Source organism: Chrysemys picta, chromosome 1, assembly GCF_011386835.1.
Source record: "Chrysemys picta bellii isolate R12L10 chromosome 1, ASM1138683v2, whole genome shotgun sequence".
Taxonomy (NCBI): Eukaryota; Metazoa; Chordata; order Testudines; family Emydidae; genus Chrysemys; species Chrysemys picta.
The window spans coordinates 282,989,004-283,277,361 of NC_088791.1; positions in this window are offsets into that span (position 1 = coordinate 282,989,004).

Below are 288,358 nucleotides of genomic sequence, written 5' to 3' on the forward strand. Positions count from 1 at the left end.
ACATTTTGAAATGACTTCTGAGTGGTTTCACCTGTGATACAGGCTAACTATTCATCTGAGAATTAGGCAAGTGGTTTGTGGTTTTTTTAAAAAAATCTTAACTGTGCTAATTCTATGGAGTTCCCAGTGAATGCTCAGAACATATTTCAGAAACAATATCATAGTTGAGAGCATTAATATCAGTGAAAGTCAAGAAAGGTTCTGAGCATGGAATTTTCTGGAGAACTTCTGCTTAGAAGACGACAAAGAGCTGGGACCAAGAATCTCAATCATAAAATATATTACTATTTTCAATTTATACTTCATTTATAAAAGAGTGATTCAGACCCAGCTAGCATAGCAGAGTGTTCAGTTATAATATAATATGAAGCTAATAGTACAGATATAAATAATGGATATTAGAGACATAAATGACCTTTAATTCATGCTATTGACAGATAGACATAATGTTATGCCTTTTGCTCTTTATATATAATAATTTCCTTCTGAGAAATACTAGCTGGTTAGTGATTGCCACCTAGTAACAGTGAATTCCACAAGCTTCAACCTCAATTACACCAAGAATGAGCTTTTCTCTCATCTTCCCAGCATTCATACTATTACTAGACTCCTTATATGAAAAAAGCAATAACATTAATTGCAATTATCATAGGAATTATCATAGGTTTATGTAAAATTAACTGTGAAATTGGATTCAGGATGTCTTAATGAATGTACCTGCTTCACTTGCATTAGAAGGTTTCATTGTACTACATTTTTTGATAACCAAACTAAACTTCTTGGAAAGATGTTTCAAAACATCTATATTAATTCCACAGAAGCATCTACTTGTCTTAAACAGTAAAGAAAGATTTCTACCAATAGCCAGATAAATGCTTTCCCCCCTTGTTTATTCAGCATTTATCAGTTACAGACATAAAAAACAGTCTTTCTGAAGACTGTAATTACAGCCTCATCCCTTTTGGACAAACTTTCATATATTTTACAAATCTGAAATTAACTAGTTTTAAAGAACCCATGACTACAGTAATGTGTCTTTCATTCAGCTAAATTAATCTAAATGATTCATGGCTTTTTGCCTCCTTGTTCATAAAAAATGATTAACTCCTGATAGAGGCTCAGAAATCAATTTCCAGCAGGTGAGTAGCATTGTTTCTTTCCAAAAGAGAATTACAACTACGAGTGTCTGAAAAATTTTTAATAAGAGTGAAATCCGAGACTACCTTTGATTTTTAAATCTTTAAAACAAAAATTCAAAATTAGTAATGGTATTTAATTACCTCAGTAATACTGGCTTGAAATTAGCATTGTTTAGATAAAGGACTAGATTCATCCCTGAGCTCTGTCTATTTTGTGCTGCTCTGACATAACCTTAACTTAAATCCAGGGTTATGAATGTTATCTGTTTCTGAACTTTTGCAAACTTCTCCACACAATTTTGCTGACTCGATTTTGAATTGACATATGTCTAGATTTCTGAGGAGACGACTAGTTGCGCTGAGTTGTGACAATATATATAATGGCTTTATTTTGTGCAAAGACAAGAATGTGGATAATACAACCAAACATATTTTCACTTACGACTTAAGTCTGGATTTGAAGGCAGAGGGCTAAGTCTGATCTCACACCATTGCAAATCCAGGAAAATACTACTGACGTCAATCATAGAATCATAGAATATCAGGGTTGGAAGGGACCTCAGGAGATCATCTAGTCCAACCCCCTGCTCAAAGCAGGACCAATTCCCAACTAAATCATCCCAGTGAGGGCTTTGTCAAGCCTGACCTTAAAAACTTCTAAGGAAGGAGATTCCACCACCTCCCTAGGTAACCCATTCCAGTGCTTCACCACCCTCCTAGTGAAAACGTTTTTCCTAATATCCAACCTAAACCTCCCCCAATGCAACTTGAGACCATTACTCCTTGTTTTGTCATCTGGTACCACTGAGAACAGTCTAGATCCATCCTCTTTGGAACCCTCTTTCAGGTAGCTGAAAGCAGCTATCAAATCCCCCCTCATTCTTCTCTTCTGCAGACTAAACAATCCCAGTTCCTTCAGCAGGGCTGGTGCTACCTTTAAGGCTAACTAGGTGGTTGCCTAGGGTGCCAAGATTTGGGGGCATAAAAGGCAGTGCCCCCCATTTTTTTTACAGCATTCCTGGGCTGGGCTGCCGCCGGTGTGCTGACAGGTGCGGCTCAGACTCCCTCTCCCAGGGCAGTGGCCGCTCCACTTCTCCCACCTCCCAGGCTTGCGGCGCCAATCAGCTGTTTGGCACCGCAAGCCTGGGAGGGGAGGAGAATTAGAGTGGTGGTGGCGTGCTCAGGGAGGAGGTGGAGCAGAGGTGAGCTGGGGTGGGGAGCGCTACGACAGCTCCCCCACCAAGGCACCCACCCCCGCGGCAGCTTCCCACCCCCCTGGCCCGGGGAGCTGTGTGGCAGCTCCCCACCCCAGCTCACCTCTGCTCCGCCTCCTCCCCAAGCACGCCGCCCCCGCATTAACATCCCTGGAAAGTACCATGTGGTATTATCCTAGTTGCAGTAGGATCCTAGAAACATTTGAAAATTAATGTGGGTATTATGGGCACCACATTGTTTCTCACACAGTCTATCTGGATGATACACAAAAGTACATTTTTATTAAATTTCTGATTAAATGTCCGAATACTTGTGAAAGACTGAATAGTATGCCCCCCGTGAATATTAGTAGAGCAAACTCAATCTATTTAATTCATTGCAATATTTGCAAATCTCTTTTTATTCTTTTCAACCAGCTTTACACATAGCAGGCATTTTGTAAGCTACCCATAGGGCTGATGTTTGTTTGCCACTCTTATAAAATAATTATGAATAATGAACACATTTCATTCAGGATGACCTGTTTTCAATGGGAACTTATGAATAGAAACAAGGACTGTTTTTGACATGTCAGTAGAATGCAACAAGCTCCATTACTTACTGTGAAAAATATGGTGTAATAATTTAAGAATATTGTTTGTTGGCCTGGTTACTGGGTTGGCATTTTCTGTATGAATATCTATGTTTAACTCACTAGAGGTCTGTTAGAAATACAGGTGGGAAGGAGAATATGGCTTAATATAGTCACTTATTAACTGACACTCAAGAGTCCCTAAGGAACAATGGCAGAACTATTTGCTGCCATGGTTCTGGCTTGATTTCTTGCTGAGCCTACAGGACTGGTTGGACTAGAAGGCACAATAAGGAAATAAGGTGTAAATTAAACATTAGAACAATTTGCCACTGGTTGTGATGGATTCTCCATCACTAAGAACTTTTAAATCAAGATTGTATGTTTATTTAAAAGATATACACTAGGAATTATTTTGGGGAAATTCTATGGCCTGTGCTATGCAGGAGATCAGACTAGATGATCAACATGTTCCCTTCTGGCCCTAGAATCTATGAATCTATGAAGGACCAAAACTAGTCTACACAGAGGGACAAACAACTCTGTCAGGGTTTAAAAAGAACAATCTCTTTAGGGATAGAGGGGAACTAGATTGAAGCAAAAAACTCCCACAAGAACCCCCTGAGGCCATCTGAAGAAGCTAGACCTGACTAATTCATGATTATGGGATGGTAGGACTGTAAGTTATTCAGCATGGCAATGAACAGTCTTTTGGCCAGAAAGAGAGAGTAAGATTGACTGTACAGACTTATCATTAGGGAAGTCATCTGAGGGGAGGAGCACCCAAGTTCAAGTCACTGCTTCAATGACCATGTAATTATTTATAAAAGGGGAACAAGGTTCAACAAGAGAAACTAAAAAAAATACCCCCATGCACTAATCTGGGTGGTGGGAAACCCATGTTCAGATCCCGGCATCTTATCCCTTATCTTGAATCAGCATTTCACACATCATGGTTAGTTCACTGAGCTAAAGTTTACAAGGGAGGCCTCCCAACCATTTTGTGAATCTAGTCCTCCTTTGCTTTGGTCAAAATACCCAAAATCAAAATGGAAAATGTTGAGTCGCATCAAAACAAAATATTTAGTTTTGACATTTCTGAACATTTTAATTTTTTTGGTTTGATCAACACTATTAGGTGAATTTGTGTCACATTTTCAAATAGCTAAGAGTCGACCGAACTGCATGTTTCAGTGAATAAATTATTAGCTGAAAAAATTCATCCAACTCTATTAGCCATTATTTCACTGGTCATAGCTCCTGAAGGGAAAAATGCAGGTATCTGGTCAGACTTGCATGGCAATAAATGGTTGGCGTAGACATGGTGTTATGCCCAAATCCCAATCTATGAATAAGACAATTGTGAAATCCAAGACAGGTAAGAACATGAGGCCTAACACTGGAAGGGGTATGCTCAAGCTATGTCTGCACAAGAAGGCTTTTGCTAGCATAGCTATGTTGGTTGGAGTGTGATGCGGTGTGATTTTTACAGACATAGCTGTGCCAGCAAAAGCCCCTACTGTAAATGCAGTTATGCCAGCAAACTGCTTGTGCCAGTATAGCTAATATTGCTCAGGGAAACCTATACTGGCAAAGGCCCATTTTTGCCAGTATAGCTGCATTCCCACTAGGACTGCTTTGCATGCAAAGCCTTCGAGTGTAGATATAGCCTCAGAAAAGAGACACATAACCATTTTGGAAATACTGCTCCTGAAGCTATCTGCATAACAGGTTAAAGGAAGAATAATATATTGAATCTACCTTAGATACTTCTGTGGCCCTCATTACCATGGTAACTGAGCAACTCACTGTCTTCAGTGTTGTTCACAACACCCTTGAGGTAGGGAGGTACTATTATTGCCATTTTACACATAAAGAACTGAGCCACATTGAGACTAAGGCAGGGGTTCCCAACCATGGTTCGCTGTTACCAGCCAATGGGAGCTACGGGAAGCGGCGCGGGCCAGGCCATCACTTCTCGCAGCTCCCATTGGCCAGGAATGGCAAACCACTGCCACTGGGAGTTGCGAGCAGCTGTACCTGTGGATGCTCAGGTAAACAAAGTGTCTCGCAGCCTGCCAGGGGCTTACCCTGAACAAGCCACAAACCAAGTTTGGGAACCCCTGCCTTAGTTTCAATGTGGCTCACACTGCCTTTTTGGGTGCTAGCTCATTCAGAGATTAGTACAGAATTTAGAAAGAACAGATACTTTACCACCCTTGATGTAAGGTAAAGAAATGGCCTCTGTGTCTCTCTCCTCTGTAACTTGCACTCCCCACCTGATTCCCAAAACCTCTGTCTTTTTATAGTGTAGGAGACAAAGAATCTCCTTTTTGGAGGGAAAAGCAAACTTTCCCACAGTTAATTTCACCAGGCATCCTGTTGTGACATTTTTGTTTTACCTAATTACTTATGGAATTTCCTTTATGGTATATTTAGGTTATATGATCAATAAACAAAGGGGGATTGTAATCTGGTCATTACTACTGACAGCTGTGACAACCAGCAGTTCTTACTGAGTTAAAACATCAAAGAAAACACTTACAACAAGTACCTCTTATCAATCATCCAATCTTGTTTATACCATACTTCTGTAAATAGTTTGGGCATTTTTCCTCCCCTAGAAATCTGTTTCCCCACAGACTTGGAGATGCTGAGGATAATTTGAGACAGCTCAACACTTAGTCATATGAAATTCCTGAACACAACCTAGATGCAGCTACTATAGGGTGGTGTATAACTGGTTGGAAAATCATTCCCAGAGAGTAGTTATCAGTGGTTCACAGTAATGGTGGAAGGGCATCACGAGTGGGATCGGTTCTGGGTGGGTTCTGTTCAATATCTTCATCAATAATTTAGATAATGGCATAAAGAGTACACTAATAAAGTTTGTGGATGATACCAAGCTGGGAGTGGTTGCAAGTGCTTTGGAGGATAGGATTAACATTCAAAATGATCTGGACACACTGGAAAAATGGTCTGAAGTAAATAGGATGAAATTCAAAAAGGACAAATGCAATGTATGCCACTTAGGAGGGAACAATCAGTTGCACACATACAAAATGGAAAATGACTGCCTAGGAAGGAGTACTGTGGCAAGGGATCTGGGGGTCATAGTGGATCACAAGCTAAATATGAGTCAACAGTGTAAGGCTGTTGCAAAAACACCAAACATCATTCTCGTATGTATTAGCAGGAACATTGTAAGCAAGACATGAGAAGTAATTCTTCTGCTGTACTCCACATTGATTAGGTTGATTAGGTCTCAAACGGAGTATTGTGTCCAGATCTGGGTGCTACATTTCAGGAAAGATGTGGAGAAACTGGAGAAGTCCAGAGAAGAGCAACAAAAATGATTCAAGGTCTAGAAAACATGACCTATGAGGGAAGATTGAAAAAAATGGTCTTGTTTAGTCTGGAGAAGAGAAGACTGAGAGGGACATGATAACAGTTTTCAAGTACATAAAAGGTTGTTACAAGGAAGAGGGAGAAAAAATTGTTCTTCTTAACCTCTGAGGATAGGACAAGAAGCAATGAGCTTAAATTGCAAGCAAGAGCAGTTTAGGTTGGACATTAGGAAAAGCTTCCTAACTGTGAGGATGGTTAAGCACCAGGATAAATTGGCTAGGGACATTGTGGAATCTCCATTATTGGGGATTTCTAGGAGCACATTGGACAAACACCTGTCAGGGATGGTCTAGATAATACTTAGCCCTGCCATGAGTGTAGGGGACTGGACTAGATGAACTCTCGAGGTCCCTTCCAGTTCTATGATTCTATGATTCTAACTACTTGCCTCTGCACCCCAACCCTATTTCCCCTGTAGGAACGCCGGAGGGAGGGGAGGGACTGCAGGCAGAAGGGGTATGGAGAGGTCCCCACTGGCTCTGACCCAGGGGCCCCACAAATCCCTAATCCACCACGGATGTAGTCCAAACGTATGTCTACGCTGCAGATAAGAGGTGGATTTTGCAGTGCAGGTAGACAGACTCGCAGTAGCTCAGCTTGAGCTAGTTCACTGATAATAGCAGCATGAATGCTGCAGCACAGGCCAGGCACTTGAACTCAGAACAGTTTGGATTCAGCCCAAGCCACTGCAAGTGCTGTACCATCCATACTGCTATTTTTAAAGCACAACCTTGTGTCTGTCTACCCAGGCTGGGAATCACCTCTCCCAGCTTCAGTGCAGATATCCCCTAAGTGACTTGCTTCACATAAAAAGCCTATTGTGAACAAGGAATTGAATCAGAGCTTCAGGGTCTCAGGCTAGTGTCCTAACCACTCTTATACATAAGCCATACATAAAGCAACTACTGTCCTCTTCTTAAAATCTGTGAGGCAGATGATCACAGCTTTAACAATTTCCCAGTAAGCATTCTGGACTTCACAAAACTTGTTGTCTGTAAGATATAAACCTCCAAGTGTTTCCTCTCTTTGTTTTCCTTAGAAAATATGAAAAGTATTTCATTGTAATGTTTTATTTAAATTTTGTAGAAATGACCCTTTTTAATGAATAATTCCATGTTAATATGCATAATATGTCAGTTTGCCTTTGGGCCATGGATTTTGTAATCATTAGTAACAGGTAATGTAAATGTCTGAAGTCTGCTTTGAATTCTTTTTTGTTCACATTAAATTAATTTAAATGTATATATTTATTTTTAATTTAACCACATGCCTGCTATAAAGACTCTGGGTGCTCAAGCATTAAAAACTGCATTTTCCAGGATAAGAACATTTTGTTCCCTGCTTCAGAATCAGCACCCTAAATGATTTAGAGATGAAATCGGCCTTACTCTGCTCCCTGCAGGTCAACATATTTGCAGCAGCTCTAGCACATGATAGAAGGATGTGAATTCCATAACCTAGGGAGCTCTGAGTATTCTCAGCCTCCAGCACCCTCAAATATAAAACCTAACAACTGTCAGTAAATGTGTCCCAGCAAACCACAGTTAGCAGCAGTTCATAGGGAGAGAGAGATGTTCACTAAGGTAGCCATGAGCAAAACCAAAGGCAGTGTCAGGACACTGAATAACAATGAAAAAGAGGAAGCCAATGCAGTCTTAAAATAATTTGTGTAATGTTCTCCTTGCAGATTATACCATCAGGTGGCCAACTGCATTTTTGCACTGGCTGCAACTGTGGAATGCTTTGCAGTAATCCAATACATTGAACAAAAAGTATTGATAACAGTGATAAGATTCACATCAGGGAAAAATGGTCTAAAATGGCCACAGGCACTTGGAAAAAAAGTTCATTTGACACTCACTACCCGAGAATCCAGGAGAAATCAGGAATCCACATGCAACTCAAAATTACAAGCCTTTTGGACAATGGGTGGGCAAATATTCTAACTGGAGTTAGAAACCATCTCTGCAATAACCATCTAGATGTTCAATAGTATCTTCTAGGATCTTTCTAAGAAAAGACAAAAGAAATATTCAAGGTTAATCCTATCTACCCAACCCAGTATTTATAGTCAAGTCAGGAAAAACTTGTGGTCCATATCATCCAAGACTGCTGACTAATATATCAGCTGCTAGAAGGAGCTCTTCATCCAGTGAAGAAATATCAGCCTCTGAGCCCTAATCAGGCCAAAATCCAGGCTGATTTATATGTTTATTTTAAAGGTATTTTTGAGGATTTCCCCATCACTAGTTCTTTGGTATATTAATTTCTGCTTAAGAATAAAGCATACTCTGGGCAAGGGATCATATTTCTTTCTGCAGTTCCCTTAAATACAATGGGAACTGCAGTATAAACACGAGGTTCTATAAAATCATAGCAATTAGGCATGGGTGACCCACATCATTCTTTTACTAGGAATGATTCTTTCTTAGGGTATATTCTTTGGAACTTGTGTTCCTTGTATGTACATTGATACTTATGGCATAGAATTGATGATTAACCAAGTCCACTGAACTGCTTAGCTGTAAACAACACTCCATCTTGCTATCTTCTTATGAACTTTTCATTGCTTGTGTAAACAGAGTCAGGATGAGCTCTACTCTGATATCTGGTGGTGAATTGTGGCGAGTTGTGGAAAAGAACTTCAGGGGCTGATCTTGTTTGCATAGGCACACCCACCCCGCCTAGCATGAGCCCACAGCAGCCCAAAATGGTCACTTTGGCTGATGTGGGATCCCCAGTTTCTCTGTTATTGGGGCAGGAAGAATAAAGTGTTGTTACCCAGATTATGTGAATCAAGGACAATGAAACTGTTTTATGACAGAGGGACTCGCCATCAACTAAGTAGAATTCGCTAGACAAGGGACATGGGTTCCAAAACCCAGTGAATTGTGAGATCCTGGGGGATAGGTGTTTATACCTGGTGATATAGGCCCCTTTTTAGGGCCTGAAATACCAGTTGCATTGCTACCACATCTTCTCTCTCTACTGTGGAATATCTGAGCTAATTTTAATTCCATTAGAAGTCTAGTTACAGACTGCTGAGATTAATTCACTTTGGGCCAATGGTGTACCAGCATTGAGGCTACCCTACTACAAGCTGAAATCACTGAGTGCTGGGGGGGGGCTGAAGATATGTTGCTGAGCAGCTGGGGGACCACAGCAGTTTGTGGGATGACTGGAGCAGCTTGTGGGACAGCTGGCAGAGCAGAGCGGCTGGCAGAATGGAGCAGCTCACAGGACGGCTGGTGGAGCGGAGCAGCTGGTGGAGTGGCTCATGGTGAAGGCTGCAGCAGAACCCCATTGAGAGGCGGGGCAGTCAGCCTCGGACCACGTAAGGTGCCCCTTAACACCGCTACGACCTCCCCCTCCCCCCCAGCGTAAAACTCTGCAGATAAACTTTTGAACTCTGGGGCTGCACTGACCAGGGACAGAGATTTTTGGGTTGCTGGACTCAAGAGACCTTTGGGGTGTTGGACTTTTGGGATTTTGGGTGATTTTTTTGGGTTGCTGGACTTAAGACCTCGAGGGGGGGGGTCTGATATGGGGGGTGGGTCTTTTGCTCATGGTTTGTGTTATGAATCCTGTTTGTGGTGTTTCCTCAACATAATGCCGCATTGCTTCCCTCCTTTATTAACAGCTGCAGCGGCACAGGAGCCAGCAAATAGAGCTGTAAACAGAGGAGTTTCAGTGGGAGTTCTGTTGGAGGAGAAGGTTTTTGTATTTTGTGTACTGTATTTTGTAGTTTTATATGTGTGGAGGCTGGTAGGGGCAGTGTGCTGGGAGAGAAGCTGAGCCCTGATTAAGGGGCAGAGCTTCTCTGCTTAGGGATCCTATAAAGGTAGCCAGCCAGTCTCCCCTGTTTACAGCTCTGTTTGCAGGGGGAGTTTGCGGGGGAGACTGGCTGGCTACCTTTATAGGACCCCTAAGCAGAGAAGCCCCACCCCCTAATCAGGGCTCAGCTTCTCTCCCAGCACAGCACACCGCCCCTACCAACCTCCACACACATAAAACTTTTCACAGTATAACTGCTCTTTTGACAGCTATGTGGTTTTGTGCTCTGCAACAGGTTTTCCAACTACAGTCTTATCTTTGTGACAATTTTTCTTTGTTTGTTTTCTGTTTTAACAGACTTCCATTGTACTAAAAAAGCTGTTTGATTCACTTCCACATAGAAAACTCATAAAAAATTGAAAAGCTTCAATAATTTTAAATCATTCTACCCTGCACATAGAGATTTAAATTTCAGTTCTAATTTTTTTTTATTAGCACTTTAATTTGGTGGGTACCAGGCTTCTACAAGATTTAAAATTATTGGAGCATTTCAAATTTTTATAAGCTTTCTAGTAAAGATGTGACTTTGGTTCTGGGCTTGTAAAGTGTAGCACAATTTAAATTTAATCTAAATTATTTAAGTGCTTCTGACTTAGGGGAGATTTTCAATCTTTCAAACTGGAATTCATGTTAGGAGACTAGCGCTATTCTATAATGTGAAGTGCTTTCATCATTTTAAAACCCTGTGGGCAGCATTCACAGCAAACCTTTTTTGTTGTCAGTTTGTTAATTTAAATTATTTGTTTTCATCTCCAATGTATGGAGAGGAAATAAGAGAAATAAGAACATAAAAGAGAATCCATTGTTTCCACTGGGAAGTTCAAGATAAATATGAGCTCCCCCATTTTGACAAGATGGTGGGAAGGAGAGAAAAGAAGAGTGATATGTATAGCATATCACTGTACAATGAGCTCCCACCATCTTGTCAAAATGGGGGAGCTCATTGTACAGTGATATGCTATACAAGATAAAGGCCAGAAATTAGTGAGCTGCAGAGACAGTCTTGAGAAATGCTGAATGTCCCTCAACTTCATTGGGAATTGAGTATCAGACTTTAATTTTTGACTGAATACTCTTGTTTCCATAGGAGAATAAAGCCAGCTGGTTTTTAGTCCAAGATAAAAATATGAACATTTCTGTAAATTTGGGAAACAATATGATTCTATACAAACAATTATATACAAAACAAATGCAAAAAATGCAGTTGGCTTAGGGAAGTGTTCCTTTTTCCAAAAACAAAAGCCATCATAATCAAAAAGTTTGAAATTCAATTTGCACTACAAGTTTAGAATGTTAAGACTTTCACATTTCTTCAATATTCTTTCCCATTCTTATACTTATTGTCACAAGAATTTTTATGTATCATCATCTTCGGTTGACATTATTGGATTTCAGTCAGGGATGTGTTACTTTTCTTCTATGGTGGTGTAAACCCAGTGAAGTCAATGGAATTACATTGATGTAAATTGCAGTCAAGCAGTGCTGAATCAGACCCACTATTTTTACAAGAATGATCTTTAAGAATGTACTGAACTGGTAGGTACTGGCATATATTCATTTGAACAGAAAGTCAATGTAAATCTTTAAGACAACTTTTGCAATGACAGACAGGATCACAGACACTAAGAGGTGATCAGATACCAGAGTGAAGCATGCAATACAAATGACTACTTGGAAAGGTAGATAGATACCATCAAGCAGTGAACAATAATTAGGTACCTTATAAGAAGATGCTTGAGCTCTTTTGCAAGACATCAGCCCCCAAGTTAAGTGAAGCTAAACTGGCAAACTTCATTTTTATTTTAATTTCATGCAAGGGACTTGCTATGTAAAATTTCAAAATATATATTGCAAGTGACATAAATAATTCCATCATCACTGTAATTCCACCTCCTGCTGGCCAACCAACTGAATCCATCTAGCCTAGGAAAGAAATTGCAAATATATACAGTGAATCACAGTGGGGCCTACGAGTGGCTGGGTATTAGCACCTCATATCCGAAGGAATGGCATCAGACAAGAGATCTGAGACTGGGAGTGTGTCCTAAGGTCCCAGAATTAGAAATAGTGACTGAAATCTACTCAGACCCAGCTGGCTTGGAAGCACGTGAACCCAAAGTTTGGGGCCACTCTCAACCAACCTGTGACTCTGTATAGAGTAGTCCTGGGACAGATTGTGACAGAAGGAAGTGGAGAATCAGGTCCTTAGTATCACTGAGGAAGTCCAATACTGCTCTAAGTGAAGGCAAGGACAAAACTCCCCTTGACTTAAATGGGAGCATGATCAAGCCCTCTCTATGTAAAAATGAAGCCTGAGGGCCAGGTTCACTGGTTTGCTCCAGCTGCTTTGTTCTGCTTTAGTTATGCAAAGTAGTCATGAAGCTGGTTTAATGGGCCACATTAAGATGGGTTTATAGCTGTGCTGTGCTGCTAGATGGCACAAACCAGCTGGCGCATACCACTGAATCTGACCCTTGGTTGCATTACCACGGAGATGTTGGTTAAGATAAAGATGTCAGACCCGATTCTCGTCTGGTTTAAATTGCCTTAGCTCCATTGGAGCTATGCGAATTTACATCAGCTGCGGATCTGGACTGACATTTTTGTACATCATGAATTTTCCATATAATTAGTTGTTATTATTATGATTAGTATTATTATTCTGGAAAAAACACTGAAGTATACATAAATATAATGAGGGGGTAAGTGCTATAGAAGAAAAGCCTAGTTGTTATATACTAACAGTTAGTAGAAGATTTTAACTGTGTATGTTTTGGGTGATCCGAGTTCATATTATCCAATAACTATCAATATATTAAATAAATAAAAAACAAAAGCAAAAAGGGAAAAAAATTATATTAAGAGATAGTCTCTGCTCAAACAAGTTCACCATCCAGGGCACCAATTCTGTAGCTGACTCTGCATGAATGTACCGCTGTAACGGTGCAGGGGCATATTTAAGATAATAGAGTTCTACGTGGGTGCAGAGGTCTGGCATGGTGGAGCCAGTAGTTAATGCGGAACATAATTTTTTTTAAATCAAACAAATGTGTGTGTTAAACAAATGGAGTGGGGTTGGGCTCAGAAGAAGAGGATAAAATCCCAGTAATTTATCCACATTATAATTATAAACAATCAATATATAGTTTCCTTTATTATTTTAATGGTAGCATTAAATAAATAATATTGCTGCAAAAAAGTCTGTGCTTCCAGGCAGCTCAATTTTCAAAGAATCAGAAGAGAAGTTAGAGATGGGAATGACTTGTTCAGTCATCCCGTCCATCTTCCTGCCAAGGCATTGTCAGTCACTACGTTTACTAGTGTCAATTGCCAATTTAGTTTTAAACATCCCAAGCGATGGGTCTTCCACCACTACCCTTCTGAGATTATTCCCATCTTCTCTTTTCTTAATTTCAACTTATTACTTTTTAATAAAAGTCATGGACAGGTCACGGGCAATAAACAAAAATTCACAGCCCATGACCTGTCCATGACTTTTACTAAAAATATCTATGACTAAATCATAGCTTTAGTTATAACTCAAGTAATAGGTTAAAATTAAGAAAAGAGAAAATCATAGAATCATAAAATATCAGAGTTGGAAGGGACCTCAGGAGGTTATCTAGTCCAACCCCATGCTCAAAGCAGGACCAATCCCCAACTAAATCATTCCAGCCAGGGCTTCGTCAAGCCTGACCTTATGGGATATAAAATGGGAATAATCTCAGAAGGGAAGTGGTGGAAGACCCATCGCTTGGGATGTTTAAAACTAAATTGGGCAAATTGACAATAGTAAATGCAGTGACTAACAATGCCTTGGCAAGAAGATGGATGGGATGACTGAACAGGTCTTTCCCATCTCTAACTTCCCTGACTAAACCTTAGTTGGGAAGGGGGCCGCTGCTCTGGTGGGGAGGCTAGGGTCTGCTGCTCTGGGTGGTGGTGGGGGGCCAGTGGCACCAGCTGTTGGGGGCCACCAAGCAGCAACTGCTCCGGCTGCCCCTGGGACAGCTGCTCAGGCGATCCAGGGGTCAGCTGCACTGGTGGCTGCTCGGGAGGTCCCTGGGGCCAGCTGCCCAGGGCTGCCTGAGCAGTGCCAGTGTAGCTGGTCCTGGGGTCACTCCAGTAGCACCGGTGTAACTGGACCCAGAGCCACCCACCTGCTACTGCTCCAGCTGCCCCGGGACTGCTGGGGACAATGGTGATGACATCTTGAATGTCTACTTGAGTCTAAGACCATATCAGACTGTCAGGACAGAAAAACAAGAAGGGACAATACCAACCTCTGGGCATGCAATTATGTTAATAGGGAAGTTCCCTGTGTGATTTCAGATGCATAGAAGAACCTCCTGCAATGTGATTTCTCTGGGTGAATTGAACTGGATTACAAAGAGCAGGCTCAATCTAATAATGTACAATGAGATCATAATGCAACCTGTCACTAATGTGACCTCATAGTAACTAACCCCCCAAAATATTAGACAACACCTACTGAAGTTTGTCGTGGTGGATGGCAAGCATCACAGACTAGTCTTGGGAAATAATAATGCCACATAAACTGCAGATCTAACCAGGGAACAGCGTCAGAAATGTATAGCTTCAGTGCAAGAACCAAAACGGGGAGTCCCATGGACAATGGATACAATTTTAAAATCATATCAGAATGTTTTCAAAGGTGCCTCAAATGAAAGCTGCAACTGGAAGGAGACCCCACAGTGGAAACTGTATACATACCATGAAGAAAAATTCCAGTGGCACTATGTAATCCAGTCTGCAAAGCAGGGGTATCATAACACCTGCAGAGGCCAGTGCACCCAGGGTAGAAAGCCTTGAGATGGTAAAGAAGCCATCACACAAATTATACACTGTGTAGATCCAAAATGACTGAACCGGGCATTGAAAAGATGACATTATCCACTGCCCAAACTTTGATGTCCTCTTGCCAGAGTTTTCCAAAGTCATAATTTTTAGGGTCTGCGGAAGAATAGGTTTTAGGACATAACCTGGACAAAAAGTCCAGCATGCTGACAGCTATTGCAACACCATTGGGTTATTAAAGAGGGCTCTGCATGCAGTTGGGCATAAGCCCAGCACCACAGGTATTCCAAAGAAGACTCACCCAGCCACTGGAAGGACTGCCTGGGGTGAAAATAATTGCAGATGATATCTTCATTGTATATGAAGGCTGCAGTGATACAGAAGCTGAACAAGACCATGAGAGAAAACTATAAGTTTTTCTACAGTGATTCAGTGGCAAGAACATAAATCTCCCAACCCAGAAAAAAATTAATTCATACTGCATGAGATAATATATATTGGACATCTTTTCACAGCAGAGGAACTGAAAACAATCCCAACAAGATCAAGGCAGTCAGAGAGAAGCTAGCTCCAGTGGATGTGAAAAGAGCACAATGCTTCATACGAATGGTAGTTTCTCTGTCAAAGAACAGAGCTGCAGTAGTGGAACCCATATGTCCGCTAACAAGGCAGGATGTTGAGTGGGACTGGGCAGATTCCCAATAGCAAGCATTTGACACACTGAAACAAATGAGAATGGATCTCCCTGTCCTAAAGTATTGCCAGCCATAAGAACCAATCACAGTCCAGTCTGATGCATCAGAGAAAGGACTGGATGTAACTCTTTTGCAGGCAGAGCCCTGCCAGAGACTGAACAGAGGCACATCCTAATAGAAAGAGAGTTTCTGACTGTAGTATTTGGAGTGGAGCAATTCCATCAATACCCTATGGACACCCAATAATAGTGCAATTAGACCACAAACCCCTTGAGACAATCATGGCAAAGTAATAGTGCTCCAAAGAGATTGCAGCTCATGTTGATGCATCTCCAGTGCTACCAAGTATAGATCAGATATTGTCCGGTTTGATTCTTGATGTTAGCTGACATACTGAGAAGGGCATATGTATCCAGTATCAGTGATTTGGGGGAAGGGGATCAGAACATTGAGTCCATTAATGTGCTGTACTATCTCCCAGTTTCAACAGTGAAGCTGATGGGAATCAAAGAGGCTAGAGTTTTCCAACTGTAACTCAACCAACTATAGACTGTCAAGATAGCAGCATGACCAGAAGACAAAAGCCAAATACCTTTAAAAGCAGAGCCATATTTTCAAGTTAAAGATGAACTGTGTGTGAAGGATAGAATCATATTTCAAGGACAGAGAACTGTTGTTCCCACCTCATTATGTAAGGGTGTTATGCAAAAAAAAATACATACATACCTCACCGCTAGGTACTGATAGCTGTCTTAGATGATCTTAATAACGTATTGATCATTCAAGAATGAATACAGAACTCTGTTTCTTGATACAGAGGTGTGACACCTGCTGGGTGTGATAAGTTTCAGTGGAATGAGACATGTTATCACACAAGCTGCCCAGCTGATCATGGAAAAAGGTGGGAGCAGACTTATTTATCTTCTAGGAAAAGCAGTATTTGATTACAGTGGACATCTATTCAAATTTTTGGTAGGTAGATGCCCTGCCTGCTATAAGTTGCATGTGATTGGCAAACTGAAGGCCCACTTTGTGAGATATGGCATTATGTTCACTGTATTCACCAACAAGGACCCCCAATTTGCTTCTGAAGATTTCAAGGAATTTGCAAGCAAACAGGAGGTCAAGGGATGTGCTGGCCGTCCTTCTCGCAGCCCCCATTGGCCTGGAGCAGCGAACCGCGGCCAGTGAGAGCCACGATCGGCCGAACCTGTGGACATGGCAGGTGAACAAACTGGCCCAGACCACTAGGGGCTTTCCCTACACAAGCAGCGGACCGGCTTTGAGAACCACTGGTTTAGGGTAAAAGCACACAAAAGACCAGATTTCACGGGGGGAGACCAGATTTCATGGTCTGTGATGCATTTTTCATGGCTGTCAATTTGGTAGGGCCCTACCTATAGTAGAAGTGTGTGAACAAGTATTGAAACAGAGATTTTGCAGACACTTCCACAAAGACATAATTATTTTGGCATTAGAGTGACTGCAAAGCTGCTGCTAGAAGAAGCAGCTGATTACATAATTCAGTACATCATCTTGGGGTTGAAGGTCTGTACCTTATTACAATTATACTTTAGGGAATTAAGTATTATCCTTGACGCTTCACTAGTAATAGAAAAGAACTTATAATGCTGAAAATGTTGATGTATGATGATTCTGACTAAATTCCGGGACTTGCAATCTTCTAAAGCTAACATCTTCAGGAATTGAGATACAATGTATTGTGGTTTACACATATTTGACTAAAAAAAGAATACCAATTTATATAAAATATTAACCAATCAACACTTCAGCTTAATTTATCCAAGAGAAGTTTTATCGGAATGCTAAATGTTTAATTAGTTGCATTTACTTATTACACTTACTCTACATGCATTTCAGAAGTTAAAATACAAAAAATTAAATTAAAAAAACAATTTCCAAAAAAATTCCAACTCAGTCTCTTCTCGTCTTCCTCAGAAAAAGCCTATGAAAACATATCATCAGGCTGTGACCCTCAAGAAGCATTGGCAAGCCTCACCTAACAATATGGGAGGCACAAAATATGGTAACCCTAGGGCTGGATTACCCTGTAGGCAGAATAAGCACGTGCTTAGGGCACCAGCAAAGCAGGGGGCACCAAAAAAAATGACATTTAAAAAAAATTGATATTTAATATTGTAAAAAAAGCATCAAAGTAGTCATCATGGGAAAAATCAGAACTTTGTTAGACTTCCTTACAGTCCACTACACACTTCCCCCCCATTTTCTGTTCCCTTTTTATTACTTATCCCCACCTAAACCAGAGGGGCGTCCTACTAACATAGATCGAAATAATGCCAGGAAATCAGATCCTGTCATGTATTGCAATAAATTTATGTTTTATTATTGATATATTCTTCTGAGTTATATGTACTTGATTCGTTTTTTTTCTTTCTTATATATATATACATAAAAATAATATACGACTCTACACCTGATCTTTCACATATTGATCAATTGAGTATTGTGCTAACATATGTGTCTTCCACAGATGGAAAACCAGTTGAATGATTTATAACATTCCTCAATTTGAAAAGCCACACGAGTGAAGAAATGGCAAATTAGGTACTGCATTATCTGTGCCAAGTTTACAAAATAGATTTCTCAAAGTGCAGAGGTCAATCTTATGACAACGCTGCCAACATGTCAGGGCGTTATCAAGGAATGCAGAAGAAGCTTTTAGAACAGAACAAATATGCCATATTCATACCATGTGCTGCACACTCTCTTAATCTTGTTGGCCGCAGTGCTGTTGATTGTTGTCTGGTGGCAGTAAGGTTTTTCTTAACAGTCCAGTTACTTTACATATTTTTCTCTGCCTCAACACACCGATGGGCAGTTCTTAAAACATATTTGGGCAATGATCGTGTGTTGAAATCTCTTTCTAATACTCGCTGGGAGGCACATGCAGTGGCAAGAAGTGCAATTCTGGAGTCCTACTCAAAGATTGTGGATGCATTAGAAAGTGTAACTGAAGACCAATCACCAAAGGGAGAAACTATATGAGAGGCAGAAAACATTGCAAACAAGATGCAGGAACTAGAGTTTGTATTCATGTTGACCATGTGGAATGAAATTCTACAACACTTTTACCACACAAATCAAGCTCTCCAAGAAAAAGAATTGAATTGAAAACATGTGCAGACCTCTGTCAATCATTAGCAGACCACTTACACACTTTCAGGAATGATTTTGAAAGATTTGAAGAGATAGCAAAAGATATCTTGCCTGATACTAACTACAAAGAAGCCCAGTCCCGCAAGCGAATCAGGAAAAAACAAACAAATGATAGCAGTGCAACAGAAACAGCATTGAATCCTAGAGACAAATTTTGCATATCTACTTACTATGCTATAATTGATACACTTCAAGCTCATATGAAGAGGAGAGGTGAAGTGTACAAAGAAGTATCAAGTAGATTTTCTTTTCTAAATGATATGGACTTATCTGACAAACAATATTCACAAGGTTCCCAAAAGCTAGTTGACTCTTACCCTGTTGACTTAAACATGAATCTCTGTGGAGAAATACGGCAGTTCCACTGTTATATGCATGCACAGTTTAATGAAACAGGAAAATTGAAATTCAGTCACATTGATCGTCATGACACAATATTGAAAGAAGGAATACGTGTATTTCCAAACTAGAAGTCGCACTATATATTTTTCAAACATTGATGATTACTAACTGCTCCGCAGAATGCTCTTTTTCTCAGCTGAAAAGAATAAAAAACCCTCACAGAACAACAATGTGTCAGGACAGACTTGATTCACTTTCCCTATTGTGTATGGAAGTGGACATGCTTTGTCGAGTCAGCTTTGATGAACTTATCCAGAATTTTGCAATCAGAAAATCTAGAAAGAAGCTATTTTAATTTCAGCATACATGTAAGTTTTGTGTCATTTCGAAAAATACAATTTTATTTTATGGTATAGTATTGTTTTTACTTTGAATTACATATGGGAGGGGGCACCATAATCTTTTCAGTGCTTAGGGCTTCTAAAGGTCTTAATCCGGCCGTGGTTCGCTGTCTCAGGCCAATGGGGCGGTGGGAAGCGGCATGGGCCAAGGGATGTGCTGGCCGCCGCTTCCCGCTGCCCCCATTGGCCTGGGACTGCGAACCGCGGCCAGTGGGAGCCACGATCGGCCAGACCTGCCTACCCCTGCTCTAAGCTGTGCAGTTGTACTGCTGCGCAAGAGTCAATAAAATGCTGCGCACTTCATTAGTAGAGTGGAGCACATCCGGGAACTTGTGTTCAGGTGCCCATCCCCCTGCTGCTTTGCAGGCACATTGCTCCTGCCCTCTGGCTTGGAGCCCCTGGCCAGCTGCTCCCAGGACCCTCCTGCTTTCTGTGCAGAGTGGGGAATAAGGGCAGCACTGATGTCAGGGTGTCTCTCTCCCCCCACCTTCCCCTCAACCATGTACCCCATCTTCGCAGAGATGGGGAGGTGGGACAGGGCTCCGGAGTTAGACGCGGCTGCTGTGGTATGAACAAACACAAACCTTCAGACTGGTGGATGAATGCCTCTCTACTTAAAGAGACAACGCACGGTCTCTCATTCACTTCCCCATCAGCCAGCACACACACACACACTGTCTCTGTGTCTCTCTCTCTCACACATACACACACACACTCTGTCTCTCCCCTTCCCCCCACTTTTTCCCCACCCATGTGCCCCATCTCCGCAGAGTGGGGGAGGGTGGACAGGACTTGGAAGTTAGACCTGACTGCTGTGGTCTGAAAGAGCCTTTAAACTGCTGGGTGAGTGCCTCTCTGCTTAAAGAGACAGCACATGGTCACTCATACACTTGTCCAGTAGCCATCACACACATACTCTGTCTCTCACTCTCTCTCTCTCTCTCACACACACACACACACACACACACACACACACACACACACACACACACACACACTGTCACTGTCTCACACACACAGACACACACTCTGTCTATTTCACACTCACCTCCCAACACCTATTTGTGTTATTCTTGTTGTTACTTCTTGGTACTTCCTGCAATGCAAAAATCCTCTGTAATTTTATTCTTTCACAGTGCTGTTATTTTATTTTTTGACTGGTCTATGGATTTCATAATTTTATTTCTCTCTTATGCTTAAATTTAATTATTTTAGTAGTGAGTTCTAAAATGCCTAACCTGTTCTGGCTGGAGTAATTACCCCTATGGTAACTTTTAAAAAAATACATATTATATCTAGGTTTTATGTTTCTACTGATGGCGCACATCTGCACATTACCTCTGGTACACATAACAAAATTCATTCCAAACACGGATGGAAAAAAATTAGAGAGAACATTGATCCTTACAGAAAACCATTTGAATAAATGTTCCTGGAATTTTTTACTCTCATCATTTTCAAAAATGCTTCCTCTGTCTTGGCCCTAACTTCACAAATAAGTTAAGGAAGAGACCAGGTTGGAATAATTTTATCTTGAAAGGTGAATGTTTCAAAAAATTGTGAGCCAGCTAAAATGGGAATATAAAATGCAAGTTATAAAAGGTTAAAATAGAAACATTTAGGGATGCTTAACTACACCTGTCACTAGTGTTCCAGGGAATATAATAAGGATAACAATCCACAAATTCAAATTATTGCAGATACATTATAAAGGATTGTCCTTGCTAAAAATCTCTCTGAACGATTAATTGCTTTTAAAGTAAATGCAGTGTCTATGGAAAGTGTTGGATTGACAACCAGGAATACTGATGTTCTTTATCCACAGAATTGGTGCAGCAAGTGAAGTAGCAGTACAAGCTTCCCTGTGCCAACAAAATCCTGAGCTTATCTAATGAGGCAACCAACTAAGGTGCCAACTGGTACAAAGGTGATGTGTTTGTGATGTGGCCATGTCTCCATTAGGATCGAGACTGAAATTGCTGACTCATTTAGCACATACCATCCCACAGTCAGCAGATGGTAATATCTTTCAGTCATTATTAATCTGAGCTAGATTTGAACCAGTGACCTCAAGGCAAAAATCTGTGTGTGTGTTACTGCCAATCCCCTGAGTGATTTAGTTCCCTGTAGGATTCACATTTAACAGTAACAACTGTTCTACTGAGTAGATAAGCTAGAGAGGCTTTTTATCTGCTTCTTAAGTAGATCTGTTGCATCCAGCTTTCATATTCATCTCTTAAGGGCCTTGGGTATTGGAACTTGTGTCAGGAAAATCACATTTAGTAAAACAGATTTTTATTTATTTATTTCACGCTACAAGAGGCTTTTGGTGATAGAAAGGATTTTAAGGCATAACACAAAATCTAAAAAGATGTATATAGCCACAAGTTAAAGGTAACAGTGAACAAAGTGAAGTGCTAACAGTTGGGATGCAGCAGGCTTGAGGCTTGTATGACTATAAATCTCTGTTTGTTTCCCTTCCACATTAATTATTTTTTGCTGTATAGAGTGTGTTCCTATCACATGAAAAATTTCTATATGACATAAAAGTAGGCAGAGAAATAGCAATCTCAATGGAAACAGCCATATAATCTCAACATTATTTTATAGGATATGCTTGTGCATAGTGAAGTGCTTCATGAAATCTCATGTAGCAGAGTGTAAAGAGTCTCTGTTTTACCTGTTTGTATTGTTTTGTGGTACTTCATAGAAAGGATATTAAATAAAGTGCCAGATCTGCAGCAGGTCTAAATTATCACAGCTGCATTGACTTCATTGTTCATCATCTGAGGACCCATCTACCCACCCTGTTTTGTGTTTATAGGCCTGTTTTTCCTCTTACGCTGCTTTTATGTTGGGGGTAATTCTACTAATTTATAAGTGTACATGAGATCAGAATCAGACCCACTACCTGAAAGGGCAAAATTCAAATCTAGATAGCCATAACAGAGAAGTAAAGAATGAACGGTACAACACGACCCCCAGCTGGATTCCTTAGCTGTTTAACTTTTCTACATCCCATTTTTCCTAAGGGTAAGCTTTCATAGAAACATAGAACTGGAAGGGACCTCGAGAGATCATCTAGTCCACTCCCTTTCACTCATGGCAAGACTAAGTATTACCTAGACCATCCCTAGGTGTTTGTCTGTTCTTAAAAATCTCCAATGATGGAGACTCCACAACCTCCCTATTCAATTTGTTCCAGTGCTTAACCACCCTGACAGTTAAGAAGTTTTTCCTAATGTCCAACCTAAACCTCCCTTGCTGCCATTTAAGCCCATTGCTTCTTGTCCTATCCTTAGAGGTGAAGAAAAACAAATTTTCTCCCTCTTCCTTGTAACAACCTTTTACATACTTTACATACTTGAAAACTGTTATCATGTCCCCTCTCAGTCTTATCTTTTCCAGAATGAAAAACCCAATTTATTCAATCTTCCCTCATAGATCATGTTTTCTAGACCTTTAATCGTTTTTGTTGATCTTTTCTGGACTCTTTCCAATTTGTCCACATCCTTCCTGAAATGTGGCATCCAGAAGTGGACACAATACTCCAGTTGAAGCCTAATCAGTGCAGAGTAGAGCGGAAGAATTACTTCTTGTGTCTTGCTTACAACACTCCTGCTAATACATCCCAGAACGAAGTTCACTTTTTTTGCAACAGCATTACACTGTTGACTCATATTTAGCTTGTGGTATCTAGCACTATGACCCCCAAGATCCATTTCCTCAGTACTCCTTCCTAGGCAGTCATTTCCCATTTTGTGCAACTGATTGTTCCTTCCTAATTGGAGTACTTTGCATTTGTCCTTAATGAATTTCATCCTATTAACTTAAGACCATTTCTCCAGTTTGTCCAAATCATTTTGAATTATAATCCTCTCCTCCAAAGCATTTTGCAACCCCTCCCAGCTTGGTATCCTCTGCAAACTTTATAAGTGTACTCTGTATGCCATTATCTAAATTACTGATGAAAATATTGAACAGAACCAGACCCAGAACTGATCTCTGTTGGACCCCACTCATTATGCCCTTCCAGCATGATTGTGATCCACTGTTAACTACTCTCTGGGAACTGTTTTCCAACAAGTTTTGCACCCACCTTATAGTAACTCCATCTAGGTTGCATTTCCCTAGTTTGTTTATGAGAAGGTCATGTGAGACAATATCAAAAAGCTGTATTAAAGTCAATATATACCATGTCTACCGCTTCTCCCCTATCCACAAGGCTTGTTACCCTGTCAAAGAAAGCTTTCAGGTTGGTTTGACACAATTTGTTTTTGACAAATCCATGCTGACTGTTATTTATCACCTTATTATCTTTTAGATGTTTGCAAATTGATTGCTTAATTTTTTTGCTCCATTTTCTTTCCGGGTACAGAAGTTAAGCTGATTGGTCTGTAATTCCCTGGGTTGTCCTTATTTCCCTTTTTATAGATTGGCACTATATTTCCCCTTTTCCAGTTTTCTGGAATCTCTCCTGTCTTCCAGGACTTTTCAAAAATAATTGCTAATGGCTCAGATATCTCCTCAGTCAGCTCCTTGAGTATTCTAGGATGCATTTCATCAGGCCCTGGTGACTTGAAGACATCTAATTTGTCCAAATAATTATTAACTTGTTCTTTCCCTATTTTAGCCTCTTCTTATCCTACCTCATTTTCACTGGGATTCACTATGTTACATGTCCAGTCACCATCAACCTTGGTGAAAACTGAAACAAAGAAGTCATTAAACACCTCTGCCATTTCCACATTTTCTGTTATTATTTTCCCCGCCTCAATGAGTAACAGGCCTACTCTGTCCTTGGTCCTCCTCTTGCTTCTAATGTATTTGTAAAAAAAAATTGTTACCCTTTATGTCTCTAGCTAGTTTGATCTTGTTTTGTGCCTTGGCCTTTTTAATTTTGTCACTACATACTTGTGTTATTTGTTTATATTCATCCTTTGTAATTTGATCTAGTTTCCACTTTTTGTAGGACTCTTTTTTGATTTTTAGATCATTGAAGCTCTCCTGGTTAAGCCATCAGTATCGGGAAGACAAAGGTCTTGTTCCAACCAGCACCTCGTTCCAATGCCCCAGCCATCTTCATCCAAGGCGGAACTATCTCAAGTGATAGTTCCCTTGATAAGGAAATCTCCTCCAGAATTTCTAAAGCCGGCCAGGCCCTTGGCCAACTTTGAACAAATATTCTTATCCTACACAACATCTGTCGCTCACCAAATTAAAGATCTCTAGTGCAGTGGTTCTAAAATCTCTCCTGTATGGATCTGAGACGTGGACTCTTTATAGGCATCACATTAAACAGCTTGAACACTTTCACATGCACTCCCCCAGCTCAATAATGAGCATTCACTGGCAGGACAGAGTGACCAATATTAAGGTCTTTAAGCAAGCAAACACAACCAGCATTGAGGAAATGTTACTGAGAGCATAACTGAGGTGGACCAGGCATGTCATCAGAATGGAAGACCACTGTCTCCCAAAACAGATCTTGTGTGGGGAGCTGAGTTAGGGCAAAAGAAAGAAGGGTTATCGGCCTAAGCACCTCAAAGATAATCTGAAGAGCAATCTCCAGTGGGCCAGTATCAATCCCAAAGAATTTGAGCAAATGGATCAAATGGCTCAGAACAGGGCTCACTGGCAGTCTCTGAAAAGATCAGCATGTGAGCAGCTTGAGTGGGATCAACAAAATTATCTCCAGGCTCCATGTGAAAGGCGCCACAGAGCTGCATCATCAAACATCATAGATATAGACTTCCCATGCCCTCAGTGTGGCCGACTCTGCATCAGGATTCGGACTGCAGAGTCATATGCATAGCCATATATGAGAACTGTGACAATATCATCATGATTGTCAGCGATGGACTACCAATAATCCTTAACCCATTCGACCATTCCTAATTATTTTTTCTTGTCATCTGTGGATGTCATTTTAGTAATAAACACAAAGAACCCCTTGTAGTTTTGCATCCAGGAAACATAGGTATAATCTGCTGGAGGAAATGCTCAGTGATGTGCTGCCAATATTTTAACAAGGGACTCTCATAAATTTGTTCTCCTTTAAGCCTTTATTAAATCTGTGCACCAGAAATATGTGTGCTACTGAGAAGAAGGATGATGGACTGGGGAATTGACTCATTTGTTTTCAATTTAAACAAAAATGCTTTCTCATAACTGTAACCAAGAAGGATGCAACTCCACTTGGCATACAAACTGATATGATGCTGTTGGAAACATTTAGACTGTTCCTAAAAAGAATATCCTTACTCTATATGGTATTATGGGATCGTACAGCATGATCTGAAATTGGGGGTGGAATTTGGGGCATATTTAGAAGTGTCCCAGGGTATAACAGGTCCTCGTCCCCCCCCCCCCCCCATTTTCAAAATATGTGCCATTTGCTGTAATTTGGTCTATTCCAAAGGCAAAATATTTGCTGTCCATAAACATTGTTAGGAAGCCCAAGCATATGCCATCATTAGTGGGGATGGTTTATAAGAAGCCAGAGACAGGAGAGCTGTTTATGAGGCAGTGTGTTTGCTAACTGTTGGTGGCAAAAAGTGTAAGCAATCATTCCCAGGCCCTGAAGATTGAGTTCATTTAAATTTGAAACAACCAGGTTTTCTCATTGCCAGATTTCTTTGCAAATCTATAGGGAAGATTCTGATTTTAAAAGGATTTGGTGGAATCTGAAATGAAACTGGAAAATACCATGAGACTTGTCCATTTGCTTCTTCAGTGAAATTCACTGAACAGGACCTCACAGACAGTTGAAGATAACCAGAAAGAGATGCAAGAATTTAATAAAATCTTTGGCAAATAGTTAATGGGCACAGAAAAAAATTCTAATGAATCACTGCTGGTTTGTAATTGCAGACTTAATTTGAACTGAAACTGTCTGAGTAATTCAGTTATTCAAGATGAACATTTCTGTGTGACTCTAGTGGGGACTTCCACCTTGTTAGGGAGAAAATGGAAAATGATGGACAGGAGTTAGCAGGGTCTGCCATAGTCTGTGGTTTGTCCAGCAGGAGCAGCACTCTTGTCAATAACACACTAGCTATATTGAAAGACAGAACTTTATTTATGGGAACTCTATTCTCCTCTATCATGTTTGCCATTAAAAAGCTAGAATTCTACACTGGAAAAATTGACATCAGTCCTCCCCTCGCCATAGAACAGGAAATAATTGTGGTAACTGTGGTAATGGTTTGCTTTTTAATGCCAACCACAACATAAATTTCATCTCCAGTTCTTACATTTAACTTCTGGAGGAAGGATTGTTTCCCATATCAACAAGAGCTTGTCAGTCACTGATTTTTGATTTGTGGAACAGATAGAAAAGAATCACAAAGGAGACCTGGGGTGATGAGGAAAAAAGAAAAGCAGCATTGCTAGGGAACAATTAGATTACCCTAATTCAAGTCAGTTAGCAGTAGGGAGGTGAGGTTGTTGTTTGACCCAATTTGACTTGCACTTGACTACCATATAATGCAGAATTCACATCTAGGCTATTCTATTCTGTAAGAGCATATGTTAAGTACATTAAAGTTCCACAATAAGTTCATTTACAAAACATAGGAATACAATATGCAGAAATCAGATAGTACTGATGTCTGAGAAAATTTAGAAAACGTGGTAATCTTTTATTATTGCTTTCGAAGGTATGGATCACTTAAATACTCTGAATTAGAAATAGTTTCGTATTTTCAAAAATCTATCACATTTGCACTGATATCTAGAAGTTCTAATTTTCTGGGGCAGGAACTACAGTCTTCTGCAGCTTGTACAGTGTCTACATAATCGGACTTAGGCTCCAAAGGCCTGGATCCACCAAGAGATTTAGGTGTGGTGATGCTGAACATTGCCACACCTAACTATTAGATGCCCTTAAAATCATTGGGATCTACAAAGCCTGAGTTCGGTGGCTAGATTCCCTATACAATGCCTGGAGAGAGATAGGCACCTGAGAATGGGAGTTATGAAAGCCAGCATGCTAGATAGGGAAGCACCTAAGCTAGTTAATAGGAGATGCTGCGGAGAGGAGTTTATCCTAAACTCAGTCCTTCTCAAGGAGTTCAGTGCCTAAAACCAGGCTTCAGATATCTCTGCTTGTGATCCATAGCCAGGATCCTCTTGTGGAGTCAAGTGGCTTAGACACTGTGAGAATGGCCTAACTGCACACAAAATGGCAGCAGGGGCTGAGGGGAAGGCAGCCTTCTTCATAACCTTTATCATAGTGATTAGAGTACTCATCTGGGAAGTGGGAGATCCTGATTCATTTCAAACCCTCTGCCTGAGGGGGAAAAGGGATCTGCACAGGGGTTTCTCACCTCTCAGGTAAATGCCCTAGCCAATGGATTATAGTATATTCTGAGTATTCTCGCACTTCTTATCAAACTGTCTGTACTGGGCTATCTTGATTATCACTTCAAAAGTTTTTTTTCTCTTACTTAATTGGCCTCTCAGAGTTGGTAAGACAACTCCCACCTGTTTATGCTCTCTGTATGTGTGTATATATATCTCCTCAATATTTATTCCACTCTGTATGCATCCAAAGAAGTGGGCTGTAGTCCACGAAAGCTTATGCTCTAATAAATTTGTTAGTCTCTAAGGTGCCACAAGTACTCCTGTTCTTTTTGCGGATACAGACTAACACGGCTGCTACTCTGTTCTGATGAGAGTCTCACTCAAACTCTCTTTTTGAAGCTATTCCACTTTAATTACATTATTAAATACTAATCAGGCAGAGACTAAGTTAGAATCACTCTATAGTCTATAAATATGGTAAATACAATACATGTCCCATGAATGTTATTATAGTATTTCATTAAAGCTATCTTCATTTGTTTAAATTCCCTTCTCACATGGACTGCTGTGTGCCTGAGTTCCAGATAATTGTCAGCAAACTACAGAGGATCTAAAGAAGGGCAGCAGAGATGATTAAGGGATTACAAGGATTCACAGATGAGAAAGGCTACAAGATGTAAATATGCTTAACTTGGTTAAGATATGACACAGAGGTGCTATGGTAACCTTCAGAAATACCTGAAGGGTATCAACATTTCAGAGGAAAAATCAACAGTTAAGATAGTAGAGGAAAGAATAATTAGACGTAATGGTCTGAAACTGAGCAAGTGAAAATTTAGTTTGAACTTCATGAAAAATATTGTTAGAATGAGCCTGATCTAGAGCCCATTGAAGTCAGTGGAAAGACTCATACTAATTATTATGACTGACTTACTTCAGTGTTTACAAGTAGTAACATATATTTTATGGTTTGTTATTCAAAGAGGCAGGATTGGCTAGAGGTCTGAGCATGGGGCTGGTAATTAAGAACTCTGAAATTCTAACCCCCGCTATGTCACTGACTCACTGTATCAACTCAAAGCATTTCTCTATCTCAAATTACACACCTGTAAAATGGGGATCACAAAATTTATTCCCTTTTTAGGATTGTTAGGAAGATAAACATTTGTAAGGTTGTTTGAAAATGTGAAACAATCATATAAATGCAAAGTGTTGTTATAGCAAATCTATAGGAAATGCCTTTTTCTGGTATTACTGTAAACAAGTACTGTAAATAATTATTACAATGTCAAAAACACCTCATTGTAAGAAAATATCAGATCAGGACACTGAGATAAAACATAGTTAAGGAAAGGATTAGGAAGGTCAGCTAGATGAGAGGAAAGAAGGAATGGAGTTAGGGCAATTGTTTGAAAAAGCAATATATAATATAGTAGTAAAATCAAGGGAGCAGAATTAGTATAGGACTCCTGTAGAAAATGGCTGGGGCTCATCGATAAATAGAAAACCAAATTCAGAAAACACTCATTACTCTGGTTTCCCTAGCTATACTTCTGAACACTTACAAACACTAACCTCACTTAAAAAAAATATGTGCTTTCAGAATTACATTTCCAAGCCATCAAATATTTTAGCTAGAGTTTTATGCAAAATATGTTGACTCCCTTAATACTAAAAACAGGATAAACAATTTAAACCATTAAAAATCTGCATTGTTATCAGCTTTATAACAGATGAGGTATACATCCCTGAGGAGGCGGAAATGGATTTTCTAGTAGAAGCAACATCAGACCTTTATCTAGGATTTTTCTGCAGGTGCTACTGTAAATTAATATATTCACTCCATGTGCAACTTGTTAAGCCTAGTAGAGACATGATTATATTTACCAGATTCAAAAGACCGACAAAGCAAAAAATATGCTAAATTAAACATTCTAAATTTCTATTAAGAAGTCTTCAGTTTCTGTATTGAGAGATGTGTATGTAAAGTCCTTTAAAAAGAAAAAAAAACTTTCCCCAAACTTTTGCCAGTTGATGGCTGTTCATAGATTCATAGAGTTTAAGGCCAGAAGGGACCATTGGATGATCTATTCTGACATCCTGTATATCAGAGGCCATTAAATTTCACCTAGTTACCCTGAATTGAGCCCAATAATTTATGTTTTATTAAAGCATATCTTCCAGAAAGACATCTAGTCGTGATGTGAAGCCATCAAGGGATGGAAACTACATTGTTTCCCTTTGTAGTTTGTTTCAATGGTTAATTAACTTCAGTGTTAGAAATTTGAGCCTTATTTTTACTTTGAAGTTGTCTGGCTTCAGTATCCAGCCATTGGATCTTGTTATGCCTTTTTCTGCTAGATTAAAGAGTGCCTTGGTACCTAGTGTTTTCTCCCTGTGAAGCTACTTATACTAATCAAGTCACCTCTCAATCTTCTTTTTTTGATAAACTGAAGAGATTGAGCTCTTTAAGGCTCCTACTGGAAGGCATTTTCTTCAATCATTGATAAGTTTTGTGGCTTTTTCTGCACTGCCTCCATTTTTCAACATCCTTATAAAAATGCAGATGCCAGAATTGGATGCAGTTTTCCAGTGTTGGTCTCACCAATGCCATATACAGAGGTAAAATCACCTCCCAGATCCTTCTTCATATTCCACTTTATATACATCCAAGGATCTTTTAGCCACAACATGATGGGAAGCTCATGTTGAGTTGCTTGTCCACTATTACCTCTAAACCCTTTACAGAGTCATTGCTTTGCAGGATACAGTCCCCCATTCTGTAGATATGGCCTTCATTACATGTTCTTATATGCATAATTTTGCATTTGATGATATTAGAATGCATTTAGTTTGAATAGGCCCAGATTACCAAGCAATCCAGGTCACTCTGTGTAATTACCTCTCCTCATCACTGTTTACCTAATCATTTTGTTAGCTAATCTTTATGTTATCCACAAATTTTATCTGCAGTGAATTTACATTTACTTCCAGATCGTTGAGGAAAATGCTAAATAGCATTGGATCTAGTACAAATCCCTGTGGGACCCCACTAGAAACAGCTTCACTCAGTGATGATTCCCTACTGATGACTTTTTGTGATCTGTCAGGTATACAATTTTTAATCCATTTTCCGTGTGCTTCTATTTTCCATGTGCTTCCATTTTCCAAGCCTGACTTCAGTTCCGGGCAAACTGGTTGAAACTATAATAAAGAACAATATTGTCAGTCATATAGATGAACATAACTTGTTGAGGAAGAGTCAACGTGGTTTTAGTAAAGGGAAATCATGCCTCACCAATCTACTAGAATTCTTTGAAGGTGTCAACAATCATGTGGACCAAAGGGATCCAGTGGTTATAGTGTACTTAGATTTTGAGAAAACCTTTGACAAGGTCCCTCACCAAAGGCTCTTATGCAAAGTAAGCTGCCACGGGATAAGAGGGAAGGTGCTCTCATGGATTGGTAACTGGTTGAAAGAAAGGAAACAAAGGGTAGGTATAAATGGTTAGTTTTCAGAATGGAGAGAGGTAAATAGTGGTGTCTCCCAAGGGTCTGTTCTGGGACCAGTCCTATTCAACATGTTCATAAATAATCTGGAAAAAGGGGTAAACAGTGAGGTGGCAAAATTTGCAGATGATACAAAATTATTAAAGATAGTTGAAACCAAGGCAGACTGCAAAGAGCTACAAAAGAAGCTCTCAAAACTGGATGATTGGGCAACAAAATGGCAGATGAAGTTTAATGTTGATAAATGCAAAGTAATGCAGATTGGAAAGCATAATCCCAAATATACATATAAAATGATGGGGTCTAAATTAGCTGTTACCACTCAAGAAAGAGAGCTTGGAGTTATTGTGGATAGTTCTCTGAAAACATCCACTCAATGTGCAGTAGCAGTCAAAAAAGTGAACAGAATGCTGGGAATAATTAAGAAAGGGTTAGATAATAGGACAGAAAATATCATGTTGCCTCTATATAAATCCATGGTATGCCCACATCTTGAATACTGTGTGCAGATGTGGTCACCCCATCTCAAAAAAGATATATTGGAATTGGAAAAAGTTCAGAAAAGGGCAACAAAAATTATTAGGGGTATGGAACAGCTTCCATATGAAAAGAGATCAATAAGACTGGGGCTTTTCAGCTTGGAAAAGAGACAGCTAAGAGGAGATATGATTGAGGTGTATAAAATGATATATGACTGGTATAGAGAAAATAGATAAGGAAGTGTTGTTTACTACTTCTCATAACACAAGAACTAGAGGTCACCAAATGAAATTAATAGGCAGCAAGTTTATAACAAATAAAATGAAGTATTTCTTCACACAACGCACAGTCAACCTGTAGCACTCTTTGCCAGAGGATGTTATGAAGGCAAAGACTGTTGTCAGACGTCACTGGTGTGGTGCTCTGCTCTGTTCAATGTTGATACCAGTGGGCTGTGTGCATGTGTTCCCTCTGTGTGCTGCCCCGGCTCTGCACAGATAGCTGACACAGCAGACCCTGAGGGAACCCCCAATGACCACAGACTCTGATAAGGTACGAAGGCACCCGGCTGGGTTTAGTGCCAAACGAAACACAGTCTCTAGCTCCCCGGATCAGATGTCTACAGTTCTGCTAGTATATATGTGGTTCCTGACAATGGCCCGGCTCAGTCAGTGATGGGATTTGCCACTGCCCAGTGGCCAAAGACATCCACTCAGGGGTGCATTCTTATACCCAGGTACAAACAGGTTACACGTCACTCCGGACGTATTGAGGTACAACCCCTCTATACATTAGGGTGCTGCCTCTCCCCTGGTACGGGTTGGTTTGAACAAAAATTCTATCCATCATATTATCCTTCTTACCCTGCCTTTAGGATGGGTCTGCTTGTTCCTTGTTATCTCTGTGGAATGTGTTCATACCGGGATGTTCTGGTGCCATCCTGGCACACGTTCATCTTATTAGTGCTTATATGTGTATACATGCTTTAAGCAGCCATCTTCTTGCTAACTTCTGTGAGCAGGGCCTGCCTCTGGCTCACAGCTTAACTTTACTTTATGTTAGCAAAGTCTTAACCATTATTTCAGGTCAGGCATCAGGCCTCATACCGGGCCTCTGATACCAAGGGTTTATGTCTCAGGGCCTCATCTTACTACATTCCCCCACTTTTTGTCTTTTTATGGGGAGGATATTTACCCATTGTCCCAGAAAAGCATAATGCGTGGATTACAGATAACCCAGTGGGCTAAACACTGTTATGTGGTTAGCTCATTTTACCATCCATACACTCATGCTCCACCTGTCTTTTTAGTTTGCACATTCCCTCGTGCGACTGATAGACAGATTTTATTCTCCAATTATTTTTTAGTCCCTTATGGTGTGCCTGGGAATGTTAGGCCCGGGACCATGACTAAGGAATGTAGTATTATGATTGAGCCTTAGAGGCACTTCCAAATAATATATATGAATAATATGTATATGGCATATATATTTGTAGAGTATATGTGTATATATAGTATGTATGGGTACATATGACACCACCTTATATCCAAGCATAACCATGTTTTTCCAGTCTGGTGTGTAATCTGGCCCTTTTTCTTTGGTAACAGAGATAGAAACACTCCTGTTAGGACAATTGCAGTTATCACCTGTATCATCATTAGTAGCAGGGTAAGTGTTTTGATATACTGGGATAGGCATTGTTGTAGTGTGTTCAACAGTATTATGTATATGAAAAGTAAAACAGAAATGCAGTAGTGGAGTGGAGTAGTGACACTACAAATGAGGCCTTTATATATAAATGTCTTGTAATTAGTTACTACCCAGTACTCTGCATTCATGTTATGGGTTACCCTTACTGCTGGTTGTCACCCTCTGGTAAGCTTTGCTGGGCAGGAAACAGAAATGGCTAGCTTCGCTGTTCCATGGATTGCATTGACCCGTGATACACCAGCAGTTGATGTAGATCCAGCTGTTTTTATGGATGTTATTTTCCAGATAACTTACTGAATGGACAGTAACCAGTTTATCAAATATTGCATTGTCAGGATGTAGTATTGGTATCCAGACACTGAGCAAGATTGTTTTGAATAACATGTGTATTATTTAGGATGTAGTGTCAGTAACCCAAATTATGACGGGTACTAACATGGAATTTATTTACCCAATTTTTAGTTATGGTGTAACTTAATTTCTTTACCAATTTCCTTGCCTTCATGTTGTTTGCTGCCATTCATTTGTTGATTTTTACCTGTGTGTTGGGTTAAACAGTTTAGCAAGTTTATGCACATTGTAAATGTTGTACAGCAATAATACAATAAGGTAATAATACAACAGTAGAACAATAATACAGTAGTACAGCAATAATACAGTTGTTTTTACACAGTAACCAAATTGAAATTAAATGACAGTTTATCCTGGTCCAGCTAGTGTTTTTCAGCTGATTGTTAACTTAATTGTCCATATATGGTAGATAGAAATGTATTTGACCAGTCTCTTATTTATAAAGCACTTCATTTTTCTTTTCTTGATGCTTGGGGGGTTCTTCACAGTATACTGATATTTTCTGGTATATTCAGGGTGTGATATTTTCTGTGTCTTTGGTCTGAGGGATGCAACTTAAACAACTTTTGTTAGTTAACATAGTAAAGTTTTTTGTTTGTTTTCCTTTTTTGTTTTTGTTTTCAGTAACCGAAACTTAATACAAAGTTTAACTTAGTTTGTTTACAATGCAATAGGGACAATGTAATAGGGACTGAGTCTTTTATAACACAAGCTATACTTTTGCAATTGTTGTATAGACATTCATTTTCATTTGAGGTGCATTACTAATATTTTATACTAAATGTAATGTAATGCTTAACTGCTAAAATAAATGCTCACAATCTTCTGTGAGAAGGTGTATTCTTTTTTTTTTTTCTGTTGAACATTCTGTGTTTGCAAAAGAGTCAATAACATAATTTTTTCCAAGCTTTTTAGAGTTAATTTGATTGTGATACTAATTTCACTCTTGTTAACTGTTTAGAAGCACAAACTTTAACAACCACTGCTTCCCATGAACATAACATAACAAAATAAAAGCATATAAAATTAAACCAACTATAAAATTAAACCAAAATAAATTTTAAATACAGGTCCATGCAAATACTTTGAGGGTATTAAGCTTTCATGATGCTTTATTGTGTTGGGAGCCAAAGATGGAAACCTGTTGAAATTGTTTGGCTGGCTTTATGCATAAATTGTTATTTTAAAACATTTTTGCTATCACATTCTTATAACTATATTTAAAAGTGCAAACACGTTTATAAAAAGCCAAACAAGAAATTGACATTTTGTTAATATTATTGTTATCTTAATGTTGAGGTTTCCGTACATTTTTTCTTTGAATAACAAAATAAGAAAAACTTAGAAACAAAACAAAACTGTGATTAATAAAAGATAATTATTTTCGTTTGCAATTGCATTATTTGTTGAGGCAGAAATATATGCATCTATATTTGTAACTGAAACCTTTTTGAACTTTGCACAAAAAAATTGGTGTTAATAATACTATGATTATACCCCAAGCATGATCTTAAAATAGTGTGGTACCACATATACATACATTTTTAAAAGGGTATAAAATTGACTTTTGTTGCAACAAAATAAAAATAATAAAAAATAGCCATGTGACACACACAACATATAACACAGGACAATGCACCTGACATACAGGACAAACTTACAATTAAAAACAAATGGCACCAGAATTCTATTCATAACTATACAAAATAAGGCAAACAAAACAAAAAATTGATAGGGTTAATCATTTGAATAAACATGTTATTACCTTATTTAAAACTTTTAACAAAAATTGATAAAAACATATATTAATATTTGCCAAATTTATTGTATTAATTTGGTAACAAGGAATTTTGCATTACTTTATATATAACATTATTTCTCTGCTATATGGAAATAAGAAAAGCCCATGTTTCAAATATTAGTGAGTGGTTAGGATTAGAAGCAGAGTGTGCATTCCAGATGCTTGGCAACCATATCTTCAAGAAAGTTAGGAATAATTCCAGCTGTTGCATTCCCGAAGGGTTAAAATAATTAATTTACTGGATTTATTTAAAGTAAAGTTTTTACCTTGGTTTTTGTTTGTTTGTTTCTTTCTTGTTTTGTTCTGTTTTCAATTGCTTTATCTTTTGGAGGTTTCTGTAAAAACTATAACTTTTAACTTTTAAAACAAAGAGAGAGAGCCAAAGTGAGGAGAGGCAGGGGAAAGAGGGGTGGTAAAGAGCAACCTAGGAAGGTAGCGAGATCTGAGCCAAGAGAGATTAACTCTATAAAGGTATTTGAAAGTCCAGGCAGCAACAGCGAGTTTAGCAAACTGAGAAAGCATATAAAGGAAAAAACCTAACCTGTATGTAAAAATATTTGAGAAAGAAGGTTATATTTTTAGATATGAGCCCAGATTGTAATTCTGTGGGTCAAAGCAGTTGGAAACCTACACAGTTGGGATCCTCGTCCCTGGTTTTTATTCTAGCTTTGAGAGGAGAGTGGGGATAGTTACCTGCTTTTGTAAAACCTGAATTTGTTCCCTCAGTGTCTGTTGCTTTTGTCTACATTCCAAATGGATGATGGGAGTGCCCTTTTTTGCTGCAGTTAACTATTCTTGGGCAACTCTGTGTGTTAATGCCTCAATACTAGGTGTTAACCTGCTTAATTTTGGTTTTTTACTTTGAAATTCTTTTTTATTCACTCCCTTGCAATTGAGTCGCAGCTCCTGTCTCCTAATGTGCTCTGTGAATTGTTCCGTTTTTTCCTTCATCTAAGTTACCAATTCAGTGAAAGTATTGTCTGCTACTCTTTCCTTCTGTGCACTTCCTTCTCCCGTTTTGACAGGCAACAGTCTAAGTCTCAATTTAAATTTAACTGGAACCTGGCTTTTATTATAAGGTAGTGGTTGGAATGCAGTGGACCCCGTTTCATCTTTTAATTTTGCTAGTGCGACCTTTTTCCATTTCTGTCCCCATTTTTCAGGCACAGGGTAGGTACCTAAAGCCTGCTGTTTACCACCAATATTTATAACAGGGGACGGCACATTCTTCTTCTGCAGGTTTTCCACAGCTGTCTCCATTTTTTTATTTTTCTGCTTTATCTGTTTGAGCATATCCTGAGTTTGGACTGCCTGTTGCTCTGTTAAAAGAGCTTAGGCTTTCCAGTTCTCAACTGCCTGGGTTACTTCCTCCAAATATTTAGTTACCTCGTCTACTTCCCCGGTTTTCTCCATTACCTGTCTAGCCAGTATGGTGGCATGCTGTTTAAGCCATTTTACTGCCATAGACATTAATTGCAAAATTCTAGCTTTTTTACTCTTGTTACTATTCTTTAGAGCAGTGTTTCCCAAACTTGGGATGCCGCTTGTGTAGGAAAAGCCCCTGGCGGGCCAGGCTGGTTTGTTTACCTGCCGCGTCCGCAGGTCCGGCTGATCATGGCTCCCACTGGCCGCAGTTCGCTGCTCCAGGCCAATGGGAGCTGGTGGAAGTGGCACAGGCTGAGGGACGTACTGGCCGCTGCTTCCAGCAGCTCCCGTTGGCCTGGAACAGCGAACCGCGGTGGGAGCTGTGATCGGCCGGACCTGCGGACACGGCAGGTAAACAACCTGGCCGGCCCGCCAAGGGTTCTCCCTACACAAACGGCGTCCCAAGTTTGGGAAACAGTGCTTTAGAGCTTCTGTTTCTACCATTGCTTTACATATGCCAGTCCATGTTTCCCACTGTCTTTTTAAAATTTGTATGGACCCCCTTTACTGGCAATCCAGCGGGTCCATGAGTTATCAAACTCTGTGGAGATTTGAAGGGGGGGGATAAGGGGGTTACCTAGCTCATGGTTTTCTGTCATGTTAGATCATGATTCCTACAGCAGACAGCTTGTTACTTACCAGATCAGTGGTCGGGATCACCAATGTTGTCAGACGTCACCGGTGTGGTGCTCTGCTCTGTTCAATGTTGATACCAGTTGGCTGCCCCAGCTCTGTGCAGATTGCTGACACAGCAGACCCTGAGAGAACCCCCAATGACCACAGACTCTAATAAGGTACAAAGGCACCCCGCCAGGTTTAGTCCCAAACGAAACAGTCTCTAGCTCCCCGGATCAGTTGTCTACAGTTCTGCTAGTACATATGTGCTCCCTGACAATGGACTGGCTCAGGGGTGCATTCTTATACATAGGTACAAACAGGTTACACATCACTCCTGACATATATAGGTACAACCCCTCTATGCATTAGAGTGCTGCCTCTCCCCTGGTACAGGTTGGTTTGTACAAACAGGTATTGTCCTTCTGACCCTGTCTTTAGGATGAGTCTGCTTGTTCCTTGTTATCTCCGTGGAATGTGTTCGTACTGGGATGTTCTGCTGCCATCCTGGCATACGTTCATCTTATTAGTGCTTATATGTGTATACATGCTTTTAGAAGCCTTCTTCTTGCCAACTTCCATGAGCAGGGCCTGCCTCTGGCTCACAGCTTAACTTTACTTTATGTTAGCAAAGTCTTGACCATTACTTCAGTTCAGGCCTCAGGCCTCATACCGGGACTCTGATACCAAGGGTTTATGTCTCAGGGCCTCATCTTACTACAAAAACCATAACAGGGTTCAAAAAAGAACTAGATAAATTCATGGAGGGTAGGTCCAGCAATGGCTATTAACCAGGATGGGCAGGAATGGCGTCCCTAGCCTCTGTTTGCCAGAATCTGGGAATGAGCAACAGGGGATGGATCACTTAAGGATCACCTGTTCTATTCATTCCCTCTGGGGCACCTGGCACTGGCCTCTGTCGGTAGACAGGATACTGGCCTAGATGGACGCTTGATCTGACCCAATAGGGCCATTCTTATGTTCTTATGTGCTTAATTGATATTGTACAATGCTAATTTTAAAATAAAAAATATTGTGTAGTACTAAGTCAAACTCATTAGAAAAGTCTAAGTGTTTAAAATCTATGCACATAGCTCTACCTTTACTAACCACATTTGGAATCTCCTCAAAGAACAAAATCAGTTTGGTTTTTTTTACATATTCCATAAAACCATATTGACTGTCATTAATTATGTTCCAATCCTTTTTCACTGACTTCCATACCATCTTTTCCATTATTTGCCCCTGATAGATGTCAGACCAACTGTCCTATCATTACTCCAGTCATCTTCCTTGCTCTTTTTATTAAAATATGTGCAGTGTGTAGTTTTAGTTCCCAAATTCCAAAGGTTTATATTTCACCCTCAATCATTCATTAAAAGCACACAGATAAAATGCCAGAGTGAAAAATGTATGTTGTGTGCTTTGGCAAATGTCCTCTTCATATTTGCAGAGCAATAGTAAACCTAAAGGATGCATCAACTGAAGGAACAAAATAAATTACCAGAACACCCCAATAAGATACATTTAGCCACTATAGAAGGCAAACTCCTCCATTCAAGAGGATTAAAATGCTCTTTAAGAAGTAACTAAGGAAATAAAAAATAACATTGTCTTCTCAGGACCACATTGTAAATGACCTTAAGCAAAAGCCCAGGGCAGAGAGAAGATTCCCCTACGTCTCCACCCTACTTTGTTCTTCCAATTCAAGTCTTTTCATTCAGAGAGTATCAAGATTTCATAAATCTAGTACCACCACTTGTATACCTCTAGCCCGATATAACGCTGTCCTTAGGAGCCAAAAATCCTTAGGGTGTTATAGGTGAAACCGCGTTATATCGAATTTGCTTTGATCCACTAGAGTGAGCAGCCTCCCCCCACCCGGAGCGCTGCTTTACCGCATTATATCCGAATTCATGTTATATTGGGCCGCATTATATCAGGATAGAGGTGTACTTGATGCCACAGAGCAGATAGTACAATCACAGGTGTGAGCTGGCCCCATGGTGAAAGAAATGCAATCTGCCCCTGGTCAAAAGATGGATCAGTGGCTGCATCTCCCTGCATTCCGAAGGTAATTATGTGGGCCACAAGCACAATTCCTCCAGGATTTCCTGATAGATTGTGCACTTGCCCACTTCTTCCAGCTCAGACGGGAACTGGGCTTTGTGCAGTGTTCAAGGTGTCTCTCACAGATTTCAGGGAGCAGAGAAACCTTTAAATATGAGAGGGACTGGTTAAGAATTCTGAACCACAGCAGACCTGTGTACATCAGAGATTGCACAGCTTCTACCAATGAAAGAAAAATGAATACTTACCTAGAGCAATCAGTCTCATTATTCTTCTTTGCTCTGAATGACATCCCAGAACAGAGTTTGCTGAGAGTCCAAAATAAGACTACTTTTCCTTGAAAACATTGAGGAGGACCACCATAGGAAGAAAAATGAATTGACTTAAACAATGGAATTCTTATTTCAATTATTATAATTTAAAATCAAGTTTAAAAGATTCTGTTAAAAATATTAATATGAGAATTTAGAGAGAGATTACTTTACTACAAAATTAACAAATGTAATTGACATGTCCTCCATCTACATTTTCACTGGATCCTGTAGGAGACACAGAATAAAAAAAAAATTAGAGGTCTTTTAAATTTGAGAACCAAGGACTCTCTCATTTTATTTCTGTAGTAACAAATTTTCTGATTTTCTACTTAATTTCAGGGAAACAATTGTCCAAATATAAAAATACTTTCCTTTTTTTTGATTATGTTGATTTCATATCAGCTAAGCGTTGTCTAAGTTGTCAAGAGGTTTTACCACTTTATCAATCACATGGAAATATAATTAGACCCAATATTTTATTGGTTTGGATTGTGAAATAATATGTGTACATTTTTTCAAGGATGAAAGAGAAGAAAGAAGGAAACAAATAGAACACATTGGAATTATATTTAATAGTTAAGTATATATTACATACATGGAAGAATCCTATTCGCAACAAAGCTATCAAATTTGTATCAAAGGCTGCCAAAAGATCAAAGAAGCTCAGGTGAGATATTTTGGAGTGTACAATATAATTTTTAGAATAAAATGAAAGAAAATAGGATAATATCCATGCCAAGTCGTATTAGAGCATTAGCTCCCTGCTGTGGATCTCTGAACATTTGGCCTTCTAATTACATTTAAAAGACAAACAGCAGCTTACAAGTCTGAGGGCTCAGTTTGGAAACTGCCCACACTCAGAACTCTCACTTAGGTGAACAGGCATTTCAGGTGGATAGCATGCCAAAACGGGCCTTTAATGTCCATGGGCACCATGACATCTTAATGCCTCTTCAGTTTCATATGTCTGCACACTTTTGCAGGAAACCCCCCCTTAAAAAAAAGGAGAGTATGGGCAAACTTAGTTGGAATGAGCACAATATATTAGGCCACTGAAAAAAGGGAGTTCTGAAGGAAAACTGTGGAGCAAATGCTAATAAAAACATAAGAACCAACATACTTTGTCAGACCAATGGGCCATCTAGGCCAATATACTATCTTCCAACAGTGGCCAATGCCAGTTGCTTCAGAGGGAATGAACAGAATATATATATATATATATGGGAATCTTCCTAGTATCCTCTGCAGTGAAGACTGATGCAAATAATTCATTCAACTTCTCTGCAATGGCCTTTCTTCCTTGAGTGCTCCGTTAGCACCTCGGTCTTCCAGTGCCCCCCACTGATTATTTGGCAGGCTTCCTGCTTCTGAGGTAGATAAAAAAAATGCTGTTAGTTTTTTAGTCTTTGGCTAGTTGCTCTTCAAATTCTTTTTTGGCTACCTAATATACATTTATACTTGAAATGCCAGAGTTTACGCTCCTTTCTATTTCCTCAGTAGGATTTAACGTCCACTTTCTAAAGAATGCATTTTTGCCTCTAACTGCTTATTTTACTTTGTTACTTAGCCATGGGCGGGGGGGGAGGCTTTTTTCCCCTCTTACTTTTTTTTAAAAAAATTTGAGGTATATATTTAATTTGAGCCTCTGTTTTGGGTTTTTTAAAAGTTTCCATACACTTTGCAGGCATTTCACTTTTGTGACTCTATCTTTTAATTCTATTTAACTAGCTTCTTCATTTTTGTGTAGTTCCCCTTTTACTGTGATAGACTTTTTTGGTATTTCCCACCCAACAAGGATATTAAATTTAATTATATTATGGTTGCTATTACCATATAGTTCAATGATATTCACCTCTTGGACCAGATCCTGTGTTCCACTAAATTAGGAATTGCCTCTCCTCTTGTGGATTCCAGGATTATCTGGTCCTAGAAACAGTCATGTATGGTGTCAAGAAACTGTCTCTGCATCTCGTCACCATAACTGGAATAACTTCTGCCCATTCTTAAACTATGTGTTTACAGTCAGTATATTCCAGCTAGGTTCTTACAGTGTCATATATAACTATAATTTGAGTGCCTCCATAGAGGAGATTCCCAAAAATGCAAAAGGTCAATGGCTTAATATTCCTTCCTTGAAGCAGCTGAAGCTAATAATTTTTATGTTTGTTTATTCACGTCCTCTTTTTTCTCTCCTAATATTCCTTATCCTTCTCTTTTCCTTTTAAAAAAACCTTTCTTTCCTCTTTTCATTTTTTTTTCTTTGATTTTGATTCAGCTGTGGGAACACTAAGTCAAAGTGTGTTTTACACTTCAGTCCGAAAGCTGTGACTTTTTTTTCCCTCAGACCAGCCAGCTAAACTGTGAAAGGAAATAATTCTATGGGTCTATTAACTGAGAATTTTATATGACAGTTTGTCGTCTTATGAAATTCCAGATGTGTGGGATGAGCAAAAATAGGTTAGTTTTATTTTAGGGATAAGATATAATCAAACACAGTGAGAAGAAGAGTTTGCAGCATCTTGTTGAATGCATATAAGTGGAGGAAGAAATGTGTCACATTTTTTCTAAGCAATGGTATTGTTTCAGTCACAAAGTGTGAAGCTGAATCCTTGAACAACTGAAATTTTATTAAACGTTATTAAAACACATTGACTGCTCTGTCCATGTGGCTGGGTTGCTTCCAGTGTAACTCACCACATTCCCCATTTTGCTGGTGACCTGGGTGCCACTGCACAACTCACAACTTCTTTAATCCACTCTTTCTGGTATCTCTCTAATGACTGGCTCCTCACAGGAGTGCCTGTCTCCAAGGATGGTAGATCTGTGGCTGACCTGTTGTACCCTCGTCCCTAATTTTGCTGATTGTTGGCCATCTCTTGGCAGCATCTCCAACCTTATGGGTCCAAGAGGTCTCTCCCCTCATTAATAGCAGGATTTTGTTCCTTTTTTCCATCAGTGCCTGCTCTTGACTTTTTGGGCATTCCTGTAATGGGATATTCCTGTGTGCTAAAAATGATAAGGAATCTGAACAGAAAGAAACAGCCTTGTATAACACCTTCTTAGCTGTTTTGCACAGTTGATTGCACCTTACTATTACTCTGTGGGTATGCTGAGTAAAAACTGTGGTGGACAAACTACCATTTGCATGCAAATTCCTTAAATTCTTTTGAGACAATCTGGGATCCATTGTTGGTGAATACTGTGTCCCAAATGCTATATCTAGTAAAGTGGGTCTGCAATTTGCCAGTCATTCACTTGCTTATTGTATCAGGCAGGTACCACTCTTCAAATGATTTGAATAGAAGTTCAAAGCAATAAAGTATTGCTTTTTCTTTGCAGGTAAATAAGCCACTCCCTCCCTTTCCCATGGTACAGTGGGCAGTTCATGTGTTAACAGTCTCTTTCTGGTGGAAGTTATCACATGACCAGCAGGTTTCACACACTTGTATCAAGAAACAGAGATGTGCATTCATTCTCATCCAGTAAATGCATTTTTAGGACAATCTAAAGCAGCTGTCAATGCTCAGGTGTAAGGCATGTATGGGTTGCATGAAATCCTTACATAATGAATTGGGGACAACAGCTCTCTGTCTTCAAAATATGATTCCATACTTCAAATTCAGCTCATATTTTATTTGAAAATATAATTTTGCTCTGACTGGTACTTGGCTTTTGTCTTCTGGCCACCCTGCTAGTATCACTATCTTGATTGTATTTGGGTGTCCTTTTCCATAGCCTCTTCGATTTCCATCAGCTTTGCTGTTGAAACTGGGAGATAATACAGAATATTAATGGATTCAATGTCCTGCTCCTTTTCCTCGAATTTTCTGTTATGGGGTATATATATCTTGCTCAAGGTGTCAGCATACACCAGCAAAGCCTTCTCTGACACTAAACTGGGGTACTGCCAAATTGAAAAAGAACTTCTGGCTGTGTTTGTTGGAGTGGAGCGATTCCATCAGTTCACCTATGCCCACTTAATAGCAGTGCAATCAGCCCACAATCTCCTAGAGACAACAAGGGCAAAACCCTTTCTGAGTGCTCCAAAGAGATTGCAGTTCATGTTAATGATCCTCCAGTGCCACAGGTAGAGATCAGATATAGTTTAGGCATAAGCAACCAGCTGCTCCTGCAAAAGAGCTACCCCTTGTCCTTTCTCCGGTAGATTACACTGGACTGCCAGTCACTCTCCTGACTGAGACTACTTCAGGGCATGAACAGCCATTTGTTTCAGTGTGTCAAATATTTGCTCTTGGGGACTTTCCCAGTCCCACTCAACATCCTGCCTTGTGAGCTGACTTATGGTTTCTGCTATTGCAGCCAAGTGTGAACAGAACTTGGACAGAAAAACAATCATTTCTATGAAGCGCTGTACCCCTTTTACATCCACTGGACCTGGCTTCTCTCTGATCAGTTTGATCTTGTTGGGATCTGCTTTCAGTCCCTCTGCTGTCAACAGATGTCCAATGTATGTCACCTCATGCTGTATGAGTCCATTTTTTTCTGAGTTGAGTTATATGTTCTCGTTCCTGAATTGCTGTTGAAAAGCTTGTCGGGTTTTCTTATGGTCTACTTCAGCTTCTGTATCATTGTTCCATTCACTTACAATAAAGATATCATCTGCAATTATTTTCACCCAGGCACTCCTTTTAGTGATTGGGTGAGTCTTCTCTGGAACACCTCGGGTGCTGGGCTTATGCCCATCTGTATTCTCAGGCCTCATACGTGCCAAAACATGTTCTTTACATCACAGGCTTTAAAGATTGTGACTTTGGAAAGTTCTGGCAATATGTCAACAGTGTGCAGTGGATACTGACACCTTTTCAATGTCTAGTTCAGTGGTTTTGATTCTATTAAGATGCATAATTTGCCTGGTGGCTTCTTTACCACCACAGAGATGCTTACCAGGCTGTACTGGTTTCTATAAGTGTTATGATACCTCTGCTCTGCAGACTCTCTAGCTCCTTGCATAGCGGATTATAGAGTGCCACTGGAATTTTCCTGTTTGCTAAGTATGCAGGTTCCAATGTGTGGTCGTCTTCCAGTTGCAGCTTTCCTTCAAGGAACCAATCACTTTTGAAAATATTTCCATATTCTTGTACAATTTTCTCCATTTCCAGGGGACTCCCCTTTTTTGCTTCTTGCACTGCAGTTACAAATTTCTGATGCTCCACTGTGATCAGATGCATGGCGTATTTCCCAAGAAGTGTCTGTGGTTCTTACCATCCACTACCACAGTTGGTACTGTTTGTTATTTTTTGGATTACTTATTATGAGGTCCCATTTGGTACAGGTTGCATTATGCTCTCATTGTATATTATTAGATCACTACTACTCTTTCTCATGAGTGCGTTTGAGTCCAATTCAACTAGGGGAATCACACTGCAGGAGGCCCCACTATTTAGCTGAAATCACACAAAGCATTTCCCTATGAACATTGTTACATGCATGGAGGTTGTTATTGTCCCTTGTTTCTTTCCTGCCCTGACAGCTTGCTATGCTCTCAAACTCAAGGACAGTGTCAAGATGCCATCACTGCTGTCTGATGTGCCATAACCCTCTTGAAGATGTCTGACTTAATCTTTCTGAGATCTTCCTCTGCTCTTTCATGCACTGCTAAAAATGTTCAATTTGCCACAATCCACACAAGGCTGTCCTAACGCAGGGCACTTCTCCTTTACCTGTTCATAGTGTCTGCTGGAGATGCAGAAAATGCATCTGATTACTGGTATTGAATCCTGGCCACCTACTCTCCTTTGCTTTTGTATCACTGAACGTGCTTCTTGGGGTGTTTTGTCTCTTAGGGCTTTCATTCTTTCTCTTGAGTCTTCAGTTGCATGCCCCATGTCTAAGTATTCATCTAATATGAAATTGTCTTCCTGGAGCAGCTCCATCTACACATGGTGATGCCCAGTGTTGCAGAGTATCCTGACCCAAATCAGTCCCTACAACTGCATATAGCAACCTGTGTGCACAAGGCTGTAACATAGGGACCTATCTCCTCCCTTTTAGAGTGATTGTGACGTTTCACTCCATATTTATTATGAAAATATGCTGATGATATGAATATGACATAACTGGGATGTACTTTATTCAAGATGGGTCTTGTAAGATATTATTGGAAAGGTTATAATTTATTGAATGTAATTATCCTATTTGTATGCCTGTATCGTTTCTGTATCTGAAGTTAGGAATATTGACTATATATTTGTATTTCAACTGTGCTACCTCGGGTGACGCCCACTGCTAACACTTCAGGTACAACAATGGAAAAGCCAGACAGGGCGGATGGCCCATCAGCGAGGACAATGGACTGTGAAAAGGCTTGGCCTTCCTGTGGACCCTCCATACTGCCACTGACTCATGGACGCTGTGATACTTCAGAGTCAGGTGGTCTTGTCACTTGATACTAAACATTACCTAGGACTTCTTATAACTTTCCACTGGAAGGGAAGGGGGGGGGGTCAAATTTGGGAAACAAAGGATTCCCACCTTATGTAAATCATATTTAAGGGTGGAGAGGAAGACAAACAGGATTCCTCTCCATGGCCTGTCTGCCCAAGAAAAAAGACGCTAAAGCCACCTGAAGGGAAGGCAACAGGGGTCCAGTCTGAAGAGAAATATACTTGGAACTCTAAACTTTGCAACCTGCCTAAAATAACTTTTAGGGTGAGAATTTACATTTTGTAACCTGTTTCTTAAGTATATTGAGATTTGCTTGCACCTTGTGTTTTATTTGGTCGGTAATCTGCTTTGTTCTATCTGCTGTCTTTTATATTCACTTAAAATTAATCTTTTGTAGTTAATAAACTTATTTCTTGTTTATAATATAGCCCAGTTTCGGTATTTTCTAACTGGAGGGGGGGCAAGAAGTTGTGCATATCTCCCTCCACATTGAGAAAGGCGGAGAATTTCATAAAACCTTTGGGTTTGTACCCCTTAAACATAGTGGGCACCAGGATGTTGAGGCAAGCCCCAAGGGCTGAATCTTTCCAGAGCGGATATCTGTCTCTTTGTGCAGCTGGGTTTGGCTCTGCCTGTGTGCTTGACTGGAAGAGGCTTATGAGCCTAGCCCACCAACGGCATGCAAAGGGGACCCCGGCTGGCATAATAGACTGGTTGAGTGGTGTCTCAGCACATCAGGTGGCATCCAAAGGGGGTCAAATCATCAAAGTGATCTCTAGTGAAAAACCTGTGTCGCACCACACTTTCATTCTACTTTAGGGAGCAATATTTCCCTTGATTCATAAGGCTTGGGACAATGGTGAGATTCAGCATGCTGCAGACCTCTCTACTTTATTCCCCAGTGAGGTAAAGTAACACTTTTATTTTTCTGCTGGTGTTGTCCTCCTGCATGGTCAGGTTTCTGAACAGGTCACACTCCTGCTTCCACTGAGTCCATCACTGGGCTAGGTTTGTGTGTGCAAAATCCCAGGTCTCTGGGATGCTTCAGACTGAATTATATGGTTCACACTGACAGCTGCTGTGCTGCAGAGGACTCAGATGCTGCCACTATGTTTCATTCACAAAGTGGTGAAGTTGAAAGCAGTTTAATTTCCAGCCAGACATTGGCCCTCTGACTCCAGTTTCACTGCTCATGACACAGATGTTAAAACCAGGCTTTGGAATGCAATAGGAGCAGGGCTGGATTACCCAATAGGCAGACTAAGCATGTGCTTAGGGCACCAGCAAAGAAGGGGGACCAAAAAAAATGAGATTTTTTTGAAAAAAAATGATATTTGATATTTCAAAAAAAAGCATCGAAGTAGTCATCATGGGAAAAATCAGAACTTTGTTAGACTTCCTTATACTCCACTACACACTCTTCCCCCATTTTTCTGTTCTCTTTTTATTATTTATCCCCACCTAAACCAGGCGGGTATCCTACTAACGTAGATCGAAATAATGCGAGGAAATCAGATCCTGTCATGTATTGCAATAAATTTATGTTTTATTATTGATATATTCTTCTGAGTTATACATACTTGATTCGTTTTTTTTCTTTCATATATATACATAAAAATAGTGTGCGACTCTACACCTGATCTTTCACATATTGATCAATTGAGTATTGTACTAAGATATGTGTCTCCCACAGATGGAAAACCAGTTGAAAAATGTATAACATTCCTCAATTTGAAAAGCCAAACTAGTGAAAAAATGGCAAATCAAGTACTGCATTATCTGTGCCAAGTTTGCAAAATAGATTTCTCAAAGTGCAGAGGTCAATCTTATGACAACGCTGCCAACATGTCAGGGCGTTATCAAGGAATGCAGAAGAAGCTTTTAGAACAGAACAAATATGCCATATTCATACCATGTGCTGCACACTCTCTCAATCTTGTTGGCCGCAGTGCTGTTGATTGTTGTTCGGTGGCAGTAAGGTTTTTCTCAACAGTCCAGCTACTTTATACATTTTTCTCTGCCTCAACACACAGATGGGCAGTTCTTAAAACATATTTGGATAATGATCGTGTGTTGAAATCTCTTTCTAATACTCTCTGGGAGGCACATGCAGTGGCAACAAGTGCAATTCTGAAGTCCTACTCAAAGATTGTGGATGCATTAGAAAATATAGCTGAAGACCAATCACAAAAGGGAGAAACTATACGAAAGGCAGAAAACATTGCAAACAAGATGCAAGAACTAGAGTTTGTATTCATGATGACCATGTGGAATGACATTTTACAACACTTTTACCACACAAGTCAAGCTCTCCGAGAAAAAGAATTGGATTTGAAAACATGTGCAGACCTCTGTCAATCATTAGCAGACCACTTAAACACTTTCAGGAATGATTTCGAAAGATTTGAAGAGATAGCAAAAGATATCTTGCCTGATACTAACTACAAAGAAGTCCAGTCCCGCAAGCGAATCAGGAAAAAACAAACAAATGATAGCAGTGCAACAGAAACAGCATTGAATCCTAGAGACAAATTTCCTGTATCTACTTACTATGCTATAGTTGATACATTTGAAGCTCATATGAAGAGGAGAGGTGAAGTGTACAAAGAAGTATCAAGTAGATTTTATTTTCTAAATGATGTGGACTTATCTGACAAACAATATTCACAAGGTTCCCAAAAGCTAGTTGACTCTTACCCTGTTGACTTGAACATGAATCTCTGTGGAGAAGTATGGCAGTTCCACTGTTATATGCACGCAAAGTTTAATGAAACAGGAAAAATGAAATTCAGTCACATTGATCTTCATGACACAATATTGAAAGACGGAATACGTGCATTTCTAAATGTAGAGATCGCACTACGTATTTTTCTAACATTGATGATTACTAACTGCTCCGCAGAACGCTCTTTTTCTCAGCTGAAAAGAATAAAAAACCCTCAGAGAACAACAATGTGTCATGACAGACTTGATTCATTTTCCCTATTGTGTATGGAAGCAGACATACTTCGTTGAGTCAGCTTCAATAAATTTATCCAGAATTTTGCAATCAGAAAATCTAGAAAGAAGCTATTTTAATTTCAGCATACATGTAAGTTTTGTGTCATTTCGAAAAATAAAATTTTATTTTACGGTATAGTATTGTTTTTATTTTGAATTACATATGGTGAGGGAGGCATAATCTTTTCAGTGCTTAGGGCCTTTAAAGGTCTTAATCCAGCCCTGCATAGGAGAGTTGTTTTTTGGCACAGGCAAGGCTAACTTATGTCAACCAAAAACATATCTTCCCTTCACACTGCCATTCACTAGTATATTTAGGGACAAATATTGTCTCCAGCAATCAACTTGAGTAGCTCAGCTGGCCACTAGGTATTTCAATGGGATGAGGGTGCCCTCTTCTCATTGGTGATCCCTTGAGGTCGAGGATGATCTCCTTCACAGGTTCATGGGTCCTTTGGTGACTGAGGAGTCCAATCCTTGAGCCACAGTTTCATTGGCAGACATTGCAGGTGGTGTTGGAAGACAAGGTTGGGCCATGATTGCTGCAATCTTTTCTAGCATTTTTCTGCGACCATGGCAAGGCAATTTTCCTCAAATGTGGATGTTCCCTCTCTGACAAGTCTTCACCAGTTATCCTTATCCTGGGGTGCTGTCTCCAAGTGTGTGGTGTCGATTCTACATCTCTTGATATTTATTTTGTGGATGTCTTTAAAGCATTTCTATTGGCCTCCCTGTTTCCTTTATCCTTTGGTGAGTTGGGCATACAGCAGTTGTATTGGTAAGCATACAGTGCACACAGTGCCCATTCCACCTCAGCCTGTGCTGGATAATCAGGGCCTCAACAGTGCAGATGTTGGGCTCTGTGAGGACACTGACATTAGTGCGATGATCCTCCCCCTTTATGTTCAGGATTTTCCAAAGAAAGTGCTGGTGCTGGCGTTTCAGGTTTTTCAGGTGTTTTCACCCAAGTCTCACAGCCATACAGGAGAGTTGGGATTACCATCACTTTATAAACTAAAAGTCTAGTATGTGTTCTGATGTTGTGATTGTTGAACACCCGGTGAGACAATCTGCAAATTCTGTGCTGAATCTCGACATCTATGTTTGCCCTCTGTGAGAGATGGCTGCCAAGATAGGCAAAGTATTTTACATTTTCCAGTTCTTCTTTGTCAATGCAGATCTTCCTTGCTGGGTCTGATGATTGACTCGGGACTGGCTGGTGGAGAAGTTTTGTTTTGCCAATGTTTAGAGTTAGCTCTAGGCTTTTGTAAGCTTCAGAGAAGCAATTAATGACTGTTTGTAGATCCTCCTTTGAGTGTGCAACTACAGCACAATCATCTGCGTACTGGAGTTCAGTTATTGTTGCCAATATTAATTTAGTTCTGGCACGGAGACAAGAAAGGTTGAAGAGGTTGCTGTCAATCCAATATTGGATGCCAATGCCCTGTGGTAAACAGTCTTGGATTATTGTTTTCATAGCTGCTAAGAAAATGGAGAAAATGGTGGGTGCAAGAGCACAACTTTGTTTTACGCCAGTTCAGATGACAAATGGCTCAGAGGTAGAGCCACTGCACAGGGTGGAGGCAGTCATCTGGTCATGGAGGAGTCTTACAATAGTGATAATTTGCTTGGGCAGTCAAACTTTGACATGATTTTCCACAGAGCCTCATGGTTGACAGAGTCAAAGGCTTTGGTCAGATCGATAAAGGCCACATACAGCTCTTGGTGTTGTTCTTGACCTCTTCTACCAAGTCCACAACACACAGCTGAGCCATTCTGCATATGTTACTCCAACCCATTGGCTAAAATACCATGTGCAGTCCTTGAATACCCACTCTGGAGAGAGAAAGGAATGGAGGCAGTCATGTTGTCATGGCAATCATGGAATGAAGGCAAGCGGTGGATGTGCTATCTCTTGACTTTAGCTAAGTTTTTGATACAGTCTCCCACAGAATTATTGCCAGCAAGTTAAAGAAGTATGGATTGGATGAAAGGACTATAATGTAGATAGAAATCTGGCTAGATTGTCGGGCTCAATGGGCAGTGATCAATGGTTCAATGTCTAGCTGGCAGCCAGTGTCAAGCGGAGTGCCCCGGGGTTGGTCCTGGGGCTGGTTTTGTTCAACATCATTATTAATGATCTGGATGATGGGATTAATTGCACCCTCAGCAAGTTTAGGGGGAGAGGTAGATATGCTGGAGGGTAGGGATAGGGTCCAGAGTGACCTAGAGGATTGGAAGATTGTGCCAAAAGAAATCTGATGAGGTTCAACAAGGACAAGTGCAGAGTTCTGCACTTAGGAAGGAAGAATCCCATACACTGCTGCAGGCTGGGGACCGACTGGCTAAACAGCAGTTCTGCAGAAAAGGACCCGGGGATTACAGTGGACGAGAAGCTGGACCTGAGTCAGCAGTGTGCCCTTGTTGCCAAGAAGGCTAATGGCATATTGGGCTGTATTAGTGGGAACATTGCCAGCAGATCGAGGGAAGTGATTATTCCCCTCTATTCAGCACTGGTGAGGCCACACCTGGAGTACTGCATCCAGTTTTTGTCCCCCCATTACAGAAGGGATGTGGACAAATTGGAGAGAGTCCAGCGGAGGGCAACAAAAATTATTAGGGGGCTGGGGCACATGACTTATGAGGAGAGGCTGAGAGAACTGGGGTTATTTAGTCTGCAGAAGAGAAGAGTGAGGGGGATCTGAAAACAGCCGTCAACTACCTGAAGTGGGGTTCCAAATAGGATGGAGCAAGGCTGTTCTCAGTGGTGGCAGATGACAGAACAAGAAGCAATTGTCTCAAGTTGCAGTACGGGAGGTCTAGAGATTGTATATTAGGAAACTATTTCACTAAGCACTGGAATGTGTTACCTAGGGAGGTGGTAGAATCTCCATCCTTTGCGGTTTTTAAGGTCAGGCTTGAAAAATCCCTGGCTGGGATGATTTAGTTGGTTTTGGTCCTGCTTTGAGCAGGGGATTGGACTAGATGACTGCCTGAGGTCTCTTCCAACCCTAATATTCTGTGATTCTATGTTCTTTTTGAGGCAGATCTTCTGACCAACGTCCATTTCCTCCTCCAAGCATGCCCTTTGCAGAGATCCTTTGCAGAGCTCGGCTTCAGCCTTCCTGTAGTCCATCACACTTTGTTTTCTTTCTACAGTGTGCAATGAGGAATGCACAAGTTACCTTGCAAGGACATCCCTCTCTCCAGTGGAGGAAAACACATTGTTTGCTCTCCATGCTCTGAGATTCATCAATATTTTAACTGGAAAACATTTTTTTCCCTTCTAAAATTCAACATCTGGCTTACCATGTGTACTCTTGAAACCAAGAGAAGTCTCACTTCCTCTGTTTTGCTAGGGAGATTAATGTGGGAATATGCAGAGAAAGGGAAATTAATTTAAAGAAATATTTGTGTAATCCCACCCATACATTGGGAGTGAACAAAATCATACTCTTGGGATCACACTGAACAGGCTCCCCCAACTACCTTTTTGATGCACTTAGCAGATGTTTTACCACAACATATCTTCTCCCGCTAGTAAAGTTTATTTATACATTCCCTAACCTATCTTTTTTCATTGTCAAGCTGAGCTTTAAACCATTTACTCATGTGGTTTTCTAAATGTGAAGAAACGTGTGTGTATTAATGTATCCAGTTTTAATTGAAATCTTTGCATTCATTGTTTAAGTTCCTGTTCATAAAAAGCCTAAAGTAATTGTTGCATTTGCAGTATATGTAATAATATAGGGCTGGATAGCTACAAAGTACAGTTCAGCTTTCTTATTTTTATTTACTAGCCTTTAAAATGCATAATTTCAGTGTTGTTTTTCCCTTAGGCCAGTATTTGTTATCATCCTAGTTTTGCTTTTCTCATAATTTACATTACTTTAGCATCTGTCCTATTAATTTTGTCTATGTTCACTATTAATGTTTCCTTTACACACTCTTCTTTCTTTGTGGTGATATTTATACACTGGATGAAATAGCAGTACATGTATTCCTACTCTTGCACATCCTCCTTCCTCCTGTTTCAGGGTATCTGTAGGTGAATGTACAATATGCTTCACTAATGTAAGGTACAGTACTGTGAAAATTCAGAGAGAGTGCACCAGTATCATATTGTTGGTCATTTGCTGAGTTATTTACCCATACACATATTTCAAAGTCAGTGGAAATGGTAAACAGAGATTGGTTGGAGAGAGAGTATTCACGTCTACATCCAGATTAGGTTTAGACTGAGGTTCGTAGTTCAAGTTCTTTAGTTGGGACCACATCCAAACCTCATTGGTCTCATGGGAAAGACATTACATTAATGTTTTTGAAATGAGGGAAATTTTACAGTATTCTCTGAAATCAGTCAAGGTAGGGTTTATTGTGATAAGAAACTTGGCGGTAGCATTAAGTATAAGGCCCACTCTCCCTTGAATTGGTTCTGGAAATGTACATATGGATGTGATACACTGATATTTATAATTTTATATATCTTGGTGGTTTTCCTGCATTCTGAAGTAAATGGAATCTAGTCTACAGTAGAGATGACAAATTCCCTGTGACTAGGTTTTTGTGTGAGAGGGAGGGGCACAATTTACTGACAAACTGAAGGTGGTAGAAAGCATGTTGCCAATATTGCTATCTAGGAGAAGGGTTGACTTCAATAAAACTGTCGTGGAAAAAGTCACCTACGCATTGATTTTAGTTCACAGACTCAAGCCTGAGGCCAGTTTATTGCAATACATACCAACGCATTGGGGGTTGCAGTCAGAAACTACACCCCTGAGCAGGGCTCGCATGCTCCTTTTTATTCTTACAAACCGCAAGCATATTACAGGTTATACATCATTTACGAAAAATAAGAGTTAGGGTCCGTTCCCTTTCCCGATACCTTCCTTATTAATTTTCCAAGAATTGGGTGCATATTAGGGTGGAGGGCTCTTTGTGGTTTCTGATATGGGCAGTACTTGGCACCAGTTGGGGTGTATTCTCGGCAGGGTGCATATTACGTTTCTGGGGTGTTATCGGCAGTGCACCGGGGGGGTTATTACAGGACGCCCAAAGAAGATATATGATTGGCTAGTTTTGCATTTTGCTGGAATTACAGGAGAAGTTTGCCTTTTGCTAGAAGCAATTTCTTCATACAAGCGGTTATTATATTTCTCCAACAAGCGGTTATTATTTTACTGGGGCTTTCCACACTACTCCTTCTCCCTTCCTCCTCTGATCATAACCCTTGACCGAGTCTGGCAGAAGGCTGTGTTGCTTAGTCTTGTTCAGGGCCTTAACCTGTAAAGGCCTGTACACCGAGCCCTCACCGGAGGTCCTATGTCCGAGCCTTTGCCGTCTTCTTGACTGACATAAGGGAGGCCGGCCAGGCCTATTCCCTCACAAAACCCTGAGATAACATATTGCTTTGAAACACGGAGTACAAATTCCCTCAATAAATGGTGAGGTCAGTGTCTTGGCTAGCTAGGCTATGTCTTTGAAATATTTCCCTCTTAGCAGGAACAGGTCACTCTTAGTTTTTTTTTTTTTTCTTCTATGTAATTTGAAGGAAGAGTATCTAATAGGTCATTAGAGAGTGGAAATGTATCAAAATTGCCTCTTTCATACCTGAGGTGGTGCTAGCCCATATTGGGGGCCCTAATTTGGAATATTTTTACCCAACCCCTATAAATATTGCATAATTTCCACAACAAAATATATCAACACAACATATAAAAATACATTCATTAAAAAGTCCATGTTAAATAAGGTGAAAGCTATTTTGGGATTATACTAAATGAGGAGCCCCTCCAGCTGCTTGGGCCCCTAAGCAGTTCCTCAGTCTGCTTATGCCTAGCACCACCGCTGACCCATTCTCTAAACACTATGGTACGGTTTAGACATATGGTGTTACACTCTGGGGTCCTTACCAGTCTAAATATCAGAGGAGTAGTAACAGGGACCAGAAATTCCATTATGCTATTGCAGAATGAGGTGGAGAGCAAATAAGTCATGCACTCTCTTGAAGATCACAGCTGAGCTTTTCTGTCGACTGAAGAGAAAGGATGGGTGGTGTAGGACAGCCAGATATACTCTAATGTTAATCAGAAGGGAGAAAAGGCCATTTGGCCTGTGTCCTCTCCCATAAAATAAGTATATATCAAAGTAAGCATATATTTGGAAATCTGATAGCTGTTATTGGGGGAAAAGGGCAGGGTAATGTCAGGGCTATTTTTTTTTCTTTTTAGGAGTAGAGGGAAATTTTATTATAATATTAGTAGTTGTAGTATTGTGTTAGTGCCTAGGAGCTCCATTCATGAACAAGGGTTCAATTATTCTAGAAATGATACACACACATAAACACATGATCCCGGCCCCCAAAGAGCTTACAATATTGCTGGAATTGTTAATTTACAGAGCTATTGAGATCTATGAACAAGCAATCAGTGCAAAGTCTTAGAACAATATCAGTGTCATCCTCTTGATGCGGAGTAAAAATGGGAATCAGGACACTTGGATCATGAGCAAGTCATCTAACTTTCTCTGCCTTGCTTTCCCTATCGGTAAAATGGGGCTAATATAAAACTTACCACTTCTGTAAAACACTTTTGATGAAAACTTCTAGAAATGCCAAGCAATGTAAATGACAAGTACAGAAATTAAAATAACCAGATCCTCTGTCAATAGAGCTATGCCAGTTTACACCAGCTAAGGTTCTGGGCCAAAAACAATTGTCCAATGGATAAAAGAGAGTTAGAGGCCCCAATAGTGAGAACTGAGGTGCTGTTTTGGAACAATAGAGTTGTTTAGATTTGCACAGCACAAGTGTAGCATTACATTGAGAGCTCCAGCCAGTATTATTGATCACTTGTTTTCATGAGTATTGAACTCCTACAAATTAAAAATAAAGAAGTGCATTGTCTTATGATACGTATGCCCTGTAAAATGGAGGGTTATCATATCATTGTTCCTGATTGTCTGTAAGATGTTCAAGGAGTTTACAGCCCGAGGAAAAACATGAGTCTGTGTTTGAAGATATAACAGAAACTCTCCACAGAGTAAAAGGATGTTTTGAGACAAGCAATAAAATAAAGATATAAAAAGAAAATGAACACTTCCCTAGCAAAAGCCCTGGCTGAATTTTGGTACCGGGCTATACAATAGGCTGTTGATCTTAAAAAGGAAAATATGTTGGAAAATGGATTTGAGCTGTATATATGCTAGATGTGTCAGATTGGTCAAATGATAGTCAGAAAGTACGTTTTAATCCCCTTTAATTTTGAACTGCCTGAAAAACAGAAAATAAGTTTTTCCTCACATCTCCTGCAAACAGAATCTGGACTCAGGTTCCTATACAAAGGTCACTGGGACATGATCAATTATCATGATCATATACTGTTTTTAAGTCATAATTAGATATTTCTTGCACGAAGTCCCATGCTAAGAGAAAAAAATGTCAATCTTAGAATGCTCTCTGGTATGCAGACTCAGAGAAGCAATCTCTGCCATGAATTTGCTAAGCCTCCTAGTATCTTTTTCTTTTTTTTAATTTTGATCTCCATATAGTACATTTAAAATAAGATCTTCTCTCTAGCTTGATTTCTTGACGCATTTGGGAAGTCAATTGAAAGCCAGCGACACTTAGAAATCTAAGGGTTAGATCCACAAAGGAACTTGGGCATTTCAATACCTAACTCTTAGGTGCTCTGCTGCCTAGTGGAATCCTCACTCCTGAATTAGTGTCCAGTGGAGAGTTTAGATGACTAAGAGAGGGACCCTCAGAAGCCAGCACGCTGAGAGGAGCATCGCCTAAGCTAGCCAGTAGGTAGTAGAGGGGTGTGGCTTAGGGCCCAGATTCACAAAGGTACTTAGATGCCTTGCTTCCATTGATCTTGGCCTTTAGGCACCAAATTGACATGTCAGAGGGAAGTGTTTGTCTCTGCATGGGATTATCAGTCATCAAATCCTTTCCTAGTTAGGTGACTAAGCCCTTTCTTGCAAAAAACAGAGGGACAAAGAGGTTCCCATCCCATTGTAGCCAATAGCCCAGTGGTTAGAGCACTCAGCTAGTATATAGGAAACCTGGGTTCAAATCAGTCAGAGCAGAGATTTGAAATTTAGTCTCCCAGAAGAGTGTTGTATTCGCCAGGCTGTTAGAAATTCTGGGATACACATGCACACTGAAGCACCAAACATTTCCATTTGTCTTTTATGAGAGGCCCAAGCTAGTACGAATGCTCTGAAAATACATCCTGGTTCAGGCCTTACTGGGGAGCTAGTCAGGAGAATACCAAATCTGAGAATCCTAAGGGGTCTTAGGTATGAGACAGGGCTCCAAGCAATTCTTTACTACGGGTAGCATCTGGACTTGGTGGTTTTGCACATACCCACCAGTTACCTGTAGAGTTAGGCAGCATCTGAGTGGTGGTCTTGACAATGTCATTGGTGCCTTAATGTTGTACCCACAAAGAGGCAATTAGGAGCCCAAGTATTTTTGTGGATAGGTTCCAATTTCCTTAGTCCCTTCTGAAAAGGAAACTAAGGGCATATCTGCACTAGAGGCCTTTTACCAGTGTAGGAAGTGTAGGAATACTGGTAGAGTACGCTTCTAGTGTAGATGCAGCTATACCAGCAAAGCTGTGCATTCTACAAACCACCACCCTTGAGCAAAATGAGCTGTATTGCTCAAAGAGCAATTCTGACAGCATAGATACATCTAAAGTGCCTGTACATCTATGTCAGTCTGGGATCACAGCTCTTCACACCCTGACCAACATAGCTATTTTGGCAGAAGCCTGCAGTGTAGGCATGGCCTGAGGCTCATAAGCCTAGACTCATTGAGTTTAAGACCAGAAGATACCACCAGATCATTTAGTTTGACCTTCTGTACATCACAGGTCACCTATACTAACCAGCACCAATGCACTAAACCCACCAGTGGAAATGAGATCAAAATTAATGATACCCACAGAAGACTAGATTATTCTGTGCCACAGGTAGAGAATAGGAGGGACCGAGGTAGACTTGTTCTTGAGGCCACTACAGTGGCAGGGAAATTATTAAGTGAAATATGCCCAGATAATCCTGGCAAGTGACCCTCATCCACACACTGCAGAGGAAAAGAAAAACACAAGGTCACTGCCAATCTGACCTGGGAGAAATTTCCTTCCTAACCCACATATGGTGATCAGTTAGAGTTTGAGCATGTGAGGAAGAACCAGCCAGCCAAGCACCTAAGAGAGATAATGCTTGGTGTCACCTCAGACCCCTAGAATAATAGAATATAGAATCATAGAATATCGGGGTCGGAAGGGACCTCAGGAGGTCATCTAGTCCAACCCCCTGCTCAAAGCAGGACCAATTCCCAACTAAATCATCCAACTAAATCAACTCCCAGCCCACTCCATCCAGTGTCCCATCTCCAACCGTTGTCATACATGATGCTTCAGAGGAAGGAGATAAATAACAACTCCCAGAAAACATTGGAGGAAAAAAGCCTTGCTGATCCCTGCCAGTGGCTGGCTGAAATCTTGAAATATGGATAGTCATCTAGGTACTTTAGGAACTTTACCTTCTGTCTTTATATGAGGTCATATAAATTATCAGTTTAAACAAAGGCTGGCCAAAAAATTTCAAACAAAATATTTTCCTTTTGGAAAATCAGATTGTGATGAAATTGCAGTTTTCCATGGCACTAGATCAATTTTGGCAGAGTTTTCCATTGAGAAAATCAAAATGAACTATTTGATCAACCCGAATTAAATCTCATTTCAGGTAGTCAGCATTTATGGCTCTATCCACCTGACCCACCAAAGTGGTTCTTGAAAGTTGTAGTTCTGGGTCCCACATGCCCCTATGTGCTGTGTGACCCTCATGCCTCAGCCAAACTTTAGCTCCCATGATGCACTGTGCACATTTGCATTCTGCAAAAAGTTTCAATATTTTCATCTCAATTTGGCATGAAAACAATTGTCAAAATATCAAAATTTCCCATGGGATGGAAATTCCATTTTCAAGCAGCTCTAGTTTTAAACTCATGACTAATAATACACCTCTGTGGGCCCACCCCACCAGATGGAGTAACAGAAGCAACAGCTGAAGTAGTGGTAACAGCATGTGACAGGAGCTTCCCTCCTTTGATCTGTTCATAATTCTGTGGTGTGAGTGGGCCAGCCCTCAAGCAGACTTTGCCTGAGAAAGGAGAATATGGACACTGAGAAGTAGTAGAGTTCACTGTGTAGTATCAGGAAAGGAGTCTATATATTATGAAATGAGCAAAAGTATGTTATAATTTAGACTACATTGTACATCAAATATCTGGATGAAAGAGGTGCGGACAGCTTTTACTATTTTTATATATAATGCTATATCTTCTGTGAGTTTCCATTGAAAAATTCATTGTGTAATATGAGTTGGGGTTCTGAATGTAAAGAGGATGGTCATAAGATCAAATGTAAGGAGCACAACTGAAGAAAGCACAACAATTAGAGTCAGAGGAGGGTGGAAACTTTTCTTAGCTTCCTTCCCACACTTTTTGTCTTTTGTGTCGCAAATAGAGGAAGGCCAACTGGTTGTTAAGGAAAAAAAAAGTGTGTGTGTGTGTGGGGGAGGGGAGTAAAGAAAAAAACAAGAAGAAGCCCCAATCTGCTGTCTAAAACTAAAACCAATCTTGAAGTGAACTTTTTTTACACATTTGAAACCCCCCTTTTTTTTTTCTTCATTTTTGTGCACTGTTATGTTCTGGTCAAGACTGGAAACAAAAGTGATAAATTTCCAGATGAGAGACTCATTTTCAACTACTGAATTCTGAAGGATTCATCAGAAATATCCTTGCTCCTGTGAGTATCCCAACTTGGCAGATCCAAACTGTTGGGTCCAACCTAACTTTTGAGCCTCTTGAAATTCAGAAGCAATAATGAGTAATAGCAAGAGGAGAATGAAAAGTGAGATATATAAAAATGCTTGAGAGATGAAGACATATTGGGAGTAGACACTGGTGAGGTGGCTATAATTAAGGGCCTGTCTGTCAAACTTTCCCCAGCCACAGCAGTTCAGCATTAATAAAATATGCATATAAGCAACTGTACCACTCTGAAAATGTACCCACAAAACTTGTCTTGAAAAACTGTGAGAAAAACCTAAAAATAGATGAGAAATAGATGAGATTTACAGGGAGAAACAAAAGACATAAGCCTTGTCTGAACATAAGGCGTGAAACATAATGACACGTGAGATAAATTAAGAAATGTGAGAGGAAGGTGTGATCTCATTTGTCTCATCTATTTCTTTTTTAGTGAATGAGCAATAAAACAGAAATAAATAAACCAGTGAAAGATCTCTCATTTTCAAATGGATAAATCAAATTATAACACACTTAATTTGTTTGAAATTAAATCAGATGATAAACAATCAGTTTGTAATCAGTATTTCTTATGAAAATCAATTTCTTTCTGCTTTTGCATCTAAATATTTGATGTACTATAATGTGGCAGATAACAGAGAATTGAATTGAAGATTTTTACTGAAAATAACATAATTACTCAAAAGACCTCTCTGCAATCAATTAATCATAGTGAATTTAATAATTTTGTAGTTCTCAGAAAGGTAACCAGCCATTTACTTATTCTTGTTTACAACTGGTGAAATACCACACTTTAGGTAGCTTTGTTATGTTTGTCATATTATATTTAAATAAATAGTTTGACTAAATTTTAACTCTGGAGTGGATGCATATAGGTAGAGTTCAGTAAATCTTTCTGTAATGGAAACATGTTTTCCTGGCTTTCACACCTCCATTATAAAAACTCTTAGAAGAGAGAGAATGTTTTTCTTTGAAAAGAATAGGAAAGCAATCTTCCTTATATATCAGACTTTAAACTATTCTATCTACCAGATAACATGTTTGAAATAACTGATGTCAGGTAGTACATCCAGCAAATAAGCAAAAGGACTAATGGCAGTGGGGACATATAGGAAATTGTTATAACTAATATAATAATGGTTATTCCTGCAAAAACAGAGCTAAAGTCTTATTGATTTTTTTTTCAGATTTTTTTGTTACTTCTTTCCCATAGAAGTATCAGACATGATTCCAATGGAAAAGTCAAAATGTCTGAGATAAGTTGCTTATCTGAAGACAATTCCCAAATATTTTTTTTGTTTATTATTTATATTAAAGTAGCACACAAAATGTGCTAGGCACTGTACCATTGTTGCAATCTCATCATACCATCCCCTCCATAAACGTATCAAACTTAGTCCTGAAACAAATTGTCTGTACATTGGGAGTGGCGAGCATAAGAGATTTGCTTGGTATATCTCTTCTGTGTGTGTTGCTAATAAATAGATGTTTAGAGCACAACTGTGTAAGGCTCTTTCACTGGGAAAAGGTTCCGCAGACCAGTAGAGCCATGAGCCCCGAGGGAAAAGTCGGGTACTTAAATTGACCAGGTTTCTTACTGAGCCCCGTGGGTAAGGATAGGTGTAAGGTGACCAGATGAGGGAAAGCAAATATCGGGACACATGGGTGGGGGGTGCCTGCCGGCGAAGCAAGAAAACAACTACCCCGAGTCAGTCCCTGCCAGCGGAGCAAAAAGAAAAAAAGAAAAAAAAGCGCTGCCGGCGGATATCGGGACAATATCGAGATGGTCCCGATTTTATTGGGACGTCTGGTCACCCTAGATAGGTGTGTCACCTCCTGAGCCCTCAGAAGGGAAAGGGTGGGGGTGCCTATATTGATTGTGTGATGCCTTGAGCCCTCGGTAGGTTATAGGTGGGGTGCCCTAAATTGACCAGCTCATCTTGAGCCCTTGGTAGGGTATAGGTGGGGTGCCTTAAATTGAGCAGGTAACACTTCTTTGTACTTGTTCCAGTTTGAATTAATCTTTCTTAAACATAGGAGTCCAGAATTGTACACAGTATTCTAGATGAGGTCTCACCAGTGCCTGGTATAATGGTGATAACACTTCCCTATCTCTACTGGAAATACCTCTCCTGGTGCATCCTAGGATTGGATTAGTATTTTTCATAGCTATATCACATTGGTGGCTCACGGTCATCCTGTGTTCAACCAGAACATCCAGGTCTTAGTCCTCCTCTGTTGCTTCCATCTGACAAGTTCTCAATTTATAGCAAAACTTCTTGCTTGTTGTTAGTCGCTTAGTGCAGGACTTTACACTTTTCACAATTAAATATCATCCCATTTCCATTAATCCAGTTTTCAAGGTCATCCAAATCTTCTTGTATAATATTCCGGTCCTCTCCCATACTGGCAACACATCAAAACTTTGTGTCATCCTCAAATTTTATTAGCACACTCCCACTTTTTGTACCAAAATCATTAAAGAAAATGTTAAATGAGATTGGTCTCAAGTCCTATCCCTGAGGAACTCCACTAGCAGCCTGACAGTTCACCTTTCAGTATGACCCATTATAGTCTACGCTTTAACCAGTTCCTTACCCACCTTTTGATTATTGTGTTAATCCCCCTCTGGTCCAATGTAACTTATAATTTCCCAACACGTTATCTATGTGAATTTGTTTCATTTGGTGAATTTGTTTCATTTCCATCATTTCAGTTGACCCAGGAGGATATGCCATCGCAGCCTGCGTTCTATATTGTCAAGCCTGTATATTTTATATCAATTCTTTCTTTCTCTAAAACCTACAAAAAAAAATCATATAAGAGGACAGCCATGCACCATCAGTAATTATGGTCAATGAAGTTATTCCATATTTACACCTATCTTACTGACAGCACCATTTGGCCAAAAATGTTAAATAAAACAATGAAGACCAAAATCTGAAATGATTATTCAAGCACAAATGCCATTGACGGCATTAGTAAATTTGCTAGAATAAGGACTATGGTATTTTTTCCCAAGACAAGCAACACTGAGCAAGATGCCAACATACAGCATGTCTGAGCCTATCAAGTTTGAGCTCTGCCCTTTATTGGTGCTTATTCTAAAGCACCTTTCACACTCAATTTCACCTTCATTTAAGTGATCCAGGACTGACTTTTTTCTACATTATCCAAAGTCGAAAACAAAATATAGATATGAAAAGTCAACTGTTACATGAAAATATTTTCATTTTTCCATTTGTCTTTCTCTTGAAAGACCTGCTCTTCTGAAATACTTGAGCAATATGGAGTGATCAAACATTGGTGAGAAAAATGTTTGTATTTCTGATTCTTTCCACAGTCTGTGTCCTTGAGCAAAGAACGATAAAGCAAAGGTGTCATGGAAACACTGCTGCAAATGGAAATGTTGTGACAGAACACTACTGGGAAATGTCTGATCAACACTAGTAGATGGCAGGGCTATCTTAGAATTTCCCATGCAGGTAAGAAAAAAAGAGAACCTTTGATTAGATGGGTGTATGGAGTAAGAAGCTAATTTGACCTTTGATCAAATGCTCTCACTTTCCTGGCATCATTGCCTACATCTCAATTATATTCTGCTGGGATTAAATGAATTTGGCTATTATTTTAACTGACATAAAAGGGTAGAATTGATGGGTTCCAGCTTTCACTAGCTCCTGCAGACAGTGAAATGGGAAAATGAGTGGCCCCTAGAATTTACAGCCTCTTACTTATTACAGGCTGTGACTGCTGCAAGCGCAGAGGGGATAATCAGCTTGTCAAGAGCCTGCTGCTGAGAATGCCAACATCTAATCACTTCTATTGCTTGAGAAGACTTCTTAGGAAACTGTGGCACTTTATTTGCATTTAAAAAGCCATGTTGTGCAAATGCAAAGAGAGTTTGTTACGAAAGATACTGTAAAATAGTGCTTAGAATGATTAATGGTTCATTCTTTCCTGTGAATGCCATGTAAAAAGAACATAAAATGTGATCACATTATATTGCACTACAAGGTCAGAGTCCGTAGACTAATGGAAATATTCAGAAGGGGGGAAAGCATTTATTGGTGTTCTTTTAAAAATGTGTTGTTTCTTGCTCAGAGTTGGTCTGATTTACATTCCATGGAATAATATAACTCAGCTATACCAGAACTTGCATATATTAAATATTTTATCGTTTCAGTTATACTTCGTAAAAAGCGTAGGATCTTGTAGGAAGCACTAGAAGCATCAAAACAGTTACAGAGTGATCTGAATCACTTGTTTAAATTGTCACCATCCAACAAACCTGGCCAAATGTTATATAATTTGTTTTGGAACCACGAATGCAGGTTATACCTATAGGACGGGAGATTCTGGAAAGCAATGACTCAAAGAAGGAAGTAGAGGTCCTTGCAGAAAAGGGCCTCAACATGAACTTTCAATGCAATCCAGTGGCAAAATGGGCTTAATGCAATTTTTGGATGTATGAAAATGGGAATATCAAGTAGAAGTAAGGAAGTTATCTTGCTTCTGTACCTAGCACTGTGCAGCGGCGTTGTTACCCTGCTCCTGCCCTGAAAGGCTGAAAACAGCCCGGGGAGCGGTCTGTGGCAGGGGAAAGGCTAGGCTGATTGGAAAGCAGCCACAGCTGTGGCTGGCTTAATGAGGGCCCAGCTGGCCCTTATAAGAGGGCTGGGGCCAGAAGCCAAGACACACTCTCTCTAGCTATATGGAGAGAGGAGGACCTGGCTGCCTGGGAAGCTGAGGAGGGTACCTAGGGCATAGCAGTGCTGGGGAAGGGCAGAGGGAGCTGGGGAGCTCCAGCCTAGCAGAGCCCCAGACTGCAGGCTGAGGTGAGGGCCCACGAAAGGGTACTAGGGCTGCGGAGGGGCAGCCCAGACCTAGGCAGAGGCAACTGGTCTGACCCCTCTTGCTGATGAAGAGTGGTACAGACTGCAGTCTGCTCCAGGGAGTGGGGGCTAGATGATGACTGACAATTGCCACTAAGGCAAGGGAGGGATAGGGAGTGGGGGTTCCCTGGGGAGGGGAGACCCAGACTAAAGGTGTACTGACAAGGGGCATAACCCTCATCTAGAGGGGCACCGGGGTCTGGGAGGGACACGGGACCAGTGGCAGGCAAGATGGCAGCCGGCAGAGGGTGCTCCTGGCTGAAAAGAGCTAATTCCCTGGACAACCAGCAGGAGGCGCCACACCCCAGTGAGTTGTTGCCCTGCCACACACTGGTAAGATCACTACTAGAATACTGTGTCCACTTCTAGTGTCCACAATTCAGGGAGGATGTGGAAATACTGGAGAGAGTTGAAAGTAGGACCACAAAAATGATCCAGAGGCTGGAAAACAAACTTTATGATGTGAGGCTTAAGGAGCTCACATTATTCAGCTTATCAAAAAAAAAAAGGTTGAGAGATGACTTGATCACAGTGTGTAGATACTTCTACATGGAAGAGGGATCTGGTAGTGGGAGGCTTTTCAATCTTGCTGCCAAAGGCTTTTCAAGATCCGATGGCTGGAAGGTGAAATTGGATATATTCACCCTTCAAATAAGATGCAATTTCCTAACTGTGAGGGTGGTTAAACATTGGAACAGTTTACCACAGGAGATGGTGGTAGATTCACCACTGCTTGGAGACTTTAAGGGTTTGTCTACACAGCAATTAAACACTCATGGCTGGACCGTGTCAGATGATTCAGGCTGCTGGGCTATAAAACTGCAGTGCAGATGTCCAGGCTTGAGTTGGAGACTGGGCTCTTGGATCCCATGACGGGGGAGGGCTCCACAGCCCAGGCTCAAGTTCATACGTGGACATCTACACTGCAGTTTTATAGTGCCGCAGCCCATGCCCCTTGAAATGGGCCAGTCACAGGTGTTTAATTACAACGTAGACATACCCTAAGAATATTAGATATCTTTCCAAAAGATACGCTTGATTCAAGCATCAAAGAGAAAATCTATTGCCTATGTGTGTGCCGTGGAGGCACTGGATGGTTATAGTGCTCCCTTCAGGCCTGGGGAGTTTGAATTTATGGGTACCCCTTTTTATCCCTTTCCTTAATGGGCAATGGGGAAAATAGGATTCTCTGAACATGGTTATAACATTCATTGCTTTGCACTAATTGTATGCTTCAGGGCCCTCAGCTGAAGGGGTCAGTGAGGAATCCCCTCCCCCCCCCATCCACCACACACACACACACATGTGCACACACACACAATTGGCTTCACATATTCTTGCAGCAGGAGAAAATTGGTTTCCTCTGAAGAATCAGAGATTGGTCACAGCTGGAGATCAGACACTGCATGCGGGGACCAGTACTACATGGTAGTAAAGAGAATCACTTCTATAATGCCTGGCTGGTGTGTTTTGCTCACATGCTCAGGGTCATACTGGTTGCCAGATGATTTGAGGTTGGGAAGGAATTTTCCTCCGGGTCAAATAGGTAGGGATCTTTCTCTGCAGCATGCATTATAGATTGCCAGTTAGGATCATCTGGGCATATCTCACCTAATCAGTTCCCTGATATTGCAGGGGATTTGGGGACTTGTGACACCTCAGTTTCAGCTACTCTCTGCCTGTGTCATGCTACAGTTTAGTTTCCTAATGACTGAAATATTTTGGCCCTGCTAAAGTCTTGGGCTTAATATAGGAGTATCTGGGTGAAATTTAATGGCCTGTGATATAGAAAAAGTCAGACTAGATGATCTGATGGTCTCTTCTGGCCTTAAACTCAGTGAAGCTAAGCAAATTAGAATTAGGCTTTGATCTGATAGTGGAAATGCATTAATTTACATACAGAACTTTATTTCATGGAACAAATCCCTAAATGTGAGTAGCAACCAGCGGAGGTGACTTTGAAAAGCATAAAAGAGGACAAATAAGGCACAAGGAGAGCTGGTAGATTGAGGACCCATAAAGCAGTATAATAACAGTCATCTTGAGAGGAGCCAGAGAAGCTGGTGCAAAGTAGTGGTGGCCATCTGGAGAGGGGACCAATAAGCAAGGAGGACACAATCTGACAGTATTGAGGAGTTAAAATGTAACAGAGACTAGATGCTTGGACATGGAAGAAAATCTTCCAGAAGAAAGACCACTGCCATAAATAAGGGTAAACCCACCTGGACCAAAAAGAGAAGCACAAGCAACTGAACCTGACCCAAAGGACCTGCTAGCAAAAACTAAGATGAATAAGGTGATAGGCCAATATTAATAAAATCAAAAAGTGAAATGAAATGAGATTATTAAGGAAATAAGAGTGAGAACAGGATTAAATCCGTAATCAAACATTACCAAACTAGATACAAAATCCCAAATAAATGAGATAAGAAAAAAGAGACAAATTAAAATGGGAAGACATGGAGAATGCAGAAAAAAATAAAAGGACTAAAGGTATTCCCAAGGAGAATGAAGGCAGAAATATTTTGGAAATGCTGAATGGCACTTTCAAAGATATATTAAAATTGGGCAGATAGGCATGCACTCCTACAGAGCTCATAGATTCCTTTTTCCCAAGCCTCTAGCAGACTTCAGACCAAGAGATGTGGCAGTGGTAACATAGACAACGTTAGGGAAAATACTGAGAAGAATGAGGGAGAGATCTGAACTACTGATGAATTTCAACAAACCCATACAAATCTTCCCAGCTCCGGCAACCTCAGTCTTTAGAAAACAAAGAGAACGGCACCAGGTCATGACAATACTTGGGAAAAAAATGCAAAAATTGAAATCGGGGCTCCCATTTATAATATCCTTTAAATAGAAAGGCAGATATGTGTCTATTTCATATCAAAATCAAAGGAAAGAGATATGTAAGGATATGGGACTAGGCAAATTTGCTCAGGAAAAAAATACATTTGCGCTAGAGACACTGAAAAAAAAAGAAAAGAGAACATCAGTGAGACCAAAGACAACAATTTAAAAAAAATGCACCATCTATACAAAAGGACAGATATGAGAGCAAAAGAACTAGTCTGGAGAAAGAAGAACAGTTTGATGATGGGTTAAGGCACTTTTCTAAGTAATAGATATTACTCTGGGTGGTTAAAATGATAGTTATAGTTAAATGGGAACTGGGCTGTATAGCACCCAAGAAACATCATATGAACACAGTCCTCTAAATGATTTTGAATTTATAGTTAATGTTATGGTTCAATGCATTTAATAAACAAAGTTATTAATGATTTAGCAGAGGACCAAGCCTCCCTTAGAGAAATAAGCTTAATTCTACAGTTAAAAACACTGGACTGTTTGTGATGTTCATTGGCGAAGAGTCACTGGGTCTAGACATATAATAAAAGTCTCTCCTTCCTGAGAGGGCAACTATATGCTATAACTACTGAGAAACCTGATAAGGTCCCCAGCTGCTTGAAACAGATATATCATGAGCTGAGAAGAAATAAGGCTAATAATCTCCTAGTGAATAAATTAAGAAAAAGAGAAAGGAAAGAGTCAAATATAGTCAATAAAAAAATCCAATTCCATGTCGGACTGGAATTCCAAAAGGTGGTGGCAAAGAGTTAATAGAGAGAGTCATTAACTTAAGGGCTCTCCTTTTGAAATGCAATCACTGTTAACATGGGGGCTGTGGGAAGCAGCGTGGGTGAGGGATGTGATGGCCTATTTAGCTTTATCTTTGAACAGTGGGGAGGAACAGGTTAAACCAAACTGGGAAACTTTATGCAGAGTCCACACCTCCTGATACCTGTCCCTACCCCCTCTTACTTTCACAGGGATCTGGCATTCAAGCCCCTGGCTTAGTGAGTTCCTTTCAGCTGAGTGTGACCCCCCAGTCAGGACAGGCTCAATACAGTTCTGCTCCCCTTTACTCAGACTGTAAAGACAACAATGTTGATAACAACATTTCACTACCCCTGCATTCAGTACTAAAGTGATTTGTAACCCAACACCAGCCAAAGTTGATCACTTTGAACAAAACAGTTCTATTTGCTGGATACCAAGGCAGAGTAGGTGTGTTCAGGTTTGCTCCTGAAGTCTTTCCCCCTCCTCAGCTAGCTGTCAGGGGACAGCTACTCAGACCCTGCTTGTTTACCATAGACTCAAAGGGGAAGACTGAGCTACACAGCTGGAGACAGGAAGGGATGGACCAGCAAGGTCAGAGAAAGTGAGTTGGGAGATAAAGTTCCATATTTCTGAACACAAGCCAGGTATTGCAGCAGAAGGACCCTGGTTTCCCTCAATTCCAACACCAGCCCAAAAATACTTTGCAGTGGTGAGAAAACTGAGGCAGGGAAACACAAAATCCAGGTTTCATAACATGTTGAATATGGAATTTCTTATAGATAAGATGTAGCCCCCTATGTCCATCAGAAATAATCTGGAATTTCAAATGAGGCTATCTAATACAATATATTACGTGTAGAAGGAAAAATGAAATACAAAAGAGCTGGTTGATGGCTGTAATTATAAAATTATGGAACTTAATAAATACACAGATAATAAGTGGTTATCCTAACACAAGCCAGTCTTTCCAAGGTAAGAAATACAGGTTTTGAATAAGGTATGTTAATATTTGTATGGAAAGTGCATGTATGTTAACAATGACAATTAAAAGTTTAAAATAAAAAAGGAATCAAAAATTGATTTTATTGAGTTCTACAGTACTTTTCTATTAGTATATGAATCTCGCTCTAAAAATGGCATTGCTGGGATCCATGTTTATTATGTATCACTTATTTTTTCTCCCAATTGTCAGTCTTGAAAACTCATAATGGATTAGGAACATTCAGATGAGTTCTTTTCTTCTTTTAAATTATCACCAGTAATAAAGTTTCAGTAACATCTGTGCAACACCATTGCTACCTGTGGGTTTTGAAAGGTGCATGTGACTGGAATGTAGTAAACATTTTTCCTGATGATACTCAGAAAGGAATAGACTTGAAATCCTCAGTTATTTTGGTGCCAACAGGATGGTAACAAACACTAGTAACTTATTGTTGGCTTAGCTGCTTTTGTGCAACTAAAATAAACTGTTGTGACTGAATAAATTTAAGAAATTTGTTTGAGTAAGAAGTTTCCATTTCTGTTGCAATCATTTCCAGTCACTATTTTTCTGAGATTTCTGATCTTTCAGGAGTTTTGTGACTGTGACCAAGTTAAATATTATAGCAAATAGTGCCGCATAGAAATTGAAAACCTATAAACCTGATACTTTTCTCTTTCACCAGTGTATATCAGGATTAACTCCATTGAAATCAATGAAAAAGCACCACAGTAAAAGGGTTGTAAATTAGAAGAAAATCTGATCCATTACCTGTCTTTTCCTCAATGTTCTGGGAGGGTAGAAAATCTTCCCTTAACACTTCAATTATAACTTGTTGCAGAGAGTTTACAAAGTGAGTAGGCTTTAAAACATTAATGAAAGAGAATGTCTGTTTCTATTCTTTCCTTTCTTATTCATTTACTTAAATGTAAATTACTTCTCTGTCTCACTGTGATTAAAATAAAATCAAGGAACAGCCATTGCTCCATGAAACTTGCTGTTTAGATAATAGAATTTCAAATCAAAAACAATTTGTTCTATTTTTCTCATTTGTTTACTAACTTCAAAATAATTGGACTAAATTAATTCCTGCTATAACTCCATTGATCCACTGAATTACACAAAGGATGAATTTGGCCCAGTCACTATTAAATGAAAATTAATCACTGGAAGTATCCCATTGTCCATTTTACATAATCCAAGACACCAAATTTACCAAAATGTTTTTTTAAACATTTTTTTCTGTAGTTTTTAGTATTTAGCTAGCAAAGAAACCTGTATGTCAGATGTTAAAAGCTATGATTATATGTGTGAGGTTGCCAAGTATATATCTGGAAAGTTTCAGCTAGAATAAAGCTTGCAGAATGTCTAGGAGGGTACACAGCAGTGATTGTGAGAGGACTGCAAGTGCTAGGAGCTTGTCAGGGTATTTGCAAATAGGCACTGCAAGACTTTTCAGAGAACTAGAAGCTGTAAATCAGAAGGACAGAGGAGGGATTATGAGATGGAAGGAGCCTGTTGGGGTTGGAAGGAGAATCTGAAGTTGCCAGAAGCCTCTCGAAGAGTGGGCTAAGACCCTGTTCATAAGAGTGGTGAGAAGAGGAATGAGAAGGGCTGTTGATGTCCAGAGCCTAAGAGTTGGGGAGTATTGAAGACCTGTCAGGTAGAATCACATGGAGGGAGGAACCAAAGAGTATTGTTTGGGATTGGATAATCTTCTGAATTGTTTGAAGCTTGTCTGAACAAAAAGCAAACTTCTAATCTATTTGAGGCTACTTATATACGCTTCAAAGTAACAGATGTAGTACTTTATGTTTCATGAGACTCAATCTTCCTGATCTTTTTTGTAAATTTCTTTGTGTATATGTAGAGCTATAGGAAATTCTGACATTTCAACGTTTGTTTTCAATCCCAAACTGGAAGGAGAAGTTGAAACGCTGATCATTTTTAATCTAATGGGAATTCTAATAAAATTGTATTTGTAAATGTCAAAATGAAAATGTTGATATTCCTGAAATGAAACTTATACTTTGCTTTGTTGAAATGGCCCAGAATGCTTTGATTTCAGTCATTTCAGCATTAAATTGCTTTCTCCCTATTGAAAGGTTTCAGAGTAGCAGCCGTGTTAGTCTGTATCCGCAAAAAGAAGAACAGGAGGACTTGTGGCACCTTAGAGACTAACAAATTTATTAGAGCATAAGCTTTCGTGGACTACAGCCCACTTCTTCAGATGCATATAGAATGGAACATATATTGAGGAGATATATATACACACATACAGAGAGCATAAACAGGTGGGAGTTGTCTTACCACCTCTGAGAGGCCAATTAATTAAGAGAAAAAAAACTTTTGAAGTGATAATCAAGCTAGCCCAGTACAGACAGACAGTTAGATAACAAGTGTGAGAATACTTACAAGGGGAGATAGATTCAATGTTTGTAATGGCTTAGCCATTCCCAGTCCTTATTCAAACCGGAGTTGATTGTGTCTAGTTTGCATATCAATTCTAGCTCAGCAGTTTCTCGTTGGAGTCTGTTTTTGAAGTTTTTCTGTTGTAATATAGCCACCCGCAGGTCTGTCACTGAATGACCAGACAGGTTAAAGTGTTCTCCCACTGGTTTTTGAGTATTTTGATTCCTGATGTCAGATTTGTGTCCATTAATTCTTTTGCGTAGAGATGCCCCGATGTCAACTCTGTCCACATATCTATTCCAGTGACATCATCATAGGACCTAATCACATCAGCCATACCATCAGGGGCTCGTTCACCTGCACATCTACCAATGTGATATATGCCATCATGTGCCAGCAATGCCCCTCTGCCATGTACATTGGCCAAACCGGACAGTCTCTACGCAAAAGAATTAATGGACACAAATCTGACATCAGGAATCAAAATACTCAAAAACCAGTGGGAGAACACTTTAACCTGTCTGGTCATTCAGTGACAGACCTGCGGGTGGCTATATTACAACAGAAAAACTTCAAAAACAGACTCCAACGAGAAACTGCTGAGCTAGAATTGATATGCAAACTAGACACAATCAACTCCGGTTTGAATAAGGACTGGGAATGGTTGAGCCATTACAAACATTGAATCTATCTCCCCTTGTAAGTATTCTCACACTTGTTATCTAACTGTCTGTCTGTACTGGGCTAGCTTGATTATCACTTCAAAAGTTTTTTTTCTCTTAATTAATTGGCCTCTCAGAGGTGGTAAGACAACTCCCACCTGTTTATGCTCTCTGTATGTGTGTATATATATCTCCTCAATATATGTTCCATTCTATATGCATCCGAAGAAGTGGGCTGTAGTCAACGAAAGCTTATGCTCTAATAAATTTGTTAGTCTCTAAGGTGCCACAAGTCCTCCTGTTCTTCTTTCTCCCTATTGTGGTGCATTGCTTCAAGGAAGTTGTAGATTGGGAACCTGATGACCCTAGTCTCACCTAAGGCGTGGACTATATCTCCTATCATGCACCAGAGTCGTGTGACTCCCCTGATACATCATGAAGAGCTTGGTCAGTGGGAAATCCACATTATATAATGGGACATGTAGTCTTCTGGGGAGCTTTGTCCATAGGAGACAATAGGAGCCTGAGCTTCAACTCCCATAAAGCAGTGCACTGACAGGGAAATGCAGTTTAATTTTTCTCTTAATTAGTTAAAAAACAAAGAGGTCAGTTCAATAAATTGAAATTTTTCTTATTTGGGTTGAATCAACTCAAAATGGAATATGTAATTGACTTTCTTGATTGAAAATATTTTTTTCCACAGAAATCATGATCTTCCTAACAAAAAAACCTTTTATTCTGTGGAAATTGCATTTTACTTGAGAAAATTATTTGGATGGAAAATTCCCAACCAGCTATATGTACATGCATAGGAAGCTACAGCAAAAATAATTAATGGCTGTCTTTTCTTTCTCTTTTTTATTTTAATCTAGTTTTTCCCCTGCCAGAGTATACCGTTGAAATCTTAGGGAAGAAAGTTTAAAAATCACTAAGGAACAAAGGTAGAGTGACTACTAAAAACATATGCCTACAAAAAATTGAATTGGGAATACATGCATCATTTCAAATAATATTTCCAGATGTCAGCTGTCTGGTAATATTGAACTTAACTGTAGAAGATACCTGATTCTAAAGCCCCATTTAATGAGTCAGATCGTGGACACATTTCTGAGCTAATTTCATTTTCTCTTAAATCAATATCACACTGCTATGACACAGTTCCCTTTTTGGGTAATGTAGAGGCGTAGAGCATGGATCTTGAAAGTGATGGATCACTGAACCTTTAAGCTTTCATCACACCTCAGCAGACGATTCATAAAACTTTCTGAACCTTTGCAACCCTTGGTGTATTTCACTACTTTGCATATCTCAAGAGAATATGATTATTTCTAGCCCCTGAAACACACTTCTTTTTCTCAAACAGCAAATAGGGGTGGAAGAAAAGCCTGAAGCTGCTTGAGATACAACTAATGAGTAAAACCTCCTTGAACTGACTTTCAGAAGAAAAGTCATTAATTACAGAAAGGTCTCATAATTATGGTATCTTGAAACGTATGAGAGATCTTGGCTATAAAAGGGGACTAGACAATAAAATTGTCAGAGATAATATTAAACCACTACATTTTTCTTTTCTCCCACAATTAGTATATTCTTCTAGATAGGCAGAAGTATTTCCTTGTCATTTATTTTGTAGTGGATGGGATTTGTATTGTACTTTGGGGGGGACTGATAGCACATTTCACTGAAAATGAGCATGTAAGCACCCCATGCAAATGCCCACACAGTTTTGCAGATGTCCCAAAATGAAACAGTGCTTCAAAGATAGTCAAGGTCTAAGGGCTTCTCCATCATGAAAGGAAAATCTGAGTAGCATCAATTAGGTACTTTATCCAGTTATGATAGGGAAAGGGTAAGGAGACAGCACATCAACCAATAAATGCCCTGAAATGGTTTCATGGTAGCCAAGCAGTGCTATGTCATTTCTATGCAAGAAGTGGTTGAAAATCCTTCACTGGCACATGGCCAGCCCATAGTGGAATATTTTGTAAATCATCTGCAGCACATTTGAGGATTAAGGGAGAAAAACAGCCTCCCCTTTCATACTCATGGAAGGCTGCATTGCTGCAGCGCAGCCCAGGCATTTCCTCTGCAGATAAAAGGAGCTGAATGGTGCTGGGGGTTGGTCATGCAGGATGCATACCTCATGCATAGTGTGGTGCTCCCTGCACAATGTACAGGAGGGAAAGGGAGTGGGACATTGGTGGGCCAAACCACTGGTCACATTTGTGGGGAATCACGTAATGGCTGCTTGAAGGGACATTTCACTCACCTTCCATAAGTAAACAGAGAGCACTTTCAAAATCCTTATTTTTGTTCCATGGGCGGAGGCGGGGGGGGGGGGGGAGAAGCTTGGAGGGTGGAGGGGAGAGGGGAAGTGGTTAACTAAATGAAAATGTGAGACAACCCAGTCAATTTTTCCATCAGCCAGTTTTTTTCATTATTTTTCTGTTCTTTTCCCCAAGACACCTGCTTACACTATTTCAAGTCCTAGGATTTCTCGTGTGTCACTTCTCTGTGTGATCAGCATATTAAAAAAGGAAAGAAAATATTGAATAAATCCTTTGTCCTTCAGCTGTAAAACACCAGGTTATTTTCTGAAAGCATAAAATAAATGCGTTATTAAAAACAATGCTTTGCTGATAAACAATTGGAAAACTGTATTATAAAGTCTGAATTACATATGTGTATCTTGGTATAAAACTACAACTTTTTTGCAAGACAATTTTAGGTACATTTTATTCTGTGTATTTCTGTTCATATTTAAGTGAAAGATTTTGATGTCAGAAACCTGTAAAAAATTATCATACTCCCAGAAAAAAAGTATGTTGGGAATTATGCCTAGCTGCTAATTTCTGCATTTAATTACTGTCACTGCTGCAAAAAAAAAAAAAAAAAAAAAAGTTAAGGAAACATTGATTTCAGCCCAGTTTTTGTAATACTTACAAAAGCTACTGTATAAAGTAGCTCTCTCTGACTTAATACTGAGTTGCAGTAAGTACCTTTAATAATCTTAAGAGCTTTCTGTTTTTGTTTTGCTACTTAATATCATATATGTTGGTAAAGAAGATTTAATATTTTAAGGCAACAATTGCACAGATTTGTAAACCTTCTGCCAGGTGGAGCTGGCAGCAACAAGGGCTGGGTTCCATGTCTAGGGCTTTCTCTTTCTCTACTCACAAGCACTGAGTCTGTGTACAACAAAATACATTTTTTATTAAAAGGGAAAAGGGGACACAACTTTAATGTGGGAAAACACCACAACCACAATTCAAAAGCAGGTGACCACAGGCAAACACCTCATCCCACCATGCATTGGGCAGTGTCCTTTGCCTCAGTTTCTCACTTTGAACTGTGAAATTCCAACAAACAAATGTCCCTTAACACATTGCTTCCCTTTCCCTCCATGGCACCCCACTCACAGTTGGCAATCCTGGGTTAGTGAAGACACAGAATTCAGAGGTGCGTTCATAGGGGGTTCACCTCCCACCCCTGGGGTGGAAGCATTGAGCAATGCCTCTGTTGCATCCACCTCTGCAACTGGCTCATAGCTGCCACTGTCTCTCTGATGCTACGGCCCACCACTGCTACCACTGCTGCAGTTCTCTCTCTACCAGCACTCTGAGGTTCCATCACTTAACCCAGCTGTTAGTGATGTGAGCAGGTAGTGGGGAACCTCACTGCTGGGTACAGTTCCTGTGTTGTCTTTTCCTGCAACACTGTCCCCACACAGGATGTAAGACTTAGCCCTTAGACCTGATCAGCAGTGACATCAGCTCTAGGAATCACCATCCAGAAACAAGGACTCTCAACTGAGTCTAATCAGCTCTGTCTTCAAATGCTAGAGAAGGGCAGATCAAATAGTGTTTAGGACTCTTTAGGCAGAATCCATATCACCAGCTAGAAACACTTGTCCCTACCCACTTTCCTCTTCATAGGAATTTGGCATCCCCACCCCCAGCTTAGCAAGTGAGGTTCTGCTAGGGTGACCAGACAGCAAGTATGAAAAATCAGGACAGGGATAGGAGACTATATAAGAAAAAGCCCCAAATATCAGGACTGTCCCTATAAAATCAGGACATCTGGTCACCCTAGGTTCTGCTCGGGTGATTCCCTCAGTCAGGGCAGGCTAAGTACATTCTGCTTCCCTATACTCATACAATAAGGATAACAACATTTCATTACCCCAGCATTCAAATACTAGAGTGATTTGTAACCCAAAATGAGCCAAAATTGATCATTTTGGCAAAGCAACTCCATTGGCTGCACACCTAGGAAGAGTAGCCATGTCTATGCAAACACTGTCTGCTCCTGAAGTCTTTCCCCCCAGCTCATCATCACTAGATGTCAGGGGTGAGCTCATTCAGACTCTGCTTACAGATTACTTAATTCCATCCCTACCAATCTAACAAAGTCTGTGCCATTCTTAAATGCCTTCTCTGCCTTTCACTTCCGCATCAATTTCAAGCTACTGGTGCTCACTTACAAACCAATATACGGTGTGGTACAGAAGTTTATAAGTAAGCACAACTTTTTCTACTACACCACCTCTCACTTTTAGCTTTGCTCATTCTTTCCTCCTGATTCTTTGGACCAAGTTGTTGCTGGCCATTCATGACAGCAAACAAGTAAGAGAATGCAAGTATTTCCCCCTCCTACTACATTTTTCAGAAGTCAACTATAATGTAGTTTGGGAGTGGAGCCCAGCTCCATGCTAGCCTTTGTGATGGCACTGAGCACCCTTAAATGGGTCAGGAAGGGGTGAGAAGTAGAGCTAGTCAGGCATTTGATGAAAAAATATTTCCCCATCAGAAAATGCTGATTTGTCATAAATCAAACTTCATGGGAAAGGGTCAGTTACAATAAATTTCCTGTTTACAAAAAATTGAAAAAAGTTTTGAAATTGTCCAACTATCCCATTTTGATATGTTCAAAATGAAAAAGGTTAGTGTTTATTTTTTGGAGGGGGAAACAATTTTTTGTTTTGAAATATAAGTTAATTTATATAAAAAAACATATTAAGGTGTGTCAAATGACTGGGATTTTTGTTTTTTGCTTGTTTGTTTTCAGATATTTGGTTTGTAAAAATTTTCTAGATTTCATTCCACCTTTCATGCATAGAATTCAATAGAAGTTTTGGGTGTGCAAAGAAAGCAGGATCAGGCCCATAACAGATAAGGAGATATGCGTGAACAAACCCATGCACAAAAAGGAGAGTCCAATGTAAACTGATGGAAAATCACTAAGCATAAAATACAAAAAAAAAAAAAAAGAGTCTTTGTTCTATATTTCTGCCTAGCGAAAAGTAGAAATAAATCATGTTAATGTGTTCTGTAAATGGAAGGGCAGAATAGAAAAAGTCATGAGGTGAGATGGCATGAATATTTTCTCCTCCTAAAAGTGAACTTTTTCCATATATCAACCCCTATAAATAGTATTATAGAGCATTCCACAGTGCTTGCCAACAACACTTGAGTGAACTATTCCACCTCTAAGGTTGAATAGCTAATGGTATGCCTATCTGCTTTTAGGGCCAATTAAGAGTGTTTTGAAAGTTGCTTTGTATTTGCTTAAAGTTAGGCAAGTATTTGGGATGTGCGGTTGTGCGTACAGAATCAGAATGTAGATACACATCAAAATATGCATTCAGATATCAATCTGGCTTTAGGTGATTATTCTTGTGCCACCTTTTGGGAATACATGCACACATGCAGTATGTGTTTCATTTATTTGAAAACATAAATCCTTTGGAAATGAAAGTTTTAAATGATGCAGCAATAATACAAAATTATTTATTAACATTACGTGCCAATGTCCTTATTTATGGGGGGAACACTATGGGAATATTTCTTTTTATTTTGAATTTTTCACAAATGTCACATGAAATCATGACAGAACTCAGACAGTCTAGAACCATTTTATGCAAACCCCATTGGTTGGACTACATCTGGTAATGGTCTGTAAAAAGAAAATTAATTTGCCCCTTGATGAAGATTACTGTACCAAATGTTGCAAAGAGCTATGCAAAATGTGACACTTTTCTTTGTGAAAGAGGCTTAATTTGTTCAGTTTCTCTTCTTGTGAACACCAAAGAAATTGGTCTGACTTTCTAATGTTCATGTTAATCCTCTATTTAATAAAAAATATATAGTGCCTTGTTTTCCTGCTGTTTATTAATGTCTAACATAATGGTTATTTTAATCCATATATACAATTTCCTAATTACTTTCGGCTGTTTTTTAAATGATTTTTGAATATTTTTTCTGGACAAATTAATTGTTAAAATGATGAAAAATTTTAGCTGGCATGGTTGGAATTTAGGGCTAAATTCATTTTTAAAAGGTCTGTGGTATTCCTACATTCACAAATTGGTATTCCCTGTGTCTACAACTTTTCTAAACATCTCCACACAATCTGGTATGTGTACTCTGATTCTCAGGAATAGAGCTGCTTGAGTTTTCATTCTGATTGATTCATATGATACATTTAGTCTGTTTTCCCCTATTCTTAAATAATCTCTACCAGGTTTTAATTTTTATTTGTCATTTTGAGAGAATGTCAAAAATTTTCATTCTAAATATTTTTTCAGTGAAAACTGGTTTTTGATGTGGACATTGAAATAATGAGACACAGACACCATAGTATGATTAAATGTGGAGGGCTGCAACTTTATTTACACTTATTGCCTAACTGGGATAACCATGCCCAACTACCCTCAACTGGTAGCAGTGGCCCTGAGTACAACAAACCTGAGGGTCATTGTGAAGGCCATTCCCTTCTATATCCTCAGCTCTGCTCAGGGACCTAATTGGAAGCCAGATTCCTAACCCACTTCCCTCCTCCATACTGGAGTTAGGAGAGATGTGATGTGATGAGCCACATACAAATATGGAGGCACACCCCTTCACCATGTAAAACTGTGTTAGGATCAATGCCCAAGCAGCCTAGTAGGTTATAAGAAAATGTATAGGTTATTGCTAAAATTGTGATAATTGTAATAAACCCTCAAACCTGACTTTTTGAATGTTGGATGGAAGGTGAAGAAACCTTCACCACAATTTTACAATTCTGCCACATGGGAAAAATTGCTTTCTGACCCCAAAATTGATGAACAGCCATGTATGTACCTGTCATCAAGAAATCCAAGAAACTATTTCAGTTTTGGCCTTCCTGTTCTTAATCAAGTTGATGGATTTTATTTTTTCTACCTCCAGATGTGGAGGAGGGGAGCAGCTTGTGAATCTGACTTCTAGTCAGGATTCCTGGGCAGGGCTAAGGATGTAGAGAGGTCATGGCCTTCACATCCACCCTCAATTTTAGAGTTCACCTGGGCCATTGGTGCCAGTTGAAATCTACACTCAAAACAGCCTGCCAGGAATCTGAGATGGCTTTCCCAGGCAGGTAATCAGTATTGTGTCTGTCTCTCATTGGTTCACTGTCTACATCAGTAGAAATTATGCCTTTGACTTCAGTGGGGCCAGGATTTCACTCCTTCAATTTCTGACACAGTATGGATTAAAAAACAAAACTGTCACTGATTTAGGATGTATGGCCACAGTAATTTTGAGGAGGGAAAATTCCATGTTTGATGGTGAGAAGAATGGATTTATTCTAATGTTCCAAACCCAAGGGAAATAGATTAGTGGGCAGAGAGAGGTGAGTCTGTCAGAGGAGATTTACAAATTCATTTATTATATGGTTCTGTAATTTATCACACAGCTATCACCTCCAGAGATATGCTATGTGTGCACATGGACTAGTAACAGCTTTTTTTATATATATAAACTGTTAGAACTTTAAAGTCTAATCTTGTTGACATGTGTTTTGTATTTAACCACTCCTATTTTGGAGTTGGCTGCATCACTTTTACAAGTGTCCTAAAGAAATCTGAACTAAAATAAGAAATACATAACTCAAGGAGGGATCATTTAAACCAGTGCCACAAAATATCTAATTGTGTTGTCCTTTTCACCCCATCCAATGCATCCACTAGGACACATTACTGGGGAGAAGCAACAGTGGCTGTTGACACTTGACGGATAAGCTACAGCTAATAAGACTTAATAGGGCAATTCCTTTGTGATTGACTGAACTTAAAATGATTTAGGGCCCTATCCAAACTCCATTACTGAGTCCCATTGACTGTAATAGAACTCGGATTAGGCCCTTATTGAAATCAGCCTTTTGCATGTTAAAAATACAGATTTGTTAAACATTACCCATAACAATGATTTACTTGTGCATATGTGTCCATTTTCCACAATATACAACTAAGTCACCATGGAAACTGCCTCTACTTGTAAACTATGTTGCCAATTCTTAGATATCAAACACTAACACTTAATGGAATTGTTAACATTCCCTTCCTATTGTTGTAATACCATGAAAAATGATTTAAGTGATCTCGCAAGAGGCTGACAAAAATTGATTGCTTAATGGAGGTGACCTTCTAATAAGAATAGAGCAGAACTGTGAATGTTTGGGAATTGCTTGATGTGATGTCCTAGAACAGAAGGTTCTGCCAGGTGATGAATATCCAACAAAGAAACATGAACTGGGGACACCCAGCACCATCCAGTATTCATAGAAATGTAAGGCTGGAAGGGACCTCAAGCAAGTCCAGCGCCCTGTACTGATGCAGGACCAAGTATACTTAGACCATCCCTGAAAGGCATTAGTCCAACTGTCATTAAAACCTTCTACTGAGAGGGATTCCACAACTTCCCTTGAAAGCTTACTCCAGAACTTAACTAGTTAGACAGTTTTTCCAATATCTAACCTAAATCTGCCTTGCTGCAGATTAAGCTCATTACTCCCTGTCCTAGCTACAGTGAACACGAGGAACAATTGATCCCCATCCTCTTTATCCTATTTGAAGAATGTTATCAGGTCCCTCCTCAGTCTTCTTTCTCAGGACCAAACATGCCCAATTTTTTTAACCTTTCCTCATCAGTCAGATTTTCTAAGCATTTTATCATTTTTCTTGCTTTCCTCTGGATTCTTTCCACATCTTTCCTAATGTGTGGGGCCCAGAATTGGACACAGTATTTCAGTTGAGGCCTCACCACTGCCGAGCAGAGTGGGACAACTATCTTCCATGTGCTACATATGATGCGCCTGTTAATACACTCCAGAATATTACCCTTTTCACAACTGCTTCACACTGACTCATATTCAATTTGTGATTCACTATTATGCTCAGATCCTTTTCAGCAGTACTATCACCTAGTCAGTTATTCCCCAATCTGCAGTTGTGCATTTGATTTTTCCTTCTTAAATGTAGTACTTTGCACTTATCTTTATTTAATTGAATTCTGTTGATTTCAGACCACTCTCTAATATGTCATTGTCACTTTGAATTCTTATCCTGTCCTCCAAAGTGCTTGCAGCCCCTCCCAGCTTGGTGTCATCCACAAATTTTATTATAAGCACACTCTCCACTCCATTATCAAAGTCATTAATGAAAATATTGAACAGTACTAGACACAGGAAGTATTTATCACTTTCCAGAATGAAGTCTACAAATGATCTCTATGCCACCCTACATAGAAAAATGGCACTTAATGACTACCAAGTCAAGATGTTATCTACATTTGAGATTATTTTCTATAAATACAAGAAGATAAAAAAATTACCACTAAAACTATTTGTTAAGATGAGAGATCTGATATAAAACATGCAAGAACACAATCTAGTCATTACAATTTTACTAGAGAATTTTTTTTTACCCCAATCCCTTTGATGAATGCAGCACTATGGATATGATTTAACAAAGCAGTTAATTTTTAATAATTTAAAATAATGGAAGTGAAAACATTTATAAATGGATGTAATTATTTTAATTTTTTTATAATCATTAAACTGCATGCTCCCTCAGATATGGCAGGGAGAGAATGAGTAATGCTTTCAAACCTCAGGCAGGCACCTCACATCCACTACACAGTCATGCTCAGTTGAAGCTCAGATCTGTTCATTTTCATTATTCAGCGTCCTGTGTAGGATATCACTCCAGATGTATCTCTCTGTCAAGGAGGTGTCACAATTCTTCATTATGCAGTTAAAGTTAATAAAACTAGAAGACAGGATTAGTCACCTCAGTCCCACTGACTGAGGTACCAAACCTCAAGTCACTTAGTCAATTTTCAAAGTTTGACCCATTCTATTGGTTTGTTACCTATTGAACATTAACTAGTGTTTTGTCCAGTCTAGATATAATTATGCCAAATCATGGCCTGTCCACCACTTCCCTTGGGAGACTGTTCTATAACATAACAAGTCTCACAGGCAGGATGTTCCCCCTGATATTATGCTGACATTTTCCATTTCTTAATTTCATACCATTATTGTTAATTACACTTCCTTCTGGTAGCCTAAATAATTATTCTACATCCCTGATTATTAAGTTTGTTGCTAACTGTTATCATATTTGCTTGGTCCCCTTTTAGGCCTAATCCTATGTAGTACTGAGTGCTCTCAGCTCCCTTTGACTTTCCAACAGGTTCAGATCCTTAGTCATCCTTTAGCTGATCTATAATATTCATAGCTAAGCTATCCTTCCAATGTCTTAATCAGTTTGGTTGCTTTTTTTCTGAAATTAAAACCATCTGTAAGTATCTTCATTGTAATGAGATACCTAAAACTGAAAGCAATATTTCAGATGTGACAGCAACAGAACTCTATTACTACTCTTGTCCATGGCCTGATATGTTGCATATGCAGCTCAAAACTGCACTGACATTTTTTTTCCAACCACATAACAATGCAAACTCTGATGCAAGGTCCTCTAAACCACTTAGTCACGTGTTGGAGCTGTGAGTGTACTAGCTATGTAGGGGGATGCAATACTCCACGTCTGCCACAGAAAGGTATCACAAAAAGGCCTTGAACAGGTGGTCATAATTAGGTTTGGGAATGTAGAGTTTCACTATTAAGAATTTGTGTAGTAGAAGTGAATTGCACCCTACAGGATTGTTATGGGCAATATGAGCACATGAACACTGAAATGGTGAAAACCTTTTCACTTACAACTTAGGGCAAACTGGATGCGATACCCTTGGTACTGAAAACTAAGACATTATCCCACTGTTCCACTCAATACATGAAGTACTCTTTTGTCAGGCATACATTTCGTACTGTGATGCACAGGGAATTAGGCATGCAATTACCATTAACAATAATGGTACTTTTATGCATAATTTCCCATGTGTCATGCTGAAAAAATCTTCAACATTATACATTTCAAAGCACTCAAGAGGTTAACTAGGTATAATAATTTACTTGGTGTGGGAAGCCAATTCCTTACTGAAGAGAGATTTTTTTGAAAATGAGATTTTAAACATTGTTAAATAATGATGCTTGATATACTGTATAACTATTTTTTTACATTTAAAAGCTTGTTATTGAAAAAAGAAGACAATAATTACTAAATCAACACTGACTTTTAAAACAGATGAACAGCATACATTCTTATCTTATCAACTGGAGAGAGGTTTTCTTTGAAGAACTTGGAAATTGAATTACTTTTTTTTTTTTCAAATTCATTTAATTCTTTTTTTCCCTTTGTGACAGAGTTCAATCACCACTACAGTTCCTCATGCTGGCTGTCCTGGGGATAGAGTCTGCTAACCAGTGCCCCCTCTTCAGCTCGTGTCTCACCATCATCACTTCTGCTCCAGGACACATGTGACTTCCAGAACTGTGTCATCATCTTAATGACACAGCCCTCTGGCCGTGTCACACTCTGTTCTCCCCTGCTTCCAGGAGAACTGCGGACTGCTGTCCAGCCATTTCCCTCAATGACAACTGCAGCCAATTATCTGGCTACTTCCTCAATGGCAGGGGAGGGGAGGACCCGGGCCCACCCATTACTCTGGGTCCCAGCCCAGGGATCCTGTAGATGACCATCACTAGTTGCATCCCTTCCGACTCCTCAGTTCATTTCCCTGGGCCATTTCCCCATGGCCCCCAGCACTCTCTTCGCCCTTGATTCAGGGCCTCAGCCTGCAAGTCCCTGCAGTCAACCAGAAGCCATCTTTAGCTCCCCCGCATCGCTGCTAGCAGCGCTGCTCTGTCCAGGGTGCTTCTGTCTGGTGAGGAGCCTGATCTTCCCTCATCGAGCTCCAGTCAGCTACCGAACTTGCTCTGTCCTGCAGCTCTTCTTATATGGGCCTGCCGGGCCCTGATTGGCTGCTCTTTGCAGCCCCTTTCCTATTAACCCCTAACAATCCAGTGTGGTGCAGGCGCCCCATCACACCACTGATTTGAAAATATGAATCTAGTGCTCTTAAAAGGTGGTGCCTAGTTGACATCAATGGATACTGAAGATAGTTGTTATAGTTAGCATGTGTATACTATTTTTAAGTGTCTGGGTTTTTTAAAGCCTAAGCTCCCTAAGCACCTTCTGTGTGCTTGCTGCCTGGGTTTGTGAGCATACAGGAGGTTCCTTCTTGACAGCCATGAACTCGGCAGAGGTCCTGTTTTTAACCCTGGATCTAGGGTATGTTTCTCTGCTGACAGAAGAAAGTCCTCTCTTTGTCTACCTATTCAGTGCAGTGTGGGAGCAAAAATGCTAGCTTCCTTAAACTGCTGGAGGGACCCTTTTCACAAGAAGATAATAGTTCAGCCTCCATTAACATCCTACACTTTCTATTGGGACTACCAACAAGATTACTAATGACTTGCACCAACTGTTGTGGTTTTGTGTATAGTGTATTGTGGTCCTGGATTGGAGATTAACAACTCATTTCATGAAGAACACTCAAAAGCAATAACCAAAGTTATTACCAACCTGAGCTAGATTTGAATAGGCCGATATCCCAATACAATCCCTTTGGAGTCATCCAGAAGAGTTTGAGGAGATTTTTAGATTCAAACATTTGCCAGAAAATAATTTACACAACTGAATCAGGATTCAATATATTTAAATTTCTTTGGATTCCAGATATTTTGGTGGCTTTATATCTGAACCATATGCTATCTTTTGAAATTATACTGCAGTAGTATCTCCTCATAACATGTTCTTTTAATTTGGTTGTGCCACAACCGATTAAAACTTACAATTACTGAGCTTTCCAATATTTATTACTTTAAATATTTAGTATTTAAAAATTTGAATACATTGGTATGCCTTTTAATTGTATGACATTTTAATTTGCTGACCTAACTGTGCAAGTAGTTAATATTTACCTCATTATGTAAATTATTTCCTAGCTTCCATTTCTCCCACACAGGCTCAACAGCTACATAATCCATTTGAGATAACCACTGTCTATTTCTACTGTTTTTGTAGCAGAGCTGTTCTCCACTGGAACAGACTTTTGCCAATTTTTGTTTTAAATAAATAAAATAATCCATTCTTAAATCCTTTCTTTGTCACAGTTCCACCCAAACTGAGCTGCCTATGTAACACTTCTGGAAATGATACATCTTTCCTCCACCCTAACACTTTATTAAACTGTTAAGTTGCTGTTTCTCTCTTTGTGTAAGGTTAAAAGCCACCACTATGATATTTTGAAACATGCCTAAAATCTAATTGGTATTTTGAGCTATAGAAATTGAAGTTTCTATGTAGGCAGTTCAGATCTGGATCCTAAATTAATTTAGCACAATAGTTTCTACATGGCTTTGATCGGAAAAACATCAATTTGCCCTTCTTTATTTTACAAAACTTTGGATTAAATTAATAACTGAAATGAAATGGAACATTATTTTTGAAATACCCTGGGGTAATCTGGATTGTTCTTCAGAAAGATTTACTTAATCAATTTTAGGGGAAATATATAATGTATAAGCAGGGCTGGTAGTGCCACCTATTAAGGTTGCTTGACATTTCCCATTATAAATCCTTGGGTTCAGTTGCCTATAATTCTGCCAAACTAACAGTGCAGGCAGAAATTTTCCATGCTGGTTGTCTGTCTCAGGCTGAATTCTCTCAGAAAATTTCAGCCAGAATGGTTTGGCTGTTTCTGAGAACAAGGCTAGGGAAAGATACATTGATTTGTCTATGTTAAAAATTTTGGAGACCTTTTATTTAAAATGGTCTAGCACCCTTCTGGTTTGGAGAAAGGTCTTGGAATGTGGTGTAGGGTGGCCTTATGTCATGGATGTGTCTTTTGCTATCCCTGTACTGTATTGCACACTTCCGAAAATATCAGTTTTCACATGTTCAGTAGCGACTTCTTGGATTTTAACAGCTAAAAGCTCTAAAGACTGTGTCCTCATTTTTGAGCATATTTGAGCACCACAGCTCCTAATGCTGGGCAGACTGTGTATGAGAACCAGAGCAATTCAGCATGCTCCAGCCCCGGCCGACAAGTGCAAAGCAGGACTTTCCTTGTAGTGACTGAGCTGGATCAGCATGGGAAGAGACACTAGAACTGAGAGGAGGGAACCTGTCTTTCCAGGGTCACCATTGACCCCCCTGCTAGCACTCAGGCTGTGTGGAGGAGAAAATAATCTGATTTGAATGCAGAGGGTATAAAAGACAGACCAAGGGGAATTAAAGGGGTCTGCAACAGTAGAACTGAGTGTGTGGAGGTGTGTTAAAGAAACTGGGACTGCTTGGTGAAGAAGACTGTGAAAAGGAAAAGGGTGGTGGAGAAGGAACGCTGGGACAAGGTGCCAAGGGATGTGGAGGCTGGGATTGGTTGGGGGCAAGGAGGATGGTAGTTAGTGTAAACAGACCTAGCACTATTGGACTAATGGAACTACCTCAATATATACCAGCTGAACATCTGGCCTAAGTTACGTACAGTATCTCCTCACTTAAAGTCGTCCCGGTTAATGTTGTTTCATTGTTACGTTGCTGATCAATTAGAGAACATGGTCATTTAAAGTTGTGCAATGCTCCATTATAATGTTGTTTGGCAGCCGCCTGCTTTGTCCACTGCTTGCAGAAAGAGCAGCTGGTTGGAGCTAGCTATTGGGGGCTTGGAACCAGGGTGGACCAGCATCCCCCCATCAGCTCCCTGCTCCCCTAAGTTCCCTGTGCAGCAGCTACTCAGCAGGCTACCAATTACCTGGCAGTTCAGCTGTCCTCCCCGCACTGCCATGTGCTGCTTCTGCCTTCTGCCTTGGAGCTGCTGCTGGGAGCCTCCTGCTTGCTATGCAAGGGGGTGGGGGGAAGAAGGGTGCTAATGTCAGGGTGTCCCCCTCCCCGTACCCCATACCCCTGCTTACCGCATCTCTATAGAGCAGGGGTGAGACACGACAGGGCTCAGGATGGAGCTCGCTGGCAGCCCTGCTGTCTCAACTTGCTGATCTACTTAAAAGGGCAGTGTACTTAGAGTGGGGTCAGCGCACTTAAAGGGGCAATGTGCGTCTCTCTCTCTCTCTCTCTCACACACACACAGGGTGTATGTCTCTGTGTCTCTCTGCCATGTTTTCTCCCCTCCTTCCATTTGTGCTGCCTTGTAGAGTGTGAGGCTACATTAACAACAATGTGTTAACCCTTGAGGGCTCAGCCAAGTGCTAGTTCATCATTTAGCAGTAAGGCGTTCCTTGGGAAATATCCCACCCTCTGACTCCACACCTCAACCAAGCTTCACAATCATCATTGCTGTGTACAGTATTAAATTGTTTGTTTAAAACTTATTCTGTGTCTATGTGTGTATATTAGGGATCAGCAACCTTTGGCATGCGGCTTGCCGGGGTAAGTACCCTGGCGGGCCGTGCCGGTTTGTTTACCTGCCGTGTCTGCAGGTTTGGCCGATCACGGCTCCCACTGGCCACGGTTTGCCGCTCCAGCCCAATGGGTGCTGTGGGAAGTGGCGGCCAGCACATCCCTCAGCCCGCACTATTTCCCGCAGCCCCCATTGGCCTGGAGCGGCAAACCGTGGCCAGTGGGAGCCACGATTGGCAAAACCTGCAGATAAACTAACCGGCCTGGCTCGCCAGGATGCTTTCCCTGAACAAGCGGCGGAATGAGTTTGGGAACCACTGATCTAGACCACCCCTGACAAGTGTTTGTCTCACCTGCTCTTCAAAATTTCCGATGATGGAGATTCCACAACCTCCCTAGGCAAATTATTCCTGTGCCTAACCACACTGACAGTTAGGAAGTTTTTCTTAATGCCTAATCTAAACCCCCTTTGCTGTAGTTTAAGCCCATTGTTTCTTGTCCTATCCTCAGAGGTAAAAAGGAACAATTTTTCGCTCCTCCTTGTAACAACCTTTTATGTACTTGAAAACTGCTATCATGTCCCCTCTCAGTCTTCTCTTTTCCATACTAAACAAACCCAATTTTTTCAATCTTCCCTCATAGGTCATGTTTTCTAGACCTTTAATCATTTTTGTTGCTCTTCTCTGGAATTTCTCAATTTTTTCCACATCTTTCCAGAACTAGACACAATATTCAGTTGAGGCCTAATCAGCGTGGAGCAGAACAGAAGAATCACTTCTCATGTCTTGCTTACAACACTCCTACTAAAACATCTCAGAATGATGTTCGCTTTTTTTGCAGTAGTGTTACACTGTTGACTCATATTTAACTTGTGGTTCACTATGACCCCCCAGATCCCTTTCTGCAGTACTCCTTCCTAAGTAGTCATTTCCCATTTTGTATGTGTGCAACTGATTGTTCCTTCCTAAATGAAGTACTTTGCATTTTCCTTATTGAATTTCATCCTATTTATTTCAGACCATTTCTTCAGTTTGTCCAGACCATTTTGAATTTTAATCCTATCTTCCAAAGCACTTGCAACCCCTCCCAGCTTGGTATCATACACAAACTTTATAAGTATACTCTCTCTGCCATTATCTAGAATCATAGAATCATAGAATCATAGAATATCAGAGTTGGAAGGGACCTCAAGAGGTCATCTAGTCCAACCCCCTGCTCAAAGCAGGACCAATTCCCAGCTAAATCATCCCAGCCAGGGCTTTGTCAAGCCGGGCCTTAAAAACCTCCAAGGAAGGAGACTCCACCACCTCCCTAGGTAACGCATTCCAGTGTTTCACCACCCTCCTAGTGAAATAGTTTTTCCTGATATCCAACCTGGACCTCCCCCACCGCAACTTGAGACCATTGCTCCTTGTTCTGTCATCTGCCACCACTGAGAACAGCCGAGCTCCATCCTCTTTGGAACCCCCCTTCAGGTAGTTGAAGGCTGCTATCAAATCCCCCCTCATTCTTCTCTTCTGGAGACTAAACAATCCCAGTTCTCTCAGCCTCTCCTCATAAGTCATGTGCTCCAGACCCCTAATCATTTTTGTTGCCCTCCGCTGGACTCTTTCCAATTTTTCCACATCCTTCTTGTAGTGTGGGGCCCAAAACTGGACACAGTATTCCAGATGAGGCCTCACCAATGTCGAATAAAGGGGAACGATCACGTTCCTCGATCTGCTGGCAATGCCCCTACTTATACAGCCCAAAATGCCGTTAGCCTTCTTGGCAACAAGAGCACACTGTTGACTCATATCCAGCTTCTCGTCCACTGTGACCCCTAGGTCCTTTTCAGCAGAACTGCTACCTAGCCATTCGGTCCCTAGTCTGTAGCAGTGCATGGGATTCTTCCGTCCTAAGTGCAGGACTCTGCACTTGTCCTTGTTGAACCTCATCAGGTTTTTTTCTGCCCAATCCTCTAATTTGTCTAGGTCCCTCTGTATCCGATCCCTACCCTCTAGTGTATCTACCACGCCTCCTAGTTTAGTGTCATCTGCAAACTTGCTGAGAGTACAGTCCACACCATCCTCCAGATCATTAATAAAGATATTAAACAAAACCGGCCCCAGGACCGACCCTTGGGGCACTCCACTTGAAACCGGCTGCCAACTAGACATGGAGCCATTGATCACTACCCGTTGAGCCCGACGATCTAGCCAGCTTTCTATCCACCTTACAGTCCATTCATCCAGCCCATACTTCTTTAACTTGGCGGCAAGAATACTGTGGGAGACAGTATCAAAAGCTTTGCTAAAGTCAAGAAATAACACATCCACTGCTTTCCCCTCATCCACAGAGCCAGTTATCTCATCATAGAAGGCAATTAGGTTAGTCAGGCACGACTTCCCCTTCGTGAATCCATGCTGACTGTTCCTGATCACTTTCCTTTCCTCTAAATGCTTCATAATTGATTCCTTGAGGACCTGCTCCATAATTTTTCCAGGGACTGAGGTGAGGCTGACTGGCCTGTAGTTCCCCGGATCCTCCTTCTTCCCTTTTTTAAAGATGGGCACTACATTAGCCTTTTTCCAGTCATCTGGGACCTCCCCCGATCGCCATGAGTTTTCAAAAATAATGGCTAATGGCTCTGCAATCTCACCCGCCAACTCCTTTAGCACCCTCGGATGCAGCGCATCCGGCCCCATGGACTTGTGCACGTCCAGTTTTTCTAAATAGTCCCGAACCACTTCTTTCTCCACAGAGGGTTGGTCACCTTCTCCCCATGCTGTACTGCCCAGTGCAGCAATCTGGGAGCTGACCTTGTGCGTGAAGACAGAGGCAAAAAAATCATTGAGTACATTAGCTTTTTCCACATCCTCGGTCACTAGGTTTCCTCCCTCATTCAGTAAGGGGCCCACACTTTCCTTGATTTTCTTCTTGTTGCTAACATACCTGAAGAAACCCTTCTTGTTACTCTTAACATCTCTTGCTAACTGCAACTCCAAGTGTGATTTGGCCTTCCTGATTTCACTCCTGCACGCCTGAGCAATATTTTTATAATCCTCCCTGGTCATTTGTCCAATCTTCCACTTCTTATAAGCCTCTTTTTTGCGTTTAAGATCAGCAAGGATTTCACTGTTTAGCCAAGCTGGTCGCCTGCCATATTTACTATTCTTTCTACACATCGGGATGGTTTGTTTCTGCAACCTCAATAAGGATTCTTTAAAATACAGCCAGCTCTCCTGGACCCCTTTGCCCTTCATGTTATTCTCCCAGGGGATCCTGCCCATCTGTTCCCTGAGGGAGTCAAAGTCTGCTTTTCTGAAGTCCAGGGTCCATATTCTGCTGCTCTCCTTTCTTCCTTGTGTCAGGATCCTGAACTCGACCATCTCATGGTCACTGCCTCCCAGGTTCCCATCCACTTTTGCTTCCCCTACTAGTTCTTCCCTGTTTGTGAGCAGCAGGTCAAGAAAAGCTTTGCCCCTAGTTGGTTCCTCCAGCACTTGCACCAGGAAATTGTCCCCTACGCTTTCCAAAAATTTCCTGGATTGCCTGTGCACCGCTGTATTGCTCTCCCAGCAGATATCAGGGTGATTAAAGTCTCCCATGAGAACCAGGGCCTGCGATCTAGCAACTTCTGCTAGTTGCCAGAAGAAAGCCTCGTCCACCTCATCCCCCTGGTCTGGTGGTCTATAGCAGACTCCAACCACGACATCACCCTTGTTGCTCCCACTTCTCAACTTTATCCAGAGACTCTCAGGTTTTTCTGCAGTATCATACCGGAGCTCTGAGCAGTCATACTCCTCTCTTACATACAACGCAACTCCCCCACCTTTTCTGCCCTGCCTGTCCTTCCTGAACAGTTTATATCCATCCATGACAGTACTCCAGTCATGTGAGTTATCCCACCAAGTCTCTGTTATTCCAATCACATCATAGTTCCCTGACCGTGCCAGGACTTCCAGTTCTCCCTGCTTGTTTCCCAGGCTTCTTGCATTTGTGTATAGGCACTTAAGATAACTCAATGATCGTCCCTCTTTCTCAGCATTGGACAGGAGTCCTCCCCTCTTGCGCTCTCCTGCTTGCGCTTCCTCCCAGGATCCCATTTCCCCACTTACCTCAGGGCTTTGGTCTCCTTCCCCCGGTGAACCTAGTTTAAAGCCCTCCTCACTAGGTTTGCCAGCCTGCTGGCGAAGATGCTCTTCCCTCTCTTCGTTAGGTGGAGCCCGTCTCTGCCTAGCACTCCTTGTTCTTGGAACACCATCCCATGGTCGAAGAATCCAAAGCCTTCTCTCCGACACCACCTGCGTAGCCATTCGTTGACTTCCACGATTCGACGGTCTCTACCCCGGCCTTTTCCTTGCACAGGGAGGATGGACGAGAACACCACTTGCGCCTCAAACTCCTTTATCCTTCTTCCCAGAGCCACGTAGTCTGCAGTGATCCGCTCAAGGTCATTCTTGGCAGTATCATTGGTGCCCACGTGGAGAAGCAGGAAGGGGTAGCGATCCGAGGGCTTGATGAGTCTCGGCAGTCTCTCCGTCACATCGTGTATCCTAGCTCCTGGCAAGCAGCAGACCTCTCGGTTTTCCCGGTCAGGGCGGCAGATAGATGACTCAGTCCCCCTGAGGAGGGAGTCCCCGACCACCACCACCCTCCTCCTCCTCTTGGGAGTGGTGGTCGTGGAACCCCCATCCCTAGGACAGTGCATCTTTTGCCTTCCAATCGGTGGAGTCTCCTTCTGCTCCCTTCCCTCAGATGGGCCATCTAGTCCACTCTCCGCATTAGCACCTGTAGAGAGAACATGGAAACGATTGCTCACCTGTATCTCCATTGCTGGTGCATGGACGCTCCTCTTTCTTCTTCTGGAGGTCACATGCTGCCAAACCTCCTCACAATCCTTCTGTCCCTGCTGCGCCTGCTCTGAACCTTCAGAACATTGTGGCCGTAGAAGCATCTCCTGACGTCTGTCCAGGAAATCTTCATTTTCCCTTATGCAACGCAGAGTCGATACTTGTTTCTCCAGCCCTCGAACCTTCTCCTCCAATATGGAGACCAGCTTGCACTTTGTACAGACAAAGTCACTTCTGTCCTGCGGAAGAAAGACAAACATGGCACAACCTGTGCAGGTTACAACAGCTGATCGCTCACCTTCCATATCACCGTCCTCTTAGGAGCTTCCTCAACTGTTGCAGGAACTACTCGGAGAAACCTGCAGATGAAAGCCTCGGTGCGCTCTCCCCACGCGAACTCCCAGGCAAACTCCTGCTGTTAGCCTCTGCTGTTCGCCGCTCAGCTGGTTCGCTGCTGACTGCCCTTATATACCAGTCAGGCCCACTCAAGGCCCACCTGGAACAAAGCACTCCCAATTCACACTTTTCAAACAAACAAGCAAGCAATCAAGCACACGGTCAAACTGACCAACTGTCCCAGCAGCAGGCACTCAGATACTCACCAACACAGCCCCCCTAATGCAGCACTTAGCGTACCTCCTCTTGGACAGCTCCCAGGCAAACTCCTGCTGTTAGCCTCTGCTGTTCGCCGCTCAGCTGGTTCGCTGCTGACTGCCCTTATATACCAGTCAGGCCCACTCAAGGCCCACCTGGAACAAAGCACTCCCAATTCACACTTTTCAAACAAACAAGCAAGCAATCAAGCACACGGTCAAACTGAATCTAAATCATTGATGAAAATATTGAACAGTACCAGACTCAGAACTGATCTCTGCAGGACCTCACTCATTATGCCCTTCCAGCATGACTGTGAACCACTGATAACTACTCTATGAGAATGGGTTTCCATCCAGTTTTCCACCCACCTTATAGTAACCGAGTATGGGCTTTGGAGGCCAGGGTGGTGGAACTGGAGGAGCTAAGGGAAGCAGAGAGGTATGTTGATGAGGCTTTCCAGGACACTGTAGATTTGTCCCACCTCCGGTCAGACAGCCTCTGCTCTGTTAAGGAGGATGAAAGGCTCAGGGAAGGAGAGCAGTCAATGGGAGCAGAGGGAAACCTTCCCATAGTTGGGACCCTCCTTCCAGATGATGTTGGAGTATCCTTTCACACTGAGGTTACCTCTCCAGGGGAGGTAATTCCAGTCATTAGGAAAAGGCAGGTGTTAGTAATGGGAGATTTGATCATTAGAAACATAGATAGCTGGGTTTGTAATGACTGGGAGAAACAAATGGTGACTTGCCTGCCTGGTGCAAATGTTGCAGATCTCTCGAGGCATCTAGATAAACGTATGCGTAGTGCTGGGGTGGAACCAGTGGTCGTGGTACATGTAGGTACCTATGACATAGGTAAGGGTCGGAGAGACGTTCTGGACACCAAATTTAGGCTGCTAGGAAAGAGACTGAAATCCAGGACCTCTATGGTAGCATTCTCAGAAATGCTTCCAGTTCCACGCGCAGGGCCAGGTAGGCAGGCAGAACTTCAGAGTCTCAATGTGTGGATGAGACGATGGAGTAGAGAGGAGGGGTTTAGATTTATTAGGAACTAGGGAAACTTTTGGGATAGGGGGAGCCTATACAGGAAGGATGGGCTCCCGCTAAACCAAAGTAGATCCAGACTGCTGGCACTTAACATTAAAAAGGTTGCAGAGCAGTTTTTAAACTAAGAGATGGGGGAAAGCCGATTGCTGCAGAGGAGCACGTGGATCAAACAGAGACTTCTCTTAGAGGAGAATCTATTGATAGATTCATAGATTCATAGATTCTAGGACTGGAAGAGACCTCTAGAGATCATTTAGTCCAGTCCCCTGCCCTCATGGCAGGACCAAATACTGTCTAGACCATCCTGGATAGACATTTATCTAACCTACTCCTAAATATCTCCAGAGATGGAGATCCCACAACCTCCCTAGGCAGTTTATTCCAGTGTTTAACTACCCTGACACTTAGGAACTTTTCCCTAATGTCCCACCTAAACCTCCCTTGCTGCAGTTTAAACCCATTGCTTCTTGTTCTATCATTAGAGGCTAAGGTGAACAAGTTTTCTCCCTCCTCCTTATGACACCCTTTTAAATACCTGAAAACTGCTATCATGTCCCCTCTCAGTCTTCTCTTTTCGAAACTAAACAAACCCAATTCTTTCAGCCTTCCTTCATAGGTCATGTTCTCAAGACCTTTAATCATTCTTGTTGCTCTTCTCTGGACCCTTTCTAATTTCTCCACATCTTTCTTGAAATGCGGTGCCCAGAACTTGACACAATACTCCAGTTGAGGACTAACCAGCGCAGAGTAGAGCGGAAGAATGACTTCTCGTGTCTTGCTCACAACACACCTGTTAATGCATCCCAGAATCATGTTTGCTTTTTTTTCAACAGCATCACATTGTTGACTCATATTTAGCTTGTGGTCCACTATAACCCCTAGATACCTTTCTGCTGTACTCCTTCCTAGACAATCTTTTCCCATTCTGTATGTGTGAAACTGATTGTTCCTTCCTAAGTGGAGCACTTTGCATTTGTTTTTGTTAAACTTCATCCTGTTTACCTCAGACCATTTCTCCAATTTGTTGAGATCATTTTGAGATTTTCTAGGATCTATTCAGGAGGAGAGGATGGAAGAGGATAAAGTATGGGCCAGATCAGATGAGAAACATTCACATGAAAAAGAATCTGACACATCAGAAAAGGGCAGACAAATAAACAGCAAGATGTTTTTAAAGTGCTTGTACACAAATGCTAGAAGTCTAAATAATAAGATGGGTGAACTAGAGTTCCTCATGTTAAAGGAGGATATTGATATAATAGGCATCAAAGAAACTTGGTGGAGTGAGGACAATCAATGGGACACAATCATTCCAGGGTACAAAATATATGGGAAAGACAGAACAGGTTGTGCGGAGGGGTGTGTGTGTGTGGGGGGGGGGGGGGGAGTGGCACTCTATGTGAAAGAAAATGTAGGATCAAATGAAGTAAAAATCTTAAATGAATCCACATGTTCCATAGAATCTCTATGGATAGTAATTCAATGCTCTAATAAGAATATAACAGTAGGGATCTATTATCGGTGACCTGACCAGGACAGGGATAATGACAATGAAATGCTAAGGGAGATTAGAGATACTATCAAAATAAAGAACTCAATAATAGTGGGGGATTTCAATTATCCCCATATTGACTGGGTACATGTCACCTCAGGACGAAATGCAGAGACAAAATTTCTCGATTCTTTAAATGACTGCTTCTTGGATCAGCTGGTACAGGAACCCACAAGGGGAGAGGCAATTCTCGATTTAGTCCTGAGTGGAGCGTAGGATCTGGTCCAAGAGGTAACTATAACAGAACTGCTTGGAAATAGTGACCATAATATAATAACATTTAACATTCCTGTGGTGGGAAGAACACCTCAACAGCCCAACACTGTGGCATTTAATTTCAGAAAGGGGAACTAAACAGAAATTAAAAGGTACAGTGACTAGAGTGAAATCCCAGCAAGCGGCATGGACACTTTTCAAAGACACCATAATAGAGGCACAACTTAAATGTATACCCCAAGATAAAAAACACAGTAAAAGAACTAAAAAATAGCCACCATGGCTTAACAACCATATAAAAGAAGCAGTGAGAGATAAAAAGACATCTTTTAAAAAGTGGAAGTCAAATCCTAGTGAGGTAAATAGAAAGGAGCATAAACACTGCCAAATGAAATGTAAAAATGAAATAAGAAAAGCCAAAAAGGAGAGTGAAGAACAGCTAGCCAAAAACTCAAAATGTAATAACAAAATGTTTTTTAAGAACATCAGAAGCAGGAAACCTGCTAAACAACCAGTGGGGCCCCTCGACGATCGAGATACAAAAGGAGCACTTAAAGATGATAAAGTCATTGTGGAGAAACTAAATGAATTCTTTGCTTCAGTCTTCACGGCTGAGGATGTTAGGGAGATTCCCAAACCTGAGCCGTCCTTTGTAGGTGACAAAGCTGAGGAATTGTCACAGATTGAAGTGTCACGAAAGGAGGTTTTGGAATTAATTGATAAACTTAACAGTAACAAGTCACCGGGACCAGATGGCATTCATCCAAGAATTCTGAAAGAACTCAAATGTGAAATTGTGGAACTATTAACTATGGTTTGTTACCTGTCCTTTAAATCGGCTTCTGTACCCAATGACTGGAAGATAGCTAATGTAACACCAATATTTAAAAAGGGCTCTAGAGGTGATCCCGGCAATTACAGACCGGTAAGGCTAATGTCAGTACCGGGCAAATTAGTTGAAATAATAGTGAAGAATAAAATTGTCCGACACATAGAAGAACATAACTTATTGGGTAAAGGTTAACATGGTTTCTGTAAAGGGAAATCATGTCTTACTAATCTATTAGAGTTCTTGGAAGGGGTCAACAAACATGTGAACAAGGGGGATCCAGTGGACATAGTGTACTTAAATTTCCAGAAAGCCTTTGACAAGGTCCCTCACCAAAGGCTCTTATGTAAATTAAGTTGTCATGGGATAAGAGAGAAGATCCTTTCATGGATTGAGAACTGGTTAAAAGACAGGGAACAGAGGGTAGAAATAAATGGTAAATTTTCAGAACGGAGAGGAGTAACTAGTGGTGTTCCCCAAGGGTCAGTCCTAGGACCAGTCGTATTCAACGTATTCATAAATGATCTGGAGAAAGGGGTAAACAGTGAGGTGGCAAAGGTTGCAGATGATACTAAACGGCTCAAGATAATTAAGACCAAAGCAGACTGTGAAGAACTTCAAAAAGATCTCACAAAACTAAGTGATTGGGCAACAAAATAGCAAATGAAATTTAATGTGGATAAATGTAAAGTAATGCACATTGGAAAAAAATAACCCCAACTATACATACAATATGATGGGGGCTAATTTAGCTACAACTAATCAGGAAAGAGATCTTGGAGTCATCGTGGATAGTTCTCTGAAGACGTCCACACAGTGTACAGTGGCAGTCAAAAAAGAAAACAGGATGTTAGGAAACATTAAAAAAAGGGATAGAGAATAAGACAGAGAATATCTTACTACCCTTGTATGAATCTATGGTACGCCCACATCTTGAATACTGCGTACAGATGTGGTCTCTTCATCTCAAAAAAGATATATTGGCATTAGAAAAGGTTCAGAAAATGATGAAGGGTTTGGAACGGGTCCCATATGAGGAGAGATTAAAGAGGCTAGGACTTTTCAGCTTGGAAAAGAGGAGACTAAGGGGGGATATGATAGAGGTATATAAAATCGTGAGTGGTGTGGAGAAAGTGAATAAGGAAAAGTTATTTACTTGTTCCCATAATATAAGAACTAGGGGCCACCAAATTAAATTAATGGGCAGCAGGTTTAAAACAAATAAAAGGAAGTTCTTCTTCACACAGTGCACAGTCAACCTGTGGAACTCCTTGCCTGAGGAGGTTGTGAAGGCTAGGACTATAACAGGATTTTAAAAAGTACTAGATAAAATCATGGAGGTTAAGTCCATTAATGGCTATTAGCCAGGATGGGTAAGGAATGGTGTCCCTAGCCTCTGTTTGTCAGAGGGTGGAGATGAATGGCAGGAGAGAGATCAGTTGATCATTACCTGTTAGGTTCACTCCCTCTGGTGCACCTGGCATTGGCCACTGTTGGTAGACAGAATACTGGGCTGGACGGACCTTTTGTCTGACCCAGTATGGCCGTTCTTATGTTCTTATGTTAACTACATCTAGGTTGCATTTCCCGACTTTGTTTAGGGGAAGGTCATGTGAGACAGTATCAAAAGCTTTGCTAATGTCAAGATATACAATGTTTACTGCTTCCCCCATATCTACAAGGCTTGCTACCCTGTCAAAGAAAGCTAACAGGTTGGTTTGACACAATTTGTTCTTGACAAATCCATGCTGACTGTTACTTATCACTTTATTATCTTCTAGATTTTTGCAAATTGATTGCTTAATTATTTGCTCCATTATCTTTCCGGGTACAGAAGCTAAACTCATCAGGCCCACTAAAAGAAATTCCCAACATGTCATTCTTCTCTTGTTATGATGTAAAGCAATTGTATTGCTGATACATTTGACAGATGCGACTTATAACCTAGTATTTGTCCAACTTTATGTGCAGCTAAATTTAATTATATAAATTAAGTGTAAAATACCTAACAATTTACTGTTCATCCTTTTTGTCATCACGTACCTCAATCTCCTCTATTTCTTGCCTTTATTCTGATCTCTCTTTTGTTTCCATTGTCTGTACTTCAGCAGCTCCTTTTTCCTGAACTCGGTTTCATCTAGTAAACCATTTTTCTTGTACGCCAATTCCTTGACTCCACCTCTTAAATATCCATATTTATTGCTTTCATCATTTTGCTTTGAATCAGTATCATCATCTGTCTTTACAACTTCCTATTCCATCATTTCCTCCTGATCTCCAGCATAAGCAGAATGCTATTTTCACTCTTAGAAGTAAGCATGATCATATAATTGCAGTGGGACATTTCTAATCACTTTTCAAGATTTAGTTTCAAATTTCTCTTGATTTTAAAATTCTTCATGGATTTGCTCCATCCCACTGTTGTGCTTATTTCCACAGATTAATTGGTTCCAGAGGGTCAAAGGTGTTAACATGACCCTGTCAATGCACAACATTAAACAGTTAAACAAGGTTCAAGGTTTGAAAATACAGAGACCTTGACCTGCTTATTCTTATAGCAAACACACTATTAACATTTTTATAACCTTTTTATTAAAGATACAGTAAAAGAAAAAAAAAGGTAACCACTTGACATTTAAAGTATTAAGTTAGGCTTTTGTTTTAATAATATTCTTTGGGGGCAAAAGAGACAAAGTTAGTTGAGATGGGCTGGAGCTGTTGTTAAAATCTGATCCAGTTTTCTAAACCACAAAACAAGACAAACACACACAAAAGGAGATAGAAAATGCAGTTTCTTTCTTTAGTGCTCACTTTTATTTTCAATCTCACTCGTGGAATAACACAGGTAAAGGTAATGGCCCTATCAGCCAAGACCTGGAAAATGTGTACCAGCATCAAGCTGCTTAGGGCATTGCTTCTATCAGCCTCTTTCTGGTCACAGGTTTATAACAGTGTTGCAAAATATGCAATCTTGGCCAGATATGTCAGAGTTACTACTAATAAAAAAAAAGGCAAAAAGATAGAGATCAGAAAGAGAAGAAATAAGGTGGGGAAGGAAAAAGGACACATGAGGGAAGGGATGACTGCAGGAATGAGTCTCATTTCGAAGGTGGTGTTTGGGATATTATCTGTGTCATTCTCTCATACCTGGTCAGGACCTCTCTCAGGATCAGGATGACAAAGGCCCAACTGTGGCATAATGGATCCTGCAGTTACAGGAGACAATGAAGTTAGCAGCCATGATGGTACAACTTGCTTCTTCCTCTCTACCCACCTCCAGCCAGCCAGCCAGCCTTTTTTTTTTTCTTTTAAGATGGGAATAACTGTCCACAAAGTGTGTGGTTTGGGTTGTTTCTGGTGTTTTGTTTTTTAAAGGGCTACAAATGGGAATGATGTGCAGAACAGCCCATCCCCTCATTATTTTGTTCACCAGTTAGGTCAAATTTCCAACACATGACTGTTGGAACATTGATTTCCAGTCACACACTCCCATTTTTATATCAGATGTGATCTGAACATACTCTTTAAATTATACCATTAGGACTTTGTGTTTGGATTCATACCTTCCACATCAATATTCATTGTTTTATATCCTATGAACCTTTACAATTGGGATAGGCCTGTCATGCCACAATTACTACATCACCTCAATCCCTACTCTACATGCCTCCCTGCTCTTCTGTTTGTTTAGTACAGGTCTCTGTTTCCTTGATAAAGTCTTACCACTGTTGGTAAAAGTGCGTCCTCCACTATAGCTACTTTCATCTGGAACTATCTCCATGTCTCATCTGGAACTATCTCAGCCTCGCTGATGATCTCTTTTCAAAGATCACTGGGATGCATCTTTTCTCTACTATCTATAAATCTTATTTTGGCTCTTCCTTTTTATGGATTCATGACCTGAATGCTACAATTCAGGAGTTTCAAAATGTTTCCCTCTCATGAATCCTTTTCTGACTGTCAATTACTTGATCTCTGCTTTATTGTCTCATATTTATTTATAACAATACATTTCAGTACATTGGCCTACATTCTGCAAAGCTGCTACAGGGAGGGGGAAATAACATCTCCTTGAACCACCTACACTTATTGCACCAGAGACCAGACTCAGACACTCTCAGGACAACCTGATCTGATTTTTATAAACTACTCTGAATGGTTATTTATCATTATCTATGACTTGAGTCTCTCCCATCATGATATGATTGGTGCTTACCACTACTAATAAACAAAACTATACAAAAACAAGCAAATATGATTGAGGGAATGGAGTGGAAGGCAGGGGTCATTATTACAAAGGTACAGCAGGAGAGTCCTCTCCTTATTTTAGAGGTGATGGCCAGAGTGTTTAATCTCAGAAGTAATGGCCTCATGGTGTTCACATCACCTTTCCCCTCCCATCCTCTGCCTGCAGTATTTGAGTACCTGTATAGTACAGCTGTGTCTTGCGGAACATAACAGACTCATATCTTTATATAATTAGGTATTAGCTGTCTATTCTGTTAACACATTCCAGTATTATTCAATTCAACAATAGATTGGTTTATACGGTGTGCATAAAAGAAGCTACACACAATAAAGTTAAGTTTTACAGCACGGCATGTAACTGACAAATTGTGTATTACATTAAGAAACAGCCAGATCCTGGAATGGGTTGTGTAGATGGAAGAAAAGTGTGTCTAGGTTGATTATATCTGCATCTTATCTTTTCAGTTTATACTTTGGATTTTGATTGATTTGTACCTTATGATGTTCAAGAGCTTCTAACTGAACCAGCAGTGTTAGTGGAAAGCATCCTGCAGCCAGGCACTGACAAATCTAAAGTCACATTGGAATCTTACCAAGTGAAATATGAAACAGATGAAACATGTTTCCTAAAGTTATAGCTAGAATATGCAAAGGAGGGGTTCTTCTGGTGATAAGGTAAGCAATATCACTTTTCACCAATGACACCTACACAGCCTGGGAAGTTCCAAAGTAATGACTCTGATTTCTTTCTACCCAGCTAAGATCTATGCAGGAAAATTAATAAGTAAATGCTTTCATTTCATCATGTTGGCATTTGGGAGTTTTAGAACCCTGTAGTCCATTAGTCAGTTTTGTTAATGACTGTGCTTATCCTTTTAATCATGTGCAGCACATTGACTGAGCTTCATTTAGTTCAAAGTGCCTTTCAGAAGCCTGAACAGAATCTGAGTGGTGTAAAACTTTACCTTTTTCAAGTGCAAAATACATTGAGCTAAATTCAGTGATGTAAATGGTTGTGTAATATGCTTTTTTTCTAAGTAAGTTGGAAAACAGCTTTAAGTCTCAAAGTACTAGAATTTGATTAGAAATTAATTAGCTAACTTAATTTGTGACCAAATGCTGCCAGTCTTCAACATGTGAGTATCTATATAAAATTATAATTTACAAATATGGGGCCCAGGTCTTTAAACACTTTATTGAATGAATAACTTTATCTGCAAGAGTACAGTTACTCAAGTGTCTAAGCTGTTCCAGGACTGGACACAAAGGTATTGCTTCTTCATGGAGAATCATTTCTACTTTGACTTCAGTAATGAGGCCTAGACTTAACATGACTTATAGCCTTCTTGTGTATGGATTTAGCATAACATGCAGCCATCTTGTACACCACCATACACTGGAAACAAAAACTATAGACAGGGAAATTCAACCTCAGCATAGGTAGAAAATATCAGCTACACCTGCTGTATTACTAATGGGTATATATATATATTCACTAAGTCATGAGAATGGGGAGTGAATGGAGAAGCTAAGCTTGAGTTTCTGCAGCTTGTTCCTGATAATAAAAAGTATGAGGTTTTGCTGTTGCAAGTGTATTCCACTAACAAAGCATAAAGATAAGTAGACCTTGAGAAGTTTTCACTAACTTTGAAAAATACAAAAGCTAATGAGTAAGCGTCTTAAGCATGTGAACCTCTGTATAGTGAGAGTGATCAGTTAGTGGTTTTTGCATAGCTAGGTTTTAAGTAACATAATCAGTTAAGGCATAGATAAGAGAATTCTTAATTTTAACTATATAACAGGGGTCGGCAATCTCTGGCACGCGGCTCACCAGGCTAAGCATCGTGGTGGGCCGGGCCAGTTTGTTAACCTGCCACGTCCACAGGTTCAGCCGATCACGGCTTCCACTGGCCGCGGTTTGCTGCTCCAGGCCAATGGGGGATGTGGGAAGCAGCGCTGGCCGAGGGATATGCTGGCCATGGCTTCCCGCCGTGGAGAGGAGTCCAGGAGAGCTGGCTGTATTTTAAAGAATCCTTATTGAGGTTGCAGGAAAAAAACATCCCAATGTGTAGAAAGAACAGTAAATATGGCAGGCAACCAGCTTGGCTTAACAGTGAAATCCTTGCTGACCTTAAACGCAAAAAAGAAGCTTACAAGAAGTGGAAGATTGGACAAATGACCAGGGAGGAGTATAAAAATATTGCTCAGGCATACAGGAGTGAAATCAGGAAGGCCAAATCACACTTGGAGTTGCAGCTAGCAAGTGATGTTAAGAGTAACAAGAAGGATTTCTTCAGGTATGTTAGCAACAAGAAGAAAGTCAAGGAAAATGCGGGCCCCTTACTGAATGAGGGAGGCAACCTAGTAACAGAGGATGTGGAAAAAGCTAATGTACTCAATGATTTTTTTGCCTCTATCTTCACGAACATGGTCAGCTCCCAGACTGCTGCACTGGGCAGCACATTATGGGGAGAAGGTGACCAGCCCTCTGTGGAGAAAGAAGTGATTCGGGACTATTTAGAAAAACTGGATGAGCACAAGTCCATGGGGCTGGATGCGCTGCATCCGAGGGTGCTAAAGGAGTTGGCGGATGTGATTGCAGAGCCATTGGCCATTATCTTTGAAAACTCATGGTGATTGGGGGAGGTCCCAGATGACTGGAAAAAGGCTAATGTAGTGCCCATCTTTAAAAAAGGGAAGAAGGAAGATCCGGGGAACTACAGGCCGGTCAGCCTCACCTCAGTCCCTGGAAAAATCATGGAGCAGGTCCTCAAGGAATCAATTCTGAATCACTTAGAGGAGAGGAAAGTGATCAGTAACAGTCAGCATGGATTCACCAAGGGCAAGTCATGCCTGACTAACCTAATTGCCTTCTATGAGGAGATAACTGACTCTGTGGATGAGGGGAAAACAGTGGATGTTATTCCTTGACTTTAGCAAAGCTTTTGATACAGTCTCCCACAATATTCTTGCAAGCAAGTTAAAGAAGTATGGGCTGGATGAATGGACTATAAGGTGGATAGAAAGTTGGCTAGATCGTCAGGCTCAATGGGTAGTGATCAACGGCTCCATGTCTAGTTGGCAGCCGGTTTCAAGTGGAGTGCCCCAGGGGTCGGTCCTGGGGCCAGTTTTGTTCAATATCTTCATTAATGATCTGGAGGATGGCGTGGACTGCACTCTCAGCAAGTTTGCAGATGACACTAAACTGGGAGGAGTGGTAGATACACTGGAGGGTAGGGATAGGATACAGAGGGACCTAGACAAATTAGAGGATTGGGCAAAAAGAAACCTGATGAGGTTCAACAAGGACAAGTGCAGAGTCCTGCACTTAGGACGGAAGAATCCCATGCACTGTTACAGACTAGGGACCGAATGGCTAGGAAGCAGTTCTGCAGAAAGGGACCTAGGGGTTACAGTGGATGAGAAGTTGGATATGAGTCAACAGTGTACCCTTGTTGCCAAGAAGGCTAACTGCATTTTGGGCTGTATAAATAGGGGCATTGCCAGCAGATCGAGGGAGGTGATCATTCCCCTCTATTCTACATTGGTGAGGCCTCATCTGGAGTACTGTGTCCAGTTTTGGGCCCCACACTACAAGAAGGATGTGGAAAAATTGGCAAGAGTCCAGCGGAGGGCAACAAAAATGATTAGGGGTCTGGAGCACATGACTTATGAGGAGAGGCTGAGGGAACTGGGATTGTTTAGTCTGCAGAAGAGAAGAATGAGGGGGGATATGATAGCTGCTTTCAACTACCTGAAAGGGGGTTCCAAAGAGGATGGATCTAGACTGTTCTTAGTGGTACCTGATGACAGAACAAGGAGTAATGGTCTCAAGTTGCAGTTGGGGAGGTTTAGGTTGGATCTTAGGAAAAACTTTTTCACTAGGAGGGTGGTGAAGCACTGGAATGGGTTACCTAGGTAGGTGGTGGAATCTCCTTCCTTAGAGGTATTTAAGGTCAGGCTTGACAAAGCCCTGGCTGGGATGATTTAGTTGGGAATTGGTCCTGCTTTGAGCAGGGGGTTGGATTAGATGACCTCCCGAGGTCCCTTCCAACCCTGATATTCTATGATTCTATGACCCTTGCTATCTAATGAGGGTCAGAAAACAAGCTTGGTGGAACTTAACTCCAGGCTACAGCTCATGACCAAAGCTGCTAGGATTTTTAACCCTTGCATGACCAGACTGTGCAGAAGCCGGAATCCAGATGACATGACCTTGACTGGCCATCAGGAGATGTCCGTTTTATTGGTAGTAGTGAGCATAAGATGCTTGTCATGTGTATTCTGATGATTTGTTGCTACTTGTTAATAAATACTTGTACATGTTTAAGAATATTCACTCTTTCTTTGGGAAAAGGCCTCGCAGACCTGTAGACCCCTGAGTCGACCAGGATTGGGTGTTAGCCCATAGCCCCTGGAGGGGGAGAGCCCTGAACCCATGGAGGGCTAAAGTAGAGTCCCTTATGCCTTGAGTACCCGTTAGGATGAGTAGGAGTGGGAGCCCTATATTATACCCTGAGTTCTCATGAGGACAGGCAGGGGTGGAATTGTAAATTGTACAGGTAACAAATAAGACTACCAATATGATTAATTTAATGAGCAGGATTCAACTTTCAGTTAGGCAAGGGCTGAATTTGCCATTTACTTGGGAATGAAACCTTAAAAAATGAACCCAGCAGCATAAGTTATTTCTAACAAATCAAGCCAGGACACAGACTCACAAATTCAATATCAGTCTTTACCTTCATAGCTCTCAGGACTAGATTCAACAAGGGACTTTGACTCCAATTGCCTCTTTAGGTGCCCGAATCCAACATTTAAGTGCCTCTAATGTTCACAAAACCTGCACTCAGTTGCTGCCTAATCTGGAGGTGCCTAAATTCCCAGGCCACCTCAATTTCTGCTATTAAAATATTAAAGGCACCTAAATTTCAGCCACTGAGTATGCACACAGCCATCTAGGTCCTGAAACAGCCCAGCAGCTGGGTATCTATACTGTTGCGGATTCACAAATTAGGCATATTCCCCTGACTTTGGGGCCCAATCTGGTATGCATGCTCAGAGCACTGAGAACTGCAGGCCCCTAAATTCCTCTGTTAATATAGTCCTCAGAGGCCTGGGCCCAGGATATCTAGAAGACTGCCAAAATCTCCAGAAGAGGAATGTAGTAGATAACAGTTCCTCTGAATTGCCTACAAAAAGGATAGAATTTGTGCAAGATACAGATCATTCCTGTGGCCATGCCAAGATTGTGGAATAAGCTTATGCCTGACCTAAGAACTTCCATACGACTTTCAACTCTCAAAAGCACATTTCTTTAGCACATCCAAATTTAAAATACCCACATGCAAACCCCTACATCCGAGCTCTTCCACTGCCAGTGTGGAAAAGAAGGAAATGACCATATCTGACACATGCTAGGCAATTATTTCATCCTTGGAAGAGGCTCAGATTCCTCAGTTATGATACCGCAGGATGGTGTAAGAAACTGAATAAAGTAGGAAGTGGGTGTAATTGGGTAAGGGATGTATTGTCAAAAAGAACATGCATGGCTCATGTCAGAAGGACAATTCAGTTAGAGGAAGCAACCAAAATCACAAATAGAGTATGCAGTGTTGTTGCAGCCATGTCGCTCCCAGGATATTAGAGAGAGAAGGTGAGTGAGCGAACATCTTTTATTGGACCAGCTTCTGTTGATGAAAGAGACAAGCTTTCGAGCTTGCACAGAGCTCTTCTGCTCAAAAGCTTATCTCTCTCACCAATAGAAATTGGTCCAATAAAATATATTACCTCACCCACCTTACTAATAAGAAGTGTGAGGAAAAGCAGCCCTACTCGTACCACTAGGTTGGTACATCTCTCTATCATTCCCCGAAGCTTTAACAAATACCCATATAGGAGTCCCCATGATAATGAGAAAGGCAGCTGTCAGGGCAAACGTTTCAGCATGGAAAATATGTAATAACATTTTGAAAATGGCACCGTTTTATAGTACCAAAATATGTAGTGCATATTGAAAATATGAGATAATTTAGAATATACATAGCCTTAAATTTTTAATGTATTGACAATCTATTATTCAGGCATATGCTTGATGCAGTAATGTGTCTATCAGTCATTTGTAGGTAAGAGTTATCATGATTTCAGGATTCCATAGTAATATTTTTTTTCCTATTCTTTTTTTATGTGATGTAATTAAATAGATCTTTTTGACAGTACATTGCACCTACATCAGTTTTAATATACACACACAAACAAAACTTTGTGATCCGATTCCTGTCACCATTGGATGCTCATGCTGTTACCTTGCATTTTGCACCACCTCTTGGATTTTGCCTCCCTACACACCCTGAACTACTGGGGGTCCACGTGACTTTATGGGTCTACTTTCAAGAAAAAAATTTGTAGAAATGGGTCCTTAGACTGTAAATTCATTGGGATTGTCTCTTATTTTGTTTGTACATTACCCAGCATAATAAGGCACCTAGGCTTATTGAAGCCCTGACAGCAATATAATAAAAAATAGTGTTTATGTGTGTGTATTTATAAAAGTCAGGCTGTAACTAGTGGTAATGCCTTGAGCAAATTTTAATTGTAATTGTATTTCACATGTATACTATATATTTAAAGTAATTTTAAATGAATTTATTTTCTGGAATGGCAAGTAAATTAGCATAGATAGTTTTGGTCAAAAAAGATTCTAAAAAGGATTTGATAGCTGCAGGGGTTTTGACTTCTTTTGAACATTGAATTCATAGTATGCAAATTTATTGAAGTAAAGCTGAAGTCAGTGTTTTAATTGTTTTTCATCTAGATATATGCAGAATTTCAATGGGATCTAAAATTAAAAAAAAAAAAAAACACAAAGGGCCAAATTCTGTTTTCAGTTAAACTGATGCAAATCCTTTGAAGTTTCTCTGAATTTACAACAGTGTAACTGAGAACAGAATTTGGCCTTTAGCTCTCACAAAAAAATATTTTTCTCATCATAGATGAAGAGAAAAAGACTGGTTGTTCTGACATACTCTTCCCCCAAACTTTTGCACTTACTGTTGTAATCCAACTTCCGAAATACTCCCTCTTTGAATACAAGGATTCCACACATGAGGAATCTTTTTCTGGGGAGTGGAGTTGGTGATGGATTTCATAAGTCTTCTCTCTCTCTCTCTCTCTCTCTCTCTCTTTTTTTTATTTTCTTTTTTCTTAAAGGATGTGTTCAGATGGTGAGTTAATGTTGCATTCTTTTTAAATGAATAAGTTTTTAGAATGAATGTTTGAAGGAGCGCCAAAAATATTTCATATAAATTGTATAAATTTGTAAAATAAATGAAGTATTCTGAGATCAAATATAACTGCTTAAAACCTAAAAACAGCCACTTGCTCCAGTATATCCCAGGAGATGAACATTATTTTCTTTAAGTGACTCCAGGCTCTAAATTCTTCAGCCAGATATTAACTGCCAGAAAATGACCTCCTTAGTTGTCATTGATGTTTAATTAGTTATGTCCAGATTGGACTCCCATTGAAGTGAAAGGAGCCTTTCCAGTGACTTCAGGGACTGTTGGATCAGGCCCTTGATTCCTTCCCACTGTTTGGTACAATGGCCTTGCTACATTTACATCAGTGTAGCATAGTGGATATTGTCTCTGCCCCCTTCTAGTAAATTTAAGTTACAGGCTATTAATGTATGCCATTTACAGATGGGAGGATATTCAGGTCCTCACCCAGACTGGCCTGCCTCCTGACTATGTGAAGCTGATAAGTGGCTCTTTCTATAGCACAAGGAGTAGCTGCTATTCTTTTTGTAAAGAAGACCACAGGAAAGGAATGTGCAGTCTGAGGAGCCAGTCTTCCAGCAGAACCTCAGTGAAGCCCCTATGTAACGTAAGAAAGACCATTCATAGATTCATAGATTTGAAGGCCAAGAGTGATCATCTAGTCTCACCTCTTATATTACAGAGACCATAGAATATCACCCAGTTATTCCTATATTGAACCTAATAACTTGTGTTTTACTGAAGTATATATTCCAGAAAGGCATTGAACTGTCTTGAACTGAAGACTTCAAGGGATAGACAATCCTTCACTACCACTGGTAGGTCACTTGTGCTTGCCCTTCAAACCCAGAGTGAATTCCCCCCTCCCTTATCTGAGTAACTTTTCTGAGCAAATGATGAAAATTGCCCACTCTATTTATCATGTTCATTTACAGCCCTACCCCAAAGATGAGCAAAGAAAGAACCCTCTCCTTTACTTCTACAGCATAGGCCTCTACCACTTGAGCTAAATGAGCAATTCTGTAAGCTGGTAGTGGTAGTAGGCACTTTTCCTCTCTGAACTAGACACTAGAGGAGGACACGGTAAACGTGTAACACACTGTCCATCAGGGGAAACTTGGCCTGAGCATATGTTCAAATTTGCTTACTAGCTACTATTTTTTAAAAAAAATATCCGCCTCCTGACACCAAAAGTCAGCAGTGGGGTTATAACCCTGTTTCTTCAGCTCCAAAGCACAAGCCTTCACCACTTGAACTTGTGGAACAGCTCTATTAGCTGGTAGCAGTAGTAACTTATTAGCCAATGTGTTACATTCACAGACACAAACAAAATTAAAGTTAGAGACATTGATCTACATTTGAGACTAGCAAACTCAAATCAAGGCTTATCCTGTGTGTTTGAAGTTTGAGACAAGTGTTTCCAGAAGCTCTATATATTTCCTAATATCCTTTCAGTAAAAATTATGATAATTAGTTTCTCAGTATATACACCTTCTAAATATACCTGCCATGTTAAAGTTACATTATTTACACACATAACAGTGGTTTCACCTCTCTACAGTGTATGTTAATGCCCAGTCAGCAGAAGAAAAGTGAGAGACTTGTATTCTCTCTTATTTACCAAACACCTATATATACTTGAGATACTTTGTACTTGAATCTTTTCCAAATGTTATTTGTACCATAAACTTCTGAAGGATTTCATTTCATAGAATGTATTGAGTAATGCTAGGTGATAAAACATACTTGTTATATATCAGCTGTGTTCCACAAGACCTTTTATAAGCTCATATTTACCACATTTTCTGTTTACTTTAAGGTAAACTTTAGACCTCATAAAGGTTTTAAGAACCCCAAGGGGATAATGTATTTAAAATGTGAACATACAAAAATGAAATGTGTTATAGACAAACTTTTCTTTTAGAGAGTGCATTTATCGAGCTGGATTTACATGAATGTATTTTGCTCAGGTATCATTATGGTTCCAGCTCTATGCTTCACAGTTGTATAGCTGATAGCCAAAAGAACAGAAGTAAAGTTATGAGATGTTCTACAACAGGGGTTCTTGAACTGGGGGTTGGGACCCTCAGGGGGTCACGAGGTTATTACCTGGGGGGTTGTGAGCTGTCAGCCTCCACCCAAACCCTGCTTTGCCTCCAGCATTTATAATGGTGTTAAATATATAAAAAAACTTTTATAATTTATTAGGGGGGTAGCACTCAGAGGCTTGCTATGTGAATGGGGTCACCAGTACAAAAAATTGAGAAACACTATTCTACAAGGATTGAAATCACATTATGCAGTGGTGTTTTGCCTAATTTCCAAAGTGCACTTTGAGAAGAAAAAAAATTATCTCTTCAGTTCTGACTAACACACATTGAAAGCTTCTGCCCTAAATACCTGGTACTGTATGTCCTTAATGAACTGCCAGTGCTCCATTAGAACATTGTCACTTGTCAGAATAGAACTGTTAACTACTATACCAGCAGACTATGCCAGTGTAGAAGGAACATATTGCACCACTCTTTCTCACAATGAGTAGGACCTTCCCCTGCAAGTAATTTCATTGGTGGAGGAAAGTACTACACGCTCAAGGTGAGTAAGAGTGGCCCAGTCTGGCTTATAGTGATTATAGCTGTCAGACATAAATTTGCAGGATGGTTTATAGAAAATTATGTTTGCAAACTTCAATTAATATTCAAGGGAGTGAGTCTTCCTGAACATTGCTGAAAAGCATCATTCATCCTAAGTATAACACAAAGTTAACAAAGGAAGATAAGCTCTCACTAGTCTAAGAATGCTATTGCAAATGGATCATGAGGAATCTAGTTCAAGTCTAATTTCTGACAGACATTCCCTGGAGCACATTCTGCCTTCCATTATATCCATGCAAATTCATTTTCTTCAGTGTGGTATTACAGGTGAAACTAAAAGAGGATTTTGTCCTAGAGTCCCACCAGTACTTATTGGACTTTAATCATTAGTTAAGTCTTGTTTAATCTTTATCCAACATCTGGCTCACACAACACTTTATAAATGTAGTTCTTTTTATTCTATTGCTTGGATCAGTGAACTCCTGAAAGTTTTGCCCTGATATCTGGGTCAGACCAAGTTATGCTTTTGTAGGGCCAGCACATAGAGTCGGGGACAAAGGTAGCTATATGCAATCATTATGCCACACCAATTCATGTGACTGCTGGGGCCAGTGCCTCTCCTGATGCACATTAGAACAGCCTAAAGAGATTGGCACAGCACAGCAGCTCTTTGTCCCTGCCTCATCTCCTAGCCATGCCCCCCAAATGCCACACAGAGTCCACACTCCAGGATGGTCATATGTACAGTTTTACACCCCCTGAGATCTTCAGCTGTACCGTCATGTTGGTCCATCAAAACAGTTCGAAGTAATGTTAAAACAAACAAAAACAGAGCCTCTAGCAGACTGAAGCGTCACTGTCTTGTGCTTTGAAATCCTGGACATTCTCATTTTTATTTCTTCACTGAACTTTCTAACTCTGTTTAAGCACTCCTTGTTTGTGTCATGTTTTGAGGTTGACTATAGCATTTATCTGCCTCTGAACATTCCAGGTTCACCCAGGTAAAATATGTCTGCTTTGCGGCGGAAATTATTCATTGAGATCTAAAAATCTATTGAGGTCAATTTACTGGAAAGCCGTAGGAGAGCTGCGCAGTGTGGATGACCAACATTAAAAGGATTAATGAGGAAATGTAGAGAACAGCGCAGAAGGAAAATAAGTGGGGTGGAAATGTGCATGTGGAAATAAGACCGAACTGGCTCCAGCCTGTGAAAAAAGAAAATTGAATAAAGTATGGTACCTGGAGAGATGAAGAGAAACAACTCATTTCAATTTAGCAGTGCATTAAAAGAGGTTTTTACTACTACTGGCTTTTACTTGTTTATAGTATTAAGTGAGGCATTTAGCTGTGTTCTTGGTGTCTTAGAGAAATATAAGTTGTTCATATGCCAGAATCAGTTCTTGAGACGACTTTAGGACTTTACTAAGTGACAGATGGTGGTGTTACTTAATCTCATCTATCCTTCATCACTTACAGCAGCAGGCACTCAATGACTTTACCCTAAATTAAAAAAGGCCTAAAAGGATTTGGATAACAAATGATTCCCCTTCCCCTATCCTGCAGGAATTTGTCTAGGGAAAAAGAAATGATGCTATATTTAACACTGCAGGGAGAGCCACTGTTCAAAGTTTAAGTGGTCTGTGTGCATCATTCTCCCAATCTACTGTTTATATGGTCAGCATATGGAAATGAAGGGCCTTCTTTCTATAAGCAGCAGAAACAGATGCCAGAGGTGTTCATATTCAAATGGAAAATAGTGATGTTAAGTACAAAGCAATAGTAAAGCAAGACTTTATGAATATTTATTGTACCTGGGTATGGTTAGTTGATAAAGACTACTCTTGTTCAGTCCTTCTCATTGCAATATTTCATAGACATCTCCCTGGCCAGCATTTTGCAGGAACAATGGTATATTTATTAGGTAATTGTCCATGATACTACACCTGCTGTTATAGTTCTCACTTTCTCTGGCAGGGGTCCCAGGAATCGTATACACAGACATTCAATTTATCTAATTTATTGCAAAATATAACATGGATTTTGCAATTTAAAATGGAATAGGCCACTTGGTAGAAGATTCATATTAACAAATTCCAATAGTTACCTGCAAACAGGCTTTCATACAACAGGTATGCTGTTTATTGCTTCATTTAAGTTTGATTAAAGACATCTATCCAGGACTCCAGACACTTTTACATAATTTAAGAACAGACAAACAAAAGGATAAATATCCATAATTTTAAAAGTATCCTCTCCTCCAACACCAACATAATCCCTCAAAATATAATTTGCTCCCTTAATCAATTACAAACAGCCTACTCTCACAGCCATCAGGAGTCTAACTGAGCAATTTGGTGTCAATATAAACCACTGAAAAGAAACAAGTCCCTGGCAATCCCGCATGGCCCCACAATATGCCAACATTTTTATGGCTGACCTGGAATGCTTCCTCAGCTCTCATCCACTCATGCCCCTTCTCTACCTATGCTACATTGATGACATCTTCATCATCTGGACCCATGGCATATGTTGACATATTGTGGGGCCATGCGGGTGCCCATAGCAATGCCACTGGTCTGGAGGTATATATTGTCACCAAACTTGAAATAATTGTGCTTGAGGATAAAGTCACAGAGCTCAGCAACCAGTTGTGCTGTTGCATCATCAGGGATACTGTTCCTGACAATTTGTATTCCATCTGTGTGTGGGATGTTTGTGTAGAGAGACTCTAGAAGAATTCCACCACAATTTCAACAGCTTCTACCCCACCATCAACCTCAGCCTGGACTAATCTACATGGGAGGTCCACTTCCTAGACACCATGGTACAAATAAGTGATGGTCATGTTAACACCACCCTATACTGAAAACCTACTGACTGCTATGCCTACCTTCATGCCTATGCCTACCTACCTACTGCTATGCCTACCCACTGACTGCTATTCCTCCAGCTTCCATCCTGGACACACCACACAATTCATCATCTACAGCCAAGCGCTGAGGTATAACCGCATTTGCTCCAACCCCTCAGACAGAGACCAACACGTACAAGATCTTCACCAAGCATTCTCAAAACTACGATACCTGCACAAGGAAATAATGAAACAAATCAACAGAGCCAGAAGAGTACCCAGAAGCCTCCTGCTGCAAGCCAAGCTCAAGAAAGAAACCAATAGAACTCCACTGGTCATCACCTACAGTCCTCAGCTAAAACCTCTCCAACGCATCATCAGTGATCTACAACCCATCCTGCACAACGATTCCTCACTTTCACAGGCCTTGGGAGGCAGGAGAGTCCTTGCCCACAGACAACCCACCAACTTTAAGCATATTCTCACTAGCAACCACACACCACACCATAGTAACTCTAACTCAAGAGCCAATCCATGCAACAAACCTCTATGCCAACTCTGCCCACATATCTGCAGCAGCGACACTATCACAGGACCTAACCAGATCAGCCACAACGTCACTGGTTCATTCACCTGCACATCCAGCAATGTAATATACGCCATCATGTGCCAGCAATGCCCCTCTGCTATGTACATTGGCCAAATTGGACAGTCCCCACGTAAAAGGATAAATGGACACAAGTCAGATATTAGGAATGGCAATATACAAAAATCTGTAGGAGAACACTTTAGTCTCCCTGGACAAACAATAACAGATTTAAAGGTAGCCATCCTGCAGTAAAAAAACTTCAGAACCAGACTTCAAAGAGAAACTGCTGAGCTTCAGTTCATTTGCAAATTTGACACCATCAGATCAGGATTGAACAAAGACTGTGACTGGCTAGCCAACTACAAAAGCAGTTTCTCCTCCCTTGGTGTTCACACTTCAACTGCTAGAAGAGGGCCTCATCCTCCCTGAGTGAACTAACCTCGTTATCTCTAGACTGATTCTTGCCTGCATATTTATACCTGCCTCTGGAAATTTCCACTACATACATCTGACGAAGTGAGTATTCACCCACAAAAGCTTATGCTCCAAAACGTCTGTTAGTCTATAAGGTGCCACAGAATTCTTTGTCGCTTTATTCATATACATAGTTACTGTTAAGTGAATTCACAGACTTCATAAACAATTGCACAGCTTTTTCTTGCCTTTGAAAAGTATAGAATGAAATGTTGGTGGGAATAGAGGATGTTACAACACCTTTATTATCAATAATTTTCCAATTTGTCTATTTCCTAGACTCATAGACTCATAGACTTTAAGGTCAGAAGGGACCATTATGATCATCTGGTCTGACCTCCTGCACGATGCAGGCCACAAAGCCGTCCCTACCCTTACCCTTGACTCTGCTGTTGAAGTCCCCAAATCCTGTGGTTTAGAGACTTCAATTAGCAGAGAATCCTCCAGCTACCAATCCCTGTGCCATGCTGCGGAGGAAGGCGAAAAACCTCCAGGGCCTCTGCCAATCTACCCTGGAGGAAAATTCCTTCCCGACCCCAAATATGGCGATCAGTAAAACCCTGAGCACATATTCCTGATTTAATACAATGTTTTTTCCTCTGAGTTTGAGTTGCCATTTCAGATTAGTGGGGGAGGAGGGATATGGAGCAGAAGAGATAGCAGTGGACAAAAGCAGGCTAGATGGGACAGCCTATCACTGCTATCAACCTACCACTGCTATCGGTTACTCAGATCAAGTGGTGGAGGTTTGTGGGTGGTGTATCTAATGACTCTAATCTTGGTGAAGAATTGCATCATGTCAATACGATTGAAGTATCTTTGCAGAAAATATTCCTCTAGGGAATGTGGTAATAAACCAACTACTAATTGTCTGGAGGTAGGAAGAGACTTTCCTCTTTTGGTCTTTTATTATATATATCACAGAACTTCCATTGATTTGATTGAGTTCCATGAGGTGAGTGGCTAAACAACAGAGATAAGCATATCAAATATTAGAGCTGGTTTGGATTCCCCTCGTTGCCATAAAACAATGCACTGATTCCCCCCCCCCCGTCAAAATATTTCTTAAATTTGGAAGGTGGGGGTTGGTTGATGAGGTGATTACACAATGAAGTACTTTCAATTTTCAGTGACCAAAAACTGAAATTGTTTCAGTTTTTGACTAATGAAGAGCAAATATATAGGGTTATTTTACAATGAAAAGCCAAAAAGATAAAAACTGAAATTTTGGAATTAAAATTTCCATTTCCTCAAAAAGGTATTTTCCATTAAGCTGGAAAAGTGTCAGCCCTCTATAGCAAACATAAAAAGGCATATCAAATAAATGAAAAACAAAAAACAAAATAGAACATTAAGTTATGTGAGCCAGTGATAGGCTTATTTACCCAGACTAGCAACGGGTCACCCACTGCTCACCTAAGAGGTAGCAGATCCTTGTTCAGATTTCTTCTACTGAGTACTTATACACTAGCCTAAAAGTTATAAGAGAGGTTCCTCCTCTACCGCTTAGTTGTTTTTTTGTTAACTTGCCTGAAAGACCTGATCTGGTAGGTGTGCTCAGAGGCTGCCTACCAGATTGGGCCCTTCCACATGACTTGGGCAGGCAGACGCCTATCTTTCTATGTTGTGAATTGTTCTTTTTCTTTGGTGGAAGATTGTGATCTGGATGCCTGTCATGAGGCAGTAGTGCACATGGTTAGGCAGGAGATAGTTGCACAGGCACCTAGCATGAGGTTCCAGTGGGCACCTGAGGGGGAAAAAAAAATTAGGTACAGAGTTTAAGTACCTTCACAGTTAGGCATCAACCAAGTAGGATTTTTCTGGATTACAGTGGTGCCTAAAAATAGGACATAGGCATCTAAACCTTTTGTGAATACCGCCCTTAATTCTCTGACAATTCAAAAGTCCTCCTCTCCTCTGGCATATACAATCCAAAATAGAAAAAGCAAAAAAACCAAAACAAACAAAAAAATACCCCCTCCCCCCAAAAAACCCCACCTCCCTGCCATTTTCCCCAGCTTCTCGCCATAGCACCGTTCTAATCTTCTTTCCTGGATCACCATAAAGAAACTCCCTGCACTTCCCACTGTTCTGAGCCACAGACACCTTTGTGTAGCCTGACTCATTCTTGCTGTAAAGCCTTACTTCCAGCTGGCAGCCACATAACTCATTAGAAAATATAAATGCCAGAATCATTAATAGGATCAAGGCCGGCTCCAGGGTTTTGGCCGCCCCAAGCAGCCAAAACAAAAAAAACCAACCAAACAAAAAAGCCGCGATCGCAATCTGTGGCGGCAATTCGGCGGGAGGTCCTTTGCTCCCAGGCAGAGTGAGGGACCGTCCGCCGAATTGCCGCCGAATACCTGGACGTGCCGCCCCTCTCTGGAGCGGCCGCCCCAAGCACCTGGAGCCGGCCCTGCCTAGGATGGAGCCCCATACCAAGGCATCCATACAAATCACCACATTCTAAGTGTTGGTGGATTGTAACAAATATATTGTACAGAAAGAGAAAAAAGAAAAGAATCTTATACAAGGCCTCATTCAAAGCCCATTGAAGTAAATTAGAATATTTCCACTGACTTCCATAGACTTTGGATCAGTCGCACCATCTGCATTTTTATTATTAGCCCACACATTTGATTTTTAAAGTACAATGAATGGGGTCACTATAATAACAACATTTGTATAAACTTCAAAAAGGTCCCTGTTGTAGCTTTATTTTATTGGCTTACAAATTAAATGTAATTCTCATCCATTTCCAGTTATTTAATTTCTTACTTTTAAAAAAAAATTATATATGTAAGTAGCAGCTTTTAAAGCATGAGGAATGAGGACATTTATTCATTTAGTATTTTGTCATGTATAGCCTTATGAATTATGCTCATTAGATATGAGTGATTACTGTATGTTTTGCAGCATTTCAGGAAAAGCTAGGCAAATGGGATAATTAAAGAATAGAGGATATGTTTCAGTACTGATGAGCAAATATGTTGTGTACACTACATTAATTGGATTAATATTGAGTGAGACCCATTGGCTAGAATTAATGGTTTTCAGTAGCCTATGAGACAGCTTTGACAGGATTTGGATATTTATATATATACTAAGAGATCTTGAAATGGACATTATAACCGCTATTTCTGATGGTGAACGTTTTTTTCCCTTTATTCCAAAGGACACTGAAAAATGACTTAATGTTAAAATGTAAGTGTCAACCTTTTTATTATCATCTTACTTGCAAAACGCACTTGATACAAAATGAGTGCCTAAACCGGATTTGATAGTGTTCACATTGTTGTTAGTTGGTGTACGTGTGTGTTTTCTCTTTGTGTGTGTCAACTCTGCAGAGATAGCTGGCTCAGCAGATTTTGATAGTATTACCCAGAAGGACCACAGAATCGGTTCGGTGGTGAAGGTGCTCGACCAGGTTTATTGTCGATGAAGCAGAGTACTAGTGTCCTGGCTCAATGTTTACAGGTACACTAACACATGTATGCCTGTCATAGTGGACTCAGCTCAGTCAGCTGTGGGACCTTCTGCTACCCCTTTAGTTGGACAAAGATGCCCCTCCTACGATTTCTCTTTTATGCATTGGAACAACCAAGTTACGTATTACACTCCTGACGTGGTTAGTTATCAACCCATACTTATCTTACTTGGGGTCGGTGTGTTCCTGTACCATCTCCCAGAGATGTGCTTACATGAATATCCAGTACCTACTACTTAGGCATGCCTTTGTTTTAACAACACTTGCCGTACCTTTTCCAAGTTCAATACCAGACAGTGAACTTGTAAGCAAGGGTCCAGTTTCTGACAGGGCCTGGCTTTGGCTAATAGCAGGGCCTGGCTTTGCTGATTGTGGTGCAGCCCACAGGTCTTACACGAGGCTCAGTGCTCCATCTCTCTCTCTCTCTCTCTACTACAAACATCACACAAAATTATGCTGTGGTTAGAAATACTATAGAACATAAGAACATAAGTGATCTCATAGAAATTATGTTTTCAATGACAGTCCATGTCTATGTGTTTTAAAATATTGTCAGGCTGTTTGCCAGCTGTAACAAATGGCACGTGAGTGAACTGACTGTTTCCTTTTAAAGGAACAAAGGGATGTTGATTTTTATTTAGGCTCTTTCAACCTTCCATTTGACCAATTTTAATCTAGCCTCAAACTAGTGCTTTGAATTATTCTTTAATGTATGTTTCCTAGTGTTACATTAGATATTTATAAAGATGGGGAAAATTCTTCAAGCACTCATTCAGTCCCTTCTGAGAGGTAAAATTCCCATTGATTCAGGGCCATTTTCAGCCCCTTTGCTTCTGCAAGCTGAGGGCTCATCGTATGATTCAGTAATGAACATCTTCCAAGTGGATTTTGTATGTCAAATCATATTTCATTGTCCAGAATGTTTGCCTGTTTTTCTTGCTTTACCTTTACACCCTGGAGTCCCAGAGTTGTGAGGGGATAAAAGAAACAAGGGAGAGAAAATCAAGTTCTGTCTCTCTCTGCCAATAGAAGAAAATGGGGTTGGGGGCGGGGGTTGTCCCAGGCCCCAGCCCCCCTAAGGATGGCCCTGCTTATAGTGATAGATTCAAGGAGCTCCATTTATTTAGCTTAATGAAGAGAAGTTTAAGGGGTAAATTGATTATAGACTATAAATACTGACGGGGGAGCAAATATTTAATAATGGGCTCTTCAATCCAGCAGAAAAAGGTGTAACATGATCCAATGGCTGGAAGTTGAAGGTAGACAGATTTGGACTGGAAATAATACATCAGTTTTCAACACTGTCTACACAGGGTCTTATCAATATCAGTGGCAATATGCTTAAGTTTAGATGTCCACCTGTGTGGAATACTGTCTAGGATCAGGGCCTAAGTCACCACTTTGCCTTATTTTTATACCTTTTCCCCCTCTGTCCATTAGTTTCCCCCTTCGCCATTGCAATTAGGCATTGATTTAGTCCTTAGTGCCCAAGACACCTTTGAAAATGAGACTTAGGATACCAAGTTACTATGGCCCTTTTGAAAAATTTACCCTGTATGCTCTTCCATAAATGTAGTTCATTACATTTAGTGAGGCACCTGCCACATTTTTGGGTGCTATAAAAAGTATGTGTTTTGGAGAAGATGGCAGGTATGTTTCTGCTGGCAGAGTAAAAGGGCCCTTTCTATTGCTTTGATTTATTGGATGGCCAAATTAATGCATTACCTGTATGTGAGTATTTAATGCTATTGGGTGGCCATTACCATGAGATTGAAAGTTTAATTAATTTTAGAGCACCTAGAGGATTTTATAGTGACATATTTTGTTGCTGTGTTAATCTAAATAATGGCAACAGAAAATTGCAATAGCAATAATATATAGAAAAACTTTTTATGTTTCTGCTTTTCACAAACCAAATTAACTTCTCATTACTTCAAACTTCTGCTTATTGAAGGCTTTGCTGAAAAAAGACCAGAACTCTGGCTTATCTCAATAAAGGGATTGAAAAAAAAATAAAAAATAAAATAAAAAATAAGGTGACAATCTAATTCTTACAGTAAGACCAGAATGGGACGTTAATTATGTTATCTTATATTGTCCATTTTAAAGGAATACTTTTCTAAGGCCAACATTGTAAAAAGATATCAAAGAGGACACAAAGTATTTTTTTTCTTGCAAATATGTTGTGAAAGCGGCACTGAGCAATGATAGACCAGAACCCCTCCTAGACAAATAAACAAAATATCTTACTAATAGTGCTCTTTTAGAACTCTTTTTATGGATACATTATTAACTCATTCTGGCCTCTGTTCCAGGAGATAGGGGAAAACTGCTATAACAAGATGAAAAAGGGCAAAATACAAACTTCAATGTAGGCTATTAACTACTTCTTTGAAAAGTATGCCAGGTAAAATTGTATATTCTGATGTAATAGCATAGGATCATTCTTCACTGATATGTTGAGGACATTATATTACCTTTGGTTAGTATTTCAGGCAATTTCTTAACCTAATAATCCTCAATATGAGACAAATGAGACCAGGAAAAAGGATTAATTTGGTAAAAATCTACAAGACTAAACTATCCTTACTTGTTTCTTTAGCACTTAAAATAGAATCGGGTAATTCATCAAGTTATTTGCAGCAAACAGCTTAATGCATTTCATGTCTTTCTTTCAATTGTGAACAAGAATCTTACAATTATTTTGGACTAATGTACATCTGAAATTTTTTGATGTGTAAATTCATGGAATAATTCTTGGTCTGGAGAATATGCCCGAGCAGTTGATGTTGAGTATTCAAATTATTCACAGATAAATTTGTAACAAATGTAGTCCTTTTTCTGTTTCAATGTCCATCAACAGACTGTAGGCAAGCTCTTAAACTGATATAAATTGGTTTAGTTCCATTGATTTTTGAGGATATAAATTTCTACCGGTTGAGGATCTTCTCCATCTCTATTGCCGTTAGGTATTGTAATGTCACGTCTTTGTTTAGATTCTGGGTAAAATTTTCAAAGCATCTTGCTGACTTAGAACCCACATCTCACCCCCACATCCAAGCTTAACTACATACATATAGGAAAGCCTTATAATCCAATAGACAATAATTTCACCTCATAAGTACAGATCACATACTGTACTTTTAGATTACATTTTAATAGTCTTAGATTTTTACCTAACTTTTCCACATGCCTCACAACAAGTTGCTAAGCATACATATTTGAATGAATATAAATTTCCCTCCAACAGATGTGAGCAAAACCTTGCCTGACTGAACGCCTGTGAATATTACATTAAAAAATGAACTGTAGATACCATAAAAAAAATCAGTTTTCACTAATTTTCACAAGGTACTTTTCTGAAGTATTGGCCCAGCACTAAAGGCTGATTCCTAAAGATGGCTGAGCACTCTAGCAAGGGATTGATCACCTTTTACCCCTCTGATTTCAGTTGGTATTGAGAGTACACCTAATAGGATCAAGTTCTAATTATAAATATTTAATATTTAAACAAGATTGGTTAGTTCCAATTGGACATACAGTTCACAGGGAACATTTACATTCCCTGATTACATAAGCACAATATAGAGGACTGGGATATGGCTGTGAATATTTGCCTTCACTAATTCATAGCATCTTCCCAGGAATACTCTCCAATATTTTTTTTAAAATTAGGTTTTTGTTTTTTTCCTATGAACATTCCCGGTAAATTCCTGGGCTCTCTAGAACAGGGGTTGGCAACCTTTCAGAAGTGGTGTGCCGAGTCTTCATTTATTCACTCTAATTTAAGGTTTCGCGTGCCAGTAATACATTTTAACATTTTTTAGAAGGTCTCTTTCTATAAGTCTATAATATATAACTAAACTTTTGTTGTATGTAAAGTAAGTAAGGTTTTAAAAATGTTTAAGAAGCTTCATTTAAAATTAAATTAAAATGCAGAGTCCCCCGGACCGGTGGCCAGGATCTGGGCAGTGTGAGTGCCACTGAAAATCAGCTCGCATGCATGCCATAGGTTGCCTACCCCTGCTCTAGAATATTGATGGAAATCATACACAAAAGTGGTGCAGTCGGAGTGATTATTTTTTTTACATTGATACATTATTTACTGTAACTCTGTGTGTTCTCATTCTTTATATAAATGTCTAAGCTTTTTTGGATGCAGAGATATCTTGTGGTTAATTGTATGAAAAAATGCAAGGGATATGAACCTTCCCAATTGTGGTAATAAGCCAAATATCAATTGCCTGGAATTAAGAAGAGACTTCCCCTATTTTAGTTTAGTTTTGTTTTTTTAGGGATTTTTTTATTTTTTTAGGGGCTTTTTTCTTTTTCCCCCCCTGCTAGGTCATGTCTCATCTGCCTTCCATTGGAAATGGGATACTGGACTAAAAGTCCCAATGGTCTGAACTCATTTAGCAATTCCTACATTTCTGTACATTCTTTTAAAATACATGAACACACATTCAAAGAAAATATTTGCCATTTTCATCTATTTCTAATTTTGATTCCTTACATTGGAATAAACACTGATTAAACCTTGGTATTGTGAAACAGTTCATAGGAATTACATATAAGATTTACAACAAGAAATTGCAAGCACAATTAGCATTCCACAAACCAGGCTGCAATTTCATTGAATATATAGATATATATATTTATTTGACTCTAAAAAAAAGTTCTCTCTACTGATTACTGAACTCTTTGCTGCAAGTATTAAGTATGAGATACTCAAAATTTGAGCTCCATTTCTGAATTCTGAGTAGTCATATATATCACATTGTATTATTTCTGTTTCCTGTTTCAGTGTACACAATTTTAATAATCAGGACTATATCTTAAAAAAAACAAAACACAGGAAGAGGTAGAAGATAAGCATTAGAATTTGGAAATTTTAAAAAACATTCAACTTTTTCCTCTCTGGGCCACACAAGCCTTGCCTGATGCATCAGTCCCAAAGTTAAAAAAAGAATCGGTGTAAGATTTATTAGCTGGTGCAGTTTTTAAAATTATTTTTCTCTTTTCACATTCACACAAAGTAATGTATATGTGCAAGTACTATTGGTCCATAGTCATGCATCGGGCTACACCAGCACAGAGCCCTTTGTGCATGCTGTGTCCCATTGATGGAAATTATATATAGGACCTAAGATAAGAAAGGAACAGTCAGATTCTTGTCAAGCTCATTTCATAATCTCTGTGGCAGGCAGGGCCGGCTCCAGGGTTTTGGCTGCCCCAAGCAGCCAAAAAAAATAAAAGCCGCGATCGTGATCTGCGGCGGAAATTCGGCGGAAGGTCCTTTGCTCCGAGCGGGAGTGAGGGACCATCCGCCGAATTGCCGTCGAATAGCTGGACCTGCCGCCCCTCTCCGGAGTGGCCGCCCCAAGCACCTGCTTGCCAAGCTGGTGCCTGGAGCCGGCCCTGGGTATATGACAAGTGGTTTCCCAGGATCATGGGCCAAGCCTTCTTGTGCACTGGCAGTTTCAAAGCCAGCAATGAAATGAAGATTTTTTTAAATATTAGATTGAAAATACTGTAGAAGTAATTGTGCCAAAATTCAGTTCCCGCTTGCTTTCATTCTACAGTTACACCCACGGATAGGTTTGATTTCCTGACCTTTTGATCCCTATTTTCTGAACTGTCAGTTCTAAAAACACTAAACCACCAGTTGTACAGAATGAAAAAGGACTTGTGCTGCTGGCACTTTCATTCTGTGTCAGCATTTGCAGGACTTCCCTGCAATACATCTGCCTTGATTGATACAGCATGAGCAGGGAGGTTCTCTCCTTAGCCAGTGTCAGTGAACCATGCTGACCAGGCCCACAGATAGTGATTAAAGTGAGCACATCACACCTCTGCAAAGAGGAAAAAAATAGTACAAAGTCTTTCAGAACTTGGCAAGAAGGGGAAACCAAAATCTCTGTGCAGGGTGTGGTGGGTGTTGGCTTTATTACTCGGTTGGCACCTGTGAATCCTCTGAGTAACTCACAGGAAACTTTCACAGACCTTGGGAGGCAGGACAGTCCTCGCCCACAGACAACCTGCCAACCTTAAGCAGATCCTCACCAGCAACCACGCACCGCATCATAACCACTCTAACTCAGGAACCAACCCATGCAACAAACCTCGATGCCAGCTCTGCCCACATATCTACACCAGCAACACCATCACAGGACCTAACCAGATCAGCTACAACATCACCGGCTCATTCACCTGCACATCCACCAATGTTATATATGCCATCATATGCCAGCAATGCCCCTCTGCTATGTACATTAGCCAAACTGGACAGTCACTACGCAAGAGGATAAATGGACACAAGTCAGATATCAGGAATGGCAATATACAAAAACCTGTAGGAGAACACTTCAACCTCCCTGGCCACACAATAGCAGATGTAAAGGTAGCCATCTTACAGCAAAAAAATTTCAGGACCAGACTCCAAAGAGAAACTGCTGAGCTCCAGTTCATTTGCAAATTTGACACCATCAGATCAGAATTGAACAAAGACTGTGAATGGCTATCCAACTACAGAAGCAGTTTCTCCTTCCTTGGTGTTCACACCTCAACTGCTAGCAGAGCACCTCACCCTCCCTGATTGAACTAACCTCGTTATCTCCATACTGATTTATACCTGCCTCTGGAGATTTCCATTACTTGCATCTGAAGAAGTGAGGTTCTTACCCACGAAAGCTTATGCTCCCAATACTTCTGTTCGTCTTAAAAGGTGCCACAGGACCCTCTGTTGCTTTTCACAGGAAACTATTTCACCTACAACCACACAGTGTGTGAATATTCAAGAAGCCTTGGGGCTTGCAGTTCCTGAGTTCATGCTGCTTAAATCAGTGATTCATTCTACTAAAGCATTACATGGAGTATAGGCCTTGTCGGCTAGATTGTGCCTGATCCCTTCATTGGTGGGCAGGCAGGCAAGTCGTAAGGAGCTTCCCCTCTTCCTTCTGCCCCCATGCTCAATGGCTAGCTGCAGTTGCAATCCTTGTGCTCCCATGAGCACAGGGACAGCTCCTTGGTTGTGCCCTCAGGCGAGGAAAGGCAGGGAGGAGGCAGACTAAAAAACCCATTGCCTCTCATCTCTGAACCAGCCAGCAAAGCTGTTTCCTCCCTTTGATGGGGGCTTAAGCCCCATTGTCTGAAAAGCAAGAGAAAGAATCCCAGCCAGAGGGGGCAGATCTAGGCCTTATAAGGAGCTGAGGAGAGAAGACCGAGGAGAGAGGAGGAAGGACCAGGCATAGGCAGATGGAAGAAGGTCACAGGAAAAGAAATGATCCCTGTGGCAGGCCCCAGAAAGGGGGCAAGATCCAAAGAGAGACTGCAGAGAAAGCAGGACTCTTCTACAGAGGCAAACCCATAAATGGCAGAGTAGGCTCCTGGGGCGGGAGCCCTTAGTTAGGGCCTACAACAGATGGAAGAAACCCACAGGGAGCACAGTAGGCTCCTCTGGACAGGAGCCCTGAGATAGGGTTAGTAAGTGGAAACAATAGATTTCAGTAGCCCAAGGGGGGAAAAGAATTATTTGGATGTGTTTGGATTTTCATGTGGCCCTTTTGGTTAGCCCCAGAAGGAGTTTGAGCTTCATGTAGTTTGGCTTGAGGGCTGAGGTATGGAAGACCTGGTGGGAGGCAGACTGCCTGCAGGAGTCAAGCATACCAGAAACATTACACACAGATGCAAGGGGGAGTGGCCAAGGGGGATTATGCTACTTCACTCCCTCTGAGCACCTGGAAGTTCCAGCAGGAATGGTACCACCTGAGGCATGATCTTTCCCAGGACTATGCTCAGGGCTCTGTATACATCGCACAATCTGGTCCATCATGTTGCACATACTGTGCCAGCTCCCCAGCAGCTGTGACCCAGTGTGGACTTCAATGGAGCTACACTGATTTGCACTAGCTCAGGGATCTGGCTGGCAGTTTGCATACACTGCACACAGACTGCTGTTGCTTTTCCATCAAGATACAGGAATGAAACTTCTGCAAGTGGATGATACCATAGACTTTCAGTGTAGTGTTAGACTGAGGATAAACACTTCAGATACCACTTAGTATGTCTGGATAGTTACTGTGACTGAAGCAGTGTCTACGCTTAAAATGTTACAACTGCAGCTGTGTCACTATAGCGCTTCAGTGCAGATATTAGCAATGGGATGGGTCATAGGCGGCTCAGCCCCTGCTGGCTTGCCTGAGCCACCCCGGGCCACTGGCCCATCCCCTGGGCCAGCCCAAGCAACCCCTAGCTTCCCCAGCCCTTGGCTACTGGCCAAGCTCCGAGCTCCAGGCCATGGCTGCAGTTGAGCTCTTGCCGGCTTCGGGGCAGGGGATGGAATATGAGCAGGGCTACAGCCTGGGAGGGGTTCTCCTGGTGCTGTAGGTAATCCACCTCCTCAAGAGGCAGTAGCTCAAAAGACAACCTAGTGTTGTCTATGCTAGGGATGAGGTCAATATTAACTATGGCCTGGTCTACATTGGGAATTTACATTGGCAAAACTGTCTCGCAGGGGTATGAATAATCCCCACCCCTGAGAGCTGTAGCTATGTCGACTAACCCCCAATATAGACATCTCTAGGTTGACAGAAAAATTCTTCCATTAAACTAACTACAGCCTCTCAGGGAAGTGGATTAACTACACTGATGGGAGAACCCCTCCTGTTGGCGTAGGCACTGTCTATGCTGAAGTGCTACACCAGTGTAGACATACCCTCAATTTCTAATGACAGACCCAAGTCTCAGCCCCTTTGCCATATTGTCTTTCACATAAAAGAGCCCAAATTATGTGCCTGTATAATTCACACAACGACAGTATGAGTCATAGAATCATAGAAATGTAGGACCAGCCCCCCCAGCACTGAGGCAGCACCAAGTAAACCCAGACCATCCATGACAGGTGTTTGTCCAAACTGTTCTTAAAAACCTTCAGTGATGGGGATGCCACAGCCTAGCCCAGAGCTTAACTACCTGTAAGGCAGTCGTGGTCCTCTTCCCATCCATCAGGGAGGGAGACCACACCCTCTCACTGCAATACTCTTAGAGCAACTCCATTCACGGGGGTGGGGAGGGGAGGAGGGGGATTAGCTGACAGTTAATTAATGATAAGTCCAAGCCTGTAGTCCAAGCCTAGCGACAATTGGGTCTGTGAGCCTCGGCTTTCAGCCAGAGCAAGACAGCACACTTAATGCTTCTGGTCCACAGTCGGGCAGGGTAGTAATGAGCCTATAGGCCCCGCGCCCTCAATCAGGGCGGGAGCATAATTAGTTAACAGCTCTGGTTTGCAGGCAGGCAGAGCAATAGGCAGTCTCTATGTCCTCCCAGGGCCTCAATCAGGGAAGGGTAGCAATCAGTTAAGGGCTCTGGCCTGTAGTCAGGCAGAGCAATATAGCAGTCTACAGGGGATTAGCTCTCTGGCGCAAGAGCCAGCAAAACCCTCTGGCATCCTAGCTCGGGTGGGCACCAGATCAATGCAGGCCTCCTGGCCGAAACATGGGGAGTCTGCCATCCCCAGCAGGGGTGGAGTGACATGGGGGAGGGAGACGCAGGCCCAGGACCGGCTCCAGGGTTTTTGCCGCCCCAAGCAGCGGGGAAAAAAAAAAAGCCTTGATCGCAATCAGCGGCAGCTCTACCGTGCCACTTCATTCTTCGGTGGCAATTCGGCGGCAGGTCCTTCCCTCCGAAAGGGACTGAGGGACCCGCCGCCGAATTGCTGCCAAAGAGCCGGATGTGCCGCCCCTCTCCATTGGCTGCCCCAAGCACCTGCTTGATGGGCTGGTGCCTGGAGCCGGCCCTGGTGGCAGGGCTCTGTGAAGGAATTTTGGGAATCCTGTCCTCCTTCACCAAGACATGTCTCAGCATTACCAGTGCAAATAGTACTCATGCATGTGGGCACAAGGTTTGTATAATTTTTGATGGTGCCCACAACGGGTCCAAGCAGAGCCATCCCATCCATAGGACGGACTGGGGCAACCGCCCCAGTCCCCATGCTTCAGGAGGTTGCGGGGTCCAGGGCAGCCTGGGGGGTTAGCATGCTTTGGGGGAGTCCACGCTTCAGGGGGACATGGGGTCCAGGGCAGCCTGGGGGATTAGTTGGGGTTAGCGGGGGGCCTGGTGCTGGCAGCAGTGAATGATCCGGCCCCAGCCCACGACGCTCTGCTCCACTCTGCCTCGCTGGCTCCCAGCATCGCTCATGGGAGGGGGTGGAAACTAGAAAGAGGTGTGGCAGGGACTTGGAGGAAGAGGTTGAATGGGAGCGGGGAGGGGGCGGAGTAGAGGTGGGAAGATGTGGGGCAGGGGTGGGGCTTGGGGGAAGGGATGGAGTGGGGGCAGAGCGGGGCAGACTGAGGCCGGGTCACTCGCTGCTGCCGGCACCAGGCTCCCCGCTAACTCCCCAGGCTGCCCTGGACCCCGTGTCCCCCTGAAGCACGGGGGCCCCCGAAGTGCAGAGCCTGGGGCAGTTTCCCCAGAACATCCTATGGATGGGACGGCTCTGAAAATATAAGCCCAAACATTGGTGGAGCCGGGTCCATGTTCCTGAATATTGGTGGAGCCACCTATGCTCATGCATATGATTTACAAATTTGCTATTCACAAATACTTGAGTGTACAGGTTTAAAATTTGAAATTCACAAGCATTAATTTGAGTAAAACCTGATGGCCCAATGTTAATAGAAAGGAAATACATTATAAATATCACTCAATCCCCACAAATGCACAAATATTTCTTAAATGTAATATTAATTTGAAAAGTAAATTAAGTAAAATGGATTGACTATTTATGTCATCACATGTTACTACACTTTATAGGCTTGATTCAAGGGAAGTCTTTGCATTAACTTACTGGGCTTTGGATCAGGTGCTAGGTTCTCAGGAATTGGACAGTGGAACTAGATTTTGAGAGGTACCTTTCTGACTTTTGCCATTCAAATTCCCCCAGTTTGCTTTGGTGTCATTTAAAACAAATCTAGTCACAATGGGCTTGTGTTGTTATTATTTATATTGCCATGGTGCCTAGAAACCCTAGTCATGGGACCAGGACCCACTGGTGTGAGGCATTGTACAAACACGGAACAAAAAGTCATTCTTTGCCCCCAAATGTTTCTTGATAAAGATGAAATAGATTCAGAACATAGATTCACTTTTGTTATCTTCCCAAATCCACAAGTCAGTAGGTAAATTCAAAGCATAGTGAAAAACATGTAGGTAATTTTTCATTGGCTCAGAAATGACTGCCTAAGATTTAGAACAAGAAGCATCTCATCAGCATTCAGCACCACTCTCAGTGCATGAAAAAGGAAACATAAAAAGGATTTGGAAAAAGAAAGAGCAGTAAGAAAAAGCAAGGGTCGGAGTTGAGAAAGAGAGAAACTTCTTGCACAGCCTTTAGACTCTGCTTTCCTGATATGGATCCCCTTACCAACATTCTGTATATGAAAGGAGCAGCATGCTATGTTCTGTAGATGGATCAGAAATATGGCACATGCAGTTATTCCTGTCTAGCACAAAGATGTTTGAGCTTTAATCTGTGTTTGAGAATTGTATTTGTGTTCCTCTTACTTTTTCTAAGTAAGATTCAGTGTTGTAGAGTAAGATATTTTCTAGTCTGTATTTTTCTTTAATTACAACAGTTTAGCACAGTGTAATAAGAACATAAGAACGGCCGTACCGGGTCAGACCAAAGGTCCATCTAGCCCAGTATCCTGTCTACCAACAGTGGCCAATGCCAGGTGCCCCAGAGGGAGTGGACCAACAGGCAATGATCAAGTGATCTCTCTCCTGCCATCCATCTCCATCCTCTGACAAACAGAGGCTAGGGACACCATTCTATACCCATCCTGGCTAATAGTCATTAATGGACTTAACCACCATGAATTTATCCAGTTTTCTTTTAAACACTGTTATAGTCCTAGCCTTCACAACCTCCTCAGGTAAGGAGTTCCACAAGTTGACTGTGCGCTGTGTGAAGAAGAACTTCCTTGTATTTGTTTTAAACTTGCTGCCTATTAATTTCATTTGGTGACCCCTAGTTCTTGTATTATGGGAATAAGTAAATAACTTTTCCTTATCTACTTTCTCCACATCACTCATGATTTTATATACCTCTATCACATCCCCCCTTAGTCTCCTCTTTTCCAAGCTGAAGAGTCCTAGTCTCTTTAATCTCTCCTCATATGGGACCCATTCCAAACCCCTAATCATTTTAGTTGCCCTTTTCTGAACCTTTTCTAGTGCCAGTATATCTTTTTTTAGATGAGGAGACCACATCTGTACACAGTCTTCGAAATGTGGGTGTACCATCGATTTATATAAGGGCAATAATATATTCTCAGTCTTATTCTCTATCTCCTTTTTAATGATCCCTAACATCCTGTTTGCTTTTTTGATCGCCTCTGCACACTGCGCGGACATCTTCAGAGAACTATCCACAATGACTCCAAGATCTTTTTCCTGACTTGTTGTAGCTAAATTAGCCCCCATCATATTATATGTATGTAATCTGCACTGAGAAAACAGAAACTGTGTGCAACAGGACACCTTATAGCTCCATGTCACCTGGAGTAACTGGGTGGGTAATGTAGGTCTTTGGGAAGTCAGAGAGTCCTCTCACCAAAGTGTGAGTAGCAGAACAGCAGATATGTTCTCCTGCTGGTACTCCAGCCTCAGGACAGGGATAGACACCATTTCCCCAACTCCCTCTTCTGAGGGGGCAATGGGTAATGGTTTGCCGCTGCCCTGCCTACAAAAAACTTCCACGTGCAGCAGAGCATGGAACCTCCAAAGGGCTTTATGAAATTGGAAGCGGACCCCAGTGCCTCTGCATGCCCTTCAGGAATGCTGTCCCTACTGCCTGCTTCCATGACGCATTTGAAGCTGTATTAACAAGGCTGATGCCAGCATGAATGGGGCCGTGAAAGTTAATGCAACTTGGGACAGATAATCTGCCCCTGAAGTGGATAGGGTTTGTGCCTGATTAAATACTGCAAAAGGAGGTGGATGTGACTCACTGGTTGGTGCACCTCCCTTGTGGCTGGGCATTGTGTAGAAAACTCTTACTTTTGTGCACATTGCTGACAGCTGCTCCAGCCCAGCAGAGATTGGCTTCTTCTTGCGACTCAGCCCTATGTTAAGGTCACATAAAGTCCCACTCCATTCTGTGGGTAAATTACCCCCTGTCTCTTTCCTTCTGTTCCAATTTCCTCAGTGGCCAGAAGAGGGAGGCAGGCCTTTCCCCTCTACTAGGTTTTGGCCAGGGACACTTTAATAAGCAATAAGGGCCCCTGGCTAACTTCCTACTTTGCACTATCTAGGACTTCCCAGGTTCACTGTATGTCAGCATCACTCTCCCCCAGCCTCCCTAGCAATTTTAGGGTGTTTTTTTAACCTGTCTCATGAAAACATGATGAAAGGCACAAAGTCATAAGCTTTCCCTTATTCAAAAGGCCACCGTCTGTCAGTGGGGCTGAAGCCAGAAAGATGGCTGCCATTTCCCTACAGTCTATCTGCATGTGGAAGTGAGGCTACCCTTAATAAAGTTGCGCAACAACACCCCCTGTTTCCAATGAGATTGAAGCCATGTCACAGGCAAAACATCTGTACCTCTCTATGGTTCAGGGGGACTTGACAGAATACAGGGACTGTGTGGAATAGCAGAGACATTGAAAGATGGATGGTGTCGGAGAACAACAGAGTTCTCACTTTTTGTTTGGGTACAGCAAGTTAGATACTTTATTTTTTCTTTATTAATTGCATAGAGGGAGAGAGCTAAACAGGTCTCTCAACAGGTAAACAATTACAACAAGCATTTATACCTTTTGTTACAGACAATAATGAGCAACAGCTGCATTTTGTTTATACATAGGTCATTTTGATATCTTGTTTTGCTCACTAATGTAGACTCTTAGTCTACATTCCATATTATTTACACATTATTTACACAAGGTTGCAACAACTTTTCACACAGTTCTTTTTCACTTGCCTTACACATTCCTCGCTTTTACAAATCTTGCGTTGTTAGGGTTACAGTTAGCCTGACTTTTGCTAACAAACTGTCATGCATTGCATCCCCTTCCTGTCAGTTTTTTCTTTGCTTCCACAACGGGTAGAGTGATGGGGGAGAGGGTACCAGGGAAAACAGGGGGTAGATTAAACTGATCTACAGGGGAATGAGGTGCAGGAGAGGGATCTGGAGCAATGGGAGGCGGAGGAGAAGTGGGTAGTAGGATGTGAGTGCAGCCCAGCCTCAGAGAGAGAAGTATCGTGGGGCCGTGGGGGTTAGTGGGTGAAGGAACTATTGCTTTTTGCAAAAGGCTAAACCAAGCCCATATTGTTTTTCTCTGATATTATTGCTTATATGAATGCTTGATATACATGTAGAGTTCTTTAATATGTGTATCTATGTTATCAACCCTAAAAGTATTTTAAATTCTATGTGTGAGTGTGAATCATGATGCTTAAGTCAGTAGTTCTCAAACTATTTACCATCCAGCTCTTCTTTTATTAAAGGAAATAAAGGAGAAGGGGAGAGAGTATAGGCAGTAATAGGGAATGGGTGGCACTTCCCCTATCTCAGGAACCTTCACTGAGCAGCCAGGGAGAGACATGCAGTTTTCTGTGCATTCATGGTTGACTTTTTAACCTGAAATTACCACACCTGCATTGGCAGAGAAGAAGCATCAAAAAGTCTAAAGACAGACTGAAATACATGATTTGATTTTTTTTTTAATCTCATGGTTGTTTAATCTCATGGTTTCTCATGATATTTTGATATGTTGAGGTTGGCAGTTCTGTTACCCAAGGTTCTTTCAATCCAGCTCTTGGTAACTTTATTCTGTGCAAGGTAGTGTCAGGAAATAAATCAATTGAGACATGGCTTCCGACCGATAGAAGGCTGGCACAAACAGTACAGTAGAAGAGTGCAGTCACTTAAAGCTACACTTTACTTAGTCTCGATCACTTACACACATCCGCAACAGGTTAGTAATACAGCCCAACCCTCAATAATCACCAAAGTTTGGTGTGGCTCTCCAGTGGTGCGGCAGAAGCCTTCTGATTGGCCTATCTTTCAGCTGCTGTTTGGAGACCCCAAACTGTGTCCATGAAAAGATCCCAAAGAGCCAAACCTCTCCCCCCTTACTTATCTTTGTTAGTAAACAATGGCACATCAATCAAAAGACTTGTGAGGCAAGCAGTTTTAAAAGCTAAGCAAGAGATTTCCTCAGACTACTAATTAGCCAGATGTGTTCCTGCAGGTTCTGCACGACTTGAGTTCCTGACAGACACATCTCAGAAGGCAAATATAAATAAGTTTCTTATTTTACTCCTAGAACACAGACCCCAGAATATCCAACAGAGATTTCATCAGGAAGGGGTGCAGGGGTCTGGCAAAGGTTGAGTCTTAGTCCTCCTGGCTTAGTCATGCTAAGGCTGCACAGGCCTGCAAAAAGGCCCACTAGTTTGGCTTCTGTTAGCAACAAGTATGATAATCAATATTATACTATTGGTAATGATCCCTGGCCTTTTACTGGTCTATCAAAATCTCCTTGTACGATACTGCTTTCAGCCACCCAGGTGGTTCTTCTTCAAGAGACTTTTCTCTAATCCCCAAGCAGAAATATTTCCACTCTGTGTAGGCCACTCCACCATCATAAAGAATCCTGGGCAGTCTCACTTCCTCTTCCACCAGCTTCCTTTCCCAAATATTTTGGGGTCCCTGTGCAGGCCTGATGTGGGTGTCTCTCACTCTCTCTTGCTGAGGTGGTTCCACTTTGAATTGATTCATGTAATATTAATTGGGTCAGAAAAAGTGCAAATGACTGTTTAGGACATTCAACTGAGAAAAGGAAAATGGCTGTTCAAATCCCTTCTTGTAATCAGGAAGAACTGAACTGGGGCCTTACTTATGCTAGCTGATTTCCCTAACCACTGGGCCAAAGGGGGCAGGTGGTTGAATAAAGTATTGATCCTGCAAACACTTACATATATGAGTAGCTTTAAGCACATGAGGTCCATTATCTGCCTGAGGAGGGAGAAAGAATTTGAACAAAGCTCTCCATTGCTCAGGAAAGTGATGTAACCATTGAACTATGGGATAGTCTGATGTGCTATGGGATAGTCTGAACTATGGGATAGTCTGATACGGGGATGTCCCTCAATCTCTCCTCTTGAAACTGTTCCACTTTGGGTAAGTACTTAGTCATTAGGCTAGAGACAGAGAAAGACAGTGAGAATTACTCTATTGCTTGGTGGATGGAAGAGTCAGGGTCCAGTACCACTGCCCCAATGACTCCTTAATTGTTTATATACAGTGGAACAGCTTCAACAGGGCAGTTTGAGGTAGCCCTTCATCAGAATATTGCATACTCAATGGTTAGAACAATTTCCTGAGAGCTAGGAGACCCCCTGTTTAAATCCTCTTTCCCTCATGCAAAGGGAAGAATTGTATCTGGGTCTCCCACATCCCAAGTCAATGCGCTAACCACTGGGCTAAAAGTTATAAGGTCACTATGTCCTCCTCCAGCCACCTTGTATGGAGAAAGTCACAAGATATTAAAGCTGCGTCCCTGCAGCTCAGATTTAGGTGCTTATCTCCAAGAGAGGGGAAGGACTTAGAACACATCCCTATCCCTGGCATCTCCCATTGGCTAGTTTAGGAAGTTGCACTCATTCTTAGGTGCCTATCTCTCCTCATCCATTGTACAGGGGTGCCTAGGCACATAAATTAAGGCTTCGTGGATTGCACTGTTGTTCCACTGATTTTCTAGATGCCTATAATCCTTTGTGAACCTCAGCTTAAGAGGCATCCGTTTGTATAGCAAAGCTAATTAATACACACTAGAGGTGCTTAGTGAGACCAGCTCGGTGTTTCCTAATTAGCACAACACAATCTGTAGTATATAATTACAATGATAAATTAAGTGTATGAAAACATGTTTAAACTGCTAATATTTTAAAATGTTTTGATCTTTAATTCATATAAAGTTCTTTAGTGCTAAAACACTGGGGACCTGTCCTTATGAAATTTTTAAAGTCAGTTAACTTTCTTATTTGTTTTGAAAAAAGTTAATTGATTATATTTTCAAAACAACTGTAGTTTGGGAGTCACCAGGAAGTGTTTTGTAGAAGGAGAAGGGAATTTGTTGGGGAATTAGGGAGAAAAACAGGTGCCTTCTCCCAACCCTTTCGGATTGAGAACACCCCTCTTTCTACCTAACCTATCCACAGTTCAGAACCATCCTAGAGCTCTGAGCACTCTCTGACCGAACACTCAGATGTGCTTAGTGTACATCGACTCTCATACCCACCCATACCTCAAGGCTCAGATAAACAGTCACTACATTCAAAATTCTTCCCTGCCCCACTTGCCACTCACCATCCCCATGCTCAGAAGCCCTTACCTTCATCCCTCCCCAACCAACTTGTTCTGGGGTCTGGAAAACAAGAGCGGAGGCAGGAGGGAGGATGTGCATGTGATCTAAATTAAGCTTGTATTCCCTAGTCTGCATTCTTCCATTGCAGCCGGCTGCACATGTGCTGCAGGACTAAAAGTTCCCTTGTGGCAGTCGTACATTCTAGGTCTTCCATGGCTAGAACAGCTGCAGTGCCACCAGGAGGCCCTCAGAGGAAACAGGTCATACTGGCCTCTTCAGTACATCACTTTCACTACAGAGCTGAGAGGCTTAGCCCCATTAGCCTTAATGACTAGCAACCTCTGTGAGTAAAGCGCTGCACTCTTGTGTGCCTCTCCAACTACCTTTTGCCTCCCTTCAGGACTGGTTGCTTCAACCAACATCCTAAAACTGGGGGAGATTCTTCCCTGTCTGTAAGACAGGACAAATGCAGAGGTGTCTGGCTGAATGCTAGCCCACTGGCTGAGAAGTCTGTTTCTGAGGTTAATCAAGGAAAACAACTTATGCTGTTGCTTCTCCCTTCCCAAAAATGTGGGAGATCAAGAAAGGGATCATATGTGGTAGTGTCTGAAGAGTTAAATAACAACATTATTCCTAAGTAATGAGAGCAGGTGGAAAAGAGCCTCACACTGACGGTTAAAGGCAAAATAGGATGGCAGACTCTAAGAACCTGTATAGGAATGCAGGGCTCTTCTGTTGAGTCATACTACAGTATGAATTAAGTATGCATCTCTGCATTAAGATTCATGGTAATTAATGATCAGCCACATTGTCAGGTGAATCCATTAAGCTTCAACCAGGATTTAAAGGATATAGGACAGTGGAAATCATGGAAGGAAACCTTAGGAATATCTAAAGGTGGGAAGGAAGGTTAGGTTGATTTATTTTGCTTTTGAGTTACCAGTAAAGCCAAACTCCACAAGGAGATGAAATTTGGGATATGTCTATACTGCAATAAAAGACTGGTGGGTCAGCTGACTTGGGCTTGTGGGGATCAGGCTGTGTGACTATAAAATTTCATTGTGGATGTTTGGGCTCAGATTCTGAGGCCTCACATGGGAGGAGGGTCCCAGAGCCCAGGCTCCAGTCCCAACTCTGAATATCCCCACTGTAATTTTATAGCTCCACAGTCCAAGCCCTATGAACCCAAGACAGCTGACCTGGCCCATCTGTGGCTGTACCGTGGGTCTTTTATCACAATGAAGACATACCATTGGATGCTAATTAACACCGGGGTCCACTTTTGAAGTGATGAAACCTTCTGAAACACTCTCAGTTACATATATTTCTTTTCCTCTCCTTAATTTTTAAAAGCAAATTTAGTGTTTCATGAAAGTCCAGGGGCAAAGTTCCTCTTGGCATGAGAACCAACTGTGCATATACTGCTTCATACTCTCTTACAATGTGGCTCAAACTTGCACTAGCAGGATCACCACCAGGCTAGAGGAGATATTTTGTACACCATTTTCATTCATTCTTTTGTATGAATGCTGAAGGATCTGCAATAACTTTAAATTTAGAAATGTAAGCTAATTATAGTAAAATGATCTGAAATGGTTGAAATCAAAACAAAATAATGATTGATCTAAACAGAATTTTTTATTTTTATTTTTTGGGTCACAAAATGTTTCGATTGTTTTTCTGTCCCAACTTGAAAATTTTCACAGGATAGGAAAACCATTTCCCACCCAGCTCAAGTAATTTGTCTAATGAAAACTGGAATGAAACCATCAATTCAGTTCATATAAACCAGTAAACAAGAAGCAGAGTGCAGCAATACCAGCTTCAAGCATCTGAGTCAGCCTCCTCAAAATAATGAGATTGGCTTAAAAAGCACGAGATTTTAAAACAATAAATCTTGGTTTCTTTTTATTTGATTTCTGGATTTGGAGCCTTTCAGGATCACATTTTCAGGCTTCTCTCTGCAACCACAAGGGCTGTATGTGTACTTTCTTTTTAATGAAAAGTAATTTTCTAATGGACTCCAGGACTCCAGCAGCTGGGGTTTTAAGGAGAAAAAACAAACACCCCCTCCCCCGCCCCCCCAAAACACCAAACATTGTGACACTCATGATAAAATTGAGTTTTGGCTACATTGAGAGAGCCACAGCATTTGATATTTACCAACCTGGTCTAGATTTAAACCAGTGATCTAGATCTATTCATACTTCTATATATTGAGACATTCACATATCATGAGACAGTACCTCCCAATCACAGAAAAATTAATAAGAAGCCCTGAAGGGAGGGCCATCAAGCCCAATAAAGTCCTGATCTGCATCCATATAAGAATTACTGCTTGAGTCTCAGCCACAGATGGTTGTTCTAAAGTACATGCGAATTGAGAGCCTGGGAGTGTGGGAAGTGGATGGCTCATTTGCATAAATTTTAAATCATCTGGGTCAATGACTCTGCAGTTTGTTGCTTTAGAGATGGTTTGTAATTTGTAGAGAGGAACCTTCCATTGTAAGCCAAGTTTCCTTCTGAATATGTTGGCACATTGAAGACCCAGGGTCTATTGCTTTCCAGGGTCGTTTTGGCTAGATTGGTTTCTATGTTCTTACAAGTTATTTGCATTTTCTATGTTACTTTCAACAGTGAATTACACTTTCTTAAAATAAATAACAATAGTATGCACTAAGAAACCATATAATACATAAATAGTCATTTTGCTTAGAGAGTTTTATCATCTCTCCCTTGTCAAGGTGGTGCACAAAATTTTAGACTTATAGTAGAATTAAAATCATCATATAGCAAATAATATAAAACCAGATAAAATATTTAAAATGGCAATCAGTGTGGTGCCATTAAAGCAAAATGGATTGTGCCCATAGGGGCTGGGACTAGTTAAAGCAGAAAATATCTCTGAAAAAGTATAAGGTTCAGAATATACATTAAAAGGCTAAAAATTAGTTTAGATAAGCACACATACAAATCAAACAACCTTGTAGGTATGATTCTGTGTGCTCTGTAATTTCTAAAATCAACTCACATTCACTCTAGTCTTGTACACACTACCCTCCCTGGATTTAATGGAGAAAAAATCAGAGGAGAAACTGTAAATATATCTAAATTTTGAATATGTGCATCCTTAATTTGGTAGGGACATAACTGCAATATAGAACATATACATATTTGTTTATTTGAAAACACCAAAGATTGCATATTTAGAAAAGCATGTATGAGATGTGTTTGGTAGAGACTGTGGACCCTAATCAATGCAGGACAGATGCAAACACAAATGAGAGGAGCAGAAACAAACAGGAAAAATCTGGCTTCATTAGAATAGCGGGGCTGAGGATAATCACATCCATAGCTTTTTTAAAAAGACATGGGGCCTGATCATCCACTGTCTTACCCCTGTGTAAAGTGGGGGCAATGGGAGGCAGAAGGAGAATAGGGGACCCTAGTATGGGGGGAGAAGGGAAATGTGGCCACACAGAACCCCTAGTATAGGGGGGAAGGACAAAATGGCGGGAAGGAGGGCAGACAGAGGCACTGGTATGGGGGGGAGGAGGAAATGGGGGCAATGGGAGACAATGGGGACATGAGGGAGAAGGAGTGCAGGAACCCCAAAACTTTCCCATGGTGGGGAATGGGAAACTGAAAACCTGCACTGGAAACTGTAAAGGACTACTGTTTAACTTATCAAAGTACAATGGTTCCACACATCAGGTAAGAAGCTCTTGAATTCAAATGGTGAAAGGGAGACACATATTAGTTATCTGTGTGCTGGAGCCATATCTTTGAAGTCAACAAACAATGGAGACCACTTACCTCCCATTAAGAGAGAAAACATGAAAGGGACTCTAATCCTATCAGTGATGCCATTCGTTCTATACTCAGCACCATAGGGGTAGATCCCGAAGGCTAAAACTGTGCAGAGAGAAGCTTTTGTCTTGTCTTAATGAAGGTAGCACAAAGATAACATCGAGAGATGGTTCCACAGGAAGAGGGAAAAATAATACCATAGCTGTGAGGCTAATGTCTGGAACTGCTTCTTCTTCACACATTGTCTGAATCTTAACAGAAGATCAGAGATGTACATCCAGTGGTGACTATAAAATGGTCCAGTGGGATGTGGCTTACAAATAGTGTTGCTTTGCCTACCTCGCATTTTGTCCCTAAGACACAAGATGTACAGTATTCCCAACTTATACAAGTAATATTTCATATAATATCAGTCAGCTACAATTTAAATGGAAAAAAACGGGATGTGAACAAACAAAAGTGATTTACATAAACCACTTGAACTCCCACAAAAAATATCAATTATGCAAACAAATGCATAATACACAAACATTGGCATACAAAATAATATGTATTGAAGCAACTAGTCTAGCCTTGTAAAAGAAAACATTTAATCAATAAATGTTGAAGACTTGAGCTAATCTGAAATTAACATGAATTAATTAAGTGAATATGCATAACAAAAGACTATATAACACAGTAAACACTCTTTGATTGTGGCCACTTTGTAATTCCTCAGAATAAACATTCAAAGTTGTGAATCTTCATAAATATTCTCAGTCACAATAAGTGTTTCTTGTTCAGGCATAAACAAATCATTGCTAACTAACCATTCACAAGCTAGTTGTACTTGAAAATAACCCACTCTAGGCTATTCTGCTGCTGTGATGAAATGTCATCTGTGTGTTTGCCAGGGACCTTAATGAATAGATAATAATCTAGAATTCATTAGAACAAGAACAAAGGGCATTATTTGGTTTGTTGCAAAACTTTTTCCCTTCCAGCCTTAAAATATGAATCCACCCATCAATATTTTCTGAAACTAGGGAAAAGTTACAAAAATGTATTCTGATTGGTACCCTGTGAGGTATCTGTAATGTCATTATAGCCCATTGTGGACTTGATTCTGATTTCATAACTCAGTAACTGGGTTGATTTTTAGCACACTTAATATAAAGTGATGTGAGAGAAGAACCAGGTCTGCTGATGAGAATCAGTTGGCCATACTTGGATGTGCAAGAATGGGGAAAGGAAGATGAAAGGAGTCTTTTCCCTGAGTTGCTCCACTGTGCAGAGGTCAGTCACATAATTAGAGAGAGTTCAATCAGTACATTAGTTTAGTGCTGTTGCTGGCACAGCATTCCATAAATGGATATGGGAGGGCTGGGACATGGTCCTGCTCTTTCTGCACTCCCCAGTGAGCCCTCACATGGATGTAGGGAGCAAATGCTGTACCCTGGGCAGTGCTTTTCTATAGCCCCAGAAAGTATTCTGGGAAAGTTATCCAGAATTCCTTGAGATTCCCATTCCTGTGAATCTCCTCTTTATCCCTCTATCCTGTCCCACTCAGTTCCCCCCTCCCACCCCCAGATATCGTACTCCTATCTCCCCCAAAATACACAATATAGTCAATGAATTAAAGCCACAGTTTGTCCCACAATATAGAGCACATTATGAGTGTACTTGATATGCTTCGTTATATACAGTTGCGGATGCTGTATTTCTGCATGTCAATTTTTATAGCAATAATGTAATTACTTTTCAGAAATGATTCATTATAGTGGGCAGAATGCTAATTTTCATTGCTGGAGGATATACAGATAACTGGCAAAGACAGTCTAGATTCACAATGAAGTCATGGCATCTTAAAATGTCATCTGAGTAATTTGAAACACAGCTCAGGGTGTTAACATTAAAAACTCTGCCTTGCGAGGCTAGATTTGCCTGAATGCCTTACCATAACTTACTGCAGTTCTTCCGAAGGTAAGTCCATATTTCTTTCTGTCCACAAGAATCAGTTAGACTTGTTGACCTTTAGTGATACAGCAAAATGGTGTTCAGACACTGAACCCAAAGAAGATGTATGTGCACCAATTTTTATGTTAATAAAAAGACACTTTGGTTAATGAAATATGAGGAATTTTGCTTATTTTGTGGACTATGCTAGTATCTCATACCATATAACTGTTTTTTCCATTAAACAGATTTGCTTCTAATTTTGATGTATGGCTGCAGAGCCAAAATAAGTCTGTAAAAAAGAAAAAAATGTTGGCAAACACTAACAATCAGTAACTTTACAGCACAAGATTTGAAGACAGGCCCATATTTCAATACATTTGGCAGGTACAATATGAATGAAAAAATGAAGATCTGTGAAGCTGCAAACAAAGGCTTTCAAGCATTTGTGCAACAATCCAGTAATGCAATATCATTCAGACAGAGACACGTGCTAGATTTTGGCTTGCTTCCTCACACCTGTAAAAGACTTAGAATTGAGAGACTCCAGAGGGAAAGCTGAGGGTCTTCTTCCTTCCCTTGCTGAGCTACTTATGCCAACAGTCAGGATCAGTGTAAACAAATCTCCAAAGCCATTCAATTGGGACATAACCCTTGCTCCCTTCACTCCTTCCCTGACGGCAAGGTTCAAGACATGGTGTGTAAACTATTTTTCTTACCCGACCCAAACTTCCACTGCGTTCAATTCTATGGAAAATTAGCAAGGGGAGCTGTGTATGATCAGCATATTTTGAAAAGCAGCCCACTTATTGGATGCCTAAATTGAGATTTCAGTGCCTAGATTTAGGCAGACAAGTTGGAATATTATTTTCATGGCTTCTTAACGTTAGACATTTAAGAGTCCATCTAAGTTTTGAGCAGGGGATGTAAATTACAGCTCCAGGAAATGTACCCATGCTAGCTCTGATCAAGGTAGTACACTGAAAAAAGAGTGTAACCATTGTGGCACAAGTGGTGGGATGGGCTAGCCACCCCAGTTATAAACCTGTCTGAGATGCTAGGCACATACTCGAATTGGGTTGCCCCTCCTGCCACTCGCACTACCGCATCTACTCTTCCTTCTTGAGTGGGCTAGCTCGATCAGAGATTGTGTGGGTATGTCTCCTCAAGCTGCAATTTACGTTTCCAGCTTGAATTGTTGGCACACCCTCGGTTTGAAAAAGGGGTCCTGGCTCCTTAGGGTATGTCTGCATTGCAATTAAACAGCCTCTTAGCCTGAGCCCTGTGAGCCTATGTCAGCTGGCATGGGCCAGCCATTGGTTTTTAATTGCAATGTAGACATATCTTTAGTGTTTTTGATTACTACAAGAGTTGTGCCTCACTGAGGCAAAAAGGAATTTTAGTTTATGGGCTTGATTCTGACCTTACTTGCTCCAGTTCTACATCAATGTAATTCCACAGACAGTGTAATTGTTCCTGACTTAAACTACAGCAACAGAGCTCAGACTTAGGCTCTACATATTTACAGCTTTTCTTGTCTAGAAATGGTTTCCTGAGAGATTGACATAACAGGGCCACCATCCATTTGAAATGTTTTTTTACAGCAAAAAGGGACAGACATTTACATTAAAAAAAGAATGTATGAAATCTGGAGAAAGCATAAAAAAGTAAAGATTGTAAATCACAACATCCTTAATATGTGCTTCTACCTGTGATTTTCTACTGAGTTTTTCAGTAATTTGCTTTTATATAGCTATGTTTTAATTTTTATCACAAGGAGAAACGGATTCTTTTCCTTATGACCCTAGGTGTCTCATCACTATGTGGCTGAAGCAATGCTTGCTGAGTTATTTTGGCATTAATCACATTTATTGTGTGCAAGACTACAATTCTCTTGTTCTTGGGCACTACCCTTGGGAATGCAGGTCACTGTTATCTAACAGCAGTATCTACAGCTGCTCGTACTGACTTGAATTTGAGACTTACTTCCTTGACAGAGGTCATATAGAAGCAATTGAAGTTAATTTTATGAGACATCTGTTATATGTGTGGTTATACTCATTCTTCAAGATTGCCCTCCAAAGTATCAGTTGCTAAAAGAAAATAAATGTAGCAGGCACCCTAAAATGAAAAACAGTGTCATGAATAATGTTTAATATAACAAAGTGGGAAACCACTTTAAATGAACAAATAAATACATTTGGAACTGAAATAAGCTAATATTGCTTATAGAAACAATGTACACAAATAGAATGGACCAAATTCTGCCATGTTAGGCTGGTGTAAATATGGAGTAACTCACTAAAGCTTCATTGAGTTTCAGTAATCAGATACAGGTCAAAGAAAGTACACAGAAGAGTGCACATCTTTAGTCTTGTGTTAAATAATACCACCTTAGATTTATATAGTCCTTGTCAAGATGAGGTGTGTAAATATTATCATTTTTCATTGTATGGATGGGCATAATGAGGAACAGCCAAGTTATGTGAGTTAACCAAAGTCTCAGGGTGTGTCTGCAGCACAGTTGGAAACAGAACCCAAGTGTCTTGTTAGACTACCATTTTCCTGGTTGTATTACTAGAAACTGTTGCTTACAGTGTTCAGTTATACACACTGAGAATGTCATACATTTGACTGGCTGTCTTGGAGAATATGCTATTTGTGTCTTGAGCTGTCTTGTCTGGACTCATTTGTGGATGAGCTTTTCTGTTAGCAATTAGATCCATTGTTTTTCCCTCAAATGTTAGTGCACAGACAAAAAAATGGTCCAAGACCTCAGCATTTACTAGTTGGTGATATAGGAAAATGAAAATGATAATACAGGGAACCTAAAAGCTCTTAGCAAATGTGACCTGGGTGCTATGTCTACTAGAGGTACAACTGTCAGGAATGTAAATTATTAAGCTACTTTGACTGAAAGTGATTAAAATTTAGAACTAAATTATATATATATGCTCCTACAGTAAATGAACATTATTTAGGTTGCAAAGTCAAACATTGAAAATAAGGAATGCCAGACATATGGTTGCCAATGGAACCTTATTTTTGCCTCCTTGTCTGTCTATACTGTGCACTTGTTATACCAATAGAATAAAAACCAGCAGGATCTTATTAAGAGGGATAAGGCAAAGATGCCACATTTATTGTAAATATAATGATAAAGCAAAAGATAAAAGTAAACAACACTGTTTGACCACTTATTCCTATCACTACTTCCTTATACACATAGATAGATAGATAGATAGATAGATAGATAGATTCACACAATCATTCATTCCAGTTCTGTATAGGTGTTATAGTTACCAGCCTAGAAGTTGCTCATGCCAAGTTACTGGCCAGGTATCTTGGTCATGAGGATGGAGCCGAGTCCGTGTCAGGTGCACCTGATGCTCCTGGAGGTTAGCAGCAGAACCAGAGACTCAAAATCCTCCGTCTTGAGAGTCCATTCTTATAGGAATTAATTCCTATGTTAGTCTATGGGAGCTGTTTCATTCTGCTATTGCTAACTCAATCAGCAGATGGCACATTCCTGGGCACATTCCTGATGGCTCCATACTGTCCAAAGTTTGTGTTTCTCATCCTTCCAAGTGATGGGGTGGATCCCAGTTTTACCCTCCGGGGGTTGTCTGATCACCCACTTGACACATTCTTCAGCCGATGGATACTCCCTTTCTGGGCTGGCACCCCCCTAACCATTCATGTACATCAAGCATTCATCAACATACATTCCCTATCTTAACTATATTTTAATTTACTGTCTCCACCACTTTTGGGGTGTGTGATAATTCATTTGAGACTCCTGGCCCTTTAATCACAGAGAGTGGGGGTCTGTTCCTAGGAGCCGTTGCTGTTACAATGAAGTGAAAGTCACTTAACGGCTGGAGGCTCACAGCAGGGGTGGTAACAGTGTTCACTTCAAGAACAAAGTCAATTAACTTGTTTGTAAGTTTTACATAGTAATAAAGTATCTTTCACAGGACAGATACAATCAATGGTTTCTACAGACAGTAGCTTACAAGTTTTAACAGATGACCCAAGACATTTTTGTACTTGGTGAAACTGTTGGATTTTAAAGTATGGGGACAAATTATGGGGGGTCACTGTCATTTGGAGGAATCACTGTTAGTACCTTCTTTAATATCTCTACACACTGAGTGAGACAGAACCCCGTAGAAGATTGGTCCAAACTGCGAAATCCTGTTGATAACTCAAGTTGGGGTGACAAAGGGTTCCACATACTAGAATTCATGTTTTTTTAGGAGGTTTTTATTAGGAAATTACACTAAAAATGCTACACTAAAAGAACATTTTCTCTGCAGAGTCAAGGAGCCAAAGTTAGAAATAAATAGTATGTGGCCATGAAGTTAAAAATTGTACCTCTGAGTATGCCTACATTGCAATTAAAAACCTGCAGCTGGCCTGTTCCAGCTGAATCAGGCTTGCTGGGCTCGGGCTGCAGGGCTGTTTAATTTCAGTGTAGACTTCCAGGTTTGGAGTGCAGCCCAAGTTCTGGAACCCTCCCACCTCACAAGGTCTTTGAGCCCAGGCTCCGACTGGAACCTGGAAGTCTACATTGCAATTAAAGAGCCCCTTAGCCGGAGCCCTGCAAGACCAAGTCAGTTAGGAGGGGTGTCTAACCTGCCACCTGCCATGGGTGTCTAACTACAGTTTAGACATAACCATGGTGCACTTGCAACAAGGAGGATTAAGCTTTCATGAGCAACCTTAATTCTTGCATTTCCTCATTCTTCAGAGCTTCAGATAACATTATTTTAATGTATGTTTTTTGTATATATTTTCCTAGGGTTTTTTAATAAGGAAAACGTTTAATAATATCTGTTATGTGCAACTGCAGCAATCTCCCCATCATGCATCATCTTCAAGGTTTTAGCCATGAATCTTTATTCCCACAACATAGGCTGATGCTACTTGAGCTAAAAGACTAACTGCATTAGCTGGCAGCAGAAGTCTTAGCCCAGCAGGAAGATGCTGTTGGGTCCAGATGCTGGGTCTCCTGGGTTGTTGGAGAAAACTCTCTCTATATATCTAGCTTCCTCATGCATTGGAGGAACTTCTGATCCAAGAGGTGCTGTTGGGATGAAATGGGCCAATGGGAGCCAAGGACTAGGTCCAGGGGCTGGGGGTGGGGGAGGAGGAATCGGACCTCTTTCACTCTGTCTCCCATATACCTCCCCCCTGGAGTTGAGGGAGCTCCAGCCTCATGTGGTTCTCCCTGGGGGGCAGGGAGGTTGGGGGAGATGGGGCACTGAGATGAGGTGCTGGGTTTCTAGGGGGAGGCCTGGCCTGATTCTTTCTGTTTCCTCCTGCCCCGTGTGGAATCTCCCAACAAAGTGCATGGGTTGCTGGTCCTATGTTCTGGGTCTGGGCAGGTCAGTCCACACCTCACTGCTACTCTGGCAGCTTCCAGGTGTTCCTGGGACAATGTATACTGGGACAATGTGGCCTTGGCACCAACATGGTCTTAGAAAATCTGTATGTTTAGTTTACTTTGGCAGGCTGCCAACATGTTTTCTGAAGAACACAAGTGAGAGAAGGGAAAAATGGCTGGGATGATTTAGTTGAAGTTGGTCCTGCTTTGAGCATGGGGTTGGACTAGATGACCTCCTGAGGTCTCTTCCAACCCTAATTTTCTATGATTCTATGAAATGGTGATTTTTCACAGTTTATATCTCAGCAGAAGCTGAATGAAAGTTTATGGGACAAAGAAAGGGCACTTCTGTAGCCCAAGGGCTTTTCCTCCTGCTGAATATTGAAGGCCTGCTGGAAGTAATGGAAGTGTGAGAACTTTTCAAAGAAAAGGTCTCAGGAAACTTGTATAATGGAAAGTATTAGACAACCTACCTATAGCAGTTACCAGCTCCCCCTATAATACTGATATTTTCATGTAATGATAGAAAGGCAATTAAAGATGTAAAAAAAAATATTCAAAAGTCTTGCCTTTGCATTATATGATATAATATAATTAATAAATGGAAATATCCCATCTCCTAGAACTGGAAGGGACCTTGAGAGGGCATCAAGTCCAGCCCCCTGCCTTCACTAGCAGGGCCAAGTACTGATTTTGCTCCAGATCCCCAAGTGGCCCACTTAAGGATTGAACTCACAACCGTGGGTTTAGCAGACCAATGCTCAAACCACTGAGCTATCCCTCCCTCCCAATATTGCTGTTGCCCATATTAAGGGTCAACTCCCTTAGTACTGTTGTGGAAATGACCACCCAGGCAGTAATTTGATCAGAGACTCAAGCCTGAGGCTCGTTTATTGAACACACACCAACGTGTTGGGGGGTAGCAGGTTGGATACTGCGCCCCCCAATACAAAGCATCACCCGAGTATATAAAGCTGATAGCCACAAATACATCATACATTTAAGTAATAATTGCCCTTATTTGGAATTAACACCTGACAGGGGTTAGGGTATTTCTTGGGTCTTTTTGGTACTTTCCAACGTTGCTGTAAACAACCCTTTTATGGATGTAATATGGGTTAGGGTCTCCACTGGTACTTTCCAGTGTTTAGCAACCATACCTTTTATGGGGTACCATTACATCATGCTTGTCAAGGGGTACAATGATCTCAAGGAGTAGTTACACAACTGGTATAGGGGAGGGCAGGGGTTACAGTTGCATATGTTTTAGGCCTATAGATTACTGTTACAAAAGCTTCATGCCTATTTGATTATAATCTTATTTTACTCAAGCAGTTAGCACATTTCTTAAGCATAAGGCACATATTGCAAATAGTTCCTGCTTTGGGGGCTTTTTACTATTCCCTCAACCCCCCCCCCCACACACACACAGTCATGGAACACTATCTTAGTTTGGTTCACGTTTTAGGTCTGTTAGCTATAAAGCAGGCCCAGGCCAGCAAACGGAGGCCCAATAAATTGGGGGGGGGGGGTTGCTTTCCTCCACAGTACCCAACCTTAGTATCTGAGCTGGTGCTGAGCAGATGTGGAAGTAATCGGAAAAGGTTGGAAAGCAACTCCCTCAGGCCTGCACAACTCTTAAGCTGAGTTCGTGTAATGGCTGAAGTCACTTCTGAAGCAACATGGAACAAATTACAGGTGGGTCCATGTAGTAGAAATATCTGCCTTTCTCTTGCCTGTCTGTGCTTTGTCCCTACTCCCCTCTGAGTGCAGCAGTATAGGGAGCTTCAAAAGGTTAGGACTCCACCCTGTGTATGGGTTTGGCCCTCTTGCACAGCCTTGTCCCCAAATCTGGCCCCTTCCCACCTTATGCACAGCAAACTTCAGCAGTTCTGCTGACAGAGCACCTTCCACAGTCACAGAGAAAGTGTCTGATTTGCCTTATAGAGCCTACTGCTGATTTAGCGATTAATCAAGTAGTCAGAGATAAATACCTTAGCTGCTCTGGCATGTGTTAGGGAGAGATTTTAAGGTTAATGATTAATGAGGCGCCACTCATCTGTGTAGGTGATGATGGAGTCCAATACAGGGCTTCATAGAGAGCACAAATGAATTGGATGACAATTGATGAGTGGATGGTACAGTCAAGGTAGGGTCACATGTTTGCTGTTAATGTAAAAAGAAGATGCACGGGCTTCCCTACCTGCAGTGCACACTCTGATGCCTGAGACAGGTTGCAGTGAACCCTTTCCTGCCCAAATCTCATTCAGACTCCTCGATCATCAGCAATCCATCAATGCCTGTGACGATTATATTTTGGGAATTCATGCTCCTTAGTTTGATGCTCCTGACATGTCTTCTGCTCTAGGCAAGTCCCTATACTGCCAAATCCTAACACAGGCACTGGTGGCTGAAATCCCAATCCATGCCGTCATTTCCTTTTGTCTTGATTGTTACCACCCTCTTCCCCATGGTCTTTTAAATTCTCCACACTTCAGACTTCAATATGGACAAAAAACTGCTGCTTGCCTTCTCACATCGTCCCATCTTCAGACAGTGCTATTGGTTCTGCTTTCAATTGCAACTTAGCTCTACTTAGTTCCATTTAAGAATTGTTGTCTTTGCTTCTAAAACTCTCCCTCCAGCTTTCACCATCTGCCCTCTTTGAACTTTCCTTTCACTACTTCCCATCCAGCCTCTCTAGTTATACAGTGCTGTCCTGCCTTTGTTGGGAGAAGAGTCTTTGTCCTCTGCAGCTCCTGCCATCTGGAACATCCTTCCTCTCTCTCACGCTCTCTCTCTCGCTCTCTCTCTCTGCTTCATCAGCTCTCTATCTAATTTCAAATCTCAGCAGAAAACATACCTTCTTCCGCCTGACTATTTTTCTTAATTACTTCTCTCTCTGGTGTTATTACTTAAGTCTGCAAAGCATTACAGGCTACAGCATATATGAGAAACAATATGCAAAAGAAAGCTGTGTAATATTAGTCTATTGCAAGTATTTTGAAAGATTTGCAATTCGGCTGCAAGATCTGTTTTTCTTGGAAGATTAGCAAATCTGCTACCTATCGCTGGACTTTATTTAGTGATAATTTAGTTCCATGGCTGCAAACTCACAAAAAGAGAAATCAGGCATACTGTAGAGGTGATATACTCTCTCTCTCAATCTGGGAGGAGAGGCAAGGCAAGGTGCCAATTTAGTAACCAATTGCTGGAACAACATTAACAGTGGCCTTGGAGAAGCCTGCATGATTTGATCTCCTTGTTGGAGGGCAAGTGTAGCTATATAATGAGAGTTGCTTGAGAGGAGGGTGAGGAAAGCACACTGAGGGAAGATCACATTTTAATAACGGGGTGAGAGAGAGAGATTGTGTACTAAAATCACGTAACAAAAAAGTATAACAGTATGGTTACCATGAAGTGAGTATGAATTCTGAATCCTTTAAAATTCTTGAATTTTACCTGAATTGTACCTGAATTCTTTAAAAATCCATGCATTATATATGAGACTAAAGGGGTAATACTAATTTATTCAGGTAGCAAATACAGCTTCTGGTTATATTAATTGGTAGTAATTATATGTAACAAAAATTAGAACGGTAATGTAACTACAGTGTAATTATAGAGTAACTCTACTGTAGTTTATTAACTACCTTTAATTGAAGTGTATCTGAGAAGGTAAGCAATATCTCATGAGTGAAGAATATGAAAATACAGAAGTTATAAAAATGAAGATAGCTGCACTAATTATCGGTGTGGAAGAGGTTGTGCTGATACACACCCCATGCAATCCTATAGAAATAAATTAAATTCTACAATCCATAAATCAATATGGAATGTGGCCCTTATACATGCAATAACAAAATAAACAAATAAATAAATAAAACATACTGCCACCGACAAAACAACAACAACAACAACAGCAAAAGATTTCACTTCTATTTGCCTCCTACTAATATTATTCAGGAGACACTATCTAAATAAACTTTGAGTAAGAGTATATTTCAGTCTTGTACATGTATTTTTTCAGTCTATTTCAGTAAAAGGATTTTTACCTAGTAATTTGTGTGCAGGGGAAGTTGTTCAGCCATTTTTTTATAAGTAGCTGGCTGCAGATTTTTTTTTATAGCAGGTAAACTGTTTATAGTAATTAGGTTTCTCAATCATTTTGCGGAGCAAACTATAATGGAAGTTTTTATAGAATGATCAAACTTACTGAACAAGGTTTATTCTAGATGCAAGTGAATTTGATATCAGAAGAAATGATCATATAGCTAGAACAGTACCAACCATCACCTAATTTTAGCAAATGTCTGTACGTCAGTCCTCTTTTAAATATGTGTATTCATCTAGGGCAGATAACAGATCATCTGCTTTTCATCTTCTTATGGAAAGTGACTGTTAGCATTTTCAATGTTATTAATATTATACATAGAATTCTTGAATTTCTCCTGTCATTTTTCTTGCCTGTGTTTATATGTTTTTCAAAGCCAAAAATGTGACCTCTCTGGTTTATTTACGGGATGGTCCCCTCTTGCTGTCTCTCTTGCTTCACAAATGAATGTCTATAAAGGCATCAGACAAGCTAAGTTTCTTTTGTGAAGATTATTTAGTCAGGGCAAACCACTTGGAGACCCTTGATATCTTACATTTAGGCTATATCTGAACTTAGTGCCTATTAGCTTCATTGAAGAGTCAAAAAAAAACTTTTTTTAGCCCAAGACTACAGCTGTTTCATCAACAGTATTGACTTTTGTTGTATTCACTGAAATTGCATTAATCATCATGACAAAGTGGGTTTTCAATAGAAGAGTAACGTGATTTAATGGAGTGCCTCTTCCATTGTGTTATTACTGCAGTTGCAATCATGGTAGGCACTCAAGCTGAAGAACCACTGTTTTAGGAAGGAAGGATCTAGAACCCACTCTCCCCATCCCTTTGCCACAAATAGTTCAAATCTGGTTACCTACTGTGTATGCTACAACACATATTTTGTGGGCTTTTGATGAACCTATTTTCTATTCACAGAAAGGCATGAACCTCTGGCTAAGTCAGGGATGGGGAATAGAGAACCTGCTATTTCTGAAATGGTCATGGTGCTTTCTCCAATCGGTTGCTGGCCTTCTGCCTCAATAGCTAATCTGGGGGGTTGCTTTGCGAATACAAAGTTGAATTAGGTTTTATCTTGATGGTAGAAGCTAACATTTAGATATTTGCTTCTTTGTTTAACAAACAAATATAGCGGCCTGCTCTCCTCAGTGCTGTACTCTCATGCAGTCTGAACTCCTCTGTGCCACTCTGTTCTCGGCCTCCCTCAGCACCTACAAAGGAAGGACAGGGGACCAGGTAAGCCTGTAAAGACTGACAGAATTTGGAAAAGCATCCAAATAATTATTGAAAACAATTGCACCTCAACCCTTTTGAGATGTTCCTATTTTTTGTCATAGACACTAATACCGGTGGTGTCTGTGCTTGGATAAATACAGCCTTTCTTCTGGGTGTTGAACATAGCCAGAGTAGAGTATCTGCCCCTTACAACAGGTTCCAGACTGGAGGGGACAATATTGGTTTCCTCCCCCAACTTTGAGACTTTATGGATGGGAGGCAAGGGGAAGCCAGTTCCTACCTAAAATATGATATTGTGTACAATATCAGCAGCAGTCTTCCCTTTACTCAGGTGGGGCTATTTAACAGGAGGAGAATGGAGACTCAGCTGACAGGCAGAGGCAGAGCCAAACTCAGCCGATAGGAGAAGCCAAAGGGATTAATTCAGCCCCTCTTCTGCAAGCATGGGAAAAGGAGAGAAGAGCACCCTCTCCTTGGGCCTGGAACACATGGGAGGAGCAGAGTGCATACCCTCCCCTCCAATGGGAAAGGGACATTCATTTCCTATTGGGGAGATTGGACCCAAATGGGAGGCGAAGTATATAGGGGAAATATGGAGAAGGGAGCAGACAGAAACATTGGAGGACACCAGGAGATACAGAGCAAAGGGGTTTCAGAATACAGGACAGGAGTTACATTCAGAGGAGACAGAGTGCTGTACACATACACACAGTACAGTTATACACACACACAGAGTTTTATAGCATGGTACTACCCGGAGGCAAGAAGAAGGTATCCATGCTCAGCTATGAAAAAAGCTCTTTGTTCATCACCACAGTTTATAGGCTCCCCAAAAGCACTCCACTGGAGGAATTGCACCAGTGGTATGGAGTCATGTTCCAACATAGTGTATTTTCACCTTTGATCTCACAAAAGGAGTCATTGTATTGGCATTAATATAAAAGAGGATAGCCGTAACACAATTTGGGCATTGCCTACTGTAACAATGCCTCATTTTCAGAATATCATGAGATCACCTGTTTCAGGTCTCTTACAATCATGCCCCCCTTATAGTTTGTGTTGAAACTGATCATAAATTAAGATGAACTTGAATCCAACAGCCACAAATCATGACCTAAACCCAAATCAGAGGATCCTCTCACATCTTGGTCAGAGATTTCCTTTGTTATTTCTTGAACATTCATTAAATTATTTCTGAATTACTATTGGCTTTAAGTGCTTAGAGCCAGCAAACACTTTCACACTCTGACAGACTCCCTCCTTCCTGCCAGCTCTTGCTGCCAATATAGCTTCAAAAAGAAATTAACTGTTTGTATGCAGTATTTTTTAAAATTATTTCATCTGATTGCAGTTGAGTTCAACTATATATATAGCAATCCCAAGTGATATATGTGAGCAAACCTAATTGTTCTGGATTTCTTTAAACAGTTCATTGGGAAATAACACCTAAATGAAGTTCAAGACTTCATTTATACCTGTAATAGGGGTCTCCAGACTACTTTATATCTCCACATGGCATGATGATCACACTGGTATATATTTTCTCATCTCAGCCAGCCTCATTTTAAGTTGTATTACATTAGAATTGCTTTAACCTATATGGATTTTCTATTTTTGAATATTTATTGAAAGACTAGCAGGGACAAAATATTAAAGAATTTCAGCTGTTCACTGTTAGTACTTCTCTCATTAAATATTTCCTATAGTGGGATAAATATACATTGAAACTACTCATTTCCTCCCATCAATATTGTTCTTTCTTTTCAATAATATAATTACAGTACAATATTCTAGTCTTTGAACTGTTTCATAAGCTGTCCATAATAAATTACCAGGCAAAAGAGTCAAAGAAAAATTGTTTATTAAAAATAATTCACACCTTGTTATATTCTAATATTTAAAGGAACACTACCAAGATAAAAAACACTATGTTTTAAAAACACTTATCTATTCTGAAATAGTACCATAGGTTATTAAAACTGAAAGTGTGTATATATATGCTTTACACTCTTTGACACTCTGTCCCTTGAAGAAGTAGCACCCTGAAACCTGCATATTTATTGCTGTCATATGAATACAATATGTTTTATACAAAGTACTCCGTGTGAGGTATCATTTAAGAAGACTTGATTTGTTGAACATTACTATCTCATTGGATTGTATGCACTATCATTGTATGTGAAGTTATGAAGTATTGCTATATGTGGTACTGAACTATGTTGTGAGGTTGGGAAACACCCACAACCAGCATTTCAGTTTCAAGGAAGGATGGCCAGACAGGTACTGATGGCTCAGCATAAAGAATCCACTATCCCAGAGGATTCTCAGAAGGCACATACACCCTGGGGGCGAAGTAGTGTAAGGGGACTGTTGCCCCCTTACTAACATTCAGTGGGGGTGTTTTGGTTGGCTAGCTCCCAGCACTAAAAGGGGAAGAGTTGATGGCAAATCAGGAGCCTAAGACTGAAAGTCCCCAGGAACAATGGGGAGAGGCCAATGCTCCAGATCAGCCTGATTGACAGGGCGGGCAGGCTAATCAGAGAGTCAGGAGGCCGGGGGGGTCCCGTCCTCCGTATGAGTTGGAATTGCCTGGGTCCGACTGAGTGGGGCCGAGCTAAGGAGAAAGCAGGGGCCCAAGCTGAGCTGGAGAGCAGAACCGGGCCAGATCCAGAGGGGCCAGAGACGCAGCCACGGAGCCAGAGACGCAGCCCAGGGAGAGCAGATCCTGTGCTGGGAGCAGAGCTGCAGCCACAGAGCCAGGTGTGGTGAGCAACTGGGTGCCAGCCAACGGGGGACCTTGGGCAAAGGGCCCAGCACAGAAAGACACCCCTAGCCAAGGGCCCTTGCAGGCCAGACTGGGAGGGAGACCTTAACCTGACGGGGGGCTGACGCTGGGAAGAAGGGTCCCACCACTCAAAGCCTGGAGGTGTGTGGCCACCACCATTGCAAGTGTCCAACCCGCACCATACCTGCAGCATAGCCAGGGCCTGAGAAGGAAATCTGGGACCTACAAGGAACAGACTGTGAAGTGCCCTGATGTCCAGAGACACTGCTTGTGATGTTCCCTGCCACAGAGCGGGGTAATGTGTTTTCCTTTAACCTCTCCCATTTTTCCTTATTCTTTTCTTTAGATTAATTGTAAATTAAACAACTTGTGTTTGTTTTAAATTGTATGGAATAATCAGTGGGTCAGGGAGGTGCCCAGTGCAGAGAGAGTACCCCGGAGTGGGAACACCCTAGCCCCTGTCCTAGGTGACCACAGCAGGGTTGAGGGTTGAGCCCCCCAGGAATCCTGGGCCCAGCCTTGTTGGGGTTATGAGGACTCTGCCAGACAGGAGAGTGGAAGGGGAGCCCTCAAGGGCAGGGAGGCCTCTGGGTAAAGGGAGTGGGAGCGAGGACTCAGATCCTTTCGCTAGCCCACTTCACCGGGGTAATGCAGAAGCCAGGAAAGTTCCCCACAATAGCGAGACCATTCCCCTGCTTACACTAGCAAAGGTCTTTCTAGCAATCTGGAAGAAAGTATAAAAGAGTGGCAGTGACACCATCACTTCGCCTCTTCCCCCCATCTGAACACCTGAAAGACTGCCTGGAAGGCAAAGACTTTGGACTTAGGGAGAGTGGTCCCAGGCTGGAAGGGGGGGGTCCAATCTGTGTCTTGAGGAACTGTAAACTGTCTGTACCATCTGTTAGAGTGAGAGACTATTTGATTCAAATCTTGCTTAGTCAGTTTAATTTAGAATTTAGACTGCATATTTATTTTTATTTCTTAGGTAACCAACTTTGATCTCTGAGCCTGCTACTGAAAATCAATCTTCCTGTAGTTAATAAACCTGTTTTATATGTTACCTAAAATAGTGTTTGGGGACTCTCAGCTCAGGTTACAAAGACTGGTGCATGTCCACTTTCCTGTGAAGAAGTGGTGAACTTATTAATGAGTGTGCACTGTCCAAGGGAACCTTGAGCAGCACAAGATGGTATATTTCTGGGATGAAAGGCTGGAGAGCTGGGGCAGGTGGGGAGATTGATCGGAGCCTCTGTATTGATGGTTCATGAGTGGTTGGGAGATCATTCATGTAACTCAGTTGAGTGTGTCCCTGCCTGTGGATGGCTACATAAATGCAGTGCCTGTCAGAGGCTTGTAGTTTCACATTAGCAATAGAGTGTGAGGGATAGCCCAGGCTGATGGGTTTGGAGGACTCAGTGGTCCCACAGTCCAGGTTGCATCCTGGGGACCTTGTCTCACACACTATATGAAATTTGTTTACTTTTTACACTTTGATCATCTCATTGCTTTCACTTTTGTTTGTAGACAGTTTCACTTTCATCCTTTCCAGCCTCTCTCTCTCCTCCCACTTTCCCTGTTCCAGAGCTCTCTCTTTCCTCCACCTTCCTTATTTCCTTCCCTTGAGCTCTTTCCTCACATGCTCTTTTCTGGAGATCTCTTGCTCTCTCATTCTCTCTCTCTCTCTCTCCTCAGTTTATTCTGCCCCACAGATCTTCAACTTTGAAGAGAATACAAAGTTCTCCAGCTAGTGTCATTGTCTCTACCTAGGCACTGCTGAACATGAATCCTTTATCTTTGCTGCGTAGACTATGTGGTAACCAGAGGCATCAGACCTGAACAACTGCACCTAGAAGTGGCCTCTTCATCATCTATTGCATGTTGCCTCCTGCCACTGTCAGTGGGACATAAGGATACATAAGCACTGACAACTTGCCATCTTTGCCTTCGGCCACATATAGTCTCTGCTTATTTAAGCTTTAAGAAAAACGAGTTACATTACAGAAAATATTCCTTACCTGTACTGTCATACCATTTTATCATTCAAAGATACGGTAAAGTAACATTTTAAACGTTCACTCCTTATTCCTCCTCTTACCCCCCCTTTAGGTAAACTTCACATTTAAAAGTAAACAGAGTAGAAACTATGATACTGATGCAAAAGCTGTTGCTAATGACATGATTTGCTCTCAGTCTCATTATTTTGCGAATAATAATGACAGCTAATTTAAACTTAATGCACAGGCAATTTCTTAGAATATCCATGCCAACAGCTTTAGAAAGACAATGATGCCAAGGCTGAGTTAAGAAAGTGAAGCATAATTTAGCAGATTTTCAGCTCGTTGAGCAAAGATAAAAATTCTTTCAGAAGAAGCTATAGTGCTGCAAATGTAAAATCATTCATTATTCACCAAACATACAAACACATCAAGGACTCATTGTAATTCATGTATCTTGTTCTATTAAATGCACTTATACATGGATCTCTTCAACTCTAGTAAACCAATGTTTTTTTGTGTATTTGAAATTGCAGCCATTGTGTAAAATCTATAGCTGGATATAGCCTTTATTTGTCAGTTATAAAAAAAAAAAACAGTTATAGGAGGTATGTAAGTCCATTAATTACATGAGCCAATTTGTAAATGACTGTGATAGGGCCTTGAGTGGCCGGGCAGCCTAGCAGCTACATCATTGATTAGGGGCTGAAGGAGAGAACCTGTCCTCCTTTCCCTCAGGTCCTGGCTCAGAGTCCTGGGCTGTTCACACCCCTAGACAGGGGAGATGGATCTTGCTCCCAGCCATGAGTGGAGGCTCAGGACCTGTGGTCTGAGCTGCTCCCTATTTAAGTCCTTTAGTTTGGGGCGTGTCCTTGTCCAGTTTCCCCACAATTGGGGCTTGGCGATAGATTCCCCTTAGCAGCGGAAGACTTACTTGCTTCCAGTGGCTGCATTGGCAGGCAGGTTGTTTCTGTGCCTTCAGGCAGACACACAAAGAGCTTCTGCCTCTTCGCCAGTCAGCCCCTGACTGAACCAGGCTCCCTTCTTTTCTCCCCCTTCGGGGCCTGGCATTGGCTGCAGGTACAACAGGAAGGAAGGAAAGAAGGAAGGAAGGTGGAGGTAGCTGAACCCACAGGGTTTTTTTAACCCCTGCTGTGCCTTGCAGCTGTCTCTCTGCTTCTTCACACCTCCCTGCCTCATGACCCCATTTGGGGTCTGCCCCCCCTCCAACTGTTCTCCACCATCCCTTGAAAAGAAGTCCATATTCAGATGGGCTCTCCCAGCTCAGCTGGATGCAGAAGGAGAAAGGCTGGAGGGGGAGATACCATCTCATGATTCGGGAGTTTGTGTCCTTCATGGCATGGAGTCAGTGGAAGGGGGCATGGTCGGTAACTAAGGGGAAGTGCGTGCCCCAAAGATAATAACGGAGCGAGTCCATGGCCCATTTTACTGCCAGGGCTTCTTTCTCGATTACAGAATAGGCCTTCTCTCACTGGAACAGTTTCCTGCTAATATACAGGATAGTGTGTTTTTGGCCCCTATTTCCTGCAATAGAACCACTCCCAGGCCCACGTCTGAGGCATCCATTTACAACAAAAACTCCTTGGCGAAGTCAGGGCTGTACAAGACAGGTTCCTGAGAGAGCCGGGCCTTCAGAGTTTGAAACGCCTCCTCACAGGCTGTGGTCCACTGTATCCTTTTAGGACTCTCATTCTTAAGGAGATCAGAAAGGGGGGCCGCAATGGAAGAAAACCCCGGGATAAAATGGTGGTAATATCCTGCTAGTCCCAGGAATCGAGGTACCTGCTTCTTTGAGGATGGTGTGGGGCACAGCTGGAGGACCTGGACTTTGCTAATTAAGGGTTGGATTATACTTCTTCCCAATGTGTACCCGAGGTAGGTGGTCTCATGCTTCCCAAGGTGACATTTGATGAGGTTCGCTGTCAGGCTGGCCTCCTTGAAGGACTGTTGGACCATGGACACATGTTTCAAATGGTGCTGCCAGTTGCAACTATAGATCACCCCATCGTATAAGTACATGGCTGCATATCCGTTATGGGGGCAGAGAATTCGGTCCACTAGCCGCTGAAATGTGGCCAGGGCCCCATGAAAGCCGAAGAGCATGGTCTGGAACTGGAAAAACCCGAAGGGGGTGGAGAAAGCAGTTTTTTCCCCTGGACTCAAGTGTGAGGGGGATCTGCCAATAGCCCTTTGTTAAGTCTAAAATGGTGATGTATTCTGCCTTTCCCAGCCGGTCGAGCAGTTCATCAATCTGGGGCATCGGATAGGCATCAAACTTCGATACTGCATTGACCTTGCGGAAGTCGATGCAAAAGTGTGTGCTTCCAATGGGCTTAGGGACCAGTATCACGGGGCTCTTCCAATCACTAAGTGGCTCCTCAGTCACCCCTAATGTGAGCATTGGGTGGAGTTCCTCTTTCATAGTCTGTTTAAGCTTCTGGGAAAGGGGCTGGGGGGGGTGTCTCTGACCTTAACGCCTGGTTCCGTCTGAATATGATGAGTTATCAGGTGAGTCCGCCCTGGTTGGGTTGAGAAAATGGAAGAGAAAGTGGTGATCAGCTCTTGTGCCTGACCTCTCTGATCGGGGTTAAGATTGTCCCCAATTTTGACCACCGCGGCGTTTGAGGCATCCGCGGCCTGTGGGCCTAGTTTGGGCTCTGGTGGGTAGGGTGCTATTAATAAGTCTCCCTGAGCTTCCCAGGGTTTTAAAAGGTTCATGTGGTATATGTGTCGTATCTTATGTTTGTCCAGTTTCTTGATTTTATAATTCACCTGCCCCAAATCCTGGATCACCTCATACGATCCTTGCCAGTGGGCCAGGGTCATCTACTCCCAACTGGGCAACAATAACAGCACCCGGTCACCGGGCTGAAACTCCCAGAGGCATGCCCTTTTATTGTAGGCTGCTTCTTGGGTATCCTGGGCATGTAGGAGGTTATTCCTGGCAAATGAACCTAGGGCCTCAAGTTTCTCCTGCAGGTTTAGCACATACTTTACCATGTTGTCGGTTCTGGATGGTTGCTCCTCCCACACTTCTCAAACGAGGTCTAAAATCCCCCGCAGTTGCCTCCCATATAAAGCTCAAACGGTGAGAAACCAGTGGAAGACTGCGGTACTTCTCGGACCGTGAACAAGAGAGGCAGGAGCAGCTGGTCTCAATGCCAGACATCCATCAGGATGAACTTTCAGAGCATTATTTTTAGGGTTTGATTAAAGCGCTCTACCAGGTCGTCAATTTGGGGATGGTATACAGACATTCATAAGGTCTTGATCTTGAGTAGATGGCAGAGCTGTTTGAAAGTTGGGGACATAAAGTTTGTCCCTTGATCTCTCCAGATTTCCCGGGGCCCCCCGACTCAGGTGAAGATGTTCATAAGTTCCATCGCCACCCCCTTTGCATTCACAGAGCGTAATGGCACTGCTTTGGGGTACCGGGTCACATAGTCCACCAAAACAAGGATAAACCGGTATTTGGCGGTGCTCTTCTCAAGAGGGCTGACTATGTTGACTCCAATCCACTCAAAGGGTACAACTACCAGTTGAAGGGGGATCAACAGGACTCTCTCAGATGGCTGCAGTGTGGTAACCTGACACTCTGGGCATGAAGCACAGAAATTGGCCACATCTCGGTAGATCCCTGGCCAAAAGAACCAGCCTAAAATCCTGGCCAGCATCTTTTCTCTTTCAAGGTGCCCAGCCACATGTATGGCATGGGCAAGCCACATAACTTCCTTCTGGTAAGGCCGGGGCACCAAGAGCTGATGTCAAACCTCTTCAGTTGGTTGATCTTTCTCTATGTGGTACAGAAGTCACTTTGAATCTCAAAGCATGGGAACTGTCCCACTTGGTGGGGTTCGACAGTCTCCCAATTCACAACTGCCACTTGGGCGTATGCCCAACTCACGGTGTCAACAGCCCATTGCTCCTCAACAAAGTCAGAGAGCTGAGTCAGGATCTCCGATTCGGGTAATGGGGTGAGTTCCCTTCCTGGCTGGGAGGGGGCGTGAATTGGCACTGAGGCTTGTTATGCCCCTTCTCTTGGTCAACAACCTCCCACAAGCCTGCAATGGTCGCCACTTCAGGCCGGCTAGTGGCCGGAGGTAGGGCTCCTTGATAGTTGGACGGGGGCCCCACCAGGTCTGCTAACAATTCCCTAAAATAGTCCCAGTCCTGGCCTAAAATAACCGGGTAGGCCAGTGTCGGGGCCAGACTGATCATCAGGGTTTCTTCGCATTTCCCTATTGTTAAAGTCACTTCCGTGCGCGGGTAGGCCCTCATGTCCCCATGCGCACACTCCAACATGATGGTGCCCTGAGTTGGGCCAGAATTAGGCACTACTGTACTTCGTACCAGGGTCTGGGCACACCCTGAATCTATGAGTCCCATCACTTCTTTCCCACTTATCCGCAGTGGGATGGTCAGCTTTGCTGGGTCTCCAGGGCGCGCTTGTAGCTGCAGAGTCCAGATCTTCCCAAAGCTATATTCCATGTATGGGCAGTCTCTGGACCAGTGCCCAGAATGGTCACACGTGAAACATCAGTTCTGATCTTGGGTGGTGGTGGGCATTTCCTGCCTGGGCACCTGGGCGATTGGGTCACGACGGGCCTCCCTGATTTCCGGACCGGGCAAGGGCCCTCGCCAGGCCACTGATGGAGCTGTGGTCTCCTGAACTGCAGGGCAGGTAACCAGCTCTGGGCCTCTGGATTGCGGGGCCCTGGCACCTTTTGATCCACTAGCCCTCTGGAGTTCTGGTAGGGGGAGTGGAGGCTGAAGTTCCCTACAATCCAGAGGTCCCTGGGTGGTTTCATCCTTGAGGGGGATGGGACACTTGGTTCCAGCCAACCCTGTAGGGGTTGTCATCCCAGAGGACTTGGTGGCTAGGTAGTCCCTCATGAGCTGAGTGACCTCCATCATGGTTTCATGGTAATGCTGCAACACCCACTCTATTCCCCCGGTGGGCAGGATCTGGACAAACTGCCCTAGTAGAACCTGTTCAGCAACCTGCACCCACATATTTGCTTCTGGTTTGAGCCATCTCCAGCACGAGTCACGCAGCTTCTAGGCAACAAGGCAGGGTCGGACCCCCGGCAGGTACTGCTCCCCCAGAAGCATTGCTGGAACGTCTCCTCTTAGATATCTACGGCGTTGAGGATCACTACCTTGACCTGGGCATATTTCTGGGCAGTGGTGGGTCTAAAGTATGGTATGCAGTTTGTGCTACGCCAGTTAAGTACGGGACCAGCACTGCAGCCCATTGGTCTCAGGGCCACGAGGCTACCATGGCCATCCACTCAAATATCTTTAAGAAAGCCTCAGGTCCCATTTTGGGAAGCCGGATAGGGGTGGAGTTAGGCAGCGGGTTGCAAAACGTAGGCCACCTGTTGGACCAGCTGTTGTTACTGCTGCTGCTGGGCTGCCAATTCACAAATTAGCTACTGCTGCTGCGTGGCCATCTGCTGCAGGAGTTGCTGTTGATGGTGGGTGTTTTGCTCGGCCATACATTTCAGCAGCTGTTCCATCTCCATTTAAGGGCTTGGCCCAGGGCTTCTTCTACCTTTCTCTCTCTTTTTTTGTTTTGTTTTGTTTTGTTTTTGTTTTGTTTTCACTCCCTTCAGCAGGGATTAGGGCAATGCCTGCATCCTCCACCATTTGTGATAGGGCCTTCAGTGGCCAGGCAGCCTAGGGGCTAGATTGTTGGTTAAGGCCTGGACGGGGGAACCTGTCCTTTCCCTCAGGTCCTGCCTCAGCGTCCAGGGCCACTCACACCCCAGACAGGAGAGATGGATCTTGCTCCCAGCCATGAGGACCTGTTTTCTGATCTGCTCCCTATACAAGTCCTTTAGTTTGGGGCATAGCCCTGCTAGTCCAGTTTCCCCACAGTTGGGGCTTGGTGGTAAATTCCCTTTGGCAGGAGAAGACTTACTTGCTTCTAGTGGCTGCGTTGGCAGGCAGGTTGCGTCTGTGCCTTCAGGCAGACACACAAAGAGCTCCTGCCTCTTCACCAGTCAGCCACTGACTGAGCCAGGCTCCCTTCTTTTTTTCCCCTTCCAGGCCTGGCATTGGCTGCAGGTATAACAGGAAGGGGCTAACTGAACCCACAGATTTTCTTTAATCCCTGCTGTGCCTGGCATCCATCTCTCTGCTCCTTCACATTGACCTTGTAATATTATATATTGAACTGAATATATCAAATGAATAAACTATTATTTTCAAATGAAACCTGTTTATCAATAGTACTTTGAGTTATTGAACATCATTGAAGACCTGATTCTTACCTTCCTTATGCCATGATAAATCAGAAGTAGCTCTACTTAAAGAAATTAACTACATGAATGAAATCAGGAATGAACAAAGTACCAAGTAAAATTAGCACATCAGTCCTGATTCCCCAACACCTTGTACCTTTATTTTTTTAAGGATTAAATTCAACATCTAAACTTGGCTTAACAAGTGGGTCAAGATTTGCGGACAGCTGTAAATGGATACAAATGGAAGAGCATGACAAAAATCAGGCCTGAATATTGATGGCTATAGACAACATAAGGATATGCATAAAATAATTATATTTATATTTATGAAGGGATGGTTTCTATCCTTTCAGGGCCAGCTTATGGTTTTTAAAGCATGGTCTACATTGTGGGGGTGAGGACAGGTCATGCTGCAATGAAACCCTCAGGAGGAATTCTGTCTGGCTCTGACTCCTGAGAGGGCCGGGAGGCAGAGTTGATCTTATCACCCATTATACGGGTGCAACATATGTCTGTCATGCCAGACTAACTCTGCTAGGTGGTGTAGAGAGGGGCAAGTCCATGCTATCATCTTGTGCCTTTCTACCCATTTTCAGTATGCTATAGCACTAGCACTTCCTGCCAAACTTGTGCTTGCCCCCATCTAACCACTCAAGGGAATGTGTGTGAGAGAAAGGAAGATTCCTTGTGAACTCAGTTCCATATGTGCCTTATGTATCACCACAAGGATGGGAACAAGCTAGTCCTTAGATTTTGTTTAAGTAATTCCTAGAACTGTGAATTACATTTAAATACTAGATAATTAATAAGAATTTAAATTATTGATTATGAATGGGGGAATACATTCTGTGGGAAGAGAATATTTCAGGTAGCACCTCAGAGACAAAAGCAAACAAGTGAGGAATTATATTGTTGATTATAAGGGCACTCTGAAACAGCCCTCCACAGAGAAGAGAAGAGAAGAGAAGAGAAGAGAAGAGAAGAGAAGAGAAGAGAAGAGAAGAGAAGAATGGCTATCATAGGCCAGAAAGGAAAGGAGAAAGGAAAGGAAAGATACACTACCTATTGGTTCTGCAATGATGAACTGGATTAAGAAATGGCCCTGGCTTATCTAACAGAGAGAATACCATAATAAAAAAAAATCATGAAATAGAAGCTGAATGATAGTAGTACCCATTTCTATGCAACTGCCTTATATTAAAAATATTAATTATTTTATTCTTCTCAGTTGTGTAACAGAGGCTAGGAGAAGGGTTCACTGTAATTAATAGACTCAGGAAGAGGATGGGGAAGCATTCAGTGTGGGATATGAAGATAAATTAGCACAACTAACATGGAGGAATCCTACTATTACTTTGTCTCCATATTTCTGGATCTCTATTTCTTTCTGCATGTCACACAACTAAATAATTATTTAAATATATATATATATATATATATATATATATATATATATATATATATATATATATATATATATTGAGAGGCTATAGAAAAAGGATATGCAATCTTGCATATGTTTGCCCTTACCAATCCCTACAAAGTGAATGTGCTTTATAGATTTTATCTTAACTTGAATTAGTGGTGAAATGAGAATTGTAAAAGAAGGGGAAAAAATAAGTTTTCAAGACATAGTATTCTCAATAGAACCATTCCAGGGTTCTGAAGAATGGAAATTTCTAGCAAAAAAAATTACTGGATAAAAGTTATTTGTAACATGGTACCTAAATAACTGTTGAGAAAAAGGTTCCATATTTAAGAAGGGATCTTGGTTATATCTGGCAAAGTAGAGATACTATTATGGTTGCTCAATAAGGAAGGAAATACACCTCTACCCCAATATAACGCGGCCCGGTATAACATGAATTCGGATATAACACGGTAAAGCAGTGCTCCAGGCGGGCGGGGCTGCGCACGCCGGCGGATCAAAGCAAGTTCGATATAATGCGGTTTCACCTATAACATGGTAAGATTTTTTGGCTCCCGAGGACAGCATTATATCGGGGTAGAGGTGTATTATTAAACAAAAGAGTGGGAGTTTTGCCATTGATTTAAATGGAGCCAGGATTTCACCCAAAGATTAAAGATAGCCAGTATGGATTCACAAAATCTATTAGAATTTTTGTATGGAAAAACAAATCATTGCCAGACAGGACAGTGTAGATATAGGCCAAGTTTTTCAAACAGAGGTTCCTGTTTCAGTGGGAGTTGCTGAACACTTAGCATTTTTGAAAAGCAGGTCACTTATGGAGGTGCCAAAATATGGCGTTAGAAGCTTATTTTGAAGTATTCCCGATAGAAAAACTTGGAAATAATTGATGGTCTTACAGCTCATTTGAAACAGAAGAAGTAAGTCATGAAGTTTATAGTAGGGTGGGGTTTCATTCCTTGTTGGGTTCCACCTTGTTACAAATTGGAAAAGGCTCTTGAGAAGTCAGTTTGGGGATAAACTGAACTAGGGTGGCTGAGAATAATACCTTGTAGAGGCACAGATTTACTAATGCTTCTTCTACTTTATTCAGCTACATAACTGTGGGTCTGGCTTTAAGTTTGGTACATTACAAACTCACATTGTCCCCCATCATATCTTTTATATCTTACCTGCATAGCCTTCTATAGTATGCATACTCTTTCTTCTATATTATAGATTTCTTTCTCCCCCTTGATAGCCAGCAGAAAAGAGCAAGTCAGCACATGGGGTTCTAGATCCCATAAAGGGGCTACATCCTGCTAGACTTCAAAATTATAAAATATACTGTAAGGTTAAAGAATAAGCTTTGGAAGGAGGATACAGGGTGCTGGTAAATGGGTATGTGGTAGTTTATGATGGATACAAGTGATAAGGACCAGTAGTAAAAAGCCAAATTGATCCTTTTTTGGACCAAAGATCAAATTCAATGGAGTAACTCTGGATGTACATCACTGTAAGTGAAAACAGAACCGAATCTCAAATGTTGTTCATTCAGTAAATTAGTCTGTACAAATGTTGTGCATATCAAACTTTATTTTATATATAGAAATAAGGTAATACATATAACTAATTTGTGTGAACAATTGAGTTTATGTGCAAATAGATGCACACACATTTTTATAGGCCAAAAACATTAGAAGTTGTGGCTATAACTTTGTCCCTTTATGTAAAAGATCAAGAAGAAGGAAAGTACAGTACTAGTAAAAGAACTTTCAGATTATATAAAACTGAGTCCAAAAAGGAGGATGGTATCCATATTCCAGAAATAGACAAGTTGTATATGAAATGCAAAAATGAAGAAAGCAAGGCAAATATTTAAAACAAAAAACATTAAAAGGGAATACACAGGAGTTGCCTGTGAAAAGTTAAAACATCTGAAAATTACCAAACATACCAAACTGAAAAATTGTCATTATTCTCTATTCTATATACCAAATTGAAAGACTGCAATTTTTTCTATTCTTGATACCAGAGTAAAGCAGATTTTTAGATGCTACTTTGTGGTAATTTTTAGCAAATGTTGACGTTTTAAAGGATGAACACTGTACACCTTCAAATGTCACGTTCCAGATATAGTTTAAATCGAGTATATGGCTATAGTTGACACAATAATGAAACTTTCAAAGCATGGCTTGGAAGAAATAAAATACAGATAACATTAAATATTTTGGGATATTTAAAGAAACTGAATACAAGTCTGAGGGAATTACCTTAACATTCAGTAAAAGGCTGGCAAAATAACATGAAACATTAAGCACAGTTATGTATCCCTGCTCTGGAAAAGATACAATCAAGATAAGTAGGTATGGCAGAGGGCAACCCGAAATATCAGAGACCCTAAAAACCTATTTATATAGAACAGTTAGAGCAACTAGGCATGGGTTCATAATAAAAAGGATAAGAGGTCACTTTACTGAGGTATATACAATTCTGAAGGGAACAAAAAAGATAGCTGCTACAAGACTATTTGAGCCTGTGTCAAATGCTAAAACCAGGAGGCATGAAGTAAAGCTAAAGAAAGGTCAGGCCCTTAAGGAATTTAAGTAGAATTTCTTTAGACTGGGAGTGGATACATGTAGAACAGACTAAGTAAGAAGAGCACTAGTGCAAGACATTTTCTAAAGGAATTAGTAACATTTTTATTTATTTTGATGTGTAAAATATCAATCAATTCTCCAATGTTCTGGGCAACCTGACAAAATTTGAAAATTCACAACACCAGCAACATGTGAAACATCACATAATACAGTGTCAGTCCTAATAGTTGTAATCACCACTGCCCAGTCACTAAAACAGATAAAGTTTCCAGACCTCTGCAGCATGAGTTACTTTATTGGCGAGCCCCAGGGGCTGTAGGGGGTCTGACCATGTTGTGTTTTGTTTTGTTTTTTTGGTGGGAGTTGGTCCTTAAGTTGGAGGAAATAAATGTGAGTCCACGATTTGATGTGAAACATAATTTGACTTAACTTGTTTGACTTTATGGGTACAATTTATAACTCAGTATCAGAGGAACAATCTTAATGGGCTAGTGGTCTCTCTTCCAATCAATAATCCTGTGAAATCTATCTGATATTCCTCTCCAAAATTATTTAAATTAAAAAGAAACCCTTCATACACAATTCTCTCCCTAACAACCTAGCCCCCTCTCGCCTCCTACTTCACCCCACAGCTCATGTTCCCTAGCCCTGTCCCAGTCCCCTCCTTCCCTCCCCAAGGAAACATTGCCTTCCTCCTGACCCTGTGGTTCCAGTTCTCCATCCTATCTGCTTAACTCAGCTGTCTCTCACCTCTAACTAACCCCTGCTCTGCTGACCCACACACATTCCTGACCAGCTATCCTACCATCTATCTCTGTCTCATCTGTCTAAGTTTTCCCCAAAAAGCTCTGTCTCTATCTTTTACTCATTCTCAATGCCTCTCTTACACTCACCCTGTGATTCCCTGTGGCCCCCATGTGTCTTTTTTGAAGGGACTATACTGCCCCTTGTGACCAAATGCACCCCTATATTCACACCCTACACATCATTGTCATAATCTTTGTACAAAATATGACTTGAAAGGTATCATTTGAAAACTAATAACTTTCTGGTCAATAATATCATGGGGAAATGCATGTAGCATCATTATATGTTATAAACATAAGATGCCATTAGTCTGAAATGTTTTTATCAGACAAGTCTGGGTAAACCAGTTTCTCAAAGACAAAGAACAAGTTGACACCTCTAGCCAGGTATCAACGTGGATGGGCAACTCTGTTGTCTTTTGGCAAGGAAGTAGGGGTGGAACAAGCCAATCTCCATTTTAGCAGGCAACAGCATAGAGCCTTTCATCACCAGACCCCTTGTCTCCATTCTCAAAGTGGGAATAAACTTTATCTATGGGTAACCCTCCAGAAAATGGATTTCCAAAGGGTGACTGAACTATAAAATTAAGGAGTAAAACACCCCAAGTTATCTCTGCCTATCCGTCTCTCTCCCTCTCTTTTTCCTGAGAAGACAAAAGAAACAGCCAGTGGACTTTGGGAGCAGATCCTGGCCTAAGAATTTGGTCAGCAATGGTATTGGAAACATGTGGTAAGGAACTTCACCTTGAACTAACTCTAGTTTGTAAACTTTCAGTGCTAGGGAGCATTTTATCTTTATTTCTCTAGTAATCATTTCTGATTTTAATGACTTATACCAGGGATCGGCAACCTTTGGCACATGGCCCGCCAGGGTAAGCATCCTGGCAGGCCAGGCCGGTTTGTTTACCTGCCGCGTCCGCAGGTTCGGCTGATCGTGGCTCCCACTGGCTGCAGTTTGTTGTCCCAGGCCAATGGGGGCTAGGGGAAGCGGCGCGGGCTGAGGGATGTGCTGGCTACTGCTTCCCACCACCCCCATTAGCCTGAAGTGGCAAACCGCAGCCAGTGGGAGCCGCGATCGGCTGAACCTGCAGACCCAGCAGGTAAACAAACTGGCCCAGCAGGCGGGGCTGGGCCAGTTTGTTTACCTGCTGTGTCTGCAGGTTCAGCCGCATGCCAAAGGTTGCCGATCCCTGATTTATACTGTACTCACTTAAAATTTATCTCCTTGTAGCTAAATAAACTTGCTTTATTCTTTAATCAAAAGTAATCCAGTGTTGTAAACTGTGTGTATAACTCCTTTTAGGGTAGCAAACTGTTGTATATTGATCCCCTTAGAGGTGCAATGGACCTAATATACCTGGACGGTCCAGAAGAGGGCTGGACAGTGCAGAACACACATTTGTGGGGGAAAACTCTGGGTCTGGAAGTGTGTTGGGGTCACCCTATGAGTGGTAACCAAAGCTGGGGAAAGCCAGAGTGTGACTGAAGTGTGGCTGGCAGGCTGCAGCTATGCACAAATACTCAGGGTGTTACCTGCAGGCTGGAAGACTGAGTAACCCAGGTGGAAATTACAAGCAGCAAAGCACTGCGAGGCACCCAAGTTTGCAGGGCAGGGGTGACAACAAATCACTGGTCTGGAGTGCATCCCAGAATGTCAGACTCCTCCACCTATTGGTGGTCTGCTGTGGAGGCTGGCAGGTGTTGGGTGTTAATCATGCTCAAAGCATGTCTACTGGCCCAGGCCCCAATGAGGAGGTAGGCAGGGGAAAGCTAAGTTTGTGAATCTTGCTGGGACTTAGGTGTGAGTTAGGTGCTGAGTTGCCCAACAGTCTCAGGACTTAGGTGGCTCTGTGCATGCTCATCGGGGGAAATGAAGGTGCCTGAGGGAATTTATCAGTGGAAACTTGGGTTTTGTGGGAATTTAACCAGCAGCTGAGCAGGGGCTTTGAGGATCTCTGTGGTGCCTAAATGTTGGATTTAGGTGCTTAAAGTGGCAGTTAAGGCTCAATCTGAAATAGAAGTCAAACAGGGGTTTTGTGGATTGGAGTGGTGCCTAGAGCTGGGTTTTAGGCTTTATAATTCCCTTTGTGGATCTGGGGCAAGGTGCCTATGTCCCCCTTGTGAATCCCACCCTTAGTACATTGGGGGCATGTCTTCACTAGCAAAGTTAAAGCACTGCCACAGCAGAGCTTTAACCTGGCTGTGTAGTCGCGTAAAACCCCCACCTCCATAAGGGGAATAGCTACCAGCGCTGGGAGTGCGGCTCCCAGTGCTGGTGCATTATCTACACTGGCACTTTACAGCACTGAAACTTACAGCACTCAGGGGTGTGTTTTTTCACAGAAAGTTGCAGTGCTGTGAAGTGCCAGTGTAGACAAACCCTGAATTAAAGAGGCATCCTGACCATCGCTGCCCACACTCCTAGATTAGATCTGATGCTGATGCTGTTAGCAACACATAAGAATTGGCATCTTTTAGTAGATCCAGTCTGAATGTAAACATCAAAAAGAATTCCAAGGTCAATGTTCTTGGTCATTACAATTCTAAACATGTTTACTTACAGTACATTGTGTATATGATGCATTCATATGACTTCAATAAAAAGCTACATATAAAAAATAAGTGTTTCACATTGTGTTCCTTATATTAATCCCAAATGTTCAAGTTTGGAAGTTTAAAAGAAAACAAATGAACATGCAAGCACCCTTCCCTAGTTCTATTTGTCTATAATATTTGTGTAGCCCCTACCACCAGGATATCTAAGTGTTGAATTACCTTAGGTTCATTTTTCTACTTCATGTGTATTTGTGATCTTGTGATTATTAAAGTAAATGTAAACATCAAGAAACCGATGAAGGTTCCCAATCACTTGGGTCAGATAAATTCAAAATCGGAATTTAAAAGTTCTGATACTGGCAATCTGCAAATGGGGACTGGAATTCCTTCCATGGCTTTATAAACCCTAGCAATTAGGAGCTCATGTATCATTCCTAATGAACTTAAATGAAGTAATCATTATTTTATAATACATTCTTTAAAACCTAAGTAGGATTACAGGTAATAAATGGTATTATTGTACATTTATTGTAATTAAATAGGAATTAACCTACGATGCTCTCATGAATTCTAGTGCAGGAATCATTATTTTATCACATTCATAATTATCCAATTACGAACCTAAGTAACATATTCATGATTAATTAAAACATTTGTATGTGTTATTATTGGTTTGATGTTCCAGTAAAATCTAGGATTTCAATGGGAGTTAGGCACACGGGTGCTTTTGAGCTTCCCTTCCCCATCCGGCATCTATCTGCATTTTTAGACACCTAAGTATCTTTAAAAATCAGATCGTATGGCCCTATATTCTGTGAACACTTATGAAGAGCATAAAGTTACATGTGTTCATAAATCGTTGCAGAATCAGGCCAAAACTGTTCATAGAATCATAGACTGGAAAGGACCTTGAGAGGTCATCTAGTCTAGTCCCCTGAACTCATAGCAGGAATGAGTATTATCTAGATCTTACCTGACAGGTGTTGGTCTAACCTGCTCTTAAAAATCTCCAATGATGGAGTTTCCACAACCTCTCTGGGCAATTTATTCTAGTGCTTAACCACCCTCACAGTTAGGAAGTATTTGCTAATGTCCAACCTAAACCTCCCTTGGTGCAATTTAAGCCCATTGCTTCTTGTCCTGTCTTCAGAGATTAACGAGAATAATTTTTCCCTCCTCCTTGTAACAACCTTGTATGTACGTGAAAACTGTTATCATGTCCCCTCTCAGTCTTCTCTTTTCCAGACTAAACAAACCCATTTGTTTCAATCTTCCCTCATAGGTCATGTTTTTTAGACCTTTAATTGTTTTTGTTGTTCTTATCTGGACTTTCTCCAATTTGTCCACATCTTTCCTGAAATGTTGGACCCAGAACTGGACACAATACTCCAGTTGAGGCCTAATCAGTACGGAGTAGAGCGGAAGAATTACTTCTCATGTCTTGCTTACACTCCTGCTAATACACTTCTGCTAATACATCCTAGAATAATGTTCACTTTTTTTGCAACATGAAGAACATAAGAACATAAGAACATAAGAAACGCCGTACCGGGTCAGACCAAATGTCCATCTAGCCCAGTATCCTGTCTACCGACAGTGGCCAATGCCAGGTGCCCCAGAGGGAGTGAACCTAACAGGCAATGATCAAGTGATCTCTCTCCTGCCATTCATCTCCATCCTCTGACAGACAGAGGCTAGGGACATCATTCCTTACCCATCCTGGCTAATAGCCATAAATGGACTTAACCACCATGAATTTATCCAGTTCTCTTTTAAACTCTGTTATAGTCCTAGCCTTCACAACCTTCTCAGGTAAGGAGTTCCACAAGTTGACTGTGCGCTGTGTGAAGAAGAACTTCCTTTTACTTGTTTTAAACCTGCTGCCTATTAATTTCATTTGATGACCCCTAGTTCTTGTATTATGGGAATAAGTAAATAACTTTTCCTTATCCACTTTCTCCACATCACTCATGATTTTATATACCTCTATCATATCCCCCCCTTAGTCTCCTCTTTTCCAAGCTGAAGAGTCCTAGCCTCTTTAATCTCTCCTCATATGGGACCCATTCCAAACCCTTAATCATTTTAGTTGCCCTTTTCTGAACCTTTTCTAGTGCCAGTATATCTTTTTTGAGATGAGGAGACCACATCTGTATGCAGTATTCGAGATGAGGGCGTACCATCGATTTATATAAGGGCAATAATATATTCTCAGTCTTATTCTCTATCCCCTTTTTTAATGATTCCTAACATCCTGTTTGCTTTTTTGACCGCCTCTGCACACTGCGTGGACATTTTCAGAGAACTATCCACAATGACTTCAAGATCTTTTTCCTGACTTGTTGTAGCTAAATTAGCCCCCATCATATTGTATGTATAGCTGTGGTTATTTTTTCCAATGTGCATTACTTTACATTTATCCACATTAAATTTCTTTTGCCATTTTGTTGCCCAATCACTTAGTTTTGTGAGATCTTTTTGAAGTTCTTCACAGTCTGCTTTGGACTTAACTATCTTTAGCAGTTTAGTATCATCTGCAAACTTTGCCACCTCACTGTTTACCCCTTTCTCCAGATCATTTATGAATAAATTGAATAGGATCGGTCCGAGGACTGACCCTTGGGGAACACCACTAGTTACCCGTCTCCATTCTGAGAATTTACCTTTTATTCCTACCCTTTGTTCCCTGTCTTTTAACCAGTTCTCAATCCATGAAAGGACCTTCCCTTTTATCCCGTGGCAGCTTAATTTACATAAGAGCCTTTGGTGAGGGACCTTGTCAAAGGCTTTCTGGAAATTTAAGTACACTATGTCCACTGGATCCCCCTTGTTCACATGTTTGTTGACCCCTTCAAAGAATTCTAATAGATTAGTAAGACACGATTTCCCTTTACAGAAACCATGTTGACTATTGCTCAACAGTTTATGTTTTTCTATGTGTCGGACAATTTTATTCTTAACTATTGTTTCGACTAATTTGCCCGGTACAGACATTAGACTTAGCGGTCTGTAATTGCCGGGATCACCTCTAGAGCCCTTTTTAAATATTGGTGTTACATTAGCTAACTTCCAGTCATTGGTTACAGAAGCCGATTTAAAGGACGGGTTACAAACCTTAGTTAACAGTTCCGCAACTTCACATTTGAGTTCTTTCAGAACTCTTGGGTGAATGCCATCTGGTCCCGGTGGTTTGTTAATGTTAAGTTTATCAATTAATTCCAAAACCCTCTCTCGTGACACTTCAATCCGTGACAGTTTCTCAGATTTGTCACCTACAAAAGCCAGCTCAGGTTTGGGAATCTCCCTAACATCCTCAGCCGTGAAGACTGAAGCAAAGAATCCATTTAGTTTCTCCGCAATGACTTTATCGTCTTTAAGCGCTCCTTTTGTATCTCGATCATCAAGGGGCCCCACTGGTTGTTTAGCAGGCTTCCTGCTTCTGATGTACTTAAAAAACATGTTGTTATTACCTTTGGAGTTTTTGGCTAGCCGTTCTTCAAACTCCTCTTTGGCTTTTCTTATTACATTCTTGCACTTAATTTGGCAGCATTTATGCTCCTTTCTATTTGCCTCACTAGGATTTGACTTCCACTTTTTAAAGGAAGTCTTTTTATCTCTCACTGCTTCTTTTACATGGTTGTTAAGCCACGATGGCGCTTTTTTAGTTCTTTTACTGTGTTTCTTAATTTGGGGTATACATTGAAGTTGGGCCTCTATTATGGTGTCTTTAAAAAGCGCCCATGCAGCTTGCAGGGATTTCACTTTAATCACTGTATCTTTTAACTTCTGTTTAACTAACCCCCTCATTTTTGCATAGTTGCCCCTTTTGAAATTAAATGCCACAGTGTTGGGCTGTTGAGATGGTCTTCCCACCACAGGGATGTTGAACGCTATTGTATTATAGTCACTATTTCCAAGCGGTCCTGCTATAGTTACCTCTTGGACCAGCTCCTGCACTCCACTCAGGACTAAATCTAGAGTTGCTTCTCCCCTTGTAGGTTCCCGTACCAGCTTCTCCATGAAGCAGTCATTTAAAGTATCGAGAAATTTTATCTCTGCATTTCGTCCTGAAGTGAAATGTTCCCAGTCAATATGGGGATAATTGAAATCCCCCACTAAAAACATGCGGATTTGCTTAAGATTTTTACTTCATTTGATTGTACATTTTCTTTCACATATAGTGCCACTCCCCGCCCTGCACGACCTGTTCTGTCCTTCCAATATATTTTGTACCCCAGAATGATTGTGTCCCATTGATTGCTCTCAGTCCACCAGGTTTCTGTGATGCCTATTATATCAATATCCTCCTTTATCATAAGGCACTCTAGTTCACCCATCTTATTATTTAGACTTCTAGCATTTGTGTACAAGCACTTTAAAAACTTGTCACTGTTTATTTGTCTTCCCTTTTCTGATGTATCAGATTCTTTTTTATGTGAATGTTTATCATCTGATCTGGCCCCTACTTTATCCTCTTCCATCCTCTGCTCCTGACTATAACCTGGAGATTCTCTATCATTAGACTCTCCCCTAAGAGAAGTCTCTGTCTGAGCCACATGCTCCTCTGCAGCAGTCGGCTTTCCCCCATTGTTACACTGTTGACTCATATTTAGCTTATGGTCCACTATGACCCCCTGAACCCTTTCCACAGTACTCTTTCCTAGGCAGTCATTTCCCATTTTGTATGTATGCAACTGATTGTTCCTTCCTAAGTGGAGTACTTTGCATTTGTCCTTATTGAATTTCATCCTATTTACTTAAGACCATTTCTCTAGTTTTTAATTATAATCCTATCCTCCAAAGCATTTGCAAGCCCTCCCAGCTTGGTATCGTCTCTATGCCATTATCTAAATCACTGATCAAGATATTGAACAGAACCAGACCCAGAACTGATCCCTGCAGGACCCCACTCATTATGCCCTTCCAGCATGACTGTGAATCACTGATAACTACTCTCTGGGAGTGGTTTTCCAACCAGTTATGCACCCACCTTATAGTAGAGCCATCTAGGTTTCATTTCCCTGGTTCGTTTATGAGGTCATGTGAGACAGTATCAAAAACATGCATCCAATGAAGTGGGTTGTAGCCCACGAAAGTTTATGCTCAAATAAATTTGTTAGTCTCTAAGGTGCCACAAGTACTCCTGTTCTTTTTATTAAAGTTGAGATGTACCACATCTACTGCTTCCCCCCCCCCCCCCCACCAAGCCCCTCCACAAGGCTTGTTACCTTGTCAAAGAAAGCTATCAGGTTTATTTGTTCTTTAGAAATCCATGCTGACTGTTACTTATCACCTAAATATCTTTTAGATATTTGCAAATTGATTGCTTAATTATTCGCTCCATTATCTTTCCGGGTACAGAAGTTAAGATGACTGGTCTGCAATTCTACAGGTTGTCCTCATTTCCCTTTTTATAGTTTGACACTATATTTGCCCTTTTCATCACTTCCATTGTGCTGGAACAATGACGAGTGTCAACAGTGTGGTCTGAGATGAAGACCCTAGTCAGCCATTTCACTCCTGTTGCACAGTGACCCTTTCTACAATAAGGGTAAAGCCAGTCTGTGTGGTACATAAAGCTGGTTCAAGACTGTGGAAGGGAAACTGACAGGAACTAAAGACCACAACAAACCTTACTAACTTCTGCTCCAAGTGTAAGGCTCAATTACTTGACCTGGCTTTCTCTAATAAAGATATAGAAACATATGCAAGAATATAGTATTATATATTTAAAAAGTCCAAAACATTCCATTCCTCACACTTGGAGCTACCTCTTGGAGGAGGATAAGAGGGGGAAAAAGGTGACAGTATGCAGTACTGGAAGGCAGTCAATGCTACAGTAATGGTCACAGTATACGATTCTAGATAGGATAGACTATCACCTTGAAAAAGCAATTTTCCAAAGCTCACTGAACTGAATGGGAATCTTTCCACTGAACGGGAGTCTTTCAAATAATTTAGCAAACTGCTGCATTTTTCAGTGCAAGCTTTAGAAAAAAAATAATTAATTGAAATAAAAATCAATTTCCACTGGAGTAAGCTCTTACACAGGGAGATCTATTTCTGTACCAAATTTCACCTTTTGAGCACCAGCCATTTTGGCTATAGGGCAGTTTAGAAAAAAAAAACAAAAACAGCAAAGGTCACATGACATTTCAAAATAAGAAATGCATGTTTGTCTTTTTTTTAAACCATTCAATAACTCAAAAGTGTCTGGTTTCAGAGTGGCAGCCGTGTTAGTCTGTATCAGCAAAAGGAATGAGGAGTACTTGTGGCACCTTAGAGAAATAAATTTTAGTCTCTAAGGTGACACAAGTACTCCTCGTTCAAAAGTGTCTAAACTTTATTTGTTTATACTTTTCAAAGAATTCAGCATCAGACCGAACATGGAAACTTTTATTAAAACAGCCAAATTATTTGTAAAGTTATTGCCATCTAAAAACAGCATTTTATTGAGGTGTCATTCTGTACCATAAACTATAGAGGTAACTGCAATCCAGCCGCAATATATTTAAAATTACTTTATTTAAGTTCACTAGGAAATTGTATGTTAATACCTATGTAATTACAGATGATTGACAATCACTTATTGTCAAGTGTTACCATTCTAACCATTTAGAAATTTGAATGGATCATTACACCTGACACTAAGATTGTCCTTCAATTATTTACTGAAAGTCTTTTTTCCCCCCTAAGGAAAAAAAATAACACTTGGAAGAGCTTTTTAAACACCACCACCTCTGCAATAATGTGAAAGATCCTAATGATGAGTAGCCTTGAATCTAATTTGGGAGCACTAATACAAATTTATTTTTGAAAGAAATTAGCCCACTAAGCAATACTGTGAAACTAAAAGACTAAATTAAAGAAAATAAATGTAAGCCAAAAGTGTCATCAACTAGAATATAATAATAATCCTTAGGGAAGAATTTCAGTCTTTTATATTAAATTGGATTCTTTAGTCTGCAATAGATTAAAATGCACTAATCTAATTCTGTGCTCAAAGGACATGATTTTGAAGACCAGATCATATGGACAAGTTTTTGGTGATAAACTTAGCACACCACCAAAATAATATAATGAGGCTCATAAAATCTACATATAAGATTATATTGTTTAATTTATATTAACCACCATTACATCTTTGGACCATATATGTCTATGAGCTAAATTTAAAATATAAATTTACTGAATTGCCTTTACAAATAAATGCTAAAATGCTGTATTATGTACTAGATATGAATATACAAGCAAGAAAACTTTCCCTTTTTGCTGTATTCATTAACACCGATGATGATCATCAAACAGCATGATAGAAAAATTCTCACATGGCTTATAGAGGTACTAGAGGAATTTCACGTAATTCTAAAAGAAAAAGCTTATAAAGAATAATGGAATAAGGACTAAGCCCCATCCTTATGTATTCCCTCATGGACAATTTCCATTCATTCTTTTGCTGTAATAACTTCCATTCACTCAAACTGCTCTAAATGTAGGAAAATCACTTTCGGGATGAACGTGAAATAATACATGTGAAGTCAATTGGCATAACACATGGAAATGCTGACATATTCCTCAAGGAGGATGGTGATTTACAGTGAAAAGAAAATACTTTTTAGTTAAGGAGGGCCAAAATGGAGATCCAACAGCTGGATCAAAATCAATAACACCATTTGTTGCAGAGCTAACCAGAAGCTTATCCTGAGACTCCTTTTACCCAAAAAAAGAGAAGCAGAAACATTTGCCTTGTAAACCTACAGGGAATCAGTGATTACAGTGCTATGATATAACATTGTGATTATGACTGACAGTGAATCCTTTGACTACACTTGATAAAAATAACCAAATCAGACTGAAGGAGTTATTTTATCTCTAACATCACTGTAGCAGTAGATGGCCACTACCTGTTCCTCCTAAATATCCCTCTTTGTGGCCCATTACTGCCGTGATGTCTACAAAAAATACCAAGTAAGGCTGTGATCCTGCAATTTGTTCCATGCTGGTAGATCTCTACATTGGAACATTGACTTTAATGGAGATTCTATGGCCTGGTCTACACTAGCAGGTTATGTCGAATTTAGCAGCGCTAAATCGAATTAACTCTGCACCCGTCCACACAACAAAGCTATTTAGTTCAACATAGAGGTCTCCTAAATTCGACTTCTGTACTCCTCCCCAACGAGGGGAGTAGCGCTAAATTCGACATGGCCATGTCGAATTAGGCTAGGTGTGGATGGAAATCAACGCTAATAGCTCCTGGAGCTATCCCGCAGTGCACCACTCTGTTGACGCTCTGGACAGCAGTCCGAGCTCGGATGCTCTGACCAGACATACAGGAAAAGCCCCGGGAAAATTTGAATTCCTTTTCCTGTCTGGGCAGTTTGAATCTCATTTCCTGTTTGGACATCGTGGCGAGCTCAGCAGCACTGGCAACGATGCAGAGCTCTCCAGCAGAGATGGCCATGCAATCTCAGAATAGAAAGAGGGCCCCGGCATGGACTGATCGGGAAGTCTTGGATCTGATCGCTGTGTGGGGCGATGAGTCCATGCTTTCGGAGCTGCGATCGAAAAGACGGAATGCAAAGATCTATGAGAAGATCTCCAAAGCCATGACAGAGAGAGGATACAGCCGGGATGCAACGCAGTGCCGCGTGAAAATCAAGGAGCTGAGACAAGGCTACCAGAAGACCAAAGAGGCAAACGGGCGCTCCGGATCCCAGCCGCAGACATGCCGTTTCTACGAGGCACTGCATTCCATCCTAGGTGCGGCCGCCACCACTACCCCACCACTGACCGTGGACTCTGAGGATGGGATATTGTCCACGCCCGCTTCCTCTGAGATGGTAGTGGACGGGGAAGATGAGGAGGACGAGGCAGTCGACAGCGCTTACAACGCTGATTTCCCAGACAGCCAGGATCTCTTCATCACCCTCACAGAGATCCCGTACCAACCGTCCCCAGGCGTTAACCCAGACCCAGAATCAGGGGAAGGATCAGCCGGTAAGTGGATTAAACATGTAAACATTTATTTTGAAAAGAATATTAATATTAACTGTGGCTTTTTCATGATTAGATTGTCCTAGGCACTTAAAGTTCTAGTGTTTGGTAGTGCAACTGCTGCAAAAAAATCTAACAATGTCCGGTATATCTTGATTGGTTTGCCCTAGGCGCTGTACTGTTTAGCCCTTGCCAGTGCAGCTACAGTAAAATTCGGTCAATATATCCGGGGATAGAGCAGAAATCCTCATGGGACATCTCCATGAAGCTCTCCTGGAGGTAATTGGAAAGCCATTGCATGAGGTTCCTTGGGAGAGCGGCCTTGTTGTGTCCTCCGTAGTAGGAAACGTTTCCGCGCCAGGCTACCATCAAGTACTCCGGGATCATTGCCTTGCACAGCATGGCGGCATACGGCCCTGGTCTTTGCAGGCTTTCCCGAAGCATGCGTTCTTTGTCGCTGTCTGAAATACGCATCAGAGTGATGTCGCTCATGGTGACCTGCTTTGAATTAGGGGAATGTTAGTATTGGGACTGCTTCCCTGTTCCTTTACAGAACTGTAACCGCCAGTTTACAGCCATGCGGTGGAGGCGGGAGAGGGGCAGCATAGAGGGATCTTTCCCGGGGACAGCTGCGAGGGGGTGGGACAGGGGCAGAGTTCATGCTTGCCGGATTGCTGGCAGCAGGAACTGGCCAACGCTAGGAGTATTGCTTTGAACGTGAAAGTAGGGCAGTGCTATTATTAAAGTTTTAAGCTGCCACAAGTCTACGGCTTACCATGTCAGCCCGCTACCCAAATTCTGCTGTGCTGTTCCAATTCTGTGATCTGCACTGCAAGACCCCAGGGACTGAATGCGAAGGCCGAAAATTCGACCTTGTCCTGAGTGTGCATGTGATAGGTGCTGTGAATGGTCTTTTTCACAGAGAAAGACTATTTTCTTTGTTCACACAAAAATTTATCTTTCTGAGGAATTCACTCCCTTTTTCCCATCCCACAGCTGTGACTGTCTCCCGACCTACCCTGTCATCAGACTCCCAGAGGCTGTCGCAGATTAGGCGTAGAAAGAAAAGGACATGGGACGACATGTTCTCAAAACTTATGGGCTGCTCCCGAGCCGAGGCAACCCTGCAGAGTCAGTGGAGGGAGAACATGTCCCACTACCAGCGAGCACACAGCGAACGGGAGGAGAGGTGGCAGCAGGAAGACCAGCAGGCGACTCAAACACTGCTTGGACTAATGAGGGAGCAAACGGACACGCTCCGGCGCCTTGTGGATGTTCTGCAGGACCGGAGGCAGGAGGACAGAGCCCCGCTGCAGTCTATCTGTAACCACCGTCCCCCGCCACTAAGTCCCATACCCCCCTCACCGAAAGTACCAAGAAGGAGGGGCTGCAGAGCCCGTGAAAACTGTCACTCAACCCCTGCAGATTGCTGAAGTGGCAGAAGGCTGTCATTCCCCAAAATTTGATAAGTCCTTTCCTTCCTGCCTCACCCAAGCCCCCATCCCAGTTTCATCCCCTAACTGTCCATTTGCTAATAAAAAATACGTTTCTGTTAATTGCTGTTTCCATCATGTTTTTTAGAGGACAGTCTGTTTTAAGGGGGGGAAAGGTGGTTGGTACAGACACGGGGGCAGGTTCAGCAGAAGGTCACACACACAGTGCAGTCACTAGGCACCCTGGTCAGTCTGGGAGGTGGTTTTCATTGTTTGGGGGGGGGCGGGCGGCTATGTGACTTTGTGGCAGGGGAGGGCGGTTACAGATCTTATGCAGCGGTCCTTATCCTGGATCACAGAGCCACGCAGCAGGGAATCTGTAACCGTCCTCCCCCTGCCACAAAGTCACATAACCCCCACACACAGAGTCCCGAACAGGAGGGGAGGCAGGCTCCGTTCAAACAATCAGTTCGCCAGTGCAGACCACTGTAGAAGCAGGAACCTGGCATTCCTTGAGTTTAGAAGCGTCCTTTGCATCAGTACACTACACCCGCTCCCCACCACAGTCTGTGTCCCAGTTTCAACACTTTACCGCGAAAACAGTAATAAAGAAAACGTTGTTCATTAACAAATTTTCAGTGATTTTATTTTTAAACCTGGGTTGGAAGGAGGTGAACGGGGTATGAAACCGGAGAGGATAGTGAACAGTCACTGGGTAAAGAAACGGGGGCAGGTTCAGCTTCTCTGTAAACCAACAAAATTGTCACAGGTTACCCTGCTCAATCAGGAACCTTGCTTTCAAAGCCTCCCGGATGCACAGTGCGTCCCGCTGGGCTCTACTAATCGCACGGCTGTCTGGCTGGGCGTAATCAGCAGCCAGGCTATTTGCCTCAACCTCCCACCCCGCCATAAATGTCTCCCCCTTGCTCTCACACAGATTGTGGAGCATACAGCAAGCTGCAATAACAATGGGGATATTGGTTTCGCTGAGATCGGAGCAAGTCAATAAGCTTCTCCATCTCCCCTTGAGACGTCCAAAAACACACTCCACCACCATTCTGCACTTCCTCAGACGGTAGTTGAAGAGTTCCTTTTCACTGTCCAGGGTGCCTGTATAGGGCTTCATGAGCCATGGCATTAGCGGGTAGGCTGGGTCCCCGAGGATCACTATAGGCATTTCCACATCCCCAACAGTTATTTTGTGGTCCGGGAAGTAAGTACCTTCCTGCAGCCGTCTAAACAGACCAGAGTTCCTGAAAACACGAGCCTCATGAACCTTGCCCGGCCATCCGACGTAGATGTTGGTAAAACGTCCCCTGTGGTCCACCAGTGCTTGCAGCACCATGGAAAAGTAGCCCTTTCGATTAATGTACTGGCTGGCCTGGTGGTCCAGTCCCAGGATAGGGATGTGAGTTCCATCTATAGCCCCACCGCAGTTTGGGAATCCCATCGCTGCGAAGCCATCTATGATCACCTCCGCGTTTCCCAGGGTCACTACCTTTGACAGCAGTACATCAACGATTGCCTTGGCTACTTGCATCACAACAACCCTCACGGTAGATTTGCCCACGCCAAAGTGGTTCGCGACTGACCGGTAGCTGTCTGGAGTGGCAAGTTTCCAGAGGGCTATGGCCACTCACTTCTGGACAGTCAGGGCTGCTCGCATCCGGGAGTCCTTGCGCTTCAGGGCAAGGGACAGCAACTCACAAAGTTCAAGGAAAGTTCCCTTCCGCATGCGAAAGTTTCTCAGCCACTGGGATTCATCCCAGACCTGCAGCACTATGCGGTCCCACCAGTCAGTGCTTGTTTCACGTGCCCAGAATCGCCGTTCCTCGGCATCAACATGACCCATTGCCACCATGATGTCCACGGCACGGGGTCCCGTGCTTTGTGACAGGTCTGTGCCACTCTCAGACTTCATGTCCTCATCGCGCTGCCATAGCCTCCTCGCCCGATTTCTCAGCATCTGCCTCTGGAAAAGGTGGCTGATAAGGTGCGAGGTGTTGACAATGGCCATAACTGCAGCGATGGTCGCAGCGGGCTCCATGCTCGCAGTGCTGTGGCGTCCGCGCTGTCAATCACCAGAAAAGTGTGCAAACTGATTGCCCGCCGGCGCTTTCAGGGAGGGAGGGCGGGAGTGACGGTTGGATGACGACAGTTACCCAAAATCACCCTCGACACATTTTTTCCCCCAGCAGGCATTAGGGGCTCGACCCAGAATTCCAATGGGCAGCGGGGAATGCGGGAACTGTGGGATAGCTGCCCACAGTGCACCGCTTCCAATGACGACGCTTGCCCCGTTAGTGTGGACTCACACAGTCGAATTACTGTCCTTAGTGTGGAAACACACGTTCGACTTTGTAATATCGATTCCACATATTCGATTTAAGTGACATCGAAGTACTCTCGTAGTGTAGACATACCCTATGACTGCTGGCTGTAGCTCCCAGGTCAAGAAGTTGCTGCAGCACAGAGAAGGCTGTGAGTTTAACTGGGGCCAATCAACCTATTTCTCGTGGGGATTACTGACATTGGACAGTAATTGCTGGGCTGATGAGACAATTGACCCAGTAAGTGGGAGGATAAATAATTGGGAGGAACAGGAAGCAAGGGGGAGATCAGAGGGTGAGCTGGGTGGAGGAGAGAACTGTGTGAAAGATTCCTCCTACTGTTCCCCTGTGCTATGTTCTGCCATGTTTGCAAACAGGATTAAAAGTGCACATGGTGGAAAAGAAATAGACTATATGTGTTTGTGACTGGGAGACCACAGAAAGAGGTTAGCTGAAGAAGAACCCTCTGACAGCCCCCCATTCAGAACAACATTCAGGATGGGCTAGATTGTGGAGCAGTTGAAGATAGCTGATATTATTCAGGTAATCACTTATTGGCTTCCAAAAATACCTTGACATACTTCTGAACCATCAAGTTTTGCCTGTGAAATTCATTGTATATTTAAGAATTGGCAAAGTGCCCAGAGCTAATGGATCAGAGATTTATTTTACTATTTATAAATCCAAATAGACTAAAATAGAATAAAACTAATAAAACCATACACATTATTAGCCTGTGCAACTGTGTGATCTAATTGCTGTTACTGTAATTCTTCTTCTCCATTCCCTCCTATTTTTATCTTTATACTCTCTGTTGCATCTTCTTTCAAATCAGATTGAAAGTTGTCCAGGGCAGTGGCTTTGTTGTCTTACAGGTTTATACAGTTCCTGGCACAGCGGGGCCTTGAACTTGACTGGGGCCTTAGGGCACTACTACAATACAAATAAATAACAACTCTCTAACGTACAGAGTTATATAAGACACTGTAATAAATGGATAAGAATACTTGTGTAATTTGTTCAGCAAATTCTGCATCTTTTTCCAGTAAAATACATCAGTCTCCAAATCGGTAATCAATCAAATAACTGCATAACATAAAGTATATATAAATATCTGTGATTCTCAAAAAACTTAAGGTAGATCTTCAGTCATTATCAGAGAATTTATAAGAACTGTTGTAATAGAAAATATATATTCTATTATACACACACACAAATTGTTTATACTTTGTTTTTTTAAAACAATGAAGATTATTAAAAGTTTCAAGTAATATTGGACAAAACACATAAAAATAAGTCAATCAGTTTTAAAAAGGGACGTGCATCTTAGATCCGGGATGTTCTTAAATTGGTGTGGTCAAACCAGTTTGGACAAGAAATTGTATGTTTTTATTTGTGCACACCACTAGTCATGAAGTTGGTGCCTAATAAATTATGATAATCAATACAAACTATTCCTGAAATCTCACATCTAAACTTGTTATGACTTCCAAAAGAACTCAATCACAAATCTCTTTTCTCTCCATTATTACATACTGGTTTTGCTTGGGATCAGAGCTCCAAGACTTTTGTCTCCTGTTCAAATATAAATCTACTGTCATTTTAAAGTGTGACAAAGAGCAAATATGAGACATGCAACAAAATGTAATTGCAGAATAATCTCTCTTTTAGGTGGGTTCTTTTCTTCAGCATATTTAACAATTTTGGAATTAAAATAATAAATGTCAATAAGTTGTAGGAAAAATATGATGTGTGGGATGGAGATAAATATAGCTCTAAAATGAATTACATACTTATCAAGGAAGTACATTTGTAAGTTATGCCTGAGACAGAAAGTACTGAAGTGAGATTGGCTATTCTCTCATGTATTTCAGCCCTAGTTAAAACTAATAGGTACTGGATATATTGCCAGAATAACATTTCTAGATCAAAGAGCTTTTGTAAATCATAAAAACAACCCCGCTGAATGGAAACCCTTTCAGATTATTACTTCAAGTATCCACTTATCCAAATAGAGTAAAATGTGTTTTTTTCCAGCATGTTGGGGTAATGGGAGCTACCAGTAAGTGAAAAATGCCGGTTAACTAAGAGGGAGAGAGTTTGGGTGAGGGAGGGGGTGTGGGGCTGGAGGTTGGGGCATGGGAGAGGGTGCGGGGCACAGGGTCTGGGAAGGAGTTTGAGCACATGAGGGGGCTCGGGGTGCCAGATCCAGTGGGAGCTCATCTTGGGTGGCTCCCTGCAAGCAGCGACCTTTCCCGGCTGCTTCTAGGCAGAGGCAAGGCAGGCGGCTCTACCCGCTGGCCCCTCCATGATCACTGGCTCTGCAGCTCCCATTGGCTGGGAACCGCGCCAATAGGAGCTGCGGGGGCAGCGCCTGTGGGCAGAGACAGCGTGCAGAGCCGCCTGCTGCACCTTTCCCTATGAGCAACTGGGACAGGTTGCCACTTACGGAGAGCCGACCAAGGTGAGTGGACCCCAGATCCGGCACCCTGCACCCCTTCCGCACCCCAAGACCCCTCCCCTCCCACACCCAAACTTCCTCCCAGAGCCCGCGGTGCTCTGCACCCCTTCCAGTGCCGCCACTTCCTGCCAGCCCTGCACCAACTGGACTATAAACCGGACAAAAGAGCTTTGACTGTAATCTAAAACACTCTAGCTTACATTAGTCACTATGTTTTTTGATCATCATTATAAAAGATTGTAGTTATTTATAGTTATATACAATCAAGGGCCTTCCATCTAAACAAGAGTATTACCCTAAGGCTTGGTCTACACTAAACCCCCAAATCGAACTAAGGTACGCAACTTCAGCTACGTGAATAACGTAGCTGAAGTTGACGTACCTTAGTTCGAATTTACCGCGGTCCAGACCCGGCAGGCAGGCTCCCCCGTCGACTCCGCGTACTCCTCGCGGCGAGCAGGATTACCGGAGTTGACGGGGAGCACTTCTGAGTCCAGACAAGACGCGATAAATCGAACCCAGAAGTTCGATTGCCTGCCGCAGAAACCAGCGCGGTAAGTATAGACAAGCCCTAAGTGCTGCTCAGCCTAAGGAATAGTTGAAGAATTGGGCCCTGATTTAAGACCTCTATGTGCCTAAATTCCTATCTGTAAAATGGGGATAGTGATACTTTTCTAGAATCTTAGTAGCAGTGGGAAAGCTTGGGATTTTCAGAGTAGGTTGATGACTTGTGGGGACATAAAGTTCCTGAAAATGGAATTAACTGTACAGAAACTGGTGTTGCCCATCTTTGTTCAAGGTGAACAGAAACAATGAATGCCAAAAATCAGAAACATTAGTCTGAGGGTATCTTTGCTCATTTAATTAAAAACGGCTGGACCCTGGCACATTCATCTAAGAGGTTTTATGTTCCCCAAACACATCTGCTACACCATATACTCCAGTGTGCATCCCTGTATTAATTCCATCGCAAAGCACACCCCAATAAACTCCAGCTGTCACTCGGGAATCGCTAGTCTGGGTTCTCTGCTTTGTTTCCCCTACTGCCCCACCCTTTGTTATCTGTCTGACCTTAACCTTCCTTGTTTTTGCTTCAGCTCATTTCAGTTGACCTCAGTTTTTTTGGTCCCTCCTATCTTCTTCCCAGTCTTATTTTTGTGGCATGGTACTTATGGGGGAATCTCCTTGGTCCAAACAGATCTCAAATGGGTAAGAATATTTTTTCTTCTCACAAAACCACATCAATCTGATTTTAGGTGTTGAGAAGGCATGTTTGCCTGCCCATCCCCCCTTCCTTTAGGTGGTATCAACGTTTTTGAGGTTGATTTACTAACAAAAATGGAGCCATTTTGGCTTATTATAATTTGACAGGCCCTTCTGTCATTTCATTTATTTTAAAATAAATGATAGGCCAGTGTTTAACTTATCTTCAAATACTTAACTAGCTTATTAATCATACCTATTAAAAATGATGCTACATGTAGTAATGTTTTTATAGAGAATGTCATATCACATTCATTCCACTAGTGGGTTTCTTCACCACCTTTGCCATTTTAATAATTGTCTACTCCAAAAGGATATTCATACTTCATTCATTAATATTTGTAATATGCTTTGAGATCCTCCAGTTGAGGCCTGTGCGGTATCATTGACTTCATACCACACACCACTTTGATTAAAAAAAACATAGAACAATATAAAATTAAGATGGCACACATTCAATGGATTAAAAACTGGCTAACTGATAGGTTTCAAAATGTAATTGTAACTGGGGAATCATCATTGAGTGGCTGTGTTTCCAATGGGGTCCCACAGGGATCAGTTCCAGGCCCTATTCTATTAAATATTTTTGTCAATGACCTGGAAGAAAACATAAAATCATCACTGATAAAGTTTGCAGATGACACAAAATTTGGGGGAGTGGTAAATAGTTAAGAGGAGAAATCACTGAATCAGAATGATCTGGATCACTTGGTTAACTGGATGCAAGCAAACAATATACATATTAATACAGTTAAATGTAAATGTTGGCATTTAGGAACAAAGAATGTAGGCCATACTTACAGATTGGGGGATTCTATCCTGGGAAGCAGTGACTCTGAAAAAGATTTGGGGATCATAGTGGATAATCATCAGAATCTGAGCTTCCACTGTGACACTATGACCAAAAGACTTAATATGATAAAGAGGAATCTTGAATAGGCATAGATACGTTAATTTACTTCTATATTTGGCAATGGTGCAACCACTGCTGGAATACTGTGTCCAGTTCTGGTGCCCACAGTTCAAGAAGGATATTGATAAACTGGAGAGGATTCACAGAAGAGCCATGAGAATGAGTAAAAGATTAGAAAACATGCCTTATAGTGATAGACTCAAGGAACTCAGTCTATTTAGTTTAACACAGAAAATGTTAAGGGGTGACTTGACTACAGTCTATAAGCAATTACATGGGGAACAAATATTTAATAATGGTATCTGCAATTTAGCAGAGAATAGTATAACATGATCCAATGGCTGGATGTTGAAACTAGACAACTGGAAATAAAGCACAATTTTTTGACAGTGAGGGTAATTAACCCTTGGAGCAATTTACCAAGGGCTGTGGGGGGTTCTCCACTACTGACCATTTTTAAATCAAGATTGGATGTTTTTTGTAAAAGATCTGCTCTAGGAAATTTCGGGGGAAGTTCTATAGCCTGTGTTATACCGGAGGCCAAAGTAGATGATCACCATGGTGCCTTCAGGCCTCGGAATCTATGAATCTATTAATAATATTACTATAAGGGGCAGACTTTTTTTCTTTGCACAAAAAAACCCACAACACAAATATCACACCTAGTTACAGAGCATCTGACAATATGTTAAATACCTGCTCAGAGAAAGATTATAGAAGAGAATGTAGTTAGATTGGTAGCTCAAATTTGGGGTATGAAATGATGTTGAGGACAGTTAAATACCTTTATTTCCTCAACAGCTGTAAACAAATTGTTTAACAGCAACAGTCAACATGGATTCACCAAGGGCAAGTCAGGCCTGACTAACATAATTGCCTTCTATGATGAGATAACTGGCTCTGTGGATGTGGGGAAAGTAGTCAACGTGTTATTCCTTGACTTTAGCAAAGCTTTTGATAAGGTCTCCCGCAGTATTCTTGCTGGCAAGTTAAAGAAGTATGGGCTGGATGAATGGACTATAAGGTGGATAGAAAGCTGGCTAGATCACTGGGCTCAGCGGGTAGTGATCAATGGCTCCCTGTCTAGTTAGCAATCGGTATCAAGCAGAGTGCCTCAAGGGTCGGTCCTGGGGCTGGTTTTGTTCAATATCTTCATTAATGATCTGGAGGATGGTGTGGATTGCACCCTCAACAAGTGTGCAGATGACACTAAACTGGGAGGAGTGGTAGATACACTGAAGTATAGGGATAGGATACAGAGGGTCCTAGATAAATTAGAGGATTGGGCCAAAAGAAATCTGATGAGGTTCAACAAGGACAAGTGCAGAGTCCTGCACTTAGGATGGAAAAATCCCATGCAATGCTGCAGACTAGGGACCGAATGGTTAGGCAGCAGTTCTGCAGAAAAGGACCCAGGGGTTGCAGTGGATGAGAAGCTGGATATGAGTCAACAGTGTGCCCTTGTTGCCTACAAGGCTAATGGCATTTTGGGCTGTAAATAGGAGCATTGCCAGTAAATCGAAGGATGTGATCATTCCCCTCTATTCGGCATTGGTGAGGCCTCATCTGGAGTACTGTGTCCAGTTTTGGGCCCCACACTACAAGAAGGATGCGGAAAAATTGGCAAGAGTCCAGTGGAGGGCAACAAAAATGATTAGGGGGCTGGAGTACATGACTTATGAGGAGAGGCTGAGGGAACTAGGATTATTTACTCTGCAGAAGAGAAGAATGAGCGGGCATTTGATGGCTGCTTTCAACTACCTGAAATGGTTCCAGAGAGAATGGATCTCAACTGTTCTCAGTAGTAGCTGATGACAGAACAAGGAATAATGGTCTCAAGTTGCAGTGGGGGAGGTTTAAGTTGGATATTGGGAAAAACTTTTTCACTAGAAGGGTGGTGAAGCACTGGAATGGTGGTGGGAGGTGGTGGAATCTCCTTCCTTAGAGGTTTTTAAGGCCTGGCTTGACAAAGCACTGGCTGGGGATTGGTCCTGTTTTGAGGAGGGGGTTGGACTAGATGACCTCCTGAGGTCCCTTCCAACCCAGATATTCTATGATTGTATTATTCTAACTATATGGCAATTAAAAATGAAATTAACACTATCATACCATATTCTGTGGCCCAGATTCACAAACGGCCTTAGGTGCTGTGACACTCAGAGTTGCAACACCTAATTTCTAGATGCCTATAAAATCACTGGAATGACAATGACAATGTCATGACAAAGTCTGAGTTAGGAATGTAGGCTCCCTAAACAATGAATGAAAAGAGATAGGCACCTAAGGATATAAACAACAAAAAACAGAGGGGAGCTTCAGAAGATAGCCAGTGGGAGAGGTCTTAAGCATCACCCCTCTCACAGAGAAAGGTGCATAAGTCTGGGCTTTAAGGAAGGCACCTATCTCTACTTGGGATCCGCAACAAGAAATAGGAGGAGGGTTAAGTGCCGATGTTGTTCCTTGAAAGAAAGTATCGGACACCTGCCACTCCACAAAAAACTTCAGCAATTAGAGCACTTACTTGGGATGTGGGAGACATGGATTCAATTCCCCTTCTTTGGCTGAGGGGGAAAAAAAAAGATTTGATCAGAATCTCCCTCACCTCTCAAGAGATAACCACTGAACTATGGAATTATTCTGATTTTAGGCTCCCTCAATCTCTCCTGTTGATATTGTTCCATTGTGTAGTTAAATAATTAAAGAATCATTGGAGCAGAGACCATGAAAGTGACTCTGTAGCTGGTGGCTAAAGTATTCAGCTGGTAGGTGGGTGACCCAGGGTTCAGTCTCTCTGCTCCAATGACTCTCATTATTTATCCATAGTGGAACAGCTTCAAGAGGAGAGAGACTAAGAGAGCCCCACATGAGCATATCAATAGTTCAGAGCATTTTGTGAAGTGGGGCAAACCCCTGTTCAAATCCTTCCCCTTCTGTAGTCTGTGTGTCTCTCACTCCCAGCATATGTACAATGTGCCCAGCCATTTGATATCATTGTCATCAGCCAGGTGAAGAGCTGGTATCCCACCATCAAAGTCAGTCAGTGGGCATTCGTCAAGGATATATGACATATACGACCTATGGCTGCATCTACATTGAGTGTCATTAGAGAAATCTCATTTGAAGAGATTGGCTGCAAAATTGCCCCATCCTATTCAAATCTGGTTCAGGAATGACCATGGGTGCCTTGGCAGGTCAAAACCTGGTGGACAAATGGTTTGGTCGGTTGGATTGCTTGTGCTATCATTGTATGTAAAGTTATGAAGTTTTCCTCTGTGTGTGTTACTGAAAGATGTGAAGTTGAAAGCACCCACAACTAACATTTCAGGTACAACAATGAAGAAGCTAGACACTGCTAATGACCCATCAACAAAGACAATGGACCATGGAAAAGGCTTGTTCTCACCTGGAAATGCTTCAGATAGCCTATGAATAATGGCTGCTAGGACTCAGCAAGGCATGCAAGAGCATGTGATCAGACCACACGATACTGAACTCCATTTTGGTACCTGTATTTTTCCACAAACTGGGCTAAAAACTTGGCTTAGAACAAAGGGGCTCAGCCATATGGAAAAACTATAGAAGGGGGAAGTGACATCACCAAGTGTCTTCACTCCCCTACAACTCAACACTTGTAAGAAACTCTGGAAGACAAAGGACTTTGAACGGGGGAGGGGAACCCAGACTGCAAAGCAGATGCAGCCTTTTCCTCAAGAATCTGTAAGCCTGCTTGTATCATCAGTCAGGGTGAGACACTGGTTGATTCAAATCTTATCTAGTTTGTATAAGACTTAGATTGTGATTTTGTTAGATTTTAAGTGATAACAAACAGCTCAAAGCAGGTCACTTAGGAAATCAATCTTTCTGTAGTTAATAAACCTATTTTATGTTTTATCTTAATCAGTGTGTTTTTGAGTGAAGTGTTAGGGAATCTTAGCTCTGTTAACAAAGGCTGGTACATATCCCCAAATTGAGGGAGGAGCGGGCAAATTAACGAGCTTGCACTGTACAGATCCCTGTTCAGTACAAGATGGTATAATTCTGGGTTTATACTCCAGTAGGAATGCAAGACTGGGGAGCAGGGAAATTGGCTGGAGCCTCCATTGTTGGTTCATGAGTGGCTTAGGTAAAGAACTCAGGTGACTCAGTTGGGTGTGTGGCACCACCTGTTGTCATGTTGGCTGATAACAGGTCCCGGAGAGGCTGGCTGTGTGCCACCAGCAGAGCAGGAGAAGAGGCCAACCCAGCTGAATAGTTAAGGGGCACAGTGGTTCCAACAGCTTCCAGGCTTCACCCCAGGGGTACAGTACATCACAGTTGGCATAGATAAACTTGCGCAAGAGTGTTGCTGGCACCTTCTGTGGTGAGGCACAGAATTGAACTGGGGTCTCCCACATCTCATAAATGTATTAGCCATTGCAATGGCACCTCCTTCTCTACCAGCCAGATTATGAATGGGACCCAATCCAGTAGGTGCCCTCTGAGCATACGTACCGAATCAGGTCCCCCAGGTGAGACAGGTGTCTCTTCTGCCTATATTCTCTGACTTTGTGTACTGCTCTGGGGTGTATGCAGGAGACAGGAGTCTGGAAACAAAGAATGTGCAGTAGTGCAAATGCCCAGAGGCAGAAACTTAGGCAACTAGGAACTTTTACAGCAGAAATTTAGGTGCCAAGTGAGTTTAGTCAGGGCCGGATTAACCTTTTGTGGGTCCATCACCAAACATACTTGTGGCCCCCCATGTAGTTGTTATGGGTCCTTTCCATGTGTGGGCCTCATATGGCAGTGACATTGCTGCCATAGTAAACTCAGTACTAAATCTCAGAGACATTTTTCATTTTGGTCACACACTTTTGCAAGACTATATGTATTACCATACACAGCTTCCTCAGCCCCCAGTTTTTCTCATTGAGTTGTTCACATGTGGGTTTATCAGTGTCCACAGTGAACAGAACTTTCATAGTGATCAGGAAAAACTCCACCCAGATTTATCTTCTTCCTCATTCAGAAGTTTGGTAGTGTGACAGACACAGACCAGTGGGGTACAGGAGTCTGGTAGAGGGCAAATATACTGGTCACTGGATGAGTAGTTTTCTGTTCCCTGAGTGACCAGAGCTGGGACTGCACGAGAGTAATCAGGAACCTGCTAGAACCAGTTAAGGCAGGCAGGCTAATTAGGACACCAGGAGCCAATTAAGAAGAAGCTGCTAGAATCAATTAAGGCAGGCTAATCAGGGCACCTGGGTTTTGAAAGAAGCTCACTTCAGTTTGTGGTGCAAGTGTGAGGAGCTGGGAGCAAGAGGTGCTGGAGGACTGAGGAGCACAAGCGTTATCAGACACCAGGAGGAAGGTCCTGTGGTGAGAATAAGGAAGGTGTTTGGAGGAGGCCATGGGGAAGTAGCCCAGGGAGTTGTAGCTGTCATGCAGCTGTTACAGGAGGCACTATAGACAGCTGCAGTCAACAGGGCCCTGGGCTGGAACCCGGAGTAGAGGGCGGGCCCGGGTTGCCCCCAAACCTCGCAATTGACCTGGACTGTGGGTTCTTCCAGAGGGGAAAGTCTCTGGGTTGTTCCCCAACCCACATGGTGAATCTCTGAGGCAAGAAAATCCGCCAATAAGTGCAGGAGCCATCAAGATAGAGGAGGAACTTTGTCACACTGGTTTCGGGAGTGGGATCTTGGGGTGCCCAGCGCGGCGGAAGAAGGAGAGTGATTTAAAAAAAAAAAAGGGAGAGGGTTTATTTTTTTCACCGCAATGGATGACGTAGTGCGGGCACTGATACAAGCTACGGTGGCCCAGCAGGAGGCTACCCGTGTCCAGGCAGCCACCCAACAGGAGGTAGTGCGCCTGCAGCAAGAGACTAATCACCTGCTGATGGACCAGGCTGCTCAAGACCGAGCTATGTTGCGGGAACTGATAAACCAGGTAAAGTCCCTTACAGAGCTGAATCGCGGCCATGATGGGACGCGGCTCATACGGGCCAGCCATTGGCTGCAGAAAATGACACTGGAGGATGATGTAGAGGCATACCTTCTGGCCTTTGAGAGGACAGCCCTATGGGAGGCCTGGCCTTGAGATCAGTGGTCTGGCATCCTTGCCCCATTCCTGTGTGGGGAGGCCCAGAAGGCCTACCATGATCTGCCTGAGGACGCTGCGGCAGACTACCCCCAGCTGAAAGCAGAGATCCTGGCCAGATCTGGGGTAATGACAGCAGTGCGGGCTCAGCAGTATCATGGTTGGAGGTACCAGGAAGACAAAACCCTGTGATCCCAATTGTATGACCTCATCCATCTCGCACGAAAGTGTTTGCAAACAGAGTCCTGGAGTCCGGAAGAGATACTAGCGGTTCTGGTCATCGACTGATACATGAGGGGACTACCACCAGACCTTCGTGCCTGGGTAAGTCAGAACGAACTCTCCACCTATGATGAGGTTGTTGTCCTGGTAGAGAGGCGAAGCACAGCGAGGGGGCTGACCGGACCAGTTAAGGAAGAGGCACCCTGGGTTAAACTAGAAGCACCAAGCCCTAAAGTTCGGGTGACTGAGCCACCAGGAGGACCCAGGTGGAAAAAGAGAGAGGCTGAAAGCCCATCAGAGGCCACAAAGAGTTGGCGCACTGAGGGAGAAGAGGACCGTGAGGTTAGACTGCCCAAACCAAGAGACCAGAGAACGTCTAGGGCTCCATACAGATGTTAAGCCTGCGGGGAGTGGGGACACATAGCTGCACAGTGTCCCAATGCTGAGGAGCTTATGCAGTGTAACCTGGGGAACTGGGCAGATCCATGCTCCCTAATCCATGTTGTGGGGGTCTCACTAACCCCGCATATGTATACCAGACCAGTGAAATTAAATGGGGTAAGGACCATGGCACTGGTTGACTCAGGGAGTGCTATCACGCTTATCTCAGGGAAGCTTGTGAAGAGTAGTCAGCTGTTACAGGCTAAATGTATGAGGATAACATGTGTCCATGGAACAGTTACTACCCCACCATCCCAGTAAAAATCGAGATCCAAGGGAACACTACTAAGGTAGCAGCAGGAGTAGTCCCTAAACTCCCATACCCGGTGCTCATAGGGAGGGACTTCCCAGGGTTTGGAAACTTACTCCCAGTAGGGGGATTGGAGAAAGATGGGGACCCTAAAATTGGTGAGGCATCCACAGCAGACTGTCAACTCCCAGTCTTCTCTGAAATATCCCCAGATTTGTTCTCCACTCCCAGACAGGTTAGAAAGACAAAAAGGGGAAGAAGGGCAGCTAAGGCCTTGGGAACCCGAATACTGACCCAAAGCCAGAAGGTCGCTCTTGTAGGTAAGCGGACCCGCGCAGCTGAAAAGGAGGCCACACAGGAGGGAGAAGCACCTGAGTCTGACCCCCACCTTAATGCTTCTGAACCAGTAGAGGCAACAGAGACTGGACCCCTAGATCTTGGGCAGATTAGCCCCAGGAGAGGAAATTTTGGATGGGACCAGGCAGAAGACCCAAGGTATGACAACACTAGGAAGGAGGTGACTGAAATAAATGGGGTCCCCGTGGAAGGGAAAACCCAGGGACCAGGACCCTACTTCATAATGAAGAAGGATCTCTTATACTGGGTTGCACCAGTACAGGGGCAGAAGGTACAGCAGATCCTAGTACCTCAAAAACTCCAGAACGCTGTATTAAGTCTTGCTCATAGTCATCTTTTGGGGGGGCATTTGAAGGGTAGAGAAGACCCTGGCACAAGTCCTACGACGGTTCTTCTGGCCCAGAGTACATGAAGAAGTGCGGAGGTACTGTGCCTCCTGCCCGGAGTGTCAGCTGCACAGTCCCCATCCCCACTTGAGGGCACCTTAGTACCCCTTCCCATCATAGAGGTCCCCTTTGAGCAAATAGCCATGGACCTAGTGGGACCCCTGGAGAAGACAGCCCGGGACCACCAATATATATTTGTTGTTTTGGACTATGCTACTCGCTACCCAGAAGCCGTTCCCCGCGGAACACAGCCTCTAAAACTATAGCCAAAGAGTTGGTGGGGATCTTTGCCCGAATGGGGCTATCGAAGGAGATATTAACCGACCAAGGAACCCCATTTATGTCAAAGCTAATGAAGGACCTCTGTACGCTGCTCCATATACATACCATGAGAACTTCGGTCTACCATCCGCAGACTGATGGGTTGGTAGAAAGGTTTAACCGAACCCTCAAGGCTATGATAAGGAAGGTGGTAAGTCGAGACGGGAAGGATTGGGACACCTTACTACCCTACCTTATGTTCGCTATCCGGGAGGTACCTCAGGCCTCAACTAGGTTTTCCCCCTTCGAGTTATTATATGGGCGTCACCCCTGTGGCATACAAGGTATCACCAAAGAGATCTGGGAAGAGGAACCCAATGAGGGGAGAAATATAATAGAGCATGTAATGCAGATGCGAGACTGGATAGCCTGGGTTACCCTATTGTATGGGAAAATTTGGAGAAGGCACAGGAGGCCCAGCAACCCATTACAATCGCCAGGCAAAAGTGCGACAGTTCCAACCAGAGGATCGGGTTATGGTGTTGGTACCCATGACAGAAAGCAAGCTTCTGGCCCAATGGCAGGGGCCCTATGAGGTGGTTGAACCTGTGGGAGAAGTAACCTACAAGGTGCGGCAGCCAGGACGCAGAAAACAAGAACAGATTTATCATGTTAACCTTCTGAAACCCTGGCATGCACAAGGGGCATGCACAACGGTCCAAAAGACCTAACCCAGGAAAACAAGCCTTCCAAACAGGTGAGAGTATCTCCCGATTTAACACCAGCCCCCTGACAGACATAGTGAAAGCCCGGGGACCCGATCTGGTGAGATGGTCTGATGCAGCAGAGGAAGCATTCACAGACCTATGGACTGCCCTCTGCAATAACCCCGTACTGATAGCCCCTGATTTCACCAAGGAGTTTATCCTGCAGACAGATGCATCGGAAGTAGGGTTGGGGGCCGTTCTATCACAGATGGTCGGGGAGGAGGAACACCCAATTCTATACCTCAGTCGGAAACTCCTTCCAAGGGAACAAAAATATGCAGTGGTGGAGAGAGAATGCCTCGCTGTAAAATGGGCCATGGAAACATTGCGCTACTACCTGCTCGGGCACAGATTTGTCCTCGTGACCAACCATGCCCCTCTTCAATGGATGCAGCGGAACAAGGAGGAGAACACAAGGGTGACCAGATGGTTCTTATCCCTCCAACCTTTCCAGTTCCATGCGCAACACAGAGCAGGGAGCCGTCATGGCAACGCCGATGGCTTGTCACGTGTGCACTGTCTGGCATCCCAAGCTGCCCAACCCCTTGGCGTTGAGCAGGGGGGAGGGATATGTGGCAGACCCAGACTAGTGGGGTACAGGAGTCTGGTAGAGGGCAAATATACTGGTCACTGGATGAGTAGTTTTCTGTTCCCTGAGTGACCAGAGCAGGGACTGCACTAGAGTAATCAGGCACCTGCTAGAACCAGTTAAGGCAGACAGGCTAATTAGGACACCAGGAGCCAATTAAGAAGAAGCTGCTAGAATCAATTAAGGCAGACTAATCAGGGCACCTGGGTTTTGAAAGAAGCTCACTTCAGTTTGTGGTGCGAGTGTGAGAAACTGGGAGCAAGAGGCGCAAGGAGCTGAGAGTGAGAGGGTGTGCTGCTGGAGGACTGAGGAGTACAAGCGTTATCAGACACCAGGAGGAAGGTCCTGTGGTGAGAATAAGGAAGGTGTTTGGAGGAGGCCATGGGGAAGTAGCCCAGGGAGTTGTAGCTGTCATGCAGCTGTTACAGGAGGCACTGTAGACAGCTGCAGTCAACAGGGCCCTGGGCTGGAACCCGGAGTAGAGGGCGGGCCCGGGTTCCCCCCAAACCTCCCAATTGACCTGGACTGTGGGTTCTTCCAGAGGGGAGGGTCTCTGGGTTGTTCCCCAACCCACATGGTGAATCTCTGAGGCAAGAAAATCTGCCAATAAGCGCAGGACCCACTAAGATAGAGGAGGAACTTTGTCACAGTAGCCATGTCTCCAGTACCACCCTATTTCACCAGTCATTGTATGTGGTCCTGGCCTTGGCTCAATAAAGTTCCACAACCAGTAGAAACCTGACTGTTCTGAGAAATCCCTCTCCCAAGCCCCATCCTGCCATTTGAGCAAGCCACTTCCAAACATAATTTCCCCAACCCTGGCTCAGTGAGCACTCAGCCACTGGGACCCTGAAGTCACCAATCTTCTTTCTCCCTCTGCTCCCATCTACATGTTATTCCACTACCTTATCATCACCACCTCTCCCCATGTTTTTTTCCCCTTTAATACTTGACATATTTTCAAGCCAGCTGGTCCTATTCTCCCCTTGAAAACCTGACTTGCTTCCTCTTTCCCTGCTTCCCTTGAAATCCCTTTCCTATTGGTGACCTCTGTTCCTTGAGGTTAACTCCAGTTTCTTTATCTGTTCCTAGCTTAATGGCCCCCAGTAGTCACAGAGCCACCTGCAGTGTCTCTGGCAGGGCTGGCTCCAGGTTTTTTGCCACCCCAAGCAGCAAAAAAAAAAAAAAAAAAAAGCCGCGATCGTGATCAGCTCTACCGCTGCCGCTTCAGTCTTTGGCAGCAATTTGGTGGCTGGTCCTTCCCTCCGAGAGGGAGTGAGGGACCCACCACCAAATTGCTGCCGAAGAGCCGGACGTGTCTCCCCTCTCCTTTGGCCACCTCAAGCACCTGCTTGCTGGAGCCAGCACTGGTCTCTGGCTACAGCCATAGGACCAATTGCCAGAGGCCTGCTTTAGACACGTGCAGCATTTAGCCGTCGGGTGACAATTCCTAGGCTAAGCATGCTTGAACCTTGTAACAGCAGCACTAGGGATTCCAAATCCTCAGCACTGGCCCTAGGAAGCTGCAGATTTTGTAATTAGGTACTTCCCTACTCCAGTCCATGGCTTTAAGTACTTGAGATGCCCATCACCTGCAGCAGGGGCCCCCAATTCCCATGCGCCCCTCAGCTAGCACACAGTCATGCAGAAGGTGCAGCCTGAATGATTCTGGAGGCTCGGGTGCCAGGAGGTTCCCCATCCCTGAGCAGCAGCTCTGCCCCAAGCTCACTCCTCCCTTCTGGGACTGGAACCCAGGTCTCACCAACCATGGCAACTTCCACACTCCCTCCCACTCCCATTCTGGTTGATAGCAGCCAAGGGAATGCTAAGAGATGTAGTTCCTTTCCTTCTCCAGGGTTGGCTCTCCAGGCAGGGAGCTGGCCAAGGATTTTCAACTCCCAGGGTCCCTTGGGCTCTCAGCTCCCATGCTGGATCCCTGCAGAGGAAGAGAGTGAGATCTGGAGCATTGTCGCCTGTCTCCAAATGTGGCAGGGGATACAATGTATCAGGCCCAAGGATACAATGTATCATATACCGGGGAGGGGCGGTGCATGGTGATGTTCCCATCACAGGGGCTGGCCAGGCCTGCAGGGGGCGGGGAGATAGGATGTTCTCTGGGACTGGAGACTGGGTGCTATGGTAACCAGGGTGTTCCTCGCTCTTGGGGCCTCTAGCTGCGCTGCGGGAGGGGAGGAAGTGGATGTTATGTGCCCCTTCTGAATGTGGGCCTATTGCAATGGTTACATTGGTGCCATTGTAAACCTGGTACTGAGTTTAGGCACCTACAGGATTAGGTAGCAGCTGAGCAGGAGTTTTGGGGAGCATAATGGTGCCTAAAAACAGGATTAAGACACCTAAAAATTGGACTTAGGTGCCTGAGTACCTTCATGGAGTGCACTTGAGGTGTCTAAGTACTTTTGTGAATACAGGCCTGATGCCAAAATCAAATTATTTAAAAGAGCAATAGTTTAGTGCTGCTTTGTAACCCCCCACTCTGCATAACAGGAGTTTAAACACTCCCAATTGTTAATACTATTTGCATTCTTTGCAGGTGAATCTTTTTATATTCCACCCAACATAACTGATCATTCAATCAATTAACATTAGCTGAATCAATTGCAAACCACATAACACAGATTATGTTTAGGTAAGGGAACTCAATTAACAAATAGCTAACATTTATTTATGAGGGAATTGGAACTGTGGGCAATCTATCTAGTCAGACAATTCTTTTCAGCTATCACTTCAGTAGCGGATATTTGGAGTCTGGCTAACTTCCCCAGAACAGGGTATATAACAAACAGGATTGGCCATTAACACTTAGATAACATATGAAGGACTTTTTATACTTGTTGTCTCCCCCATTCCCAAATAGCCTCTGAAAAAGTAGGTATGGAAGAAAACTGCCTTGAAGGAACTAGGCAGAGGTGATTGTAAGGAATGGGTTTGGCACCACCTAAGGAGAAGATATGTACTGAGTGTAAACAATTTGGGTCACTTCCTCAGTGGATGTAAATCAGCATGGGCCATTTAAGACAAAGGAGCTATGCCAATTTTACACTAGCTAAGGATGTGTGGAAAATCATTTACTGGTCTCTTTCAGTGGTTAAGCTGTTTGCTGACAGGCAAGAGAGGAAGATGGCAAGAAACACGAATGTCCTCTTCTGTATGCATATCTGATTTTATTCTGAAAAGGCACAGGAGGAATAATAAAAGGAAGTGGTGAAGTCAATATAGTGCTCTTTGCAATTAAATACTTTCTTTTTCTGTAAGTAGCAATGAAGTAACAAAAGATCCAACATACTTGTAAAACTAACCATGTGAAATCATGAGTCCCCTCTTTTGATATAACTAGCATGACAGTAAATGGTGTTAAAAACTTCTTTAAACTGGCATCTGTTCTTTTTATTTTATAAAATGTGTGCATTTGATGTGAGGATTTTTTTTTCATACAATTACTCATTATTGATGAACACCAAAATAAGTCTTCAAGCAAACTCATATATAATTTAGAACTACGTATGTTTCAGCAGCTGCCAGTACTGCAGTACTTTACATGTTTCATTTTCTCAATTTTAATATTTTTCCTACTTTCTGTTTCTAGCACCATTTCCCCTGTTTTTATCTCCCCCCACCCTCCTTTCGTTTTTGGAGCAATTCACTACTGTTTTCACATACTGAAAAGCTCTCCCTTTGCTGTACACACTGAGAGGAATCACAGAAAGTCATGTTTTAAGAAAGAAAGATATTCTGCTCAGCTATTTTCTGTATCAAATAAGTGACATTTTTTTTGGTCAACAGTCTCCTTAAGTGCACAAAATGTGTTTAACACACTTTCCAATTAAACTACACCAGATTACCAAGAACTGAAAAATGGGGCATGCAGCTTTAAATAAATATGGCCCTTGGAATAAAAAGAAATATAGCCACAGGAGATCATATTTAATTGCATGCTTTTCTCTTTGATGATCTGCTGCATTGCCCACAATGTTTGCTATTATGGTTAATATCCCTTATGAAAAAAAATTACTTTAAAAGCCCTTTCCACAGACAACTTTTATACACTCTGTTTTCAAACCAAGGCTAATTAACATTTTCTGTAATAAATTGATAACAAAAAGCTGTTACTTTATTTTTATTATACACAGCAGATTAGAAGTTCTAGTAGTTATTAATTTTTCAACATATTTTAAAATCTTTAGGAAAGAATTTTTTGAGAACATAAATGTAATTAAAAAAAAGTAGTCACATGAAAAAATTATGCCAGCCCATTAAACTCCATCTCTCTATCTTCTTGAGGAAGGTGAAGTGCTAATATTTTTTTTCCCCTGTAGCTATTATGGGATTTGAAACATATAAAAAAAATCTAAAGATAAGTGATTTTAATGGAAAATATCCTAAAGAAACTTTAATTATATTATATTCCAAACAAAACAAAAACTATGCAAAGGAATGTTAAGGTTTCAAAGTCAAAAACTCTCAAGTCAGGAAATGCCAAAATGAATGCTGCCCGTGCAACATTAACTTAACCCCCTTGTGTATAGGCATTATGATACAATCTTTAATTACATAATGAAGTACTATTTTTCCTGTTGCTCAGGCAATCTTAACTCTAGTACTTCCTAAATTATGAGTCCTTGACTTCGAAACCTTGACATTCTTTTTTAACATATTTTTTAAAGTTTTAAAATACTTAAATATTTAAAAACAAAAATGTCATCATGTGGAACTATACTGACCTGTCACGTGGGTCATTGGCAGGCTTGGGATCTTTCGATTCACAGCACATATCCCTACAATATGAACTAATTACCAGTGGGTAGCTGTTATCTTCTGTGTAGACATTAGACAGGGATGGAAACACACACACAGTTTGCAAATGAGTTTCATACCTATTTCCTAGACAGTCAAAGGAACATTGATAAGCAGGAATAATTATTTCTATTTCAGAGTGGAGGAGGGTGTGTCTAGTGGTTACAGACCCTTCTGCCCCTGTTTCCCCCACAGCTTCTTCCACAGATCCTATCCCTGCTCTCCTCAGCTCCTACTTATCCCACCCCCTAATGCTGTTCTCAGCTACTGCACTATCTCCCTTATCCAGCTTCTGAATGAGTCCCCTTCCCTCCGCTTCTCTTCTTGACCATGTCTCTTTCCACAGCTTCTATACATCTCACTTGTAAAAGGAAGGACTATGGAACAGATTCTCTGGTCAGATCTGGCCAGCTGAAAAATATCCCCTGCAAGAAGAAGCTCTCAGCTGGCATAGATCTGTCAAACCCAAATCCTAAACAAGCCCTTCACCTGATACTGGTGTGAGGGGCGTGTTGGGGCATTTCAAAGCATAACTATAACCTGATAGTTGATGGTCTCTTAAAGACAGTTGACCGCTAACATAGTGTTGAAGAGCCCAAAGTGATTCTATCCTACTAAAGGACTGGAGGCTACAAAATGAGCTCCCTGATGGCCTCACTCAATCTGCAGCACTATGAGATCACTTGATTTTGTGACTGTAGGCTTGTAAGCTCATCCTGTATTGCAGATTAATGCTTGTGAAGAATTAAATTGATCAAATATATCAGGGCCAAGTTGTGTAATTTAAATGACAGTATAAACTTGATAAATGTAATTGCATATGTTAAGGATATGCATCACAATTATTAAAACACTAATAAAATTATAGGTCTAAATTATACCTTTACATATCAGAGCTACACAGGGAAAGGAAAAGGGTAGACCATCTAAATAGTGGTGCCTAGAATAGAAACAATCTGTCTGCATAAGGAAGCAGTGGTTCTCAAACTTTTGTTCTGGTGACCCCTTTCAGACAGCAAGCCTCTGAGTATGACCCTGCCCCCCTTCTAAATTAAAAACTTTTTTTTTTTTACGTTTAACACTATTATAAATGCAGGAGGTGAAGCAGAGTTTGGGGGGTGGATGCTAACAGCTTGTGACACCCCCCATGTAATAACCTCATGACCGCCAAGAGGTCACAACCCCCAGTTTGAGAACCCCTGGAATAATGTATCCAGAGGTAGAATATTTATATTAGGGATGGAAGGGACCTCAGGAGGTTATCTAGTCCAACCCTCTGCTCAAAGGGGAACCAATCCCCAGACAGATTTTCCCGAGTTCCCTAAATGGCCCCCTTAAGGATTGAACTCACAACCCTGGGTTGAGTAGGCCAATGCACAAGCCACTTGGTCCTGCTAATGAAGGCAGGGTGCTGGACTTCATGACCTTTCAGGTTCCCTTCCAGTTCTATGAGATAGGTATATCTCCATATTTTGGGGGGAAGGGGTATCTCAGTGGTTTGCTAAACCTACGGTTGTGAGTCCAATCCTTGAGGGAGCTATTTAGGGATTGGGGGCAAAAATCTGTCAGGGGGTTTGTCCTGCTTTGAGCAGGAGGTTGGACTAGATAACCTCCTGAGATCCCTTCCAACCCTGATATTCTATGATCCTAGGTAGGAGAGCAACGTAAGCAGAGTGTTTTGCTGCACATTTGAAAAGGTATAGCTAGTACTTTCTCCTTTGCTCTCTACTTCTGAAAACATAGGGTCATGGCCCCACTCTGAAATGCCCTATTCTGGATTTGCTAGCACTGTTGGAAATTCTGGCTGTTCTATTTCCACTCCAGTATGTTTTGTTTCCAATCACAACCATGCAAACTATGACTGTCTATTGTGCCAATAAGCTAGTTGCTCTGGGACTCCCATTATCATTCTGCTCCCCCATATTCTAATGCATCCATAATTTGGCCCACAGAAATTAGAAATAGAAAGCACCTATTATCCAGTCCATCTCTCTGCAGATGTAGGAACTTTTCCAATGACACATTTTCAAATAGTTTGTCCAGTCAGGGTTAAAGAGTCCCAAACAATGGGGCTCCAATCATTTCTCTGTGAAGACTCTTCCAGAAATCCAGTCCATCTGACCAGTAACAGTATTTCTCCCCTGATATTCTGACTACATTTTTCCATTCTTGTACAAGTCTGGAACAGTGCACCAGTTCTGGGCTACACATTACTAGAAACCTATTGACAAACTAGAGAGAGTTTAGGAAGAGGAATAAGCTGATCCAGGGACTGAAAGGATTGATTCATGAGGAAAGATTAAAAGAGCTAATGTCTATAGCCTAGCTAAGTGAAGACTAAGCAGGGATATGAAGTCTATAAATATTCGACAGGCATTTTCCCATTAGTATATGTACTTTCTTGTACCCCCCGTAACTTCCCTTCAACAACAATTATTTCTGTGGGCTTTTTCTTCCTTACCCACTGTTTAAACTTATTTAATATATATTTCTTGCAGGAAGTATATTAAAAATAGCATTTCAGTGTCATAATCATCAAATTGACCCCACTCATGTCTTTGTAACCCTTGTTTCTCTCTAGTCATTCTTTTTATCTTGGTGGGTTTTTTAAGTCTTTCATTCCCCTTAATCTCTTATTTGTAGGCATTTCTATGCAGCTCATTCCCATATTTGAGCATCTCTATATCATTGAAGTGTCTTTGCTTAGCATTAGCTTAACTGGAAATTTGTGCCACCCTATCTCTTCCTTTCAAATCTTAAAGAACATTCAGTGTTAGTTTTTTTGCATCCTTTCCCAAGGAATCCTAATCTAAATGTAGCCTATGAGGAGGCAGTAGGAGTATTCCCTCTTCCCTGCTATCCCTACAGCCACTTTTCCTATCTGCAGCCATGAAGGGGGCAGACATTGCAGTGAGCAAGTGCTGACTCATGTCAACAGCTATGCACCAGCTGGCTGTTAAATGGCAGAAGGAGGAAGAGATAAGAGATGATTCCGATTTATCCCTTGTTGGGCAATAAGAACCCTTTTGGAACCAGCAGCCAGACCAGGGTAGGAGGCTCCACTAGCCCTGCCTGAGCCCAGGGAGGTAAACAGAATGGCTCCTTATCCCTCACAGGGGAAAGACACAGATATACAGGCCTGGAGAAGTAGGAAAGAGCAAGTGAGACTCACTCAGTGATTTGCCCAATGTCATATTGGAAGTCTATAGCAGGGAACTAAATAGTCTAGCCTGGAAATAAACCCAGGTCTTCCATCTCCTATGCTAGGGCCTTAACCACTGAACCAACCTTCCTCTCTCTAGGTGCAATTACAAATTCTACTAGCTGTGTACTGTGAGGAACAGCCACATTTGTCTGTCTTTTCACACTCAGGCTGCTGGAGTGGCCTGGTGAAATGTCATATCTCCAAAGATATATTTTTATTCATAAATATCCCATAGAATTCTTATCAGCTGTGAGTTATTTTACTTTTTTCTGACTGTGGAAGAAGCAGTGCAGCAATGGCTGACCCACATCATCCTCGTGTGGTGAGGGAATATACTCACCAGACTATATTTATACAGAAATTCTATTTTTATGTAATGTATCCAATAATGTTTATTGCTGAGGCCTGGGCAAGTGAAACTCTGGCTCCCTGAGATGGGTCCTGTTTACAGTAAAGAAATATAAACCAGAGTAACTCCATGAATGTAACAAGACGTGCTGCACTGATACCTAGCAGAGTTTATCCTGGTTTGGCTTACTGAGATAACTTACAGTTGAGTGCCAAAGCAAGCAGGAAAGCCTTGCTTTACCGCCAATGCAGCATGTATGCATGAGTGCCTGGCAGTGGTGTAACTACCTCAATATAGCATATAGCTACACTGCAATTGGAGGTATGATTGTAGCTCCAATAGACGTACCTATATTAGCTGTATTCTATCTAGCATGGCTAAAAATAGCAGTGAAACTGCAGAGGCACAGGCTTTAGCACGGGCTGTGCAAGCCTGCATAGAAACCCCAGGTACATACCTGCATCCATAGCCCATGTTGAAGCCTGTGTTGCTACAACTTCACTGTTATTTTAGCCCTGCCAGGTAGATTGAAACGAATACAGGTATGCCTACCCGAGCTGCAATCACACCTCCAGCTACAGTGTGGACATACCCATAGTTACATTGGGTCAAATGTCTCTAATGTAGGTATGGACCTAGTGCTGTAAGAGTTTAGACAGGCTCTGCTACTACATCAAGGATTTTGCAGCTTGTGACGAGGATACTGTAATTGTTTTCTATTATCTGTGCAGAGTGTCACTGTGCAGAACTCACTAAACTTTTTCATTGTCCTCTTTTTAGGGTCCAGGTGTTGACGTGGGCTTGCTTGCCTGAGACCAGAAAGGACTGAGTGGGCATTCAGTGTTTTATCTTTGGTAGTGATACTGCACCATTATAATAGTATTTGAGTACCTCAGTCTTTCATATATTTATTATATCTACAAGGTAGGGAAGTATCATGATACCCATTTTACAGATGGAGAATGAAGGCACAGAAAGATTAAGAGCTATATTTTCAAATGGGGATGTAGGCTTTGAAATGCTCAGCATTGCAGTACCTAACACTTAGGTGTTCTGTTGCCTAGTGGAATTCAGAGTCCTGAATTAGGTGCCCAGTCTTCATATACAACGAAGGAGAGTTAGGTGCCGAAGAAGGTGATTCACAGAAGCTAACAATCTGAGCAGGGAAACATCTAAGCTAGCCAGTAGGAAATGCTGTGGAGAGGGGTGAGGCTCACATCCACAAAGGGGTACCTTTGGGTTGGAGGGAGATGCCCATTTCCACTTAGGATTCTCAGCCATAAACCATCTCCTTCGTTTAAAAAAAAAAAGAGAGAGCGAGAGAGACTCCCCATCACCTGCTCCATTTTAGCCAATAGCCCAATGGTTAGGACACACAGCTGGGGTGTCGGAGGCCTGCTTTCAAATCTCTGCTCTGCCTGATTTGGAGCAAGGTCTTGAAACCCAGCCTTTCACATCCTAGGTGAGTGGCCTAAGCACCAGGCTATTGAGTATTCTAGGGAAGCTAGAGGATTGGGCCAAAAGAAATCTGATGAGGTTCAACAAGGACAAGTGCAGAGTCTTGCACTTAGGACGGAAGAATCCCATGCACTGCTACAGACTAGGGACCAAATGGTTAGGCAGCAGTTCTGCAGAAAAGGACCCAGGGGTTACAGTGGATGAGAAGCTGGATATGAGTCAACAGTGTGCCCTTGTTGCCTAGAAGGCTAACGGCATTTTGGGCTGTAAATAGGAGCATTGCCAGCAGATCGAGGGATGTGATCATTCCCCTCTATTCGACATTGGTGAGGCCTCATCTGGAGTACTGTGTCCAGTTTTGGGCCCCACACTACAAGAAAGATGTGGGAAAATTGGCAAGAGTCCAGTGGAGGGCAACAAAAAGGATTAGGGGGCTGGAGCACGACTTATGAGGAGAGGCTGAGAGAGCTGGGATCATTTAGTCTGCAGAAGAGAAGAATGAGGAGGCATTTGATAGCTGCTTTCAACTACCTGGACGGGGGTTCCAAAGAGGATGGATCTAGACTGTTCTCAGTGGAAGCAGATGACAGAACAAGGAGTAATGGTCTCAAGTTGCAGTGGGGGAGGTTTAGGTTGGATATTAGAAGAAACTTTTTCACTAGAAGGGTGGTGAAGCACTGGAATGGGTTACCTAGGGAGATAGTGGAATCTCCTTCCTTAGAAGTTTTTAACGTCAGGCTTGACAGAGCCCTGGCTGGGATGATTTAGTTGGGAATTGGTCCTGCTTTGAGCAGGAGGTTGGACTAGATGACCTCCTGAGGTCTCTTTCAACCCTGATATTCTATGATTCTTCTATGAAGTGGTCTCCTGTTGAAACTGTTCCACTTTGTGTACGTTATTACATATTCCTTGGGACAGATAGAAAAGTGAGAGATTGACTCTGTAGCTCAGTGGTTAAGGCACTCAGCTGGGATGTGGTATAGTCTGGATCAAGTCCCTGCTCCAGATCAGAGATTCAACCATATCCCATGAGTGTGCTCTAATCACTGGGCTATTGGTTAGAATGAGGAACACATACCCACCCAAAAAACTCCTGATCTGCTTTCCCTGGCTGTGTTTTGGGTGGAGCATACCTATGGGATCAGGCCCTGCTGCTGAGGGATCACCTAGTCTGAAAATCCTACTGAGTCTTAAACGTGAGCTAGGGTTCTAAGCTGCTCATTAGCTGTGAGGCAGTGTGAGGACTTAGGTACCTTTACACATACCTGATGGCAGAAACACAGTTGCCTACAGGGTTACACAAAGTTGAGCAGTGCTTTTGTGAATGTCAGTGGTGCATAAAAGTTGTACTTAGGTGCCTAAATTCTTTTGTAAATCTAGCCCTAACTAATTTTCCCACATGGTCACATAGGAAGTCTGTGACACTGCAAGGAATCAAATTCAGGTCTCCCAAGGTGCAGGATAGTATCATAACCACTGGAAGTGTTTCCCCAAACAATTCAACATTTAGATTAATATAACATTAGGTGGTGCTACAAGGTGACCCACTCCTATTGTATACCATGAAGTTAATTTAATGTCTTTGATTCCGGTCTGCGAGCTTGAGTTTTTTGTGAAACCAGATGTAAAGCTGACGTTTGTGCTGGTCTTCTCCTTTAAAGAAATTATTTCTGTCAATATTTTGAATGAATAGTGTTCCTCTGTAAATTATGATGGGTCTAGAGGTAAATTTGCAATTCTTAATAATGACAGGGCTAAGTATGATGAGTTCATTTAGTGCACATTTATGCAGCTTGTTGCTGCTGACAAGAAATGTATTAAAGCCCATGCTATAATAGAATACTTCCTTCTTTTCCCTCATATATACAGAGCTGTATGCTGTGACAATTTAAATTGCTTATTGCTATTGATACGCCAGGATTTTCAATACATTTTTACTGTTTTGATCTACCATTATTACTTGAATTATTTGTGTTGTGTAGTTATTTCATGTATTTTATTCTTTCAAATATTAAGTATGCCTATCAAGTGCTTTAGTTGCTTTTAAAAATATTAAAGTACCTATTGTCATAAGACAAAAATCTTCCACAGAAATACATGCCAAAATTGTCATTGTCCAACTTCTCTTTTAAGAATAAATCAAAACAATTAACATACTAATGCCCCACAAAATCCAGTAAATCCATAATCATAGTTAGCCCAAAATAAAGTCTGTGTCACATTACTCATCAATCCTAGCACCTGAGACAAAAAGTGGGTGCATGTCTATGAACAGTTGTGCACACATTTTGTGCAAGATATTAACTCATTGATTACCTTTGCCAGATTTCTCCAAGTGGCTCTGTTTTATACATAAATGTGATTGTTATAACCATAGGGCCACAACATGATATGAACCTAAATTGAGCACAGAATTCTCTATCAAAATGTTCCCGATTCTGCTATTCAAAATATTCTACATTTATTTTTAATTATACCAGCAATTTGTATCTTTTCTTGTAGCTTTAAGTATAGCTTATATTTGTTCATTTAATTAATGAACTAGTTTTTTTATTGTAACAGTAAATTACAATGGGAATGGCAGGCTGGAAAATATTTTTTATTATTATTTCTAGCTTGCTACCCTAGTCAAGAACATTTAAGAAAAAATACTGTATCATTAAAACTAGTAGACGTCAGTTATAAATCCAATCGTTAGTAGACAATAAGCTGCTCTACACAGTAACATCTAGCCAACTTATTTCAATAAATGCTCCCTTTGGAGTTTCTTTCAATATTCTTTTGTAAACTAATCTTAGGTTATGTAAGAGTGAAGTTAATTAAGCAAGATGTAATTTGTAAAGAGATCATGTCAAAGGCAGTAAAATGTTTCCTACAGAGCTAGCTAAGACTGAGGCTACTTCTTTAATATAGCTATTGCTAGACATGTAAAAGCATTTGGGGGGAGGGATAGCTCAGTGGTTTGAGCATCGGCCTGCTAAACCCAGGGTTGTGAGTTTAATCCTTAAGGGGGTGCCACTTGGGGATCTGGGGCAAAATCAGTACTTGGTCCTGCTAGTGAAGGCAGGTGGCTGGACTTGATGACCTTTCAAGGTCCCTTCCAGTTCTAGGAGATGGGATATCTTTATTAATTATTATTTGTATGTGTGGACATCATCTGGGAATTCAAATGTGAATCCCACCCCACTGAGGTTTGACCATGGCCTGAAGCTTGGTCAAAATGAGGTCATTGTGTGATGTCTTCTTTTCATTTTAAAGCTTCCTTTTCATTTTTCTTTTAACCCTTGAAGCCCGAAGGTTAAAAGTAATGGTTATACAACCATTGCATTCATTCTGTAGCCAAGAAAGGGAACCACAAGGCAGTGGTCTTGCTGAAAAAAAGTATTATTCAAACAGAAAGAGCGATGCTGGACAAAACAAAAGGTAATGGCAAAGACTCCTACATCAGCCTATGTGGATACAGGATTGTGTGTATTCATTAACCACTCTATATCACATGTTCAACCCAACAGCTAGAGATCTGACATCGTCACTCAATACTGCCCCAAACAGATAAATATCCTAAATCCAAAGCAGTGAATCCCAGCCAGGCTGAGAGGCAAACAATAATAGAGAAGATTTTGCTCTGACAAAAATGCTAAATCACTTCCAGGGCTGACCTCTAGTGTTTCTGTATGTCTGAGACAGGGCGGTAATTTAAAAGAAAATCCATTATACAGACAAATTCTGAAATTCTGCATCATGTTTTCACCTTGAAAGGATGAATATTTCATCACAATTACAACCATTAGCTTTTGACAGCTGAAGCCCTGTTTTCCTCATCCTATTGAGGATATATTTATATGAATACAGGATAACAGGAATGGAAGACATGCTCACCATTAGACTTTTATCTCTAATTCTAATATCTTCAGCTGCATCTGCAAACTGTGAACCACTACAGAAGCAAGTGCCCGCCACACCAATACCACCTTATGAAACAGCCCAACACGACGGTGAAGCTTTATTCAAAAAAAATCTGTATGAACAAGTGGAGCAACCCACTAAAGAAAAGGGAGAAAGCGTCTCCTAAATCTTAGCACAGTAGTTAGATTAATATATTCCAGGCCAGAAAGGACCATTGTGGTAATCTAATCTGACTTTCTGTATAACTCAGACCACAGAACTTCCCAAAATAATTCTTAGAACATATATTTTAAAAATTAGTAGTGATGGAAAATCCATCCTGACTTTTGGTAAATTGTTCCAATGGTTAATTACCCTCACTGTTAAAAATGTACACCTTATTTCTAGTTTGAATTTGTCCAACTTCAATGTCCAGGCATTAGATCATATTATGCCTTTCTCTTCTAGACTGAATGGCCCATTATCAACTATTTATTCCCCATGTAAGTACTTATAGACTGTAATAATGTCACCCCTTTACTTTCTCTTTGTTAAGCTAAATAGATTGAGCTCGAGTCTATCATTATAAGACAAGTTTTCTAATACTTTAACAGTTCGTATGGCTCTTCTCTGAACCCCCTCCAAATAATCAACATCTTTCTTGAATTGTGGGCACTCAGAACTCTTCTGTATTATGGTGGATTTCTGGTTATTTTTGTAGCTCTCAAAAACTAATCTCCACAGTTTAAGAAACTTCGCTGTGAAGAGAGCTTTCCAGATATTCAGAAAAAAGTTCTCTTTGATTGGTTTCAATTTACTTCTCTAAATTACACCCCATAATCTCTCTACATCCCTAAACCCCCTCCAAATAATCAACATCTTTCTTGAATTGTGGGCACCATTTGTATAGTAATTGATGTCTGCTTAGTTTCATAGAGTTTCTGGTAACTTTCTTCTGTTTCTCTGCTAATTTACACTTTTTTGTTGATTGCTCTTCTGTATTATGGTGGATTTCTGGTTATTTTTGTAGCTCTCAAAAACTAATCTCCACAGTTTAAGAAACTTCGCTGTGAAGAGAGCTTTCCAGATATTCAGAAAAAAGTTCTCTTTGATTGGTTTCAATTTACTTCTCTAAATTACACCCCATAATCTCTCTACATCCCTAAACCCCCTCCAAATAATCAACATCTTTCTTGAATTGTGGGCACCATTTGTATAGTAATTGATGTCTGCTTAGTTTCATAGAGTTTCTGGTAACTTTCTTCTGTTTCTCTGCTAATTTACACTTTTTTGTTGATTGCTCTTCTGTATTATGGTGGATTTCTGGTTATTTTTGTAGCTCTCAAAAACTAATCTCCACAGTTTAAGAAACTTCGCTGTGAAGAGAGCTTTCCAGATATTCAGAAAAAAGTTCTCTTTGATTGGTTTCAATTTACTTCTCTAAATTACACCCCATAATCTCTCTACATCCCTAAACCCCCTCCAAATAATCAACATCTTTCTTGAATTGTGGGCACCATTTGTATAGTAATTGATGTCTGCTTAGTTTCATTGAGTTTCTGGTAACTTTCTTCTGTTTCTCTGCTAATTTACACTTTTTTGTTGATTGCTCTTCTGTATTATGGTGGATTTCTGGTTATTTTTGTAGCTCTCAAAAACTAATCTCCACAGTTTAAGAAACTTCGCTGTGAAGAGAGCTTTCCAGATATTCAGAAAAAAGTTCTAAAGCTCTAAATTACACCCCATAATCTCTCTACATCCCTAAACCATTCCATTTCCACTTTAAAGCCTGATCTTTTCCTCAGTGAAATCAATAGTTTTACCATTGAATTCCATGATACTCTATTGAACCATTAATGTTTACCTTTCAAGTACTTGTAGACAGTTATATCTATTGCCATCATTTATCCATTCTGTACATATTAGAGTCTGTTCCAGGGATGTGTTAGGAACATCTTAAGAGATGCTCAGCATTCCCAGCTCCCACTGGCTTCAGTGGCCGCGAAGACAGTGCTCAACTTTATGCAAGATGTCCTCAGCACCTCACAGGGGTGTTCCCTCCATTCTTTTACTCTTCCTTCCTAAATCCAACCCTTAATCATTTTCCTTACTTTTCTACAAATTCCTCCAGTCAGTTGACTTAAAAATTAAAATATATCTTTTTTTTAGCATAACACTATAATTGACTTTTAATTAATTGTATTTTTTCTGTAGTGACCTTAGGATCATGTCAAATTTTGAAAAGGTTTTAGGGATATATCTTCCAAAATGGAAGACACATTTTTTTCCTCACTATAAAAACAGTTATAATAATAGACATGTGAGCATGTTACCCTTGATGACTATATTTCCATGTCAGCTTATATGTGCACTGTCTAAATGAAGTACAAGAGGCAAAGACACACACAATTATATGTTTCTTTCAAAAGGTTAAGAATGCAATAATGATAAACATTTAAATAAATGGATCTTCAGTGAGATGGTGTAATTATATTTTACCTTAGATTCAATCTCATTTGCAGTAACTTTATACTCAAATCTTCCAGATGGAATTCTCTCTATTGCCCTTATATATTTGCTGCCATTCATGCAGCAAACAAAGTAATAACTGCCTTGTTTTAATCAATTTGCATGAACAATCCATTTTGCATGAGCAATCAGATTTACTGATTCAGTATATGGCTCGTTAGCATCCCTTTAAAGCTAAGATGCTCACTACGGGTGTTACAGTTTCACAAATTTGTTCTTGTATAGGCAAAAAGAAGAACAGGAGTACTTGTGGCACCTTAGAGACTAACAAATTTATTAGAGCATAAGCTTTCGTGGACTACAGCCCACTTCTTCGGATGCATATAGAATGGAACATATATTGAGGAGATATATATACACACATACAGAGAGCATAAACAGGTGGGAGTTGTCTTACCAACTCTGAGAGGCCAATTAATTAAGAGAAAAAAAACTTTTGAAGTGATAATCAAGCTAGCCCAGTACAGACAGTTAAGAAGTGTGAAACCTGTTCTTGTATAGGGCTATTGAAGGAAAATACATCATATGAAATGTGCATAACTGAGCATACACAGAGGAGTGATAAATCTCTAATATTCTCTCCCAGCAGTTCCTCTTCTCTGTATTCAATTTATTATACCTATAACTGAATTAATTATCAACTTGCAATTACAAAAAAAAAATCACCACACCACACAAACTCAAGAGAGACACAAAATTTTAACGAAATTCTTAAGAATTGAAATTTAGAGCTGACATAGCAAGAGAAGGTGGGTAAGGTAATACATTTCATTGAGCCAACTTCTGTTGGTGAGACAGACAAGCTTTCAAACTTAAACAATCTCTTCTACCAGAAGAGCTCTGTGTAACATAACACTGGTCTACAATTTTTGAGAAGTCGTCTGCTTCAGAGATAAAATGTGCTATTTATTATATATTTTGATGTGCTGAATTCAAATATGACAATTAAATATCTTAGAAACAGTAGCCAATCAGTTGTTTTAAGTTTTTACATCCTATGTCTATGTATATTGTGTAGATAGTAGAGTTTTAATCATAAATTGTAAACCTAGGTCTTTTCATGTGTTTATGGTTGCTTTAAATGATAATATTTCACCTGTCCTGTTTATGTAACACTTTAAAAATCAGCAAAAGGGTTATATAAATAAAATGTATTATGAAACAAAAGGCAAAAAACTATTCTGTACATAGTTTAGTCCTATTCAGTGTCTACTCAGCGCTTCTTGGCTTGTCTCTTGTATTCATTAAATGGAGCATCTCTTGTCACTGTCCAGCAATAGTCTGCAAGCCTTGATGGGCTCCATTTGCCCTGATAGCGTTTCTCCATTGTTGCAATGTCCTGGTGAAATCATTCGCCGTGCTCGTCGCTCACTGCTCTGCAGTTCAGTGGAAAAAAATCTAGATGAGAGTGCAAAAAATGTATCTTTAGTGACATGTTGCAACCAAGGCTTTTGTATGCCTTGAGGAAGTTTTCCACCAACAGCCTGTAGTTGTCTGCCTTGTTGTTTCCGAGAAAATTTATTGCCACTAACTGGAAGGCTTTCCATGCCGTCTTTTCCTTGCCACGCAGTGCATGGTCAAATGCATCACCTCGAAGAAGTTCACGAATCTGAGGACCAACAAAAACACCTTCCTTTATCTTAGCTTCACTTAACCTTGGAAATTTTTACGGAGGTACTTGAAAGCTGCTTGTGTTTTGTCAATGGCCTTGACAAAGTTCTTCATCAGACCCAGCTTGATGTGTAAGGGTGGTAACAAAATCTTCCTTGATTCAACAAGTGGTGGATGCTGAACACTTTTCCTCCCAGGCTCCAATGACTGTCGGAGTGGCCAATCTTTCTTGATGTAGTGGGAAGCTCTTGCACGACTATCCCATTCACACAGAAAACAGCAGTACTTTGTGTATCCAGTCTGCAGACCAAGCAAGAGAGCAACAACCTTCAAATCGCTACAAAGCTGCCACTGATGTTGGTCATAGTTTATGCACGTCAAAAGTTGTTTCATGTTGTCATAGGTTTCCTTCATATGGACTGCATGACCAACTGGAATTGATGGCAAAACATTGCCATTATGCAGTAAAACAGCTTTAAGACTCGTCTTCGATGAATCAATGAACAGTCTCCACTCATCTGGATCGTGAACGATGTTGAGGGCTGCCATCACACCACCGATGTTGTTGCAGGCTACAAGATCACCTTCCATGAAGAAGAATGGGACAAGATCCTTTTGACGGTCATGGAACATGGAAACCCTAACATAACCTGCCAGGAGATTCCACTGCTTGTAGTCTGGAGCCCAACAGCTCTGCCTTACTCTTGGGTAGTTCCAAATCCCTGACAAGGTCATTCAGTTCACCTTGTGTTATGAGGTGTGGTTCAGAGGAGGAGGATGGGAGAAAATGTGGGTCCTGTGACATTGATGGTTCAGGACCAGAAGTTTCATCCTCTTCCTCGTCTGACTCAAGTGAGAATTATTCTGGTGCATCAGGAACCGGCAGCCCTTCTCCGTGGGGAACTGGGCGTATGGCTGATGGAATGTTTGGATAATTCACAGTCCACTTTTTCTTCTTTGACACACCTTTCCCAACTGGAGGTACCATGCAGAAGTAACAATTGCTGGTATGATCTGTTGGCTCTCTCCAAATCATTGGCACTGCAAAAGGCATAGATTTCCTTTTCCTGTTCAACCACTGGCGAAGATTTGTTGCTCAAGTGTTGCAGCATACGTGTGGGGACCACCTCTTGTCCTGATCTCCAATTTTGCAGCCAAAATAAAGGTGATAGGCTTTCTTAACCATAGTGGTAATACTGCGCTTTTGTGATGCAAAAGTCACTTCACCACAAACATAGCAGAAGTTATCTGCACTGTTCACACAAGTACGAGGCATCTCTGCTCACTTTGGCTAAACAGAAATGTGTCCCTTTGCAAAATCAAACACTGATAAATAAGAGAGCACGACACTGTATGATTTCTAGAGCTGATATAGGGCAATTTGTTCAGCAGAGTGATGTAAGCTTCGTTATGATTGCATCATCCATGACTTCTAGGAATAACATGATGCAATTCATATCATGTATGATGCAATACCAGCTTCAGATTGCATCATTCATTGTTTTGCCTAAAAAGCAAGTACTGTCCAAACCCAGTCAGATTTATTCATAGATCCAGTCAAAGATGTATTTTAGTCATTTCTGGTTTAAATTGAGATCCCTTCCCTTTATAACTCACTTATCATCCGCCATTCCCAAGTCATGGGTCATATATAGTGACCCAATAGCATATCTTGAAAACTAGAGCCAATCAACAATTTTAAGCATCATTTTCGTTCTCAGTGACCCAGAATGAGTAAAGTTTGACTACATTTATTTTTGAAGCATTTTGGCTGTAGAGCAGTGTAATTAGTGAACACATATTTCAAGGGACCATTCAAGGTGAAGTGGCCTGGTAACACCCCTTCAGTCCTGGGGGGAAAGGGCAGCAGTGGAGGAGGTTGTTAGTGGCATATAGGAAACCCACCACACAACACTTTCAAAAAATAATCCTAGGGTATGTCTATACTACCCGCCGTATTGTATAGGGGAATCAATTTATCGCATCTCGTCTAGACGCGATAAATCGATCCCTGAATTGACGCCTGTACTCCACCTCGGCAGGAGGAATAAGCAGAGTCAATGGGGGAGCTGTGGCAGTCGACTAGCCGCCGTGAGGTAAGTCGAACTAAGATACTTCGACTTCAGCTATGCAAATCGTAGTTTGAAGCCCCCCCTAGTGTAGCCCAGGCCCTAGTTTCTTAAATTCATAACTTTTCTAGAAACTAAAAATCATGAACTGAATAAAGACACTGGATTTATGGCTTATTATATCAATCTATATCCCATTATCATTCTCCCCCACAGCTGCCCTTTCTCCTCCCATAATTGAAGGGGTGTTAATGGGCCACTTCACCTTGAATGGTCACTTAAAATGTGTGTTAAATACTTATGCTAAACAATCTGTTCCACCTTGTATTTAGCTATGGTACTTAGAGTTTGTTTCCCGGATCTGAAGAAGAGCTCTGTGTAAGCTTGAATGCTTGTCTCTCTCACCAACAGAAGTTGGGTGCAATCAAATATATTACCTCACCCACCTTGTCTCTCTAATATTCTGGGACTGGCACAGCTACAAGATCCCTGCATAGAACATTATAGCAGACTTGCCTACTTGAAAATCCAGTAGAATCTTTCTGTTCTACACTGGCTTGTGCTGGTCTCTGTTGGTGTCTACTGACCTCTGTTGGTTTTGGTTGGAGTATTAGTTGACTAATAGATTCATGTACATAGTAGGCCAACAGGAATCAATAAGAAGGGTTGGAAGTTTTCAGCTGAAACTTCTGCTTCTGTTTAGGCCCAATGTTACTGCCACTGAAATCAGTGGACAAGCTCACACTGATTCAATGTAAGCAGGATCAGTCCCTTCATTGGCAACATTCATAGGTAACAGCAGCATGCTAGAGTGAATATTTGGGAACTATGGTCATTTTGCTAAAGCTAAGAAAAGATAAGGAAAATGTAAAAGCAGAAGTCTCATTTTAACTATCTCACTGTCAGCAATTACAGAAAGTAGTAGTGAAAAGGTAATACCGATTCATATGCTCATTCTATTACTCAGTATCTCAGAACAAAAATATCTGTGGCCCTCATTTTACTTCAATAAGGAGATAGCTACATGCCTTTTTAAAATTTATAAATAGAAGGAAAATTGACGACTAAAGAAATATTCAAGGAGTGCTCATGCTAACTTAGAAATTTGATCAAAAAATTCTGTTATACTCTACTAAAAACATACATTTGAAGCACAGTAGATACCTGTTCTATACCATTTCCTGCAGTCCGTCATTCAATTTTAAAAAGTAAGCTACCCACACTAAAACATCTGTTTCCTAAAAGATAATAGGTCTGCAAACAAGCCTGGATTCTGGAAAACTCTTGAGCATGTGCTTAGCTTTAAACATGAGAATAATTCCACTGACTTTTAACTAGTCAGAAGAGGAGAGTTATGTTAAAATGTGATTTTCTGTATTAAATAGTGTCTTTTTGGTGTATCAATAGATCTAAACAAAAATGGTTGTTCAGCCATTAAAAAAATTGCCTGGTTAACAGGACTGTTAATGATAGTGTGGCTGTGTTATTCAGAGATATTATGTAATCGTTTATTTTTTATCCTTTCTTCGCGAACTATCGTGTCCAGTTAATAACGACTGGTGTGACATGTAAAGGAAAGCAAAATTCAAGGTATGGATGTCTACTCCAGTCCTCCCCATTTCTCTGCATCTGAGCCTAAATTGCAAGATAAGCTGCGTACAAGCAAAAAATACATATACCAATCCTTCCAAATGTATGATCATTCTTCCAGGATCAAAGAATGTACAGGATGGGAGATTATCATGGGATGTAGTGACTCTGAAAAAGTCATGGGGTTCATGGATGATGATCAGTTGAACATTAGCTCCCAGCACATTGCTATGGCTAAGGACTAATGCACTCTTTGGATACATGAACAGGAATATTAAGTAGGAGTAGGGATGTTCTATTATCTCTGTATTTGGTATTGGTGTGAGTGCTACTAATTGGTGTGACTGCTACTGCAGTATTGGTGTTCACACTTCTAGAAGGATGTTGAAAAATTGGAGAGGGTTGAGAGAAGAGCCACGAGAATGATTAAAGGATTGGAAAAAATACCTTAGAATGACAGACTCAAGGAGCTCAATTTATTTAGATTATCTAAAAGAAGATTAAGGGATGATTTGATTTCTATGGGGAATAGAAATTGGAGAGGGATCTTCAGTATAGCAGACAAAGACATCACAATATCTAATTACTTATTAAAAATAAAATCAGTGCAGTTTCACTATTTTTTTTTAATCCTAAACTCCCATTCTAATTACATTGCTGATTAAAAGTTACATTTTCTACAGTAATAGTGATTAAGAATCTAGTACAACACAAAAAAAGTATTCACAATATGCTATCATGTTACTTTGTTTGAGGGACTGGTATGGTTTTTAGCTGTGATAATTAAAATATGTTCATCTAATCAAACAGAGGTAACAACTTTTTTTTTAAATTGTTGAACAGATGTAGTGAAATTAAATTATTCTCAAGACAGTGTAATATAGTTCCAAATTTCACTACTTGCATGTATTTGAGATTATATTTTACTACTGGATGTCAAAAATAGAGCTTATAACATTTCCAATATCAATGAGAAATTAACTTTTTAATTCTAAAAAGACAATTAACATTCTTGAAAGGGGGAAGGGAGCTTTATAATATCTTTTAGTGATTCTTGATGATTAATTTTTTGTAGTGTACTTATTGGAGTGAGGTCTGTGAAAGAGGAAGGAGCTTGCCTCTAGCTACAAATGTCTAAGATCTTAACTCCATAATGCAACCAATACAAATACTACACAGATTTTTATTTGCCATTTCAAAGTAGAGCTGGGCATTTTTTGGGGTTGAATAATGTATTCTCCCCTACACCCCGCCAAAAAAAAAGTTAAGTGCTAACAAACTTTCTGAAGATTTTCTTTTATGCTGAAACTATAAGTTGAATTTGCAAAGAATTTAAATGTTGCCAATTTTCATTTGAAAACAACATTTAATTTAGGAATTTAGCTTGATTTACTGGAAAAAAACAAGGTAAAATACCTTCCTGTTATGTGTCAAAAGAAATGTTTTGTTTGATCCAAAATGAAATTAAATATTTCCCCTAATTTCAAAAAGGGGAAAAAGGAAGACCTAGGGCAGGGGTCGGCAACCTCTGGCACGCGGCTCGCCAGGGAAAGCACCCTGGTGGGCCGGGCCAGTTTATTTACCTGCTGACGCAGGAGGTTCAGCCGATCATGTCCCCCACTGGCCGCGGTTCACCGTCCCAGATCAATAGGGGCAGCGGAAGCCACGGCCAGCACATCCCTCACGTGTCGCTTCCCGCCACCCCTATTGGCCTGGGATGGTGAACCGCGGCCAGTGGGGACCGTGATAGGCTGAACCTGCCGCGTCAGCAGGTAAATGAACTGGCCCGGCCCGCCAGGGTGCTTACCCTGGCAAGCCGCATGCCAGAGGTTGCCAACCCCTGACCTAGGGACTTATAAACCAGTTTGCCTGACTTTGATACCAAGAAAGATATTGGAACAAATTATTAAACAATCAAGTAATAAGCAATATGGATTTATTAGGAAAAAACCATACCAAAGCATTCTAGTTTCCTTTTTTTGATCCAGTAATCAGCCTATGGATAACGGGGAAGCACTAGATACGATATATCTAGACTTGAGTAAGGCTTTTGACATTGTCCCATGTGACATTCTCATAAACAAACTAAGGAAATGTAGTCCAGATGAAATTACTATAAGGTGGGTGTACAAATTGGTTGAAAGGCCATATTCAAAGAGCACTTATCAATAGCTCACTGTTAAATTGGGGATGACATAGCCAATAGGGTCCTGCAGGGATTTGTCTTGGGTCTAGTGCTATTTAATATTTTCATTAATGACTTAGATGAGAGACTGGAGAATATGCTGATAAAACTTCTGGACAACACCAAGCTAGGAGGAGTTATAAGCACTTTGGAGGACAGGATTAGAATTCAAAATGATCTTGATGCATTGGAGAAGTGGTCTGAAATCAACAAGATGAAATTCAATAAAGATAAATGCAAAGTACTTCACTTAGGAAGGAAAAATCAAATGCACAAATACAAAATGGGGAATAACTAGCTAGTTAGCAGTACTGCAGAAAAAGATGTGGGGGTTATAGTGGACCATAAATTAACTAAGGGCTTGACTACATTACCTGCTGGATCGACGGGCAGCGATCAATCCAGTGGGGGTCGATTTATCGCACCTAGTCAACGGGAGAGCATCAGCCGCCGACTTACCACAGTGAAGACAACGCAGTAAATAGATCTAAATGTGTCGACTTCAGCTACGCTATTCATGTAGCTGAAGTTGCATAACTTAGGCCTAGTCTACACTGGGGGGTGGGGATCGATCTAAGAGTCAGGAATGCAATGCAGTTGCAAAAAAGGCCAATATCATTCTGAAGTATATTAACAGGAGTGTTGTATGTAAGACATGAGAGGTCACTGTTTCATTCTACTTGGCTTTGATGAGGCCTCAACTGGAGTATTGTGTCCAGTTCTAGTTGCCACATTTAAGAAAAATGTGGACAAACTGGAGAGAGTCCAGGAGAGAGCAAAAATTATAAGAAGTTTAGAAAACCTGACCTATAAGGAAAAGTTGAAAGAACTGGGCAAGGTTAGTCTGCAGAGGAGAAGGCTGAGGAGGGACATAGTGTTAAAATATGTAAAAGGTTGTTATTGATACAGCTGAGTGAAACCTTATTATGGATTGAGTTAAAATTAATGTGTGGATGCACACTTCACATAAGATAGTGATAAGAAACACCATAAAGGGCCATTCCTAAAACAAGGCTTAATAGTCTGCTCAGAAACTAGCAACAGGTGGGCAGAGAGTGGGTATTGTGAGCCTGTGTGTGTGTGTGTGTGTGTGTGTGTGTGTGTGTGTGTAAAAAAGACAAATGGACAGACAGAAGAGAGACCAACTGAAAGCCAAACAGGAGCCTGTGAGCACAATGTATGACCCCAGATTAAGCTAGCAAAAGAGTCTTTTAGGTTGATGTTGGCTCAAGAGGCTTGATGCTGAAAACTAAGAAAATATTATTTAATTTCTGATTTCTCCTGCATTTAGAGAAGCAGGACCTTATATGATTCCTGTAAATAAACAAGATTGCATCAAAGAAAATACCAGACTCCTTCATCAATTTCTGCCCCCAGCTGGAACATTTCCCAGGGCCCTGAAAACTTTGACTAGATACTTGGGTCAAAAAATGGCATTATTATAAAAATACTGATCCAAAAGAGAATTCTCTTTAGATTTTGAAGTTTGGCCACCAAACCAAAACATCACTTATTCACTCAACTCTATTGCAGAGTTTATTTTCACTATAGGGAAAACACTGGTGCCACTCTGTAGGCACAATGTGCCACAGCTACAGCAATATTGTATGGTTGTGCTGTGCCGGGTGCATGTCAGGATTTCAAAAGGCTCCCACATTTGCAAGTATGCACTCACTGTGCACTTTGGAGCCCACCTCTGTTTACACTTCCTGAATTGCCCAGATCAGAAGGATATGGAAGCAGGTATGGGGTTGGCCAAGGAGGAAGGGTTGGGCTCTTTAGATGCAGTAGTAGTAGTAAAAGCTATTACAGCTGCCTAGTGGAAACAATAACTCCACCCCCTCAACCCCTCAATTGAGCTTGTCTATTTTGTCTTTATGCAGTAAGGAGAATTTGGTCTTGGAAAAGCATAAACATTGAACAGTCTTCACTAAATTGACCTCTGCCATAGCAAAGTAATCCTTCTATGCTAAAATGTTCAGAGGTATTTTGACTATTGGCAAGATGATGTGATACAGCAGGATTCAGCATATTAGTTTAACATAATGCAATAAGGTCCGCTACTGCATTATCTGAATTCATACCACACACTTCTAATGGTGTACAATTACAAATCAGAATAAAAGTCAAGTTCAGTTATTAAGGTTTTATCTTACAATGAGAAAAATTCAGAAAAGACCAAGAAACACAATTTCTATTAAAAAAAATCTTTATTAAAAACTTAAGGGCAAATTCTGCATAGCCTAAACCCCATTCAAAAGAATGGGAGTTGTAAATACCTATTTGAGAGCCAAATTTTGTTAACATTTTAGTTTTTTTAAGCTCTTGGGCATATTCATTTTTTGTTATATGTCTTACACAGGGCCAAGCACCATTGTTTCCACAGAACACTAATTAATACTATGCAAATAATGTTTTCACCCCTCAGCCATAAGTACAATTATAATAATTAATTAGACCAGTTTAAAATCACAAATGTAATTAAACTAGGTCAACTTTATCATGCAGACACTTCCAAAATGGTGTAATGTATATGTTCTTCTGCTCCTCTTACCATGTATGGTACATTATATTTTACTCACCTCTGATTCTGGCTCTGAAACACCATCATTGGCTCCCCTCAAGTCTGTATATTAAAACTCACACAGCGGTTTCTACAAAGGGCCAGCGTTTGTCAAAACATACTATATATTTATCACAGTTATTTAGGAGGAAACTGTGGTATCACACATACAACTATTGTGGTAACTGTTGACAAATTATATTGTTTTAGAAAGTGGCCACTGGATATACCAAACATAGGTCCTTAAAATTTGAAAGGAAGAAAAAGAAAAAAAAATCCATATGATGTTTTCACATTCAATCTTTAGTTTTAGACTAAATTTAGAATAATTGCTTTATCAACCTTAGTGCTAGTTTGCACAAAGTGTTACAACTGATTTTAAGTGAGCAAGGAATGCAGGACTTTGTCCTTATTATTTTTAATTATTTTTATTGAGAATGTGGATAGTTTTCAGGTTTAGCCACTGCAGTGAGACTGGGGAGATCTAGGTTAAATATTAGTTTCTTTCAGGGTACATCTTCATGGCAGAAGTAACTAAGATGATCGGCATCCAAGTCTGAGCACTCAGGTTAGCCTATCTTGAGTGTGAGGGTGTGTTCATGCTGCAATTAAAAACCTACCGCTGGCCTGTGCCAGTTGACTCAGGCTTCCGGGCTCAGGTTAAGAGACTGTTTAATTGTGGTGTAGAGTGACGTTCCAGCTTTGGCTGCAGCTTGAGCTCTAGGACCCTCCCACCTCACAGGGTCCTAGAGTCTGGGCTCCAGCCTGAGTCAGCTGGCACGGGCCAGCCATGGGTTTTTAATTTCAGTGTAGACAGAGTGAGCACCCTCACTGCAAAGCCATACTCAAGTGCTACCACACTGGCACCTCACTGGTGTAAGGTGCTAGGACTTCTGAGATCATATACCATAGTTTTTAATGCTGCATTAAGCTGAATCACTCTCTGATTCTTTCCCAGTGAATTGTGAGGAAATTATCTGTCCTTCTGGGTACACGGGGGAAATTGTGGATAGGCATTGGAGGACTATCAGCATTTAAGTTGTTTAGCCTGAGTCCTCACTGCAAAATGGGCAGGTTACCAGCCTGAGTGAAACTATCACTTGGCTTTAACCTATATCCCAGGAGAGACCAGCACCAACACCAAGCCATGCTCCATCCCTCACGCAAAGTGGGGATCGGGAAACAGTGATTCAGGCTCATCAGGAAGTCCCAGCTCTACCCTTCTTATATGGCTAAAGGCCAAGAGCTAGTCCTGGGATTTCACCAAAAGAAACAAATTGCCCCATCTTTTCTTAGAGGGATCAGGCTGACAATGCTCTTAAGCTCTTCTCTAGCACATAACCAGTGCTCTGGTCTGAGAGCTCTAGCTTTGCTTGTTTCAGAGTGCTGCCTCAACTAGTTCCTCCTTTGACAGGGCTTGCCATCAGGCCTGCCAAGCCACACAGATCCGGAGGGTTGGAGCTGATTGTGACCACAGTTCTTTAACTCCTCTTTGCCTTGAGGGGATTATATGCCCCAACACCCTTCTTATGTGACACAAAGTAAGTTACTCGGGCCCAGATCCACATAGGTACTTAGGTGGCTAACCCATAGACTTAGGCACGTAAGTCCCATTTTTAGGTGCCAGTGCCATCCACAAAACACCTGCTCAGCTGCAGCCTAACCCTGTTGATGCCTAAACTCACTTGGTGCCTAGGTTTTACTAAAGTTCCCTAGTCACCTATGATCCTGACTTTAGGACTCACTCTAGGTGTCTAGATGCCTATTTCCTGCCAAGGCCCCAGAGTGATCAGTGTGTGGGGCCCAATCTGGTAGGCATGCACCAAGGCTACACAAAACAGAGAGGAGAACCTGCCTATACTAGTGGTTAGGGTACTCCAGGGATGTGGGACTGCCCCAGTTCAATTCATCTCTCTGCCTGATGAGAATGGAGTTGAACAGGGATGTGCTACCTCTTGGGTGTACTCTAACAACTGGGCTAGAGAGTCATTCTCTGGCCCTATTAATATTTTATTATTCAATTTTTCTATTAAATACAGAGATTCAAGGAGAACCAACCCTCCCCCCCCCAGAATACCACATAGTCAGGCGATTAAAGCACTCATCTGAGAGGTGGCACATCCCTGTTCAAATCCCTTCTCATCAGGCAGAGGGGTGAATTGAACAGGTGAGTACGCTAGCCACTTGGCTAAAAGATATAAGGGAGGGCCACCTCTTCCTTGGCTGATATATGTGGAATTGAGCAGCCTCTAAACATGCCTACTAGATTGGGCTCTGCAAGAATATCGGTGGAGGAGTGCCTATCTTCCCCCTATTCATGGAACACAAGCAGAGACAAGTATCTCCCATTGGTTAGTTTAGGTATTGGTTAGCTTAGATGACTCCCTGCATCATATTCTAAAGCACCTATCTTTCCCTGTGCATTGTATAGGAAGTCCAGGTGCCCCACTCAGGCTTTCTGGGGAAGATGATTGTGCTCTCAATCCATATTATTGCAGCACCTACAGACTCTAATCCAGGGATCGGCAACCTTTGGCACGCGGCCCGCCAGGGTAACCCTCCTGGCGGGCCGGGCAGGTGTATTTACCTGCCATGTCTGCAGGTTCGGCCGATCGCGGCTCCCACTGGCCGCGGTTCACCGTCCCAGGCCAATGGAGGCTGCGGGATGTGGCATGGACCGAGGAATGTGCTGGCCACCGCTTCCCTCTGCCCCCATTGGCCTGGATTGGAAAACCATGGCCAGTGGGAGCCACGATCGGCCGAACGTGCAGACACGGCAGGTAAACAAACTGGGTGCTTATCCTGGCGAGCCGCGTGCCAAAGGTTACCGATCCCTGCTCTAATCCTTGACCAGGACCCCATTGTACAAACACATAACAAAAAGACAGCTTGTGCCCCAAAGAGTTTTCAATCCAAGCATAATACAGGAGAAAACAGATGGCAATAACAAAGATGGGGGAGAACACATGGAAACAGGAGGCAATATTTGTGACTCTGGTAAAGCAATGACACAGCGTACGCATTCCGTAACCACTGTCAGGTTTCCCGTATGCATTGTGGCAGAAGAGATAATGATACTGACCAATTAGACTGTAAAGTCTGTGGGGCAAGGGTTGTCTTTTACTATGTATTTGTACAGTGCCTAGCACAATGGGGCTCTCATTCTTGGTTGAGCCCTGTAAGCACAAATAATAATAATAAACTTTAAAATGTAATTTTAATTAATATTTAAATGTATTACACAGACCTTGTATTCTCCACATCTCCACTAATGAAATGTGTTGGTTTTGAACACACTGGTAAAAGCTCATGTACTGCTGGGAGACCAGTACAACAATTTTGTTATACAGTGTGAATTAAATACAGAATTTCATCCACTCTGCAGGATTTCATTGCTTTCATGGTTTTCAGTCAGATGCTTATATTTACTGTGCCATATTTTTGTTGCTGTTTAATTCTCCTTTTTATTGCCATACAAGGGGGGAAAAAGCAAAAGAAATTTAAAACACATCAAAGTGACACAGTAGAAGGTCAGAATCACCTTCAAACATGTTAGCTTGTCTATGGACCAAATTGGATTTAGTCAGCTTTAATTCATTAAAGGACTGTTAATATATATTCACAGCATACACAAAGCAATTCCTTTTACATATGCTGTTAATGAGTATTAATTTCATAATATCAAATACATAATAAATATAATATAAAGTACTTAATGTGTTCTACATGCAAAATTGATGCTTTTAAAATCTCATTAATTTGGTAGTTTTCCCCCTAAAAGTACAAAAAAAATAAAGATTGGTTGTCAGCAATAATTCATTTTAAAAATCAATTTTAAAAGTTGAAAAAATTGTAAAAGTTATAAAAATGTGTAAGTAAATAAATGACATCTCTCCTCAAATTTACAAAACCTAGTCTAGGATGGTATTTTCCTTAGTATACATAAAAGTATGAGGTTTGTTTTTTGAAGCCAAGGCCTTTAAAACTCTGAACTAATGGGGAAAATTGCTTGGTGTTTTCGAAACTCACTGCCCAGGGTTAGGATTTTTTTTTTATTGAATCAATATTTAGGCACCTGAATATAGGAGACCTGATTCTCAGAAATGTAGAGCACCCACAGATTCAGTGAAGTTAAAAAGAGCTACACAATGCAGATATTCAGCCCCTTTGAAAATCAGGCTATTTTTATTTAGGTGCCTAAATATGTAGCCTAACTTTAGACACCCAGATTTGAAAATGTTGTCTTTCATTAGAATTTCAATATTACCTGAATACCATCAGCTTCAGCTCTCATGTACTTTACTTTTATACCTGATTCTCAGAGTCATAGTCTTCATGTTATCCCTCTACATTATTTCAGGTATTTTAATAAAGCATTGCTTCTTTTATCATCATGTGCATAGGTGCTTGAGTATTTATTTTGAGATTTCTTACTCTTTCTAGGGTGACCTTTAGCTTTTTAATTGAACTTTTGTTTTTTTTAAGTATTCATGGACAAAATCATCAGTGCTATTCTCTAATCTCTCATCCATAGATGTAATAGCTTAAAAAAACACTATTTCCATCAACGCTGCTGTAGAATCTCATTTCTCAGAGGTGCAGTCCCTGCGTGAACTCAGCCAGCACCTTTGGGGAGTGTTGAACTGCCATGAGCAAACTATATCATTAAAGATGCCCCCACTGATTTCAAGTGATACTCCTGTCATCTTTCCAACTGGGATTTTCCAAGCAATTTTATTTTTCCTTAGCAGCATAGCGCTGTAACATGTCAGCAGTAAAAGGAGATGGATAATAAAAGTCTGAATGAAAAGACCCCAAACAAAACAAAACAAAAAAACATTTGTAGGCCTGCTGTGTCTAGAACTCCAAAAGATACAAAATCTCCAAGTGCAAATAGATAAGTGATGAGCCCTTATCCCTCATTCAATTGGTCTTACTTTGCTCTCCCTCAGACATATTTTTTTAATACTTCATGGGGATTCATTTATAAACCAGAATGTATCTTGTGGAATAATGTGTCTATATATTTTATTAAACAGCAAAAGCAAGACAACTCAGAAAGTTTAAGTTCAGTCAACCAACATTTCAAAGGGGCTTCAGGACAATCTCCAAAAATTGTCAGCATGTAAATTCTTTGAGTGCATTTATATATATATAAATCACTTTTGCACTATATATATGCACACACATATATACACCTCTACCCCAATATAACGCTGTCCTTGGGAGACAAAAAAATCTTACCGTGTTATAGGTGAAACCGCGTTATATCGAACTTGCTTTGATCCACTGGAGTGCGCAGCTCTGCCTCCCCCCCCCCCCCCCCGGAGCGCTGCTTTACCGTATTATATCCGAATTCGTGTTATATCGGGTCGCATTATATCGTGGTAGAGGTGTATTTATATTTGCATACCTAAATGAAGTTCAAATTACATCTATCTATGTATATGCATAAAACTCATTTGAACTTCATTTAGGTATGCAAATTGTCCAGATATTCAAAATGTGGTTCTATATATCCAAATAAGTAAATTTAAAAGAGGAAGGTGAAGATCACCAGATGTAAGCAGAAGTATTCAAGCAAACCTAGGTATATTTTGCATCTCCCCATCCATATAGCCATTTATCATGGACCTAACATTACTTATTTATATCTAAGTACAGTATCCCACTGGCTATATACTAGTAGAAAGATAAATAAACAAAACAAAAAGAAAAACCCAGCAACCAACAAACACTAACATGCTCAACAGGGAAGTGAACATATAGAGCAAGATTCTGACGTCCTTGAGTAGTACCATTCTCCACTCATTTCAGTGGATCTACTCATAGGTTAAGGTGCTGCCGATCACTGAGTAAGGACATTAGAATCTGGACCATAGAAATTAGAGCTGGAAGACATAGTAAATAAGCAAATAAGTAAATTATACTATATATATATATAAAATATACTATATATACTTACTTATACTAACAGATTACTCAAAAGTCATGTTGCAATTTATACCGATTTCCCAGCAAAACTGAGTTTTTCTGTTAAGAAATTGCATATTGCATTTAAAGCCAAAATGAATTTAAATTTGTAAAACAATGTAATGTCCTTAAGCATATTTTTAATGCAGAGTAAATAGTGTGCATAGATAGTGAATACTAAAGCAAATAAATAGCCAATATTCACTCTAAAAAAGGAAGATAAACATCATATAATATGATCAGTCTGCAAATTTTACAATGAATGTTTTTCTGACCTTGTGCAATAACATCATTTGTTACTATTAAGCTTCTGGCAGAAATGTTTAGATGGCAGCTTGCATTTTGCTGTTCCAGAAGAATGATTAGAGCACAGAGTATATTTTCCTTTTTTTTACTTTGCTGACAATTAATAGGTTAAAGAAGCTCTAACCTTTTATGGAAACCTAATTTATTAAATATTATGACAAGTCTGGTGGCATATGCAGAATAAAAATGTGTTTGAGGCTTTGTTTAGCTTTTTTTGGTAAACCAACCAATTTGAAGTTTCTATTTTCTTTCATCATAAATGAACTCATTCATCTATTAGCCATGTATTCATATTATTAATATAGTGCTAGTAATATTATATTACTGATAATAGGACCCCTTTCATATTGTGCCTTTTGGTTTTATCATGTATATTTGATGATGTTTCAATATTTTAGTTTATTTCTGAAGAGCCTCACTAAATCATGCTACTCTCAGTGACACTCCTTGGGACTTATTCTATTGTGTGGAGGACATAAGAGGTCATTGAGGTCAATAAGGGTTTTTCCTTGAATTTCAATAGAAGTAGGACTGGTTTCAAAGGGAACAAACACAATTAAAAAAGAAGAGTACCCAAGGATGATGGATCCTGAGGAGTTACTTTGTTCATATATTTTTGACAGCTGAGGTTTAGTTTTAATGAGATAATATTTCTTTACATACTATTTTATTGTACTGTAGTACATTTTATAAAAATAAAGTCCTGCTAGTATAAGACCCTGCCATAGCTACACAACTTCATCATTTTTGGGAAGTGGGGAAAGGTCACTATTTTTATGTGCATATTTTAAAATTGTGTAGATTAATTTGTTTTGGCTGGAAAATATTTTAATTGTTTATGTAGCACTCTAAACATCAGACTAGAATGTGGTCATATAAACTAAATTAAAATTATTCTATTAGTGCCTCAGTTTTTGGGGCCCAAAGTCCATAGCCACACCCTTCTCTTTCCTATTAGTAATTTGCGGGGATTTAGAAGTGTCAGAACTAATCTCATCTTCCATGTCAATTTGCATATTTGATTTCTCTTAACTGCTACTGTTCATAATGAATAACTCCAAAAGATCATATTCATTTTTCCTTCTTCTCTTTCCCTGCCCCTCCGTTTTCCCACCTCTGTCCCTCAGGGCCCATGAAAACCATGATGGAGGGCAATCTGTTTTTGAGACGACCCCAGATCAGTTTATGACTGTGGAAGACATTGCTGCTCAGGCTACTGTTGATAGCCCACACCAGAGACACCACACTGTCATCTAAATCCAACTGAACAACCAGCATGTACAAGGAGTGGCACCTCAATAACATCAGGGGCATCATTATTTAATAGATAAAGCATGAGTCTAAACAAAGGGAATACCTGAACGCCAATCACAGATCTGGTGCTGATTCATTCATAGTCAAGTCATTTAATTTTTCTGCCTTAGTTTACCCATCTGAAAAACTGAAATAAAATTCTAAGTAGTTAACATCCGTGAAGCACTACATAAGTAACAACATTCACCAAAATGTATAGATTCCAAGACCAGAAGGGACTATTACTGATCATCTTATTTGACCTCCTGTTTAATTTAGGCCATAGAATTTCCCAAAAATAATTCCTAGGGCATATCTTTTAGGAAAGCATCCCATCTTGATTTAAAAATTGTCAGTGATGGAGAATCCACCACCACCTTTGGTAAATTGTTCCAATAGTTAATTTCCTTCACTGTTAAAAATGCATGCCTTATTTCCAGTCTTCAACATTGGATCATGTTATACCTTTCTATGCTAGACTGAAGAGCCCATTGTTAAATATTTGTTCCCAATGTAGGAACTTATAGACTGCAATTAGTTTACTAAAGAGAAGGTTCGGCGGTGACTTAAGCAGATGGAACGCCTTGAGTCTAGCACTCTCAGGCATGTTTTCTAATCCTTTAAAGGTTACACACAGCTGTCCAGTGGCTGAAAGCTTCACTGTCTGTTGTGCCCTCCCCCCAAACTCACTTAAGCAACTATCACTTAATGGAATCTGAATTGTTACCAACTACAGCACAAGCAATTCATTTTGTGAGTAACTCAAAGAGTCACCACACTATATGTCCCCAAAAATACTGGGCTGGCCCAGCACGTACTACTGTGATCATGGTGCAGAGGATTTGGATGTTGGGGGAGGGAATTGTTTTGCAGGCATGCTCCAAAATGCTAAGGCCAGCTGTACCAAAACATGGACATCTTGTTATGATATTCGGTACTACTACTTGAGCTCAGCATATATAGTGCAATATTATTTTAAAGGGGACTAATTCTCCTCTGACTTATTCAGCTTTTACATAGCTGTAACTCCGTTGATTTTGATAGTATTACTCCTGATTCATGCCTTATAAGTCAGAAGAGAATCAAGTCCAAGATATTTTGACCTTTAGTGATGAAAATGTAAAATGTTAGATACAATCTGAAAATGAGAAGTCTGACATTTTAATGTATTGCCTTTTTTTTTGAACCCCAATGTGAAGACTAACTTTTTTTTTTTTAAACATCCAGTACCATTCTTTTCCCCTTGACAGGTGAAAATCCTTAAAACTATGTCCTTGGAGGAATATACGCTCAATAAATACATGCTGTAAACCTTTTGGCCACTCATTCTTATAGTCAATGGACTCAGCAGCAAAATAAATGACATTCTGTCTTTTCCATTCATAGGGAACAGGCACTTTTTCCTTGCCAAAGAAGATAGTCTCATACCCCCCAAAAGACAAAAACTAACAAATTTGTGCCATAGCTTCTAGCTGTACTGCTGTTAAGATTCTGGCTCAGAGCATGAGTTGCTCTAAATGAGTAAAATGAAGAGATCCTATAGTTGCATTGTTAAAGAAAAATTAGGTTTAAAGTCAATTATTTAGGCATTGGGGGTGCAATAAAAAGAAGTAGGTGTGTTTGCTCTCTTCCCTTAGCCTTTTGGGTGAAGGTAAAATATAATCTTTTGGCCTGCCATCATGAGCATGTTTCCACATCCAGCCAAATGTAATAGTTAATAAGGAAGGCCCAAAGGGTTCGAACCAGCCTGGCTGCAGATGGTGGTTTTCAGTAGAGCTGGTCCAGGATATTTGTTGATCTTTGGCAAATGTTGCTTGTATTCAAAGGATTCATTTGCTGATATTAGTAGTAGTAGTATTATTTTTGCAACATTTGGCCATCTCAATCACTAATCAAATACTGTTAGCTGAATACATTTCCTAATGAAGAATGACCACATTTTATTTTCAAATAGCACCCTTCTCTGTGCCTTAGATGTGCTGTTTGCAATATCTCCCCACTGGAGAACACATAGGAGAGAATGTCATTCTAAAACGAATTGCATGGTCATCAGGTCCAGGCACAGCACAAACAAGGCCAACATCTTAGAGAGGAGGGGAACAGTGGCCACATTTTCCCCACCTTTTATCTTTATGTTACTGACACCAAGGAAGCTTTGGAGGAGCCTAGGTCCTGCAATATATGCTGTAGTTATGTATTCCCTTCCTCAGGTTCAGCGTCTCCAGGCATTTTTCATACTGATAAATCCATTTTTTTCTTGGCTTTGCATCATATCCTAAGAAAAAGAAGCAATGAGAGTTAGGAGGACATATCTGAGGCTATATCTTTGGGTTGCCAATGAATAAAAGTACATGCTTTGATGGGGTATAACTAACCACATGTCAAACGGATTCCTTTAATATAATAAAATACTAGTTACTATTTTATGGGGTTCTTCTGGGAGCTTCTTCTCTTTAGTTCCCTTATCACCAAGAGGCTGCATCACTATGAAACTTTTTCCATTAGAGGAGGGAGGATGCTACTGCGCTAAAACCAAATGACACTGTTCTTAACATTGACCAAAACAGGATGCTAAAACAATGCTTGCACAATGCTCCCAAATATTGCCAGCCTGGGTAATCTGGAACAAGTTAAATATGAGAGTTTATAAACTGTGTAACACATTGTGCTCTGCACTACTTTGCTGACTCAAGCTTCACTATTTAAAAATAGGTCCTACAACATGAACTAGGATGGGCACTACTGATGCTTTAATTACTTGAACTGACTGATGATACTCCCACTGAAGTCAATGAAAAAAAAATCCTTAATTTCAATAAAATGTAGCATGAAATCCTTAATTATTACCACTGTCACACGAACAGCAAGTGTCAAATACTGCTTCCATTAAAATCAAGGAGATCTGAAGTTGTTCAGCACACCTGAAAAATCAGGCCACTTATTTAGTTACCCAAAAATAGATTTAGATTACTAACTCTAGGTATTTGTCTTAGAAAATTCACTTAAGTGAATTCCCCAAGCTTATGCAAGAAGTCAGTGGCACACTATGGAATAAAACTCAATAGTTGTGTCTTCCCATTCCCTGCTTCAGTAATCAAATATTACGATTCCCTTAAGAAATGTTTTAATACTTACTGTACTGTGCTCCTACCCAAAATTCAGTTTTCCTAAAGAAGAAATATTAATTTGTTATAACAAGCAACACTGGGCTCCACATTTTGCAGATGGTGACTTCCAGAGGAGATTTAAGATAAGCATAGACAACATATTATTTACATTATTTTATATATTTTCTCTGTGATCTTGCTTAGATGAGGGCCTCCTCTATCCTTCCATAAAAACAGAGAAATGAGCTTCCTTTTACTGATGCCAGGAGAAAAGATTCTAAGAGGACAGCTTATTTAAAAGAGAAAGATTTTAAGATGGTATTTTTTCATCTTAAATTATATCCATTAAAATTAATGCAAATTTTACAGTGATAATGTGCAAATACATAAATAATACTAAGATGTACTATATATTCAAGTGAAAAGCAACACAGTGTCCTGTGGCACCTTTAAGACTAACAGAAGTATTGGGAGCATAAGCTTTCCTGGGTAAGAACCTCAGTTCTTCAGATTCAAGACAAGTGGAGGCTCTCACTTTCTAAAATAAAATTATAGATGCAACAAAGAAGTTTTACTGGGTCAGAAGTTCTAGCCTGTTCTCAGTCTATCTTCAGGCAATATTCTCATTGATTTCAAGGGAAGTTTGGCCTAACTCACAGACTGTAGGACAGTGGTTTACAACCTATGGTCTGAAGACCCCTGGGGGTCCACAGACTATGACTAAAGAGTACATGAAGGGTTGTCATTACCATAGAACAATAGCTTTCCTCCTGTGGTCTGCGGACCACTGGGGGTCTGCAGACTATGGCTAAGATTTCCAAAGGGACCTCCATTTGAAAATTTTTGGGTTCCACCAATGAAAAAAGGTTGAAAACCACTGCTGTAAGGCTACAAGAGACCATCATCATCAACAAGCCTAACTTCCTGCATAACACAAGCCATAGAATGTCACCTGGTAATTTCTGTATTGGGCCCACAGTCATATAGTGATGACTGATGGAGGGCAAGATTTAGCCTATTATTAGGGGGAAAATACTCAAAAAAGTCACTTGAAATGCTACATAAATAAATTTAACATATAAAGAAATACACGTATCATTTAACAATAGACTGACATTTAATTTTAATTATATGTGAAATTGTGTTAAATAAAAATATTTTAGAGATCTTGCTAAAAACCTACATGCTGTTACGTTTATCAGCAGTATTGTGCACATACTTGATACTTTTCAGAAATATCTAATCAGTGGTCACACTTTGATACTTGATTAATGATTTCATCATGTGTGATTACTTGCATAGCTGATTTAAATATTATGAAGAATTCAACAAGCTAGTAACATTGTCGCATTGGAAAGATCATCTTCTTTTCCTTGTCTGGCAGAAAAGGACAAACAAATTTTAAAAAGGATCTAGATGTGATGGAGCAGGGAGGTCCTGTCTCTCCACTCCCATGAATACTACATGAGAAATGGGATGTGTGGTCTGAAGGGGCTGAGTAGAGGGGAAAACTGGTTTGATGTCCATTTACCCTGGCAACATTGCCAGACCAACTGTGCAGAAAGCCAGAGAGTAAAATAGTACTGAGCCTAACAACATTAACTGGCTTTGAACTTTCTCCTCTCCACTTAAGTGGATTTATGGGAGCACCGTTACCAAGAGAGAAAAAGCATTCCAAAAATTGAAGATGATGAAAACCCCATAGGTGAAATCCGGGCCTCTTTGAAGTCAGTGGCCCTCGGATTTTGCCTCATAAATTATTCCTAAATTACACTCCCATGTGCCTGGATATGAAACCAGGTAGCGTAAATGAAAGTGCAAAGCCCATACTCCAAAGCACTGCAATAATGAAACATGTTTATTTGAGGACAGAGTTCCTAAGCAGAAATTGATTAAAAGTTCTGTTAGCATTCTGGTTTGATGAATGCCAGGATGCCTGCCAACCTGCAAATATAGAACATATTTTTAATATTAATCAGAACAAAATTTGAATTGCAAAATTTTAAGCAAGTTAAGACATTTTTTTCTACCTTTTTTAATAACTTACAAAAATTGTATAGATGTTCAATAGTTTTGCATATTTTAAAGCCACATGGCTATAAAAGAGTGTTTGTTTTTGTTAGGTTTTTTTTTACTTTGACTTTGATAAGGACCATTTTGAAGAGGGTTGGAATTTTTTATTGTTTTTTCTATTTTTTTTTGTCCTCTTATCCTGCCCCACGCTGGGAAAAAGAAGAAAAATGTAAAATTCCAAGAGCAAGTGAAAATTTCCCACAAACCAGAAATCCCAGTTTTGATCAATTCTAGATGGGGCATTATGGTAAGATACAATATTGGATAAGAAGATTGAGGCACAGTTCTGAAGGGTAATTAAAAGAGCATTAAAATCAATTTTTTGAGGAGGAGCTAATGGAGGGTCTCAAAGAGAAGAGGTGACATGGTCAGAACAATAGGTCAGCTAGAGGCTTTTAGCATCAGCATTTTGAATGGAGCCGAGTGTGAAGCAAATGTAGAGGAAGCCAGATAGACGGAACTGCAGTAGTCAAAAAAGGAACAGGATAAGGCCCTGGATATGAGTTTTATTGATGTAGACAGAGAGAAAAGACAGACATTGGAAACAGATGTGGAAGAAGTGGCATAATTTGGATAAGGCATGGATATGTGTGGTCAGAGTGAAGGCAGAGGCAAAGCTTAAACCCAGTGTATGTGCCTGAGAGACAGAGAGGATGGTGGTGCTGTCAACCGTGACTGAGATAGGGAGGTGAGGAGGCTAAGAAAGGATGGTAGTGGTTGTGGAGAAATACCCCCCAGAGGGTTCCTGGGAACTGCATCAAAACTAACCAGAAAGATTCTTTCAAAAGCTGTCCAGGACTAGTATTTGTATTGGTGCAATATTAAAAAGTGATCACTGGTTTGCATGGCAAAAAATATTTACATTATGAGGAATATACTTTTGTACAGTGAATAAAATTAGAAAGTGTCCTAGTTCATTTCAGAGCAATAACTCTTAGGCACCATGCAGTAGAGTATATTTACCACATAGCATTAACACACACAGCAGTAGGCTGCACTACAATGACCGATAAAGAAGAAATGGATAGGATTTGTGTTGGAGCCATGGAACGGAAGAGAATGTTTATAAAGGGGTTGTGATGGAATGCTAAACTGCATTATACAGTTCAGCCACTAGGTGGCACAGTGTCTAAAGTACCTTATTTAAATGAACCGAAGCCAGACCTGGGAGAGAATTAATGGATTTGAGGAAGAATATATCTGATGTTTATCAGCAAGCTCTGTGACCAGTTCATATCTGGTACAGAAGAATTTGACATGGTGTCAGGAGTAAACTAAGAACAGAAACAGAAGGAATAGCAACAATGGTTGCAGATAGAAGGAACAAATCAACAAAGGTTGGCAGGATCTCATCAACATGCCACTCTTCAAAGCCCCTGAGAACTTCACATTTGACAATCCTTCACAATGGACAGGCTGGAAAAATATTTTGCAAGTTTTCACATTGCAAACAACTCCACAAAGGAACTAGAAATCTACAGGTATCTTCTTTACTTTATGCTAGGGGTAAACAAAACATATCTTTAAATCCTTTGATTTTACTGAAGACAGTCACAAAGATGACAATGAGAGTTCTGGATATGTCTGATGCATACTTTATATCCCAGAAAAATGTGTTTTATAGAAGAGCATGATTCCACCAGAGAACCATGAAAAAAGTTGACCATTTTATAAGAGATCTTCATACACGGGCTGAAAACTGGTTTTGGGAATGCAAAATATGAAAATATCAGACAGGCTGGTTATTGGGTTAACAGATAGAAATCTTTCATAGCAGCTACAACTGAAGAGAGATTTAACCCTAGCCACAACTATACAGATAGCAAAGCACCCAAAATTAGTCAAATAGAACAAAAGGCAACTTGAAAATCCTGAAACCAGCTAAGAATTTATAAACAGACACTTGAATGTTAAAAGTCATTATCATAAAGCCCGTGAGGCAAGTGGAGAGAACTCCCAGTCTAAGAGGAACAAATTCCAGCCTACATGCACAAGGTGTGTGTCATGGGGTGCATATACCTCCATGCTGGTCTAGCAACCAGGGGATTTATGCAGGAACTGCTGGCCAGCACTGGGAGAATAAAAGATCTGAGAAGCAGAGGGGTGGGGTGGTTGCTAGAGGAGCAAACAGGCTGGAGAATGTAACTCCTTACAGCAAGCTGCTGAGAAGCTGCCCTGAGATAGCACCCAGAGAAGGGATAACTGGATCTACAGACTGAGGATACCAAGGGAGATAGGAAGGAGCTCAGAGCACAACAGCAGGAGTTGTTGAGGCCTGACTCCACCTGCCTGATCTAAGGGATCTCAGCTGGAATACAGTGGAGTGGGTGGTCACGGGTTCCCCTACTGACTCCTCAGAGAATTAAGAATCAAAGGGTTTTCCAGACCCCTGAGTACCAGAACCAGCTGACTCCACCATGTATGAATGGAAACTCCTACTCTCCAGTGGGACTGAAACTAATACCCTTCATAGCCCAGAATGGGACTACCATAGAGACTCAGGCAAGAGGAGCAGATTGACCACCCCACCAGATGAAGCAAACTCAGTGCAATGCTCTGTCTGACCAAAGGGGGTGCAGTCACACCAGCACATCAGCTCACAGTGTGGAAAAATTAATATCCCAAGAGATGAGATGTGTCTACAAAGAGCCATATGTCATAATAAATACATGAAATATGGACATTTTGCAGCTGTTTGCCTTGCCAACGCAGCCAGGAAGTTGACTCATATTATAGACAATCAAGAGCCATTGTTTTCTGGGATCTATCATTTGTGATGACATATAGCCTGCCCAGAGAGTGAAATGGAATTTTCAGGGCAAGGATACTGACTTTTAAATTGACTTAGGAGCTGATGGCACAGTCATCTCAGAAGGGACTTACAGTCGTACTCAACCCCTCCCAGAGCTGAAGTCACTCGACACAGTTCTAGGGTGACCAGATGTCCTAATTTTATAGGGACAGTCCTGATATTTGGGGCTTTGTCTTATATAGGTGCCTATTACCCTCCGTACTCTGTCCTGATTTTTCACAGTTGCTATCTGGTTACCCTACACAGCTCAGACTAGCCCAGGAGGTATTCTGAACTATATGGGCCAATTAACCACAGGAGCAATTTAGAAAGCCAAAAGCTATGCATTCAGAGTGTATGTGATCAAAGGACCACAGATGAACAGACTGTTTAGCTGCAGTGTGGCAGCCATGATGGGCCTAGTGAGAAAGTTGAAAGAACACAATGGAATATTTGGTGGTATTGAACTTTTGAAAGGAGATCCAATACCAGTAACCTTAAGAGACAATTCTGGACCTTAGAGAGTGCATACATCTTGCAGGATTCCTATCCTATTACTTCATAAAGTAGAAACTGAGTTAAAGAGAATGGCATAATTGAGAAAAATCTGAGCCAACAGTATAGTGTGCCCCAAAGATACCAGATATAAAGAAAAGTGGACGAATACTAATCTGTGTTTATTTTAAAAGACTTAATGAAGCAATTGTGAGAGGAAAAACAGATCCTCCGAACATTAGATGACTTTCACCTCAAAATGAAAGGGGCTACAGTATTCTCCAAGCTGGATGCCTCGAGTGGATTCTGGCAAATTCCTTTGGCAAAATAAAGTGCTAAATTGAGTAAATTTATTGCACCATTTGGGAGATTTTTCTTTTGAAGATTACCTTTTGAGATTACCAGTGCATTGGAAATTTTCCAAAGAAAGATGACAGAACTGTTAATGAACACAAATGGAGCTGTAGTTTTAATGGACGATATTATGATATCTAGATCTTTGATGGAAGAACAGAGCAAACCCTTAATCAAGTCATAAAACTAATCAGTCAGTCTTGACTGAAGCTAAACAAGGAAAATGTATTTCTGCCTACCCCCAATCAAGTTTTTGGGACAGACAATAAACAAAGATGGAATCAGACCTGGCCTTGAGAAAGTAAAAGCAATTCAAGAATTGAATGCATCAAATAATTTACCAAAACTGAGACAAACTGAGGGAGGTATATTATGTTGGTTGGTACCTACAAGACCTTTCTACAGTGACAAAACCACTCAATGAATTGTTAAAATCCAACACATCTTGGTTTGGTGGGGGATGTCAAATAAAAAAAAATTGCCTTCAAAAAGGTAAAATAAATGATCTCAGCAGCTCCAGTTCTCAAATACTATGATGTGGATGCAAGCCTAGGTGATGTATTGTTGCAACAAAATGGCCATTTGCATTTTGTTCTTGCACACTTTCAGAAGCTGAAAAACAATACGCACAGACTAAAAAGGAGTGCCTGTCAGACATATGTATATGTGAAAACTTTTAGATATATCAGTATGGACTGGATTCATTTACACTGATAACAGATCATTAACCACTTGTAACCCTACCAACGGAAAAGACCTGGGTCAAGCACCACATAGGGTACATCTACACTACAGCGGGGAGTCGATTTAAGATACACAAATTCAGCTACGTGAATAGCGTAGCTGAATTCAACGTAATGCAGCCGACTTACCCCGTTGTGAGGACGGCGGCAAAATCGACTTCTGCCGCTTTTTGTCGGCGGCGCTTACTACCACCTCCGCTGGTGGAGTTAGAGCGCCGATTCGGGGATCGATTGTTGCGTCCCGATGGGACGCGATAAATCGATCCCCGAGAGGTCGATTTCTACCCGCCGATTCAGGTGGGTAGTATAGACCAGACCTTAGATGCCAATGTATATTGCTAAAGTTAATGTGGTTTAATCCAATTGCTAATATGTTGCTTGGAAAAATCTGGTAGTAGCATACACTCTGTGATGAAGTCCAGAATTGCACTCAACTACCCATGAGCTCAAATATGATGTAAAGGTTTACATGGATGCTGTGGACACATATAGACCAGTGTCAGAAAAGAGACTACTCCAGCTACAAAATGCAACATTGACAGACACAGAACTTCAGGAAGTTCTAAGTTACATTAGGGGTGGCTGGACTAAGTATTTAAAGAACACTAAGGAAGTGACAAGAATCTACTTTGATGTGTGTGGACAATTAAGCAAGTCAGATGGACTCAGGATTCAAGGCAATTGCATCATAATTCCAAACAAAATGAGAGGAATAATCCTAAACCTCATCCATGAAGGACATCAAGGATTAACTAAATGTCATGAATGGGCCAATGAGTCAGCATGGTGGCTTGGCATCAGCAAGGAGATAAAGAATAAAGTATCTGCCTGTGAACATTGTAGAACTAACAGACCAACACAACACAAATAACTTTTAACAACAACACCTCTATGTGATAGACCTTGGAAGAGACTAGCAGCAGATTTATGCAAATTCAGATGACACCATTAACTGGTCATTGTGGACTATTTTTCAAGTTATATAGAAATAATGTACTTGAAAGACATAACATGTCACAGTGTTATCAAGAAACTGAAGTGCACTTTTGCTCACCTCAGAATCCAGAACTAGTGATGGACAACGGCCCCCAATTCACCTCAGCAGAATTGAAGTAATTCTGAATGAAATACTATTTCATTTAGGGAGGAGGGGTAGCTCAGTGGTTTGAGCATTGGCCTGCTAAACTCAGGGTTGTGAATTCAATCCTTGCGGGGACCACTGAGGGATCTAGGGCAAAAATCAGTACTTGGTCCTGCTAGTGAAGGCAGGGGGCTGGACCCAATGACCTTTTAAGGTCCCTTCCAGTTCTAGGAGATAGGATAGCTCCATAAATTAATTAATTAATTAGCAGCCTTCATTATTCACAAGTGAATGGAGTGGCTGAAAGAGTTGTACAGACAGCCAAGAAAATCCTACAGTAGGAGGGTTCATTTCTTGCTCTTCTGAGTTAGAGAACAACAACAACAGCTACTGGATATAGTCCAGCAAAACTCATGATGGGAAGACAACTCAGAACTACTGTTCCAATTTTGGAAAGTAACCTATTTCTAAAGTGGTCAGACAGAGTAGCCAAATCAAGTAAAAAAGGGTAAAAAAACCTTATGAACATTTTACACTTCTATAATGTCACTCAGAGAACTGCTGGGTCTAGAACCTAGTGACTGGGTTCATGTCAAACTGGATAGACAAAAAGGATGGACAACTCCAGCTGTCATAAAGAAAAATAATTCAGTGTCCAGATCATATATGATCAAGACCAGCAGTGGAGCGTTCAACAGAAAAAGTTGACATCTGCAGTTTGTTCCTAAGAAAGATCAACCAACTTACATTTAATTCTTTGAGTAGTGAGTTCTAAAATTCCTAACCTGTCCTGGCTGGAGTAATTATCATTATTACTTTTATTATCATGTTGTGCTTTGTCATTCATTATTTAAAGTGGTACAATCAAATAATAGTATCCTTCTAGAATGTAACTTTAGCTAGTACTAACCTTAGAAGTGCCAGTTTAAAAAAACATTAGTTAAACACATAACTTTAGACACTGGACAGATGAAGGTTGCTTATTTTCAAATTGTATTTTTAATTATGTCTGTAAAATAACTTACAACTGCACTTATTTCCATGCAAATTTTATGTTCTTATGTATGATACTAATAGCAATGATGGAGTCAAATGTTAGTGAGTAGTAAACATAAATGCCAAAATAATTAGAAAAATAAATTCCCTTTCTTAATAAAAGAGAAAAAAAACGCTTAATCACATATGTTAAAATTATGTTTTTAGTGAAAAACAGTTGACTAAAGTAGATAATGGCAGTAACACAGACATTAAGCAGATTTTATTTATTTTTATGTTTCTCTAATAAAGATAGTGTACAAAGTATCAAAGGTGTGTTTCTGATATCTGTGTTAAAGCTCTAGAACTGATACCTCACATCTTGGGATTGGCAATATCTTGCTGTATTATCTCCTGATTAGTCTAAATTTACATATAAACTTTAAACATGGTTTTAATTGGAGTTTGTATATATTTTTTCTTTCTTTATATAACAATTAGATAGAGTGCTCCTGTCAGCTAATTCCTAAGTTATTATCTGCAAAAACCTTAGAGTTTTCATGTGCCTAAGTAGTCCCTGGAATCATGGTTAAAGTCCCCTCCCCCAAATCTGAAATTGCGCCCTGGATGAGTCAGGAGGGTCATAGGCTCTGGCAAGATGCAGCCCCCATGTGATAGTGTGAAGCCCACCTTGAGCCACATGCCGAGCATCAGGCACCAGCAGCAGCGCAGAAAGGTGGCAATACACCATATGCCATGCCAACCTTACTTCTGTGCTGCTGCTGGTGGTGGCGTTGCCTTCAGAGCTGGACGTCCAGTCTGCACCCGCCAGCATCAGGCCACCCTGCCAGTGCTTAATTTGTGCCAGGGCTGAGCTCTAGCCTCCGGCATCTCTTTCAATAGAAATTAAACACTGGGGAAGGCAGCGAAGCCCAGAGGTGATGGAAAGCCAAGCAAGAAGACATATCATTTTAATGTTGAAATGAGCAATATTAATGCCAGAGAAATGCTGGAAAAAAAATAATTGGGACCTTCAGACAGAGCAATGAAAGAGGTGAGCACAAACAAAAATGTGTCTCTTTTACTGTAACAGGATAGATGACTGCGATGAGGTAAAAGGAGCCAGATGGCAGGAAATGTAGATTGGGTTATGATAGGTAAGTTATGTGGCATGAGACCCCCAAAAGATTTTGTAATGAACTGCAATCACAGATTTGCACAAAGGATGCATGAGTAGAAAATGAAGGAGAAACTTAACAACAGAAAGCAACAGAGGGTCCTGTGGCACCTTTGAGACTAACAGAAGTACTGGAAGCATAAGCTTTCGTGGGTAAGAACCTCACTTCTTCAGAGTTGCATCTGTTGCTTTTTACAGATTCAGACTAACACGGCTACCCCTCTGATACTTAACAACAGAGCAAATCCAAAAGTCTAAAATATAGAGCTGGAGAGTATCAAGTTGCATGAGGACATTTTGTATGAGTATAATAAAATGTTGGACATTTTAAAAGGTTGTTCTATTAAAACTGCAAGTTTTAGAGAAGTCTAAAATGTAAAAGTTGAGAGATGAAATTCTGTAAATGCATTGAAAAATATACAAAGGTCTATGAAACAGGCTGGCAGTGCTCAAGGACAAGACAGCTGTTCACAATTATGCAAAAAATGTATATCAATTCTAAGTTATAGTTAAGAATAAAATATCCAATCAATAGAAATGCTAAAACATTAACATTTACCACCATTATACCCTGCATGAATGGCTTTAATAATACAGTCCTAATCCAGCAAAATGATATTAATGGATAGATCCTGGTACCCATGTGGAATCAGACTGATTTTGTTGATTTTAGTAATTTCTTTTTTACCCAGAAGGTTTACCTAGTTATTACGGATCGATTTTCTTCTTTTGACGCATCAGCACAGGCTACTGTTCTAATTGTAACTTATATCAAGGGAGTAAGTCAATTTACTTACCAATTCTGTGCTACAAAAATCCTCTGACAAAGTATTTGTACAGATCATTAATTCATACCCTTGTGAGAGACTACAGACTTTTCCTTAGGAACCCTACAAATACTAAAAGTGGAAAATTATAATAATATTCACTTTTTTTTTCTTTTAGGAAGCCAGTACCAAGCTTTACATAAGAACATAAGAATGGCCATACTGGATCAGACCAAAGGGCCACCTAGCCCAGTATCCTGTCTTCCGACAGTGGCTAATGCCAGGTGCCCCAGAGGAAATGATCAGAACAGATAATCATCAAGTGATCAATCCCCTGTCGCCCATTCCCAGCTTCTGCCATAGGACAGCTACGCACACATACAATTAGCAGTATTAAATTTATTTTTACTGAAACATACATGAACCATGACAGTACAATAATCACAATGCACCGTAGTTAGACTAACATCACTAACTAGAGATGTATGATTTTCCTTTAAAATAAAAAAATGTAACATAGGGTCTACACCCTAATATTTACATAATTAAAACTCACAAATAGAGTGACCAGACAGCAAGTGTGAAAAATCAGGACAGGGGGTGGGGGGGTAATAGGAGCCTATATAAGAAAAAGACCCCAAAATCGGAACTGTCCCTATAAAATCAGGACATCTGATCACCCTACTCACAAAATAAGTACAGGGACTGGAACTTCTGACAATTGGAGATCTTCTGCTTTCATGTAGGTGCACCCTGGGTATTTTAACAGCAATTAGAAATAAAACATTTAGTTGTACCACATAACCAATTGTTTCAGCATCCACACTACTGAGCACATACACAACTTTAAACAAGAAACACTGACAATTATTGTAGCTACGAGACTCACACAGTGTCTTTGGTTCAATGATATAATTCAACTCACAAAGACATTTGGCCTCCAGTCTGTGATTCCTCATTTATGGTGTTTTCCCATCTCAAATTCACTGAATTAATGGGCACAAATCTGACATCAGGAATCATAATACTCAAAAACCAGTGGGAGAACACTTTAACCTGTCTGGTCATTCAATGACAGACCTGCGGGTGGCTATATTACAACAGAAAAACTTCAAAAACAGACTCCAACGAGAGACTGCTGAGCTGGAATTGATATGCAAACTAGACACAATCAACTCAGGATTGAATAAGGACTGGGAATGGCTGAGCCATTACAAACATCGAATCTATCTCCCCTTGTAAGTATTCTCACACTTCTTATCAAACTGTCTGTACTGGGCTATCTTGATTATCACTTCAAAAGTTTTTTTTTCTCTTACTTAATTGGCCTCTCAGAGTTGGTAAGACAACTCCCACCTGTTTATGCTCTCTGTATGTGTGTATATATATCTCCTCAATATTTATTCCACTCTATATGCATCCGAAGAAGTGGGCTGTAGACCACGAAAGCTTATGCTCTAATAAATTTGTTAGTCTCTAAGGTGCCACAAGTACTCCTGTTCTTTTTACTGAATTCTGTGAAGCTACAGGAAACTGTATTGTGATCCAACCCACAGATTCAGGCTGAGTTACTTCTTGCAACTCTGCCTTATCCCTGCAGGGCTGAGCTGGATCTGATTGGTGCTCAACATGGCTGCCAATTTTGAACCCCTGACAGCACCCACTACTGATTGATAAGGAGCTTCCAGTTTCTAAGGGAGTATGTGTATATGTGCAGAAATGTCTGCCTTAATGAAGACTTTCACAACAGCTTCAAAACAACTACTGAGCATGGTTAACAACCTTCTGCACTCCCTCTAGTGTGCTGAAACAGCAAGTTCTAATTTACAGTCACTCAAGCCTCTATACTGCCACCTTGCCTGGGAATGTTTCCATATCAAATCAGAACAAATAGAAACAGCAGCTGTAATTAGACCAATAAACGTTTTTTTTTTTTTTGGCCAAAACACCAGAAAATAAAGGGGAGAAAAAAAGAAAAGGAGGTTACATAATGTTACATAATGTTATCCACAAAAGGTATTTTGTAACGAATTTTAGCAATACTTTGAAGATGGAGTCACAAGAATCATTTTTAGTCTAGGTTCTTGACCTCTCTGCAGAGGCAAGGAGGGATTGGTTAAGGTCATTCCAGTAACTGTAAATTATTCCTTTCTGGCTACTGAAAGTGAGATTCCATCTTTAATTATGTCTGCAATAGTGTTATCCCTAGTCACTATCAGTATTCTGCTGCCTTCAACAATGTATGTTATGAATCTGATAAGCTTTCTTATGGCACCATATTCTGCAAACACAATTGTGTTTAGCTTTATGCAAAAACAGTATTCCCTTTGATTTCAACAATAGGCTTCTCTTTTCCTCTTGCCCCCCATATCAAATATATTTATTATCAATCCTTTTATCTTTTTAACTCTTGCCTGTATTAACCAGTCAGAGGTCCTATTGGGCCTGCTCACATTATATCGTCTGTGGTAATCTCTTTGTTATAGCATTCATACTACAAGGCCTATCATTCCAGCACAAGCAGCTTTCTTTGAAATCATTGGCCTCCTGATAATACAATTTTAGCTTCCCAGTTTAGGATCACCACATCAAATTTTATTTTCTATTCCCTCTGCCTGAAAACCTTACAGTCTAATTCATGATACTGGGATCCAGGGACAGAATGGGTAGAATATTCTGAATTGTGTAAATTACTTAGTAGCTTAAATCCCATTGGAAGTCAATAGGATGAAAAAGCCTATGAAAAATTTACTTAATGTGACCAAGCATCCAACACAAGCAAACATCTGCTGAAACAGCTGCGTCAGGCACTTTGAACCATTAGTCTGGGAAATGGTGCAAATGCTATTTGAAGTGATTCTTAGATTTCCCGAAGAACATGCTGAAAGGGTAAGAAGTCAAGGGATGAATGGGAGAATACTATGGCTTTTTGTGACTAGTCAAAAAAGAAGGGAATCACAGAATATTCCCCAAGTACATTGTGAATACCCTAACCACAGGAATCAAATCTCAGCATGCAGATAAGCAAATAACAGAATGAAACAAAAAAGAACTGATGTACTTAAATATTATAAAACTATAATCCAAAATGATAAGCTTCCACGATTTTAGCAAGAGGTTCAAACATATTAAGAAAATAGTGTGAAAATACCTTAATTATGCCTTTTGTGAAAAAAATAAGAAATGAGACGGAATTCTAAACTTAAGGACCAATTAGTAATATGTCATATACTTACAAGTTATACAGCTATCCTGTATTTAACTGAATAACACTCATTTTAAATCTTGATGTCACACTCATGTTTTATAAATAGCTTTCATGGGGTTGACCAAGGATTTCAATCAAATAAATAATAAAGAAGGAATGTATACCAATATCCACTGGGTTTAATTGATGGATTATGGAACACATTTGATGAACAGAGGGTTTATTGAGGAAACACATACACTTATGTCAAGTATGCAAAGGTATAGTAAGTCTATAAGAGTCAGCAATGAAGTGTTAGAGATGAAGTACCTTAGATTTCATTTTAAAAGTCTCAGGGAAGGAACATTGTCAAAGATACTTTAAAGTTTAAATACGTTTACAGAATGCATTTAAGATGGCTAGACACATTAAGATAAATTCTTATAAACTAAGCCACCTGAAACTGATAATGATGTTGCAACCAATTCACCCTAAGGGTACTGATTCTCATATGGTGAGCCTGTCATCCATAAGGAAGCTTTAAACTTTCCAATGTAGACCTTAGTAAAACTTTACTAAATAGTCAACAGTGAAGAGAAATAAGTGTTCTTCCTTGCCGTATAATGTGTATATTAAAATATGCCTTGATCAGATTGTCAACAACCTTAAATTTCCTCTCTGCCCTTTTAATCCCAGGAAGCTCTCCACTCTATCCCTCTATCAAGGATACAAAATAAGATTATAAATTGCACCTTATTTCCCCCACCTCTGTTTGCCCAGAATAGAAGACCAACCATCCATGTTTTGGAGACACATTGTCTAAAGAATCTTTCTTAACTCAGGAATAGGAAATGCAATGTTCAAATGAAATCTACAAAAAACTATAGTCAGCCACTAGGCAAGAGTCTCTCATAATTACATATGGATGTAACTTATCTTTCCTTTTATGTAACTTGAAGGAACCTACAAAAATTTACAAACAAGGTAACATTCTGTTTGCCTATGCTCATAGCCAATCATGTTCTGGAAGTTAAGCTTTAGAGGGGAGCATAGAAAAATGTAGGTTTACACCAGTTGGGAATAGCTTGCTTGTGACCCAAGAACCTGAAAATTCTGGAGGTCAAACTTCCTGATACCTCAAGAAGCACTATAAATGTGCATACTATACATAGCTATCTTTCACCCAAACTTGGAAACTGTAGGTTCAATTGTTTTATGATTCAGATCTGCACCTCTCCTACATGGAGAGTCTGTCTTGTTCCTCTAAGGTAATGTCTCATATCCTGTAAGCTTGAGAGGTGTGAAGTGAAAAATGCAAGAGAGAATCAAAGAATGTATGGATTGTGTCCACTATATTTAGAGGAATTATAAAGGAGTTTCTGTTTCTGATTGTTACATTAGAGAATTGATAGGAATTGGATAGCACAAGAAAATTAATATTGAAAGACGTGAGCACATGATCAGGATATAAATTTGCAACGTTAAGAGAAATGGCTAAATAGAGGATTCCAGTTAATAGTCAGGGCAAATAATGAAATACAATCTATAAAATGAATTAAACCCTCCTGCGAAAAGAAACATAGAAGAAATTTGTTATTAAACACTGTTGTCATCTACTGGATATCAACAGAAGCATCAGAAAAACTGAAAAAGCTGAAAAGCTGAGAACCATTTGGCAAATGGCCAATAGAAATCAGGGTATATAAAACTGAGGTCACCAAGAGTTTTCCCAGAACTCGCTGAACCCTTGTGTGGGAAAGACTCTCCCTTGTCAAGGATCACATGACCAAAAAGAGCTAGCTGAGCCCCTCAAAATAACCTCTCCCCTTATTTAGGGTCACAGAACCAAGAGCTGACTAAATCCATGAAGAAGCTGCAGAATCCCAAGGATGACCAACACCTGGAAAGGACTCTTCCTTATTCCAGGGTTATCAGGATAAGAACTAGTGGTGAGATTTCATTTCAAAGATTGTAGTTCCCTTCTGTTAGTTAACAAAAATTATTGTAGTTATCTCCTTCAGCCTACAATCTTTAGTGAGACCTCAAGTAACCATACTTTAGATTTTAACTAATGCTCTATGCATACTGTCCTTTATAGAAGTCTAAGTAAATTGGCCTCAGAGAGATTTGAACTATAACTTTAAGTAATTGCTTTTGATATTCCATATTTGTCCCTTCCATGCAAACCAATTCAAATAACAAGAAACATACTCACAAAGGTGCCTTAAAGACAAGTGCATCCTTACTTCTTGGATAAATGCTGGAAGTGTGATAAATGTGTTCAGTACTAAAGAATTGACATTTGATGATCATAAGTAAATGTCATAAGAAATGTTGATAATTTGCATTGTTCCTTGATATAACAGCTGAGCCTTAGCCCTAGCCTATAATAATTGCATTGGTGTGTTCTACCTAGAACACTGGTTATATATTCTCTTAGTTGATGAACAATTGATTGTATACAGATGTTGTTCTGGATGAATTAATAAATTGTAATTTGTTTACAAGTAACCAAGTATACTGATTTGAGAAATACTGTCCAAGATAACAGTTGATCTGAAAATAACTGTTACATTAGTAAACTAATGCCCCCTGGACTCATTAAAAAGGGGTTATCCTATTAGATTCCATAATAGGATTGTCTGTAATACTTATCAAACTGGCAAATCTAGTTTGTTAAATTTGAACTATTAAATCAATTTGGGATCTCAGCAAAGTCATTAATTGACCCCTTTCACACTTAATTGTTTTTTGCTAGGATTCAACAAAGCAGGATTCGGCATGCGGATGTTGCAGGTAAACGAACCATCCCAGCCCGTCAGCATCTTTCCCTGATGGGCCACGTGCCAATGGTTGCCAATCCCCTTTCTATTGTATATAGATTACACACAAAAACAAACTACAGCAAAAGAACATTAGGTTGCAAAATAAAGCACTCAGAAAAATAGGAAAATATCTGAATGAAGGTTGCCCGTGCAACCTTATTTCATCCCCGCATGATAACCGTCTTCAGTTACATGATCACATACTATTTTTTTCCCACAGAATGGATTGTGCTCATTCAGTGAGCAAATATTCAATATTTTGTTTTATTCTGAATGAACAGTATGTGGCCCTAGGCCTTATTTTCTGCACCCTATTCAAACCCTGCCTTGAAGACAGAACTATTCATTTCCTCATTGGCTTTTTCTTTGTTGCTCATCAATATAGTGTCTGAGTACTTCATACACACATAAATTTATATTCACAACACTCCTGTGAGATGTGTATGTAGCATATTATCCCCATTTTACAAATTGGGAACGGATACACAGAGAGACTGAAGTCAAAAATTACCATTCATTTTGGGTGCCCAAGTTGAGACACCTAAGACTTGATTTTTCAGAGTACTTCACATGGTATACGTTGAAAAGAACAGCTCCCATTGATTTCAGTTGAAGCCACAAGTGCTGTACACTTCAGCAAACCAGACCACAGATTATCAAGTCAGGCACCCATAAAATGAGGAACCAGTATTAGTGGCCACCTGTGAAAAGTTTGGTTTAAATGACTTGTTAAACATTACACAGGTACTACATGGCAGCGGTAAGGATAGATTCCAGTTCTCCAGGGCAGAATTCAAGTGTCTTAACGAGGAGCCCCTCTTCCTCTTCCATCAGTTCCCTGCCTCATTCACTATGCAGCTTCCAACTCCTCCAATAAATGAGAAGGAGGGTCACTACAGATAACCTACTGTACAACACAAACCTGATTCATCCTGAGAGCAGATACATCCTGTGCACTGAACGAGGCAAGGATCCTGCATAAAAAAAAAATCATATAATTAAAGACATAATGCATACACACATGTGGGATGAATAAAGATTGCACAGGCAACATTTCTGAAAAAAGTGTGTTTTTTTTCAGCAGAAACTCTTCACTAAATTTGAACTGAGTTCTAAAATTAGTTTTGGTGTTCTGAAAAGTAAATTTTCCAGTGAATTTACTATTCACTGAAAAAATGTCTCCTGGCTCAGCTTAATAATAGCTGGAACTACCATCCTTGCCTATAATCGACACACATACGCACATTCATACATTTCACCTTGAAAACTGATTTGATACACAGTATCAAACACAGTTTGGATTTGATACACAATAGAGGGAAGATAACTTATAATTATCAAAAATCCCTTTGAGTACTCAAGCTAGCAGCTGGGACCAAACATCGCTCTTAAATTTGAGTAATCTGGTTTATCTGTCCCTACTAAAAGCATGCAAACCTCTTCCTCATGGTAATATATAGTTCTACTGAAGGAGAGTAAATACTCAAATTAGGATTGGTTTCACAATTTATATTGTAACTTTAAAGTATCTAGAAAGTAGACTATAATGACCTATTGTTGTAAGTGCAGTTACACATCAGATTTGTTTTTACATTGAACTCTCTCATTCTAATTCTTCCTGCTATGCCAGATGTGATTTGAAAAGTGCCTGCTCCATAAGCTAAAAAGCCAGAGTCACTTTTTGTTAGCATCATAAAGTTCCACTACATAATTTTTTGGCATCAAGCACCACTTTGAAATCATGTGCTTGTTTCATTGACTATAATTCTAATTATTGAAATGATGATCCATATATTTAAATATATTGTATGTCCACATTTTACTATATTCCAAAGACATACTTTTCAAATTATATATCCCTATTCATTTACATCAGTGAACTATTGATTTTCATTGTTTGTTTGAATGGCCCATGAAGTTCCAAGCAGCATAACTGCCATAGGAATTTTAAGGACTTGGGACAAAAATGTTTTTCAAGAAAAATCTATCAGAATCTGTCATTTTCAGTAACAGTGTATATTTGATAGGCTTTTCAAAATAGTTCCCATTACACCTAATATCAAATAAAATGTGGGTATTATATATGATTTTTAAAAATACATATTAGCACTTAATACTGCACCCATTGAAATCAAGGACCATCGATAATTACCTGGACATATGGATTCTTAATGGAATAAGGATTCTCTGACATTCAGATAGTACTGTAATGGTTGCAATATAAATAGATGACAAACAGATATATTGGTCAATGATTTCAATCTCCAAAATGACTTAATGAAATCAGTGTAGTTTTTTGTAACCAGGGATCCATAACACAAACATAGTACAACAGGCACCTGTATTGGCTGGCCCATCAGAATAAATATACTCTCATTCTTAGGGAAAGGTTCCTCCAGCCTACATTGAGGCTCTGTTGGGTTGGGGTCAGGTAGCTTGTAGTGTCTGGTGTGGGTGTATTCAAAAGCACTCAGCATTGGCCTAATTCTCCTCCCATTGAATTAAATGGCAAAAATTACACTGATTTCAGTGAGAGCAGGATGAAGCAAGTGCTAAGCACATTTGAAAATTTCTCCTCAGTGGATACTGCTCTCACTCTGGCTCTTTCCACAAACACTGAGATTCATTTGACATTTAAAGTAAAGAAAAATACCACTCTGTTCCATTCCATGGGAGTCCATGATAGTCTATAGAAAAGGGTTTTTTTATAGACAAATGTGCTGAGGAAACCAGGACTTTGTTTTTTTAATTGAATTGAGTTCTTCAGTTGTCTTTTTAGCCTGAAACATCATATCAGTGGGAGTTTTGTACAAAGATTAAAAGGTAGGCTATGTCTCTGATTCCATTTTTCTTTTCTAGGCTAGAATTGTTGCAAGCAGAAAAAAACATGCCACATTAGTGCAAAACGGTTCAAAACATCTCTAATTAAAAGGGACACTTACAGAGTAATTAGTGTCACTTTATGAAAAGTTTAACCAAGAACAATATATACTGTTAGGCAACCTGCATTGCAGTGGCCCAACACAGAAGAAAAACAAAGATCTTTTAACTTAAATATCATTCAAAGAAAATAAATGAATCTACCTGTCAATGAATCTATAATATTCAATCTTATTAATCTGAGCACTTTTGAAAATAATATTGAGCTTCTTTTTATATAATGTCTATTAAGGAATATAAGAAAAGTATCCTATACATTTCAAGGATAATTACAATTTAGATATCATAGTCGCATGCTCTATGTTTGCTGTAGATCCTCATATTTTATACTCTTCTTTGTCCATGCAGCTTTATTTAATTTCTTGTTTTATACTCTTCTTTCTCCATTGCCCTATTTAATTTCACTGAAATAAACAATTTGCCATATGTAAAAACTTCCAGTGTTGGTAAATTGGCCTCTATTTTCATCCATTAACTTCAGGCTTTGGACATTGTAATAAATTCTCAATATGTTCGTTCATTACCTTTCTAAAGGTGCCAATGGCTAAGATGTTGCATTGCCACAGGATGCTGGAAAAGGTCCATTCTTTCAGCACAAAAATAACAAAGTGTTCAGAAGCCACTCTATATGCAGGTCACTTCTCTTAGTTTACCACTTAATCAGTATCAAATGCATTTTATAGCTTAGAAATAAATTTAATATTATATCCACCTCACTGAAATTATACTGGCCATAGGTACAAATATAAGGCACATTTTTGAATTTACTGAAATCAATAGAAAATATTGGATATTTCAAAAATTTGACTCTTCCTTCCTTCCCATCCCATAATTAAAGAAAAAAAAATCCTCTGTTTTCAGGAAGTGGGAGGAGGAATATAAGCAGCAATGTACACTCCATAAACAGGAGGAAAAGTGATTTAAGTGATCTGCTGAAAATGTTGTCGCTCTGATACATCCCCTATATCTTATTCCCTTGGTTCAGTATTATCTGTTACATAGTTTACTATTTTCTTTACTAGCTCCCGTAATACTTAAGCCACATATCTCTAATCTATTTAGCCATAGATTCTCACATGTTTATGTGGAGCCTGGGGAAGAAAGTAAAAATTATAAGGATTGGAGGAGGGATATATAGAAAATAGTATGAAATAACCTCTAACAACAATGCGGTAAGCAAAGTCGCATAAACATGGTTCCAGATTGGAGTTATTCAAAATCTCCTTGACAACTATATAGGTGACTTACCTCTCTCTATCACTGCCTCAGATTCCCCATCTCACAGGGCACCATAAAGTAGTTGAATTAAGCTCTCCAGATTAATTAAAACAAGCTACACCCCTTCTGGGGTAAAAGCAGAGTTCAAACAAATACTGGCTCCAATAAGCCTTCTGCTCCCTCCCCACAATCTAGTCCATAGACCCTTTTGTAGGGTTAATGCGACCTTTTTTCCCAAGCAGATGGGGCTTCCAGAAGTCCTCCTTCCCTTAGAATCATAGAAGATTAGGGTTGGAAGAGACTTCAGGAGGTCATCTAGTCCAACCCCCTGGTCAAAGCAGGGCCAACCCCAATTAAATCATCCCAGCCAGGGCTTTGTCAGGCCAGGCCTTAAAAACCTCTAAGGATGGAGATTCCGACACCTCCCTAGGTAACCCATTCCAGTGCTTCACCACCTCCCTAGGTAACCCAGTCCCATGCTTCAACACTCCCCTAGTGAAATAGTGAAATTTTCCTAATATCCAACCTAGAACACCCCCACTGCAACTTGAGACCATTGCTCCTTCTTGTGTCATCTGCCACCACTGAGAACAGCCTAGCTCCATCCTCTTTGGAACCCCCCCTTCAGGTAGTTGAAGGCTCTTCCCTTCTGCAGACTAACTAAGCCTAGTTCCCTCAGCCTTTCCTCATAAATCATGGGCCCCAGCTCCTAATCATTTTTGTTGCCCTCTGCTGGACTCTCCAATTTGTTCACATTCTTTCTGTAGTGGGGGGCCAAAAACTGGATGCAATACTCTAGATATGTTCCTCACCAGTGACAAATAGAGGGGAATAATCACTTTCCTTGATCTGCTGGCAATGCTCCTACCAATATGCCATTAGCCTTCTTGGCAACAAGAGCACACTGTTGACTCATTCAGCTTCTCGTCCACTGTAATCCCCAGATCCTTCTCTGTAGAACTGCTGCTTAGCCAGTCGGTCGCCAGCCTGTAGCAGGGCATGGGATTCTTCCGTCCTAAGTGCGGACTCTGCACTTGTCCTTGTTGAACCTCATCAGATTTCTTTTGGCCCAATCCTCCAATTTGTCTAGGTCACTCTGGACCTTATCCCTACCCTCCAGTATATCTACCACTCTTCCCAGCTTAGTGTCATCCATGGACTTGCTGAGGGTGCAATCCATCCCATCATCCAGATCATTAATTAAAATGTTGAACAAAACTGGCCCCAGGACTGACCCCTGGGACACTCCACTTGATACTGGCTGCAACTAGACATCGAGCCCTTGATCGCTAGCCTTTGAACCCAATGATCTAGCCAGCTTTCTGTCCACCTTATAGTCCATTCATCCAATCCATACTTCTTTTACTTGCTGCCAATAATACTGTGGTAGACCGTATCAAAAGCTTTGCTAAAGTCAAAGTATATTACATCCACTGCTTTCCCCATATCCATAGACCCAGTTATCTCATCATAGAAGGCAATCAGGTTGGTCAGGCATGACTTGCCCTTGATGAATCCATGTTGACTGTTCCTGATCACATTCCTCTCCTCCAAGTGCTTCAAAATGGATTCCTTGAGGACCTGCTCCATGATTTTTCCAGGGATAGAGGTGAGGCTGACCGGTCTGTAGTTCCCCGGATTCTCCTTCTTCCCTTTTTAAAAGATGAGCACTATATTTGCCTTTTTCCAGTCATCAGGGACCTCCACCATTTGACATGAGTTTTCAAATATAGTGGCCAATGGCTCTGCAATAACATCATCCAACTCCCTCAGCACCCTCAGGTGCATTGTATCTGGCCCCATTGACTTGCTCATGTCCAGCTTTTCTAAATTGTCTTTAACCTGTTCTTTTGCCACTAAGGGCTGCTCACGTCCTCCCCATACTCTGTTGTCCAGTGCAGTAGTCTGGGAGCTGACCTTGTCTGTGAAAACCGAGGAAAAAAAGCATTGAGTACTTCAGCTTTTTCCACATCATCTGTCACTAGGTTGCCTCCCACATTCAGTAAGGGTCCCACACTTTCCCTGATCTTCTTCTTGTTGCTAACACAGCTGTAGAAACCCTTCTTGTTACCCTTCACATCTCTTGCTAGCTGCAACTCCAGTTGTGCTTTGGCCTTCCTGATTACATCCCTGCATGCTCAAGCAATATTTTTATACTTCTCTCTAGTCATCTGTCCAAGTTTCCACTTCTTGTAAACTTCCTTTTTGTGTTTAAGCTCACTGTTAAGCCAAGCTGGTCGCCTGCCATATTTCCTATTCTTTCTGCAAATCAGGATGATTTGTTCCTGTGCCCTCCATAAGGTTTATTTAAAATACAGCCATCTCTCCTGGACTCCTTTCCCCCCTCATATTAGCCTCCCAGGGGATCCTGCCAATCATTTCCCCGAGAGAGTCAAAGTCTGATTTTCTGAAGTTCAGGGTCAATATTCTGCTGCTCTCCTTTCTTCCTTTTGTCAGGATCCTGAACTTGACCATCTCGTGGTCACTGCTGTTCAAGTTGTCACCCCACTTCTACTTCCCCTACAGATTCTTCCCTCTTTGTGAGTGGCAGGTCAAGAGGAGCATGGCCCCTAGTTGGTTCCTCCAGCACTTGCACCAGGAAGTTGTTCCCAACACTCTCCAAAAACGTTCTGGATTTTCTGTGCACTGATATATTGCTCTCCTAGCAGATGTCAGGGTGATAGAATTCCCCCATGAGAAACAGGCCTGTTATCTGGAAACTTCTGTTAGTTGTCTGAAGATAGACACATCCACCTTATCCTCCTGGTCTGGTGGTCTATAGCAGAAGCCCACCATGAGACCACCCTTGTTGCTCTCACTTATCAACTTAACCCAAAGACTCAACAGGCTTTTCTCCAGTTTTGTACTGGAGCTCTGAGCAATCATACTGCTCTCTTACATACAGTGCAACTCCTTCACCTTTTCTCCCCCCCTTCCTTCCATGACAGTGATCCAGTCATGCAAGTTAACCCACCAAGTCTCTGTTATTCCAGTCACATCATTGTTGCAGGCAATTCATATTAGGCAATACCTGACTGGCACTTTCACAGTGTCGGTCTTCAGCTGTCTCTTCAGGTTATAACCAGCTCACACCTGACTGACGTGGTGACTGGGTGAAAGGGGACCTTTATCCCTCTTCTAGAAACCCTGAACCTGCATTGCTAAAGGAAACAGAGGATTACCCTAGGAGGATTCCCTCACCAGATCAGCTTTACTGCCATGGGTCACTTCCTTTACTCTCTTCTACAGTTTTATGCTAGGCCTCCTTGATGATTCCTTCCCAGGCTATCTTCTACAGCCCTTCTCATCCTGTTCTCTGCAGGTCCTACCGAGACTCCTGGTCTATCCCACACTGTCGCATACCTTTGCCCCTCCCCAAGTTCCAATTTATGAAGAGATCCACAGCTCCTGCCTCTTGTAACTCTCCTTCCCTTGGCAGAGAATCCCAACGCCTATTCCTTCTCATGTTCACTCCATCATTTTCTAGTACATCCTGGCCCCTTGTCAGGCTCTTAGAAGGAAAAATCACTGCAAGGCTGCTCAGACCGTATCCCCTCTTTCACTGAGGATCAGAGAGTTCTTTTATTTCCCTGCCCTCTCTCTACAGCATGCATTGCTGCTCAACATACAGCTCCAGGGTACCTTTGCACCCCACTCCCAGAAGTCCTTGTTTCTGAGCAGAACTGGGGTTGGATTGCAGACCATACCCAACCTATAGCCTCCCTTAAAGGGCTGTATGTTATGACAACATACAGCAAATCTCTCTCAGATTTTCACAGCTATACTAAACATCAGTATTTTGCTCTCCACCAAGAGTGGAAGACTGACATGTAGGGAAAGCAGGATACTGATGATGAATAATGTTGTGTTTATCTGGTGGTTTTATGAAATATTTATAAGTATCATGAAACATTTTCCTCCTTAATTTAAACCAATAGTTTAAAAGGAGCTTTATTATTAACTAATTATTATTACAGTAACTCCTCACTTAACATTGTCATTATGTTCCTTAAAAATGTGGCGCTAAGTGAATCCAATTTCCCCATAAGAATTAATGTAAATGAGGGGGTTAGGTTCCAGGGAATTTTTTTTCACCAGACAAAAGACATATATATACACACACACACACACACACACACACACAATAAGTTTTAAACAAACAATTTAATACTGGTACACAGTGATGATGATTGGGAAGCTTAGTTGAGGTGGAGGAGTCAGAGGGTGGGATATCTCCCAGGATATACCTTACTGCTAAATGAACTAGCAATTGGCTGAGCCCTCAAGGGTTAACTCTCACACTCTACAAGTCAGCAGGAATGGAGGGATGGGAGACAGCATTGCAGACAGACACACACTGTGTGTGAGAGAGAGAGAGAGAGAGAGAGAGAGAGATGTGGATTTCCCTTTTAAGTACACTGCATTGTTAATTAGATCAGCTTGCTGAGACCACAGCTGCTGCCAGCAAGCTCCCTCTGTCCTGAGCCCTGGCGTGTGTCCCTCCTACTCTATGGAAGATGGTGTAAGCGGGGTGCAGGAGCAGGGGGGGGACACCCCGACATTAGCCATCCTCTTCATCCCCTCCCTCCTGCACAGCAAGCAGGAGTCTCGGGGAGCAGCTCCAAGGCAGAGGGCAGGAGCAGCACATGGCAGTGGGGGGAGGGGCAGCTGCAATTGCTAGCCTGCTGGGAAGTTGCTGCACAGGGAACTTAGGGGAGTGGGGAGCTGATAGGGGGGCTGCCGGTCCACTATGGTTCCAAGCCCCCACCGGCTAGCTGCAACGGGCTGCTCTTCCTGCAAGCAGTGGACAAAGCAGACAGCTGCCAAATGATGTAAGAAGGGAGCGTTGCACAACTTTAAATGAGCATGTTTTCTAATTGATCAGCAATGTAACAATGAAACAACATTAATCGGGATGATTTTAAGTGAAGAGTTACTGTATTATTTTTTAAAAGCATCTACCAATAGGGATACTTGTAAAATGCAAACAGTATATATTCTTTTTTGAGAGAATGTTAATATCACCTACAGTAATACTATTGTGTTGGGTATATTTAGTAGAGAAATATCGAGAGAAAAGTTAGATAGGCAAATACAGAGTAATTCTTCCCCAGTTTCTAAATGTCCCTATCCAGAATAGTATTTGGGCATATGTATAATTGTAAGGATGTAAATTATTCCAATCATTTCAACAGGAATATTCACATTGTGCTTAAGTGCTTTTCTGGGTCAAACCATAGCCTTATATAACTTATTTCTCATACAGTTTATGTTCCATTCTAAGGGCTGGTCTACACTAAAGCTGTAAGTCAATCTAAGTTACGCTACTTCAGTTATATAAGTTATGTAACTGAAGTTGACATAATTTAGGTCGACTTACAACAGTATCTATAATGTGAATGTGCTATGTCAATGGGAGGAGGAGTACAGACGTCAACGGAAGAGTGCTCTGACATTGACTTACCTTGTCTTCACCAGACCCGTTAAATTGACACCGCTGCATCAATAGCAGCAGTGCTGATTTAACCAGAAGTATAGAGAAGCTCTAGGACTAGCAGCAATGATTTTTGAGTGGGTTCTAAATTAGTTCTTTCAGAATGATGGGCATTGTGAATAATCAGAGTTTATACAGTTAATTGCAAATAGGAGAAGTCACCACTCCTTCTGCTGTGCTATAGATGAGTAAAAGTAGGGATGGTTTTGTTTTTGCAAAGCCTTGTTGATTGAGTTGCTGTTTTGAAATATGAATACCAGAGGTGGTCCAGATTCATGAGCAATTGTATCTGCCTCGCCTCCATTATACTAGTCTTGTTATTCTCCATCTATAGTCTATTCCCAGTATTTAAGAATTAGCCTACCTAACTGCATTGGCAAGCTGTCACATTCAACTGCAGTATGATATTAAAAAAATACATAAAACCAACTTCATGTTTTTATGTTAATTTTTTAATTCCCATCCTGACTTTGTTCCAGGTACATATGCATTCTTCCCCCCTCCACCAATTCCTCCCGCTGTTTCTTCTGGGGGGGGGGGGGGGGTTCTGCCATGATTTTGGTGTGAATCAGGAATGTAATGACCAGGATTTTTGGTGCAGAATGAAATGAAGGGCAAAAAGTCCTGAGGGGAATAATAGGCGGAGATGTGACATAAGCAAAATAATTCCATTTAATATCTGTTGTGTTGCAGCTGAATAGCTTCATCCACAGCTCATAAATACACTTTATGCCTCCCAGCTTTAACTCTGAGCCAAGTGAGTTAAAACAACAAAAGTATAAGTAAAATGTATAGTGCCTTATCTGAATGAAATGATTATAGCTGCAGTTTATTTACAAAGTGCAGTCGCATTTTGGTGCCATGCACTTAGTAGACTAGCACAGATAGCATTTGCAAAGTATTGCTAATTAATTGTTAATAACCTGCTGGAAACATAACCAAGACAGACACTAAATTGTGAAACTAGTTATCAAGGGCAGTGGAGCAGAAATGATTTAAAGATTTTAATCAGAATTCTGTGTGCAACTTTTTTTTTCTTGGCTTCCTACATGTATTGTACAAGAGAGAAATCCTATGCCCAAAAGGGGACTTAAAGTGAAACCAAACATGTGATTGTTTGTGATTATCTACAGTAAACAAGGGAGTCACTTATCTGTCTATAATTAATAAACTTTAAAGTAGAAATCAGTCAGCGAGACACTGATTAATGAGATCGCCAACTGCTTTGGGTCTACTGGGTGGGGGGAAGGAACAGTGCACTGTTGGAGAAGATAAACAGCAGCACAAGAATTTTAAAGTGATCGGTGATTGTATTTTTGAACTTGAAAGGATATGGTCATATTGAGGTAAGAATCCTCTTGCATTTAATCTCACCATTAACCCTCAGTGATTTGCAAATAAGTGATATTCTCATAAACCTAAAATGTTTAATGGAAAAAGGAAGCATTACTGTAAAGAATATCAACCATCTGTGACTGGAAATAGGTTGGAGCTGTAATGCAGGTACAAAAATAATCAAAAAGTATCTTTGTAAAAGTGTATCATTGTTACATTGTCATAGAAGAACAGCTATTAACCTTTGAACGTGTTGAGTTTGCAAAAGTACAACAGAGCCAGCCCCAAGGAGGCAAAGAAATCTGGCAGCTGGTCTGAAAATAGAGTTGTTGGGTTTTTGTGGGTTTTTTTCTCCCTGTTGAAAAGTGTTTTTATTTTAATAAAATTCTGTGAAAAGTTTCAACTTGTTAGTAAAATATCAAAAACTGAAACACATTGGCTGAAAATTATTGATTCAAAATGGCACCGCTGTGCCTCATGGGAGTTGTAATGGGAGCATAGTCACCCAAGCTACTTCTATGGGCCAGGATCTCTGGAGCTGGCTTTTTGGGGAGTCTAGGGAGAGTGTGATCTCAAACAGGAGCAGCTGGCGCCTACACGTGCCTCCCCTCCCGCACTGGTTCCATCTCCAAGTGCTCCATAGCATGTGTGTATGGGATGGGGGAGTGTGCTACTTCTTTCTTGTTCCCTCCCCATGCCATGGGGTTGTGGCAGAGCCTGTCCATCCCACATCTTCTGCCATTAGACAGCAGTGGCACAGGGGCGAAGGGGAAGACGGAAGGGTAGGAAGTCTTTTCTAATCTTGTCTAATTAAGCTAGGTGAATGGGCAACATGATGTCATATGAAATTCAGCATTGAAAAATACAAGGTACTGTACATTGGAGGGAATGATTTCAACTATTAATCTTCATAGCTGGGATATAAGTTATCTGTAACCACTTTGGACAAAGAGCTTAGTGTCCTTGTAGGTAGCCCAAGTAAAACCTCTGTTCACATAAAGGGCTAGTTACAAATAAAAATTAACCAAACATTAGATTTTGTAAGGATTACAATAGCGATTATAAGGAATACAATAAGGATTGTAAGGAATACAGTTACTGAAATACTAGAATACCACTGACATTCAATGAAACTGAAAGGAAGCAAATTCAAAACTGATAAAATGAAACACATATATAATTAGCCTATGGAAAGCATTGTCACAATATACCATTGATGCAAGAGCTCAGCATCAGTTAAAAGATTGGCCAGTAAAACATGCACAATTCATTCAATGTTATTTTTAAATATTTGGAATTAATAAAAGCCCTAATGATTCAGAACATATGCCAACCAATAACTGACAGGAATCAAGAAGGTTATTCTCTACTTGTCCACTCTGAATTTTCTTGCACGTTTCTCAAAAGGATCTTGTTTGTTAGAGGCCAAATAATGGACTAGATGGATCCCTGGTCAGATGCAATAAGGTAGTCAAGTCATTAGTAGTAATTTTGTGTATGTTGTAAAACAGGGATCGGCAACATTTGGCACATGGTCCATCAGGGAAATCCGCTGGCGGGCCGGGCGTTTGTTTACCTTTAGCGTCCACAGGTTCAGCCAATCGCAACTCTCACTTGCCGCGGTTCGCCGTTCCTGGCCAATGGGGGCTACGGGAAATGGTGCAGGCCGAGGGATGTGCTGGCCGCCACTTCCCGCAGCCCCCATTGGCCTGAAATGGCAAACCGCAGCCAGTGAGAGCTGTGATCAGCCAAACCTGCGGATGCTACAGGTAAACAAACCATCCCGTCCCTGATGGGCCGCGTGCCAAAGGTTGCCGATCCCTGCTATAAAATCTTTTTAAGAACATTTGTAATTTTGATGTGTATCTTTTTTTTCTTTTACAGCAAAAAGATGACATATTCAATAAAGTGTGGATAATAGTTTATTTGAAGTAGACCCATAGCTTTTGGAGAAGCAAACATGAAAAAAGAACATTTTGGCTCACATGATTTTGAAAGCTATGCATATTTGTGCCAGGAATTCATTAAATCTATAATGGATAAAATGGGAGAGCAGAATTGACTACATTACCTTCAAACTTGATAACGTAATTTCCAAGGTTGAAGTAATTTAATTGCTCTCTTTCAGAGAATTTGCAGTATATTTGGGCTGAGACCTGTCACATCTCATGAAATATGTTTCTGACTTGGAAGAAAAAAGGGAGGCCTTATTGAAACCAAGCCAATCTTAAAATGAAAAATGAAAACAAAACTGGATCTGGTGAGAAAATATTCATGTAGTGGGTCATGGTGAAGCTCTAAAAGATTATAGATGAAATCCTGGTGTAATTGATTCTCTATTAACTTCACTGGGGCCTTTAAGTGGTGAAGTCACATTCTGGGTGCTACAAGCACAATAAAGTCTAATTCCTTGACTGTTTTGATGTTTATCATTTTCCAGTCCAATCTTTTTATTGCAACTTTTTCCATTACTTGTTTCCAGATGATCCAACTCTTCCCTACAATCTTTTGTTCACCTTTTCCCAACATAAATCTGTAATATAGCTCCCTTTCTTGATCTTAACATATGAGACGTTCACTTCTGACTTGTGTAAATTGTGTTATACTAGGGAAATTTAGATTTAGCGTGATCTATTGTCAATTATTTTTCACTACATGGATGCACTTTTCAAAGAGATCAAATACAAATCCTGCAGGTAAAATGTCCTATGCTTTAAATGGTCAATAAATATATAAGAAGTCTTCAAGAAATACCTAAGGGTTTCAGGAAGTGGCGATGGTGACAAACTGAGATCATGGTAATGTGTACTTGTTTAACAAACTGTGGGGGACATTTCACAAGAATAGTCATATTACAAATTCTAGCCTGACCACATTCTGCTCACCTAATCTTCCCCAGTGGTTCCAGCCTTCATTTCCCATCCCAAGCAATTGTGTTTGTTATTACTGAGCTGTTGCTGTATTTAATCCAAGAATGATTTAATTTTTCTTGCCGATGATGGACTCCTTGTGTATAGTTTGTATACTCGTTTGTAAAGTGCTTTGGAAATATTTTGGGATTATAGATGCTATATAAATGTAAGTTAATGTTTTAGAACGTTTGACTGCTGTTTGAGAAATAAGTATTTCTATTTTTTATGTTAATTGGCTTGAATATACTGTATAAAGCTAATTTTTGCACTTAGTGTTCACAGAATTACTTATTAAAATAAATGAAACAATCAAATGTATTTTAAAAAGCAGCATATTCGGAACAGTGCTACAATAAATGCATTTAGTTTAGGAAAAGAAGAGTTGATACAGAGGTGCAAATCCTTTCCTTCTTGGTGCTGTATATTACTGGGGGGCAGAAGGGATAGCTTAGAGGTTTGAGCATTGACCTGCTAAACCCAGGGTTATGAGGTCAGTCCTTGAGGGGGTCACTTAGGGATCTAGGGCAAAATCAGTACTTGGGCCTGCAAGTGAAGGCAGAGGGCTGGGACTCAACTCAATGACCTTTCATGGTCCCTTCCAGTTCTATGAGATAGATATATCTCCATATATTATTGTGGAAAATGGCAAATTCATACTAATAAAGTGCAGCTCTCTTCTGAAAAGTGACCACAGTATGTAAAATGGCACTTCTTAACACACCTATCTATTTTTATGTATACTCAGAGTCATATCTGTTGATTTTAGTGATAAAAATAAGTTTACTATATTTTTACTCCTCAGAGGTACTGCAGAGCCAATACAGCTATGCGGAGTGTGAAATGAATTTTATTCTGGCATGTGCTTCATAGCGGATGAAGTTCCAACTGCAGAAATAACAACTATAATAATAAAAGCATATGTATTGAATGCAATGTGGTTGCATAGGTGTAAATGAGAACAGAATTTGTATTATTGGTACTGATACATTACTAGAACAGCTTGTATTTTAAATCTTAGGGTAAGGGCCAAATTGTGATCTCACTGACATATCTATGATTATGATATTGCATGGGATGTAATTGAGTGAAGCATTTGGGCTAGAGTTTATAGTGCTGGAAGCTAGAAGAAACATCTTACTTGTATGCTGAATACATCTGATTTTTGTGACACAACAGAAATGGAAATCCACTGAGTCACCTTTTACATAATCACTCCTCAGATTAGAATAATACTTTAATGAAGAGAATCAACGTTTGGTTATGTATCCCTTTTTATCTACTTTGCACATACAGTACAGATATGAAAGACATGCAAAAAGTCAAGTAATAGAGATCAGCCATAGATCTCAGCCTTGATAGTTGACCTTAAACTGTGAGCTAGAATTTGTATCTAGGGAACATTTAGATGACTATGCATTGTTGATTAAAATCTATTATACTTTCCACACTCAAGAGAAAATATTTTGTTTTTTAACTTCTAGCTCATTTAGCCACCCTCCTTCCCCCCACAAGTTACTCTTATCTTATTCTGTGGTTACCCGTAAAGAGAGATTTATTTTCTTTTTTTATTGTGTAGTATAACTATGCGGTTTACCTTGTTGGTTAATTTGGCTTCCTCTCAAGCCTAGTACATACACATTAAAGTTACTTGTTCAACGATATTTCATGAATGCATTGAATAGACAAGTAAATGTAAAGAATGTGGAGTATATTAATTCTCCAAATGATTATTTCCACATTGTCCCTGGGGATGGAGACATTAAACGTATTCTGCGGTTTCAGTGAAATGCCTTTACAGTAATTCAGAAGTTTTACTTCTCACGCATAATTAATTAACAGCAGAGATACATGGTGGAGCCAGAATGACTTTACAACTCAGCAATAAAAATACATTGAGAAGAGCTCAGATAGTATGATGATGAGGGCTATATATGTACCTACATAGTTATATGTAATTAAATGGAATCCTAATGCCAGGAGTACACTAGAGTTTCTTGCGATAACTGATAATGAAAAATCATTTGATTTTGCTAAACAATTTATATATATATATATATATAGGCATGACAATAAACATGCCAAGAACTTTTTCATTTTTGTAAAGAGATATCTTGGCAATCGGAGTTCCCTGCTTCAGGAGCCAATGGTCCTGTTTCAAAAACCCTGAAAATATTTCAAAAGTCTTATAATTTTAATGATCAGACTCTGCACTATATAGAACAGACAACACTATTTTTTCCCCAAAACATCTGGTGTTTCTGGACATGATTGCTAACAGGAATCCATAAACTGTAATGAATTTGGCAAAATCCCAAGACTGCACATGACCGGGACAATCAGAGGGCATATGCCTTTGATAGAGTTAAAAGTTGAAGTTCCTGCCAATTCTTGAAAGTGTATTTTCATTCCTATTATGTTGCCATCCATCTTTGTTCCATGGTTTTGCCTGGATTTATTTTGACCAAGCTTCCTTTTATGAAGGTTCTAATTTCATTCAGCCACTGGGATAAGTATCAAACATCAGTGTGGTTTAAACTAGAGCTGTCAATTGATTAAAAAAATGAATCATGATTAATCGTGCTGTTAAACAATCTACTACCATTTATTTAAATATTTTTGGGTGTTTTTTACATTTTCAAAGATATTGATTTCAATTACATTACAGAATACAAAATATACAGTGCTCACTTTATATTTATTTTTGATTACAAATATTTGCACTGTAAAAAAGAAATAGTATTTTTCAATTTCCCAATTACAAGTACTTTAGCACAATCGCTTTATCATGAAAGTTGAACTTACAAATGTAGTATTGTGTACAAAAAAATCTGCATTCAAAAATAAAGCAATGTCATTTTTTAGAGCCTCCAAGTCCACTCAGTCTTACTTCTTGTTCAGCCAATCACTCAGACAAGTAAGTTTGTTTACATTTGGAGGAGATAACATTGCCCACTTCTTCTTTACATGGTCACCTAAAAGTGAGAACAGGCACTCACATGGCATTGTCGTCGCTGGTGTCACAAGATATTTACGTGCCAGATGTGCTAAAGATTCATATGTCCCTTCATGCTTCAACCACCATTCCAGAGGACATGCGTCCATGCTGATAACTGGTTCTGCTTGATAATGATTCAAAACAGTGTGGACTAATGCATGTTCATTTTCATCATCTGAGTCAGATGACACCAGGAGAAGATTGATTTTTTTTTTTTCGTGATTCGGGTTCTATAGTTTCTGCATCAGAGTGTTGCTCTTTTAAGACATCAGAAAGCATGTTCAATACCTCATCCCTCTCAATTTTTGGAAGGTACTTCAGATTCTTAAACCTTGGGTCAAGTGCTGTATCTATCCTTAGAAATCTCACATTGGTACCTTCCTTGCATTTTCTCAAATCTGCAATGAAAGTATTCTTAAAATGAACAACATGTGCTGGGTCATCCTCTGAGACTCCTATAACATGAAATATATGGCAGAATGTGGTTAAAACAGAGCAGAAGGCATACAATTCTCCCCCCCAGGAGTTCAGTCACAAATTTAATTAATGCATTATTTTTTTTAACAAGTGTCATCTGCATGGAAGCATGTCCTCTGGAATGGGGGCCGAAGTATGCAAGGGCATACAAATGTTTAGCATATCTGGCACGTTGCTACACCAGCTAAAAATGTTCCATGTGAATGCCTGTTCTCACTTTCAGGTGGCACTGCAAATAAGAAGAGGGCAGCATCTCCCATAAATGTAACAAACTTGTTTATCTTAGTGACTGGCTGAACAAGAAGTAGAACTGAGTGGACTTGTAGGCTCTAAAGTTTCACACTATTTTGTTTTTGAGTGCAGTTATGTAACTAAAAAAAAAATTACCTTTGTAAGTTGTACTTTCATAAAGAGATTTCACTACAGTACTTGTATGAGGCGATTTGGAAAATACTATTTCTTTTATCATTTTTACAGTGCAAATATTTGTAATAAAAATAATAAAATTAAGCATTGTACACTTTGTATTCTGTTTTGTAATTAAAGTCAATATATTTGAAAATGTTGAAAAACATCCAAAAATATTGAATACATTTCAATTGGGATTCTATTGTTTAACAGTGTGATTAAAACTGGGATGAATCATGATTAATTTTTTAAATCACAATTAATTTTTTGAGTTAATCACATGAGTTAACTGTGATTAATCTATAGCACTAGTTTAAACTATACATTTAAACAATTCAGGCTTACTCAATCAATGATGGTGCAGGAATGTAGGATAGGGCCCTAAATGAGTACTGTATAAGTTATGATGTCTACGAAAAATGTGGATTTGGAAACTTCCTTTTCTGTCACCGGCAACAGATATTCTACATCCATAGACAAAATTCCTTCAAAAATCAAAAGACAAAATCTGATAGAAGTTTGGCTGCTTTTCCATAGTGCAAAAAGTTGTTGAGCATTCCTGTATAATATTGAATGCCACAGCTCCCATTGAAGTCTTTTTGGACTTGAGGGAAATCAGCATCTTATAGGGATACTCAGCAACATGAAAGATAGAGATCCCACAGAACGCAGAGATGAACCCAACATTTTTTCCATTGTGGTTGTCTTTTTTTCTATCCAGGGCAAGACTGTCCAGAAGTTTAGTCTGTATATTTTATCTCACATACTTCGCAACTTTATATATTTTTTCACAAGTTAATTACCATTTATTAAATATGACATCTTAATGTCACCGTGTTCACATTTTATCAAAACGGTGACAGCTCCAAATCCATAATTCATAATTTTTATTTTAAGCTACTTAGTAAAGACATAAGAAATGGAAACAGTATTGACAGTGCTCGGCACCTCAGATATCAACAGTAATAAATCAGTGTCATTACTTTGATATTAAAATATTACATTAAGCAAATATATACCCAACTTGTGTATATAAACTAGCTATCCTTTAAGACATCTGTCAGGTTTTTAGATACCACTGGTATCATTATCATAAATATTGGGACCATAAATACAGGGTATTCACCCACGAAAGCTTATGCTCCAATACTTCTGTTAGACTATAAGGTGCCACAGGACTTTTTGTCGCTTTTTATTGATAACTAATAAGCCATTTTATAGACATTGGACTGACATATATTGATGTGAAATGGTTATTGTGTTTTGTTTAACATTCCAATGAATTTTGTACCATGTTTAGCAAATTGCCTTCAGCCCAATGATGTGTGGTGCTGGGAAACAGATTTTAAGATGAAAACAGGAATCCTGGGTTGCTGGAAGGTACAGGCACTTCACTTTAGAGTAGCAAATATGCTAAGTCAGCCTATGGGAGGAGGGTTTGGGCTGTAACAATCTTACAGAACCCTCTGGTAATAGTTATACAGATCAGAATTTGCATCCTCTGTACTATTGCCCTTTGATAAACACTATGATTGTGAACAGGCAAGAGCCTTAGGAAATAGGAAAGCAAAATTGAAAAAAAAACCAACAACCCCTAGTCTTTCAGCTTAATTTCAAAATGAATAATTATATTTTTCTCTTACAATAATCTCATCCCTTTATCCCAGAGGATCCAAAAGGGACTGACAAATCTAGGGCTTAGTCTAGCAAATATCTAGCACATGCTTAACTTTCTTCAAATAAGTAGTTTCATTAAACCATACAAGGATAACTCAATGCAACTACTGCCTCTTAAGAGCACAAACCACATTCTCTCTCCTGGAATATGATCAGGAGCCAGGATGTCTCTCCACCATGTTTTACTCTCTCTGAAGAAAGAGGAAAGAACTGATATCTAGAAGAGATCAGTCAATACTGTCAAAAATTAGTCAACTATGACTTTGTTTTACCTACACCAGTGGTTCTCAGGCTGGTCTGTGGCACTTTCATGATCCGCAGAATTAATTTTGAGACCCAAGCAATGGGAAGATTGAATGGGGAGGAGATCCACAGGATTATCTCCACTACAAAATATTAGTATTAAAACAACACCTGTTACATGGATGAAATAGATTTTATATAAGCTAAAGCTACAATGCAAAACCATAGAGAAAATAAACCACTTTGCTCAGGCCTAGACAACTCTACCAATCCTTTGGTTCTGAACAAAGATTATTACTATCTGAAAGCACACATGAAACTGCTTAGTAGCTGTCTTCTTTCTGACCAAAAGTTGTATGTTGAGGTCACACCATTTGGGCAAAGGCATGAACCTCACTTACCTTTTATATCACTCCCCAGGCAACAGCAGTCTTGGGGTATGCAGTATAACCCTGCAGATTTATCCCTTAGCAGAGGTATAAAACAGCCCAAACAAAAAGGAAAATAGTTCCTCAATTTTTGGGTGGCCTCCCTTACACAAAGGAAAGGAAGAAGTCATCAGACCCCACAGGAAATTTCAGCTCCCACCCTCCTGACTGTCTAAAGGAGAAGAGTTGAACCTGGGGATTAAAAAAATAATAAAAAAAAATAATAAAAGAAATGAACCAGTACATCTTTTTCCCAAAGGTCTCAGGCTGGCAGGGCATTAAAGCCATTCACCAGCAAGTAACACCGTGCTCTGGTCGGAGAACTCAGCTTACTTCAGCTTCTCTTCACCTAAGCTGACTCCTTTGTGGTATGTTTGGTCGGGACCCACAGGAGGTCTCTAACCGCTTCTTGCCTAGTGGCAGTGGGACATGCCTTCCCCAACAATATATTGGATACAGTATACATTTTACTTATTTTTGTTAACATCTATTCTTTTTTGGTTAAATTCCTACCTGTGCCAGATGCTTCCACATTCTTTCTAAACCTTCTTTGAAATGAAATAATTCAACAATAAACGAAGTATATACTCATGTCCTGGTTTCACATCCACTGTTTTCCTCCAAATGATTATCTTTTAAAATTCCCCATCTTCTTTAATGGGTGTGCTTAGGCTAATTTTGGGAAAACAAACAAATAGATTTATTTAAAAATGATTAGTTAGTATTCAAATATTATCATTGTAAAGCTGCCTGCAGTGACCTAAGAATGCGAGTACCAACCTCAGGGCAGATTGTTAAGAAGCAGGGCACAAACCCCAAACTGATTGTGAATTCTATGCTTAGATTTCACCAACCAATTATCAAGTGTCAACTCCTCAGGCACTAGAACAGCCTAAACATGGAGTTGCAGACAATCTCCTTGGGTACTCCAATCAATCTTGCCACCCTGATGAACATAACTTTGTGATAAATTGTCTCTTATACCAAGAATCACAACAATATTCAGGTTACTCCCATTCCCACTTACCCCAGGTCAATTGTAACATAGATCTCACACCAAAGACAATGCTCCTAGCCAATCCTATAATAAACTATATAAAGATTTATTAAATAGGAAAAGGAAATGACAGTTCTTTACAAGTAAGCAATAGATACACAAATTAATTCCAATCTTAAAAGTTTCAAAAGGTAATAGAAACTTCTATGCAAAGCAAACTCTATATGTCTTTCAGGGCTAACCCAGGATAAGCAGTGGAAAGTGCTTGCTTATGGCTAGAAAACCTTGCCCCTTCCCCCCCAAGTTCAAGGAACATAGAGATTATCAGGTTTTCCAGTTTGGTTTTTTTTATCCCTCTCCTTCCATGTGCTCTGAGCTGCAAACTAAGCTGATGGGAAGAATTTACTTGCATGGCTTCTCTTTGTTTGTGTTGGGGTGGGGGTAAAGGGAGAGCAAGATAAATCTTTTGTCCTCTGTAATGTTCCATAATAGTGTCTGGTGTAATGGACCATCTCTGTTGGGAAGAACATAACACCTTCTGTTGGAGACTTTACATTAGCTAACGTCTCTCTCCTGTCTGGTGATTTACATAGTCCCAGAGGCGTACAATACAACTGCTCAAATATAACCTTAGTGGAGTATAGACGTTATAAGTGAGATTAATGCATGCAGCAATTCACAGGCATTCAATAAAATCTAAATACTAAACACATTCTTATAATTCTAATAACTATTTTAACAAAAAAGGTGCACCAAATTGATTCCAGCCATGAATTTGTCAGTGTTCCACTGAGGCATGGGAACCTTGGCCTGAGCTAGAACCTGGTCTGCCAGCATCATAGTCATCAACTCACGGGGATACTAAAAGCATAGACTACAACAGGGGTCAGCAACGTTCGGCACGCGGCTCGCCAGGGTAAGCACCCTGGCAGGCCGGGCCAGTTTGTTTTATTTACCTCCTGACGCAGCAGGTTCGGCGGATTGCGGCCCCCACTGGCCGCGGTTCACCGTCCTGGGCCAATGGGGGCGGCGAGAAGCCACAGCCAGCACATCGCTCGCCCGCGCTGCTTCTCGCCGCCCCCATTGGCCCGGGACGGCGAACCGCAGCCAGTGGGGGCCGCAATCCGCCAAACCTGCCACATCAGGAGGTAAATAAAACTGGCCCGGCCCGCCAGGATGCTTACCCTGGCGAGCCGCGTGTCGAACGTTGCTGACCCCTGGACTACAACAATTACTGAAAAAGGTTCTAAGGGTTTCAATGGGGCTTACCACTTTCAGCATCATACTTTGCAATATTCTCAAACAGATAAACACATTTTATATAGGACTTTCCATCTAGAAAGATCCCCAAATCCTTTACAAACTGTGGCTGAAGTCATGTAATCCTTATTCCAAGCAAGACTCCCATTCACACAATATATTTTGGGAGGTTCTGCCTGTGGGGGTTCTATTTGAGGAGAGAAGCCTTTAAATTCCATCCAGTGCTCCAAAGCTGCTGATCCAACAGAGGCTACCCAGTGGTTGCACATATCCTAACTGCTGTGTTACCAGCCCTGTGCACAGCTGATGCATCACACCTATTTTATTTCTGTGGCACTGACCAGCTTCAAACTCCTTTTGGGTTGTAAGGCTTGGTGGGGTTGCACCCTACTACAAGTAGACTTGCTGAGACCAGGGTCTCACAACCCTGGTTCTGCCAGTGCGAAAGGTGAAGCCAGCCATTCATCTGAACAAAGGGATAATATAAAAGCAATTCTTCTTCTAAGCCTTCATATCTAGTGTCACTGTTGTCAGCACAGGAAGTAAAATCAAATTTCTTGTAAATCAGTTTTTCCCTCCTCATGCTTCATTCCTCTAGTAGACAGCTTAATGAAATTTGACTCTGTAACCTGTCCACTTCATCCTTGTAGAGTTTATGTCATCTGTTGCGCAGCAGCAATGATAAATCTTATCCTACAGCCTGGATACACTTTTACTGGATACACTTTTCATGGCAATTTAAATGACTGTTTCTTATGCTTCCTGCACAGAGCTTATCTGGTAGCTGTTTCTTTCACTATTGCTAACCCAATACATAAAGATAGCATCAAGCCACTACAGTGGAGTGGGAAGTAAAAAGCTTCTGATTATCCTAGAATGGTCAAATAATTGAAGAGAAGGTAACAATAGGCCATTATCTGCCTACTGTTCAAAGAAAAAGTTTATTTCAAGATGAATACCTAAAAATGCTTAAAGGTGAACAGAAAGGCATTTTATCTGCCAAGTCCTGAGTTTAGTGTTCAGTATTTGAAATGCAACACTTATGAAAACACTGACACTTACAACAGGGCAGGGATCCTAATTTCCTGTATTTGTTACATGGATTTTGATTTTCACTGTTACCCATGGCAGCAGGGGGAAAAACACAACCCAGAAATCATATCTGGACAAGCACAAAAAGAAGAAATAGCTTCTCAGATATTATTGTCCAGGCATAGATGTATTTGTAAAGTTTAAGTCTCCCTGTCCTGTAAGCTTAATAATTTTTAATGTCTTTTACCATTTTTATCAGAATGTTAGAGCATTGACAACAAAATTCTATAGTGGAAGTTTGCATGTATTTAGAATTGAAAGGCTAAGAGTGTCTCCTCGAACATTCATTAATTGCTAATGCTGAGAGGTATTTGTCTGTTTTCTTTTCTTATTTTGTAAATAGTACAATAGCACTGTAGTTCTTGTTCTCTTTGGAAATTTTGACTTTGTGCCATAATTATTTTTTCAGCTTGTAGACTATTCATTCTATTTGTTCAGCCTTAAAGCTCCATTATTATCTTTGTACTCTTTATTTTAATTCTAGAATATGAGGCTCTTAATATACAAAATTAATATTTATGGATCTTCTCCTTTAAGGTGCTGATCAGCCATTCTGATTTCAGATTCACAGGAAATTCTCAGCACTTTATCATGCTGAATATTAAAGGATCCTGCTTAATGGAGACACTGTTACCCAGTGTAAAATTGTTAAGTGATATTAATCAATGTGTTATATGAATATGAAATCCTAACATCCATTTTTTTTAAATTAGAGAAGTAGTCAAATAAAGATTAGAAAGAGGAAATAAAGGTTGATTGCAATGACCACTTTGATTCTTAGAGAGACAAGGTGGACGAGTTTATCGGTCCAATAAAATATAGTACCTCACTCACTTTATCTCTCTAATATCCCGGGACCAAGAGGGCTACAACAACGCTGCATACGTTGATTCTTGCAGTTCTGTTTAGTGTTGCATTTCATTTCACTTTAAGTATTGTCAAGCCTTTATAATGATCTCTTCTCTTAATGGGACTGATTACTCAGGACAATATGCAGCTGACAATTTGTGACTGTCATCTACCTGTCAACTCTAGAACCAAAAGGTAGACTTTATCATCTTCTGCACTTTATGTATAAACCACCTTGCTCTCTAAGGTCCCAAATGCAGCATTGCTTCAGCTATGAAGCAGTGATACCCAGCAGCCCACTGCTTTGTTTCCATGCATCTTGACATTTCACCCCTTCCCACTCTTTCCTCCTTCTGAGCCAGTGCTGTTTTCTTTTTTCCTCACTCTGAATGTTGCTTCCTTATGGCTACCTTACTTCCATCTCATTTCAGGTTTTATCTATTGTATGGAGTAGTGCTAGGAAGCATCTAAAATATAAAAGAAAAAACACTTTAATAAATAATCTTAAATTGACACACTCTCAACCGAAAAAGCTCTCTTACTTACAAAAAACTCAGAACCTCCCCATTCAGTTTTCCCCTCATTAGAAGGGAAACATTTGAGCTTCAAAATGTAGCTGGTCAAAAAATGCCTATTATTTCTTTTGCAGGAAACTTTGAAAAAGATTTGGGCTTTAGTCTTACTTTTTTATGCCATTTTTTTTAATGAAGAACAAAAATATTTTGGTTTTCTGTAAGTGGTTCCATTTTTGGTTAATATTTACAGTTTCAAAAACTGAAAATGTTACTGAAAACTGACCATTTTTACTGAATAATGTTACATTTCTAGCCTTTCATTTCAAAAGTATACAGTGTCTATGGAAATTATTTTTTTCTTTTTGGGGGGGTAAAAATTTACCATTGTGTTATAGAAGACACCTTTCCTTGAAAAATGTTTTGATATAAGTATTTTGACCTACTCTACTATAAAACGTCTCCAGTATTCAGAAATAGGCTTCAGGCACTGAAATCATCCTCACTCAGGCTATTACTTTGTATCAATAGTTTCCTCATCCTTATTATTGTTATTTATTTGTATTACATTTAGCATTGGGAGCCCTAGTCATAGACCAGGACCCCGTACAGATGCTGTACAAACATAGAACAAAAAGATGATCCCTGCTCTAACCAGCTTAAAGATTAAGTATCCATCCCATCTTTATGCTGATATGGTAGGTTCTGTGAGTGTCATCCCATATTCCAGGGGACTGGGAGAGGAAACATGGGGGTATCCTAAAAAAGCTCCATCAGTTTTGGAATTAGGTTGTTGATTTTCTGTTCTCTCCATTGAACACAGAGTTCAGTTTGATGTTTCTGTCTTGATCTTCAAAGTCCTAGGAGATAATTGCTCCTAACCACGTGGCTAATATACAGCATAACTTGAAGGGATATAGCACTTGGTGTGCTCCCCGCTCCTTTGCCTCCAGTGGGATTCAGGAGAAATCCCAGTGTAGGGCCTAACATACATGATAGAAATCTCCTTTCTCTTCTCCACTGAAGAATTCCCTTAAAATTCTCCTCTGATTTTCTTTTTATAGCATAATCTTGTTTTTTTCAGTCACACTTGCTGAGTTAATTGGTGATCTTTCCCGGAAGTAAATGTCATTGATTGAAATTAATGATTTTAAAGGCTTTACTGTCGTTATTAATCAGCCCCATATGGTTGGATTGGGGTTTCTCAAAAGTCAAATTACCATTATATGGTGAGCTGCTCTGGGGTCAGAGATGTTTCCCAAACAATTTGGCAAAAGACACCAAGAATGTCATGTGTTTGAACAGTGCCTAGGCAGTGGGTATGTTATTGCTTGAAAGAGGTCAAATCTCTTAGAAATGATAGGTTACAATTATGAAATTACATTTCTTTTTCTTTCAGAAAAGGGTTTTAAGTTTGAGATCAAGTATTTCTGCCTGAGCATTTAATACATGGGCCATCTACTGCGTTTCTTATGTATTTAAAACACATTGCGAAATCCTGTCTTATATGAGTTGTCTAAGCTCTTCTGATCCTGATGCTCAATGAGCTCTGCATGAGCACAGAGGTCTTCCCATTCGGAGATCACGGAGGATTGGGACCTTAGTTTGCAATGTCTAAAAAAGCTGCCTTTGTGTGGTATATTATGCGAAAAAGAAACAGGTACTTGGGATAGCTCTGTTTGCAGTGAGCATCTCTAATCTATTCCTTTTCTTACCCTCAAATGTACAAAAAGCAATAGCTGCTAAACACTTCTTAGCTGGACTTTTTATTGTACTGATAAAATTGTCAAAATAGTTCACATTTGTACAGCACCTTTCATCCCCAAGCATCCCAAAATGTTTCATAAACTACTGTAAAGCTCTTTTTAAGACAGAAGGACGTTTGTACAAGTCTAAAGTGAGTAAAAGAACAATCTTGTTACCACCACTCATTGACAAGTATTTAAAATTAGATTACACAAAATACACAAAGTATAGAACGTGTCTCTCTTTGTTCGGTTAAATATATAGTAGGGTTTGGGTAATAAGAGTTTTCATTTTTAATTTACATGCTTTTAGTCACTCACTCATGCCAGTCACCCCAATTGGGGTATGGGCCGCCAACCACAGATCTCCAGAGTCCTCTATCCTGGGCCATTTGCTCTAGCTGGTTCCAGGTATAGCCCATTTTTATGCTATCAGCCTGAAGGTCACGTCGCCAGGTGTTTCTTGGACGGCCTCTTTTCCGCTTGCCTTGGGGTTTCCACCGCAATGCCTGTCTAGTGATGTTGGTTGGCTACTTTCGTAGTGTGTGTCCTAGCCAGCCCCACTTTCTCCTTCCCCCTCATTTCTTCCTCTGCTGGAAGTTGACGGGTCCTCTCCAAGAGGTAGATGTTGCTGATGGTGTCTGGCCAGCAGATCTGGAGAATCCTTCTAAGGCAACTATTTCTGAAGGTCTGGATCTTCCTGGTGGTTGTTTTAGTTGTCCTCCAACTAAAGGAGGACAACATGCTTTTAGTACTGCTTCATATTTGTGCATGATTAGTTTACACAAATCAAATCAACAATTGCTGGCAGTGGGGAGAGCACCATGGCGAGCAGTGTTGAAGATGGCTTTTGAGAGATAGCAACAGACATACCTTGCACACACATACTCACAAATAACTACACTCACCTGAGTAGCCTCACTTATATGCTCAGAGGCTTTGGAGGTTCAGGACGAGTGTGAGTACCTACACTCTTACTGAGCAGCATTCACCTTGACCACAGAGGCTTATACCACAGAGACAATCATGCCGCTACTCGGGTTGCCTGCTGCTAAACAATGGGAATGCTTCCAAGTGGCCACCTTTTAATTGCTGTCAGCTAATTTTAACAGCCTTTTATTTTAAATAGAAGTTATTTCAAGTTCTACTGTGGATGATTCAAAAATAGCCATGTTTAAAGATAGAGGGCTATCTAATTGCTGTATATTTGCTAATTACCTGCAAATTGACAGTTATTTTGGTGATAAAAAATTGTCCAACTAGAACAAACGTGTTTGTAAAGTGAACTCTTGTCCGCTTTTTTTGCTTTTTTGGTTTGGAATCCATGGCTGAAGAAGCCAGAACTTTATGTATTGCTGTGCCTTTTTCTAGTTGCTGGTTAATTGACCACTTCTCTAAATTTTCTGTCAGTAAAATATAGAATGACACCATAGTTTTGATATCATAAATGGAACAAATGGCCAAGTCCCACACAAAACATTATTTTAACAAGCACAATAAAACTGCATTTAAACACAGAGTGCAGGCATACTACACAATTCAGAAAAATAACTTGTCATTTGCAAGTGTAGGCTCCCCAGTATAGGAATTGCCTATTTTGTGTTGAGTCAAATGCTGTGGAATCTGTACCTAGCTTTGCAAATTATTTCCACAGATACCTCCAGGTGTCAGGTTTGCCTGCTCAGACTCAAATTGCCACTGATGTTCGTTGTCCCGAACACTGGAGGAAGAAAGGCAAGATATCAGCAATGCAGTTTAATCAGGCCGGATCTTTATTAAGTAACACATCTGGGAAATATCCAGCAATAACTTGTTCTGTGCAGGTCACCCTTCCTTTGTAATTGGTACCACCTGTCAGTCCCCCCATCCCACTAAGCTGCTCCCAGCAACCTGCCTCTGAGGCCTGGTCTACACTACGGGTTTAGGTCGACTTTAGCAGCGTTAAACCGAATTAAGCCTGGACACGTCCACACAACGAAGCCCTTTCTTTCGACTTAAAGGGTCCTTTAAACTGGTTTCTTTACACCACCTCTGACGAGGGGATTAGCGATAAAACCGGCCTTTGCGGGTCGGAATTGGGGTAGTGTGGATGGAATTCGACGTTATTGGCCTCCGGGAGCTATCCCACAGTGCTTCATTGTGACCGCTCTGGACAGCACTCTCAACTCAGATGCACTGACCAGGTAGACAGGAAAAGACCCGCAAATGTTTGAATTTCATTTCCTGTTTGCCCAGCGTGGAGAGCACAGGTGACCACGCAGAGCTCATCAGCACAGGTAACCGTGATGGAGTCCTCCCAGGATCGCAAAAGAGCTCCAGCATGGACCGAACGGGAGGTACGAGATCTGCTCGCCATATGGGGAGATGAAGCAGTGATAGCTGAACTCCGTAGCAGTAAAAGAAATGGAAAAGTATTAGAAAAGATCTCCAAGGCCATGAAGGACCGAGGCCATAACAGGGACACACAGTAGTGCCGCGTGAAAATTAAGGAGCTACGGCAAGCTTACCACAAAGCCAGAGAAGCAAACGGAAGGTCCGGGGCAGAGCCACAAACTTGCCGCTACTACGCGGAGCTGCATGCGATCCTAGGGGGTGCAGCCACCACTACCCCAACCGTGTGCTATGACTCTCTCACTGGAGAAACACACAGGGAAGACGGTTCGGGGAACGAGGAAGATGACGATGGAGGTACTGTAGGTAGCTCACAGCAGCAAGGAAGCGGAGAAACCGGTTTCCCCAACAGCCAGGATATGTTTGTGACCCTGGACCTGGAACCAGTAACCCCCGAACTCACCCAAGACCCTCAGGGCACACAGGAGACCTCTGGTGAGTGTAACTTTGTAAATATTTGTAAACATTACAAAAAAAAAGCAAGCGTGTTTAATGATTACTTTGCCCTGGCAATCGCGGCCAGTACATCTACTGGAAAAGTCTGTTAACGTGTATGGGGATGGAGCGGAAATCCTCCAGGGACATCTCCAGAAAGCTCTCCTGGTTGAAATGGGGTGATTTTATTAAGGGGACATTCAGAGGCGCCCGTTCCTGCTCTTCTGACCAGAAATGTTCCCCGCTGTTAACCACGCGGTGGGGGGAGGGGTGAAGTGATCATCCCAGAGAATCGTGTGTGTGTGTGTGTGGGGGGGGGGTTTACTTGTGTTTGTGCCGCATGTTAACCAGGAAACCGCAGCCCCCTCCTTTTACATTGAAACCCCATTTTAAATGGACAACCCAATTCATCCTTGATATGGGAAATGCGCTGCTGTTTGCAACCTTTCCCGCATGTTAAGAAGGTTAAAAAAGCCAAAACACTGTGGCCTACCATGGCTGCCTGCAAGCCGAAATATGCGACCTTGTAATGAAAGAGTGTACAAAAGACTTTGCAGAGTACTCTGGGCGTCTTCCGGTAACACTTAATTTACACTGGTGTACACACACACACACACCAAGGCTTTATTCTAGGTACTATTCTTAAGTACCTCCAGGTACTATTCTCAAGTACTTTGATGCATCACTCGAGGCGGTAAAAACCCCTCCTGAGGCGGTAACAACCCCTCAACACTGGTGCATACCTATGCACCTCGCATATGCATACAGGGGGCGGCAACAATTCCCCTAAGCCGCTCAGCATCTGACCTTGCTGCACAGTCAATAAGTTCGGATGGCGTGAGCCCAACAGGGACAGACGGCCCCACGGACAGTCTTCCTCCGACACCCTAATAGAGATTTCAAAAGGTCTTTTACCTCTATTGTGGCGCCATGGGGTTCAAAGGGGAACGATCCGTAGCAGCTGCCGGTGCCTCTGCGGGCGTTGCCATCCCGGACGAGCCCCCAAATTGTCGGAGAAAAACAGAGTTCTCACTATTTGTTTAGGTATAGCAAGTCAGATGCTTTATTAACTCTCACAATTGCGCAGAGGGAGAGAGCTAAGCAGGTCTCTCAACAGGTAAACAATTACAGCAAGCATTTATACTTTTTGTTACAGACAATAATGAGCAACAGTTGCATTTTGTTTATACATAGGCCATCTTGATATCTCATTTCCTCACTTGTTTTGACTCTTGCCAACATACAATATTTTCTATAACATATCTACACAAGGTCTTCTACACTTTATCTATACCAGGTCATAATGACTTCTTACACAGTTCTTTCTCACCCGCTTCACACAATCTTCGCTTCTACAAATCTCGCGTTATCAAGGTTACAGTTAGCCTGACTCTTGCTAACGAACTGTCATGTATTGCATCCCCTTCCTGTCAGTTCTTTCTTTGCTTCCACAAAGGTCTCCCCCTTACTCTCACAGATATTGTGGAGCGCACAGCAAGCAGCAATAACAATGGGGATATTCTTTTCGCTGAGGTCTGAGCGAGTCAGTAAGCTGCGCCAGCGCGCTTTTAAACGTCCAAATGCACATTCCACCACCATTCGGCACTTGCTCAGCCTATAGTTGAACAGGTCCTGACTCCTGTCCAGGCTGCCTGTGTACGGCTTCATGAGCCATGGCATTAAGGGGTAGGCTGGGTCCCCAAGGATCACGATAGGCATTTCAACATCCCCAATGGTCACTTTCTGGTCTGGGAAGAAAGTCCCTTCCTCCAGCTTTCGAAACAGAGCAGAGGTCCTGAAGACGCGAGCATCATGTACCTTTCCCGGCCATCCCACGTTGATGTTGGTGAAACGTCCCTTGTGATCCACCAGGGCTTGCAGCAGCATTGAAAGTACCCCTTGCGGTTTACGTAGTCGGTGGCTTGGTGCTCCGGTGACAAGATAGGGATATGGGTTCCATCTATGGCCCCGCCACAGTTTGGGAATCCCATTTCAGCAAAACCATCCACTATTGACTGCACGTTGCCCAGAGTCACTACCCTTGCTATCACCAGGTCTTTCATTGCCCTGGCAAATTGGATCACAGCAGCCCCCACCGTAGATTTGCCCACTCCAAATTGATTCCCGACTGACCGGTAGCTGTCTGGCGTTGCAAGCTTCCACAGGGCTATCGCCACTCGCTTCTCAACTGTGAGGGCTGCTCTCATCTTGGTATCCTGGCGTTTCAGGGCAGGGGAAAGCAAATCACAAAGTTCCATGAAAGTGCCCTTACGCATGCGAAAGTTTTGCAGCCACTGGGAATCGTCCCATACCTGCAGCACGATGCGGTCCCACCAGTCTGTGCTTGTTTCCCGGGCCCAGAATCGGCGTTCCACGGCATGAACCTGCCCCAGTGACACCATGATTTCCACATTGCTGGGGCCTGTGCCTTGTGAGAGGTCTATGTCCATGTCAATTTCCTCATCACTCTCGTCGCCGCGCTGCAATCGCCTCCTCGCCTGGTCCGGGTTTCGCCTTGGCATGTCCTGGCTCTGCATATACTCCAGGACAATGCGCGTGGTGTTCATAGTGCTCATAATTGCCGCGGTGATCTGAGCGGGCTCCATGATCCCAGTGCTAGCTATGGCGCCTGGTCAGAAAAAAGGCGCGAAAGTAGTATCTGATGGACCAGGAGAAGGAGGGAGGGAGGGCCGAGTGATGACATGGCGTACAGGTACAGGAACAGGGAGAAACACAAACAACTGTCACACAGAATGGTCCCCCCAAAGATTAAACTGAAAACCCTGGGCTTAGCAGGCCATTGATTTCACGGAGGAAGGGGAAGCAAATGAATACAGAATAAATCTATTTTTTACATCTTAAGCTGGCAGCCGACGGTGCAGCATGAGTGATAGCCTCTCCAGTACGATGATGACGGTTACCAATCATAAAATACCATCATCTGCCAAAAGGCAAGGGGCTGCTGCTGTGTAGCAATGCAGCCCCACGTCTGCCAGCCCCACGTCTGCCAGCACCCAGCATCGCCCTCGGCCTCTTCTGGGTGCTTAGCAGACAATACTGGGCAATTGGCAGAAAATAGTATATTACGACTGGTAGCCATCATCATCGAAACAGTAGCATGTCTGCCCAGGTGGCCATGATTGACAGCCACACCAGTACGACGACGATGGGTACCAGTCATAATATACCATCGCCTGGCAAGGGGCTGGTGCAATGCAGCCCTACGGCTGCCAGCCCCACGACTATCACTCATGCTACACCGTGTACCGCCAATAGGCAGTTAGCAGCTGCTGCTGTGTAGCAATGCAGTCCCACGTCTGCCAGCACCCAGAGGACATATGGTGACGGTGAGCTCAGCTGAGCTGAGCGGGCTCCATGCTTGCCGTGGTATGTTGTCTGCACAGGTAACCCAGGTAAAAAGGCGCGAATGTATTGTCTGCGTTGCTGTGACGAGGGGGGAGGGGCCTGACGACATGTACCCAGAACCGCCCGCGACACTGTTTTGCATCATCCGGGCATTGGGATCTCAACCCAGAATTCAAAGAAAAGGCGCGAACCGCTTCTCGGCTCTCTGAGCTGTGGCGCAAACGTAGTATCTGACGGACTAGGGGAAGGAGGGAGGGCGGGCCGAGTGACGACATGGCGTACAGGCACAGGGAATTAAAATCAAGAACGGTGGCTGTGCATCAGGGAGAGACACAAACAACTGTCACACAGAATGGTCCCCACCAAAGATGAAACTGAAAACCCTGGGCTTAGCAGGCCGTTGATTTGACGGAGGGAGGGGGAAGCAAATGAATACAGAGCAAATCTATTTTTTACATCTTAAGACGACGGTGCAACGTGACTGATAGCCCTCGGCATCTTTCTGGGTGCTTGGCAGCAAATACGGGGCGGCGTATGACGATGGTCTTCAGGCCTATTGCACAATCGGCTGCTCGGGGAAGACTCTGCTAACGTGCGATGACCCGACTTGTAATAGGATGGCTAATAGTCGTAATACACCATTTATTGCCAAAAGGCAAGTCCCACGGCTGCCAGCACCCAGATCGCCGATGAAGGCTACCAGTCTACTGCACCGTCTACTGCCAAAAGGCAGTTAGCAGCTGCTGCTGTGTAGCAATGCAGTCCCACGTCTGCCGGCACCCAGAGGACATATGGTGACGGTGAGCTCAGCTGAGCTGAGCGGGCTCCATGTTGTCTGCACAGGTAACCCAGGTAACCCAGGTAAAGAGGGGCGAATCTATTGTCTGCCGTTGCTGTGACGGGGTAGGGAGGGGCCTGACGACATGTACCCAGAACCGCCCGCGACACTGTTTTGCATCATCCGGGCATTGGGATCTCAACCCAGAATTCAAAGGGGCGGCGGAGACTGCGGGAACTGTGGGATAGCTGTGGGATAGCTACCCATAGTGCAATGCTCCGGAAATCGACGCTAGCCTTGTACTGTGGACGCGGTCCGCCGACTAGAGCACCTAGAGCATTTTATTGTGTGGACACACACAATCGGCTGTATACAACCGATTTCAATAAAACTGGCTTCTATAAATTCGAACTAATTTCGTAGTGTAGACATACCCTGAGACAAGAGTTAAGGAGGTGGAGAAGGATTGTCTCCTCACTGTACCAGACATTAAGAGGAACATTCCCCACCTTCTCTTGGAATACTGAAGAAGAGTGGTGGTGCTGGAGTGTCCCCTCACTCACTGTGGCTGGGTGTGGCATAGCAGGTTTTCTCCTCTCTAGTGATAGGGTTGCCATTATCCAGGTCTTGCCAGAAAAATCCCCTTTTTTGAGATAGCTGTCCTGGAAAATCTGTAAGGGTGATGAGTACACACCACCAAGTGTCCAGTTTTATGAACTCAGGATTGTTCTAGATGTTCCGGGTCTTTTGCCTCAGAGATGGCAATCCTATCTAGCATTCCCTGCTGACAATTGCTCTAGGCCCATAATGGTCTGCACCTCTCATGACTCCTGCCAGGTCACATTTTAGTCCCACCCCTTCTGGGGGTAACCAAAAGGTCCTGTAAAAATAAGAGGCCAATCCTTCTATCTGGTCTGTCATCCTTGATTCTGAGTCCAGTGCCTGTACATCTTTTTCCTCAAGGCTTCTAGTAGTCCATATTCCCGTCTCTGGGCTTCACATCACCTTACTAGTGGCTGGTAGGGGAACTCAGTGCTCACATTCTACACTGGGTTCCTAGGACAGGCAATCAAGATTCACTCCACCAGATTCCTTGCTGCAACCTCCCTGGACTTCTTTCTGCTAGGCTTTTCCATGGGATTTCTCCTCTCCCTGCAAGAGCCCTCCTGTTTCTGCAAATCTCTTCATTCCTTAATGCCAGTCATCTTCGCCATCGTCTTCTTCTTGTATAGCATAGCAGACTCACATTCGGACTCTATGGCCACCTGGTACTGGATTTCCTGATATATAATTATAGTCTGTCACTTTTCCCAGTATTTTTTTTAATTAATATTGCTTTCTTAATACTGCCCAATTTTCCTTTTGCACTTACCAGGTTTGTTAGCATAAACTTTGTCACCTTTAGTTCCCTGAGTTGGTCATACAAAATCTCCTATCCCAGGGGATGTGATCAACAGTTTCTTTAATCTTGCAAATTTCACACAGCCCATCTTTGTTTATTAATTGAGCACAAGTTACTGTTTATGCCTGAGTGTCCAGTAAGTACTCAGACTAGAGTTACCTCACTCTCTCATTATTGTTGCAGTATGTCAACATTTTCAATTCTAGGGAATGTTTCGTGAAATCTTTTCTAGCTTGTTTCTTTTGTCCATACTTCCTGCCACTCCTCTCTTAGTTCATTTTTAATTAGATTTTTAAATTCTTGTTTACTCAGAGGGATCTCTGTCTTTTTTTTCTTTTTACAGCATTTTTTGCTGCTTAATCTGCCAGTATATTTCCTACTCTCTCAACACGTGATGGGATCCATGCTATTTCTGTATTTACTCCCATCTGTGCCAATTCTATTGTTAGTAATAAAATGTCATTAATTATAGAATTTCTGCTATCTGAACTCCCATTTTTGATTGCCAGTAGTCCTGATAGTGAGTCTGACAAGATGACAATGGAGGTAGATTGCACATCCAATATGCAATATAACATCAACATTATTCCTGCTAGTTTGGTCATCATAACAACTTGATAGTTTAATGGATTTCTTTATTCCAAGTATTGAGAAACAGAATGCTGTCCCCATTCTCCCAGTTCTCATCTGTAGGCCCATCCAGAAATATTGGGCAATGTTTGCCCCATTTATCAGATATACATCAGTTTGCTACATTTAATACACATAGATCTCCTTTCCCCCTTTTAATTTCATTATATAGTTCCACATTTTATATGGCTGGCTGGCTGGCTGGCTGGCTGGGGGTGTGTGTGTGTGTGTGTGTGTGTGAGAGAGAGAGAGCGAGAGAGAGAGATTTGTCCCGTATAATGCATTTTCCCATGGCTACATATGCTTTTTTTTTTTAAAAAAAAATCTTTTCTCCTAGTTCTTTTGTCCATACTTTAATCCTATTAACATGAGACATTTTTGTTTTTTCCCCTCCATGTTGTCCACTGAATTCCCAGCATTCTTCAGATATTTCTCTACTCTTTCAATCTTTCCTGTTTCCTATGATATTTGACCAAAAGGTTAAGTTCAGTAATTTCATTCTTAACGCTACAGGCATTTTACCAGCAGCTATCTGAATTACACACAAAGGGGTCATGATGAAGGCATCACAGTAATGTGTAATGCCTGGCTTGAATTGAGTCTAGCTTCTTTAGGTTCATTTTTGAAGCTGAACTAAATGTTTGGCATCTGTACTCAATGACCGATCTTATTAGTGCTCTATAAAGTATTATCATTGCTTTATTATCTGCACCTCAGGTGATTCCAGAAATACTTTAAAGTACATTTTTTTTTGTAGATTCATATCTACAATATTTTCAGTGTGGTCATTCCTTGTTAGCTTGCTATCAAATGTCACACCCAGGAATGTGTAGTTTTTAACTGATTCTATTTGCTTTCCATACAAAGTCAATTTACAATCTTCTTTTAAAATGTCCTCTTAGTGAATATCTTATTTTTTTATTTTGAGAGTTGAAAATTTAAAGCTCCACATTTCCCTTCCATACCTTTCCAAAATACTTCATTAATTCACTTCTCAGCTACCTCCTGAGTTCTGACTTTAGCCCATAAGGCACAGTCATCTGCAAAAAGGGAAATGCCTATACCTGAACTCAGCCTTTCATGAGATTTTTTAATCATTACATTGAATAAGGTAGGGCTGATGACACTC